Here is a 288358-nt window from a genome sequence, read left to right on the forward strand (position 1 = left end):
TTATTGCAGTCTCACAAGTACTTTTTAAGAACACAAATAAAAAATAGAAACTAGTTATATATGCCATATATTTCTGCAGCTGAGCCCTGCCAACCCACCTCAGGTCTTTAAAACCAATGATCTGAAAAATGTAATTGCTGTTGGACGAAAAATTTCAGAGTCAAAGTCTTCTGAGTAAAGAGAGCTAAAAGCGAGAAAAAATTCTTAAAACATTGAAATATGCAAATTTTACATTGACTTTACAAAAACTCAATTAAAATATATATCCAAAATTGGGAAAGTTTATCAAATATGCAAATTAGCAGTTAACTTTCATGTCATCCCTTTACATCTTTCATGGCTGATATATCTTAGTGATCGATATTTGTGTCAAATGTCATCGAATTCTGTGAAGCCGTTCTCAATGTATATGTTTTTTTCTATAATCTTTAATTATGCAAATAAACATAAAATATGCAAGTCACACCCACCAATAACTGATTAGTTCTTGCCATTGCCAAACAGTATTCAGTGTACCTGCACCCACAGACAGACACAAGGACAGACAGAAGGACATAAGTACAGGTATTGGTGCAACAATAGCTTGTGTGTGCCTTGACCACTAAACAAATAAAAAAATTTCTAACTCTGACACATGGGCTAAAAATCAATCTGACAAAGAAGCTAAAAGAATCAAGTTCATGTATCCCAATGAAATGCAATGCAATGCAATGGTTTGACTCTCAACCATTATCAATGGTAATTGTGGACCTATTTATAGGAAATTGATGGTGAACAGATTAAATATTGGACAGGTATGTTACTTCCTGTTTAACCCTTTAACCCCGCTCGGACAGAAATGTCTGATGATGTCATAGAGTACCAGGGGGTCAGGGTGCAAAGGGTTAAAAGTAAGAGTTTCCTTTAAAAGTCAATCCAATTGATTTCTATAGTGCCAAACTCCAAAATGTAGTACTGTTCAATGGCTCTTTACAGTGTCAGAGGTGTTCAACATACTCTGCTACACGTCCTCCTTAAAAGTCTAGAGATTGGGTGACTGACGTATTACTAGAAGGACATACTGGCGTATTGCTAGCAGGACATTGTTCTAGATGCAAAGGGGTGGGGGCCGTACATTTACAAAAACAATTGGCATATGTTTTCATGTTAATACTCTGTGGTACATGAAGTAGAGTGTTGTCACTATACCAAAGAACTCTAGATAAGGCATTTGCAATGGATTAGGTTACAATTGTAGGCAGAAGCATTATTGTTCAGAGCTTTATAAGTGATGAAAAGTATCTTATGCGGGTAACAGGATCTGCTTTGAAGTAATTATTAAACAGACAACGACATCTGCAACAAATGTGATGCAGCATTATCTAAACTGTTTTACCAGCGTATTAAATAGCATTTTGGATGAAACACATTGATTCATTCAAGGTTGCCTTTAAATGGAGTGGAGTGATCATAAAGATCATTGAGTAATCATTGAATCATTGAATTTCTTGCCATCATCACTGCTTGACAGACTTTAAAAGTTTCCTCATGACACTCACAAATATTTACTCCAGGTAGGGGCACATTTTTCTCCAATATTATGTGGAAATAAATTCACCCATAAAATTGTAAAGACCAAATTATCTTTGAAAATGTGCATTTTAATTTTAATTCTCTGCAGCATTTTACAAATACACATTATTTCAGATGATAAAAATGTAAATAAGATATTTTGGGGGGAAAAATTGATCCCCTATCATACCTACATTGAGATTGTGCCGACTCAGAATATTGAATTTAGGATACAAAGAGTTACTTCTCAACTGAAATTTCAACCAAGGTATAAACTCTCCAATCCCTGATAGAGGATTGATATAGGATGAGAAAGAATAACATTTGCAGCATGAATTACACCCCCTGATGCCCTTATAAATAATAGTTTAAATTCTGAAAACCTAGCAGTAATTCTCTTCAACATTTCACAAATACCAGTTAATCGAGGTTGATTTTTGCAGCATATTTCAAGGAATTCCTTCTAAAATATAAACATGTAAATTTTCCTTTCAAAAAATAACAAATCATGATTCATGTCCTAAAATTGCAAGTCTCCCTGAAGCAGTGAAACACTATTTCTTGTTTTCCCTTTGGAACTTTTCTGGTTTTCTCAGAGTTTAGAGTTCATCCCAGACCAAAGTGTGTCATCCTGAAAACAAGAATTAAAACTTGATAGAGTAATGTGAAACAATCTTTTCTCACATCCCTGATATGCAGGAAGTGAGAGCACACAATATTGGATAGATGTATTCTCACATTCCTGGCCGCTGGGAGTGCGGGATCGACGGTGTGGGAAACATCGATCCCACACTCTCAGAAACCGTCCCACACTTTGCAGTGAATATTACACGAGCTCTGATTGGATAATAAACAATCTGTTTTGTTCCACGCGCAAAATGTTATCCAGTGGCACGACGAGTAACACACGGACCAGAACTACAAAGTAAAGCAGGTCAGCTAGAGTAACAGTGGCAGAAGACAAATTTATCACGATTTTGGATAATGTTGTACATGTCTAATGTGAATTTTATGCATTTTGTGGTCATGTGAGAAAAAGAATCTCACACACCAAGGACCTGGGATCAGATTTCTCACACGAGTTGGGGGTATTTTGTCTCACACTCGCCTCGTGTGAGAAATCTGATCCCAGGTCCTTGGGGGTGTAAGATTCTATTAATCTCAACTCTACTCAGACAAAACTATCAAGAAAGTCAACTAGGACTTTGACAACTGAAATCAAACAAAATCTTTACATTAAGATTATCCAAAACATTCCAAATCAACATAGCCAGCTGCTTAGCAACCAGCAAGGTAGGGAGATTTTATAATTATGTGAAATGCAATAGTCTAATGTATACTCTACCCCAGAATCTCTTTCAAGAACAGCTTTCTTAAAGCCAACTTCAGCAGCTCTTTGCTGGAACTGAACTCCTTCAGGTGTGTGCCTGGACATACCATCAAAGAATGTGGCAAGTCTCTGAGTTGACGATAAGCCCATATTTTCAATGGCCTGGACACAAATACAAAAACATCAGAGCAATGAAAACCAAAATAAGTGGTACATGTATTGTACACAATGCTAATCATATTTCATTTAAACTTGGGCCAAGAAAAATAAAAAGTTTGTTTCTCATCCTGAACATATTGCAAAAATGATGCGGTGACGCGGGTTTTTTTCTTCTCAATTTTTTTTTATTCTTCAACAAACAATAAAGTGCAAAAAACATGAAAACAACATAGGAATGCATGCAGAGATAAATGCACAGCAGTGTCAGTGTTGCTTCAGTATTTTTGTATAAGCAACAGTTCTGTGGTCTTTTTGCGTTTTTCAAATTTTATTTCCTCATGAACAAAAAAGGTTGACACGGCGGGTCTGAATTGACTTGCAAAAGGATAAGAAACAAACTGTTTATTTTTCTTGGCCTCAAGGAGGTTTAAATTTAAGACTGGAAACCTGGTAAGCAAAATTGCTAGTCTTCCCCAGGGCCCTACAGAACATACAAAAATACAAAGATACTGAGAATACAAAACACAACAAAAAACACAAGGAAAACAAACTTTAAAACAAATAAAAACAGTAAAACTATTTCATACACTAACTTATAAAGTTTGCGATTAAGATCTCCACATCCCTAGGTCCATGATTTTTTGTGCGAAGTCACATAAAACACCTGGTCAAGTACAAAAAGTGTTCTCTGCTTGACATTTGGAAAACTTATGGAGGTATGATATAAAATATTCTTTTTTCAAAACACTTCATGTGAGGCCATTACCACTGGCTGCAGAATAGTGTTTCATTTTCTAGCATCTTAAAGTATGAAGAGAAGGAAGCATCACACAATTCTACGCAGTGACATACATGGATATGATATCATGAATGTTTTGGGCTGTGGTGTATGTTAGCAGTTCATGTGGGGAATACTGTGATGAGGATTTTGTAGAGAAAACACAAAGTAGGGAGAACAAGATTACTATAAATAACTAACATATGTATCTCATCCTTTTCACTCCAATTAGCCAGTACATTGGCTCCAATCACTGTTTTTATATCAGTAGGTAGGGACTAGTCTGAGGGTGAAAGTCCCACTTCTCTGTGTTTCTGACTCACCATCAACAACAATGGATTTGGGCCAAACCATGGTGCTGAAAGGACTAAATTTATAGTCTCTACACACAACTATTACACTCACTGAAAAAACAGAGCAATTTGGCTGTGAATGATTCCCTGATCCATACCTGATTGATGACTTGTTTTTGAAAGAAGAGTTGGTTACTGGGGACATTCACCATTCTCTTTGCTAGTCTCTCCACTTCATCATCCAATTGCTCCTCTGGAACTGCCTATGGAAATTTGGCAAATTGACAGAAAGAATTGACAAAAAATGGAATAAATATCACATTGACACATATTTCATGCATTCTAAGGTTATATGCCTTATGTTGTGTAAACACTGGTGACAAACTGCAAGCTTCATTTTTATCATGAAAGCATCTTTGGTCCTGCGTCTTTGTCAAAATGTTCACTGAGGAATGCACACACTGGATACATCACATTAATAATGTTTGATTACAGCTCTTGACTTTTTGAACAAGGGGATCTTAAAACACTTTCATGAATCATGAATCATGAATCAGACTAAATCAACACACTTGAAATCATACCCACAAGATAATGTATCCAGCAACGGACCTGACAGCATCATTCCGGGCTTGCATTAGTCCCAATTATCTTATAAGGAGACTGAATATTAACTTCATCTTTTAATCAACTGGTGTTGACCTTGGATTCAAAATCACATACCAAAGCACTAACCAACTTTCCAAGCAACTAATACACTTCTCGGATGAAAGATCACAGATTCCTCTCAAATGAAAACAACTTGATATCTTTCTGAAGAAATGCCAATCTCCAGACAGTGGTGTCATATTGATTTGACATTCAAACTAAGAAAACAACATAGTATTACACAAAGCCATTACCTTGAGAACAAGTCCAATTCTGGCAGCTTCTTTGCCATCTATCAAGTCACCAGTGAACAACATCCTCTTGGCTTTCTCTGCTCCAATTCTGTAAACCCACATTGCTGTAGTAGGACAGCCCCACACCCTGCAACCAATAGGTTTTTAAGCAATTCACATAGAGGCCCTATTTCCATTCATTACCTTCTATTAGGGACATATTTATGACCTGCAATGCGTTACTTCACTGACACGTCTCCATGCACAGCAAAGTATGCACTGTGAGTGGTTTAGGTCTTCCACCAATTTGCATTACTGTCCCCGAAAAAATAGGGACATTTTTGCAGAAAACGAGACCATTCTGAGACTGGTGTTTGATCATGTTGATCATGTAACATAGAAAATTGCACACAATTATCATATGTGCTAACCTTGCAGGAGGGTATCCAATCCGAGCATTGTCTCCCATGACAACCATGTCACAACACAATGCCAAGTCACTGCCTCCAGCCACAGCATAACCATGAACTTTACAGAGTGTTGGTTTGTAACTTTTCCACAACGACATGAATGCTTCTGTGCAAGCGCCCATGAACTTGTAATCAATGTATGGATCCCAGGGCATTTTCTGGCTTCCTGTAGAATCAAACATAAGGTACAGGTCATCACTTCCAGTAATGGAGAAACTTATGCATATACCTTAATCCGGTCAAAATAGGGTTAGACCCACCACAAATTGCAACAGAATTTTTTTCTTCAGAGTGCATTTTAAAGAGGTTCCTCCAAGAACAGCATTCTAAAAGTTTACCTGAGTCCATCTTGGAGCAATATGTCTCATTCGCATATATCCTATATGACTGCCGGCAATACGACAAGATAACATTTTCAGCTATGTATGACACAGGTTATTTAGTGATTTTAGTGATGATAACTTCATTTGAGTAAATACCATTCCACAGTTCAGCATGCATCTATAAACCAAATAAAGTACAGCATGCATCTATGACCAAATAAAGTACAGCAGTTCTCAAGTCTTTGCAATCAGACTAGGGAATTTGAGGAATACGTAATTCAGTATTTTTTAATTAAAAAAGAACAATAATTGTCTTAAAGATATAATATTGCATTTTTCATCATGATTTGAACAAAATTCATGTAGCTCATCCCTAAGGACCTTCCTATCGAATTTCAAAGCAACATGACAGGTGGTATCTGACAGAAAGAAGATTCACAAAAAAAACAGGAAAAATTACCCCAAAATACAAATACTAAAATTTCACAATAATTTGAATAAACCTGACAAAGGTCACCCCTTGAAACAATGACAATTTTCAAAGCAATTGGACAGGCAGTTTCAGAGAAGATTTTTTAAGCAAATAGATAGAAAATTGCCCAAAAATTAATATTAAAATTTCACCACAACTTGAATGACTTTACTGAAGTCACCCCTACGAACGTGCATACCAAGTTTCAAAGCAATCCAGGCAAGTCATTTCAGAGAAGAATAGTTTTGACCAAAAACGGGAAAAATTGCCTGAAAAATACAACATGCAAATTTTGCCAGAATATGAACACATCTCCCTAAAGTAACAAAAAGGAACATGCACACCAAGTTTCAACCCAATTTGAAACATTTTGCCTTCTTTTATCTCATTTGCATATTTTTGACACAAACATATTCATTGGAATAAATTCATATATTAACCCTGGATGCACCTGTAAATCAAATACTAAGATGGTAGATGCTGCGGTTTTTGAAGTTTTGATGTGGACGGACATACTTAGCCTAATTATACATTGACAGACAGCCACCAGTAGCCAGCACAATCCAGGAAATAACAGATGCGCTATTCTCAGACTTCTCACAACAGAAAGGCAAAGATGGCAGGTGTAGTTTTATGCTCTGTATTACAAGACAGTAATTGATCTGCTCTCTTTGATGTACATATACCAAATGTGAGCTAAAATTAGTGTTTGTAAGATGGAACTATATAAATAGTGCTAATATCATCACTATTGGCCAACCACTTTATTTATATGCCTGACATTTCACTTTAACACTGAATATGACATTTGGCACCAAACAGCCATACCGGTATGATTGTGGCAATGGAAAGAAACCCTGGTGTGATGTACAGTCTTAAACCAACAGAATCATCAGGCACATAAAGCATAGACATATTTGCAGCCTGGCTGAATGACTCTATGCTTTTGCTAAACATCGTGCAATAGTGCTGCTTGTTAAATTCTTGCATACTTTCTCATGATGGGATATTCAGAGAAAATAACATAATTATGACAAAAATAGAGTCCAAAACAAAAATTTGCTGTATGTGACGTACCTGACCAAAAAAATTCATGCTAAAAAACATTCTCTGTCTCGTCTACGTCCTTTTTAATTCTGAAGTACAATATATAGTACCAGTAAGTTAAATCAGTCAGCTTCTAACTGCCTTCTGTGCTTTTGTGTTGACTTATATCTTTCAACTTCCACCCAAGGCCTTTGTGCTTTTCTGTGTTGGAGAGTGCACTGAGCTAACATTAATTTATAATTGCTAAATTACTTGCAGTCTTGCTGAAAGACTGGCTATTTTGCTAGTCATTTTGCCATATTGCTATCTGTTTTTGTGGTCTCTGCAGTTTCACAGAGTGAGGCACACGCTGAAAATGACTTAATTTGCAATAACTCACCCGCCACACCTCTCTCAGATCCTTCTGCATACTGTTTCAAATCATAGCCTGATGAGAAAGCATTCCCACTTCCAGACAACACAATGACCTTCACATCGTCATCATCATTAGCCAACAGTACTGATAAGTACAGTTCCTTCGGTATGTGTTGATCAATGGCTGGGGAGAATAACCAATTTCATAAAATGTTGATGGATCTTGACTACACTTACCTAAAGCCCCTCTTTCTTTCTCAGCATATCGCAAATCATATCCAGATGAAAAGGCCTTCCCACTTCCAGACAGCACCATTACTTTTATGTTATCATCATCATTAGCCAACATCACTGACAAATACAGTTCCTTTACCGTGTCTGGATTAATAGCTGTTCATGGAAACACCACATTTCAAGTAATTTCGCCAAAATCTAGACTCAATAACAGCTATAGCTACCTGTAAAGTCCATTTTCACAACAATGAAGTATAACTTGTAATTTGGCGGCTAATTTTTGGATGGCTGATTGACGAAGAGTCTACACTGCATGTATTCTAAATATAATTTCTTGCATGACATTAATTACATATGCAATGCATTATCTCACATATCTAATATGATTACACATAGACCCTTTTTCTCTTAGGTCTATGGATTACACATTGTACAATAATACTTTTTTCTCTGAAGTTTCTCTATTGGCCTATGGCCTATTGCTATGAAATAAGTGATTGATTGATTGATTGATGTGTCATATTTGAATACGGAAATGCAGGAAGTTTTACATAGCATAACACTCAAACCGTCATCCAAGTAAATTATATTTGATTTCAAACTTACCATTGAGTACATGAGGTCTGTTCAAGGTGATATAAGCCACTTTATCTTTGGTGGTGTACTGGACACTCTTGAACTCATCAGGCTTGATAGATGACAGGGAATACATTATTGTTCTTCTGGATACAGGCTGGACTCCAAGTTTGTGAGTCCTCAAACCAAGATGTCTGAGAACTCCCTGAAAACACAGTGATTGGAATGAAGACAATATCTGGTTTGACATGCAGGATTACAGAATGCTACAGTATCTGGGTTGCTGACTTGCTTGCACAAATACACAACTTTATAAATTAATTATGCACAAAAGAAAAAACAACGCTACTGAACTTATGGCAACGTTTACAAGCTTGATGTCATTTACCTCTTCAATGATTACAAGAATAATTGGCATGTACATATTATCTAGATGGATTGACAGACAGCTGTAGATTATATTCCTATGATTGTTGCATGTTGGTAAAGTAATAAACAAGTGTTCCAGATACCAATCTATTCATCTGACTGACAGTAACAGAAACCAATTTGCTGTAATAAATAAATAAAGTAATATGTATACTTCTACTCCATCACTTTTTAAAGTTTGGTCTGTGCTGTCCTTCTCCTGATATGAAGTCCTAACATTAATTGTCATGCAATATGTGCACCTGCTAAAATTAAATTAAACAGAAGCAATAAAGGGGCAATTTGGTTTTCATATTTAAAATTAAAATTTATAGTCCATTTGAGAGATCTGACCTCATTTGTTAAATTTTTTTCAGACATTTGTTTTAGACATGGATACAGAGGTTTGAGTTGAACCATCTGAGCAGTATACAGAAACTAGAGGTAGACTGTATAGTAAATTGTGGAGTTGCAAACATTGTTGGCTGGTTTAACTATTGTCCACCACACAAGACCCATCGGGACAAACAGCACTTGCAAATTATACGTTCTGAGCAGGAAGTGTTAATTTTCGAAATTTGCTATACAATTCCAACCAAGAACAAATAATACAAAATATTACCTGAACTTGTCTGTATGTTGATGACTCGCTTGGTCTGAGTTAATAAACCTGTACTGTATCTTTGAGGCTACAATACCTTGAAAGGTCAAAGAGCATTCCAAAGTGCAAATCTATGTCACAAATAATGACATATTAGATTTGCACTTTGGAACAGTCTGTGCCACAGTGAGACTCACACCACACCTTATGCTAATGTATAATTTTTGATGGGGCTTGTGCAAATAAAAGTTAGAGAATGACTGTTACGTGCAGAGAAAACGAACAAAAGGGTGAACTCAGCAGTTAACGTTTAAACAAAATTTATTACGAAAATAAAACTAATTGCTAAGTCAGGAATAGAGTACAAGCTTTAAAAGTGTACAGACTACTTATCTCAGCTGGGACGGCAAAGCTCCAGTCTCAGAGTTGTAAAGTCCAGTCTCAGAGTTGTAACAGTCAGTTGGATGAATGAACAGTCCTTGCAGGCTTGAAGCTGCACAAAGTCCACAGTATAAATCCAGCGTTGGCAGTGAAGGTCTTGAAAAGTCTTGAGAATGACTACTGCTGGAGTTTAGTAACACACAAGAGACACGATCCCAAAAGTCTGACTGGAAGCTGTGCACGTCCCTTTTATAAAGGCATATAAGAACAATCTAGAACTTTTATTGACATGCTAATTACTGTTCTAAAATTATCTCCCTTACACAACTAATCAACTTTCCAGAACATTCCAAACATGACTAATTGAATTCAAGGTTGTGAGGTCATTAAGGGCAGTGACCTTGAGAATGTTCTAGACTAATTGAACTCAGGTCATGATGAGTGTGGGGTAAATGACCTACATAACACACCCCCTCTTCAAAAAAAGAAAATTTTTCAAAGAAAATCTTTCTTTTACAAATGTAATCTTGAAAAGGATTTAAGTACTCAAATTTTGTTTTACTCTAAACTAAAATTCTTGAAAGTGAACAACAATAAACTCTAAATACGAGAGAGACAGTCTGCAATTAAATTGTCTCTGCCTTTGATATGTCTAATATCAAGATTAAACTCCTGTAACATTAAACTCCATCTTAGCAATCTCTGATTTTTGCCTTTAAATTTCTGCAGAAAAACAAGAGGGTTGTGATCAATATAAACCACTATTGGCTGATTTGAAGAAGTAACATAAACTTCAAAATGCTGTAAAGCTAATATCAAAGATAAACACTCTTTTTCAATTGTAGAGTAGTTTCTCTGGGATTTGTTAAATTTGCGTGAAAAATAGCAAACAGGATGATCTACACCATGACTATCCTCTTGCAATAAAACAGCACCAGCAGCCGTATCACTAGCATCCACAGCTAATTTGAATGGCAAAGTGAAATCTGGTGCAGACAACACTGGGGCACTTTGCAGTATGGCTTTAAGTGTATCAAATGCCTGTTGGCATTGCTCTGACCAAAAACTTTACTTTCTTTTTAAGTAAGTTAGTCAAAGGCTCAGTAATTGTGGAGAAATTTGGACAGAATTTTCTGTAGTAACCAGCCATACCGAGAAAGCGCATCAGTTGTCGTTTGCAGTTTGGTATGGGAAAACTTGAAATGGCACTGATTTTAGCATCAACAGGTTTTACCTCACCCTGTCCTACAGTATGTCCGAGGTAAGTTACCCTTGCCCAACCAAACTCAGATTTGGCAAGGTTGACAGTCAACATTGCTTTGCTCAGTCTCTCAAAGAACTTCGCATGAGCTTGATGTGTTCCTCCCAGGTGTCACTATACAGGATGACGTCGTCAACGTAAGCTGCACACCCGTCTAGCCCGGATATGACGTCGTTGATCATCCGTTGGAACGTTGCCGGAGAGTTCTTCATTCCGAATGGCATCACCTTGTACTGGAACAATCCGTCTGGTGTAACAAAGGCGGATATTTCACGAGCACGATCCGTCAGAGGGACTTGCCAAAATCCCTTCAGTAGGTCAAATTTTGTCACATACTTGGCTTTTCCCACTCGGTCGATGCAGTCATCAATCCTCGGGATTGGGAAAGTGTCTGTCTTTGTTAAAGTGTTGACCTTCCTAAAGTCCGTGCACATACGATAACTGTGATCTGATTTGGGAACAAGTATGCACGGCGAACTCCAGTTACTTTTACTGGGTTCAATAAAGTCATTGTCCAGCAGGTATTTGACTTCTTCCTGGAGATATTTCGCTTTTGTTGGATTCAGTCTGTATGGATGTTGTTTTACAGGCTTACTGTCCCCAACATCAACGTCGTGATAGATGACGTTTGTCCTCGTTGGAACATCTTGAAACAGGTGTTTATATTCGTGGAGCAGTTCTTTCACCTGTTGTTGTTGTTCTGGCTGGAGGTGTGCCAACTTTGTAGACTCCAGCTTCTCCAGGATTTCTGAGTTCTGAAGCTTGACCGAGCCCAGCTTTGAGTTTAGAGTATTATCACTTAAGTCAGTTTCAGTATCACTATCTTCATAATGGTTTGAACTGACTGCACTGACAGGCTGAGTTATAGTAGGATTATCCCTATCCAAATATGGCTTAAGCATATTTATGTGACATAGCTGTTTTGTTTTCGCCTGTCAGGTGTTATTATGATGTAATTTAAATCACTCAATTTCTTATCAATTAGGTATGGCCCAAAGTAACGAGCATGGAGTGGTTTGCCAGGAACCGGAAGTAGAACAAGAACTTTTTGACCTGGTTCAAACTTCCGTTTTGAGGTGCTTTTATCATATTTGATTTTCATTGACTGCTGAGATGACTCAAGATTTTCTCTGGCTAATTCACATGCTTTAGAGAGTTTTGTACGAAAATCTGACACATATTGCAAAATATTCAGACAATCATCATCGTCTGATAGGAATTTCTCTTTAACGAGCTTAAGTGGGCCACGGACTGTATGTCCAAATACAAGCTCAAATGGGCTAAACCAAGAGACTCCTGAATTGACTCTCTAACAGCAAAGAGCAAAAATGAATTCCTTCATCCCACTGCTTCTCTGTGTCAAAACAGTAGGTCCTAATCATGTTTTTCAAGGTTTGATGAAATCGCTCAAGAGCACCCTGACTTTCTGGATGATAGGCGGATGACCTATACTGTTTAATGCCTAGCTGATCCATTACTTGTTGAAAAATTCCAGACATAAAGTTGGAGCCTTGATCGGACTGGACGCATTTAGGGAGGCCGAATAAAGTGAAAAATTTGACTAAAGCTCTCACTATAGTCTTTGTCTTTATATTTCTCAGTGGTATGGCTTCGGGGAACCGAGTTGATGTACACATAATTGTCAACATGTACTCATTTCCTGATCTTGTTTTTGGTAGGGGCCCAACACAGTCTATTAGTATCCTACTAAATGGTTCTTGAAATGCAGGAATTGGCTGTAAAGGGGCCTTTGGAATGGTCTGATTTGGCTTTCCTACCATTGACATGTGTGACAAGTTTTACAGAAATGTGCTACATCCTGCCTGAGATTAGGCCAATAAAAGTGACTGAGAATTTTATGATAAGTTTTCCTGACTCCTAAGTGACCAGCCCAGGGCGTTTCATGGGCCAGGCGCAATATTTCAGCACGGTAGGGCTTTGGAACCACAATTTGATGTTTTATAGCCCAATCGTCATCAACCAAAACATCTGGAGGTCTCCATTTACGCATGAGAATACCAGATTTTGTATAATAGGAAACAGAGCTATCTGAAGTTTTACCTTCATCATCTACCCTGTCAAACAAAGACAAAATATCTGGGTCTTTGTGTTGTTCTGCAATGAGATTTGATCTAGAAAATGTCTGACTTTGATCAGCAGAAGTTTTACTGGAAGTTTCAAATCCACGAGGGATAACGGAATGATCCGTGTCAAACACCTGACTGAGAAAGGTGTCATTTAAGTCAACATCTGTGACATTATTTTTGAGAGTATTTTGATTCTCGGAAGTTTTCTTTGACATGGCTCGAGTAATGGCACATGAAGGAAATAAATCGGGTATCTCTTGTTCAATTGGCTCTGGATCCTGATCTAAACTAGGATTATCAGTCACAAGTGGATTAGTGATGACCTTGTCCCCAGCAAGGTCGTTTCCAAGAAGAAGGTGAATCCCTTCAAAAGGCAAAAAAGGCCTAATACCTAAAGTCACAGGTCCAGAAACAAAGTCCGAAGACAAATAGACATTATGGAGAGGAACAGGAATGTAGTCATTACAATCTACCCCTTAATAAGAACTTTAGAACCTGAAAATGACTTTTCAGAAAACGGCAGGGTATCTGCCAACAAAAGAGACTGGGAAGCCCCGGTATCTCTTAAAATTTTGACAGGGGTAGCGGAAGAAAATCACTAGAAAGTGATATAAAACCATCATGAATAAATGGTTCGAAAATACCCATAATGCTATCTTGAGAAGAATTGACTTTGACCTCATTAATTGAGGATAAGAGGGTTTAACCTCAGAAATGTGTTGCACACATTATTAGACTCTAATTGAGTGATGAAGAAACAAAGCCGGTTGGCTTAGATCCACTTTGACCACTTTGACCTTCACGTTTTCTTTTCAATTTGAAACAATCTGACAATAAATGGCCGTCTTTCTTACAATAATTACAAGAAAGTGTACCAAACTGTTTGTCAGAAGGAGATTGAGACTTGGGATCTGATGATGTGGAGTGTTACTTGAATTTTGTGAACTGTTGTCATTTGATTTTCTACTGTCCTTTGAGAAATTCTTGGATGAAAAGGAGGAGTTAAATTTACCTGCATTGTTTCTGTATGAAAAGGACTGGGATGGTTTGCTGAGAAATGAAGATTTGTGGGTCAATGAATAATCATCGGCCAAACGTGCAGCAACCTCCAATGTATCTGCCTTTTGTTCACTGATAAACGTCTTGATGTCACTCCGGATGCACCTTTTAAATTCCTCAATCAAAACAAGCTGTCGTAATTTGTCATAATTCTGACTGACCTTTTCAGAAGAGCACCAACGGTCAAACAGTTGTTCTTTTGTTCGAGCAAATTCAACATAAGTTTGATCCTTCACCTTCTCACAATCCCTAAATTTCTGACGGTAAGCTTCAGGCACCAACTCATAGCCCTTGAGAATAATTCCTTCACAGAATCATAATTTGAAGCCTGCTCTACTGACAACTGAATGTAAATTTCTCTGGCTTTACCCACCAAAGCACTCTGCAAAAGCATAGACCAGGACTCCTTAGGCCAGTTCAGACTCTGAGCAATTTTCTCAAAATGTAGGAAATATTTATCAACATCCTTTTCTTGGAAAGGGGGAACTAACCTGAAATGCTTAGTGATGTCAAACTTGTCTGAAGGAAGAATTTTCCTGACTGTCCAAGCTCTAAACGTTTTATTTCTACCTGCAATCGCTGTTCTTCTAATCGCAATTCTTTTTCTCTCTGTCTTTCTTCCATTTCTAATCTTTCCTGCCTTTCTTTTTCTTTCATTTGTAATTCTATTTTCTTAATTTCCAAATCTGCCTGTATTTCTAGTTTTCTTAGTTCAAAAGTAGACTCTGGCTCATAATCTTTCAAGGTGGATTCCTCAAATTGGCCTAAATCAACTAAATGTTTTGCAATAATGTACTGTATTTCCCTCTTGCGCATGGATCTTTTGACTTCTACTTTAAGGAAATTGGCCAGTGCTATGAGGTCGTCTTTTCTGAGGGAATCAAATGTGTCCTGATCAAGGTCATCCATTTCCTCTGGTTTAAATTCCGCCATGATTAAATTTCGCTGAGTTCACAGTATACAGTAGTTTTGAAAAGGCTGGCAAAATGTTGTCAAACGGCTCAAAATGTTCGTCTCCCGGACGAGCCCCCATTTTGTTACGTGCAGAGAAAACGAACAAAAGGGTGAACTCAGCAGTTTCTGTTTAAACAAAATTTATTACGAAAATAAAACTAATTGCTAAGTCAGGGAATAGAGTACAAGCTTTAAAAGTGTACAGACTACTTATCTCAGCTGGGACGGCAAAGCTCCAGTCTCAGAGTTGTAACAGTCAGTTGGATGAATGAACAGTCCTTGCAGGCTTGAAGCTGCACAAAGTCCACAGTATAAATCCAGCGTTGGCAGTGAAGGTCTTGAAAAGTCTTGAGAATGACTACTGCTGGAGTTTAGTAACACACAAGAGACACGATCCCAAAAGTCTGACTGGAAGCTGTGCACGTCCCTTTTATAAAGGCATATAAGAACAATCTAGAACTTTTATTGACATGCTAATTACTGTTCTAAAATTATCTCCCTTACACAACTAATCAACTTTCCAGAACATTCCAAACATGACTAATTGAATTCAAGGTTGTGAGGTCATTAAGGGCAGTGACCTTGAGAATGTTCTAGACTAATTGAACTCAGGTCATGATGAGTGTGGGGTAAATGACCTACATAACAATGACTTAATTCCCTTGCATGTTTGTTGAAAAATTTTACATGCAAATGTCACACACTTGGTCTTTATCAAAGGTACAGTGAAACCTGTCTAAACCGAGCCCTTTTTAAACTGGAAACCTGTCTAAACTGAACCCTGTTCCCAGTTCCATTCCGATAGAAGAACCTCTACAAACGGAACACCTCTCCAAACAGAACAATTTCCTCAGTCCTTGAAGTTGAATGGTTCATTTGAGACAGGATCACTGTACATGTATATTGAAAAAGATACCAAAATGTACCGGTTTACACTACAGAGCGTGTGAAGCAGACACTTTTATACAGTGCACTGCTCATGTATATCAATATTATTTTACTGAAAAATCCAGACACTACATACACTTTGATATCACTCTGATTTCCAAGAACTGGCAAGATGTCTAAATAGTTTCTACGGCAGAAGTTCATTGGATCAAAGTTGAGGGCTGTAAGCCTTGGAATATATCATACACTTTGGTTGTAAATGCAACTTGTTTCAAAAGTGGGCAAGTATACTCAGAGAAAGAAATTATGATAATATTAAAAGCTTCTCCTTTGTTAAGATATCTTTGAAATGGATACTGCATGGAGCTCGAAGTTTAATTTGCCTGGGTATTTGGGTCAGGCGGAAAAAAAACAGACTGTACAAGCATGGCATCTCCTGTCTGTTTTCATCCATTCTCTCACGAGCAATTAAGAGCTAGGTGTTGCCGTAAAAAGCTTTGATTTTAATACGAAGACTCAGTGTTTTTACAACGTCGAGTCATCCCCAAAAATTCGAGGCTTCGGCGGTCACAAGGTCAACAAAGTGAAAATAGGTGGGGCCAGTTAAGTACACGTGACCCCAGCCTGAGTGACCTAGTTCAAACAGACGCCCGCCACATAGCACTAATGTTATTGTCAAAGTCATGTTGACGGTCATTTGTCTAGCAATAGAGACACAGCGCCGTCTGGCGCCACAAAACCGTATATTTTAGTGAACTTGATCCCAGGGAGAATATCCTCATGCTGATCTGTCTCAAACTTCGACCCCGGCCGGCCTGGCCTTATCGACTTTCCAAAGGCCAAGCAACGTTTCAGCCCTGCAACATGTACATAGCAAGCACCTGTGTGTGTATGCTTGTGTGTGTGTGTGTGTGTGTGTGTGTGTGTGTGTGAGGCGTACGTACGTACACCCCAAACACAGCCTTGCCAGGCCACTCAGAGCGAGAGTAACCATGCCGTTCAGAGCCGTTCATACTCACACTGCACCAGTGACGCTTTTCTAGACCACAGTCACTACTCTTATTGCATCGACAGATTTAAGCAACGAGAACAGACATATTGATAAATATACCTCCGCAACTTTGAACATTTCCGCTCAGGCCGGAATTTGGTCGTTCAACATGACAAGCTTCAACTTTACGTAATTGTTATGCCCACTTAACTTATATAAAGAGAGTTGTATACACTTGTACCAGACTCCCCAGAATAATGAAGGAAGAACGTATGGCAGACGCGCGTCTCAGACATATATCATGCTGCATGTTGTAAGACCCTTCTCCTGTCCAGAAGACTATATTATTGTTTTCATCCAAGCTCTCTCACAAAGAATGATTTGGTGATGTGTATTGCTTTGTTTTTCTGCCTTTCTTTGAGTTCATGCTATTCAGCTCCTATAAAGCAAAAAAAAGCATCATGCATCAGGAATGTTCATATGTAACGGTAATAGATAAGGTATCTGCTAAAGTGCGGGCTGCGGGTTGCAGGCTGCAGGTTGCGGGCTGCGGGTTTCAGAATTATGGCTAGATGTCTAATATAGGCCTATGTAATATGGCATTTATTATATGAGAAATAAAACCTTAAGAATGTGACTTTTATCAATAATCATGATCAGGTCTATCGTACAAAATCCCTTTTCCTGCCAAGTCCATATTTCACCATCAGGTCAAGATTGTTAAAATTGATGAAACACAACATATTCCATAAGGTGTATTTTAACATAATACTGTACATCTGAAGGCTGTTGAAAACATAAATGCTGTAAACTTGATTTATAGGACTAGAGATGCTATAACAGACCAAACCAAGTGGGTGAAAATACGTCATGTTTTCGAAAAAAATCAAAATCTGCTAAACTAAAAGCAGCGATTCCGAGGACCAATTTCTTTATTCCGAGCTGCCTTGCCATTACAAATAATTAGGGATCCGAAATCACGTTTCTTTCTTTCCATGGATGTGAGTGGGAAGTAATACCAGACTGACAAAAAAAATCGCGCCTCGGAATGTCGCCATTTATCGCGAAATGAAAATTGTTACATTTCTAGTATCAGGCTATAGGAAGTAAGTTCTTTGTAATGCATCCATTCACAATTCGGTTCAAGGGCAACACACACAGAAAATTAACAATGCCTACTTAGAAAAATACAATGTGTAAGGAAAGTTTTGACTTAAAAAAGTCTTGAAGTGATGGGTATTTAAATGCCGTGTATTTTTCATGAAATCTTTAAAAAGAAAAAGACGTATAACAAAGGACTTAGTTTACTTTGCTGTTTCGGTTCACCCGAGGTCGCGACCGCAGAGAGCGACATTCCGCTAACTTTTTATGCGAGAATTTCAGCGGGAAAAACACGCCGGTGCGTTGACTTGTTTTCAGGAATCGATCTAATTGGAATATTTTCGGATGAGTTTGTGTTCTGCAGCTCTCAATAATTGTGTATCTCCTAATATCATGAACGAATTCTATTTATGACTTTCACCTGCAGTATGATAGTCGCTCCATGCATTTGATCCAGCGTGACTATGAAAAGTTTCCTAGGACTATAATCGTGTTCACCACAATAAAATAATTTTAAACGGTATTGAAAACGATTTAGAAAATTGTGCTTTTAACGGCGGTTGAAATCCGTGACAAATCGCGGCCAATCTGTTTACCGCAACGAAATTTTATTAAAGAAATTTAAAAAATAGATTTTTGTTGACTTTTGTTGAACGATAAAATCTATTGAATCTTGAAATATACTAATATTTCTATTTCCTATTTCTAGTATAAGCGTATGATTTCGAAATAAGCATATTGGTAATTCCGGATAAGTTTTTTCTCGCTTATGTACACACGTCTATGGGAAAAATAGTCCCAAAGCTGAATAGCGAACGAGGGACTGTGAACGAACTGAAGTTCATCTCCCAGTTCATCTGTGCTGTCAACAATCCGAAATTTACTTTTAAAATATTCATTCTAATCATAACATAAAACTTTAAAATAGCTGTCAAGTGTTCATATTCAGTCGTTTCGAAAGCTTCAATAGGCAGTGCGCTGCCACATGTGATGTTGGATGGGAAATGGACTATTCTGACGTTGGTGGCGCTTTACCATGTTGTAAACTCAAATAACGGCATTATTCAAGAAATTCACGGCTTTTATTCCATAAACAAATACATAGATACTATTTTAGCAGTTATTCTAATTACTAGTGAAAATGATACCAAAAACCCCCACATTTTTTTTCATGCCCGCAACCCGCAAAATAGCGCATCCGAAATGGTAAGGCTGCGTTCACAAAAATGGCCGGGGGACGTAACTTAGAGGAATTCAGGGGGCATTCGAATATTCTTGAGGTAGTTGAGGGGGGATCGGACTTGAAAGTTTTGCGCTGTCTATAGCCTATAGGGTGAACCTGAAAATATTTTGGTTCCAAACGTTTTGATGTACGCCATCCATTGGTTCTAATAAAACAAAATCAAGAACGTTTTGTCACGTTTTATGACTTTCGAAAAAATCCAAAAATGTATGATTGCCATTAACTTTTTGTAAAAATAAGTTAGCCTTGTAGGTCTAAAGGGGCAGAGGTGCAACTATTGATAATTTTTTTTCAATATTTCTATGCAATGTATCAATAAGAGTTTCTTAGTATATCTCTCTACAGTATGCTGAAACACAATATTCAGTTTGTCAACAAAGCGTGTATATCTAGATATTGGTGATTACTGAATTAGAGTCCAGACTGAAGGTTATTTGTCAAGAATACAAATGCACGGTTCACATACACAGGCTGTGTTGGCAAGCTGAACACTGTTTAACATGCTGTAGGGAGTAGAATTAGAACATGAACAAAAATGTCCGAATACAAAGTTAATACAGCTACTGCCCTGCTACTGCATGTCTACAGGCAGTGTCACTGTCTGCATACCAGCAGTGACAGTGATAGCTCTGACTCTGATGTGGTTGAAGAAGAGTTTGGGTCAGTATAAGGATGCTAAATTGACAGTGAAACATACTTGTACACAAGATCAGGCCAGAGAGCAACACATGGAAGACTAGGAGACTTAACTTACAGTTACAAGGAATTTTTGAATTCTTGCATAAGAGAATAATAAAATATTAGAGATGATGGGGTCACCTCGCTTGACTTTCTAATAATATACAATGAAAAGTCAGTTTTTTCTCAAAAATCACGTAATATCAGTATATAAAACTATTCATTTCAAGTTCATGAAGTGAATGAAATTTTCACATTCTCATCGTACAACACAAAAATAAAACTTTGAACAGTAAAGACTCTAATTTGAATAAAACAATGTGAGACTAAATGGAATATTTTTGGGGGCCAAATTTGCCATTAATACATCCAATTTTTCTGCGTTTAGCTGATGGAATATTTTAACCTTCCAGTATTGTCAATTTTGTAAAACATAAGGAGCACCTAAGTCGAATATGTCTTGTACTTCTGAAAAAAATGATTTTTGGGGGGGTAGGTCACTGTGCTCAGTGTTTCACAATTTGGCAAAATGTAGTCAAGAATTCAAAAGTTGCATACCCTCTCATGATTGTCATTTTGTGTGCTCTTCAGCTGTTGCCATTGACCTGGCTAGAGTTGGATAAACTCAAGTCGACTTAGACTTAAAAATCCAAAAAGTCCACTGATGCATTTAAAAATGAATTAATTTTAAATAAGAACTGGCCTTTGTAATATGGCTCTACAACCTGCTGATAAGAGGTAGTGTCGAACATCTGCGTGCAGAACTATACGCAATACATGGTTATTTTTACTCCGAGCACATTCCTAATAAATATGAAGCTATATGATAATTTGGGGGACTTGAAAAATTTTGATCATATAGACTGGGGGACTTGAAAATTTTGAGGGTATTGAGGGGGGAAAATAAGATTTCAATTGCAATTCCTCCAGGGTCCCCCTCACCAGTTTTTGTGAATGTAGCCCAATACTGACATCCTGGGAATGACATGCAGCATTGTGACAGTGCAACTGTTATCCTACAGATAATAATAATAGTTACATTTTTTGTCATGTGTCACACTCTCATAATTTTTTATGCAAAAGTTTTTCAAGCAAACATAAAAAAGGCTGATGCGGCTAGTCTCGGTTGATGTGCAAAAGGATGAGATACATATAGGCTTTCTGATGATTTCTTGTTATGACTCATGTCATTCAAATTTTGCCATAGAATTTGTTAAGATATGCAAATGAAAAAGGAAATCAATATCAAGTTAAAATCTTTTAGTTTACTTTATTCTGACAATTCCTCTTATTTCTTCATTTACAGTAGCCTTAACCTTAAATCTTTCACAACTCATGCAAATGCTTTTTATCATTTTTAGCTACTATAGACTATAGTCTATAGAAGCTATTGGGATGGGTATCCCTCCGGCGTCCGGCGTCAGTCTGTATGTATGTATGTATGTATGTATGTATGTATGTATGTATGTCCGTTTGTGAGGCGTCCGTCCACTCAAATATCTTGAGAACCGCAGTACTTACTGATTTGATATTTGTTGTGTAGATGAAAAATATGATTTTGAGAAACTATTTTTTTTAATTTTTTGATATTGTTGAAAATAGGCAAATTAATGCCAAAAAGGGTGTTTTTGGTAAAAAATCTTCTTCTTCATAACCGCTGGTCAGACAGCTTTGTTATTTGGTATACAGGTCCCTAGGGATAACCCAACTTAGATTTGTTCAAATTGTGATGAAATATGCAAATGTGTATTTTTAAGGAATTTTTTGTCATTTTTGGTCAAAATTTGACTTACATTGTATGTAATTCTTATACTGTATAAACCCTATCAATTCACCCAGAAAAAAATAATTAATATGCTTTTAAATAATTGAATTAATTAGGAAATCATCAAAGCCAAAATAATTTTAGTGTGGAATTATCAGAAAGTTCAACTTTTTTTGACAGTTCATAGTGAAATGCTTACCATCTTGGAGGATTAAAACATGTAAAGGCAACTTTCCTGAATCCCAACTTTGATATATTCTGAACCACCATTTATGTTATCTAAAAGAAATTGCTCATAATAGTTTGTCATGATAGGGTGGTCAAATAAATAGAGATAGAGAAAGTTCTAATTTCCATTTATGGTTGACTTGGTAAGGATAAAATAAGATTACTTTTTGAGGAAAAAAATAGAGTGGTCAAAGTGATAGGGTTTTTATGGTAAAGCTGGGCTGTAAGATGCCTCATGTGCTATTTATAGCAATTATGCAATCTGTGTAAACAGTGCAATGAAAGTGTAACATGATTCCTTATCATGCTTATGATGACCTTGAACTTCTTAAGTTTCAAACATTTGTCTCTTCAGTGTGCTTTCTCTGAGTACGTACAGTCTCAACTTATTCAACAGAACTTACAATGTTAATTTGAAAGTTAAAATGTGCTTGGTTAATAGGATGAAAATACTGATATTAAAAGATAACCAGCTCAAGATTCTTTATAACCTGACAGATATGCTGTTTTATTATGACATAAATCTTGATTTAAGCAAGTCTTGTTTACTTTAATTAGAATGTAATTAACTCTCGTTTATTTGCTATTATAGACTAATATAGTCTGATGAAATATGCAAATCTGTATTTTTACGGAATTTTTTTCCGTTTTTGGTCAGGCCATCCTGAAATGAGCTATCAAAGATATCCACCTTCTTCATCAATACATGTGTCACAAAAGGTTATTCTCTACATAACACAGCAGAGCTCTGTCAACTGTTGAGTCGCTTGTTTTTTCAAAACCGCTGGTCAGACAGCTTTAATATTTGGTTTACATGTCCTTAGGATGACCTTAGTGAGATAATTTCATAGAGTCAGGAAATACTTAATTTTGTATTCATGTCTATAGTAGCTTCAGGGACTTTGGCCCTATGTTTTCAATTTATTTGACAAATTAAAACTATTACACACAAAACATACGCAATACTTCGGATTTATAGCTCTTTTATAAAATTCACAATACCACCAACTCCAATGTTATCAGTATGATCCTAAGAATCTGTTTAAATATTATTGGACTCTTATCATATAAATACAGTCACTCAGAGTGTTGATTGTAGATATGGGCCTAATACTATTTCTCTTTCATATTGGACAGAATACACTTCAAGTGAAAGACTTTTCATCTCAGCCTGTTGGTGAGTGGCATAATCTGCTTTATTCCCTTCAATATTTGCAGATATTGTTGTTCACTGTATCTTATTGCAGCAGAACATTTTCAGTGTCACTGACCTTTCTTCCATTTGTTGCTGGATTCTCAAAAATCTTAGCAAATCATCCATTCTGCAAAAGATTTACAGAGCAGTTTTTTACATTGTTGTACCTGTCACAATAAATACTGCATAGATTACTCAACATTTTAATTTTCTCATGCTGTACAGATACTGTAGTAGGAGCAACTATATTCTATGATACAACAAATGAATCATATTAATTCTACAATACACAAATAACTCTAGCATTGTTGTTCACTTTGACTTTTTATTTCAGTTCTAGATTCCAATATCACAGAGAATAAATTTCCAGAAATGAATGAATTTTTGACACAAAGGCATTGATCACCTACTCATGCAGCAGCTACAGTCAAGAAACAGATATTGTCTCTTGTTGATCAGTGCTGAAAAATACACTGGCACTAATAACTGAGTGTACATGTACATTTGTATTTACAAAACTTTACAGGTAATTATTTCTCGGACACTGGGAAAAGTGTTTTAGTGATAAAATTCCAGCACTGATATTTCGAAATACAACAACCACATTGAATATTCCATTGTCCAGAAAATCCATTAGATATGAATCATACAGGAAATATGTGGGCAATACAGATGTATGGAATAAACACAATATGAAGAGTCATAAACTTATGCCAGCATATAACCCCAGATTCCTCTCTTTAATCTTGGTGAAGGAAAATCCAATTGTTTCCTTGGAGTGGTTGGATAACATCAGTGTTACACAGAAAAGGTGGGGGGAAATGAAGGCAAGCAACAACAAGATTTTCACTTTTGCATAGAGAAAACTCAACTTTACATACATGAATACATTCAATAGAGCAACATGGCTGAAAGAAGGACTTACATTGGAATATTTCATTTTTTGTGAAACTGGATAACTAGGGTTTTTCTCATCTGATTTACTTGTGAAATGTATTGACAACTTGCATGTCTCTCTGTACAAACCCTTAACAACTGCACACACTTCACCCTGTCCATGTTTGAACATTGTCCTGTGTTCTTGTATGTCCTGGAAAATCATGCATAGGCTAGATATTTACTGTTAGGCCATACATTTTACAGTTTCCAATGTATTTTTATGTATCGTACCTCTGATGTTTTAATTTATTTCAAGTGACTTTACACTTTAGTTGTGTAGAGTGGGCTTACAACATCTGTTTAAATAAATCACTGAGAAGGTTTGAAATACTGGACACTTTGTTTTTTTCACAAAAAAGTATATTCTTCACAGGTGGTGAGTTATTTTTTTTCATCTACCTACATGAGATAGACTCAGATACACAGTTTAAAATCTCTAAAAATTCAGAGTACCAGTACTCTGTATTTCTCATTTGTGGTTAGTACTCAGCATGAGAAGGCAACAAGATTTCTGAATACCCTTTCATGTCATCGAACAGTTAACTTTTTACTTCTGTATATCAAAGATGAGATTTAAAACTGACATTGACCCTTGCATATTCTGAGTTATCAACAACATTTAAAGATATCATCAGACACTTGGACACACAGACTGACTGTGATACCTGATGTCAATGTACAGATATTCAGAGGCATTGAAGGAATTGTATTCATTAATGTATGAAAATGGAACATTTTCTGTGCCAGTATCAACAGTGCCATCACTGTGTAAAACAATTTGCCCCAATGGTGAAATTGCTGATAACATGCTGCAAGACATCACATTGAAAGCATACAGTGCTAAAATTACCATTGATAAATGCAAAAACAAACAATTACTATTTCTGGGTAAAATTTCAAAAATTAATCCCAAAAGATGACAAAAAATTGAGTGGACATATCTGTGTGACCCTCTGGCGAAGACACCCTCCACACTAAAATATTCACCCTCTATTTGATTATAAATATTTTATTATACATTACTTCAGATGTATTGATATAAAATGACAAGAAACATCTAAAATCAACACATACAAATAGATTAGCTCTTTCTGTCTCCACCTACTTCTTTGGTCTCAATGGTTTGTGATATCTCAATGTCTTTCAGTGTATATTGGTTATTATATCATACCAGAATATTGATGGTGCAAATACAGGGATCTGATTGGTTGAGACATGAAAAGAACTGTGGTATATTCACGAAATACCATGGTTGCCACAGGTGCGAGCTTTCGGCAAGAGTAAAAATCCTTTTTTTGACATTCCCTACCAGAATTTCAATATACTGTTATGATATAATAGCAAAACAGCATACCCATCAATGGTATGCCATTCAGTTTTGACCATCACATATGCACTTGTTATTGCTTGATGTGCATATACGTTGTAAACTGGTCAAAATCTCATGGTATACTGTCCCTGGGCTGTGCTTTATATTTGAAATATTTACATGGACAAGTTGATGAAAGGTATTGTTTGTGAACTCAGAAATACTGGTGTATGTCTGACCATAATTATCTAATTCTAGATTTACAAATGTAAGAAAATATACACTACTGCACTGATGAAAGCAGGTTTCAAAGGATCTTTGTATAGTAATATAACATGCATTGACAGGCTAAAACTAATGTGACTTGAACAGTTTTACTAATCAGTATGAAATTATGAGAGCAACATTGATACATGCTTTGAAATCAACACCATCTACACCTAGTACATGTAAAGAAAGTAACGCTACATTACATTCAAATTGTTAAATTACCTTGACAGTGGATAGCAGACTGGCAGATGTCTGTGAGTTTCAATAAATGGCACATCTCCATGACAACTGAAATCATTTTGAGAAGAGACAGCCTAAGGTATCTGTCATAAAGTAAAATCTTACACTTCTATAGTAGCTGATGATTATGCTACTGTTTAGGAAATTGCAACTAAAACACATTGCAATGTAATGATCTGGCAAGTTGAGTTTCACACTGTAAAAAGTGAGCATTTCATCTTAAAGAGTCAGCAAAACATAGAAATTGTGACATTTTAATTACCTAAATCAAAAAGTCTACTTGACTTCATGAAGGTCATACAAATGACATGCAAGAGTACAAGCTTTCCAATATTCATTTAGTCACATATATGTTTAGTACTAAAATATGTGTTTTTCAGATTGCACTTGGAGAAAAATAAAACATTTGTCTGTCCTTTTTCACATAGAAGAAGCAGACTGTTAATAAATATTTCATGGCAAATCTTGCTGATTGACTAATGTGGCTCTTGTATTCTAAGTTAGACTGGATATCTCTATCATGAGACAGCAGAGAACTGAAGACCTTTCATAGCAGACAGTGTTGTACACATAGGCACACCGTCTATTGGTCACTGATCTGAGCAACAAAACTGTATTTTTATCAGCTTTTGAACATTAATCATTGCTTGAAACTGACAAAAATTTCCTACTGGCATCAGTCTTTGGTCCCTACAACCATGACCAAGCTGTCTCTTGTTTTTCATCGCTTCTTTTCACATTTCTGTTTTGTTCTGATTTGACCGGCTGTCAATAAGACAGTGAGTCTTGATCGGTCTCTCCACTGACATTTAATATCATCCTGGACAGCAATGCTATAACCATTGGGATCTGCAAAGCCATTTGAGACAGACAAGACCTTCCCTTCTGAGGCTTGTCATTTGGTATGGTCCAAACTTTATTCCTTTATGTGGGTCTGTCAACTATGGCAAGGAGGGATGATATGTAGAGACCAACAGAAATACAGCTTTAGCCATTCTCTTCAAAATAATTTTCATCTGTAGGTCATGTTGAGTGGTCTTGCAGGAGTAGGCTTGCTGCCAAACCATGACATCTGCACATGTAAAGACAGAAATTCTGATCATGAGGCATGTTGCTGAGAATAAATCAATAGTATATACATATCTAGGTATTTCAATTATGATTTGTGTGTACTGGAGATTTTCTATATGTCATTAACTACATAGCTGCACCATATATCAGTATTAGTGAAACCTGTCCTTTCAAAAAACCTCTCTAGCCAGGACACCTCTCTATTAAGGACATATTTATTAAACAAAAGTCACGCTTTGAATAGAATTCACCTGTCTATTGAGAACACCTCTATACTAAGGAGACCTCTATGTTAAGGACACTTTCTGTTCCTGAAGGTGTCCTTAATAGACAGGTTTTACTGTACTCCCCAAAAACTGTTCACTGTCTCATCATCGTACACTTTCAAGGTAAAGTACAGGAAATCTGTGGTGACAGTTGTGCCATGAACTACATGAACTATCAAACATAAATTTCTGAACAAATTCTGCCTCCAATGAACCAGAAATGTCTAGTTCTCTGGAAGTATGTAATACAATGCCTCACTAGACGTACGTCACTGAAGAAAACATTATTACTAATTGTGAATTTGGTATAGGACATTGCAAAATGAAAGAAGGAAGATTGTTAACATCCATTATGCTTTGATAGGAGAACAGCTGCTCTTTGCATGTCCTGGAAAATGTTTATTTCCCAGTCTTTGTACTATAGCTTGATATTTTCATGAGTGATCTGACAACTTTGGCATTAAGTCTTCATGCCTATGTTTTCTGTACATACAATATGCCAAACCAATGCCTGTATTTTCTGTACATATAGTATGCCAAACCAATGCTTATGTTTTCTGTACATAAAGTATACCAAACCAATGCCTGTGTTTTCTGTACATAAAGTATACCAAACCAATGCCTGTGTTTTCTGTACACTCATACAGTATGCCAAACCAATGCTTGCGTTTTCTGTACATACAGTATGCCAAACCAATACCTGTATTTTCTGTACATACAGTATGCCTGTATTTTCTGTACATAAACATGATAAAGTATGCCAAACCAAACTATAGACCCTAATTTTGATTTGAACCAAATTGCATTTGTGACAGAGAATCACATCTGTTAGTTATATTGCTGTACAAACTCACCTTCCATTCTATAGTTTCTTTAACAAGCCTTTCTTCTTGCTTTGTGAAATGAAGCAGTGTTGATATTGCTCTTACCAGCTGAAATGCCTGTACAAGACAATGACAGTAAACTGTATCACGGATTCTATTCCAACATTTGCCATCTTTTGTCATAAAAAATCACCTAGCATAATTTCTTGGTTGTTGGGGTGGACTGATAAATCTATGAAAGATAATTATTATTTAGCTCACTGAATGTTGAAAACTTTCCTCATAGGAGATCCCTTTATACCTATCTACGTGAATGTTCTAAACAACCATACAGACGCACCATCTCTGATGATTTGTAAAAGGCTCAAATACACTCTTACAATCGTGAAATTGTTATACACTGTACCTGTGTACAAAGTGGGAGTGCAGAATCTTAAATTTCAAGAAAATGGCTTCAAAGCTCATCCCCAATTTTTTGTTGGTTGACCAATCACAGAAAAACTTGTGATGGACAGATTGTTGATATAGAGAGTGAAAATATCAAATATAATCATGATAAATGGAAAGAATTAAAACTTCTGTGAGTGCTGATTTACCAGGTGAACAACTTAGAATGCCACATTTGCTTTTGTACCCTTTATGATTTTTTACTAACTTAATAATGTGACCTCCTTACCTCTGTGTCTGAACTGCACATGAACTTGAAGATCACATATCTAAGGTACTGGAAATTGGTTTCTCTGAGTTCATCAATCTTCATGGGTGAAATAGTATGCCCATGACCTGGTGGCAGTAGTGATGATGGTTGTGACTGGTTGAGACTCTGTGGTACTGTAGATGACCTGGGAATAGTGTCTTTGTCTTTGTCTCTAGAGTCCAGACCATCTATGTCAGAGTTGGTTTGTACTTTCTGTAAATATACACACACTACATCAATTAGACCTCAGTCCTTGTTTTACCGTGATGGATGTTGTGTGTAAACACAACCTTAACTTGAGCCTGAATCTGGTCTGAAAATTGTGAACTGTGGTAAAAAACTGTAGAATGATTATGTAGACTTGCCAATTCTCTCTGTAAAGTCTTCTTAAGATCAGACAATCTCTGTTGCTGCATTTTGATTGTTTTATTTTTCTCAGCTACCTGATCCATGAGTTCATCAACCATCTTCCGCAACTGAGCGACCTGAATCACAAAAGTGAAAATATGAAAGATAGTCACCATTCATTTGGATATCTTGTAAAATACAGGTTTACTTTGTAAACTAGAAACATTTCAATATTTCACAGATTTTAAGACCTAAAATTTAAATATTTGTTGAGAAAAGATGAAAAAGGAAATCTTTTTAAGGACATAAATAATAAGATCTCCACTCAATACGTGTAATATGCATGTTACTTATCAAAACCTAATTGGGGACTGTGTTAGAAGGACATTCAATTCGAAATGTAAAATCCTTTGATAGGATTTAAATTTCTGGAGTGTATTTAATACTTACATTTGAGTCAAAAACGGATTGCCTAATTTATATGTAAAGCAACAAACCCAACATCTGAAAATCGTCCCAGATTGCAGGGAGTCCTAATTACAGAATAAAAACATGTGATCCCAAGACAAGTCTTCAGTTATCGCTTTGTAGACTCTTACAATGAACAAACATTCCCAGCTTGCCAGAAAAAATAAGTCCTGAATAAAGACAAGCATGGGAAGGCAGATGGGAGTGGTTTTATCTCAAAGGCAACTATGGTCATAGTCATGCACATTAATATCAACAGACGTTGTGCAAAGAAGTCACGACAATTTATTGTGGTGATGGAATGTGACCCAATTGAATTCAACACCTTGGTCATACAGATACAGTACTACCACGGATACAGCAAACTTGTATAAAGTCTACCTCATGGCAAAAAATACGGAAGACAGAATGACTTGTTACCTCAGAGTCATCCAATTCTCCATCATGAATGCTGGTACTTCTCTGAATGTGCTCTATCTTTCCTTTCTCTTCACTTTCCCGGATCTAAATCAAAACACACAATGATCAAACTAGGACTCTTGCTATCAAAAATAAGTCTTTAAAATTAAAAAGTACTTTTATGAAATATGTTGGAAAAGATAACATGGTAAATTATATGACAGCACAATAGAGGAGCATGATAAATTAATGAAGAACAGCTGTATGGGTTTGTGCTTACTGACTTGCTTTCATTTTCATCACAGTTTACATAGAAGAGGATACAGTTTTGGAGTTGTTCTACACAAGTGTTTTAGCTATTAGCTTTCATGGCAAAGTAGGTCAATTCATGGAAGTGTATACATGGATATGGATACAAACTAGCCACAGTGATCCAAGATAAGACATGGGTGTACAAGCGGGTACAATTTACAGTGGTACACCCCCAACTACTTCTATGAGAGGTATCCACGTTCTGCTCACCTTTTCATAGCATTGTTCAAGCTCCATCTCTGTATCTCTGAGTTTTCTCTGAAGTTGTTCCAACATTTCAGCCTTGGCAAGCTGTAGTTTCTGTGCTTCACTATGGACGGATTCAGATCTCTCCAACAGAGACTCAATTTCTGACATCAGTCGCTTGTTCTTGCCCCTGAGTTGCTCATTCTCTGTTTTGAGTGAGAATGTCAAGATTTGAATTTATTCACATCCCTAGACAAGCAAATCGTAAATGCACCATAATAAAGATAGATTGACGTATTGGGCTTTTCTGTATCTGTAATGCCCAAGTCCTACAGATACACATTGAAATTCAAGATTGATGAATTTTAAGAACAAACAATAATGTGCCTGACAATTGCAACATACACATGCAATTCACATCTCAAGTAAGAACTCCAACACTCACTTCTCCCATAAAATAAATACAAACCGGTTAAATTTCATCAGTTGGTTCAGTACGTTTCAGTAAATTAGGAATCTTTGATCCAGTGTCAGTGGTAGGCAGGTTTACTGAACAGACAGATATTAAATTTCCCTGACAGCAATTTTGAATCAATTAGTCAGAGAGACATGTGCATTACAGTTGCCAACTGCATTACTGACATTAAAAAATTATGTAGCTAAAGATTGTGATTTGTGTCTGATAGATTGACTCAATTTCATACAGCAGTGTGCTAAGAAAGATCCCAAAGAAACAGTACAGTGTAACTCTTAAAATACATGACTTGTATGCTTTGCAATGGAAGTCTGTCTGTCTGTCTGTCCATCCATTCATTCATCCATGGTGCAGAATAATTGCTAATTAGCATAAATTAGCAGTGTTGGCAGAAATCATGGGGTTGCTTGATTATAAGACCCTCCTGATAATTATAACCATTTCATGTTGCTGACCCGGGTCTTATAATCGGACAAATGCAGTAATGTACAGGCATACAGGCAGACATTAAGACACTAGATTTTCCATCTACAAGATAAGCTCCCACCGTCATAGTCTCGTTTACCAGACCTCGTCGCTTCGCCACTGCAAAGTGCGCCGCTGGCGGTAGGACATGGCGAGTCGCGGAGCGACGAGCTTCGAGTCGCGAAGCGACGAGGGTCTGGTGACTACCACTGCATTCCACTGTGATGACGCATCAGGACGGGCGGAGAACCAAATTTAAATATGACAAATGCATGTGTTTTCAATATGCGATAGTCAACATCGAGCTCGTCGCAAATGTCCGGGGCAAATGTACTCTGTATACAGTGACCATGCTGAAACTCCCGTGAAAATATACGGAGAGCATGTGAAGGCAACCGCCAACAGACTTCCCGTACCCAGTTGGCAAGTTTACGAAGACGTCATTCCCCCCCCCCCTTCCCCGGTAGAAAAGCTGCAATTGCTTCAATTTACTCGTCTTTCAGGCATTCTATGGCTAATTTTTCTTTGCCACAATCGATTGCTTTCCTAAGTTCGGCTGTCAGCCCCATTTTCGCCAGTTGAATTTCCGCGTACTGTGAATGCCCAGTGCGTCGTTTGGGGAATCCGAGGGAATCCTTTTATGTATGTCATACATTGCGTAGTCGAGCTTATTGACGTTGTCAGTCATAGAAGTTCCTCATAGTTGTTGGTAGATATTTTTACAAGCCCCTCCTTCTATTGAATATGCATCAAAGTTTGCCTGTTGTCGTGGTTGTCGATTGAGCCATGTGATTGGTGGGTATAAATATCTTGGAATGCGGAAGTCAGTAGTCTCCAGACCCCGTCGCCCAGCCAGTGGAAAAATTACTTCATGTTCCTACCGCCAGCGGCGCACTTTGCACTGGCGAAGCGACGCGGTCTGGAAGCGAGACTACCACCGTCATAGACCTACAACAATGAGAACTAAAATCACCTTTGTTGCTGTCCTCTAGTTGAGATGTCACATTTGCCATTTCTTGTTGCACATCTTCAAGCTGTGCAGTCAGTGCAGGGATTTCAGCAGCAGTCTACAAAACAAATTAATATTAGTGTTTGGCAATCACATGTTTATAAACTTCATTTCTCAAACTATCTTTCCTTTCATACTACATTTATTCAACCCTGTTCAATGAGCAGACCTGTACAAACTACTGTATGTATCTATGTTAACTAGCCATGGCTAAAAATTTCTGCAATGGCAAATCAACATCTTAATGAGTAAACAAACTAGCAATCAATTTGAACAAAAGAGTCAGACCACAACGTTTGTGAAAGTGACATGACGAAATGTCTCAAGATTACGGGACATCACCGCCAGTAAACATAATCCTGGTCCAAATTTATCTACAGGCCTTTGCAAAAATGCATTGGCCACTGTAGGCAAGTAAATGTCAATTTAGACAGAAAACATTCAAGTCAAAACCAAGCATTTATATTGTGTAAGACAAGTTTCTAGAAATGAGCCCTCAGTATAATCATACAGTAATTATGTAAGTATGACAGCTCTGCATTTGTAATGTGAGGTAAACTCACATTGCAGAAGTATTTGGAGTGCACACATTAATCATCGTAGCAAACACTTAACATTCCCGATAAGCTATTTTGTCATTAAGTTTAATTGTGTTTTCCAAAATACTTATAAAAGTTAATCTGTGTCATTTTTACTAGCCTATGGGATTTCCCAGTGTAATCACATATAGATATTTGTATTGACTTGTGTCTATCTCATCTCTGTTCTTTCAGACTGAGTGTTTTCTCACTCAGAGCTTTGTTCTAATAGATGACTTCTGAAATGTCTGAAAACAAAAGCATTTCAGGGCAACTTTGCCTCAGAGGGCGCTATTTATTTACAATTAGTAGATTACAATGGCTGCAGATATAGAACATTTATGCAATGAACTCTCCTCAAATGTGTTCTCAAGTCACCAGGCTCTGAGATAGTGAACAAATTCAGACTTTAAATTCAGTCTGTCATTGCTATAAAATTATAGCATCACCACTTCCAGCAGATGTGTCCTGTTGCTGACCAAAGCCATTACACGGTACGTGAAAGTACCCACGATGCAATATGATTTGTACACACGGAGATCAGCTTGCACGTTATCCCCATTGCGCGTAAGCACCCATAGAAACTCGATACAATACATAGTTGAGTACAGGAAGCCACACAGTCATCAGCGCGTTATCCCCATTGCGCGTAAGCACCCATAGAAACACAATACAATACATAGCTGAGTACAGGAAGCCACACAGTCATCAGCGCGTTATCCCCATTGCGCGTAAGCACCCATAGAAACACAATATAATACATAGTTGAGTACAGGAAGCCACACACTCATCAGCGCGATAGCGATCGCCTCGAAAGTATTTACACTGACAGTAGAAAGTTTTTCTATGCGTACGTATGTATTTAACACCGGCCAGAGACATATACGACGCGGTTTTTGTGGTTTCAATAGATATAAAGATGGAACTTTTAGCACAAATGCGGCAATGTCTGATACATGATACCATGGAGTAGCCATGCTACGACCGACCGTGTTACTTGTCAGCTCTGCGCCTACGTGGTGAAACTGACAGAAACACATTTCGGCAAACACAAGCTGCACTGAATCGACACCCCTTCCAATCCAGCAAAGCTGTTGACGCCAGTTGTGAACGTTTAATCGACCGAAATTTTCAACAAGCGATCGATCGTGAAACTTAAGAAAGTTCTGTAAACATTTCAGTATCCTGTGAGCAGCAGTAACATATATCGTACTGCGTAGTGCCTTTGTAGTTGTACGTACGACCATTGTTTACATCAGCCGGTCCCCGGCAGAAGACCGGCAACCTTAAAAAACATCATAAAAAAAGCCTTTTCAACAGATGGCAATACACAGCCATGTGCTTGTCCGTTCTAGTCTTTACAGTTCTAGGACCGTGCAAAAATGAACACTGATTCATATTTCATGCGATCGAGAAATTACACAATAGAGCCATGTCATTTGTATTTGTTTCAGCGCCGTGTCTCGTACAATTTTAATCCCGGCACAAGCGAGCGTAAGCCTGAGTGCAGTGCATGTGCATACAAAAGCAAAATTATAACATGGCAAAGTACATTTTTCATTCTGATGTGACTGTCTGTTTTCAAACTCTATCTCCTCCCTCGATTTTGGGGTCAACATAGGCAAGCAGTAATCGTTGGAATTGTATTTAGTTGCATGACAATCAAATGTTGATCATTTCTCAAAATCCACGTTTGTAATCGAGAAATAGCCAAAATATCGTTAAAAATGTCATTTTTCACTGAATAATTGCGCTGAAATTTCCAAAAATCGGTCAAATAAAAATCTGAGAACATGCTTTTACTCAGAGTAAGCATGGCAATGGCATATGCACTCTTCCAGGCAACATTGATAAAAATACCACAATTATACGGTGTCGCTCAAATTTGATCAGAATTGGTATATACCAGTATGGGTTACCAATGATCAACAATAAATGTTGTGTCTATCTGTTCAGTGGAGGAAAATTCTACGTTGATGTTATGGCAATGATTTCTGCACAGTACAACCAGAAAAACAACAAGAAATATTTAAACCAGAAAAACAAGAATGACAAAAGTAATTAAGGTCTAACTTTAGGTACTGGAGGTCAACTTTAGCAACATGCATAGCAGAAACAAGCCCCTCTTAGTTTAGTACAGACGGTCTTCCCCCATCTATGCTTGGGTTTCAGCTGGTCTGTTAATATGTAACAGTTCATAAACAATGACAGGAAATGAGTCAAGATCAGTGGAGTTTGCCTGTTTCTCACTGGCATGCCTCCTGCACATTTGCAGGATTTCACTTTTTCTTACCTCATTTGCACATTTTTGACACTGATGTGTTCATTTGAACAAATTCACATCTCAACCCCTGCATCTACCTGTACACCAAATACTGAGATGGTAGCTTTGGCGGTATGGGAGCCTTTGTGTGTGACGGACATACATCCGCACATACCCACAAATATACAGACATACAGACATGCAAATCAGATGCAAATGAACTGATTCAGCTTATACGATAACCTCACATTGGTACACCAAATGGGTACCAAATGTGAGCTATAAAACCAGAGAGGAGTTAGCAAAAGATATCCCCAAAAAGGTCAAAAAATAAAAACTTAATGAAAATTTTTCAATGATATTGATCTTTGGATAGAAAAATGCTATCAAGATCTGGAAAAAAACTGAAAAATGTACGTCTTTCAGGCTATCACATTGAAGTAACTGCGAACAAGGATAAAAGTCATGCGTATGCACATTCGACCTCCTTTTCAGCTGGTGGCTATTTTGGGGACACAGCTTTAGTCATATTTGTAATGGCAACCTCGGTGGTAGAATGGTGATCTCTGTGTGCACGAATTGTGTTGCATCATGGGATAAACCACATACTGTGCATTGCGCACAGGTTGCAGTAAAGTGTAGCCCCACCAACAGCGCTCTCACAGGGAGAGTAACTCTGAAATGCTTTTGTTTTTAGACATTTCAGAAATCATCTATTGGATGAAAAGGATCGTACAAATTAACTATGACTTCAATGTATCGACACAACAAAACCAACTTTCACTTTCACAAATTCATTCTTGAAGTATCAGTGAGGTTCTACTTGGCAAGGCCTCAGATTTTCAAGGGTTGGCAGTCCCTATTTCAATGCCAGAAGCTGAGATATGTGAACATTGGTACAACTATATCATATGCTATGATCACAAAGATAACAGAATATGTTTCATGACAACTAGCATTATTATGTTCATTGAATCCATCAAATGCCATAATGAATTTCTTCATCCTGGAAATTATGAAATGTATGCAAAAGATTACTATGAACCAAATATTAGTAAGGACAAGTTTGACATTTTGCTTACTTCACTCTCAAAGTCTGCAGCTCTTGTTCTTGTGTCTTCAAGAGTTTTGGCGAGTTCAATATACATTGCATCTTTTTGTCGTAATTGTTCCTGCAATAATGAAAAGTTGTTTAAACAGATTTCACATGGCAATGGTTTGTGAAAGCTTGCCAACACTATTACAAAATTTCTCTGACACTCTAACAAAAATGATATTTTCAAAATTATGATTTCTTTCTCGGTAAATTGTCCAGTCATTCTTACTAAAGGTTTTAACATAAAATCTCTATGATAAATGAGTTTCCCAATTTGGAAAATTACTCCCAAAACATATGAAGAAAAGTCAATTTTGACCTGTGGACTGACCTTTAACCTTTGGCCTTCTTCCTCCATCCTTGTCATGTGTTTCTCATGTTCAATTTCTTTTTCAAGGTATTCAGTCTGTGTGTTTTCCAGCAGTGACTACAATGTAAAATAAGAGTACATTTTGAGTCTTTCTAGTTTTGTATGTAGATTGCAATGAGAAAACGCAATTGATAGACCATGGTTTGTGTATTGGAGTCTCACAGTGGAATTGCTGTCTGTCAGTGAAGTAAAGGATGTACATGTCAACATGAATCAGTCAGTGACCAAGCAATCATCTTATACATGTAGGTTATCCAATCATGACCAAAACGCAAAGTACAAACTATCAAAAGACTTTGTTCACATATAAATACATTTCCTATAACCCCTTTTCTGGAGAACTTATCATAGGCTTAGTCAACTACAAACAGGACTGTGCTTTAAGCTTACATCCTATATTAAATAGCAGGGAAAGAAAATCTCAGAAGACTTTTACTGTATCACTATGATTATATATGTCTGTGTTTTTTTCATAACACATCTTCTATCTGTTTCTTGTGAAGCTGCATTGAGAATTTTTAACATAATAATTACAAGAAATATAAATAGGCCTGTAAACACAATATAAGACAAGTGTGTGACTATTATCACTATGGCTGTTGTGGTTCTGGAAACTCTAATGATCATACTTCTCAGTCTGATAACAGGTTGATCTACATCACATCTGTTCACACTCTTTGCATGAAACAGTATTTATAATTCTTAGACTGAGATTGTCATGCACATGCAGCTGTTTTTGTTGTTTGCCATGAGTGAAAACATGAGTGAAGACATTGTGGGGTACCAGGAAATGAAATTGTGATCACATTACTGGTTACATCATCATTTTATTTTTGATTATTTCTGAGCAAAGAGCAATACTGTTTTGTGAATTGGTTTCTTTCCTATATTTAGTGAGTATTTGAAATATCACTGTTATCAACCATCAGATGTGTAAGCGGTCTGAAATAGACATGGTGCACCTCCAAAGTGCACCAGCGCATTTCAGTGTGCATCATCATTCTGTGCCTCCAATCTGTGCCTTGAAAATTTTGCAATTATTCTGCACAATTCACAGGTTATACGACTGAAAGTCTGTTTTAGATGGCTGATTTAAAAGAGATACAGTACACGATTATCAGACAATCAATCACTATAGAATGATTGCATCATGTCACAGTCCAATACCATACCTACAAATTAAATCATAAACATATTCTGTGACTTCTAACACAGCTTATTGTAAGAAGAATAATGAACACAGTGTTTTCCTGTCGAGGTTACAGCCCAGGCGGCACTGGGGCACTATGGTGGTGGCTACATACCAGTACTTTTTGTTTTTAAACAGCACAGAACGGAGGCATAGAATGATGGTCAACATTGGAATACACTTGCACACTTTGAGGTGCACTATGCAGGAATGGTAGACCACTAGCACTGCATAATACAGACCATACCATATTACAGACTATTGCACTGGCAATGAAATGTGGAGCTTGGCTTAGGAGGTCAAAGACCATGACCCGTGACTGGTCGTGACAAAGTAGTAAGGTCACCTACTATTCTTTGTTGTGCAGTATTTTTGTCCAGTTCTTTGGCAGTTTCTAAAGCCAGGATTTGGCTCTCTAATGCATTGATCTTGTCCTGTAGATGTTGTCTTGATTCACTGGCCTGTTGCTTGGCTTCTTCTATCTGCTTCCTAGATTTCTGAAGTTCAACTTCTAACTGTGCTTTCTATGGAAGAGACAGCATTGTAAACTATGATATTTTGACTATTACAACACCACTGAAAGGTACAGCCCCTTTGTTTTAATAGGAACAGATGGGATTACTTGCAGTAAAATGCAGTGAAAGGGCTTCGGTCTAAGACACAATATTCTATGGGGTAAACATTTCAGATGTAGTAGTATTTTACACAAAGTCTGAATTATCCTGTCAGTTTGGTGTCACTTTGTTTTAACTCCACCACTTTCATGAAACAATCTGTGATAGAATGGGATGGAAAATTCATCTTTTACAGCTTTTGAGAACACTTGACAGCCTGATATTGTTCAAATTTGTTTACAAAACACTTGAAATACATGTCCTATTACACAAGGCTGTGTGTCAGATGCAATGTTACCAATCCTCACATTGTCAAATGTCTGAAGTTTTGACGAGACTTGATAACATTTTGAATGACATTTACAACTGGCAAGCTTTCTACAGAAAGCATGCACTAATCCTTTATTATACAAACATAAAAAGTTGGTTTTAAGGTAGTATGCACCTCGAAAGTGAAAGACTTAAACTTTTGCCCAAACTTTCCTTAATGAAACTTTCAATCATTCTCTTTCAAAATCAAGAATAAAAATCGGGGGTCATCGTGCAAATTTTGGTACCAGATAAACAAATAACCCAAGATTTATCGATATTTAAAATTCAAAATGGCCGCCATCCCTGTGTTAACTCTATGGTGAAAAATAAAAATTTTCGAATTTCGAAAAACTAAGCCGGTGAAAAGTTTTCTTTCACCGAGAGCTTTAAATGAACCCCCACATGTGGTATATCAGAAGAGAATTGTAAAAGTTTGAGAGTCTGAATGTCTGTCCCCGAAGTGCGTTCTACCTTCAGTGAGAAGTTGATTGAGATCAGCCACTGCAAGGCAAAGTTGTCCCACAATATGACACCAAAGTATGTGGCAATTTGATGAATTAAATTTTTTTCAGACATATCATCTCACCTGCACATCAAACTTAGATTCTTTATCATTCATTGTTTCCAGTGTTTTAAAAGCTCTGTCTTCAGCGGCTGTCAGCTGTGATTTTAAGTCATCCACTTGCTTCTCAAACTTTTCTTTCATTGATTGTGTAGTTTGCCTGCTTGTTTCCAGCTCATCACTGTCTTCACCTATCTTTGCATTTAGATGTGATATCTGGAAAAAAAAAGATGTCAAGTAGGCTTTGTTATCGGATTTATGGCATTTTTTGTGTTGTCACAATCATCTACATGCATCAAATAATAACCATGCATGTAAATGCAAATTGATATCCCTGTTGTCATTATCAACCTTTCCTGGGAGCACCAGATAAATCATCTTGTCAACACTTGTGACATCAATATCATCATCATCATCATCTTCCTCTTCTTCATCCCTCTTATTAACTTCACAACAAACATGTTATCATCATTGAGTTGCCAACATTAACCCTGTAAAATCTGGTGTCATCCATAATGTACATGATACATGTATGGATCATAGTTTCATTGAAAGTTAATACATTCAAAAATCGAGTTTCAATTTTAAAATTCACAATTTACTGGCATTTATAGTTTGAACAAACTCTCTAAATCTGTTCAGACATCTGAACCATTGCACTTTTCAAGGAGTATTCTTTAACTGTCATCATTTAATAACATTTTACTATGTTTGAAACAATATTATCATTGATATATGGAACAATATTATCATTGATATATGGAACAATCTTATCATTGATATATGCAACAATATTATCATTGATATATGGAACAATAACATTACTGATATATGGCTGCTCGATCATGTTGTGTAGAGTTTCCTACAATACTGGTGTGTTTGTATTACCGGTATGTATGCAAAACCTGAATGTTATATTAGTCAATTACGACAACACAAAGAAATGTTACTACTGGTGTGTAACAATTCATGCATTTTGACAAGTTTCGATACAGTCTTGATGATCTTGACTGATACCAATATTGTTAAGGGTAGCACACTGTTGATCAACTGTTTTACTGTGAATGAACTACATCTGGTGAAGGAGACTGTTGTCTTCGAAAGCTAATGTTACAGTAAAACAGTTGATCAACAGTGTGCTACCCTTGACAATATTGGTAATATTACATAGGGCTCAGCCCTTGGTGTTGCGCCAGGGGTTATTAAAGATTGGCAATGTTATTTGTATTGATTCATGATAAACTGTAATTGTTACTTCATAAACGTTTATATGACAACTACCGGTATGCCCAGTTTCCCTCTGATGAAAGCAGTTCACGTACGTACACGACGTCAAACCCTGTATAGCTGTAGCAGGGCAGGTATAGATTTTCTGTAGCGTGTAAAAATTTTGGACAAAAGTTGGCAATTTTTACAATGATAACAGCCTATTGCGTTAATCAAGGGACGTATTATGCAATCATTATCATTTCAATGGTAACCGCACTGCCCACCTTCCACTTGCAAGCTGAAAACTATAGCGTTCCGTCTAAAAACTGGCAATTTTTGAATCTAATTATTGACACAGGGGGCGCTCTTCTATAATTCAATCCCAGCATTCTTTGCGTATGCCCACGTTCATATGCACGACAGTTTTTCTCCCTTTATCTATATTAACGATATTTTGTATCAGCGACAAGGTGCATAATAACATTTACTGGCTAATAAAAGAGGTATATTTTATAAAAGGCATGTTATATAATGGTAATTTGTTTCGTTTTTGTTTATTTACGAGTACTCAAAAAAAAAAAACATGGCGGCGCCCATGAAAGAAGGGTACACTTCCGGTTACTCGCATAGTATATTATGAATAAGCGCATGCGTAGTCAGTAAACCGCTGGCGCGACTATTATGCATTTTCAGTAATAATTGTTAATATTCCATAGATTTGGTCCTGACTGCCACAGTGTTAGGCAGCCAGGAATTTGACTACTTTGATTTCATGTACACAATCCATCTGTCACTGTTTGATTTCATTGTTTTATTCATCCAGCAAGTTCTGCCAAACGCAGGGTTTTTTCTTTTTTCCAGCTCTTTTTGTTTGAGATTCTCCTCATCAAATTCCCCATAGTGCTATTGTTTTTAATGGATAGGTTAATCTTGCACACTTTAAAATGAGTGTCTGAGACTTTATGGACTTCATATTCAACACCTGTCAAACACTTAACGCCAAAGACAACATATACTCCTCCTATCCTTGCTTGAAAGCAAACCCTTTTATACAATATTTACAATATATTGATAAACAGATCAATCTACACAAGTCTAACCAAATGGTTTATCAATTGACTGTCACAAAACATCTAGCTAGAGCTGAGTGAATGAATGAATGAATGAATGAATATAAATGAGCATATAGTACTTGTACATTGATCAACAGTTAAACAACCAAGTGAACTGTATGAGATTTGAAACAATGGCTTTAACAGAAGTACCGTAGTTGAAAATGTAATTGTTGTGGTGTAATACAACAACCTTCAATTTAACCAGGACAGCTCTATCCTGTATACATTCAGATAATGCTCTTTGTCAATTATGTTGTAAATTAGTTTCGGTTTGAAAAGCCTTGTATTCTATGCTGTAATATGTCACATGATGTCACAACTTACCTGCTGTTCTAGACTATTTATCTTTGAGCTCCATGTTGATTTGACATCATTCAGATGCTGTCTTGATTCTTCCAGTTTGAGTTCAAGCTGATCTCTCTAGTATTATAATAACAATAAACTTCACATTTCAGATGTTTTGAGTTCAAATACTCTTAAATTCTACTTCCAAAAAGTTAACCAGCGTTAAACCATCACTTACATGATCACTGCTGGAAAATGTCATAGATTGTAAACCATTAAAATAAAACTTAATGTATCGGTATGGTACACAAAAGTTTGAAGGTCAACCTACTGGCTTTCAGCAGCCATTCTTGAATGTAATTATTATTCTGAAGTTGTGAAATGAAATTGGTGGCAAAAGATGAATAAATTAAGATGCAAACCATCATAAACAATGGTCAAGAAAAAAATTAGATGACATGTATAAAAACAAACAGGGGGTATCATGAAGTACATATAGGAACACACTTATCAAACACTGTGCTATGATATCCTCACAGGAAATTAGACTAGGTCAGCTGTTGCTTGTTGCTTGTCTATGGTTCTCTAAAGATCCAGACCTGAATCGGTGGTTCAAACTTCTTCCTTGCATGAACCACTTAATTTCTTTCATTTTGTAAGCCCTCACTTTGTATCCAGCTCAGGCATATGTGGCAAGTTCCTGGTTTGCCACTTTGCAAGCAATCAGCTGTTACCTAATCACACCATTATCGATGCATGAGACTGTTACTGAAGTTTATTTCCTACATTTAGTCCAGACATTAAGAAGTCAAATAGCATTGGGTGATTATTAGGCAGTATAAAGGCAGATAAAGTCCTTGCTAACTTACCTCTGATTTGACAGCTTCTAATTTATCATCCCCTGACAGGTTATTATCCTGAAGTCTCTGTTCTAGTGTGCGGACTTTTTCTTGTAAATGATTTACTGTGCTCTCTCTTTCTTCAAGTTGGGTGGCAATCTATCATTGCAACATTTTTTGAAAGATTGAATCAATTAGTGTTTTTTCTTAATAACAGCATATACTTTATATTGAACTCAATGCTTCTCTTTTTGCTAGTAGTGGAACATGCTTTTTATTGATACAAATGGCACTGATTAATGCAGGCAAATACAACTTCCAACACATTTCACACAACAATCCTTATTAAAATCCCATACAAAATTTACTGATATCTTGATGCATAGACAGCCAGATATCAATGCTTCAAGGGGGGATTTCCTAACAAGTCACACTGCCTACAACTGGATGTACCGTAGTATCATGGTACTTACATAATTGGACAAAATTTGAATATTGTGGGATACATTGACTGTTCCCATGTTAAAGAGAATATTGCTGGCTTTCACACTCCTAGAATTTGACAGAACAAGGCTTCCCAGACTTGCATGGAATGCTTTCTTACAGATGAGAAGGGTAACAACAATCCACTGTACTAAATGGCAGTTTGTGTCATGTACAGGAACACTACGTCGAAATGAACTCATTTTCAAGAGTCAGTATAGAAAACTCTGAAAGCACAAAACTTCCATTGTGACAACTTTGATTATTTTACCTTCTTTTTCTACAAAATATTCCATTGGCAGAGCAAGAAGATGACAGAAATAAAGAAATTGATTGTTAGTCGTGTGTTAGATTTGCAAATTAAATTTGATATGCATCAATCAGTGAAATAAACACTTTGTGAAAGACTCAGGAATATACAACAGATGTCAATGGATCATATTTCTCTTCCCTGGGTGCTGCTGTTTCATGTAGAAATAAAGTGCTTTACGATAACAATAAATTTGATAAAAGATAATCAAATATGTCATTAAACACAGTTATGAAATGAGCAATTCCGCAAAGACAGAATGGTACCATTATGTATCATTTATGTACATTTTAAAGGGTAGTTTGACTAAAAACTTAATTGTATCTCTGGAATATATGGTTTTTTTATTCCCCAGTAACAACAATATTTATTTTGCATTTTGAAAAAACTGGAAATTTTGTTTTACACACCAAGAACAGTTTTGACATTTTTGAAATTGATTGGTCTAGGAGTTTTTATTTGCCAGCTATATTTGCTAACTAAGTCATAATGGCAATGACTGATGCATTCAAAGATGATATCCAGAAATGAACATTTTTGTCCCCACAGTTGGAGTGTCTATTTCACTGATCATGATGTTAGCACTAGTAATAATACAGTAAAGAGTATATAGGATCCAATACGACAGCAGAACTTTTCAACTAAATATGTGCCAGGGCAGAAACTAAATCAGTTCAAAATAATGAGAAATTAGATTGTACAAATTTATTACTTATCTCTTTAGTTTGTTCTGAAATACCAATTCATGGATCTTTACATTAAAGACAAAATTGCAATGCATATTATTTAGCAATGCTTGTGCATTTTGAAATGTTAATGATGTTAGCATTTCTAGTATTTAATTGGCAATTGCTTTTGTGTCTCAAATGCACAAGAGTCAAGATATTTGTGTGTCACACATTCAATGACTGGATCCTACACAGATACTCTTATATCTGCAGTGAATGCTTGGATTGAAATCAAAACTTGGCATCAGAGGTTTAGAGATTCAACAAATAGAATTTTGAACTCAAAGATAATTAAAACAGCAATACTGTTGACTGTGTCCATGTATAAAGTTCTGAGTTCCATTCAAACTGACTGGCCTACTGTACCAATATTAGGAGTAGAAACATTTGTAATTCTTCTGCAGTGATAATATCATTTCTCAGTGGCTAATTTGTAGATTTAATATCTGTTCCTCTGTCAAATCTGTATACCAAATTAAGAATAGATGGTTCTGCTATTATCAAAGTAAATACATTGGAGAGTTAAATTTCCTGATACCAAGTTTCAATTTCAATAAAAGAATGCCAAAAATGCCTTGCCAGGAAATTTTCATATTGATGCACTTAAAGCTGCATTGGTGCATGCTGTTCCGTCAAACTTTTGGTTAAAATCTACCAAGCAAAGTGCAATTTCTTCTGTGGGATTTGTAGACCAAAAAACTTGAATTTGACGGGAAGCCACAAACTAGAATTGAAAGTTTCTGAACGATGCCTGAAAATTATGAAATAGCTGTGGAATATGGATTAATTTTCTGTGGCTTGGAAATACGGTATGTGAAATTATAGAATGAAAGCTGAGAACAGGGATCAATTAATACATAGAATACATAGATGTTCTTAACAATTACACATTATAAATTTGAAATTCTCAATATAAGACAAAAAAGAATCCTTTAAACAAAATTTCTGCAATTAAGATATCCCATTCATCTTTCATTGGATCTTCTTTTATAACACTCAACAGAAAAGTGTAAATGCAGTAAAAGGAGATAATGCAAAACACTACTGAGTACAGATGACCAGAAAAGATCATGGCAGAGTTTTTTTGGCAGCCATTACATACATACATCCACCACCAATCCCCAGCTCAGAAAAGAAATGGATTTACCTGCTGTCTATATACATCGTTACTATGTCTTAGCGAATCATACTCATCTTGGATGGAATTTAATCTAATTTCTAATTTGCTCAAACTACTGGACTTCTACAACACAAACAACAACACAGTGGAGAAAGAAAAGAAAACAATAAACATCAAAACAAATCAACACAGAGTGTGGCAACTACACAATGTACCAGAATATATACATGCAAATGTACCAGAATATATACATGCAAAAATATATAACACAAGACAACACATGCAGATATGTGACGAATGCTGCAACTTTGCACCATAGATAGTGTAACTACTACTGCTACATGGCAATTATTTTGCATAGCACCACCATCTAATTATGTAGCAGAGATTTTGAATCAGTTGTGTAAAATAATACTACAATATTCCATGAAAGCTGGTGCATGTATTTTGGAATGTATTCGTGAAAAAGCAGTCTTGGTCAGAAATCATTATGAATGATGGCTTAAGCATCGGTTACACCATGCTAAAATGACTTTGTGGTCCAACATAATACATATCCACTGAATCAGACACATTGGTATAGTTCTGCTGTTGTTACTGTTATGTTAATATGGAAAACACTACATTACTGTGATCACTACCAATTTACACATTGTGCTAATACTGTTACGCCAATGTGGAGAACGTTTCATTATTTTGATCACCGCAATTTACACAGTGTGCTAATTTTATTCTAAAATTGATCACCACAAATATTTACACCTACCCAGTTTTGAAAAGAAAAATAAAAAACCTGAGAAAACCCATCTGACAATATATCGCTCAGCATATGTGGCATTCATTAAAATGCATAAAAATATATACTTATGCACACTAATTCCAAAACCATAGATTTATCTTAATGCTAATATACCACAGCTGTTACATACAGTCTAAATCTCCCTCCTAAAATTTACTCCTGCCACCAGATTTTGGTGATTTAGATCTTTATTTCTGTGCAATGGTATCAGCATGCTAAAACACATGCCCTAACATCAAGACAAACCCAGCATCTCAACATCCAACCCTAAACAAGTTTTCTTCATTTACCAATTGAATATAAGAATGTCAAATTTTCCTTTCCTATCCATGGTTTTCATTATTATAATATGATCCAGAATGTTGGAAGTAAACCATACAAAGTTTTCTTCATGCAATGCATTCAAAGATAAAGGAATAGTCATTAAATAACTTAAATTTGATGATAATATTGTAGTACTGTCTCAAATTCAAATATCTCCAACCATGTGATGTGGCTCACTTCAAAGGGAAACCAACGCCAGATGTGTTTTTCTCACTGATATAACCTATTATTAAGTCAGTTTCTCTGGACTTACCTCTGCAATAACTTGGTTTAGTTCAGTGATTTTTTCAACACAATTTGTCTTCTCCCTCTCCAGTTTTAGAACAAGGTCTGCATTTTCTAATCTATTTTGTCTGAAGTCATCTCTGTCGGCAAAAAATGAATTTTGTGTTTATGATATGTATTCTATTGACATTGGAAGGAAACACTATAGGATGATTTATTAATATGACAACAAATCACTTTGGCAAGTACATCTACCGGGTAGAATGGTACAAAAGACATCTGCTACAAAAGATTCTGTCTGCAAACTGTCTGCAAGGATTAGCCTATAGGTCAAAGGTCAGAGTCTAAGTGTCAAAGGTCCTTTGCTATTACAACACTGATAAAGTAAATACTGGAAGAGAGAATGTCAAGGACAGGCCATTGGTAAAACATCTTGCTATGGTACCTTTCTTTAGTTACTTTCTCTAGTAGCCTTTTATTGGTTTCAAGTTCTGTCTGCAGTCTATCCTGTAGCTGTAGGCTGTCTTCCAATTTCTGACTAGTCTCCTTTAGTTTGTCCTTACACTTGCCAAGTTCTTCTTGACTGTTTAAAAACTAAAATCAAAGAACAGTGATGGACAATATCAAAGATATTGTTATGTAGTATGGCCAATTATATCATAGCTTTGTCAATACCAGTGAATTTTGTGATGTCATACCCTCAAATTACCGGTATTACTGATAATGTATATGATTATACAGTATTATTACATATGTACCACAGTTTACTTGCATCGAAGCGCGCGCGTACTACCGGTATTTGCACTGCAGTGCAAATACCAAAAACATTATTCCATACGTGCATGCAAATGAATAGAACAGCGCGTGATCCTTGTCTTTCAATGTGTGTCGCGTAAACTATTTAAAATGTGTTTGCTTGTGTTTTTAGTTCCTTTGTTTTCTCGATAAAATAAACAGGGGAAACATATGTAATAATAACAGAACCCCATGGCGAGCGAGCAAGCTTGCCGTACCTTGGGTATTTGCACTCGTGTTTGTGTTGAATCCGGCTGTCCTTTCACTCGCTGCGCTCGTGAAAGCACGACTGCCGGATCCCCCGCAAACACTTGTGCAAATACCGCTGGTACGGCGCGCTTGCACTCTCTCGCCATGGGGTTCTGTCATATTGTTGCATCAGATGGTTCTACAACTACAAATTCACTGGCATCGCCAAAGCTATAAAATAATAGCAATAATGTACCTCCTTCCTGCCCATAATGGACTCAAGCTAACTTTGCATTCCATATTGTACTCAGTTTGGCCTCATACATTATGTCGTGCAAAGTTTGCTTTCGTCCATTATGGGCTGGGAGGGGTACATTATTGCTTAAATATTGGAAGATTGGTGTAGAATGAAGGTGTATGGTAAATGACAGAATTATAAACTGGAAAATTAGGGTAGATATCACTGCATGTTAGATTTTGCAAGTCACTTCTTCAGTTAGTTTCAGATCTCAGATCGAAAGTTAGTTTTCCAGATCTATTCAACATACTCCAAGTGTTCTGCATAGCTGAGGTGTTAAGGATATGAGCCCTTTAAAGCATATTCTTACCATTCATTCACAACAAACATATGAATACAGCTCAAACCAATCAAAAGAATACATGCAATTTAGCAAGCAAATGAAAATTAAGTTTTATACTAATTTGTGGTTTGTGACCTCTCTAGAATTCATAATTTCTTTTTCAATGTGTGATAAGACATCATGTTCACTATAAAAACCAAATAATATAACAGTATACATGTGGCATACTAGCAGCATTTGTTTTGTGGTATTAGTTTTTGTGGTCTGTTTGGCTCTACTGTTACTTACTGCATGATAAACTACAAGTACTTATGCAAATACTGCTATTAAATCACACTGCACTCTTGCATCATGTGGATATGTCATCTTTTACATCATCACTCTTTCAATAACTGTAATGATAGTAATATTATGCAAATTCCAAACACTAAATTCACCCATGGAAAGCTTGAACACACATTAAAGTGAACTTTTCACACGCTTCATTAATCTCTTATTGCCAATCACTGTACTGAGAACAATACTTTTTGAATACCGTACAGTACATTTGCTACCTCATGGTATCATCCCTTTGAATGAGTTGTTCAACGCTAGTATAAAAGTTTATTTTCAAAGTTCTAAAAGCAGAGGACTTACAAGATGTTTCACTTTGGCCATCTCTTGGATTTGGAATTCCTGAATTTCATCATTTTCTTCTCTCTTCTTGAACACATCACCTTCTAACTTGGAAACCTTTTCTCGGAGTTCTGTGTTTTCCTGAAGAATACAGTAATAGACAAGAAATGTTTAGAACTATAAACTGTCTTTGACAACAAATACTAGGGTTGGAGAAAGCATTTGCTATTGCAGTCATCTAAGTTATCTTTAATTCATTAGGATGTAAATTTTGTTCCCATTGAGGAAAATTTTCAATGCAAATCATTTGAATTGAATAGTACACTTGTAGAACATCTGCTGAGATAACATAGTGTTACTGAGTTAATCACACAGTATGTATTTCAATGTAGTTCAAATGATGTACAAAACCTGTTTTTCCTCCATGTACACGCTGTACAGAATTTTGTAACACTTACCAATTTTTCATCATTGACAAAGGACTTGCGAAAGGTAAATTACAGAAGTGTTACAAAACACATTAAATGTCAGGGAATCATTTCAAAATTTCCAATATGGAACATAGCATTTCTTTGCTAGATTTTTAAGATACTTAAGCTGCATGTTAACCAGCATGTTAACTCTTTCATCCACATTTGACCCTCAATCAAACTTTGAGCAATAGGTTTACACCGAAGAGAAACAGAAAAGGTTACCTACAATTAATTTGCTACATATAAACTGTCTTGTTACCTATGCTATTTTCTTTTTCACAACATAAAATGCACTTGAACTCTAATGTAAATATTGCAAGTTTAGCATGATACCTACTTACTTTGTGGTACCAGAAATTGTTTTTTATCATTAGGGGCCCTCTATACTATTTGCTCAGATTTTTCTTGCTTTCTTCTTCTTTCTGCCATTTACTTTGTCAAGTTAGATCTGAAAAGCCACTGCACATACACTTTTCAAGCTTGGAACAATGATTAGGGTATATGAGTAGTCAAGCACCTGACCTTTGATGAATTTTTAATTGGTCATGATCTGGCAGCCATACTGGATTCTTCCGATACCTAAAAGTGGCTTCTCCTGATGACTTGGGTCCAGTCGATTTGAAATTTGGTGTAAAGCAAGCATGTTCTCTGCTCTTTAAAATTTGCTGATAAAATCGCTAGCAGTCATGCGACTGGCCACCATACTGGATTTTTGAAAAATTCAACTTTAACATACAACATTTTCTTGAGCCCAAACTTTGGTTATATCATCATCAGTCTGACTACTTTCAAGTCTGCGAAGTGCATTTGGATCTGAGGCATGGTTTTGTGGCCACATTGCTATTTACGAAAAACCTACGATAACCATGGAAAAATCTCATCTCCAAAACCAACATACCATTTGAAATGAAATTTCATTCCGTCATAACGAGTGCACTTTCTCTAGTTTGTGAAACCCATTTGGATCAGTCATATGGTTGTAACTTTAATTTTACTCTTTATTCTTTTCAACGGCACAGATTGTAATCATAAGTTTGATAAAGTATACATGTGCAACACAGGCTGCTGATAACAAAAATTAACGCAGTGCTTACTGCTGCAACTTTATGGTTAGATTCCAAAACCTGCAATTTTTAATAGCTTCAATCACATCATTAATGGAATCATAAACCCTCGTTTCTCGAGGGTCTGTGATGTGATGTTGAAAATTCTCATCAAGACTTCAGACAAATATTTTGCCAATTAAGGTAGAACGCACCTCAGGGAGAGATATTTGGACTCTCAAATTTCTACAATTTTTTTCTGATCTACCACTTGTGGAGGCTCATGTTAAAGCTCATTAAAAAAAGAAAACTTTTCACCATCTTAGTTTTTCGAAAATCCAAAATTTAATTTTTTCCCATAGAGTTAACACAGGGTTGGCGGTCGTTTTGAATTTCAATATTGCAAAAATCGGATAATTTGTTTCCTTAATTATAAACTTTGCGAAGTGACCCTTTATTTTGATTGTTGATTCAGTACGAAAAACTTAAAAGGTTGAAGGTTTCACTTAGGAAAATTTGAGCAAAATTTTAAGTCTTACACTTTTGAGGTGCATACTACGTTAATAATGAATTGAGGTCCTAAGAAATCTCTGTGGAGGGAATCTGGGTTCATAAAATGTACCTGAACTTACCCTTTGTAAATTTTCCTGCTTTGTTTGAAATTCTTCTTCCTGTATCTTCAATGCTAAGGCATGAGCTTCTGACATCTTAGATCTCTTACTCTGATATTCCTCATTCATTTCTTGTATCCTTTTAAGCGTGGCTGCAAAAAATTTTCAAAACATAATTTAACTGTGTCAAGCACTATTTGATGTGCCTTTAATGACAACTTCATTGTTGATGAAAAGTAATTAATTGTCATGTGATTGCAAAAATGGTAATATTGGTATTTCACGGGTGTGCCAGAAAAAACATAACTTTATAATACTAGAAGTCACAATATAAATGTAAAATATTTACCTGTTTACTTGTAAATATTCAAAAATTGATAGTAAAAGATTTAACAACATTTGAATCGTAGACTTTGTGAGCAGACACTCTAAGTCATTTCAAACAAACAACAATTTCTACAAAATGTCTGTTGCAATCTTCTTGCGCCGACACAACCAATACAATGATAGATTTTGGATACAAGATAGATATAACAAAATTATAAGATGTTTATTTTTGGATTCAAACAAGGTAAAATATGAATCTGAATTTGGCAGATTGTGGAACAAAGTTACTGTAATTGTATTACAGAGTTGCTCGTTATATTAAGGATACAATGAATGAGATTAACCTCATGGCCTAACATGTACTATTTGGATTTCAATCATTCCTACTTCATACTCTGTATATTCATCTTACATAATTTCATTGAGATCTTATTTCACTAATCTTGCACCATATATTATAGAAATAACGGGCGACGCCCTGACCATTATAATTTATTTTTGGGCAAGGGTGAGAGGAAAGCCAAAAATTAACGGACGAGGCTTGCCGAGCCCGTTAATTTGGCTTTCCTCGAGTCCGCGCCCATAAATAAATGTTAATGGTCAGAGCGGAGTCTGTTATTTCCATTATATTATCAGTGAACCAAAGAAAACCGTCAAAATTTCTGAAAATTTCAGGAGCGAACGACAACTTGGCCACAGAAATTGAGCCATACGCAATGCACTGTCACGCGTGCTGTAAAAAATTGGCAAATCCGGAGATGTTTTGAGAAAAAAGTATCTTAACTTGACCTACAAGCTCCATTTTATTTTGTGATTGATTATGATTTACATTTGAGCTGTAAAGTTACGATACTTCGAGTGTAAATCTTATAATTCATATTCACGGGCATGTAAATAAGCCATTACTGTGTATTTGTGGTCAGTCACATGGTTCAGCTCAACCAATCAAAATGCGATGGGCAGGGCATGGTTATATAATGACTGGCATTTGAAACACACAGAAGGCTATTAAGGCTTGCCCTACACATGTTCTACTATGATGAGAGACAAGTTATGTTGGCAAAATGAAAGCTGACTTTACTCAAAATGTATAATTTATCTTGTTTTTGGGTATATTTTCTGTGATAAAAGACAATGAGTAACTACCAGTAATTGAAATAAAGTATCACGTCAAATCACATTTATGTATGATGCGATTCTGTCAGGTGATACCTCATTGGTTTGTTTCAAAGCTATATTTGTGGTTTAAAGAAGAGAATTGTGCCATCATTTCTTTACCTGTGGGCCTAAGGGTCTGTTTTTGCAAACATTTTTGAAAGAGTCAAAATGTTGACTGTTCTAAGTGACTTCTTCAACAATTGTAAAGTTAAAAAGATTACAAAAAGGAAAGGGAGGTTGCCCCTCCAAAGGCTACAAGCACAGTCCGTTCACTGGAACTGTGCTACATGTACAACCAACAGTAAGCAATTAATTTTGCTTCACGTGACCCTATCAATGGCATTCTAATTAGTCAATCCTTGGTACTGATACAAAAACATAAACCGCATTACATTTAAGAGAATATTGAAGTGTGATTCATGCATGTAATGTACAAATATCAACAATGAAATACTCACCATCTTGCTGTTTTTCTAAAGCTGCTTCAACTTTGTCTTTCATCTTCATGGTATCTTTCAACATTGCACCATACTCTGACACTTTGGCTTCAAGGTCTCGTATTTGCTCACTCTTCTTGGCAATCTTGGCGATGAGTTCCTCCTTGGTAGCTATGGGCTACAGATACAAAAATATGCAATACAGAGAAAAACCTCTGAGTGAGATAAAAAGGTAAGCTGTATAGAGATACAGGCAGATTGGCTGTTCAACCACACTGCAAGTGTTTGACTTCAATATCCAAACTGGTATCATATAATGGAAACACGTTTGTCTGAAGCATTGAAATAGGTATTTACAGTACTGATTTTGAGCATACAGTACATTATACATAAGCCATTGCTCATATTTGCTTTTGATCTGAGAAAAGACAAGTCAATGTAAGAATAAAAGGAGTTCAAGAATAGAGACAACAATCCCGTGTGTATGTCCTGTTTTTGACATTCTCCTCTACTTGGAATATTTTTGGTTCACCATATTGTCATTAATTTTGTATAATTTTTCAATTTTAAAAGTGATGATTATAGTTTTGATTTCAAATTTGTTTTTCAAAAACTTTTCAAAAAGTGAAACACTCACAATTTGAGAACTACTGCCGGATGCAGTGTCATTGTCACTGTCTCTTCCTTGAAGTGATTCTCTTCTTCCAGATGTATTCCTTGCTTGTCCTGGACCTTTTCCTCCGGGGCTACCAAAACTCCGGTTCAGGGGGCTCTCCCCCTCAACCTCTACTAGTTTCTGCTTCAGCTTTGCAAACATTGTCAGAAATAGATGTTCCCAACCTGATAAGGCTTAAAAGCAGTATTATGGTGTTTGTAAAATAGACTATTCTTAGCACTCCTGGCGGTGGCAAATTTACTGTTTCTGCAGAAATCACTTGACTTTAGCTGCCTGACTGTTGCCTTGCTGATGAATAAAGCTACATGACCTGACTTGCTTGGTGACAATCTCATTCACATACCAAGAAATCATGTGTCAGGCTGTTATTGAGTGCAGGCTAGTTCACATCAAACCCTAAACCCTAGTCAGAAGCAGTGGAGCAATATTGCTGGAAGATGAACTGTCATCAATAAGGCCTGCAAAGCAGCTACAGATTCTAAATATCCGGTACTGGAGCAGTAGTAATGTTTTTCATCAAAGCATTTGGTATTTCAATCTGACAGGTTTACACTGAAAGGAAAAATACAATAAACACTTTGGTAAAACAAACTCACAAGAAGCAAAATAATATGACGTACAATAAGAAGCATAAATTAGGAATGGTTATTAATAACAACTTTACAATTTGCTGCAATTCTCAGAGTGTCAAATTCACTGGTGTGTAGTAGCGTTTGTATCCTAATGTCACTATGAGAAAGACTTCTCCTTATCCCCCAGTAAGGCTGATGCAGTTCACAGTTACCTGACTAATTTTTATTGAATGTCAACTCAACTTTTATTAACCTGCTAATTGAAGCATCTGCTGCAAGTTGTCATTGATATGTATCCTGTCTAGTCACTGTTAAAAATGTTGTGAAAATGGAAGAGTATTTGGATACATCAAAATTATACACACTAATTTTAGCCACTTTGAACTGTATTTTGAGCATAAGTATTGAGTTGCCATAGAACTTAATTGTACAACAGACCTTTAACAAGATTCAATCGCGTTAAAAAGAGACTAATGAATAAAAATACATATTGAAATATAAATAAGACAGAGTCATTCAGACACAGACTGTCCACCCTACAGTGGTACTCTTCAAATTGGTTGGCGATTCATTGTGGATTAACCCTTTGAACCCGGCTTGGACATAAATGTCCGATGACGTCATAGAGTACCAGGGGGTCAGGGTGCAAAGGATTAAAGCTTAACACTGGTAGAAAAAAGGGAAAACTACACATCCTGGTGTGTATTTTTTTGTTGCAAATCAATAATAAATATATCAAAACAGTTTATTTCAAGATATGCATAGTGAACAAGCTGCAAAACACCCACAGATTTCTTACAAATATACAATAAATACATTTATGGTAATTTTGTATCCAGTTTTATCACCTGTAATATCCATATTTTCCTTTATGATTGTCTTCTATATTATTGTTGGTGTTATATGGATATGGCAATTACATGCTCACATTACTTACTGGAACTAAAGACTGTGATAAAATATGAAACTCAACTTTTTCATACCAAACAGGTTATGCCAACTCACAGTCCCTCTTTCAAACAGTCTGGAAATGCCTATTGAAAAAGGTGTCAATCACCTAGACCGTACAGCCAAATCACAACACAGGCGGCGGTCATGTGATATCAGTGCATTGCCTGACCTCTGTGTCAAGACGTTTGTCCTATGTGCTTTTCTTGAATCTTCACTGTTTTTGGCACAATAAAGTGTTCTCTGCATCTATCTATGACACTAAGACAGAAATAACCATATCCTGAAACCAGTGTGTGTTTTCTGTGATCCTTCCCCTATTGTAAATGATGAAAGTGAGCGATAATTTCTGGGGTTGATCACTTGGAGTGTGTTGACAAAGCACAAGCAACGGCTTGAATCACACCAGAAAATTTGTGCTCCCTTTCTCTTGCAATGCTACAAGTCAGTGCCCAAAAATATGATCTAAATATGTTTTCAGTGTTATATTCTGTTGAATCATGTCTGTTAACTGAGTAGAATAGAAAAGTCGACTGAAGAAATGCATGTAGATTTTAGTTGCATATTTTCCCATAGAGCGTCAATATGGCGAACTCTTGACATGTACGCTCTGGCACAGTAAATACCTCAACAGTGCGTACATGTGGAAATATATCATTCAAAATACTATATGTCAACCCAATAACAGGTTTGGTAATGAACTAGTCTGCTGTTGATGTTCGTATTCGGCTGATTTGGCCTGTCTTACTTGATTTCGGGCAACAGTCATGACACTGGAAAACAGTGCGTCAGCAATTTTTTCAGATCGTGATCATAATGTGATCTTCATATGTAAACCCTTTCAAGCTTTATCTAGACGGGAAACATTCCTCATTTAATGAAAAAGTAAATTGTTGAGCGTTTCTATGGGAACAAGTTGTAATGTTTTGTGATATTCTGAAATTAACCTGCAAACATCATGTTTTTGAATGATATCATTATACAATGAGAGACAATATGGTGGCTGTCATAGGGTCGCAGGGTATTGACATTGATATAACAGCCCGTTGAACAGTGTCAGTGTCTTTTTTAAGATGTGGATTGTTTGTTTGTTCATATCATCGAGTGTTACAGACAAACCAGCCGCGTTTCCCGACTTTGCCTTGTACCTTTAGTGCATGGTTGCACTTCACTGTCCAGGAACATTTGAAATCTATTGCAAATGAGTATTTCAAATACCACAGTGCCATTTTCAATTACCATTTTAATAGTTTTACCACATGGCAAGAGATAGAGTTTAAAATTACTTAGTTACAACAGCCTCTAAAGGGATCAGATATGAGCTTACATTCATATATTCACTAAGTGTCATTTACCTAGAGTGCAAATTCAACACGATTATGACAAATGACGATCACCTTGTATGTCATCTTTTTCAAAACCTTTGTTATGGGGAAGACTTTCACATTCTTGAAAAATTTAGAATCATGATTCCTCCAGTGTGAGGAAATCTAGGTAATACTAATCCATGTATAAATGGAATTCACCTAAGATCACTTCAAAACTGACAGACTTGTTAACAATGATATAAAATAAACCAATCCAATATTTCCTGACACTGCTTTGGTTAATAGCAGAGTCATAATGCTATGGCATTCTCCTGCATGAAAATAATGATGATGATTGTTGTTGTTGTTGTGTTTGCTGTTGTTTTCGTGTTCATTATTATTATTATTATTATTATTATTATTATACAAATGCACTTTGGATGACATTGGACCGAATGTAAATCAGTCAAACAACTGATGACACGATCGAGTACGTGCAGAAATCCGCAAATAAGGCTCTTTCACTTTCCATATTTTGGGCATTATACAATCTAAGACAACTACCACAAACATGGGGAGAGAAGAGTGGTTTACAAGTACTTGCAAATACACTTTGAAGAAGTTTTTTCTACAACATGAATCACTATAATATGGCAACAATGCCAATATATATGTACCGGTACCGTATGATCGGTAAACCATAGACAGGACAGGAGGGGAAGTGATGGCAATGTTGAGCTCAGGGACTGGACACAAATTACAGGGGGGGGTGGGCCGGTGTTTTTTGGGGGTGGGTCACCATTTTTCGCGCAAGCATTTTTGAAGGGTCATAAAATTTTGTGCAAGCCTATGGGGGAGGGTCACCTTTTTTCATGCATCAAAGCTGAAATTGCATGTGCACGTTATGGAATACTGAAAAAAGAAAAAATACCTCCTGGCACTTTCATTTTCTGCCATTACCATTATCGGCGCGCCCTTCGGGCGCAAATTTCAGGTATAATAAACAATGTATTGATGATCAAAGCAGCCACATTGATTTAAGTTGTCATGATTTCTACTTATTCAACACTATTGTGCATAACTGTCCCCTATAATGACTCTTTCAATAACAATTTGGGAGATTACTTATTGACATCATTCTCCCATTGACAATACATTGGGTATAGGTCGGTGTCAAACGTTCATGTCGCTGTATGTACATTTTTTAATTTTTTGAGGACATTGACATAATACAAACTGTTCAGAATAGTGCATAGTGTCATCAATAACAACTGGAAGCTTCAGGTCGAACAACTTTTGAATAACAATTTAGGATCAGATAACCTATGAGTTATTTGTAGTTTCCTCATAGCCTACAATGTATAGTGAATCAACATTTTGGTGAAATTCTAAAATCAAATTTCTGGCACAACCATTGACTTGAAACCACTCTAGTCTAATCATGAATATTAATACTAATAATTAGGTGTACATACATGTACAGATTTACCTAGTTTGTATTGGAAAAAATATTCATAGTTTCATCATAGACTGCCATGTATAGTCAATGGACATTTCAGTGAAATTCCAAAATCAAATTTCTTGCACACCCATTGACTTGAAACTACTCTAGTCTAATCATGAACATTAATACCAATAATCAAGTGTACATAAATGCACAGATTTTCCTATTTTTGTATTGGAAAAAAATTATTCATAGTTTCATCATAGACTGCCATGTATAGTAAATCGACATTTAAGTGATATGCCAAAATCAAATTTCTTGCACAACCATTGACTTGAAACCACTCTAGTCTAATCATAAATATTAATACTAATAATTAGGTGTACATAAATGCACAGGTTTACCAAGTTTGTATTGGAAAAAAATTATTCATAGTTTCATCATAGACTGCCATGTATAGTCAATGGACATTTCAGTGAAATTCCAAAATCAAATTTTCTGCACACCCATTGACTTGAAACTACTCTAGTCTAATCATGAACATTAATACCAATAATCAAGTGTACATAAATGCACAGATTTCCTATTTTTGTATTGGAAAAAAATTATTCATAGTTTCATCATAGACTGCCATGTATAGTAAATCGACATTTAGTGATATGCCAAAATCAAATTTCTTGCACAACCATTGACTTGAAACCACTGTAGTCTAATCATAAATATTAATACTAATAATTAGGTGTACATAAATGCACAGGTTTACCAAGTTTTGTATTGGAAAAAAATTATTCATAGTTTCATCATAGACTGCCATGTATAGTCAATGGACATTTCAGTGAAATTCCAAAATCAAATTTCTTGCACACCCATTGTCTTGAAACTACTCTAGTCTAATCATGAACATTAATACCAATAATCAAGTGTACATAAATGCACAGATTTTCCTATTTTTGTATCGGAAAAAAATTATTCATAGTTTCATCATAGACTGCCATGTTAAGTGATATGCCAAAATCAAATTTTTTGCACAACCATTGACTTGAAACCACTCTAGTGTAATCATGAACATTATTACCAATAATTGAGTGTACATAGATGCACAGATTTACCTATTTTTGTATTGGAAAAACATTATTCATAGGGTTTCGCCATAGACTGCCATGTATAGTGAATCAACATTTCACTGAAATTCCAAAATCAAATTTCTTGCACACACATGGACTTGTAATCACTCTAGTCTAATCAAGAACATAAATATCAATAATCAAGCATACATAAATAAACAGATTTGCCAAGTTTTGTATTTAAAAAAAATATTCATAGTTTCTCATAGACTACAATGTATAATGGATCCACATTTCACTGAGCGAAATTCCAAAAACAAAGTTTTTATATTGTACACAGATGCACATTTTACCACCCACTTCTAATCAAGCACAATTATGTCAATTATTCAGGGTCCATATATGCACAAATAGTGCAAATTTTTAATTCTGAAAATCTTTGACAGTTTTGTCATAGACTCCCATGTATAGTTTTGTCATAGACTCCCATGTATAGTGAATCAACATTTTGACAGAAATTCCAAAATCAAATATCTTGTTCACATGTGCACTTGTAAACAACCCATGCTAATCAAGTATATCTATATCAGTTATTAAACATCTGTATATGAACAGATATAGCTAGTTTTATACTGGAAAATACACATTCGTAGTTTTCTTATAGTCGACTACATGTATAGTGAATCAACATTATCGATAAAATCTAAAAATTACATTTTTGTACAGGCATGCACTTTTTACCTGCCACTTCAAGCAAAGTACATTTACATGAATAACACACATATGATTTGATATTTTTTGGACAACGCGTTATATCGGCCACATTTGCCTTCCTTTCGGGAGGGCGACTTAAAAAGTATAGCAAGTCAGAAGGGGGTCTTTAACACATTGCAGGGTTTTTTGGGGGGTATTGAGTAACAGGGAGGGTCACTTATTTTCATGCACGGATAAGGGGGAGGGTCACTAATTTTTGTGCATGAACTTTTGAAGGGTCACTATTTTTTACGCAGCGGTTTTTCGAAAAAACACCGGCCCACCCCCCCTGTAATTTATGTCCAGTCCCTCAGATGTGATCATAGTATATCGTCGTGAAAATTGAGTTTAACTTAAATCAGCTTATTCCGGCCAAATAAATAGATTTCAGGGTGAAGGTGCACTTTTAACAAATTCTAACGATGCAACATGGGACGGTGCACGGCCCGCCCCTCTTATCTGGACAACGTGGAGTTTATTACGAACACCGAGACACAGTTTTCAGTCACCGACAGGTCAGCATAATACTTGGATGACCAGCGAACATTTTTCAACGAATTGACTGTTTCCCATTCAGATTGTTTAAATGTTAACATATCGTACAAGCTTTTCATGTAAAGTAGAAGATAGGTTGTACTTACCTTTCTGGACGTCCAAAAATGACTGAAGATTTAAAGTTCATCTGGTATACGGTCAGACGCCATATTGACTTTCGTGGCACTTCGCGCAGTCGCATTGTGTGTGTTGATGTTTCATGAGTCAAAGGTCAACAAGCAGACTCAGGCGCGTTCATGCAAATACAATGTTGTGTCATTTATCAAACACAGGATGATGATCGAGTCACAGCAAGGTATCGAAGGTATCGCACTTTTACTCTATAAATCAAAGCTGTCCATCATCATATTCACGATATTCCGGTCACGCTTATCATATATCCAGCTACTGACATTATGTGTATTATGCGGGTCACCAAGCCACAGGAGCACGTAATGACTTCCCATGAACATTGCGTAGTTTTGCCAGCTCTGGATTCCATGAAGGGCTCAATATACCATATACCCTCGAGAAAAACATACTAGTTGTATTTATAGGTTGATTCTAGGTATCTGTTAATTCTATTTTTAAAGCTTTCACCGAGGTTGTTCTGGCAGTATATTCGAATATAGATGTGATCATGATTCTGGAACCTCTCCGTAGTTTTGGTATGATTTCCCAAAACTTTGCAACGCCATTATACCATTGCCATAACTACAAAGAAGTTATAATGCATATGAAATCTGACACTTTTTGCAAGCAGCCAATTGAAGCACATAATCACTAATTTTAGATGATATTACTCGTTTTCAATCGAATCATAGTTGTGTCATTTTTGATTTTAAGGCACTGAGTTCCAATGATGACAGAACAGCACCTACAGATTAAGAAAATAACAAATGCCATGCATTGTCACGGTGACTTTATGCTACCTTCATCTGCAGCAGTAAATTGTTAACAAAGGTTCAAAAAAACGTTTCATTTAATGCATGATTTCTCACTTTCAGGTTAAATATCATTGATTAGATTCTTCAAAAATGGAGGAGAAGAAAGCATTACCAGATGCAAGATGGCAGCCACCAGACAAGTCATTTACCAAAGTCATTCTGGAGACAGGCTTTGGATTTGCCACACCCAATGAGGGTGCAATGTGTACAATACAAATTACTCCATTGCCTGGAAAGTATCATATTGATGAAGAAATCATTGGATACCCCCTGCACAGAGAGACAGAGACTTGTGTAGGCAACAGTGATACTGCATTGTCAGAAATTTTTGATACCTGCCTTGAAACAATGAGAGAAGGCGAACAGTGTCAAATTCATGTTCCAAAGTCAACACTGGTAAGAAACCTTGGTGAAGCAAAACTTAGAGTTATGGCTTCAAGTTTAAATGATCTTGAAGTGGAGACAGAAGAGGACTCTACGACAAAGTTTATTATAGAGTTAAAGTCCTTGAACAGATGCAAAGAAATGTGGAAAACATCTGCAGAGGAGAAAATTGAACTAGCAGAGGAACACAAGATGAGAGGGACAGCTTGTTTCAAGAACGGTCAAATTGTACTGGCATCAAAGAGATACAGCAAGGCATTGAAGCTGCTGATTACAGTAGGCCGCAAAGCTGACCTTGAACAATTGTCAGAAAATATGAGAAGTAGATACAACTCTTTGAAATGTTCCTGTCTTTTAAATTTGTCAGCTTGCCTTCTCAAGCTTAAACAGTACTACAATGTAGTTCTGCTCTGCAATGATGCTCTCAGTATTGATTCCAACAATGTGAAGGGTTTGTATCGTAGAGGGCAGGCTTTAACAAAGTTGAATGAGTTTGATAGGGCCAAGGATGATTTGAGCAAAGCACATGCTTTGGAGCCCAGCAACAAAGCTGTCACTGACCTAATGTCTGTTTTACTGTCCAAAGTGAAACAGCAGGACAGACAATATGCGTTAGCGATGAGTAAAATGTTTGGTGGACCCATCAAAATGTAACCTTTTTCACCACCATAGTTTGTTCCAAAGCTACTGTCTAGAATGTTAATTGTGGACCTGTGTATTGATAAAAAGAAGTGACAAGGTCAAAGTTACTGGGAGGATCTGAATATTTGGGATCATTAGTAATTTTATATGGTTATTCACAAAATATGGCCCTGTATGGACTCTGGGCTCAGTGAGTAATATAGGACAAGCTGCAGCCGATTCCTATACATCACTCACTGAGCCCAGAGTCCATACAGGGCCATATTTTGTGAATAAACCTTACTATGATAGCATACACCTTCCCCATTCCTAGCCCATTTTGATATCATTTAGGGTTATCTTTAGGGTTTGAAGACTGGTGACATGATGTAAATCAAACACATTGCCTGCATTTACATGCAGAACTAAGGTATTCCATTAATACTATGTCAGCTACTACTTTCTGTGAATGAACATTGCCAAATATGGAACTTGTTTTTTCTCATAGTCAGTTTTCAAATTTATTTTGACACCAGAATAGCTTTTTCAAGTCACTTCAACTTCAACAGTGTGTCATAAATTTCTTTGTTTACATCGGATATATAGGTAACTCAGAGATCAAAGACACCTAGTGGACCATCCTCATATGAACTCCACATACTGTGCAAGTATGGAAAGTTGTTGAACACTAAAACCAAATAGGTTACCCTATAGGTGTGTAATGATGTCATATATATCATTACATCTTCAAACTAAGTGAGAGGACATCTTGAAACCAATACAGTGCTATTCAGCAAGATCCATCATGTAGCTACACAATATTTAATACATACATAATAAAGTATTTAGAAATTAATGTTTCAATGAATTTGCTTGAATGAATCACGATAGATTTGAAATTTATGTCCCTATCTGGCCTGTATTTTGCAATCTTCCTCTGATTATCAACAGGCTAATATATGAAAGCATCAGTAGTATGGTGAAATTCTGCAGCAGTTTTCAGGCCGATGTCTAACATTTTAACATTTTATTAGTACTCAACATACACTATCAGAGAGTGTTGTAAGGTGCAGTACTCTCAGTACAAAGTGAGATAATTTAATATATACATAATTACATAACTGAATTTCGTCAGTAAGTGCAATGAATGCAATAATGAACATACATGAGTAAACAACTTTGCAAAGTATCTAATTACCAACTTGGGCAGAGTCACTGGAGGAAGCAATTGTATTTTTCAGGAAAACTGCTAATGGTAATGTATTGTAACTCATGATGTTGATAACAGCTAGTCAAAAGGGTCAATAGCTATGTTATGTACTGTGGCATATTGATCTGTTTGCAAATGATTTTCCTCGTCTGGCCGTTGAACCTTGCATGAATATTAAATATATGGTAAACTCTGTTCTGTTTTCGTGCATATACACGCGTCTATAGGGCGCATAGGCTCAGAACGAAATTGGAGAAGACTGGCAACTGCGGCGTCTAGTCTCCATCGCGTAATGGTGTGCCATCAACGGTGTGGCCGGGAGAGGTCCGTATGCATTCTCAAGCAAAACTGCACAACTAAATTTGTCTGCACGCCCAACTAGACTAAACGTGTAACTTTGACGTTGAGCAGGAAAGAATTCAATCTTACAAGACCGGCGGTCAAGAGACTTCAATGTTGGAAAATTGACTAAATAACATGAAACATTACAAGGATCGATCTTCCTGGATGTCTAATATTTTCGATGGATAGACAAACGATTATGCCTAAGGAAATAAATATATAACACAAAAGTTTATAACTTATACATGTACGTATTATCATACAAACAACACAAAACACAAACAACTGAGATGTGAGCGATGTGTGGAGTTGTTTTCCCTTTGTTGTATTTTTGCTTCCTTTGTTACAAATCTAGCATGGTTGGAGATAAAGTTCCTTCACCTGAAAATCTTGTGTTATTGTGTTTGTATATTGTCAAGTGTAAGCTTATTGTTCATTTGACAATTCCTTCTATATATTTTGATGTCGATCACTCAGAGTATAAAATATCTTCCTGACCATTTCTTTATTAATATATTTACATGGAAGTTCTGATTACAGAAGCTAACTAAAAACAAAACCCTGAAAATTTGAAGGAATGATTTTTTCCTAGTGTCAAAGATTAACTTCAGTCATAGTAATAATGGAAATAAAATCGTCATTTCAAAACTAGACGTGACAGCATTAAAATTTTCGTTACGCTCTTATAAACAATGTAATTAAAACTGAAAAGAAATTGCCGAAAAATTAAACTTGCCGTCAGGATTGAAGGATCACTCAGCGTTTCAGCTAAATCATAGACACTCCAATGGTTAAACTGTCATTGTATGTGTTAAGATCTTTGTTGCAGTTTTACACGTTCGTAGTTAACTTTTGGTCCGGTTTGGTATCCGAGTCACTCATCAATGTTATTTGTGCCCCGTTACGGTTCGTTGGGCCCGTGTTGGCTCATCCGTCCCTGTAAGGATACACCCCTAGACATGTAAAGAGTCTTGGGGTTTCGTCTCTTGTCTCTATATGAAGTCTCACGATGAACAGATATACCATTAACGATCTGCTAGATTTCATTTACGTCATATACCACTCGTTCGAAAATATTTCTAAAGATTTGTCACGGAACAATGGGTTTATACACGGTGATAGAGGGACCGTGGTTTATACCTTTGTTACATCATGGATAGATTAACGTCATTATTTTACAAAATCTTCCAAAATATTTGATTGACCAAATTCAAAGTATTTAGAATATCGCCTACTACTATCGTCACTTGTTCTGATGTTTCCCTACCGATCTGTCAACGAATATACTTAAAATTGTAGTTCCTTCTTTTAAGTCCACGATTGGCCTGCTCAAAGGTATCTTTCGGACAAGAGCACAGAATATGGTCAGATGATATTCCAACTAAAGCAGTCTTACTCGCATTGCAGTGAGAAAATATGAAGAGCGCGCTTTTTAATGTTATAGCTTCAATAATTTGGAATTATCTTCCATTTACCACTCGTTTTTCGCCAATTCGTGTCAGTTTTAATCACTTCTGCAAACTTTTCTTTAAAAAAACATATTGATTGCTTTTATTGAACATTTTTACCATGCTGTATGTAATTGTTAATGTCTATTTATCTACGTGCTACCCTATCGCTTTGAATGATTTGAAAGAATATATCAGGTGCAGCCAACGAACAAGGCACTTTTAAAAAGGTCCTTACTATGATAAGATATATTGTGCATGACAAATAATGTGAACTGACTAATTTTAAGTCAAGAGGGTAATTAATTAGCTGTTCATAATTTGCCCTCCCACAGAAAATTTTTCGACTTACCCTCCCACACTCAAACTTCATTTTTACCCACTTCCCACTTATCTTTGCCTGTTTCCCCTCCCCACTGTGAATTTTTGAAGCTCCCTCGCCCTGTGACAAAAAAAAACTTGCCAATTTCCCCTGCCCTGGAAACAATTCCCCTCAAAAAGTTTTTCGCCAAGCCCTGTCCCCAGGACAATCAACCGATATCTGCCCTGCCCTACAAAAAAACAATAATTGCTCCCCTACCACCTAAAAACATGTCCCCTGCCCTAGAAAAATTTAAAATTCCCCCTGCCCTCAAAAATTGCTCCTGGAATAGCTTTTTCGATGAATAGCTCCGTTGGCTGCACCTGATATATGACCATTTGGTGGTATGGTGGTGACGTAGGTTGATAACGGGTCACAATTACTCTACTGTGCCTATTTGTCACATGTTTTTGCAGTCAGTCTGTTTGTCGGTTGCTTTGTGTCGTCGACTGCCGTCCTTTTGTCTCTCATATTCAGTAACTCTTTTTTTCTGTATGTCACTTGTCAGTTTATTTGCTTGTTGGTGTTGGTGTTGGTGTTTCAGTTTGATGTTCCTGTGTACATCCTTGTATCTGACACATAGGCAAACATGTACGATCGATGAAAGTAGTTTTACAGAATTGACGGTTACCCCTTTACATCCTCTTCGTAAATCTATACGCTTTTAATATTTACTTTTGTAATCAATTAAAAGTCTCTACATCACTCAGCTTATTGCAGGCAACGACGGAATGTGGGTGTACGCAACCACTGTGTGTTCTAGGCGAATAGGGTGTCTTCCGGCCAGTATTTATTAAATAGGAGAAAAAACGTCACTCAAAATGTCGTTAACTCTAAAAATATTTTCAGGTATCGATGAACGATTATAAACGACAAATACTATATGATAAAGTGTTCTTTCAGAAAAGTCGTGTCAGTTTATTTTGCAGAATACCTCGTACAATCATGTTAAACCTAGTGGTTGCAGAGCACTCTAAAATTGGCGATGTCAACGTAATGTCACTCACTGACAACTGTAGAAACAAAGCTGGTGAAATCAGAGTCGTGGCGTGAACTGTTTGTCACAAAAAATAGAAACTATAGTTCTCGAAAACAATTCAAGAAAGTTGCTAGCAGATTCCACTTTGCGCCAGTTCATAGCGTAAACGAAGCAATGTACATTCTTCATAACAACACAGTGTTAAAATGGTGGTGGATTTTTCTTCTATGGCTCTGCCAAGACGGCACAGGAAAACACTTGGACCACAGTTATGTCTGTTTTCTGACCTAATCGCCATGTTGACTGAAAGAGAAATATTCATAAATCATAAGTTTAAGGACTAACGGTTTATGTAGTAGTGGTTGATCCATAATAAGATATGATTTCTGCAGACCCGATTGCCGCTGTGACTGAGAGAAATATCAGTCATGGTGCATGTAAGTGGGAAGTCGGGCAGGAGACGGGGTGTTGTAATTTTCCTATTTTGGAAATCATTTTAAGGCCACACCTACCTTCATATTTACTGTATTTCAAAGAAAGTGACATATCCATTGGAATATATACTTGGAAAATGATTGGTTTTGGTAGAAAGCAGAATAACTACTTTTATGATTCAATTTTTTCGGTATGCCCAATTTGTCCCTCAAATATACAAATTTAAGGCAAATTTTTGGCAAACAATTGTTATAGAAATAAAATCTCTAGTACAGATAATCAACATTACCTCAGGTCAAAGAATTGCAACGTGAAACTTCGATAACCACGTTACGAGTGCACAACAGTAGTACACTCTAAATACCTTTCAAAAAGACTATAACATTGCAAAATTTTCCCAGCTGAAATTTTGTCTTTACAACTTTGCCAAACAACTCCGATGGCTATTGTCATTGGGAAAACTTGCATTCCTTCAGAGAAATGCAAGTAAGCTTAAGGTCAGGTGTTGACATTCTTCGAGAAAAAATGCTTAGCCGAAGCCCCGGAAGATAGAATACGATTGGTTCTGGGATTTACACACCTGCATGGTCTGCCCACAAAAAGTGGAGCAATCGTAACTCTTCCTCTCTGCTGTCTGTGATCTAACAATGAAGTATTGACCAATCACATAATAACATCAACCCAGCCAGCGACCAAACGGTCACTGATTATTCAAGAATGAGAGGGATTAGATCAAAATACGATGAGGAACAACATAGCAAACGAGGATATTTGTAACTTTTCCCAAAAGTCATAAGTTATTACTTTCAGGAAAAGCTGAATGATTAAATGGATAATATCTACATGGATATTACTTCCACCGCACTAGTGATCTTTTTGCTCTCGAGTCAATTTTACAATTAAACGAACATCGAAACAAAAGCTGTCGTTTCGCGTTCTATCAATAGCGACATCAAGACAAATATGATGATGATGATGATGATGATGATGATGATGATGATTATTATTATTATTCACTTTATTTCAGACTGGTTAAAAACTGTCAATAGGACAGGAAGATTACAAAACAGACAAAAACAAGCACACTACAATACAGGACAATATAAAAGTAAACACTAAAAACTCTTCAAAAGACTATTGTCAGTACATTGCAGTCTACGGACAAGGCTACATACTAATTTTATTCTTTAAACTGAGAAATTGTTGACACGATTTTCAACAAAACCAGCTGAAATAGTAGCATTGCGATTGAAATTTAACAAATTGCGCACATGACACGTACCTGTCAGTGATCTTCGATTACGAGGTTTTACTAGCCGACTTAAAGCTGATGTCCTAACAGGTGGAGTTGCACAAACAAACGTGATGGCTTCAGGAAGGTCATTACCGCACAGTGTTTGCCTCTTTTCCCAATCACTTCGATCCAACATTGCCATGGCAACGGACGAAACCAGCAAAATCGTTGTGGTCTTGAAGTACAACATGGCGTTGTGCATTGCGTTACGAAGTTCAAGAAACTTTGTCTTTACCTAAATCTTCCCTGTAATGCCCATCTGCAACCAGTACACAGATGAATTCATAAAAGAAAAACACGATATTTTTAGATTTGAGCGATCAAGATGCGTGCAAGGCGATTGCATATAATGCAAGCATCGGTAGCTAAAAGCGAGGAGTGATTTGTAAAAATTAATCGATCAATGGGCGTTAACGTTCAGGCTATTTCTTTGGACGTTTCTTTGCCCTCAGTTGTTGTATGAGTTTCTTTTCTTACCATCCCCTTTTCTTGATATTCCATCGTCATTAGCATAAACAACTTACTCTTGATACGTTGTGTGTTTGATATTAGCATGCATCCTTCAAGTAGTCAAAGACGAAACAATCAACGTGAATCAGAAATCAGACTGCAGTGATGTTGGTGTTTTACTGCAGTACACGTTACACCTTACAGCAGCTTCCAAAACGCCGTATCCGACAATGTTTGTGAAGAAGAATACAAGGAACACGAGTCGATATCTGGCAATAAATGACGGACGAATTCAAATGGGAAATGATATATCGTCAACTCACCGTCTAGGGAAGAGGCACTTGTAGTAAACGTAAAAATTCGATTTTCCCAGTATGTCCACTTTTATGATGACCCGTGTCAAGTCACTTTGCGTTGAGTCAACGATGGTAACGGAATCTAATATTTGCATATATTTGTCGGGATTTGCATATCAATGGCATTGTTGCAGGTGTTTACTACTATGGCCAGCAAATGAGCTTTCATGTTTACGCGTACTGGATCGTTTTTGGCTTTGATAATTCCTGATTGTATCAGTTTCTTTTGCATTTCTTTCATGGATAATTTATCATTCATATCAACTTAGGATCTACAAGATGTAGTACGATACATCTACAGAACTTCTGAATCACGGCAAATCGTCTTTTATTAATAACACTCGTAGTTGGTTCTGCTTTCTGTGCCGAACGTACAGGGCTAATCTTGCTCGATGTTCATATAGCGATTTGACATTGATTCCGTTACTGCGTAAACGTGTGCGATATGCTGAGTTATCATTTATCTTCTAACTCCTACCTTTGCTTTTTATACGAGGTGAAAGTATACGATATGCCTATCCTTCACCAACACTTAAATCGACAACTTTGAACTAACATGCTAATGGTATGTCTTCATTGGAAAAGAAGAAGTCAAATTGTCACCTTGTCTGGGCATTAGTTGTGACCGCCGTTGTTCATTTCATCACCAGGCACGTGGAATGTAATCCTTTTATTGATATAACTTACCACGATCATACAATAATATTATTACTTTCTATCCTTATGTCAAGTCACATTTTTACGCTGACGTGGTGTGGTATACGTGGTGTGCCGTCGTGTCAAACTCTGACACGTACAGGACATAGACATATACCGTAAGACTGTCGGATATATCGTCTGCTGTAAAATGATATACCTGATTTCATCTAGAATCGTACTTAAATACCGGCGTAATTTCTTTAATATACCAGTATCATTTCCCATAAAGCATTTTCTTCAGGTTGGAGTTTTAAGATTCTAAATCAAAATTAATATCTTAAAGCCAAAAGAAAACATTCAAAATTCCATTGGTTCATCTGAAAACGAGGATTCAAGGAAGAAATGGAGAAGTTGCCTCGAAGACACATAATGTCAATACGGCTGTATGACGACAGTCTAGTGGTTGTGAATTGATTGCAATATGGCTGTAGGAGGGCGGGTCTCCTAGAGCCACATTGACTGCAATTGTCGTCCATGCAACTTCACACTTTCTGGACAGTTTAGTGGAAGTGCATCGATTACAGAGGAGCAAAGTTTTATCATCATGTGATATCGCATGGAAGATATCGACTGATGGTTGATTGTACCAGATTATCCAGCTTCCTCACAGTCAGATCACTTCATTTAAATTATTTGCTTATTTCAACAACGTCACGGATTCCTACAGCTTGTTGTTTCAGTGAAAATATTGTCCTTCACCATATTCTACTCAACAAAACAACTACGAAAAAGCATATATACTTTGCTCATCTCCATCGTCTGCTTTCAACCCTAGCTTGATGTAGTTTAGGTAGTTTTACATCAGTGGATGACTGTACACAATATATATTTTTATAATTTTGTTTTTTCTGCTATCAACGAGTGTGTTCCTATGGTTAATATTTGTAGGACAGAGAAGGAAGGTCAAAGAAGGACGAACATAAAATAAGTAGTAAAACAGTATATTTTAGGCCCTGGAGTGGGACTAAAACGAAGGACATTGAATGACAATGAAGGACTACTGAGGACAGTATTTCTGAAAACACAAAGGATCAGAACAGTATTTTCGAGATGGGGTGGGGTGGGTGGTGGGGGGTGGGTATTTTCATGACTATTGTATTAAGGTAGTATGCGCCTCGAAAGTGAAAGACTTAAACCTAAACTTTTGCTCAAACTTTTATAAATGAAACTTTCAATCATTCTCTTACCGAATCGACAATAAAAATCGGCAACGTTTTGAACGAGCGAAACAAATTGCCCGATGTTAACATTTTGCGATATGTGTTGAAATTCAAAATGACCGCCATCCCGGTGTTAAATCTATGGGGGAAAATTAAATTTCGGATTTTCGAAAACTAAGACAGTGAAAGTTCTTTCTCCAGGAGCTTTAAATTGAGCCGCATAAGTGCTAGATCAGAAAAAATTGTAGAAATTTGAGAGTCAAAATATCTGTCCCCGAGGCGTGTTTAACTTGGGAATTCTTGTGCTTGAGTAAATGATCTTGGTATTTTATTCACTTCTAATATGAGTTTCCAATTCCTACATTAGTAACACTTTCAGAAGGGCTTTCAAAATGTTAGGCTATACAAGGCGCATGTCTACCAACTTTCAATTTTGAAGACTGTATATTAGTAATGTAAGAAGCCATCTGGAGTAGTATTGTAGCGCTATCTGGTCTCCTTGGCAGAAATACACACATTGATAAAATTGAAAGTGTACAGCAGAAATTCGTGAAGTTTTTTATCTTTCAAAACGGAATCACTTTACTTTTTGTGTCTGTAGCAGCAGAATTAATGTGAGAATGTGCTCTGTTATTTTAAGGTGTAACGAGGTAATTTTCATGACCTCTGCAAAGCAGACCCATGCATTGTTTATTGCAATTTAGCTTCTACCTTTCATAGTCTGTGAACCTGATTTTAAGCTTCTTTTTATTTTATCCCTTTATTGTGAATATCATTGCTTGTTTTCCTTGATGTTGCTTTTCCTTAACTCTGTTTTGTATAGTTGCTTTTTATGGAGCCTATACATGGACTTCTGGCCAGTTGATTTACCAAAGAAATAAACAAACAAGCGACCTAGCGGCCGATACAGCTCCGCTGTGTTTATGTAGAGAGTAACTATTTTTGACACATGTTGATGAAGAAGGTGGAAATCTTTGATAGCTCAATGCAATGGCCAGAAAAAAGTGGCGAAAATAAGCTGCAAAAATACGCAATTGAAGATTTCATCATACTTTGAATATATCACATCGGATCATCCCTAAGAACATGTCAACCAAAGCTATCCGATGAGTAGTTTTTTAAGACTGAAACTTTCAGACCAAAAATGGCAACATTGCCCTAAAAATACAAAATTACAGATTTCATCAAAAATTCAATATATTACTTAGCTCATCTGTAGACACCTGCATACCAAATTTCAAAGCTATCAGAACAGTACTTTTTGAGAAATACCCTTTTTGACCAAAAATGGCAAAAATTGCCCTAAAATTACAAAAGTGCAGCTTTCATCATAATTTCAATAAATATCATTAAGGTGATCTGTAGGAACCAGTATACCAAATTACAAAGCTATCAGATGAGTAGTTTTGGAAATACACATTTTTTGACCAAAAATGGAAAAAATTAACCCAAAATTACAAAATTGCAGATTTCATCATAATTTCAATAAATATCATTAAGTTCATCTGTAGGAACCTGTATACCAAATTTCAAAGCTATCAGATGAGCAGTTTTGGAAATACACATTTTTTGACCAAAAATGGCAAAAATTGCCCCAAAAATACAAAATTACAGATTTCATCAGAAATTCAATACATATTACTAAGTTCAACTAGAGGAACCTGTATATCAAATTTCAAAACTATCAGACCAGTACTTTTTGAAAAAATTATTTTTTGATCAAAAATGGCAATATGACATCAAATCGATTCCAGCAATCATTATCATTCAAGGCAAATAAATTACCAGGTCCAATAAACAGTAAAAACAAACACACAAAGAAACATAAGATCACTGACAAAATCGGTAGTACAATCTTGAACCACTATATAAGTGGTGGTACCAGGTGTCCGGAATGGGTAAGCGTACCCTGCTAGCATGCTACACCCGTCAAGATTGAACTAGTGTGACAAAGTTATTGTACGGTAATTCAGCTATCTGCTAAATTACTGTTCTGAGTCAAAGTCGGGAATACTGTCTTTCATCATCTGAGTGACAGATTTGCCATATTTAGATATAAGATCTCCATATCTACCATAGAACTTCTTAAAAGATCTAACCAACCTACTTTGTGAAAATCCTTGTCTCACCAGCTTTAAGATTAATAAGCTGTGTCTCTCTTGAAAATCTCCATATGAATCACAAGCTCTACAGTATCTCAGTAGTTGTGAAATGTACACACCATAAGCTGGACTCGACGGAATATTACTGGTCAAGTAGGGAAAGTTAATGATTTCAAAATTAAAATCATCCCTTTTATCATACAACTTGGTGTGTATTGCATTGTGTCTAATTTCAATAAATAGATCAAGATCAAAAATTGCCTTAAAAATGCAAATTTGCATATTTCTGCACAATTTGAACAAATCCAAAATAGATCATCCCTAGGGACATATGTACCAAATATCAAAGCTATCTGACTTGCAGTTTTGAAGAAGAAGATTTTTAAAGATTTTTTTACCAAAAATGACAAAAATTGCCTTAAAAATACAAATATGCAAATTTAACCACGATTTGAACAAATCTGACTGAAGTCACCCTCAGTAAACTGCATATCAAATTTAAAAGCAATCGGACAAGCGGTTTCAGAGAAGAAGATTTTTTTACCAAAAACACCAAAAAATGCCCCAAAAATACAAATATGCAAATATCACCACAATTTGAACAAACTTAAGTGAGGTCACCCCAAGTGAACTGCATATAAAATTTCAAAGCAATTGGACTTGTGGTTTCAGAGGAGAAGGCAATTGTTGACGGACGACGACGGAAAATCAACCTATTTGATAAGCTCTGCGTCGCTGACAGCGGAGCTAAAAATCCAATAGTAGTAGTAGTAGTTTTGTTTATTATAGTGACATGAGGTTTTCCCTCCCAGCCCAATGGGCTTATATGTCACCTAGAATCAAAAAAATATACAGTACAAAGGAAGACGGTGCACAATAACAAATACATTGTTTTCTGTGAAAAAAATGATAATATTTAGCTGTTTCTATATAAGACATCTTTTCTTTTCAGAAAAGCCTTTTCTATGTATTTTGCCGTATTTCGAATATTTACTGGGTTTGTTAATAAATATACCAATTTCTGGTTTGACGACAGGTTGTTGAATTCGACATTATCAAAATTAATGAGCGTATTCCTTATATCATCATAAAGATTACAATACAGAAGGAAATGGGTTTCGTTTTCTACAGCCCCTTGGTCACAAAATATACAAAGTCTATCATTCGTTGCTTCGCCTCTATATCGGCCTGTTTCTATACGTAGAGGTAATACACCCGATCGAAACTGCGCTAAAAAAGACCGCTGGCTTCGAGAAAGATTCATGGAAACGTACAATTCGGTTCGATAAACGTTTTTGAAAAGAATGTATACGTAATTTTGTTTTATCTCTAGCAGTTTGAGCCCAAATTAATTCCTGTTGGAAACGCAGACGCTGCTTTAATATAGAGAGGTTTATAGGCAAAAACATATCAAAATATGTGTCAAGATTAACGTCGTCAAATATTTTACAAATCTCTGAGGACCAGTTACTATAATTAAGTGCAAAATCCCATAGAAATATTTTCTTTGTTAATCGACTCTCATCTAATTGAATAAGATGATTCCAATATCTGATCATAGATACATGTCTACGAACCCTGCAAGAATCCCAGCCAGTATCCCCTGTAATTGCGTGAATTGGCGTGAATCGGTGAACACCAAGGAAAAAGCGAAGTGCCCTATTTTGTATCATATCACACTTGTCATGTTTCCCATATCCCCATACCCCAGAACAATAAACAAGTAAAGGAGACACACACGAATCATACAATTTTGTATAGGTACTAAAGCCCATATTTTTCAGTGTTTTAAACTTGCGATTTACAGCTCCAAGGGCTCTACCCGCCGATTCAGCAAGATTCGCAGACGTAATAGAAAAATCTAGAAATTCGTTTAAAATAACCCCAAGATATTTATATCTATCAACATAATGTAAAACATTTCTACCTATATGAAACTGATAATCGCTTCGTGGAGATGTATCCTTGCGAAAATGAACAACTTTAGACTTTAGATTATTAACAATTAGTCTCCATTTCGAACACCATTCGTTCACTCGATCAAGCATTGCTTGCATATCAAGCTCGTTATCAGAGATGAGAACAATATCATCGGCAAAAAGGAGTATGGAAATATTACAATCATCAACTGTTACCCCTTTCTGTAACGATTTTAACTCAGTTGCAAGATCATTTATGAACAATGCAAATAGAGATGGGGACAAATTGTCGCCCTGACGAACACCACAACTTGTATGAAACCAGTCTGTACACAAATTATTAAATTTAAACACAAGCCTCGGTGTCGTGTACATTGCTTTGATACTGTTGTACATATTACCATCAACTCCATTCAGCAATAGTTTATAAAACATGGCATCCCTATTTACATAATCAAAAGCTTTCTGTAAGTCAATAAAAGTTGTAAAAGTTGATAAACCATAAGCAAGTCTGTTCTTTATAATAGATGACAACACAAATATATGATCTTGGCATGACCTATTACGTCGGAACCCGTTTTGCTCGTCAACCAGAATATTCTCATCCTCAAAATACTGCAAAATCCGAGAATTTAACAGAGCACTATACAATTTAGAGATTGTAGATTGCAAACTAATGCCTCTGTAATTAAGTGGAATTCTACTGTCTTTAGTAATATCTTTTGGAATTGGATAAACGATAGCTCGCTTCCACATCTCAGGAATCTTACCAGCGTCAAAACATAACTGAAACAACTGGTGTAAGACAGAAATACAAGTGTCATTTTTCAAAACTTCGTAAGGTATACTATCCACCCCCACGGCTTTACCGCTTTTACTTTTCCCAACTACTTTTCGAACTTCATCCAACGTAAAATTTCTATTCAATACAGGATTATTTACATAAAGTGGGTCATTCATACGACTTTCCAAATTTTCTTTGTGGTAATTCATTCTTTCGAAAAAGTAATCATCAAAATGACCGGTACTAGGATTACAATACAAGGAAGAAAAGTCTTGATGCCATACTCTCAACACATCGATTGCATCATCAGAACATAGAATATTCCCAAAATCATCATATACCTCCATAGGTATTGGGTTCTTTTTGGGAGAACCAAGCCTCTTTAAGTGATCCCAAAATTGTTGCGGGTTACTAGTGCAGGATGATTCAATATCCAACATAAAATTATTTCTATATTCACGCTCATAAAAACGTAACTTTTTATCAAAAATCAACCTAGATTGTTTGAAATCAGAGCGTAAAGTGTGCCTAATTGTATTCCGGCCTCTAAACTTTGTGAACGCTCTTTCTTTCTTTTTCATATCATTCCACAGGGCAGAGAGTTCTGCGTTCCAGTAAGGCTTCTGATGACGAAATCGTTTACGAACCTTTTTAGAACAATCATAGTTTGGTATCACAGTATTCATTTCACAAATAATGGAGTCACACAGATTTCGGTAAATGTTGTCAATTTCAAGCTGTGTTTCTCTACACTGCTCAATCTTCGTGACAATTTCTGAAATAGCATTCTTCGCTATCTCTGACGACAAAAAATTCGACGGGATTTGATCTAATCGATACTTTAACCTCCTGTGGGCATCACTAGAACCATGATCAGTAAAATTTGCATTGGTATGTGTATTGAGTAAGCATGGATGATCACAGAAATCAAATGAAAGCAAGGAATGATCTGGAAGTTTACACCTGTCACCCAACAAGTTATATAAGCCCAAGTCGTCCACTAACACTTGCATTTTGGAAACAGCAAAATTAGCACAGTATTTAAATTGGTCATGTGGTATGCAAATATAATCTACAACTGCTGCTCCCCTACTTGACACAGAAGTGAAATTATCACTTTCGACATTACATCTGCCATTCAGGGTACACAGCTTTGCTTCTAATAAAAACTCGTGGAAATCACGCCCATGTTGGTTAATGATTGGGTCAATAGAGTGCCTGTTCGGAATTTCATCAACATCGTATATATTGTCATTCAAATGTCCAAGACGGGAGTTTAAGTCCCCACAAATAAAAATGCAATCCACCTCATTATCATAGACGTACATCTGACTCAACAGGTGCCCGAAGAAATTACTCGCGTTTCTGCCCCATGGTGAATTTTCTGGTGGAAGATAACACGCAAAAACAATAAATGAATACCCAGAAATCTTATTTGTGAAGCGAACACCTAAAACACCATCATAATCTCTATCAATAATTGCCACGAAATAATCATTATATAGTGTTCTTTTTATAAATATACCAACTCCGCCAAACTGTCTACGAGCATTGGAGTGTACGAGTTGTCTGTTGAAACCGATCCAATGATAATCATCAATATTAATAGTTTCGTCACCTGATAGATGAGTTTCATTTACGGTAATTATATCGGCTTTGGCGCTCCGTAATATTTCTGTTCTAAGTTCCTTATTCCAGATAGTCCATCCCCCTACATTGAGATGTGCCATACGAAGCCCATTGGGCTGTGCATCCTAGCCACGTCTCGAGCCGTTGGCGTCTCCTTCTTGTCCATCGGAAATCTTTTTTACGATTCTCCCTCCGGCTGTAACACGATAATTCTTACCATTGGGAAGTTCGCCCAGGAGAAAACGTGCATTTAGTTCGATCAACCTGTCCGTATGTGATTTGCCTGAACGCAAATATACGCGATGAAATCTCTGATTATTTTTCAAGCGATGTTTTGCTTGGAGTATTTTCTTTTCCTGGTCACTGTTTTTTAAAGCAAACTTCACCAAACCAGGTGCATCTTGGCGGCGACTTTGAAGTCGTATAGCTTGTACGAGATTCACTTCTGTGGCTATATTTTCACACAGCTCTCTAAGGATGGCATTTACTTTATCAGCCAAGTTTTCATGATCACTATACTGTACACCCGAGGCAATAACTGTGATGTCGGGGTTATCCGTTGGGTTGACGGTTTGCATGGAATTTTGACCACCTGGCAAACGTTGTAGGTTTTGTTCGACGAGTTCAATTTTACGTTCCAATCGAGCAATTTCGATTGTAAATTCATCCTTCAATTCGTTCATCTTGACTTGGAATAATGAAACCATATCATTTCTCAGCCTATCAACTTTACTGTCAAGGGAGCGTTGCAAGGAAGATTGACCCGCTCGAAGCTCTTTCAGCAAGCTCATTACGTCATTCCCATTGCCACGTTGCATTATGTCGTCTTCACTACCGGTGTCGGAAGCAGTCGAGTTTGGTCTTGGTCGTTTTTCTTGACTTGACATATTTTTGAAACCAAACTATCATATATGTAGTGGCATATACTTCACCAGAACCAGAGTAGCTTTTCGGTTGATGTAAAATAGAAAGTGTTCAGAAAATTCTGTACCTTTTTGAGACAGCTTCTTTTTCACGTGTGTTCACCTTGGCTGCAGCGCCCTCCACCAATAAATAAATACTTTAAATAAGAACATAGCACACACCAAAAGACTCTTAAGTATCAACTCTCCTTTTTGAAGTTTCTCATCCAAAAGGTGAATAGATGGATGTATTAAAGAAATCAGAATAAACTATTGAAATACAAAAAATAGCATTGTGGGCTCTGCAGCAATACTCCAGTTCTACACTAGTCCCAGTAACACTAAGAATTAATCATCTTGTTCTGCACCGTAAAGCTGCAAGGTTATAACAAGACAAGCGACCTAGCGGCCGATATAGCTCCGCTGTATTTATGTAGAGAATAACTATTTTTTACACATGTTGATGAAGAAGGGTGGAAATCTTTGATAGCTCGATGCAGTGGCCAGAAAAAAGTGGCTAAAATAAGCTGCAAAAATACGCAATTGAAGATTTCATCATACTTCGAATATATCACATAGGATCATCCCTAAGAACATGTCAACCAAAGCTATCTGATGAGTAGTTTTTGAGAATAAATTTTTTGACCAAAAATGGCAACAATTGCCCCCAAAAGTAAAAATTGCAGATTTCATCATAATTTCAAAAGATCAAATTTAGTTCATCTATAGAACCTGTATACCAAATTTCAAAGCTGTTAGACAAGTACTTTTTGAGAAACACATTTTTTGACCAAAAACAGGAAAAATTGCCCCAAAAATTCAAAATTGCAGATTTCATCATTATTTCAATAAATATCATTTAGTTCATCTATGGAAACCTGTATACCAAATTTCAAAGCTATCAGATGAGTAGTTTTGAATATACACATTTTTTGACCAAAAATGGCAAAAATTGCCCCAAAAATACAAAATTACAGATTTCATCAGAAACTCAATATATATTACTTAGCTCATCTGTAGAAACCTGCATACCAAATTTCAAAACTATCAGACCAGTACTTTTTGAGAAACACATGTTTTGACCAAAAATGGCAAAAATTGCCCCAAAATTACAAAATTGCAGAGTTCATCATAATTTCAATAATTATCATTTAGTTCATCTGTAGGAACCTGTACACCAAATTTCAAAGCTATCGGATGAGTAGTTTTGGAAATACACATTTTTTGACCAAAAATGGTAAAAATTGCCCCAAAATTACAAAATTGTAGATTTCATCATAATTTCAATAACTATCATTTAGTTAATCTGTAGGAACCTGTATACCAAATTTCAAAGCTATCGGATGAGTAGTTTTGGAAATACACATTTTTTGACCAAAAATGGCAAAAATTGCCCCAAAAATACAAAATTACAGATTTCATCAGAAATTCAATACATATTACTTTGTTCATCGATAGAAACCTGTATACCAAATTTCAAAACTATCAGACCAGTACTTTTTGAGAAATAAATTTTTTGACCAAAAATGGCAAAAATTGCCTTAAAAAAGCAAATTTGCATATTTCTGCACAATTTGAACAAATCTGAAATAGATCATCCCTAGGCACCTATGTACCAAATATCAAAGCTATCTGACTGGCAGTTTTGAAGAAGAAGATTTTTAAAGATTTTTTTACCAGAAATGACAAAAATTGCCTTAAAAATACAAATATGCAAATTTCGCCACGATTTGAACAAATCTGACTGAAGTCACCCTAAGTAAACTGCATATCAAATTTCAAAGCAATCGGTCAAGCGATTTCAGAGAAGAAGATTTTTTTACCAAAAACACCAAAAAATGCCCCAAAAATACAAATATGCAAATTTCACCACGATTTTAACAAACTGAAGTGAGGTCACCTTAAGTGAACTGCATATAAAATTTCAAAGCAATTGGACTTGCGGTTTCAGAGGAGAAGGCAATTGTTGACGGACGACGACGGACGACGACGGAAAATCAACCTATTTGATAAGCTCCGCGTCGCTGACAGCGGAGCTAAAAATGAAAATAGGTTCCAGTAATATTTTAGACTAGAGTTTTGATGAGCTTGTTCAAATGATGACACAATTTGCAAGGAATGATATAAATGACAATTTAGCCCTAGAAATCAACAAATCAAAATTTCCTCACAATTTATAGTAATTTATGAGGCGTCATAACAGGCCCTACAAGGTAGCACCTGACCTCAATTAGATACCTGCTTGGCATAGCAAACACATAGTGACAGGAGGATAGATGTTTTTTCAAATTTGTGTGGAACTCATTGTCTGAAAATTACCATAGAGGATGATGAACTATTCCACTGTTTAACACTATTTAGTAATTACACACAGGTAAATTTTAAAATAACATTTATTAACAAACTGGAAATGTAATCTCCAGAACTCAACACAAAAGTTTTCTCCAGAACTCAACACAATCTGACAATCAAAAGGCATGATTCTTGATGATACAATCTAAATATTCAACAACAAAAGGTATAATTCTCAAACTGGGAGTTGGTACATTGTTGTCTCTTTGTAAATCTTGAATATGTACTCATACAACATAAGATATCAAGGTTAAAAGGACAAATCGGCCATTTTTCATGAATTTTGTTTGGTACGAGACACTACTTATCTTGTTTGACATGATGAAAGATACTGAATGAATGGGTGTCCATGCATATATTCGACCCAGGTTTTAGACACGATGCATGAAACCATCGCAAAAATGACTTAATGGTCATGACCATTAATTCATTTTTGCGATGTTTTCATTTGTCTAAAACCAGGGTCGAATATATGCATGCCATTTATTCAGTATTTTTCAACATGTCAAACAATATTAGTATCTCGTATCAAACAAAATTCATGAAAAATGGGCGACTTTGTCCCTTTAAGTACGCCAAAACTGACTCAGTTTTGTCTTTCAGATCTGCCACATAGCTGTCACATTTTCAGATCCATAACATGGCTGTCACACTTTCAGCGCTGTCACACAACTGTCACACACTTTCTGATCAGTCACACAACTGTCACTTTCGGATCTGTCACACAGCTATCACTTTCAGATCTGTCACACAGCTATCACTCTTTCAGATCTGTCACATAGCTGTCACACACACTCTGCTTCTGTCACAAAGTTGTCATATGTTCTGCATAGCACAGCTGTCAACAATGTTTTCACATTTCTCTCTCTCTGTCTCTCTGTCTCACACACTCACCTTCCCCAAAGGGGATTGATGCCTACCAACACATATTACCTTCCAATGATAACACTATGAAGTAATTCTGTGAAAAACACTTGAGTGCATCATGTATGATAATACGTTATCATTGGGCAGTTCCACCCAAATCATACATCCACGGAAGGGTAGCTAACATAGGTTATATGCATTTAAGAATGGGCCAGATGTTGTATTCATGCTTGGCCATTGAGTGTACAGTGTCAACAATGCTGATGTAAAATAAATGTCTTGAAAAATGATTCACAACACCCAACTGAACTAGAAACATACCTTAGAGGGTAGAAATTCTTCAGTTACGGGTGGTTTGTTGTGTGAGCTTTTGTTTACTTTGTTTACAACTGAAGGGAAATTCCCTTTGAAAGTGACATTGTTCCAAAGGAAACAACTGGGAAAATATGATATGTAACATGTGGGTTAGTACCCTTATGCGAAGTGTGAACTTTGCACTCCAAAGCTGAATTTCCACATTTATCGATTCAGGATGATTTGAAAGTGAAATGTGAATTGCCATAAACTCACATGAAATGACTGTCAGTGTTTGGAATGATCTATCATTAGCCTCATTAGCTGGCTACTAATGTGCTGATGAGTTGATGATATGGTCTTCTTTGTTTCATTCAAATACTGTTCAAATTTCATGTTCAAGTTCAAGAAGTTCTGAGATACCTTTACATGAAACATCCACAGATACAGGCTATCAATGATGTCTTTGATGTATGCAGTAGTTAAAGCTGTATGCAATGTTTGGTTTTCAACATGAACTTCCCAGCAAAGACACAATTGCTGCTTATGTCTGCATGACTCTTCCAACTCAATAAACATATGTAGATAGATATATGTATAAATATATAAATACATACAAATAACTTATTAGTTATCTCTGAAGAAAAAATCTTTTTTGCAACTTTAAAATGCTTTTTTTCTTTAACAATACATAAACGTTTGGTAACTTTAATGAGAATAAAATGTTCTTTGTAGTTTTACTAAAGTCTACAACTTTGCATGACTCTACCTGAGAGTGTTTCTGCAAAGACTTTTCTTTCTCCGTATGAAACCTGTGATCTTATCAACCTGTAGACATTAATATGGATGTTGAAATCTGCAACATCTATGAGTATGTGCTACCTTTAGAGCTCAATGATGTATGTCTGCTCCCGACGCTTTGTGCTTTGCAGTATGCATACCATCTACCGTATGGAAAGTTTATGACTGTATGTCAGACCTCTACGTCTGACCACACAATCATGATGAGCCCAACAGAGTATAAACAGCACTGTAGGGAGTCCATCAACTAATGAAAAACTTTATGTAACACGCAGGTATTACTTGATAATCTTAGAAACGGCAAAACAAGTCAAGAAAACACTGGGAACTAAAACCATTCCCACCACTGACTTGTAACTGACCATGTTTACAACCCATAATAGCAGACAGGGGTTTATCTGGCCACCAAACCATAATAGCAGACAGGGGTTTATCTGGCCACCAAACCATAATAGCAGAGAGGGGTTTATCTGGCCACCAAACCATAATAGCAGACAGGGGTTTATCTGGCCATCAAACTATAATAGCAGACAGGGGTTTATCTGGCCACCAAACCATAATAGCAGACAGGGGTTTATCTGGCCATCAAACTATAATAGCAGACAGGGGTTTATCTGGCCACCAAACTATAATAGCAGACAGAGGTTTATCTGGCCACCAAACTATAATAGCAGACAGGGGTTTATCTGGCCATCAAACCATAATAGCAGACAGGGGTTTATCTGGCCACCAAACCATAATAGCAGACAGGGGTTTATCTGGCCACCAAACCATAATAGCAGACAGGGGTTTATCTGGCCATCAAACCATAATAGCAGACAGGGGTTTATCTGGCCACCAAACTATAATAGCAGACAGGGGTTTATCTGGCCACCAAACTATAATAGCAGACAGGGGTTTATCTGGCCATCAAACCATAATAGCAGACAGGGGTTTATCTGGCCACCAAACCATAATAGTAGACAGGGGTTTATCTGGCCACCAAACCATAATAGCAGACAGGGGTTTATCTGGCCACCAAACTATAATAGCAGACAGGGGTTTATCTGGCCACCAAACTATAATAGCAGACAGGGGTTTATCTGGCCACCAAACTATAATAGCAGACAGGGGTTTATCTGGCCACCAAACCATAATCGCAGACAGGGGTTTATCTGGCCACCAAACTATAATAGCAGACAGGGGTTTATCTGGCCAACAAACTATAATAGCAGACAGGGCTTTATCTGGCCACCAAACTATAATAGCAGACAGGGGTTTATCTGGCCACCAAACTATAATAGCAGACAGGGGTTTATCTGGCCACCAAACTATAATAGCAGACAGGGGTTTATCTGGCCACCAAACTATAATAGCAGACAGGGGTTTATCTGGCCACCAAACCATAATAGCAGACAGGGGTTTATCTGGCCACCAAACTATAATAGCAGACAGGGGTTTATCTGGCCACCAAACCATAATAGCAGACAGGGGTTTATCTGGCCATCAAACCATAATAGCAGACAGGGGTTTATCTGGCCACCAAACCATAATAGCAGACAGGGGTTTATCTGGCCACCAAACTATAATAGCAGACAGGGGTTTATCTGGCCACCAAACTATAATAGCAGACAGGGGTTTATCTGGCCACCAAACTATAATGACTAACGTTCAGAACTGACAAGACGCACTATGCATGAACATTTCACAGAAAATGTCAACAATAATGAAAGTGAACACAACTGTCATACATTTGTAGATGTATGGTCAAATAACATTGTTAAAACAGCTGAAATAAACTTTGTCAGTAAGACATTTCTGCAGTATTGCATATCGTAATTTCCAAAAATTGAGAACAAAAATTCTCAAATGTCAGATGTACGGCTCTAATCAAAGAAACACAACCATTAGTTTGATAAGGACTGTCAATGTCACAGGATTTCTGTGTACATCTTTCATATGACAAAACTCCAATAAGATTTGAGCACTGACTGCTCAACATCTTCATTTGCATTTGAACTCATCGAAAAATAAATCAACTTTAACTTTCTAATGTTGATTTCAAGTTATTCAAAACAATCTTATGAAAAGTTCACAATAAACAGCAACAGAGTAATCGGCAATATTGAACAATTTCCTTGGCTCATCTAGGAGTTCTATCCTGTGATGTATAAGTTGAATGAAGTGACTCGGTGGAGAGATGTGAAACACACTGCTTGAGTCTCTGTAGAAGTTGAATGAAGTGACTCGGTGAAGAGATATGAAACACACTGCTTGAGTCTCTGTAGAAGTTGAATGAAGTGACTAGGTGGAGAGATGTGAAACACACTGCTTGAGTCTCTGTAGAAGTTGAATGAAGTGACAAGGTGGAGAGATGTGAAACACACTGCTTGAGTCTCTGTAGAGTTGAATGAAGTGACAAGGTGGAGAGATGTGAAACACACTGCTTGAGTCTCTGTAGAAGTTGAATGAAATGACTCGGTGAAGAGATATGAAACACACTGCTTGAGTCTCTGTAGAAGTTGAATGAAGTGACTAGGTGGAGAGATGTGAAACACACTGCTTGAGTCTCTGTAGAAGTTGAATGAAGTGACAAGGTGGAGAGATGTGAAACACACTGCTTGAGTCTCTGTAGAAGTTGAATGAAATGACTCGGTGAAGAGATATGAAACACACTGCTTGAGTCTCTGTAGAAGTTGAATGAAGTGACTCGGTGGAGAGATGTGAAACACACTGCTTGAGTCTCTGTAGAGTTGAATGAAGTGACAAGGTGGAGAGATGTGAAACACACTGCTTGAGTCTCTGTAGAAGTTGAATGAAATGACTAGGTGGAGAGATGTGAAACACACTGCTTGAGTCTCTGTAGCACAAACACAAGTTGACTATGACCATTCGACAAACTCTTCCAACATTCATTGCTTTGACGACAGTTGTTCAATGACTGCCATGTCATCTTAATGTTGAAATCATCAATCTGTAATTGTAAAACAAAGTACAACAATAAAACTAATTATCCCATTCCATATGCAGAAAATACCGTCAAGGACACTATGTGCTCACATTCGGTTTGAATTGGTCCATTCGAGAAATATTTAAACCAGGAAAAACAAGAATGACAAAAGCAAATAAGGTCTCCAACTTAGGTACTGGAGGTCATCCTTAGGAACAAGCATATCAACTTCTATAGCAATGGGAGAAGCAGATCCTAAATACATAAGCAAATGTCAACAACAAAAAAAAGAGAAGGCTTGATAAAAAGAAAAGGTGGGAGTGGGCAAAAAATGCACAAGGGATCTGGTAAAAAAGTAATGCTTCATCATTGATCTTCTAAACCCTACCCCTCCTGCATATCAAATGTTCCACCCCTTGGTATTACATAAGACCAAATGACAGGAAGTACATTTACAACCTTGGAGATTTTTAATTAATGCCATGAGTGTTATCATTCTTGTGTAAACAGCACTTAAGTTAGTTACAGATAGTGAAATGCCTTCCACTGAGGGTGGTGATTACAACATCTGGAATTATCCTGGATTCAAATTTCTGATCAGTTTTTGTATGTCTTACATAGAAAAGTTGCAAAAATTGGTCCGAAATGAAAAAAATCACCTCAGCTTTGTTTTCTGGATCAAATTTTCCTACAAATTGGTATCAAATATGACAAAATTATGTTCACAGCCTTCAAAATTGTCTCACAACATATCTTGGGTTAGTATAGGTCATTTAAGGTCACAAACTGAGAAAATACCTAAAATATACAAATTTGGGGTTTCCCAACACTTTGAGCAGAAAATTTATCTAATAACATCTTTTGGGACTTTATACCAAATTACAAAGCTATCAAACAAGTAATGTTGAGATAAAGTTTTCTTGACCAAAAATGACAATATTGTCTTAAAAATACAATTTTTTATATTTCAGGACAATTTCCACATATCTAACTATTGTCATCTCTGTACGTCTGTGTACGAAATATGAAAGCTGTCTGTCCAGAGGGGTTTTAAAAGGGAAACACTGTCTAAGATTTTTTGACCAAAAATGACAAAATTGCACAAAAATAGTAATTTTCCCAATTTTGTCATAATTTCAACAAATTAGAAGAGTAACACCCTTGCACAGAGACAACCAAAATTTGAGAGCGATTGGGCCGGCGGTTTCAGAGAAGAAGAATTTTTACTGAAAATGAGAAAAATCACCAAAAAATTCAGCAAAAATACAAAATTAAGGATAGCTTCACAATATTCATAAAACTGTATAAGGTTAACCTAAGGTAATTGCACACAAATTTTCAAAGCAATCAAAAAAGCGGTTCTTGAGTTATTAATTCTTGACCATTTTCACATTTTGTAAGCTCATTTGCATAATTTTGGCAATGCAGACTTCATTTGAACAAAATCCCATCTATAGCACAGGATGCATCCACACAACAAATACCAAGCTGAAACGTGCAGCGGTTTGCGTGTTTTTGATGTTGACGGACATACTGTACATACATACATACATACATACATACATACATACACACATACATACAGACGCCATCGACTTCAGCCTATACGATAAACTCACATTGGTAAAACCAAATGTGAGCTAATAAAACTAGATTGATGGCCAGGAAGACTGATTGACTGGCATACACAAACACTGAAACACAAGTCCTTGCTAGTGTGCCTCAAAACAAAGGGGCTGAATATTATGTGATATAACAGCAACATCCCAGACTTTAGACTATTCATGAACTACTCAAGAGCAGTATTTGATGTCTCATATAGCACTGATTTTATTATCATTATCACCACTTGTTTTATGCAAAGAGCCAGTACACTTTCTGAGAAAAATAAACCAATATCGTTTCTTTGTTTTAGTCCCCAAATCAAATTTAGATAGATACCTCCGAGATCGAGTTAAGTTTTTTGCAAGTGGATAACATAGGGTTCATATATTCTGATGAAAAATTGCAAAAAAAACCCCTCAAAGTTGCATATAGAAACAAGTACTTTTGTTGCACATATACACACCCTTTAAGAAATTACCAAAACAAGCTTTGTAAAAACTTACAATAAGCAAAATAGTTTTATACAAAAATAAGACATGACAACTAATGGATCAGTATGGTAACTTACAGGTACATTCTGAGTGAATGTATTAATAGCTTGACTCAATGCTTCCATTCTCTCTGTAACGGGCATCTTCAGCATGCTAGAAAAACAAAAGATATCATAAATTACTGATAATTGGGAACAAAGTATTCAACTGGGCAGTAATGCAGACATTGTTTTCTTAAAAGAATCCTTCTTGACATAACTGTTATGCATTGTGTATTTCATGTACATCCTTGTCTATGGCATTTGTCAGTGTTGCATTTTTAAAAATAAAATTCTGATATCTTTGGACAAGTACAAAGGCACAATTGGTACAATGTCATTCCTAAGTAAGTTTGTTTGGAATAATTAACTACGTCTTGAAATCCGGTATTGGAGGTTCAAAACAAGCAGCCCAGTGGATGATATAGCTCAGCTGTTTGGTTTTGCTGACAATGATAGAATCAGTGCATACTAACCCAAAATTGAATTCAAAGAACAGCTAGAGAAAATTGCCAGTTTTCTTTGACACAGATTGATCAAAAGATGTGTTGTCTGATTGCATGAGAAGAGTGAGCTACCTCCAAATATGCATTCTGATGTGTTATGTAGTGAAGTCTACTGATTATGGTATGCATTCTGACGTGTTATGTAGTGAAGTCTACTGATTATGGTATGCATTCTGACGTGTTATGTAGTGAAGTCTACTGATTATGGTATGCATTCTGATGTGTTATGTAGTGAAGTCTACTGATTATGGTATGCATTCTGACGTGTTATGTAGTGAAGTCTACTGATTATGGTATGCATTCTGATGTGTTATGTAGTGAAGTCTACTGATTATGGTATGCATTCTGATGTGTTATGTAGTGAAGTCTACTGATTATGGTATGCATTCTGATGTGTTATGTAGTGAAGTCTACTGATTATGGTATGCATTCTGACGTGTTATGTAGTGAAGTCTACTGATTATGGTATGCATTCTGACGTGTTATGTAGTGAAGTCTACTGATTATGGTATGCATTCTGACGTGTTATGTAGTGAAGTCTACTGATTATGGTATGCATTCTGACGTGTTATGTAGTGAAGTCTACTGATTATGGTATGCATCGATCCTGATGTGTTATGTAGTGAAGTCTACTGATATGGTATGCATTCTGATGTGTTATGTAGTGAAGTCTACTGATTATGGTATGCATTCTGACGTGTTATGTAGTGAAGTCTACTGATTATGGTATGCATTCTGACGTGTTATGTAGTGAAGTCTACTGATTATGGTATGCATTCTGACGTGTTATGTAGTGAAGTCTACTGATTATGGTATGCATTCTGACGTGTTATGTAGTGAAGTCTACTGATTATGGTATGCATTCTGACGTGTTATGTAGTGAAGTCTACTGATTATGGTATGCATTCTGACGTGTTATGTAGTGAAGTCTACTGATTATGGTATGCATTCTGACGTGTTATGTAGTGAAGTCTACTGATTATGGTATGCATTCTGACGTGTTATGTAGTGAAGTCTACTGATTATGGTATGCATTCTGACGTGTTATGTAGTGAAGTCTACTGATTATGGTATGCGTTCTGACGTGTTATGTAGTGAAGTCTACTGATTATGGTATGCATTCTGACGTGTTATGTAGTGAAGTCTACTGATTATGGTATGCATTCTGACGTGTTATGTAGTGAAGTCTACTGATTATGGTATGCATTCTGACGTGTTATGTAGTGAAGTCTACTGATTATGGTATGCATTCTGATGTATTATGTAGTGAAGTCTACTGATTATGGTATGCATTCTGACGTGTTATGTAGTGAAGTCTACTGATTATGTATGGTATGCATTCTGATGTGTTATGTAGTGAAGTCTACTGATTATGGTATGCATTCTGACGTGTTATGTAGTGAAGTCTACTGATTATGGTATGCATTCTGACGTGTTATGTAGTGAAGTCTACTGATTATGGTATGCATTCTGATGTGTTATGTAGTGAAGTCTACTGATTATGGTATGCATTCTGACGTGTTATGTAATAATAATAATAATAAGCTTTATTGACGTTATTCCCTCAAAGGTGAACATAGTCAAGAACTAATACTACAAAAATAAGAAAAGGATATTTATCAAAAAATAATAAATATATATATATATAAATATAAGATATAACTTTATGCAGAATATGAAATGTTGGGTAATCTTAAAAAATATCTGTTTCTTGGATAAATGTTGTGAGGTATATCATGCTATCTGTATTGCTCATTATGTAGCAAAATTTGGCTTGCAGATCCCAGTTGTTGAAGTTTTCATTGTTGACTGCTATCGAGTCTAACAATTTTTGTCGTGATTGTGTATGACATGGACAACACATGATATAATGAAATTCGTCCTCAACTGAGTTAGTATCACACCTATTACAAATTCTGTCCTCAGCTTTTAGTTTTGGTCTCATGTGTCTACCTTTCTCAATCATCAGATTATGGTCACTTATTCTCAGCTTGGTAATGTATTTTCTGTCATTTTTATCCTTGATACAGCTTAAATACTTTTCCATTTTAAAATCCGTTTTAAACTTTCTATAAACGCGTAATTTGTTATTCTCTCCTGATGATGTCTTTTCTGCATTAACTTCATTTTTCCATTTTAAAATGTAGTCATTACTTATCTTATCTGTTAAGTTTTTCACACTATGTTATCATTTTGCCAAAAATTACCAACACTCTCCAATCCTGTAATTTCTTGCATTGCAGTTGCCCAGGCCATGTTATTGTTAGTACAAAATACCATCACCTCATGGATCAAAGTATTTTCTTTCTTAGTGTATGTTCTATACCAATATTTAACCATCATTTTCTTGATAAAAGTTAAAAGAGGATGCCTGCCCATCTCACCTCTCACTGCTAAATTAGTTGCTGACTGATTAACTTGGAGAAGTATTTTACACAACTTAAGATTCAATTTTTCAATTGGTGTCCTATCTGAATATTTCTCAGTTCCCCAAATTTCACATCCATAAGTTAGTATAGGCCTAAAACATGGTCAAAAATATGAATCCATGCATGAATATTTATGTTAGCTGATGAACTGACCACTTTTCTAATATAAAAGAACGCTTTCAGTGCCTTCTTGTATAGAGTCTCCTTTGCAATGTCGAACTTCCCATTACATTTGAAGTCTATGCCTAAGTATTTGTAGCTTTGAACAATTTCTAATTTCATACTACTATAATAAAAGTTATATTTATGACGAAGGACCCTAGCATTCTTGTTGAAAACAATGACTTTGGTTTTGTTAGTGTTGACTTCTAAATTCCAGTCATTACAATATGAATGAAGTTTATCAAAGCAACGCTGTAATCCAGCCTCTGATTCAGAAATTAATACAAGATCATCAGCATATAATAGGAAATTGATCAGAGACTGTCCTAAATTAACTGGTTCACACCTATCATCAAAGTAACCTGATAAATCGTTAACAAACAGATTAAAAGAATGGGACTAATATTGCAACCTTGCCTAACTCCTCGCATTGATTTGAACTGTCGTGTGATTCCACCATTAAGTTTTATACTGTATTTGACTTCGTCATACATACTTTTAATTATTTGATAAATATTGCCATTAATATTGTGTGTTAGTAACTTATAATAGAGCCCTTGACGCCAAATACTATCAAATGCCTTTCTAAAATCAACAAATCCTACAAACAACCGATTTATCTTTTTCCTTTTATCCTTCGCATTTTCAATGTTTGATTTACTAATATACTTATCAATAACCGATTTTAAGATGAACATGTTGTCTGTTGTTCGAAATCCAGGCCTAAACCCAGCCTGATATTGACTTAGAATATCATGACTCTCAACATATTTATGTAATCTGTTATTCAAAACTGAAGTGAAAAGTTTTGAGAGACAACTTGATAGAGCTATCCCTCTGTAGTTATTTGGGTTATTTTTATCCCCTGATTTGAAAAGTGGTTTTATAATGCTAGTGCGCCAAATGTCTGGAAACTTTTTTGAATTTAAAATACTATTAAAGAGTTTTGTAATTGGTTTCAGAAGGACAGACTGACCACTTATTAACATTTCATTGATTATTTTATCATCACCTGGCGACTTTTTCTTTTTTAACTGTTTAATTGCCTTCATGATTTCAGTGGAAGTAATATCCCCATTCAATTCTTCATTAATTTCCTTACTTTCTAGCTCCTTTATAATTTTGTCTAATTTTGAACTATGGTTATATTTCTTATTTTGATTTGAGAAATGCTTGATCCATTCCTCAACACTTATACTATTACTGATATCATCATTTGTTGGTAAGGAATTGTTGGTTTTTAATTCTTTCAATGCACTCCAGAATTGATCTAAGTTACCACCATTCACTTCCGTGATATTATTTAAAAGATTCTCCTGGTACATTCTCTTTTTAGTTCTAATTAACTTTTTATACTCCTTCTTAAGTTGAAAATAGCGACCTCTCACATATGGGTCATTTGGATATTTCACAATCAGTTTACCCATTGCTCTAACTTCACGTTTTATTATAAAACATGATTTGTCATACCATCGACGACCTGTTTTCTTTTTCACATTGCCTTTCTTTACAACTTTGAAGTCTACTGATTATGGTATGCATTCTGACGTGTTATGTAGTGAAGTCTACTGATTATGGTATGCATTCTGACGTGTTATGTAGTGAAGTCTACTGATTATGGTATGCATTCTGACGTGTTATGTAGTGAAGTCTACTGATTATGGTATGCATTCTGACGTGTTATGTAGTGAAGTCTACTGATTATGGTATGCATTCTTACGTGTTATGTAGTGAAGTCTACTGATTATGGTATGCATTCTGACGTGTTATGTAGTGAAGTCTACTGATTATGGTATGCATTCTGACGTGTTATGTAGTGAAGTCTACTGATTATGATTATTTACACTGAAAAAATGCATATCTAATTTCTAATGCCAAAAGGTAGTGATTGTGATCATAACATATATTCAGGGTATCCCTAAAAATCTAAACATTGAATATACAAGCTTTAAGATCAGTGGTATCAGAGAAAACGTTTTTACTACAATTAAAAACTATCTACTGTTGATTGACCAATCAGAGTGCTCAATTCAGGGTGTTTTATCTACTCGTAAAGCCTTGGTCACCAAATTCCAGAAACGAATGACAGCGCCGTAGTAAAGTACTGTCCAATCAAAAGTGAACATGTCATATTCTGTAGACATCTGGTACGTTTTAATATTCAAATTTGGTAACACAGCGGAAACCAGCTGCAACACAAAATCTGCTGTGGTACAAACATAAAATAATGTGCCCTAGGGCATTTATAGGATGTTCCATTACATTGGAAGGCTATTTCACAAAATCTGCTGTTGTACAAACATATTACACTGATGTGCCCTAGGGCATTTATAGGATGTTCCATTACATTGGAAGGCTATTTCACAAATAAAAGTTTTAATTCATATCCTAAACATGTTACATTGACAAAGGGGACGGTTGACGTAAACACATTGAAAACGAAAATATATCAGTTAGGGGCGATAGCTTTTAAGTCGAATAAAACCCTCGTACTCGGGCTCTTCTGGTATATAAAGTCCAACCCTACGATAAAATGTCTCGGCCTGCGGCCTCGACATTTTATCGTTGGGTTGGACTTTATATACCAGAAGAGCCCTCGTACTCGGGCTTTATCCTATACATGTAAAACTGAATGAGGTCATCAGAGTGAAGTTCTAAGCTAAATTGGACTGGGATAGGACAAACACTTTCAGAGAAGCACATTTTTTAATGTAAATACGGTATAGCAAAAAAATGTCAGGGACAAATTCTCAAAAATTCAAATGAGCAAAATTTATGGAATTTCATTCGTAAATAAAAAAGGGCATCCATAAAGGCTGCATAATTGAATTTCTTAGCCATAATAAAAATGGTATTAAGAAAGCAATGTTTTGACCAAAAAAGAGAAAATTTGCCCCAGAATTTGCATACGCAAAGTTCATCACCATTTGAACAAAACTTGATCATGTCATCCCTGAGAACAAAAGGACACAGATCATCCATGGATAATGCAGCATCAGCTAATTCTATTGGTTTGCACAGAAATATAGAAAACATCCTTGTAATATAGTTGTTTTCTTGAAACTTTCACGAAGACTTAGAATGAAAAATCACTTAGAAAGTTATTTTCAAAGCAAGGTACAACCATGCTAGATTTTAAGATAAAATGCCAAGATCATTCCTTTCTACACAAAAGAACCTGCAAAAAATGCTGACTCAGTAGTTTTTCTCAGTGCTTTCGATAAATACATCATCATGTATCGAACTTCATCAAGTGGTCAGAAACACTTGTGTTTCCTCATACAATCTAAAAGACATTTGTAAAGGATTTTTTTCAACTCTACACTGCAGGAAATATCAATACTTTAGTCTTAATTTGCTCCCTACATGTTTATGAGCTGAAGTTTATCTGAAAGCTGTGGAAACTGCATAAAACTAAAGGGTATAGCTGCATATTTTTAGAAGATGTAAGCAAGTTGGGAACACTAATTTTTCTCAAAATTTTACCCTACACAACATACTAGTATATAATAATCAAAGAAATTGAAATGTTTGCTGACAACTTAACACCATGTGTGTGTTGAATTATCAAAAAATGGCAAAAAAGTAAGCCTGCCTTTAGTGGAAAAAGCAAGGGGTGGGGGTATTTCAGGATCCCTCATTCAAAAAAAGTGTAAATGACACTGTGCTCCCATTTTACAGAAATACTAAGTACAAGAACACACATGACATTGCATTCATACAGAATGATTACTAAGAAAATTCCACTGCAAGTGCAAATTTAAGCCAATTACACACAATCAGTTTGACTTACTTCATAAGAGCTGTGGCAAGGCACTCTACTTGTGTGCATAGGGTAGAAAGTAGCTGAATGGCCTGGAATCTAGTTGGTTTCTCACGATAATTGAGTGGTGGAAACAACGCATCGACATATCCCACAACACTGAACACTTGTGCACTGAAACAAAAGTACATACATGTGTGTTGATGCTCACAGATTTGTTACAATTGCCATTTATCACTTTCATATGCATTTCAAAAAGTTAGCTTACGTTACACTGTGAGTTTATCTACCTGCAATACATTAACTATGATTTGTATTCCAGTGCTAAGCTCCCCCTGAATTTTGATAAAAAAGTCATCATTGATGAAATTCTCCTCTTTGAACACTATGACACATGTCTCCATGGACAGTCAAAACATAGTTGATGCAGGACACACCAGTGCAATAACCTGCTTTGATGATGTGTACCAGTGTCATTAGTTTGTTTTCATTTCATTCTCTTATTGCTACAAATTAGCCAAATTTTGTATCAATCAATGTTCTCATATCACAATCAAGCTCATTAGCCATTGTTTCCATAACTTATATACCTATATTTGGATGTTTGAAAAAGATTTGAGTGCCAAAGTCAAATTTTGTTGCCCCTAGAGAAATACCTTAGTCAAATTTTTCACACTTTTGCCAAATGTTGATACAGAACTGTACCAAAGGAAATGCGATCTCCATTTGAAAAAATTATAGGCACTGGAAGGGTTAATATTGTGTTGTGTTGCACAATCCAAGAAATGTATCCAGTTGGCCTATAGGTTTTTCTGTTCAGTGCTTAAAATGTAGGTCTTACATTGATTTCTTTCAAATTTTCACAATTAGAAGATGATGTTGCTCAAAAAAAACTGTCATTTTCTATATAAATTACTTATATCTTTCCAGTGTCACATTAGACAAGACACACTGACTGTCTTGCTATAAATCTAACATGGCTTAGAAAATAATTAAAAGGAAAAGGAAATAACACTTTTCCCAATAGAAGATAATGGATACCATGCTCTTGAACTTGATCAGTGAAATGACATTCAAGGACAAGGGCCTCTTTGATTTTCTGTCTTGGTACTATAGATTTGCATCTAGATCTGAATGACATTACTTAATGTATCTCCAAAACTCTGTATCACACATACCGTTCAAAAATACCTTTTACTGCCTTTTTTGTCATCTTCTAAATACATCAATACAGTGCATTACATTTCTCAATTATGTTATAATTTTTCGGTCAAAAGAAAAGGTAAAATATGGTGATTAAAATCTTGACTCCTTTAGGTTCACTGTAATGTGCTTAAGGTACAAGGCTTTGAACTACCTGGTGTAGAGATACATAAAGGAGCTCCTATTTGTTCATAATCTAGGGAGCACTCTTCAGGCGACTGCCGAGGGTGCAGTGATCTGTTTACACCAGCCAATCACTAACACTGTATTTTACGGAGATAGGTCATTTTCTGTTTGTGCCCCGCAGCTGTGGAACAGGCTACCACCTGGACTCCAATGGGTTATAATTTTTTACGTCTTTAAGTTTCATTTTGAAACTTACCTTTTGTAGAGAGTTACTTGAGTAATTTTTTAACTATATTCCTTTACTCTTTTTTTAGAACTGTCGTGTAAGGTGCCTTGAGATGTCTTTTTAAATGGAAGGTAATTTTTTTAAGAAATAAATATTATTATATTACCATACCAGACACATTTTAATTGGTCAAACTGAACCACCAGACTGACCACAAATACACAGTAATGGTTTGTTTACATGCCCACGAATATTAACAATAACATTCACAATTCACAGTGTCGCACACATCATAATTTCACAGCTAAAACATAAATTGTGATTGTAAACAATCACAATATAAAATGATGCACTTGTGGGCCAAGTTTATATACTCTATTACAAAAACATCTCTCGATTTGCAAATTTTTACAGCACGCGTGACAGTGTATACAGTGTAGCACATTCAGTGAACACAACATGTATGTAATACAAGCTCTTGGGCCCTGTTGTCTTTCGTGTGGGAAATTTTCATAAATTTTGACTGTTTTCTAGGGTTCATTGATAATATGATGGAAATAACAGACTCCCCCTGATCATTAACATTTATTTATGGGCGAGGGCAAGTGGAAAGCCACAATTAACAGGCTTGGCAAGCCTTGCCCGTTAATTTGTGGCTTTCCTCTCGCCCTTGACCATAAATAAACATTATATTACCATGCCCTGTCCATTGCATTTTAATTGGTCAAGCTGAGCCACCTGACTGCCCACAAATACACAGTAGTGGTTTGTTTTCATGTCCGTGAATATGAATAATATCGTAAACACAGTAAATTTACAGCTAAAACGAAAATTGTGATTTGTACAAAGTTCATAATCAACCACAACATAAAATGGAGCATTTGTGGGCCAAGTTTAGATGCTTTTTTTCCAAAAAATCTCCAGATTTGCAAAATTTTTGCAGCACGCACTACTCTCTGACAGGTTCTGGGGCCTTGCCCATAAATAAACGTAAATGATCAAAAGCACAGACAGACTGCCAAGCGGTCAGCATGAAGTTGCTGCCAATCGAACTCTGTGGTTATATTCAATGTCTAACGCAAATGGAAGACAATTTTTTAGGAAATTTGAGCGTTTGTGGCGGGGAATCAATGACCGTTGGCAATTTGAAATGACCATCAATCAAAAGCTTGCATAAACTCTGTTTGCAGGATTAGCAAAATGTGACAAAAGGTTGCAATGAGGTCAGTTTGTGTAATTAATGTTATAGAAATCAAACATCATACTGGCCATGTGTTTGAATGGGAGGAGAACTCCACTAATGCGAGAACCTGGGATTGAAAAGTGCAGCTTTAAGGGTTCGTTGATAATATAATGGAAATAACAGACTCCCCCTGACCATTAACGTTTATTTATGGGCGCGGGTGAGAGGAAAGCCAAATAAACGGGCTCGGCAAGCCTCGCTTGTTAATTTTTGCCTTTTTCTTGCCCTTGCCCATTAATAAACATTAATGGTCAGCATGTCGTCCGTTATTTCTATATTAACGGTCATGGTGTTGCACTTTATTTCTGTAAAATTATTATTATCATCAATGAAACTTAACTGGTTATTCCTTATAATGATTATTTCCTATTATTCCAATGATTCACTGGTTATTCTAATTATTCACTGGTTATTCTAATTATTCACTGGTTATTCTAATTATTCAATGGTTATTCTAATTATTCACTAGTATTCTAATTATTCACTGGTTATTCTAATTATTCAATGGTTATTCTAATTATTCACTGGTTATTCTAATTATTCACTGGTTATTCTAATTATTCACTAGTATTCTAATTATTCACTGGTTATTCTAATTATTTTCTTTGTACATTAAAGGGCTAGTAGCTGGAACTCATAACGTTTTTATTTTATTATTTTTGATTTAATGTCAGCTACAGTGTCTTGTTCTACTCCCAACAGCATGTTGAAACACTAACTGTTTAGTACTATTTAGTTTCAACAGTGTTTATACAATGTAAGAGGAGACTGAAAACGTCATTACAAAGCAGAGAGTGTAGGGTAGGTTCCACTGGGTAGCACCATCTGAAAAATCTGTAATACATTACAACAAGGGTAACAAAGCCAAACACTTCTATAATTATATGAAAACTTGCTTACGTATAGTAGTTAATAGCTTTCCATATGACATCAAAGACCTCTAATACATGAGAGACACTTTCTTCTACATTACAAGTTCTTCTTCCTCTTGCTTTGCTCTCTGTGGCAGATGGCTTGTTAGCATGTCTCAATTCAGCAGTCTCTTTCAACACTTCATCTAGGATATGTTTAGATGATTCTCGCAATTCCTGAGTTTTTCTAACAGCATTGTCAAGCTGTCCATTGTAGCTGTCAAAACAACATTATCATAACTTTATGATTCAAAGTGCTTGATTGATAGAATTGAACCAACAAATTAAGCTAAAAAGAAACATGTGAGTAGCCCTCATCGAGTCATAATCATTAAATAAGGAATTCATTGCCTCATACCATACAGCTATCTGGAAAAATCATTTTAAAAAAATGAAATCTTTAGAAAATTAATATCAATTTAAATCATCAATGAATTAGGTTAATCTTGTAAACTATAAAGCATAAGATACCGCATTAGGGATAAATGCTTGATAATAAAATGACGTGAGAAATATAGTGACCTTCATAAACACAAGTATGCAAATTTCTAACAATTTGAACAAATCTTAATATGATCATGTCCAAAATCTTCAATGACTTCGAAGACAAACATGTTCACTTTGTATATCTGTGTCTACATCTGGTAATCTTAGAGGGTCCATACACGCATTATACCTGGTAATGGTACTTTATAGCATTACTGTTACTCGTGTTTTACTCTTTCAGAACTCCTGAAATTTTCATTCTTCTTTTAAAAGATCCTGTGTCTTGTCTTTTGCAAGTCTTACCTGTCATGTTTTCTGAGGGCGTTGAGGAGTTCTAAGGCATCACTCATTAGATGCAAAGCTTGCTTCATATCCAATCCATACCCTGTAGTACAAAACAAAATGCCACACAATAAAGTCCCTTTCAAAATAACAAAATGCTGTGTCTGATCAAACTCCTCAACCTGAGCAGTTGTAAAAAGTGTACAACAAAGTTTATATCAAGTTAAACAGTGGAAAGAAAAACATTTCAAAAGTTACTTTTTAACATACAAACTTCAGGACAAATATCTTGAAAAACTGAAACAATCAGAATTCAAAGCTATGTTTCTGTGCACTGATAGATAGATAGATACCTACCTATCTCCATACCCACACACACAAAAACACACACACACCAACCACATAGACTGAAGTTAGCAAGAATGTTAATTGTCTCTTTCAAGGTCATTTTTTCAATAATTGAAGAGTTTTATGCTTCATAAAATATTTAAGTTGTCCTACCTGTTCTACCTTCAAAGTATGATGATAAATTTTCTAATGGTACTTTGACATCTCTCTTCAAAATCATACCAAATACTGCCATCCAGTGTCTACAATTACAATTACAATAGTGTTTCATTGAATCTCTTTCACTAATGATACATTTAAGCATCGTCATTAGGGACATAAATGGAATTTACATCATCACTAGAGCAATGAACACCCTGATTACACCTGTGTTTGTTTACATTTCCTACATGCAAGCAAGTATCAATTAGTTTTAATTATTCTAGTAATCAGTGTTTCCGCTGCCCGCTCGCCAAATCGCAAATGCGAGAAAAAAGTAGCGTTTGGCGAGAAGATTTTGGCAAAAGTTAGCCAAACTTGCGAATCGAAAATTGCACTATGACATCATCACTTTGTCCGCGCGCACATGTCCTGCATTCAACTTGAGATGTAATGCTTTATCTCTGTGCATCCCCTGACCTTATGCGTCAGGAGATCCTATTTGTAACACATACAGTATGAATAAAATTGTAACGAAACAACTCACAAATCAATAACCGCATGTATATCATGACTAGTTGACTAAAATGTTGCGAAGTTTTGGGTTTGACTACGCGCAATGTGTGCCTACAGATAACTCCGTGCAGTGACAGCCATGTCATCGTCAACACTGAATTGAATTGAAGGATCGTAGTGACGGTGAAACTAAGCAAACGGCAAACTTTCCTTTTTGACTTTGGCTGCTCCACCAATATGGGGGAACCACCCCTACAACACACATTCTAAGCGCAAGTAAAGCTATGAAATGGAAAGAAAAATTATGATCAATGTAGGAAAGTCGATCGTGAATTTGGAAAGGAAGGTAGCGGCATGCATGGTCAAAAGCATACGCATGACATTTTTTTAGAACGTAGAGCGAGTAAGGCACTCCTGAATAGCGAAAATGTTCGTGGTGTATTGCTGCCAACAAGAAAATACCTTTACTTGCGTTAGAAACTTGTGTGAATTGGCTTCCTTAAATATAAATTCGCGACAATTTTCAGTGTATCACGGACCGTGGTGTATTGTGACGTGACATCGTATACAGACTTTCAGAGAAGCGCTCGCTCGTCCGCCGAGTCGGCCTAGTTCCGCGTTCACATCGTGCAAATAAATACGCAAGTCTTGTCGCGATATTTGAGCATTTAACTTGATCGTCAGTGAAACAAAAAGATGTTTCTCCATATCAAAAGGGTATATATTTGATGTTTTACGGTTCTGTTCTAGACGTGAACATTTGATCCGTGATTTCCGCGATCCATGGCATGATTGAAGCTGGCTGTGAATACACACTGACGTCTTTGATGATGACCCCTGACCCAAGCGCCATTGATATGCTGTGCGCTGTCCGAGCTTCGCTTGCTAAACTTCAAACGTAAAGCAAATGTATTGGAAGTCTAAAAAATGCACATATTTCTCAAGTCTGAGGGTATTTTACTTTTAAACTGCTACGAGAATGGATATCTGATTCGTTTGAAAAAACTAGTATATAATGCTGAACCAGGTTTCGTGCCATTGTCTGTAGCACGCATGAGAAAGAAATGACGTCATTTGTGATCAGTGGTATCGGCTTGGCTAATTGAATATCTGGTTTGGCGAATAATTTTTTAGGGCTTCTAGCCAAATTTGCTACAAGATTTTGGAACCCAGGGGAAACACTGGTAATGCAGTTCTGATTGCATGATTTACATCTGTGACTGTCAAAGACTTGGGTAAAAGACAATAATGGAGGAGACCACGCGTCTTTGAAAGCTTTTGGTCCAGTAACATTTAGTTGATCACAAAGTGCAACCAAACCCTAGATTATTAGGACTTTGGTGGCATCCTAAGGAGCTCCAGACTTCATGTTGATAGTGCAGTTACAAAAAAAACGGTGTATTCTAGAATTTTTAAAGCATTATTGCAAATATTTTCATGATGTTCAGTCTAGAAGTCCCAGTTATATCACCCTGGTATGCAGCGGCCTTGAATACTGTTCTCTCGCCTGGAATCCGTGGCAAAAGAATCTTGTAGCTAAATTTGAATGTGTTCAAAAGAAATTTACTAAATTTTTGAATTTTATACAGGTGTGGGCTATTGTTCTTCAGAGTATACAGAATTATGTAAATGTTTAAAATTGCTTTCTTTGCACAATTATGAAGTTAAGAATCATTGTTTTCATACAAATGCGTTCAGTCAGTGGTACATTGTTCTTGTGTAGCTGGTAGACTATGTTGGCCATGCATGGTGAGCAAGCGTACTCATTCAGAAAATCATGTTGGCTCGGGTCATCGTATTTTGTTTATTATTATGCTTTATGCATACTTTGGAAGTCATTTGGTTCTTTTCGGTATCGTAGTGGAGCCAGCTGAAATCACGTAACCATTTTTCATGAAGATGTCGAACATGCGGCATTGCCTCAATGAAGGCTGAGTTTCCGATGCATGGCTGCTCAATGTTTTGAGACTGCTCTATTTCTGACTGATGCGTTTCTGATGTGGATGGCTGCGGTGTGCACGGGTTTTCAGTTTCCAAGAATGTAGACAGCTGAGACACGATGTCATATTTTATCGTATTGTCTTCACTCGTTCTGTTGTAGGATTTGCCTTTTTTTGGGCGGATGGTCCAAAGAAACTAAGAATTGTTCTGCCTCGGTGTTTTGTATTAATCACGGAAGCCATTTTCCTTTCCAGAGAGTACTGCGAGGCATTGAATTTGACAGAGACACTGACTGGCTGACTCAAATCTAGCGATGAAAACCAAGTTCATGATTATGCAAGTGAAAAATCACAGAAGGTTGCTATGGAAGTGGCACGTCTCACGAGGCTGAGAGCAGCATGTAAGTATGAGTGGTGTGGAATGTCTACTTCTGCCTTTTGCGTATAGCACATATATAAGTGTATTCTAGGGACTTCATTTTTGCTGAAAGTTTTGTTGAACTGACGGCGCGCTGCGCCTTGCGGACCCGATGATTGATTTTTTGGGGTCATCAATTTTTTCTTGTGGCAGGCGCAAGGCCGCGGCCTTGGCAGAACACTGTGGATACATATATATAAAACATGTAATGGAAAGTAGTCAACTGACAGATCTATATTAACTACACTACTCAAAGTAGGACTTCTTTATAGTGGCACTGAGGTAATTTTGTAGATTATACTGGTAGATAGACAATGAGAATTGACTTGAAGAGGACAAACAGCAACTTCCTAAATATCAGGAGGGCTAGTGGTCTCCTGCAACGAGGCAAAAAATTCCTATGTCCGGTGTATGAGTAGTTTTAATTTATGTCTCCGTACAAAAGTATATGAGTTATTTTCATTGTGGTTTGAAAAGAGAATCTTTCAAACGGAACACAGATATTGATGAATAATATTGAACCTAATATTAAAGATGTATTAATGTGGACATTTCTTCTAGGGTCTAAGATACATGTGAACAACATCAGTTGTACTCGTTAAATGTGATGAGTTCTGCTTGATTTCTTGATCAAAGTAGCCTAACCAAGCTGAAATTCATGACAAATAACCAAATATTTTGGACAAAAACATCTTTGGCTGTAGTTTTCACTGAGATGATAGTGAATTTCATATCTTGATGCCTACACAAGTGAGCAAGATGTACTCAAAGCATTCTTGGCTGTATGATTGCTTGACTATATACAGTTAGTATTTGGATTTTTGATTCATTTTTTATTGTTACCCTTCATTCTGAAGCAAACTCTCTTTGCATCATTCATTTGTAATAACTGACCATAAATATGTTGACAATGCATTCCATTTAAATTTTCTTGTTGACTGAAATATGCCGAGCAACAAACCAAATGACTACGTGTGTACTGAATCTTGGATAGTCTGAATTTTGTTTTGAAAACAAAGATAACGTCACCCCTATTGATTACATTTGTAGTATATTTATCAAATATTTGAGCAAAACAACCAAGTACACATGTGAAAACACAGCGTCTCATTGATGGATTTGTTGCTATGCAGACCTGTGTATACAGCATTTATAAATACCATGCTTTAAGATTAAACACAACTTACTTGTTGTAGCATTGAAGGATATCGTTTAAAGTCCAGGGAGGTTTGACAAATATTATGTCCTGCCTGTGGAAACAATCATATTTTGATAATATCATTATAACGGTTCACATCCTCTGAGTAAGTTGCAATTTTGTTGTCCACAGCATCAAATCAGAAACAAATAGAAAAGCTGCTATAGCTTTGCATATTGCTCAAGATTTCATGAAAACAATGTGATACTTTTAGAAAGTAAAGTAAAACACTGCCATATTTTACAGTACCCAGCAATTATTCTATTGTGGAGCCCAGGTAAACTATCCTAAATTGCTAACAATAGTGAAATTTTCACATTGTATATTTCATTTTGATTATAAAACATCAATATTCAATAAAAGATCTGACTTCCTGAATTTGTTTAAAAATAGTGACAATATCAATTGTTCGCTCCCATGTAGTTATCAAAACAAGTCAACAATTAATACAGACAGACTGACATACACAGACTGGCACAGAGTGATGACATTGACCCCAAGTGTGTCTTGGCCCATGGAGAGTGATAAAGATATAACAAACAGCTGAATGTAATGATAAAATAGTTAAGTATAGGCCTATACAGGCACTGGGAGTGAATATGTTACAGCAATTTGATTAGTTTCTTTTCCTTTTCTACTTCTGTGATAATCTTTTAGACAATCAATCTGCAAGGCATGCGGCAGTTTATGTATTGACAAATATGTTATCTTTTACAAGCACACAGTAAACTGTTCTTGATTTTTCATTTACAATATTTGACATAGACTGAAATACATAACATGCAACCAATGTTTACACTTTGCCCATACACCAGATACATGGGGAAATTTCAACATACAATCATCAACTCAGAAACCCTACAGGAAAAAGTAAACATTGTTTTCTTCCAGAACAGCTGGTACATCCACATCTAGAACAACTTACAAACTTAACCAATTACACAAGGATGATGACACAAGAGATAAAGTTTAACTGTGGTGAACTTGACTATTCCTTTCAAATCCTTACCTAACTTGACATCTTAAACTAAAATACACTGCATGGTTAATTGTGCACAAAAATACATCGGGGTGGACCATTTGATAAGGGATGGTGTCTGGAAGATCGATGAGGTACATTATCTTTTGTATCCGATCCATTGTACATTCTTTTTCCCCCAATCTCCCACCTTTTCTTTTTGTCAAACCTTCTCTGGCTGAATTTTTTATTGGCATTAGTTTGGAATTTTTTCAAAATCTGCCAGGATTTTTTTACCGCATTTCAACACCAAATACAGTTTACCATATCAAATGCTTACTAAACCACCACATTATATACTCTTAGTTCCAGTAGGTATAAAATTACCAAAAAAAATCTCAAAAATACAAAATGAAAGATATCCCAGTAAAACTGAAAGTTTTGCAAAGTTGCCCCCCAAAATTCCGGATTTCAACTTAATTTCAATATATCTTATTAACAAAAACCCTAAGGACCGGTTTACCAAATATCAAAGCAATCAGACTGGTAAATTTTGAGAAACAAATTTTTTGACCAAAAATGAGAAAAATTGCCCCCAAAATACAAAATTGCAGATTTCATTCTTATTTTAAATATATCTAATTAACATAAACCCTAGGAACCTGTACACTAGATATCAAAGCTACCAGATCAGAAGTTTTAGGAGAAAAAATTTTTGACAAAAAAGGCAAAAATTGCCCCAAAAATAAAAAAAAAATTGCCAGTTTCAACATACTTTCAATACATTATATGGAGATAAATCTTAGATACCTGTATACCAAATACCTGTATCAAAGCTATCAAATCAGCAGTTTTTGGATTAAAATATTTTTCATCAAAAATTGGGAAAATTGCCCCAAAATTACAAATATGACAATATCAATACAATTTGTACAAGCATGACTGAGGTCATTCTGAGGAACATGAATATTAAGTTTCATAGCAATCAGACGAGCGATTTCAGAGAACAGGATTTTTTGACTAAAAATGGAAAAAATACCCTAAAAATACAAACATGCAAATTTCATCCCAATTTTTGCACACATAATTTAGAATACCTAAAGAAATCTGCATACCAAGTTTCAACCAAATCTGACCAATGCTTACTGAGTATTAGCCATTTGTAGGATTTTTCCTTTTTTCCCCCTCATTTGCATATTTTTGGCACTGAAAAGTTCATTTGAACAAATTCACATCTCCACCCCTAGGTGCACCTGTACACCAAATACTAAGACAGTAGGTGCTACGGTTTAGGAGTTTTTGATGTGGACGGACTAACAGACATACATACATACATACATACATAAACACAGACGCCATTTTGCCACCTTATACGAATAACTCCCATTTGCATATATACAAATGCATATATGGGAGCGTAAAAACAGTAAAACATGAAAGACAGTTGTCTTAGATCACTCTGCATCTCCTGCATCAACCACACATGACCTTTGGCCTTGGTAGATAGCTCACTTGCATAGGTAGAGGTGATATTGGGCTTATGCAAAGCTGGGCCTATGTTAAAGGCACAGGTTTTTTACAAGCTTTATCTTGTAGCAAAGTGACCAACTGTGCTAAAATTCTGAAGAGGAACAAAGGACTACAATCACATAAACTGTCAATTGCAATGTCGATAACAACTGATGCCATGGATCAAGGATTGCTGCTTTAGGCACATAGACAATGCAGTTTTCATCTTTCTAACCAGCTGACACTTCAGTCCAGTGGTTACAGCCCTATTCTCGTTCAAAATCAACATTTCCTATTTTTTTAAAAATACTAGTAATATTCCCTTTCATTCTTGCTGCAAACTTTGTTCTATTGTACAATCAAAGTGAGACTTGAGTGGACAACGTGGGTCATCAGTATGTATTTGGGAGATGGTGCAGTGGCAAAGAATGTGAAATTTTCAGAAGAGTACTTTCAGAATATGCTTTGGAATACAATTCAGAATAACATTCAGACACTCGCTATGTGAGATAATATTCTGTATATTCCAGAAGAGTACTTTCAGAATGTGCTTTGGAATTAACCAAACTTACTAAACTTTTACCATAGTTATGCTATAGGGTAACAAGTCATTGACAATGACATAGTCCCCACTTGTAATAGGAGTATTAGTCTTAATGGGGCAGGGAAATGAGGTCATTAAGAAGTATCACTGGAGTGTATATGTTTAGATCTATGGACACATAGGTCTATGTCATTGTTCCCAATTTGAAACAAGAGGCATGTCTAAGTTATGGTTCTAAATCGGGAAAAAAGATCAGACCTCTAGCTGTATTGGCCAGACCAAGAAATACATATGTGCATAATAAATGAGGTACAAGATGTGACATCTTAAGGTCTATTATCCTATCAAATTGAAGCGTAAAGAACTTGTGGTTACTGAGTTATGCATATATATGCATATTCAAGGTCAAAGGTCATCAAGGTCACGTGACATTTGAAATAAAACATTGTATTGCTAATTAATCCAAATATGCCAAAATTCAGACCTCTAGCTCTATTGGCTTGCCCACAATTATATATGGGCATAATTAACAAGGTAAAGCATGTGTTGTCATAAGGTCTCCCATCCTACTAAATATAAAGGACATAGCACTTGTGGTTACTTATTTATTGACATAATCGTGTATTTTAGGTAAAAGGTTATCGAGGTCACATGACATTTTGTCAAAATATTTCTATCCTATAGTCTATCCCTATATACTAAAAATCATATATTTACCTCTATCGGCTTGCTCAAAATTAGATATGCACATAATTAATGAGGTACAATATGTGGCATCATAAGGTGTCCCATCATACCATATATGAAGGGTGTAGCACTTGTGGTTCCTGAGTTATGGACAAATATGTATATTTGAGATCAAAGGTCACTGAGGTCACATGACATTTTGTCAAAGAAATTGTATTGCTAAGTTATCCCTACATACCAAAAATCAGACCTCTAGCTCTATTGGCTCGCGTAAAATTAGATATGTGCATAATTAATGAGGAACAATATGTGGCGTCATAAGGTGTCCCATCATGCCAAATATGAAGGGTGTAGCAATTGTGGTTACTGAGTTTTGGACAAATATGTATATTTGAGGTCAAAGGTCACCAAGGTCACGTGACATTTTTTCAAAATAATTGTATTGCTAAGTTATCCCTATATACCAAAAATCAGACCTCTAGCTCTATTGGCTCGCTCAAAATTAGATATGTGCATAATTAATGAGGTACAATATGTGGCGTCATAAGGTGTCCCATCATACCAAATATGAAGAGTGTAGCACTTGTGGTTACTGAGTTATGGACAAATATGTATATTTGAGGGTAAAGGTAATTGAGGTCATGTGATATTTTGTCAAAAAAATTGCATTGGTAAGTTATCCCTACATACCAAAAATCAGACCTCTGGCTCTATTGGCTCGCTCAAAATTAGATGCACATAATTAATGAGGTACAATATGTGGCGTCATAAGGTGTCCCATCATACCAAATATGAAGAGTGTAGCACTTGTGGTTACTGAGTTATGGACAAATATGTATATTTGAGGGTAAAGGTAATTGAGGTCATGTGATATTTTGTCAAAAAAATTGCATTGCTAAGTTATCCCTACATACCAAAAATCAGACCTCTAGCTCTATTGGCTCACGTAAAATTAGATATGTGCATAATTAATGAGGAACAATATGTGGCGTCATAAGGTGTCCCATCATACCAAATATGAAGGGTGTAGCATTAGTGATTACTGAGTTATGGACAAATATGTATATTTGAGGTCAAAGGTCACCAAGGTCACATGACATTTTGTCAAAAAAAATTGTATTGCTAAGTTATCCATATATACCAAAAATCAGACCTCTAGCTCCATTGGCTTGCTCAAAATTAGATATGCACATAATTAATGAGGTACAATATGTGGCGTCATAGGGTGTCCCATCATACCATATATGAAAGGTTTAGCACTTGTGGTTACTGAGTTATGGACAAATATGTATATTCGAGGTCAAAGGTCACCGAGGTCACGTGACATTTTGTCAAAGCGTCTGAGATATCTGCGTGAACGGATGGACTCACATGGATGGACTAACGGACTGACATGACCCAATCTATGAGCCCCCTGGACTTTATCTGTGGGGACTAAAAACTGTGTCACTGCACACTAAATTTTTATTTTTCTTGGCCTTATACATGGAAGTCTATGGACTGCCTTATACATGGGAGTCTATGGACTGCCTTATACATGGGAGTCTATGGACTGCCTTATACATGGGAGTCTATGGAGGTGAAAACTAAAAAGTCCTCTAACACTGCCAAATTTGATCGCATTGTGAAACAAATCGATGTGCACCTGTATGAGGTAGAGTACTATCCTTTTACCAAATTTGAAGGAAATCGCTCCAGGCGTCTCTGAGATATCTGCGTGAACAGACGGACGGAAGCACGGACGGACAGATGGACGGACGCACTGACATGACCAGACCTATAAGTCCCCCCAGATGGTGTCCGTGGGGACTAATTAAGTATGTGTACAGTCACATCAAATTTGGTTCAATATTTCTTGAGATATAGCCCTATGGCAAAAAAGTCATAAAATATGCAAATGAGCAATTAATTAATAAGCCACACCCACCAAAATCTAATCAGATCTAAGTCTCATCATGATAATACCAAATACCAAATTGCATGACATTGGACCTAAGGGTTCTTAAGTTATGAGTGGAACAAAATCTGTCTACGGACGGACGGACGGACGGACAGACGGACACACACACAGACATTGTGGCGACAAAGGACACCTTTGGTGCTTCGCACCACGGTGTCCAAAAATTACATTTGTATTAAAAATGACAAACGCTATGAGGAGACAATCCATATTTGACAGCTAATTTACAACCATTCTTGTCAATCTCTGGTTCTTATAATAGTTGATTGACAATGATGTAGTCCATATAGATAAAGGTAATCACTTTCTCTTGTCATTGACAGTGGCAGATACCAGAAAAAGTGCAAATAGATTGTGTATCTGAAGAGAGGGCAGATAGGAAACTTGAAATATGTATGTTTGCAAAAATTTCAGTTGAAGGATTATGCTCTTATATTTTGACATTGAACATAGTATTTACAGAGTTTTAATCAGCTGTAAGTTTCAAGCAAAAACCCATTGGAGGTCAATAATGAACCAATTTTGCAGAAGTTGAACACCAACCACAGGGATTTTTTTGGCTCTATCTTGATGATCACAAAAGATATATTCCAGATAATTTGACTTACCAAAGTTCTCCATAAATTGTCTTCATTTCCATGACTAAAGCAACAGATAATGCATCTCGTAACACTGTCCTCAACTTACAAAGATGTTCATCAGCCTGGAATATACAATATATGCATACGTACTGTTTACAAGACAAAGACCTACAAGTACTTGTAGTAAATTTCATAATATTTATAAAAAGTTAACAACAATGTGATCACAACAATCATTTTGAAACATACTTTTCAGAACTGACTACACAGAAATACTACCATAGTCATAGGAGTGTAACCCCCTGCTCATGTACAAGCCCCTTCACTAATTCACAAGTTCACATTTTATCATCAGGTCAAGTTCGTTAAAACTCAGAAGCACAATATGTCCAATGTGGTGCATCTTAACAAAAAATTGAACATTTGAATGCCCCTGTAATCACAGATACTGTAAACATGATTTTTATGGACTAAAGCCGTTCGAACAGACCAAGTCAAATAGGTGGAAATATATATGCTTACACACATTTTTAAGATAATAAATGAAAAAATACCACAATTATACGGTGTCCCTCAAATTTGATCAGAATTGGTATATACCAGTATGGGTTACCAATGATCAACAATAAATGTTGTTTGTATCTGTTCAGTGGAGGAAAATTCTACGTTGATGTTATGGTAATGATTTCTGCACAGTACAACCAGAAAAACAACAAGAAATATTTAAACCAGAAAAACAAGAATGACAAAAGTAATTAAGGTCTAACTTTAGGTACTGGAGGTCAACTTTAGCAACATGCATAGCAGAAACAAGCCCCTCTTAGTTTAGTATAAACGGTCTTCCCCCATCTACTGTCTATGGTTGCAGCTGGTCTGTTAATATGTAACAGTTCATAAACAATGACAGGAAATGAGTCAAGATCAGTGGAGTTGGCCTGTTTCTCACTGGTATGCCTCCTGCACATTTGCAGGATTTCACTTTTTCTTACCTCATTTGCACATTTTTGACACTGATGTGTTCATTTGAACAAATTCACATCTCAACCCCTGCATCTACCTGTACACCAAATACTGAGATGGTAGCTTTGGCGGTATGGGAGCCTTTGTGTGTGACGGACATACATCCGCACATACCCACAAATATACAGACATACAGACATGCAAATCAGATGCAAATGACTGATTCAGTTTATACAATAACCTCACATTGGTACAACAAATGTGAGCTAAAAAATTGCATTTCACCTTAGCTTTAATAACTTTCTCTTGATCTCTTTGCTTCAAAGTTGTACTTTCAGACTGGCTAGCAGGACGACACACTGTTTTCCCCTGAGTAGCCTGGATGGAATGTGGTGGTCTAGGTGGTGTCGGGGTAGCTCTGGGTCGTGGCAGTGTTGTCATGGGTTTTGGCATTACCCTCAGGCTGGTTAATGGCAGTGTTGTTCTAGATGGTGGTGTTGGCCTTGGTGGGGGTGGGGGTGGGGGTGGTTGCTGAGGGTTGATCTCAAGTAAATCTTCAAGTCCATCAACCAAGGTCTAAAATAAAATGTGAAGTGAAGTAGTATTATAACAACTAATGCAAATGAAAAAACAATGCTGACTGGTATAAAAGAAATCCATTTTGATGTAAAGCAAACCATGAGAGAAAGCCTCCATATTTTATATCAAGGTAATCTTTGAACATGATTTAGGTATGGAGTAAACAAGTCATCTTGATTGTTGTGACATCAGACTTATCAAGTTTTGTATGACAGAATCCCATGACAAGACAGTGCAAGCTCTGTGCTGGGGGTTTTTACTTTTTGGTTTTTACAGAGACGGCCAAAGAGAATATTGCAAGCCGGAGTTTCATGAAAATGAGTATAGCTTGCAGATAACCATTCTTGATTTGTTTATAAAATACCAGCTGTTTACAAACAAGCGGTAGTCCAGGTTACAAGTGCTCATTAACATAAGGTTATGGCATAATAGTTCTGGTATTTGTACTGCACTGAAGATGCCAAAGATGCTCCTATGCAAGTGAACCGTTGCACGTATGTAATACTAAGCTTATGTAACTGGGATATCCGAGAAACAAAGCCACTGTAAATTACAAATTTACATCCCAGAACAAGCTGTCTTGTAGGTGTATACAATCATTTATGAAAATATCACAACAGTGGTGAGAATACACAGCAGAGCAGGAAGTGTAAACACACAGTATCATGTGTCTGCTTCCGTAGACTTATTGGCACCTGGGTAACTTACTGTCTTGGATAATTAATTTATACTCTGTCAGGAATGAAACACAATTCGATGAACTTATTATTAATATTTCAAGCTTGGTATAAACAAGTGATTATAGATGCACCTTCATCTCTTGTTTATTTCAAAATTATAATTAAATATCCTGAACCTGAATGTTTACTTTGAACAAATGTAAAAAACATCACCATGGACCATTTACCTTGGGGTGTTCACAGCTGTACTTTGTACACAATTCACAGACCTGTATCAATCCTTAAAGAGGCACTCCCATTTGGTAACATTTTTAAAACACATTTTTTTAATGCCAAAGGTCGATATTTGACGTGGCAACCGCGTGCCGATCGCGAGATATCGATAAAAACATGTCATTTTCCGAGCGTATTTTTCACATCCCGAAGTTTTCCGATCGTTTCTGATAATGACGCGAAATCCACTGAAGGTTTGTTGTTGTGCTGATTGACGATATTCTAGGGAGTCTATAATAAGTTCGAACGACGCAATTTTACCTCCCACTCACTGCGAAGACTTTATATACAGCACTATGCCTTTACCACAGGTCAGTTTTTGAAAACTACTTCTTAGCTTTGTCGTTGCCATTATTCAAAATCAGTTGTATTATATTTTCAACCAATACCACATAAACATACGTTTTTACTTGTTAAATATTAGCCGCCTCCGATGACTACATTTTGTCGTCTGCCACACAGTACCTGTGGTTCGCCGCGCGCGTGGTATGTGTCTATGCATACCACGCGGTGGCCGCTATGTATCAACCGCACGTAACTGGGCTAGTCACCTATGCGAATTCTGGTGGAATCAGCAAAACTTGTTCTTCGTTTTATCACCAAGTCAGTAAGACTCAGCTTTCTCCCACGGGGCATGACCGATCACCGAGGCAAGTGGTACTGTGGCGTACAGCAGCGTCAGTGTAGACTCGTACTCCATAGCTCAGTTGACAATGGCCCCAGTGCCGAACGTTCGATGTTCGGAAGCTGAATTTAGGTGGGCCACCAGAATTCAAACTTTTACTATTTTGAAGACATGTTTTTATCAATATCTCGCGATCCGCGCGCAGTTGCCACGTCAAATATCGACCGTTGGCACTAAAAAAATGTGCTTTAAAAATGTTACCAAATGGGAGTGCCACTTTAAGGAGACAAAGTCGGCCATTTTCTACCTTTTTTCGATGACAAAATTCCAATATGATCCAAATGGACGACCCAAAATAGTGACCATACATGGCTTCAAGGACACCTACAAAACTCCTTTGGTCTTTACGGTAAGGTTCAATGTTTGTCTGGGCATCTGTGCGATTTGAACCATCCGCTATGTTTAAACTCAAGCATGTGATAAACTACACATACTAGCTGCTTTACGTCATCGTATGTAAAGGCACGTGGCCAGTCTGTGACCTGCATTGTGCCTACTAACTTTATTCAGCACAATGGAAGACAAGGAACATTAGCAATTGGGCATCTCACAAACTACCAGAAAACAGTAAAACTTAAACAGGCATTTGGTTGTAAATTTAATTTGATTGCCATTCCATAGGTTTTTCCAATTATAACATGATCACTTGTTCAACGTCGATCACATGCAGATATGCAACTGTATGGTGTAGCTGCGTTTTAGATCTCAAGTCATATAATTATATGCATGACATTTCAGTTTGTGTTTACACATGCACATACAGCAATGAGAATTCCTGGCCTTGTTAGATTATTGGTACAGACCATTTATTCTTTCTGCCGATGTTTTTATTTATCGTGTTTAAACTGGGATGGTAGTTATGCCTGGTCATCCATTCATTCAGTATCTTTCAACATGTCAAACAACATAAACAGGGTCTGATATCAAACAAAATTCATGAGAAAATTGTGGAAAATGAGTGACTTTGTCTCTTTAATATGAAGATATAATGATTTAAAACTTACTTTCTTTGTGAATGCAGGCACATTGGATACTATAGCTTTGCTGCATAGATTTTTATCATCACTGAATAACACAACAGTAGCACCATTCACTGTAAAATACAGAATCTGTCAACACCGCTGTCTGGACAAAGAGCTTAATATTCTTAATCAAATATGATTACAAGCCTGCTTGATAGAACTGTTAGAATGAAAATAAATGTTTATAAAACTGTCAGTGTTCAAAGGTTGTCACAACAACTGAGAGTTACACACAAAATTGATGATTTTTGAGAATCTATACAAGGATGTTGGTTAGTTTGTGATGGCATGAGCCTTGCTGGGGAAATCAAAATGATTATTAATTCCAAGACAAGACAGTGACATCAAATTTGCACAATGGCATAGAAACGCATCATATAGCGTTGCTTTCAATTTCGATTTTCACAAAATCCAAGATGGCGGCCAAATCACATGACCGATCCAAATGTCGTTTGCAAACTTGAAAGAGATCACTCTACGGATGACATGAGTAAAATTTCAGCTCAGTAAGTGTTGTGGTTCTGGAGAACAAGATTTTTAAAGATTAAATGGGTATTTTTCGAAAATCCAATATGGCCGCCGAATCACGTAACCGATCCAAATGTCTTTTGCAAACTTGAAAGAAACCACTCTAGGGATGACATGAGTAAAATTTCAGCTCAGTCGGCGTGTTGGTTCTGGAGAAGAAGATTTTTAAAGATTAAATGGGTATTTTTTGAAAATCCAGTATGGCGGCCAAGGTGACGTGACGGCATGCAATTTTATTTGCAAATTCTTAATTCTTAAGGCCAAGCTTGCTATACAAAAAAATTCATATCGACTGGACCCCTGGGTCTTCTGGAGAAGTTATTTTTAGGTTTTTGGAAAATCCAATATGGCCACCAGGTCACGTGACCAATGAAAATTTCAAGGGTCAGGTCCATGATTACTCATTGACACCTATAAGCTCTGCAAGTTTGAGTTTCAGAGATCTAGGTCGACAAGGAAACGGCAGTAGAAGAAGAAGCGGAAGAAGAAGAAGAAGTAGAACTCGAGCAATAACAATAGGGGCCAAGCCGGTTGGCTTGGGCCCTTAATTATTAGAGTACTTGAGGTTGAAATGCATGGTTGTAGAGTTGTGGCATTGACATGGAAGATATAGCGGGCTTGGTAACTGACAGACAGTGATTGCAAACAATTACTGACGGGTGTTGGATGTAAGATATGGAATAATGTTTGAGCTGAGGTTGTGGCCTGGACCTCTGTATCATTGCTCTGCATTCACTGTAATCAAAGCAGTCAGGCCATTCAACATCTAATATACATTGGATGATCATGGATAACTTTGAACACAGAGCAAATTATGGAAGTTTGTCAGCCTGAGTAAGAATTTGAAGTCTCTACCTTTTTCTTGGTACTGTAAACAGCACTGTAGTACTCTATCATCATTTGACTCTAGTGTGATGGATTGTAACTTTACTGATGCCTGAAAGCAAAGAGCAAATACCTTACATCAGTTCAATGCAGACAAAAGTCAATGTGTATCAAACTAAATTTGACGTGTTTTTCAACAATAAATGATTGGTAAACTTTAATAGAAACCACTATATGACATGTCAGTTGGATTGCCTTGAAAAGATTCTACTCTGTTTGAAGACAATCATAAAATACTTCAGAGAAGTAGAAAGATATGCCACTTCCCTTGTTGTGGACAAGGTACAATACAATACAGGGAATATAAAGTTGATGTGCAAGTGTAAATCATAGTATCTAGTGTCTGTCATAAGCTGGAAATGTAATTAAAAAAAAAAAATACTATATTATAGCAAGTAGGATCATACATCAATGCTGTTTAAATCACAAAATAAATATTTATATATGAACATCAAGTTTAAGAGAAATATGATAAAATTATCTGATCCTTACAGGTACAGGTGTGTGGATACACACAATATGCAGGGCTTATTTTTTGAAAATGGCAGGAGAGCTAAAATTCACTCTCCCGAAACTATCCAGGCGAGTGGTAGGCGAGTGACTTAGCAGCTCCCCTGAAAACAGTTAGGCGAGTGAAAAAAAAATAGTGACAATGTCACTGGTCGCTCCCATATAGTTATCAAAACAAGCTAAAATCAAGCTAAAAGATTTTTTTATCACAAATAGAAACAATTCCCCCAATAAAATAAAAGTATGCAAATTTCACCAGAATTTGATCAAATCTTACTGACGTCACCCGTAAAAACCTCTACACTAAGTTTCAACTCAATCTGACGTGTGGTTTCAGAGAAAAAAAAATTTTTGATCAAAAATGAAAAAAATAGCCCAAAAATGCAAATATGCAAATTTCACCACAATTTGCCCAGATTTGGGAAAGGTCACTCCTATGGCACTTCCATACCAAGTTTCAAATCAATCAGACTTGTGGTTTCAGAGAAGAAGATTTTTTGACCAAAAAGGGAGAAAATTACAAAAAAATTCATGAAAAATAGCAAGTCCAAGATACTGACCCAAGATGTGCACAATCATTTCAGGTCAGCCCAAAGTACTTACATGCTAATTTTTCATCTAATCTGCTCAATGGCTATTGAGATTTTCAATAAAATGTAAACTTGTAAACATATATACATATGGCTATGGGAGCTAACAAGCGACCCAGCGGTCGACAGAGCTCTGCTGTGTTATGTAGAGAGCAACTTTTTGTGTATTGATGAAGAAGGTTGAGATCTTTGATAGCTCATTTCAGGATGGCCTAACCTAAAATGGCAAAATTAGCTGCAAAAATACAAAATTGATGATTTCATCATAATTATGTATAAAAATGTATACCAAATATCAAAGCTATCACATGAGTAACTTTTGAGAAACAAATATTTTGACCAAAAACAGCAAAAACTGACCCAAAAATACAAAAATTGAAGATTTCATCAAATTTCACTATATCACACTAAGAGAACCCCCAGGAACCTGTATACCAAATATCAAAGGCATCAGACAAGTAGTTTTTGAGAAACACATTTTTTGACCAAAAATGGCAAAAATTGCACCAAAAATACAAAATTGCAGATTTCATCATATATTCTGTATATCATATTTAGTTTATCTGTAGGAACCTGTATACCAAATATCAAAGCTGTCAGACGAGCGGTTTTGATGAAATAAATTTTTGACCAAAAATGACAAAAAAATTCCTTAAAAATACAGATTTGCTTATTTCATCACAATTTGAACAAATCCCAGTTGGGTTATCCCTAGGGACCTGTATAAAATATCAAAGCTGTCAGACGAGCGGTTTTGATGAAATAAATTTTTGACCAAAAACGACAAAAAAATTCCTTAAAAATACAGATTTGCTTATTTCATCACAATTTGAACAAATCCAAATTGGGTTATCCCTAGGGACCTGTATACCAAATATCAAAGCTGTCAGACGAGCGGTTTTGATGAAATAAATTTTTGACCAAAAATGACAAAAAAATCCTTAAAATACAGATTTGCTTATTTCATCACAATTTGAACAAATCCAAGTTGGGTTATCCCTAGGGACCTGTATACCAAATATCAAAGCTGTCTGACCAGCGGTTATGAAGAAGAAGATTTTTTACCAAAAACGCCTTTTTTGGCACTAATTTGCATATTTTCAACAATATCAAAAAATCAAAAAAAGCACATTCATTTCAGATCAGCCCAAAGTACTTACATGCTAATTTTTCATGTAATCTGCTCAGTGGTTATTGAGATTTTCAATTTTGACTGTTTTTACATTTTTTCACTTAATTTGCATATTTTTGGCAATGACAACTTCATTTGAACAAAATCTCATCTACAGCCCATCATCCATGTACACACCAAATATCAAGATGAAATGTGCAGCGGTTTTGGATTTTTTGATGTTGACGGACAGACATACAGACATACAGACATACAGACATACAGACACACAGACATACAGACATACAGACATACAGACATACAGACATACATACATACAGACATTTCCCTAGCCTATAAGAATAGCTTCCATTGCCATATATACATATGGCTATGGGAGCTAAAAATTGTGTCATCTCTTGTGATTTGAATATGGCACTGCTGATATTAGGAGAGAACTGAACAGGTCCCCTGAAAACAGTATGGAGAGTGCTTGAATAAAATTTATTGCGAAAATAATATGTACTAGCTGTCTTTCTTATTGTTACGTAATAGAGAAGGGAGAAAATACAGGTTATGTATTTTGATAGATGGAACAGGATAAGCAGTGTTCTCCCACCCAAATGTTCATAGCATATTGGCTAACTTTCAACATTTTTCGAATAATAAATATGCAGAAATGTGGCCTGTAGATGAAGTTATACTTTTTAACAGGACATGTAACTTTTTCATGATTTTTTTCATACAAGCCTTTTAAAAATACTATATGGTATGCACATTAGATATATTGGCTTACAAAAACCTACCAAGACAATAGTGCTGTCTTTAAACATGTTTGGTTTTGAACATGGAGGTATTTTTTTACCTCCATAGTTTGAACTACGCTGAGTACGCGTACAGAACTAGATTTTACACTGAATCGTGCTACCAGCAGTCCACAGTCAAGTTATGTTTCATTTGTTTACGTTTGCGGCCCGCTTTAACATCCTGCATGCTCGTTGGTCTTCAACCAATTAACTTGGCCAATTGTTACTACGATATATCGAAGTGATCATAAGTTTACATTTCACACAACAAAACGAATTTATCATAACAGCCGCGTCGAGGTACATGATCCGCGGTGTGTACACTCGTAGGCGAAGAGGGCCGAGGGCTGCAAATTGTTTCAACAGGTACCATTTTACGACAGTTACACAGAACTCCTACGCTGTACGCAAAAATGTCGCAAAAATTTATGTCTTTCAAAGTTTTACGGTAGAATAAACTCATGATCGTTTCGCGATCTTTTTTTCAGAAGTATCGGGTATCCGTCCAACTTTTCAGAGTCAGTTTAATTATTTTAAGCTTTCAAAGGACCAAGAGACCTAGCAGTCGCTCAGGCTAAACTGTTTAATCAGAGACTATGCATTTGTTTCCGCGAGTTGCGACGTGTAGTGCCATTCATCATGTCGTAGACATTTTCTCCACGTTCGATCTCGATAGCGTAAGCAATATGAGCCTCGTTTGTCACGCAAATTTTTCCTATGAAATCTTGCTGCGGCAGGATAACCGTTTGTGCTTTGAACACTTCAAAAGAATATAGCAGCCAAGAAAACGGAGTTGGTTTGAAAATGTGAGAATGAAGGGCTGTACTTTGTACATTTGTGTACATGTAAATTCCGAACCGTAGTGGTGCTATATATTGAAGTGTTAGGCCCGCCGCCGATACGCTATCACTGGACAAGTACTATTGTAATACAGTATCACATTGTTGCACCTAAATCAATCCATTCCATTGCTAGAATCTGCTTGCCGAGAACGTAATTCATACTGAAGTGAAGTGAACTGAATATTGAAAGCATAATTTTATTCGCTACACTGTGCTTCGCATGTTGATCGGAGGAGATTAGAGTATATTACATTTTGTAAACAACGTGTGCCTTTGGTCTCAAAAACTTGGGTCCCAGCCGTGGCGCGAGCGGCTAATCGCTCTCGCGGAATTTGATTTGCGTGAGCGGTAGGCGAGCGGAGTGATCGCTCACCTCAAAACATAAGGTCTGAATATGTATAATGTTATCCCTCTGCTTTTCAAGGTTGAATTTTACCCAGATGAGAATGAAGTAGTGATGATCTATAGTACTGGCTATAATAATTGTCACCAGTTAATTGAAGGAAAAGTGATTATCTTTTGATATTGGTCTCTATGACAAGTCACTTCTAATGATCAGAGCCTGGACACACGCTGAAAGAATGATTGACAATCAAATCTTAAACCAGCTCAGGATAACAATCAAAGTGAGACTTGAGTGGACACCGTGGGTCATCAGTATGTATTAGGGAGATGGTGCAGTGGCAAAGAATGTGAAATTTTCAGAAGAGTTACTTTCAGAATGTGCTTAGGAATACAATTCAGAATAACATTCAGACACTCACTATGTGAGATAATATTCTGTATATTCCAGAACAGTACTTTCAGAATGTGCTTTGGAATACAATTCAGAATAATATTCAGACACTCACTATGTGAGATAATATTCTGTATATTCCAGAAGAGTCCTTTCAGAATGTGCTTTGGAATACAATTCAGAATAATATTCAGACACTCACTATGTGAGATAATATTCTGTATATTCCAGAACAGTACTTTCAGAATGTGCTTTGGAATACAATTCAGAATAATATTCAGACACTCACTATGTGAGATAATATTCTGTATATTCCAGAACAGTACTTTCAGAATGTGCTTTGGAATACAATTCAGAATAATATTCAGACACTCACTATGTGAGATAATATTCTGTATATTCCAGAAGAGTCCTTTCAGAATGTGCTTTGGAATACAATTCAGAATAATATTCAGACACTCACTATGTGAGATAATATTCTGTATATTCTAGAACTAACAAGCTCTGCTTGTTAGTATGTATTGTCAATGTCACTGTTGGATGTTGTTGTCAAATGTCTGTGTACTAAGTGTGTGTATTCTGATTTATTTTGGCTCTTTTTTTAATTAGCAGCTGCAGTAAAGACACAGTGAATACCAGTACTGCAAAAGAAAGAAAAATATGTCAGAGATAGGTTGTCTACCTATGATTCACTAAAATGATTTAAATTTCATACTAAATATTTTGATTTTACATTCAATGCACATTATGCATTTCCTCTGCAACAACATTCTCCAATAGCCACTGTAAAACTGAAATCAGATGGGATTCTTGATCAGTGTCATTATTCTAATCAGCACAGATTTGTGCAATTCTGACATATAAATCCAATAGGAAACTAATACACCATTATCAGTTGATGTTTCAATTGCAGCTGGACTGCACAAAATTTACAATCTTTGTACAAAGTACCAACTATGTTATCATCACCACAAATATATGCATCTGAAATATCATCAGAATAATTTGCAAATTGTTCTGAAATTTTAGAACACCGCTGAACAAATATGGATTTAAGAAATAAAAAAATACACACTAAAGATGGGCTAAATTATTGAAATGAAATAACATACCAGTAATAAATATGCATATGTTGAAACAAACTGTGGACTACACTTTATTTTTCAACATTTTAAACTAAAATGTTTAGCCGTAATTTGAACGCCACACTATGACACAGAGGGGTAATTTTAAAATTCGTTTTACAACCGAATGAAATTCATCGACCGTCATATCTTGAACACAGAAATGCCTTGCTATATTGTGATTATTTCCGGTGGCGATAGCCCACTGTCCGTGCACCGCCGTACAATGGTCGGAAAGAAAAATGCGCCAGTTACATTTTGCAACACATGGGTTATAAACGTTTGATAATTGTTGTTTATTTAGAAGTGTTAAATGTCTTTACAAATTCTTTGCCCCACTTCCGCACGCTCGTATTTCTCTTGATATTGCGTTTACTGAGAAAATTTACCTAATGGCCCCTCTCGACATGCCGAAGGGCATGAAAACGCTTCCGCCAATCATAGCAACGATTACGTCTTACGATATCTTGTACTATGTAATGTCGAATGTATTGGAAAGCGTGCGGAAGAACGCTCAATGTGATTGGGCATAAAAAATGACGCCATTCGGGGAATTGTGTTTAACGGGAAAACGGCGTGGTCTACAATTTCTATCGGGACATTTTGGCAAGTTTCACGATATCAGTGAAAATACAAGATATAGTAATTCACTAAAGTGAAACCAGGAGGGTCATTTGTTTTCAGACTCGGTATGCTAAAATGAAAATATATCCTAGTTTGAATCATGTAAACACCACATTTCGCTTACTCCGCTATGTCCGTGACGGCACAAACTTACAGGGGCCCCGACTCGTACTCCAGAAAAGTTACGATGCCCAAAAACAACCAAAAATTCTCGCAAATCGGGGTTGAACTTTCAGTTTCCACTATAAGAATCCCAAGTGTGGTAGAAATCAGGGGAACGGTTGTTTTTAATGCACGCCCAAGCCCTAATTGTAAAACAATGGCGTAGTCATCACGCGACTAACATTTTTCGAATGAACTCCGTGAATATTGAAAACACAATTACAGTCGATCACTCGTAAATTTAGATACTCTTTTTAAACTAGACCATAATTAGGGCCCATATTGTATACTCGATGTGTGGTGAGATGTTGCTACACGTTTTGACACGACTTATCAGTGACGTGCTTTGGATAACTTTCGAGGCCGTTTCTTTCTGCACACAGCTTCTCAACTCTCATTCACTCACAGATGTTATCGGTACACGCAAAGTTAACACATGCTCTAAATACAGATACAAAAATAAACCTCTTACCGAATGTCGTACTGGCTCCACTGGTGTGACTGTAGATAGACATAGCAGGAACTGAATCTCGTAGCGACATACAGAAACCAAAAATCAGACCTCTAGCTCTATTGGCTCGCTCAAAATTAGATATGTGCATAATTAATGAGGTACAATATGTGGCGTCATAAGGTGTCCCATCATACCAAATATGAAGGGTGTAGCACTTGTGGTTACTGAGTTATGGACAAATATGTATATTTGAGGTCAAAGGTCACCGAGGTCACATGACATTTTGTCAAAAAAATTGTATTGCTAAGTTATCCCTATATACCAAAAATCAGACCTCTAGCTCTATTGGCTCGCTCAAAATTAGATATGTGCATAATTAATGAGGAACAATATGTGGCGTCATAAGGTGTCCCATCATACCAAATATGAAGGTTGTAGCAATTGTGGTTACTGAGTTTTGGACAAATATGTATATTTGAGGTCAAAGGTCACCAAGGTCACGTGACATTTTGTCAAAATAATTGTAATGCTAAGTTATCCCTATATACCAAAAATCAGACCTCTAGCTCTATTGGCTCGCTCAAAATTAGATATGTGCATAATTAATGAGGAACAATATGTGGCGTCATAAGGTGTCCCATCATACCAAATATGAAGGGTGTAGCACTTGTGGTTACTGAGTTTTGGACAAATATGTATATTTATACATGGGAGTCTATGGACTTCCTTATACATGGGAGTCTATGGACTGCCTTATACATGGGAGTCTATGGACTGCCTTAAACATGGGAGTCTATGGACTGCCTTATACATGGGAGTCTATGGAGGTGAAAACTAAAAAGTCCTCTAACACGACCAAATTTGATCGCATTGTGAAACAAATCAACGTGCATCTGTATGAGGTAGAGTACTATCCTTGTACCAAGTTTGAACGAAATAGCTCTAGGCGTCTCTGAGATATCTGCGTGAACGAAAAAAGTCATAAAATATGCAAATGAGCAATTAATTAATAAGCCACACCCACCAAAATCTAATCAGATCTAAGTCTCATCATGATAATACCAAATACCAAATTGCATGACATTGGACCTAAGGGTTCTTCCCTTACGAAAAAATATGGCTTCTGGCACATAGTTGTGCATGCTAACCCACAATAGTTGTGGATACCAAGCTGCAACTGTTTGTGGCTTATAAGCAGGTTATTCATATTTTATCATGCAAAGATCTGTTCTGGCACAGTTTTGCGGCATACAGGCCGCTGTGATTGCAGACGATATGCCGCAAAAAAATGGGGCGGGGCTTTTAGCGGCATAGAGGCCGCTGTGATTGCAGACAATATGCCACAAAAAATGGTGGGGTAAAAGGTTTCATGGTAAAATGCTGCTATGCATGCTTCCTGTGCTACCCCCCCCTCCCAAACCATACCTGCATTTGTACCTACCAGTTTTTTACTAGCCAGGAGATTACCATACACTTCACATCTTCATTTGTTTTAAGGGACAGTAGCTGTAACTTATGATGTTGTTCTTTTAACTTTTGTGTGTTGAGGTAACTTTTCACTTTACTCACTTGGCAAAAATCAAGACACATAACAGTATAAAAATACTGCATAAAAATTTAAGTTACAGCTACTGCCTTTAAACCACCTACTCACAGATGCAAACAAAAAAAAAACACTTACCACATATCTTCACAATAATACCCCATTGTTTATTATGATATGTAAAACAATGATGTTGGTACACTAGGCTGGACCACTAAGAAATTAAAATAAAATCAAAATTCAATAATCTAATGAGGTTCATGTGAAAAACATAACAGAACACGTCTAAAAGTCTGCATTTGATTTTTCACATTATCCAAAGTTGTTTTCGATGCCATCCTAATGTTTACGATCTTGTTCTGAAACTTCAGATTGAATGTTCCTGTTGATCCATTGGTCTGTTCAGCTTCATGGCCTTTGCCCATACACTGAGAATAAAAATGATAAATAACAGACAAGGATATTATTACATGTGCAAAGTGAAATTGTTTGTATTTTGTCGACTACCCTTATTATATATTAATACAAAAATTCACGGAAAAGAGCATTCATGTGCTTGAAAGAAATTATAATTAATATTAAATAATTTACCTAATGATACAAACTCATGACATATCTATACATTATGTTTATTGTGATTACCAAATCATTGCTTTTCAGCCTCATTTTCACTATTTACTTGTGACACACCACTCCAAACTACAACTATTGACCAGCGGTGATTGGGTTTCAGCACATCTCAAACAGAAGAAATGTAAATGGAAAACTGTCTCATAAATTGTTTTAAAACAAAAAGTATCCCTTTATAATAGCGCAGTGTAGCTTGAAATGCGGACAAATTTTATCAATGTTGCATACATTGCTGTTTTTGCAGCTTGTACTCTGAGTCGTGGATATGCCTATTGGTATTCATTGTTACACTAGCAGTTAGCCCACTGAGTTGCATTTTCGTCGTTCTTGCCTTCGTACTTTTCAAAAGCGTAATCTAAAAATGCGGACGATGCTGTGTGTTGGCCGCTACAGCTAACACACAGCATCATACGCAGGGCTAGCGAGAGTTGCCGACATCGACGGTTATTTACGAGAAATGAATAAAAGATTGGCATTTTTGGAAGCGATCGAGTAGCTGAGGTAGGCAGGGATACGACTTGGGCCCAAGAACGCTGAATTTCGGCAGTAATTTGGCTTTTTAAGTCAAGTCCCAAAATGGATTTGAAGTCACCGACCCTACCTACGCTACGGGTCTTTGCAGGGCTGTGGTGAGCGGGGCGATTAACTGTAGCCGAACACAGCATCGTACGCAGGGCTACCAACCTCCATGATTAACTACCGGTATATTATTTTTGCCAATACCGTACGTTCATTTGGCATACTTGAACAGGGTTCGCCAAGAACAAAGACAGTGAAAACTGCGAAAATTATAGAGACAACTCGTGGTATTGAAAATTACTTACCGAATTTTTAAACGATCTGTAGCTCTTCGATCAAACTATGGGTGTGTCCGTGACCGTTGTTCTTCGGGACGATATCGCGGTCTCGGAATCGGTCATCCAAGGGCCATCAACGCATCGCAAACGCTGTTTGTTGGTTTTAAATTCATAGCTAACCTTTACGTACCCTGAATGATAATGTCCTGCGGTAATTTTACGCTAAACTGTACAAAAATCAGAGCGAAAAAACGGCGACGATATACTCCTCGCTCAAACGTCCTAACGGCCTACCAGTGCATATCAGATTTAATTTGCCGCTCAGGATTTGACCCATGACCTTTTGGCAATCTGACCAATCATAAAGAAATCTTCACATGATCTACAACAATCTGACCAATCATAAAGAAGTCTTAACATGATCTATGACATCATCAGGCGTGATTCTGGAGTTCAGGGTTCAAAGTCTGTTCTGACCCACGCATTGTCTTCCTGCTTCAGCAAGCAGCTTGATCGAGCTCGAGCTCAGCTGCGAGCTTGCGTTTGAAAACCAAAACGACACAAATACATGGGAATAACCTTTCTAGATCAACACAAAACTCTACAAAAACGGCTCCGACATAGCAGTCTCGTGACTTACAAACTTTGCCCGACGATGACTTTCATCGCGCACGTCCCGTATTTTGAAGCCCAGCGTGATCAATGTTGAAACTATGCGTACATCATACGCTGGGAAAGCTTTACCGTACGTACCTGCATGCCGTACGTACGCTTTCAAGACCTACTCCGTACTTGCAGTTCATTTAAAACCCGCGTGTGGAAAGGGCGTAAGAAAACACAAAAGAACAAGATATACGTTATTTTTGAGTTGCAGTTCTTTGAAAGGGAGATATGCACGTGAAATAAGTTCATCATACGTCGATACATGGAGGTAGTACTACCTCCATGGTCGATATTAGCCCTGCGTACGATGCTGTGTGTTCCGCTACAGCTAATCGCCCCGCTCACCACAATTAGCTGTAGCGGAACACACAGCATCGTACGCAGGGCTAACGTCGATATATGGTTCGCCAGAGTTAATATTTTGCAAAGCCTTTTTTTCTGTAGAAACAGTTACGCTGTCAGTGAGAACCAATCATTTGCAAAACGTACATAAAAAGTCATGAGTCAGTGATTGATTTATTGCACCGATCAAAGTCAAATGGTAGTTTTTCACACAATTTGTTGAAAATCAAAGGTTTCCTGCTGTGCCAGCTGTAGTGTCACTGTCAATGGATATCTCATCTAAGAATGCGTGATCAAGTGGAGTGTCAACTCAATGTTGTGGCTTATAGTGAGCAATATCTTGCTCAAACTGTGTTTATTTAAATATTTTAGCATATCTGCCACAAAAGATTTGACTGATTGTCTTTGTGTGCCTGTTAAGTGCCTCTAGTGGCACATATCGGCACATAATGAAAAAAAAGTTCTGGCAGCTTTTTTTGTGTGTAGCTTATAAGCCGCAAGACAGTGGGACATATGCCACCAAAAAAAAATTTCGTAAGGGTTAAGTTATGAGTGGAACAAAATCTGTCTACGGACGGACGGACAGACGGACGGACAGACGGACGGACGGACGGACGGACGGACGGACGGACGGACACACACACAGACATTGTGGCGACATAGGACACCTTTGGTGCTTCGCACCACGGCGTCCAAAAATGGCTATGTCCAGTATTGACTAGCAATACATACTAGTTGCTCTGGTAAAACTACACACCTTAGTATACAGTAGAGCAACATTGTCTTTGATACCAAGGCAAGCACAGTTAACATTATGGGAGTCCCTCTTTAAATACTGAAACACACTAAATGCAGCAACTTAGGCCAAACAATATATATTTTATGAATTATTTGTGAACAAGGTGAGGATGAAAACAAAATCTTTGAAACTAAGAATGCTTTACCTCTACCATTGATTGACCTTTGACACGAGGATGTCCACTTTGTAAATTTTCATGAATGAAAATTACTGCTCTCTGAGCCTTCTTGGAAATGATTGCTGTCTGTAAATGAAGAATGGAATGGAATTATTACTTTTCAACATGGGGTCCAGGGGCACACATGTATCAATCTGAGATAAGTATCATGTGGTTCAGATAAACATGAACTATCCTGTTATATGTAAAAAAAATAGTCAAAGGTAAACTTTTAGCTTGATTGAGCTGCCAAAATACATGCTTGTCCAAATCGATTATTGTTTTTTCTGTAAGTATGCTACACCTTAACTAAATATGGATAAAGAATATAATTATAGCTATAGGACACTGTGCTCACATTTTGTCAGCTGTCGGTCAAAATGAATGAAATGCCTGCCATAGTGCTGGGCTGTTTATGATTTCTTTCAGCCATGGTTTCTTGAAACCATGCATGATGAACAAGCTGGCAGTGCTAACAATGCTGCCACATCTATGTGACAATAATGTGCATCAAACTGCCTCTAAGTTACTTAATAAGGATGGCAGTGTAATTACCCATAATGGAGAAATGTCCAACACAAACTTACATCTATTAAGAAGCCTAAGACAACAAGCATGTACGTGTGTTTTAGCATCAAGCAAACCAAATTTAAAAGAATCAAACATGAGATTTGACTATGCTACGCTGATAAACAATTCCATACAAACATAACATCATAATGAAAAATAATGAAAAATTTCAAAGCAATTTGAGCAATTTTTTCTGAACAAAATGTACACATCTGCATCCACACAGATTTAAGGTTTAGCACTTCATAGCCTGACCCAGTTAGCACTTCATAGCCTGACCCAGCTGGATTAGGAAGACAAGTTGTCAATGTTATGTTTGATGTTTTACCTTGGCATCTTTAATACTGGTCTCTCTCTGAAAAAAAGGAAAATTCAATTGAATTGTTGAGACAGTTATCAAAAAACTTAACTGAGAAATCAGTAAAGAACTATCTTATGTGACCATAATAACAAGTATTTACTGATTGTCTCTGCTGCTGAGTACAGTAAATGTGCCTAACAGACAAAATTAAGAAAATGGCCACCTTGCAGCAATATTGGATAATGTCACGAAAAGCAGCTCACCTTCAAACATTATGAAATTTGAATAGATTTCAGCAATTTAAGTACTAAGTTGGCTTTAGCATGAAGGAAATTTACCAAAATGATTGCTTGGCAGGTATACTGGATAAATTTGACCACATGTATTTTTCTTTATGTTTATGCAGAATTCAACTGAAGATCATACAGGTATATTTTTCAGATGTGTTGACAAAAGGTATCATTTGACTAGATTACTTTCATATTTCAATCATTTCTATCCAATGATGATGCTTAATCATTTTACATTTGATTGATTTATTTTTATTTCTTTGGTCAACTCGAACTGGGGAAAAAAGCTCAGAGTCAGATTTTGCAGTTGGGGTATTGGTGGTGAGGGTAAACTCATGTGTGAGGAAGAGGTGATGGAGAGATTTTGTTGTGGGAAAGAGCCAGCAGGTAGTATTCACTTGGGAAATGAGATCAAAATCTTGTGGGAGGGTGGGAGATTTTACAAATCCTACTATAAGGATAGTTGCAAACACTTGATACTTTTCAGTAGATTTGTAATTTGTTTCAAATACTGGAGGATTGTATGTTATCTGTAAAACATATTTTGATAACATTAGCCCACAACTGACCCAATGGATGCACCTTCATGTGCATTCACCAAAACCCATCAGATTACATTAAATGCAGAGGTGTTTACAAGTGAGTGGCCAAAGTGCAGGACATGCAGTGTGCAATGTATGGGACTCTGTAGGAACATCCTGCAGTGTGTAAACTGTGGGATTCTATGATTGGGTGCCTTCAAATACTGGAGGATTGTATGTTATCTGTAAAACATATTTTGATAACATTAGCCAACAACTGACCCAATGGATGCACCTTCATGTGCATTCACCAAAACCCATCAGATTACATTAAATGCAGAGGTGTTTACAAGTGAGTGGCCAAAGTGCAGGACATGCAGTGTGCAATGTATGGGACTCTGTAGGAACATCCTGCAGTGTGTAAACTGTGGGATTCTATGATTGGGTGCCTTCAACGACATGAATGGGAATTAGACTTAGTGAAAATGGTAAATTTACTGCTGCTGATTGCTGAAAGTACTACACATCATAGTCAAGCAGTACAATGATATTATCAATGATAGCATCAGGATTACATAATTGCTGGAGACAATTTTTCTGTGGTAGCCAGGCTCAACTCAGTATGAAAAGTGGGTGCATTAATAAAGACAGTACATTGTACATGGCTGGCACACCATGTGGCAATATCTGTTAAAGCTGCATACACAAACTGACATTACTTTTGTTACTGGTGCCCAATCTTTAGTTATAAAATCAGTATTTAATTATCAGATAAAATATGGTGAAAATTCATTGAAAGTTGTGTATGATAAGTGAAGAGTTGTATCAAGGTTACCCTTGTTCATCTGTGTTGTCTGTGTACTACTTCATGGGGTCCTACTAATTACTGCCCTCTACAGTACTCCTAATGCCTGGGGCATATCTATAGTCTTTTTAACTGTTTCAATGAAAGATATCATGGCTATGGATTGCCAATTGAGTTGAATGCAAAAAATGACATGTTAAGTTGCACTTGGTAACCATGACGTGACCGTCTAGCAATGTGAATAATCATCACTACAGAAGCTTTTTGAAATCAAAACTCCCTATCTCAGACAAAATGGATGAGATTTCTTATCTGACTTCCAACTTTTGACATCGCCCCTTACTCAATCAAAGACATTTCAAATATATATGTAATTATGCACCCTGTCATATGTTTCACTTTATAATAAGCCATGGGTTTCAGTAAATGATGAATACAGATACTAAAGGGTATATTACCTTCAGAATGTCTAATTCTTGCATGACAACCCATGGAATAACAAGGCTTGGTCTGCCATAACCTGAAAATATTCAGTCACAACATTGGTATAGAACTGTCACTATTGTAAACAAAAGAAAATGTAAATAATTGTAACAATTGCAAAACACAGCAAACTAACTTTGTAGAAAGCATTTCAATATTTTCACCGATGGTTAAGCTATCAGCTTTGACGTTTTTTAATGTTTCTAAGTTCAGGATTTTGACAATCAGTTAAGATATACACAAATTATGACAACAACAGCCAAATTGGCAGCATGCAAAGATATATGTTGATTGTCAGCCAAACTTTCAACATCTATTTAATTGATTTTTGTGGATTGATTTTTTCAAGGTTAACTTTCAGGTATGCTAGAAAACATTCAATCTCGAGGCCAAAGCAGTATCTCTTGATTGAAATTTTGTGCAGCTTGAGTTGTAAAGGATCAAACGTTTTACAACTAAATCAAAAAGGAATGCTTTGCTTTACGAAGATCGATGATAACAAGTAGCAGGAATGAGATAGCAATACCGATAAGCAAAATACCTATTAGAAAAATGTTTCTCACTCAAAACTGCACTCACAGCATTCCGGCAAAGTTGATAAACCCGAATTTTCAAGTGTATTTTTATGCTTTTTTTGTGCCATTTTGATTTGTGATTGTATGGTATCAGAAACTCCCAGATGGTTGTAGATGTAACATGTTATCAATATTCAGAAATGTTCTTGTTAACCATCGTAAGGAATCGGCATACACAGTTTAGTAAACAACTTTTTGTATTGCGATTGCGTATGCTGGCTGCAGTCGACAAACATCATGATCGCATTTGGAAATATTAATATCGGCAGTTTTCACCAGCATGCCTTTTCATACTGGTTTAGATGGAAATAACATTTGACAACTAAGTGAACCACTATAATAGCCTAGAAAATTAGCTAGCCAAAATTTGTAAATAGCTGGTCCAATTTGGCTGGCGGCTGACTAAAAACAAACATGCTGTACATACATACATAGAGACATACAGACACCACTGATTTAGCATGTAGGCTCTCTTTAGGGTCTGTATATATATTTTTATCACATGAATTGGCCCAAATCCACCTGTGATGTAGAACTGGATGGATAAGAAATCCAAATTACCCCTGTTCCACGTCATCAACCGGAACTTTTTTCCTGCACTTTGTCGTGACCCTTTCGTGCACAGAAGAATCTGTCACAATCGATGCCGTGATCTAGTGACATATTTATGAAGAGGTAATGCGATAAAATCAGACATGGAAATATGGAACATGTGGAAGGCATGTCCAATGAAATTTCGAGGCACTAAAGCATTTGTAGCTATTCTAAAGAGGGTGCCGTTGCGGCTAGTGCTCCAGTCTAGTCGAATGGATGGCTCAATGTCTCGGTGGAATGTTGAACCTGGCTAGCAATAAACCCAAAAGCTGCACCTCAACATAAATTCAACTGAATAAATAAGTACCGAATGATCTTTGGAAAGTGACACAGAAGGCAAAAAACATCAAATCATTCAACGAACAATAATCGCCAAGATCGTAAGTTCATGATACTTTGAAAGCCACGAAACCTCCTGGAATAAGAACTACTGTTTCGATCTTGTTGTTGTCTTCCCTTCATAAATATATTTGAAAACATTCTAAATAACTCTAGTTATAGTACTGTGGCTGCCAGGCGCCAGCGCGGTGAAGACCCCCTTGCCAGCCCATGGCAGACTTCCTTAAGCGTCGGGACAGCGCGAGACAACGATTGACAAGTTCACGTGACCGAATCCATATGTTGGATTGGTTAAGATGGCATTCAGTGTGTCAAAATTTTGACTTGATCGGATTTATGAATGAAAGTACGCAGTAAACATTTGCATATCTCCAGGGCGATGGGCTGTTTTACTCATTTAATGAAAGTAATCCTGGGAAATAAAACCGAGATCACGACAATATTTTTGCAATCCTTGACTATAATTTTGATCCATCCACATCAAACAGAAAGTAAGAGGACTGTTCATGTGATAAATATATAATACCATGGAATTTTTCTCTGTTTGATGTCATTGTATATGAATGTTTTTCGCGGAGCCACACAACTTTTTGCCTTCAGATAAAAGTTGTACAGCCCAGCAGCGAAAAACACTCGTATACGATGAAGTCAAACAGAGAAAAATTTCAAGGGATTATAAATAAATATATATATACACCCCGAATGTTAACGAAATACAATAGTCAAAATGACTTGGCAATTCTGTAATGTGATTTTTGTACAAAGAAATGCTCACACTATTTCTCAGCTTAAAACCAAGTACGCTGATTTTTGTTCGGAAGCAACATTTTTCATACATCTACTTGCTTAGCTCAGAGTTTTTAGAAAAAGGTACTCTGCGCACTGGGGGATGCTTGCTAGATTATGAATGCTAAATATACTCCCACAGCATAAAATATGATCCTTCACTCACTAAGAATTGTTACTGACCTTTAAAGAAGTGATCTCTGAAATCTTCAAGAAATGTCAGATGACTGATGAGTACATTAGTATCAAGAACAACATATAACTTTTCCTGTGGGCATAGAAACATAGAGAAAATTGATAATCCATGTCATCAGTCATGTCTTCAATTCACACTTATTCAAACATATTTATATTCTGTAATTATTGACTTTGCTTCAGTTCAATGAAAGCAGCTTGATGAAATTCCTACGATAAAGTGATGTGCAATGCATTGCTCTCTATCTTTTCAATGAGTAAACAAACAAACAAATGTTGACACTTTGTCAAGCTTTCTCTGTATAGAACTTTATGTTTAAAGTTTTCAAAAGAATAAAAAGAATACAATATGCATATGACTCATTTTTGTTGCTAATAGGTCTACGTTTTGCATTAAATTGTAATCATCAACTGTTTTGTTTGCATAGTGAAACATAAGAGACAATATAGAAACTTGCTGTACCACAAAACTTACTTCTGGCTTCCGAGTCTACATTTTCCAAGAATTCTTATTCAATATTACTGTTATAAATTCAAATTATCAATCACAATTCTTGGCTATACAGATTATTGCAAAACAGGACTGGATAAAAGTGCTGCTTTGATCAAAAATGCTTCTTTGAGCAATTCTTGGCTATACAGATTAATTTAAACAGGAATAGACCTGAATGATGCTTTGAGTATGTACCTCTTCCAAAACAAAAGAGCTTGTTCCAGCTTTGTCACATGCTGATGATTCAGGAAGTGATGATAATCCTTCATATTCCTATAAGAAAGATTACGTTAGAAATTGTCATTTCTTTAAACTACGTTCTTGTCAAAGTTAAAGTCAAAATACAGGACCCTGTGCAGCTGAAAATAGATGTGCTGTTGAGGAAACATAACACAACAATCATAACACAACACAACACTACAACATAACATAACATGATGTAATGTAACGTAACATAGCACAGTAGTGCAAAGAGTACCCATTATTTATGTTCTGTGGCACTTCACTATGTGTTGCAAATAAATAAATGTCTCTCATCTCAGTGAGTCTTCCTCATCTAAGTGGGTTTTCAGCAGAGATTTGAAGATGTTGATATTTGGTGTCAAATAAATAAGAATGCCTACTTGATTCCACAGAACAGTAGGAATCACTATGATCTATGCATTCAGACTTTATATTTACTAGCTACAATAATCAAAAGGACACATAGCTTCACATAGCTACATGTACAAACCATAGTAGACAACTATAAAATAACAATTCATGACTTACTTCTATGGGATCAAGCTTTACAGTTTCTCTGATTTCTTGAACCTAAAAATAATAACCAAAACTTACAAGTCATCAGAGTTGTCATCCTTTATCAAATAAAAACTCTTACATTTTCGGGGAAAAGTAGCTATCAATAACAACAAAATCTGATGACATAACAATCGCAATGTCAATTGCCTACTTTTTCTGATAATCAGCATCAGATAGGGACATGTTTGGTATCTCTTAACTATAAAAAAGGGGGAAACAGGTCAAAAATACAGGTTTCATCACACCAAATTTAAACTCAACAGCTTTGTACCACTTACAAACAGGTCCTTCATATGCATTTACAAGCTTTTATGTCAGATCTTATGAAACCTTACGATAGACAACGACCTGTGATTTTTTTCAAAATGCTATTACTCCAAAATATATCAACTGTAAGGACAGCAAAGTCAACTTGACATGAAAATTTTTGTTTTTGGCTGCAATACAGCTAGGTGCTTATACAGAAGTGGTGTCATTGAAACAGTGGATATGTGAAAAATGATAGTTTGGTAGCTGATTTCACAGCTACAACTAAAACAGCAATCATAAGAAAAGTCGCATCAATGCATACTGAGCACAGACTAAAAAGCAAAGTCCTTATTTTTTTAAAAAGTTTTCATCCTTTTGAAAGGTGGAAAAGTGTAATTTTTTTATCCTGAAATCCCATCCATGCAAAGGGTTGGCAAAACTGGGATGATTTCAAAAAGCTCAAATTTGGTCAAAACAGATTCATAGCCAAATGTCTCTTTTCAACAGCCATTCCACTTCTTGCATAGCAGCATTGCTTTGGTAAAAAGTATTAAATATGTCTGCCGAGTTAAATAGGAAAATCATGTATTAAAAAAGAAATTAAGCTAGAAAATAAGATAAACTGGTGAATTTGAATTGAAATCTACAGGATCCATACCCTCACAGTCACTTCAAATTTAATGATTTTCAAGGCTCTTTCAGCAATTGTCAGGACTTTTAGAGGTCCAAACTACCAGCGTATTTTGCTCAAAAATCACTTTTTTGCAAATATTCATTCAATTTTAATTAATTTGTTACCCCAAGATTCAAATATTGGTTGGGTTCAGCTTTTAGCTTGTCAAGCAGTCGAAAGATGGGTGATACAGAAGTGTTGATTTATGCAAATCTATGCAAATCACCTGATTTCCTGGCTTCTTTTTCTTCCCGTTTCAAAATTTCCAAAGAATTTATCTCCACTCTGGCTACGTCAAATTTTCTGAAATTTTCACATCATGTTCTTTAAACGCAACATAACAAAAAGCCTATTTTGTTTGGCAATAAAGTTCTTACATTTTGAATAAGAGGCATTTTAATTTTGCTATAATTTGAAGCACTTTTTTTGAGTATTAGTCTTTCAACCCTTGCCATTTTAGAATTAGGATAGATAATGAGAAATAAAATAGTCGTTTTTTTCTACATAATGATCTTCTTTCAAATGAAGTATTACTTTTCGGAAAATAGCATCAAGTTTTTGACTTAAATTAATTTTTATCATTAATACCAAAATTGAGCTTTTTACCCTAAATATCACCCAATTGTTCTTCAAGTAAACTACTGCTACCATACTAATCTTTACAGTCTCTGCTTTTTGAAAATATATAGTATGAGGGGGTTTCCTTGTCATCTTTGATGAGAAATATTGCTTTGAAAAAAACTGTGTTGGCAACATGCAGCTCCACCATAATGATGCTTAGTTCTAAAGGCTGGAGTGCTTCCATAAATTGAAAATGCAATAGATTAATATGAATATCACGATGAAGACAAAAAATAATATTTGATAAATATGTAAGCTGTCTTACCTCTGTTAGAACATTGCCTGGGTCTACCTCATCAATATCCATGTCAACAATCTCAACACAGTCATTGAAATCAGAATGACTGGAAATACTATATGATGAATGCTCTGATGTAATTTCCATGCATTCTACATCAGAGTCACCTTTGTGATACTGTTCACCAGTAGTTTCATCCTGATTGTCACCACTAGTCTTATCCAGATTGCCATTCATTGACAAGATCCAGTCTGTCTTTCCCGCTGTAAATGTTTTCCTTTCTCTTGTATGATCCTCATTTATCTCATCTTCAACTGTTATCTGTTCAATCTGTGAATCATGCTGACGTGGAGTTGTCTTTGCTTTCGATGGAAAAACAACGACAATTTTCTCGGTTTCCTTTGCCATTGATTTCACATCATCTTCTTTCCTACATTCCACACTCTTTGAGACACTTGGCACCATAACCTTTGATCCATGTGAAGTAATATTCTTAGAAGAGAGATCCCGTCTTCTTCCAATGCTTTCTACAGTGGAAGTTGTTTTCATGTGTTTTCTGTATTTACTTTTCACATCAATATTTGGGTCGTTTCTTCTCTCCACTCTATTTGCATTAACATCACACTTTTCACCAAAGTATTCTCTTGTATTTGATGTTCTCCTTGTATTTGCATCTGATGATGGATCCAGCTCTGATTTCTCAGAACTTTTACCAGTCACACCAGTCTTTGTACTGATAGAACCTGTCTTAGATGCATCCTCTGCAAGTCTTGGCTTCATCTGATCAGTACCATCTTTCTTCACATTACAATCAATCAACATCTTCCTACGAAGTAACTTTCTTGGTCGCTCTACAACATCACCATAAGGTTTATGAGTGTGTGTTTTCTTTTGTGTTCTCCACTTCTGTGTTTTCTTTTGGGATTTTCTGTGATGTGGTTCATCTTCCACATTCTGCCTTTTATTGCATTGGTGACTAGTTGATGTAGATGGCATCACGTCAGCTGACATACCAAAAGATACCTTCTTCATCTTTGAAGATGAATTACGTACACTTTTCTCATTATTGTTTTCAGTAGAGTGTCTGTGCTTATGGCAGATATTAGGTGTAACTACATGTACCTTCACAGTCTCATCTTGCAGTATTGTAGGGCTGTCAACATGATTGGCGCTGTCTCCAGGCTCTGCTTTTGAACTCAGTGATGTCAAAAAATTCTTGTCTCCAAAATGTGAACTTTTACGTTTCTTTGCATGTGGAGTTAACTTTACAGAAGTAGATGTGCCACTTTTGTAGACATGTTTTTCTCTACCATGTGGTTGTTCATGTTTTCCTCTACTACCATGTGGTTGGTCATCTTCTGAAGTTTTGTTCACTGTGACATTATGGTCAAGTCCCTTCAGCCAACTCTGAATACGATTCACAGTGGATTTTGCAGGTGGATCACCTCCAAACAAGAGCTCATTTAAAGGTGTTGCCTTCACTGTTGGACTGACAGGTTTAGCATCACTTGTTGACCTTCCCGATGAGCTTGGCTGACCACACATGGACATTGACATCAACCTTTCATTATCATCTTTCTGTGTAATCAAAATCAATTAATAAAAATTATTGCAGAGATTATTTGGCTGACATTCAGAGGAGCATTTTGTAAGGTTACTCTAGCACTGAGACAAATGTTTACTTCATGTGTGCTGGTTCAGTTCTTGAAGTCACTGTCAATGAGATTGTCTCCACTTTGTTAATAAATTTGGAAACCACTGATGGAAATAATGGTGAAGTGATAATAGTCAACATGCCTAGGAAAAAGTGGAGTAACGCTGTATTGATGTGTATATGAAGTTGGTGTCTGATGTATGATTAGTTGGTCAGCGATTTGAGAAAAAGCTAAGTGTGTGATCAATAGTTGCAATGTGGTTATATGAAGTTTGAGTGTCGGTTTGTGATAAAAATGAATGTGGGTGGACAGAAGTCCTTCACATGGACGTTGGTAAATCTTGGGTGATTTGTTTCTCTAGAACCAAAATTTCCACAGTGACCCCTGAAAGTCAGTGGTTGAGAGATTCGATCCTTGAGGAAAATCTGAGCAAAAGTTTAAGTCCTTCACTTTCGAGGCACATACTGCATTCAATCTGAATGAATATTGAAATGTCCTTTGGAACCCTTAGGAACTTACAAAATTTGAAAGCTATTAGCTAGGTGTTTTCAAAACAGATGTTTCAACCTTGTAAAGTCAATGAGTATGTATGTCTGAAAGGGGTATCAAATATTTCGTTCCAAAAATGTACTGTGGTTTTCATTGTTTGTGCTTTGCTTTCCAATACTTTAAAAAAATTGCTGTACCAGTATTAGTGGCAAATGAATTTGATATTAGACATATTTCTTCCAGTTACCATGACCCAATATCAAACCGTTACCATTACATATGTCAGCTGTAGCAGTGGATGCATGGCTGTTTACCATACCAGATCATTGCACTGTCTATACCCAAGGGAGAAAAAAGTATATCTGCTAATTTTTTTTTATGAATTCAGTACACTGCATGAAAATTGCAAAGACAGGTCAAAACTAATGTTTTGCAGTGCAAGTCAGGTCAAAATCTGTGACAGTCACTGACACATCTTGATTTGATATCTAGAACTTCACAGTTGCTGAGAAGCAGCCAATCGCTCACTATACACTATGAAAGCTACCTATGGACATTTTTTCTGAAAAAAAATCAACTTGATATCAATGATCTGACTTTACTGTCAATTCTGTGAACACATAAGACATTTATCATTGCCTTTTAGACCAACTTTGTTTCTGGTGAGAAAAAAAACTTTACAGATGTCCTTTATTGCTTCATTATTTTTTTTTCTATTTGTTATCCATTTTCAAAATTTGCTGATTGATAAATTATGAAATATGCATGCTTCCGCTTATAGTACAAATTGGACAAAAGATATAGGAGCAGAAAAAGTTGAGCTTCCAGGAGTTATAATTTGAACGACAATTTATGAACACAATTTATCTGGTAAATTGACGGTCAGCAACGCATTTATCATTTCTTGAACTTTTCAATATCTTCAACAAGCAAATTATCAAACAATTACATACAAGGGATAAGTAAAGCTAAGTCAATTAAACAGTTTCTCTCAAATATAAAGAATGTGATTTTTATATTGCATTTTATACATTTCTTGGTTCATGTTAAGATTCTTGATATTTGAACTTCAATATAAAATTCTTAACTACACGTTACCTTGGGGACATTCCAACTACTATTTCCTGTGTTCATGTTGAAGTAATATACTTTATCTGGTATTTTTTTTGTTGAGGTACATGCTATCCACCCATCTGGAAGATCTACTTTGCTGCTGGAGTTCTTACTCATATGCGACATTTCTCAATTTCTTATTCTGCAAAATAGAAAACATAACACCAAATTACTTGAATGTATATCTCCATGTTAAACAGGAACTTCTCCTATAAAAGCCGGATTATCGTAAATCTATGCAAGTGTAAAAAAATCAACACTACTGATTGGACGTGCCGTGTTTGGTTCCAGAGAATCCTATAATTGTGCCATGTTTCAGGCCTTCATTTTCATTGAATCTTGCATATGATATCTGTTAATATGTAGAGGCCAAACTTGACTCGAAAATAAACTGAATAATTGTTCCGTCTTTTGTCGGAGAATGTGTTCCCTGTACGACCATTTGACCTCTCTTTGCGTATGTCCCTAAAGTGCCCATCATGATTATTCAAATTTATCATCCAGTCAAAGCCATGCAATGAGAATTCAAGACTCCAATCCAGTGTATGCAAATAGCCGTGTCATCAGCAACCCCCTATATGCGCCCACGGTCCTATAACTTCCCGTTTCATAGTCATCCCTATACTCATCCCTGCACAAAACATAATGCTCTGAAATACAAACACATAAACTTACAACACAAAATACCAAATTACTGTTTTTAGCATGATTTCATCAATATACTTATAGATCACATGTATTTATCTAATACATGTACTACACAAGTACAGTTTTTATGACTTTTCAATTTTCAGCTTGCATTACCATGTTTGACATCACATTTTGTCAATTGATACATTAATAAAGAGAACCAGGTATTGAGGAATCTTGCTAATTCTATAAGATTTCATTTCTTTTCTTATTTCTTATCTGAGGAGACAAGCTTGATCATAGGTGAAAAAGTTAAACATTAATGTTTTCATCATGGACAGTGCCTTGCAAGGTTGCTGAACTGGTTCTATGATTTGAACTTCACATACTGTTTGCAAACCTAGACAGCATAGATATAATATCTTTGCTTTCAGTCCCAAGTTTATTTGGCGAAGGCAATTTTCCATCAGAAGTGTAAACCAATGTTTAAATCATTGCTTTTTGTTGCAAATAAATTGCTATGAATTGCAAACTTCAAAGAGGACAGAATCAACAACATCAACGTGAAGTAGTTTACGACAGAAAAACAGATCTATTTTGTTACAGCTAATGTTCCCTTTAATATCTGCCTTGAAACTCACAGTGATTCTAATTTAAATGTCCACAATTTCAACTAGTGCTCGGTTGAAATATCTCATTTGTTGAGAAATGTACTAGAATGTGGCATTTGTTTCACTTAAGAAGTAATAGGTGTAGTAGTTGATACGTATATGCATGGAGGTACTAGTCTGTCTGGTAGTACAATGGTATATGACTAGTTCAGTATTAAAAATACAAATGTCTGACAGAGGGACATTACTTTAGCAATAGCAGTGTAACAGGTTTTTTCTTACATTTAATTTACTGTCAAATACCACAGTGTCTTGTTCTTCTTCGTGTTGAGATAGTCAGTATTCAGTTTGTCAACTCAGCCTGTATGTGAGTAGACTGCAGTGCTACTGTTCACAAGACCATTTTCGTCCAGACTAAAATTAAATGTAAATAAATAACAGCGCAGCGTGGACAAGAGTTCATGCACACGAAAGGAACATTCCCCCGCCTTGGTTTGAAGTTATTTTGCGAGTTCCCCCCTGCGAAACAACTATTTAAACACTTACGGTATTGCTTCCTGATCACGTAGGAATACTGACAGCTGAGTGTAAACCGAGCGTACAGTCATGAAAATGTGATATTTTGTGACTGTATTTGCTGGGCTACTAATTCGTCCTCGACCTCCTCGTAATTTCATTCCTTTCTGTTAAAATATCGGAAACATAGGTGGTCCAGTTGATGAGGATTCGACAAGCTAGGCCTAGGGGAACGACCGGGTTCGTTACCAAAAGGACAGCGCCCCCACCGGGGGTGCATTCGTTTTTACATGTTGTATGCTGCTTAGCTATGACCCATCCAGACTGGATCGCTCATCCGTGCCTCGCACTTCAACACGGATTATACGTGAGCAGTGAGATTATGAAGATGCACTGCACCCGTGTACGTAATACAAGTATATACGGGGTGGACCATTTGGATGGGGGGGAGGGGGGCAGGAGGAAATAGGTAGAATAGAATAGAATAGAATAGATCATTATTGAACCGTATACCACTCTGGCATATTAGTACATACAATAAAGATATTCAACTTCAAGTTGAACAAGTCAGAAAGAAAGGGAGCAATTTTTTTCTGGTCACTGGCAGCACATTTTTTTGTCTGTCCTGCATTTAAGTTTTTTCCATGTGTGGAAGTAAAATTGTCTTGTTTGTTTTACTGTATTTTCATTCTCAGGAAAAACTTATTTATTTATTTCTTTATTTACTGAATAATAAAATATTCCATTTAAAAGTATATATGTCCTGAGAGTATGGCATTTGTTGTTACTTAAATTTCATTCTCAGTAGATAGATTTATTTCTTCAAATGGTATTTACTAAATACATGCAACAATATATCCTCTTTAAAAGTTGAGTAATGAATCCTGTCATGTGTTTTAAATTTTAACTATACTGAGCAAGTCCATCGAAAACATCTCTATTTTAAGTTTTGATCATGACAATGTTTAGTGCAACATAAACCATGAAATAAGTTTGCCAGGATATAGCATACAAAAGCCTTTGCAAAAGATTCAAAGAAAATGACAACATTCAATGTGTCATTTTCTGACATTTCTGCTTGGAAATCGATGCAATTGGAATTTAGCTGTAAAACCACGTCACTCCTTTAATAAAATGTGAAGTGACTATGGTACAACGCTGCACTACCTATATGCATATACAGCTGACAATTTATGACTGGCATAAAATGTTCTTTCTCTCTCCTGTACTTCAGGAGTAGATGACTAGCTCTGCTTGGCAGGGTTGTGTGTTACTGGCTATAGGTTTCCCACCACTAGTTGTGGACCCACAGCTAAGGAGTGGACCAATTGATTTCTGGGGGCAGGGTAGGAGGATTTTCAAAAAAAAATTGTTGCTGGTCATTTATAGGGAAAAAAATTGCTCCTGAGCGGACATGGAAAAAAATTTGCTTTGAGGCTGTACAAAAAATTTGTTTCCCTGTACCCTTACACAGTGTGTTGTCATTAGTCTCTAGAGGTGCTGCCTACGGCTGTTAATTATGACCAAGCTTTAGATGGTTGATTATTAAGCCGCTAATTCATCTTGACATACCAAGAATTACAGCCATAATACATGTGTATAGACTGTATTATTGTGCACAATTAAATTTATTCTGGACTGAGATCCATTAAAATTTCTACACAATATCAATGCACTTCACATGTATACCTGTTGTGTTCACATTCTGAATACCAGGCATTTCAATAAACTCTGGAGAGTAGAACAAGAAATAGCAGTTGATACACTGAAGATTTCAATTCTGAAAAAACTCAACAATTGTTACAATACTGTCCCTTTACGAACAGTATTGTACAAAGAATGTGTTTGAATGTTTGGTTTTTTTGTTGAAAAAAGCTTTGAATCTAGCTACTGGATAAAAAATTTGCTTCAAGGTAACCTTTGGAAAAAAATAGCCGCGCATGGATGGGTAAAAATATTTGTTGCAATACCCATTCTCTCCACCCCCCTCCAAATCAAATGGTCCATCCCTAACCTAGGGGTAGACCACTTGATAATCGGCAGTTGGAATGTTGAAGAGGTGACTCTTTTCCTATTACCTGCTTCACTCGGCATTATTTTTTTCCACCTTAAACCTGTTGTAATGTAACTTTTTTGGACACCGACTCCGAGCAATCTGTTTTCCCTTTTGGCCCATATTAAAGCATCGCAAAATAAGCTTACTTCCAAGACTGTAACTTTACCGTTCCGGGTCTGACTTTTGGTAACTATATCCAACCTTTGGCTGATAGGTACTTGTTTCAGCAGAGAGTTTGAGCAGCTACTGCTTACAATATGTAAACTGGTAAATCTGAGACTGATCATCACAGTCCCTCAATTATCATCAACTGAAGGATTCTAAATTTACTGAAAAATCCTGATATTCACTGATACAGGTTGGATGAGCTAAATGTATGGTGCTTTACTGTCCCAACTTGACCACTGTCATTCTCATGACCACCATACTGTCCCAACTTGACCACTGTCATTCTCATGACCACCATACTGTCCCAACTTGACCACTGTCATTCTCATAACTACCATACTGTCCCAACATGACCACTGTCATTCTCATAACCACCATACTCGACTTCTTGATCGACAATTAACACTGACGAATAACATATCTAGTTATCACAGCTTCAGAATAGAATTAAGTTAACATGAATCATACAAGTCAATTCATACTACACATTTGACATCTGCTCAGCCATAATGTTTGGCTTTACAGTCACTAGCTCCAATTTTTATTCAGTAAGGTAAGATTACTGTTGGCAAGGTTGCAGTGGGGTGTGATAGTATCAGATTTCTTGCAGCTATTTGCATTATTTTCATTTGTAAATATTGACATTTTAAGTCCATGGTGCATCAACTGCACACAAAAAAGGGCTGAAGGTTCTTCAATTTCACAGAAAATCAAGGTGGACAATTCAGTGGATGGATATCATGAAAAGTAAAGATTAAATGACTTGGATTCATACTAAACATTGCCAAGTAAATGACTCTGAACAAAGTTTCAGGCTGAAGTATTTAATGATAAAAGCACTACATACATAGGGTACATAAAGGTGAAACATACAATCTACCAAATGACTTTTATTTTGCTTTTGTCACAATTCAACATTTTGATATTACGGTACTTTTACCTGCCCTAATCTCCACTTTGGAATTCTTATAAATTACAAAGCCAGTACAACAGAATAATTTAATTTATCAATGACAAGTGGAATTTCCCCAAACTCTCAGTGAATTTTAAGTCATGTCTGTCAAAATTTTGCATCATGTAAACAACAACATAAAAATCTTGGGGTACACAATGGTTTTCTCAAAATATTGGCTAAAAAAGTAATGTCACATCAAAGTGACATAACTGAAATTTTACATATGGTAATACTAAGAAAGAAGCTGAGTTTAACTAAAAGTGAATGAACAAATTCTTCATTTAATAGGAGCACTTATTGACACCTTCATTCAATCAGAACAATCCAAGAATCTCTTTGATTTGACAACGTGGTACACCATAGTTATAATCCTGCCTTAAATGGTTGAAGTAACACAAATGTAACAGAATTCTGCTGGAAAACTGTTCAATGTCAACAGATCTTACTGGAGGAAAAGATAGCATTACATCCCATTTGATTGGTAGGAAGAAATCAAAGTCTTTCTTACCATCAATTCAATTTCTTTATCAATAGTTGATGTGCTGTATTTTACCCATAACATAGTTTACTTTTATACAAAATATACGTTCAAATCTTTTTTTCACACATGATAGCAGTTATGACATCCCTTTTACTTTAAACACATTATCATCCCTGTCATGAGAAAAGTTGAAAACACAAATTTTATATTATAATAGGTTAGAGTGCAACAATTCAGCACACACAGTTTGCTGACAAATATATTTTCCAATTCTGTGTTTATCAAGCTGAAACAATAATGTCAGTATTTGTGGAAAATATCTCCAGAATAGTACAAGAGTAAACCTAATGGCATTTCAAATATGAAATATCACATGGTAGGTAGGTAATGAGTATGGGAAAACTAATCTTGGCCATCGAATAGATAACAATTATGTTACAGCAGTCTATTTACAGAGAATATACAATCTTTAATTTGAAATAATCTTTGAAATGTGTTGTTATGGTTTCCAGGTGATGACTTTAACTGCAATTTCTGCGGCCCTTTGGACAGCTTCACTTTTATCTTCATCCATGTATTTCTTGATCTGCAGGAAAAGACAGCATTGAAAAGACATTGTGAAATCCATTCGTGTTTTTACTGAGTGGATTACAGCTTTTCTCTTTCTCTGTTCATCCTGTACTGAAATGCAAAGATTATTCAGTCTTTTTCAAAAGGCTATTAAAGTTCATGCAGTTTCTGTTTTTCAAACTGCAGAAGGAAATACTTGCTGTTGATAACATTGGTTACAAAGATTATTCTTTGCATTACAGTTTTCAGGGCCAAAATGCTCTTAAAAAAACGCATTTTACTACTTTTACAACTTGTTGATATAATTTGTTTGCGGTTGAGAAGACATTTAAAAGCATAACCATGACAGCAATAGTCAATGACTAAGAATCGCAGTGTTAATAATGACTTGCTACCGTTTTTATTTTCAATAAATACCACCAATGTTCAGGAAAAGTTTCACACAATAAACATGCAACCTGTGCCTGTGTATTTATCTGATTTTGTGAATATCACAACAATAACTGGAGCAAATTTAAGAGGCCAGCAACAGAGCTAGATTTATAAAACCCATTTCGCTTCGAGTCAAAAGCTATTGAATTGTACCTTAGCCTTAAACACTACACTGCACACTGGCTTTAGAAGCAGCATTGTCACCCATGGAAGCTACACAAATAACACTTGACCAAAGTATCCTATCTAAATGTTCTAAATACCACATTGAATGTACATGTGCATAACTTGCAAAACAGCAATACAGTTTTGTAGATTATTTTCAGGATGTAAGACAAGTGTAGTTTTATAATTAATTATCAACTTGCAGTGTCAGTGCAATGCACACTTTTAGACACCTTTCTTTTGTCCTTTACAGGCATCACTAGCATCAGCAAACAGCAGGTGAACACACATGTAACAATCTATATTTAGTACAACAAAACCATCAGTCAGTTGAACTGTACAGAAGTAGTATTTTCAAGTCGTGAAACAATTGGTATATGCTCTTGTAATGATCAATCCAGTTGTTATGATTTTAAAATGAATTGCAAACTAATTGCTTTTTCAAAATGCGATATTGTCAATCTGATCTCAGAAACATGTTTACCATCTAAGTCAGTAGTTTTGGCAATGTTTCATGTACAGCAGTGATAACAGTGACAACAACCTTGATTCAATCCACATATTGCCAAGCAATCTGAGGCTGGATGAGTGAATTTCAGCCATAGGTAATAAAACAATCTAATTTCATCCAATTTCACTGTAAATTGAACATCAAGACACATCCCTTACCGAATCACTTTTCTAGGTAATATATTTTGAACAGCAGAGACAACATTGACAAATAGTGGGCATAGTGCATATTGTATTTATGTATGACAGTATGAATTACCCTATATAAGCTTTCAGTATTTGATGTACAGTACTTTGAGAGATACCTATATATATGAGCATTTTTGAAGTCACGAGATTACAAGTATTTGCTTTATCAAAAACATTGATTCAGTATTTGTTAAATTGACGTGTCTTTCAGAATCTGTAACTAGAAAGCCATCTCTGAAGCAAGAGACACAATACTGTAATTCTGTATCTCAACTTCACCAATCTCACAACAGACATCTTTTGTACATAGCAGTACACCTTGGCATTGCATTCATATATGGTGTGTGTACTGTCTGCCAGAACACTGTCAATGACTGATGGTTTACATTGTATAATCACTTCAAGTCATTATTACATCAATAGTTGTAAATGACGGAAATTATGTGATCATGCTGACATAATGTGATCATGCTGATATAATGGGAGAATGCTGACATAATGGGAGATTGCTGATATAATGGGAGATTGCTGATATAATGTGCAGAATTGAAAGAACATGATGAGTGCAGTGAAGGGATTGCACAAACTGTCACAATGTTGTGTGATTTACCTGAGGCACCTGTCATAGTATTGAAGGAAGATATGTCACGTACCATGTGTTGTGACACAGAAATCATGGTTAATATGAAAAACAGCAAGATGAATATGAATGTTAAAAAACAATGATAAAGCAGAGAAGCACATAGAAACATTTACACAAAGAAAAGTACAAATACAATAGCCAGACAGTCACACATTACGGGAATATCAAGAGAATACACAATGTTCTAGACATGAACACCTTCAACATTCAACAGCATTATAAGAGTGAACAGTGTTGATACTGTATTGCTTTTATTTCTGTACAGCAATTTAGATTGTTACTTGATACCATGACATTTAGTTTCTATTTCTGATGGAAAAGTGACATTTGCTGTAGTACTACAACCTATTTCAATTTTTTGAAATTTGTTTATACATAGATTTTTTCTGGTGTATAAAAGCTGTCTTTGGCACGCTGAAAAACAATGTGGGGCAAATACAGTATAAAGTTTAAAAACTGGAAATTAATTGCAGGAAAACTGACAGACCCACTGATTTCATGTAAACATTATTAAAAGAAGGACAGCATATGCTATACATGGTAGAAGGCCTTTGGTTAATAATTTGAATTAATATTCTTTGCAATTACACAATTTCTGTTCAGAAATATCTAAAAATATGTATAATGGTGGATGTCATTTTTAAATACAGCCATACTGACTCATGCATTGTCATCCTATGAAAATTTCCTGTAAAAAGGTTTTTGTGTTTCTGTAGAATCAAAATTCATTTAAATGAAAATAAATAGCACGTTGTTACCAATTAAGTCTACAGGAAAGTAATTCCTTCTGCTAGCACCTTAGTATGTCTACTTCAAATAGTCAATTCGAATTCTACCGGTATATTTCATGGTTAACACAAGGTCATAAATACAAAGACACAGACATTCAGAAAGCACAATGCATGCTGCACAAACACATGGCAAACACCAAGAGATATGTCACAACATTGTATTTGTACAACATGAAAAGTCAAGTCAAATATTGTCATTTGAAAGACACATGTAGAGTACGTACCAAATCAACATGTTTAAGTAACGTTGCTCTTCCCTCTGGTGCTTCTGACAGTGTTGTTATTGCCTACAAAGCAATGCAAGTCAAATAGATATGATGTCACTTCTGAACTTTCATGATTCATGAGTTTAATGAGGTAGAACAAAACAGTAAAGATCCAAATTTCTGGTTGTCAAGACTTAGTAAACACTCTAAGTTTTATCACAATATTCTAGCTAAAAGGTGGACACAGAAAACATGGATATTCACACAAATTAGAAATACAAAATTCTTATATTTCTATGAAACTAACATCAGACCAAATTGTATTTTTATATGTGCACTGCTATTAATTGTAGACCATGGTTCTGAAGTAGGCCTACACCAGAATACATGTGATACACACTACCAATGGATACAATGTGGAAAGCCATGCCATAGTGATACAAACAAAAATAAATGCATAAATATGTATTAGAATAGGCATATTTCTATCCTCATCATTACATGTGGTTTTATTTGTCCTACTACTGTCAAGATTGAATCTGTTGATTTCACCTACTTGAGATGACAATTGTAACTAAAAATAAGACAATAGACGGAAATGTTACAGTATTTGGAAATGGAAAGGAGAAAATGACACGAAGTGCCTATGAAACGCAAAACTTACTTTAAGTGTATTCAATCTGACTTCGCTAGTTTCATCACTGACCAACATTACAAGATTTGGAATTGCATTAGCTTTGATAGCTTGGTACTTGCCCTGCGTCGTAATGGTTATCCTGTGAATGTCAATCAAATCAATTATTTACTATGACTAACATACTGCCATTAAAAGGTAAATAACATGAACATGCATACCATTTTAACACTGTCCAAACATACAAAAAAAAACATTATAAATTTACTAAACTTATACACCAGTGATTTCAATGGGAAACATAGCATCAGGTATGCACATAATTAATGAAGGCATAGTTGAACCATTAACTTGACTTCAATCAAAAGTGCCTGTACAGCTACATAACAAGAGCACTTGGAAGATAAAATAGTTGGGGACTAAGAAATTTAGCTCAGCAAGTAAATTGTTACAAAACCATTGCCAAGCAATCAAACTAATTTTGAATACATAATAAACTTGAATTTATCTGTCCTGTGAACATATTTTCATGGAAAAGCATACATTGCATTTCTGATATTTAACAGTGGAAAGTGACTGTCTGAGTGACTTTCGACATGAAAACAATATTGCACTCAATATGTCCTCCAATTGGCTATCTTTTTAATGAGATTATAATAAATTAATAGTTACAATACTCAGTATGGCATCAGTTCATCAATTTGATGACAGACAACGTATCAATGACAGACATAGTTTAACTGTTTTGTACTGCTATACTAATTGGACGAGGTATGAGACCCAATATGGGCAAAGCTTACGTCATTATAGCTCCTGCTGCTTTGCAACGTACATCAGCATCATCATCTTTCAGCAAAGTCACCAATGCAGATAAAGCATCTACTTCACATGCTCTGTTTTTACCGTCTAACGGAACACTGAAATCAATGTCAAAATCAGGAAATTCAACGTTGAAATTTCAATGAATGAATGAATCATAGACTGGGAGCTCACAACACTTTTCTGAACAGACAACAAAAGATCAAAATTATAGCATACTTGTATACATGGTATCAAATATTAGAGATCAGCAACTTAGGTTCCATACATAGTTCATTGATATTTTTATCATCAGGACATGACAGTGGTTTGCATGGTTGTAACTATGAATAAGAATGACTTGTATTTCAACAGACGCAGAGTTAACTGATAAATTACTTAAGATGAGAAACAAAAGTCTCTATTTCACACATTCAATTATTTTTTGACTATTCACGTTAAAACTTGCTCTGAGATTAAAGAAATACTATAAGAAATTTATGATTTGACCCCTCTATTACTTTACCATCCCTATTTCTTGGGAATAATAATTTTCAGTTGACCACCCAAAATTAAGGCAAAGACTGAAGTGAGAATTTTCATAACTTTAATCAATTTGACTTGGTTGAACTTGCCATGAGAAATTCTTTTTTGTTTTAATTTGTGAATGGATTAATATTGCATGGTAATATAGTGACAAGACAAACCTCAGATCCATGATATCTCTGGCAGCTTTGGCTCGAATTACATTGGATTCATGTTTCAGTAAGTTTGTGAATACTTCCATAGCTCCAGATTGCAATGCTTGCATTTGTTCAACTCTCATACAGAAATGTAATGTATCTAAAATGTATTCCTGAGGTAGAGATGGAAAAAACAGACATTAATGTTGGAATTCTGTTCCCTATACTAGGTATTTACAGGATTTCTGATCTACTTCAACTCAGCCTCAAAATTAAACTACAGACTACAGTGTACGCATGCATATGTTCAGGATTGCTATTACACGGGGAACAAGTATATTCTACACTTACTTCTGTGACCTGTGGAGTTTCATCGTATAGTAATTAAGAGTACAGTATGTTACAGTATCAGTTGACATAGAGTGCAATAACACTGACACAGAGTCCAATGACTTTGAGTCTTTTTGAAGGCTATTTGACTTTGGATTTCACAAGTGTTAAGTAAACACTGGAAAACAAGACAAGATTCACTATTTTTTTTCAAAAAAATATACATCTGACAAACACCAAGTTATGCAATGCACGATGGCCAGTCAACAAGCTTTGAATCTATCTGAAATATTCTACTAAAAGTGACTAACCACAATTTCTTACTGCACTGCGGATGTTGAAAGTTTGTTCTTATCACTGTACATGTATGGACATTCTAAAAGCATTCCCAGTCTGCAAGTGATTGCTAGGCAGTGTATGATACAGCATTCTGAAAATGCTACACTTTCAACTTCGCTAGTAAAATTCTGCTAAAAAGGAGTATAATAATGAGGTTATCCCTGAAATACCAGGATTTCTGTCCTCGTACATCATACGCTTTTGGTACATGTTGAGGAAAATACCACAGCTGTACAATGTAGTCAGATATAAATCCCGGTACTTTGTGAATAACCTTATAATTTTACAAAAAACTGACTGCAAGTATACTGTTAATGTACAGAACATATATCTGATACGGATGAAAGGTACACCTTAATTGCCATCTAAAGCATTTCAGATTCATCATTTCAAATATAACAGTGATATTTATTACCTTAATTTCATCTAATTCCGTTCTCAGTTTAATGACTAATTTTGGAACAAGACCAGCTTCAACAACACCAGCGGCACCCATGGGCATTTCACATACCATCTCAATAGCCATGTGGGCATTCTTCCTTACAATGTCAAGTTGATCATCATAGAGTTTGGACAGAGGCAAGATTATTTCATGATCCAAGAAAGCTTCACGACCAACATTGTGTCCTGCACAGTCAAAAGAAAACAGTAGAGTGATAAGAAATCACAGAAACATTCACAATTCATTTGATAAGACAACATGTGAACTCCATAATTTCATTTTATCATATACCTACATTCACGTGCCTGTGTAAAGCTATGGGAGAAATTTAAGCGCCCTCAGATCCGTGCATTTTTTTTACGTATCATGCCCCGGCCCGGTGCCCAAATATGGGCAATCGCGTGCATTTCTGAACCATCTCGATTCTGGTTACTACGCGCGTTGCTATCCGCAAACGTTCCATTCGTACACAAAGCCAGTGCGAGATTGGGAAAACGTCTGCTCGCTCAGATCATAGTTGCGCGTGGCGACAGTGGAGCCGCGCAGGTGACATGGGCTTATTTCTACATTCTAGTGAAATACTGTGTATACTAAGTGCGTGCCTATTCGGTGTAAATTGCAAGAAACTGACATCACGCTTTTGTCCTTCTTACACTTCGATTTCAACCTTGATCTCTGTTGGTCACGTAATAGTACGGATGTTGCTTTACGCATTCTAGAATTCTGCAGGTAAACAAATGACGTCAATATGTATGGTAATCCACGACGGGAAGCGGCCATCGTATTTATGAAAAACTGACACAAATGGCGATGAATTTTTGATATCGCAAGCATTTTCATCTCCTAAACAATGTTTAATATTACGTAAACTACATATTTATCATCCCATAAGGTATATGATAAAACCTTTATGGCCCTGATACGGCTTTTGCGGCCCTTGGTCGTACGGCGTACGGGCCCTCGCATGCTCGGGCCCTTCCGCCGTACGACCTCGGGCCGCAAAAGCCGTATCAGGGTCGTAAAGATTATTGTTTCCTAATCATCACAAGTAGCTGGTAACCCTGATCTGAGCTAGCTCAAAAACACCTAAAAGCCAGCTACAGCTACTGGCCTGAAAAGTTGCATGACAAGCCAGGCCTTTTCAGAAGTTGACACTAAGTTAGCTCTTAGCTACTTCAAGGCTTGGCTATTAGCAGCTAATAGTGTCCTATTGGAATTCAGAATGGCTTGAACAGTCTTAAAATAAGCTACCCATACATGTAGGTTACCCTACATATTAGCCATATAGACACTTAGCAAAACCAGATGACTCCATACTCTCTTTTCTGCTATGGCATCTAATACTTAAAGCAACAAACTTAACAAAGGGCCATATTGTCTTCTGTAGGTGTTCTGTTGGTATTCAACTAACTTTGGTTTTAACAAAATTGCATATAATGCTGCTCGCACTATATTAAGCAGATCTTAAAATCACAGAAAAAATAGTTTCTAAGTTTTTATTTTGTTACCATTTTTAGAATAATTTTGCTCAATTTGCATTTAGTCATGTGATCAACTTGATTTGAACAAACCACAATTTGCATCAAAACAGCAAGCTTCACACAAAATTTCAAAGTCTTAGAGCAAGTCATTATTCAGTTTAACATTTTTAACTAATATTTACATTTATTTTGCACATTTGTTGTTACAATATATTATTTATATTTGCTATATTCCGAATGTGCATATCAAATTGCAATATTGTTTGACAGCATTTACAATGTTAAAACCAATATTAAATCACTGTTATCTAGAAAAAATCCTGACACTTGACATTAAATCGCCAGTGCCTTCGTACAGGCTCCATTGCAAACTTTAAAAGGAAATGTTGACACAAGTTTCTGACACTTACCCGCAAGGATGTAAAGAACTTCTGTTGTTTTGTGCCTCACAGTGCCATCTTTGTCAGGAAGTAATGCTTTTAAACTTTCTGCAACCCCTGAAAGAGTACAATTGTTCATCACATTTTAGTTCTAATACAATAAAATAAACATTATATAACTGTGTTGATTGATTTGTTTTAATTTCAATTTTTCATCAGACCATGTCATTGATGTAATCAGTATTAACAGTGTACATCATCAGTATCATATTAGTATTTCATTGATGGATGCAGCACACAGCAACCCTGCAATGTCAATATTGAAATGATTTACATATTGGTTACATGGGGACATGCTGATGTTACTAACACACTTATCATTACCAATCTGCCAGGACTTTATGAAGTTTCCCTAGTCACTTTACACAAGCCACAAACTTCATGGTACATTAGGAGTTGTGTCTGTGTTTGCTACTAACTATTGTAACAAACAAGAGAAAGCTATATACAATTACAGGGACCCGATCAAGAGAACTCATACATGTATGTATCGCATATGTTGGTATACACGGGCATCTTTGATGATGGGTCTGAGGTGAGTCATTGCTGAACAACATATATCCATCATCTGGTCTGTAAACTTCACATCGTCCCAACGATTCATGACGTTAATTGATGGTGCAAGGAATGAGGAATACCATGAATTGTCTTGGTATATAAAAATGTATTTCATAAAGTCAGCCAAGTATTTCAATTCAAATCTTGTTTAATACACACTACAGACATCATGATTTAGGTAAATCAGCCTCTCCAGCGTTTTTTTCTTTTACTTACCAACTCTTAGAGCTTCTGCAATATGTTCTGGGTCATGTAAATAATCACACAGTGTTCTTAGCGCTCTCTGCCTGGTAATTAAATCTTCATCTTTCAATTCTCGGTTCTATGAAAACAAAAAACGTGCACGTTAATACCAGATGGTGTCATTTGGATGGTAAATTTGAATGTTATGGAAGTATAAGCACAGTTTGGTGGAGGGACTGTGGTATAAGCTTGAATATCCGTGACCTGAATGTCAGCAACTTCAAATAAATTATTCATTGCTACATATAGTGACAACAAGTATTGCACGGCAAATTGGCTATTGATTGACATCCAGCTACGGACATCCTAGCTCTGATTACGATGCTGTGTGTTCCCTGCGTTGTACGACATCCCACCACAACGTTGGGAACACACATCATCGGTACGCAGGGCTGCAGACATCCCTGCGGTTGAACTTCTTTATTGTCAGGTACAGGGTGTCAAAACAACAACCTTGTTGTTCACACTTACCAATCGGGGAAGAGCACGATCGCCATATGCTAGTGGAGCTTTAGTTACATCTATGTCAGGCGGCAAATGCGCAGATATTCTTGTTGATGCCATATTCAGCTATATAGACTACATAAAACTGCAGTCGGTAGTTGATAGACTTCAGGCAATGACAACAAAATCAGCGCGTCAGGATATTGAATGGTCCGTTGCTAGGTGAGCAAATGTACCCACAATGCAATATAATCCTTCATTGCGACATTAACAAACTGTGTAATCGTCTTCGCATTTTTTCTTGCATTTGTCGACAGAGCAAGGTAGTGATAAACTTGCGGGTCAAGATTTTTTCTTGTAAACATTTTCGTTAATTATTGGAGACAAATAGGAATATACCATGGTCAGATCAAAGGCAATTTCAGCATGCAATAAGTACCTTGAAGGCAAGACCACGAACGTACTGCTACGTGTACCGCAAAGAGGCACGGGGATCTGTTGCTGCATGCTGTTTGTGGAGGAATGGAAGCTTACAAAAAAAGTACAAAAAGCACGATTAGAAGCAGCAAAGTGTGCGCATGCGTGCATCCTCGTACGCGGATGTCATTTGAAAGATCAAAGCAACGTGCTTCTTGAGATACTTGTTTTGTACCTCTAGAACCACAATCGTAGTGAAATCCACATGTGATCGTATCGTCCGTGCTCTCTGTTTGCAAATACGACTGTTGCTTCTTGCGAGACATATTTCGTATCCTTAGAAGCACACTGTAAAAAGACATGAAAATAAAGAAATTGCACCATTTTAACCACTTTACTCAAAACCCCTTTTTTCCCCATTGAATTATGACTGGTGCTTCTTGCAGGTGTGTGAAGTTGGTTCCTAGTTCCTAGTTCCTAGTTCCTTATTCGACCAAATCTGAATAAGGAACTGCAACGTGAAGTTGGTTCCTAGTTCCTAGTTCCTTATTCGACCCAAGCTGAATAAGGAACTGCAATGTGAAGTTGGTTCCTAGTTCCTAGTTCCTTATTCGACCCAAGGTGAATAAGGAACTGCAATGTGAAGTTGGTTCCTAGTTCCTAGTTCCTTATTCGATGGTTCCCAGTTCCTTATTCGGCCCATTCTGAATCAGGAACTGCAATGTGAAGTTGGTTCCTAGTTCCTAGTTCCTATTCGATGGTTCCCAGTTCCTTATTCGGCCCATTCTGAATAAGGAACTGCAATGTGAAGTTGGTTCCTAGTTCCTAGTTCCTTATTCGATGGTTCCCAGTTCCTTATTCGGCCCATTCTGAATAAGGAAATGCAATGTGAAGTAGATTCCTAGTTCCTAGTTCCTTATTCAAAATTACATTTTTGACCAATTCTAATCGTATTAACGCCATTTGCACTAGTTCCTGATTCATTTCTTAGTTTCTAATTCAGTTCCCAATTCAAAATAACATTTTTGTCCCAGTTTACCCCTTTTCAACCAAATTTTACTGCAAATAGAAACCTAGTTCCTAGTTCCTTATTCGATGGTTCCCAGTTCCTTATTCGGCCCATTCTGAATAAGGAACTGCAATGTGAAGTTGGTTCCTAGTTCCTAGTTCCTTATTCAAAATTACATATTTTATCAATTCTAATCGTATTAACGCCATTTGCACTAGTTCCTGATTCATATCTTAGTTTCTAATTCAGTTCCCGATTCAAAATAACATTTTTGTCCCAGTTTACCCCTTTTCAACCAAATTTTACTGCAAATAGAAACCTAGTTCCTAGTTCCTTATTCGATGGTTCCCAGTTCCTTATTCGGCCCATTCTGAATCAGGAACTGCAATGTGAAGTTGGTTCCTAGTTCCTAGTTCCTTATTCGATGGTTCCCAGTTCCTTATTCGGCCCATTCTGAATAAGGAACTGCAATGTGAAGTTGGTTCCTAGTTCCTAGTTCCTTATTCGATGGTTCCCAGTTCCTTATTCGGCCCATTCTGAATAAGGAAATGCAATGTGAAGTAGGTTCCTAGTTCCTAGTTCCTTATTCAAAATTACATATTTGACCAATTCTAATCGTATTAACGCCATTTGCACTAGTTCCTGATTCATTTCTTAGTTTCTATTTCAGTTCCCGATTCAAAATAACATTTTTGTCCCAGTTTACCCCTTTTCAACCAAATTTTACTGCAAATAGAAACCTAGTTCCTAGTTCCTTATTCGATGGTTCCCAGTTCCTTATTCGGCCCAGTCTGAATAAGGAACTGCAATGTGAAGTTGGTTCCTAGTTCCTAGTTCCTTATTCAAAATTACATATTTGACCAATTCTAATCGTATTAACGCCATTTGCACTAGTTCCTAATTCATTTCTTAGTTTCTATTTAGTTCCCGATTCAAAATAACATTTTTGTCCCAGTTTACCCTTTTCAACCAAATTTTACTGCAAATAGAAACCTAGTTCCTAGTTCCTTATTCGATGGTTCCCAGTTCCTTATTCGGCCCATTCTGAATAAGGAACTGCAATGTGAAGTTGGTTCCTAGTTCCTAGTTCCTTATTCGATGGTTCCCAGTTCCTTATTCGGCCCATTCTGAATAAGGAACTGCAATGTGAAGTTGGTTCCTAGTTCCTAGTTCCTTATTCAAAATTACATATTTGATCAATTCTAATCGTATTAATGCCATTTGCACTAGTTCCTGATTCATTTCTTAGTTTCTATTTCAGTTTCCGATTCAAAATAACATTTTTGTCCCAGTTTACCCCAAAAGTCTTTCATTTCTGCAAGGATTTCAAGTATTAATATATGTCATGATAAAGAAGAAAACAGTGAAATGAATGAAACAGACCACTGGAATAGAAATGAAATGGAAAGAATGAAATAGACCACAATGCAATATGTTCCATGAGAATATGTCACATTTATTCAGAACACACAGAATTACTCGGAAATACATCCGGAAAATAAACCTGTGTGTATGTCATGTAACATTCCTAGACAAGAATGATATCATGCATATCTCCCTAATCCAATGTGGTTAAATATATGACTCAAAACAAAAATCTTAAAAGATGTTAACTATTATTTAAGGATATATGAGTGTTACATTTGTAACCAAGCATGGAATTTGTCTCTTCTGATAGGATTGCATGGAGAGTTGCTGGAAAAGCAACTGCTACTATTGTCATTTTAATGAAAATTTGCACACAACTTAGTCAAAAGAAATAAATAACAGTGATACGCTAATACTGTATTGTCACTACGCTTAATTTTAAGATAACGGCATTGAATGATTTCAGCCATGTAGAAAAATGCTGACTCAGCATTTATCCTCAAAAAATATTAAAATGCATGGTCTTGTGTAGCTCAAACGAGCGCGGGAACCCCATATTTATTACACATTTTGATCATGCTTACAAAGAAGAATCCAAGAATTAAAAAAATCGACAGTTTAGGAAATGACAATACTTCATTTTTTACCGCTTGTACATTCTTAATTATATTTCACACCCAGAAAGCTTCTAGCAGTAAAATATAAACTGTAAACTCTGTTGAAAGTTAAAATGCAGATCTAGACAGGTCAACCAAAACAGAACTAGGGATCTGTTTGTATCTATACCGTCTCCACTTGTTTGCCTCTATTCTTTCTGTATCATTGACCCTGGCTGAAATCTCTACAATTAACTTACATGTTTTTAAAGGCAGAGCTGACCAAGCCAGGATACCAAGACAATGCCAGAGGTTTGAAGATACTTTGGCCAGGGTCATACAAAAAGAACAGACAGAGGCAAACAGTAGATATGCCAACAGATAAACAAAAACAGATACATATATAGACTCATTACTTTCTGTTGGCCTGTCCATCTCTTTGTCTCATATTGCCATGCATACACAGTAAGTGAAATATATCATACACAGATAAGTCTTGAAGTGTAAAATCTCTTCTGTAGACAGAGTACCTTAATAATTATTTTGTTAAATGGCTAATACTGTATATTGTTATTACACTCATGGTTTTTGAGTAGATATTGTAATATTCATAAAAATTACCATTTCTGTTTGAAGGAGATAGCAATCTCAACAATATATTCGAACAGACTTTTTTTTTTCAAGTTATTGGGATTATTTTGCAGTAGAACAGGGACTCTGCACTTGTGATGGTCAAGAAAAGAATAATATAGATTTCTATGAATGGATACAACAGAAGAAATCTACATAAACTGATGAAATATCATGACTTTACAACGATTAGCTGATGACAGTCTTGCCTGCCTGAAAAAAACTGCAATATAACTTCACTGAATATTTATAAAAATGACAATCAAAGAATTAAACTGCAAAGAAATACATTGAAATGAAGTGCAACTTCACCCCTGACTACCACCAACAATATATTCACATTTACCACAGGCTAAGTTTATATCAAGTTTTAATTATAAAATAATTTGTGTATTGTTGATAATTTAATTTTACTTATTGTAATTAATAAATTAGTTTTGTAAAAAAAAATATCACTATATAAAATTTTGATTTTTGCATAGATTTTTGTGCATAAATTATGCAAATTTCATAATACATCATGCAAGAACTTTCTCTCACTAAATGTAAATGTTAATTTCTTATGGCGCCGGATTTCCAGCATTACAGGTAGTCAAGGGGTTAATATCCTTGTCTACAACCGAGGAGAATTGTGGGTAATCTCACTTAAATGCTATATCTAGTTCAATTATACGAGTATAAACCTTAATGCAGTGGGCTGGCTGGTGTGAAAGGCTCAAATAAACCATTTAGGATGAAATATACCATACCAAACATGGGTATGGCCCAATTACAATATTTTGTTAGCAAAAAAGCAGCATCATTTTTGCCACATGTCAATGACCAGAAACATTTTTTTTCTCTTTTTTTTTTTGGCCTTACAGTGAAAATTTATAGATGACCTTTTCTTAGAGTCAGAAGCATAATGAAATAACATAGTTACCTCATGGGACATTTTGTTTCACATCACTGGCAAAAGAGTGAAAAAAATCATATACACTTTTTATTATTTGGGTTGACTTTGTTACTCTTACAGAACCATTACAATCATGTTCAGTAAACAACTCTCTTAAGGCATCCAATCCACCCCTTTGGTATGTTATGTGAAGGTGTCTGTAATTCAGACCAGATCCTGCAACTTTCTTTGCCATAGACTGACTTAAAATGTTATTATTTACAATGGAGATTAGTGTGCTGTAATTAGTAGATTGTTGTATTTTGTAACTGAGATATTGGATCATCCACTGTGATGTAAAACTTCTCTCTATCATCAATGATACAGTAACCCCGCAGGTGTTCAATAATTTCTGTAACATAAGAACATCAGCAACAGCATTGTGAGCTTCATAGTGTTGCCCTACATAGTCATTTACAAGACTTTCTTGGGAATATGAAGACCTGTCAGGATAAAGTGATCTGAACAGAGGTAAAGAATCTAACACGATTGGAACTAAATTGGGATAATTGGATTGGCACAATTTCTCAAAAATTTATGGAATTTGTTAAATATTACACCATGTTTATTAACCATCTTTAAAATTTTATTCAAAATTTGCGATGTTGTGTTCATGTTATGAGTAAGAATCATTGCATAACTGCATCTAATGCAATATTGGTCAATACTTATGAAAAATATTTATATTTGAATGAAAATATGCGAACTTGTCTATACTTTCTTTGGTACTGAAATACTAGTTTTAATCTCGATTTGTTACTTTTCCCCGACCAAAATGAAGTTTTCGATCGATTTACGGTTTAGTTAGTTAGGGTCATTTTAAAAGTGCCCTAACTACATTTAGTGTTTATGAAGCCCCAAATTGACGAAAAAGTAAGGGACATTTTAAAAGTGCCCTGACTCAAAGTCATTAATTAGACACATTTTATGCATTTTGTCTCGATTTTTTATGACATTTACACAAAAATACCACCTTTTCATAGAAATGAATACGATTTAAGGGATATACAATAATTGACGTGTTTTTGTTGTTTTGTTCGATGAAAACAATATTTTAATTTTAATAGTATTCTATCATTTTGTAAAATTTCAGCTGTAAAAATGTCGATTTCATTAAACTTTCGTTATAATTACTCTCATCCAATTATCCCAATTTAGTTCCAATCGTGTTATCTACAAATCCACACACTTGTGAGAAACTTATCTGTCAAGGAACATTTGTTCATGGCTTGCAATAAATACCTACAATCAAAAGATCGAGCATTGTGTGCAATTAAAATTGGATTATCAAATCTACAGATAAATGTAATAAATTATTCCAAGCATGTCTCCTCGGGAACTGTAGTCACTGGGTTTCCTTCATAGTACAATTTACCATTTTTCACGGTAAGGCGAGTTTTTTCACTGGCAATGCGACAAATTGGCGGTGTTGGCAAATATACTGGCTGAACTGGGAATCTCCTGACACAGCTGCAATTTGAGTGATTTCTGCAGTTGAGTCTGAAATTCAATAAAAATAAAACATGAAAAGTTTAGTCTTCTGAATAGTAATATAGAGTCAATCCAGGCTGTGTAAAAAACATTGATTTTGGTTACAGTCGGGAAGTTACTGAAGTTGAATAATGTGTTCTATCTACTATGTTCACTTTTTGTATGAACAATACTTTCATATGGAATATCAACAAGCATCATGACTTTTACACCAAATTGATTCAAACTACATACATCTCTATGAAACCCAAGCATACTTTGTTTTTGTCAACCTGTGTTTGCCATTAAGACTAAAGTATTTTTTGTTTTGTGTCCGCATGCATAGGTTTTCAGAGATTTACTGAGAAAAAAGAATGCAATTTTGTAGCAAAAAAAAATGTTTTTGGTGATGTTCTGTCCCCAAACAATGTAGAAGTTGTGTTTGTGTGTCTTTCTTATGTTTTCTTCTTCAGTTAGTCATATTAGTATTATTGAATCATGTTGCAACATAAACAGTGTAACCTCTACAAGACTACTTAAGTTTACCCACTGATGTGTGCTCTTGTTAAAAGAAACTGCCAAAAAGGGCAAATTTGTTGTGTGTTAATTTTTGGGTGTTTTTTGGACCACTTACCTGTGTTCCTTTAACAATTTTGGTGGACACAAAACTAAGAATTTAATTACTCTGACCTAATTCATTAAGGATAACTAGTAAAATGCAGAAAAGACACTGCCAACCACAACTAATGCACTCTTTCAAAATCATAGATAATTTCCAAATACCGTGCATGTTCACTGATAAATACAATGAAGTGTTGATGTGTGCTAACTAGTTTGGATTTAATATAGGATATTTTTAGAGTCAAACATGAAACTGCAGAACAATAAAATGCAAATAAAAGCTTTCAAGAAAACATGCCAATAGAAACTCCAAAACTGATCTTACACACTGTACTTACATGCTGATGTAGTTTCTATATCAAATATCACAGGTGTGTATGATCCTGAAGGTAGAGACACAAGTTCAGGTGCTACAACAGGCTCTGGAATCTCAACCCTGATTTTCTGATGACATGGACAGCCCAATATCCTTTTCATACGTACTCCCTTCTCGAACCTCAGTGGCTGCTATCTTCTGGGCTCTTTTCTCTTTTTGCTGAAGTACAAGAAATAAAATTTGACAAAAAAACTGTATAATCTAGTGAGTGGTTCTCATATAAGAAATATTTACAAATAACCATGTTATTTATGGCTGTCTGTCTGCTTGTCTGTCTTTGTCTCACTCTGTATGTATGTACACTGTTTGTGGCATTCATTTTAATTTATTTTTAAATTCTCTCACGTCAACATACCTGTAGCCGCTTCAACTTCCCTTCCTTGGTCTTAACTCTGTCATTCACTTCCTGGACTTTCTTATCCAATTTGGCACCATAAATTGGCATGTTCTACTTGGTGAGAGTAAATTTTCTTCGTGAACCTGCAATCAAGCAATAACAATAAGCGTATTTGCCTGTGGGAGTTGAGCAAAGTAACTGACTGGTTCACATGGAAGTTATTTAAAAGTTTCATTTCCCCTTGCAGAGTACAATATATTGTAATTACAATGTATGCAGGTTCTCAGTCTGTCTTATTATATTCCTCATTATGATTGCCAAACTGTGATTTTTTGGGATGAACAGCATCTGGAAATGTAATGGGTCAATTTAATGTTATACTGACTGGTTGCCATGCTGAGCTAGGTAGAGAAAATTATAACGATCTGTTGCCAAGGTTACTGGTCTAACAAAATAAGCATTTAAAGATATAGTCACCTAGGGTATTCAAAATGGATATGTGAGGACTCTGTTTTTAAAAAACAGCCACTAACTTGAAATCTGTGATTGGCTAGTTCTTCGCTTTCCATTGTAACTGTCACTAAATTCAAATAGGTGACCGTATACTTTTAACATTATATGGTATTCACTAGTAATGTTAAACTGACCTAGCTTCTCACTCTATCACTGAGTCATTCTTTTACCAACCTTACTAATGTATGTATGTCCTATATTCTTCTGGGCAACTGCTGCAGCCACACGCATATTAAAGCTGTTAGAACTGCTGTAGTGTTTGGCTTTCGGTGCTTTTGAAGCTATCACCATATTCAAACTTTCGTTTCCTTGTGATGAACCTAATCTCGCAAGGTCACTCGAATTGGCTATATACAAATTCAAGATACTATCTAAGTCCTTCCTTAGATCTTCACCACACAAATCTTTACCGTATGGGAGGCTTTTGTGCTTATACTGAGCTGGATCTTTCATATATTGGCACCACTTTGTATCACAATTAGTGTGATCACCAAATGCATGGGGGACAATTGCCCTAAGGTTTCTTTCTAGATCACTCACATTGCTGTTGTTTTGACTTAGGGCATAACTGAAGCATTTCTGGAGATAGTTTATTACTTTTGTTGACAACTGACAGTATGATTTCTCTGCTTTCAGTTTATAAAGTTTGTCTGCAAAGCCTTTTTTTACATGATTGTTGTCTTTGTGTTTTACAAATGGTGGGCTAGCCTAAGAACTTGGTTAAATTCTGGATAATAATAACCATGCAAGTTAAAATAATTGTGCACCAGAAACTATTCTTCTAATGATCAGTTGAATCAGGAACTGCAGTGAAATTTGGTTGAAAATGGGTAAAATGTTCCAAAAGTATTATTTTGAATGGGAAACTGAATTAGAAACTAAGAAATGAATCGGGAACTGAAGTGAAAATGGCCTAAATACAATTTGAATTGGTCAAATATGTTACTTTGAATAAGGAACTGGGAACCAGGCTTCTAATTATCAGTTAAATCAGGAACTGCAATGAACCTTGGTTAAAAACGGGTAAAATGGGCCAAAGGTATTATTGTGAATAAGGAACTGAATTAGAAACTAAGACATGAATCAAGAACTGAAGTAAAGGTGGCCTCGATACGATTAGAATGGTCAAATGTGTTATATTGAGTAAGGAACTAGGAACAATCTTCACATTGCAATTCCTTATTCTATTTTGGGAATAAGGAACTTGGAACAAGGCTTCTAATTATCAATCGAATCAGGAACTGTAGTAAAAATTGGTTGAAAACGGGTACAATGGACAAAAAATATTATTTGAATAGGGAACTGAATAAGAAACTGAAATGAATCCGGAACTGAAGTGAAAATGGCCTACATACAAGTAGAACTGTTCGCAGGTGTTATTTTGAATAAGGAACTGGGAATCGAACTTAACATTGCAGTTTCTTTTCAGAATGGGTCAAATAAAAAACTAGGACTCGGCTGCTTCTAATTACCAGTCAAATCAGGAACTGCGGTAAAATTTTGTTGAAAACGGGTAAAATGGGGAAAAAGTATTTTGAATGGGCAACTGAATTAGAAAATGGGAAATGAATCAGGAACTGAAGTGAAAATGGCCTCAATACAATTAGAATTGGTCATAGATGTTATTTTGAATAAGGAACTGGGAATCAAACTTAACGTAATGGTTGCAGTTTTTTTTTTCAGATTGAGTCAAATAAGGAACCAGGAAATAGGCTTCCAATTATCAGTCGAATTAGGAACTGCAGTTGACATTTGGTTGAAAACGGGTAAAATGGGCTAAGAGTTTTATGACTCGGGAATTAGAATTAGAAACTACGAAATAAATCAAAAACTGAAGTGAAAATGGCCTAGTTAAAATTCGAGTTGGTCAAATGTGTTATTTCGAATAAGGAACTAGAAACCAACTTTACATTGCAGATCCTTATTCAGCTTGGGTTGAATAAGGAACTAGGAGCTAGGAACCAACTTTACATTGCAGTTTCTTATTCACATTTCGCCGAATCAGGAACTGGGAACTAGGGTTCTAATTATCAGTCGAATCAGGAACTGCACTGAAATTTGGTTGAAACAGGTACAATTGGCCAAAAGTATTATTGTAAATCATAAACTGACTTAAATTACAACTATAAAATAAATCTGAATAGGAAATGTTAATGGCCTAATAAATATTCGAATTGGTCAAATATGTTATTTTGAATTAGGAACTCGGAACCAACTTCATATTGCAGTTCCTTATTCAGATTTTATCAAATAAGGAACTTGGAACTAGGGTTGTAATTATCAGTCGAATCAGGAACTGCACTGAAATTTGGTTGAAAACAGGTAAAATTGGGAAATAGTATTATTGTGAAACATAAACTGACTTAAATTACAACTATAAAATAAATCTGAAATGTAAATGGCCTAATAAAATACGAATTGGTCAAATATGTTATTTTGAATAAGGAACTAGGAACCTACTTCACGTTGCAGTTCCTTATTCAGCTTGGTTGAATAAGGAACTAGGAACTAGGAACTAACTTCACATTGCAGTTCCTTATTCACATTGCAGTTCCTTATTCATATTTTGCTGAATAAGGAACTAGGAACTAGGGTTCTTATTATCAGTCGAATCAGGAACTGTACTGAAATTTGGTTGAAAACAGGTAAAATTGGGGAATAGTATTATTGTGAATCATACATTGACTTAAATGACAACTAAAAAATAAATCTGGAACTGAAATGAAATTGATCTGATAAAATTCGAATTGGTCAAATGTGTTATTTTGAATAAGAAACTAGGAACCAACTTCACGTTGCAGTTCCTTATTCAGATTGGGCCGAATAAGGAACTGGGAACCATCGAATAAGGAACTAGATACTAAGTTTCCAATTGCACTTAAAATTTGGTTAAAAAGGGGTAAACTGGGACAAAAGTATTTTTTGGATTGGGAACTGAATTAGAACTAAGAATGCAAATGGCGTTAATACGATTAGAATTGGTCAAAATGTAATTTTGAATAAGGAACTAGGAACTAGGAACCAACTTCACATTGCAGTTCCTTATTCAGAATGGGCCGAATAAGGAACTGGGAACCATCGAATAAGGAACTAGGAACTAGGCTTCCAATCACAGTGAAATTTGGTTAAAAAATGGGTAAAATGGGACAAAAGTATTATTTTGAATCGGGAACTGAATTAGAAACTGAGGAATGAATCAGGAACTGAAATGAAAATGGCTTAAATAGGATTAGAATCTTTCAAATGTGTTATTTTGAATAAGGAACTAGGAACTAGGAACCAACTTCACATTGCATTTCCTTATTCAGACTGGGCCGAATAAGGAACTGGGAACCATCGAATAAGGAACTAGGAACTAGGTTTCTATTTGCAGTAAAATTTGGTTGAAAAGGGGTAAACTGGGACAAAAATGTTATTTTGAATCGGGAACTGAAATAGAAACTAAGAAATGAATCAGGAACTAGTGCAAATGGCGTTAATACGATTAGAATTGATCAAATATGTAATTTTGAATAAGGAACTAGGAACTAGGAACCAACTTCACATTGCAGTTCCTTATTCAGAATGGGCCGAATAAGGAACTGGGAACCATCGAATAAGGAACTAGGAACTAGGTTTCTATTTGCAGTAAATTTGGTTGAAAAGGGGTAACTGGGACAAAAATGTTATTTTGAATTGGGAACTGAATTAGAAAACTAAGAAATGAATCAGGAACTAGTGCAAATGGCGTTAATACGATTAGAATTGGTCAAAAATGTAATTTGAATAAGGAACTAGGAACTAGGAACCAACTTCACATTGCAGTTCCTTATTCAGAATGGGCCGAATAAGGAACTAGGAACTGGAACCAACTTCACGTTGCAGTTCCTTATTCAGATCGGGTCGAATAAGGAACTAGGAACTAGGAACTAGGAACCAACTTCACACACCTGCTTCTTGCGAGACATATTTTGTGCCTTAGGGACCGTTCAGTTGTTACGGCCGGGGGGGGGGGCGGCAAAATCTTGTCGCCGGTGTTCAAAAAAATGATGACCCCCCCCCCTGAATTTTTCGAGAAAAAATGATGACCCCCCCTTTGTCAGACGAAAAAATTTGATGCCCCCCCCCCCCCCCCCCGCTGAAAAATAACCAAAACCCATATGTCAAATTTACCCGCACGGTTTGGATTTGAACTCCGGTACGCGGCGCACTTTATTCGTGTAGCAGAGATGAAAGTGCACAAACTTCTCAGCCACATCCATGCAAACGTCTGTTAATCAGGACAACTGTAAGGCAATTTTGAACTTCATTTCCATGGACAACTTATGTCCATGGACATTGTACAAAGTAAACTTTATTTGAGTGGTTCACTAAAGGCAGCCCTCCGGTTAAGAGGGTCATGGGCCACTATGTAAAGTCAACTTTATTCTAGTGGGCAACCAAAGGTGGCCCGCTGGTAAAAAGAGGGTCGATCATGGCCATTGCACGAAGTAAACTTTACTGACCATGGCCGCTGAAGGCGTCCGGCGTTAAGATGCCGGTAACGAGGGTCGATCATGGCCATTGCATGAAGTAAACCTACTTGGAGTGGGCCACCAAAGGCGTCTGCCCGTTAAGAGGGTCATGGGTAATACATAAAGTATATATTTATTGTAGTGGGCCGCCGAAGGCGGCCCGCCGGTAAAGAGGGTCGATCATGGCCATGGCATAAAGTGAACTTTATTTTAGGTATTATGTTTTTGAAAATGTGGTGACCCCCCCTTTCCTACCAGTGAAAAAGTGATGACCCCCCCTTCGTGGATTCCAAAATTATGATGACCCCCCCCTGGATTTTGCCGGCCCCCCCCCCAGCCGTAAAAACTGAACGGTCCCTTAGAAGCACACTATTAAAAACATGAAAATATAAAGAAATTGCACTATTTTAACTTAACTTACTGATGAATTTATTTCACGTTTTATGAAGCAATTGTGACTTATCTTCCACTGACCATCTTTAATAAAAAAAAACACACTTTTTCCTTATATCTTCCGATTTGTGCTTCTTGCGAGACATATTTTGCATCCTTAGAAGCACATTGTTAAAAAACATGAAAATTTAAAGAAATTGCACCATTTTACCGTAACTTATCGATGAAATTATTTCATGTTTTATGAAGCAATTGTGACTTATCTTCCACAGACCAATTTTAATGATTCAAATAAAAAAACACACTTTCCTATTGAATTATGACTTGTGCTTCTTGCGAGACATATTTTGTATCCTTAGAAGCACATTGTTAAAAAACATGAAAATATAAAGATATTGCACCGTGTTAACGTAACTCATTGATTAAATTCTTTCACAGTTTATTAAGCAATTGTGACTTACCTTCTACCGACCACTTTCAATTGAAAAAAAAACTCTTTCCTTTGATATTATAACTGGTGCTTCTTGCAAGACATGTTTTGTGTCCTTAGAAGCACACTATTAAAAACATGAAAATATAAATAAATTACACCCGTTTACTTAACTTACTGATGAATGTCTTTCATATTTTATTAAGCGATTGTGACTTATCTTCTACTGACCATCTTTAATTTAAAAAAACTTTTTCCTTTTATATTCCAATTTGTGCTTCTTGCAAAAACATATTTTGTGTGCTTAGAAGCACACTATTAAAAACATGATAAAATTAAGAAATTGAACCATTTTACCATAACTTATTGATGAATTATTTCATGTTTTATGAAGGAATTGTGACTTATCTTCTACCGACCACTTTCAATTGAAAAAAAAAAACTTTTTCCTTTGATATTATGACTGGTGCTTCTTGCGAGACATATTTTGTATCCTTAGAAGCACACTGTTAAAAAACATGAAAATATAAAGAAATTGCATCATTTTACCGTAACTTATTGATGAAATTATTTCATGTTTTATGAAGCAATTGTGACTTATCTTCCACAGATCAATTTTAATAATTCAAATAAAAAACCACACTTTCCTATTGAATTATGACTGGTGCTTCTTGCAAGACATATTTTGTGTCCTTAGAAGCACACTATTAAAAACAGGAAAATATAAAGAAATTACACCATTTTAACATAACTAAGTGATGAAATTATTTCACGTTATATGAAGCAATTCGACTAATCTTCTACAAACCGATTTTAATCATTCAAAAAACAAAACAAAACCCACTTTTTCCTATTGAATTATAACTGGTGCTTCTTGCAAGACATATTTTGTGTCCTTAGAAGCACACTATTAAAAACAGGAAAATATAAAGAAATTACACCATTTTAACTGAACTAAGTGATGAAATTATTTCACGTTATATGAAGCAATTCGACTAATCTTCTACAAACCGATTTTAATCATTCAAAAAACAAAACAAAACCCACTTTTTCCTATTGAATTATAACTGGTGCTTCTTGCAAGACATATTTTGTGTCCTTAGAAGCACACTATTAAAAACAGGAAAATATAAAGAAATTACTTCATCTTAACTTACCTTACTGATGAAATCTTTCATATTTTATCAAGCAAATGTGTCTTATCTTCTACACACCAATTTTAATTGAAAAAAACATTTTTTCCTCCTATCTTCCGATTTGTGCTTCTTGCGAGACATATTTTGTGTCCTTAGAAGCACACTATTAAAAACATGAAAATATAAATAAATTACACCCGTTTACTTAACTTACTGATGAATGTCTTTCATATTTTATTAAGCGATTGTGACTTATCTTCTACTGACCATCTTTAATTTAAAAAAACTTTTTCCTTTTATATTCCAATTTGTGCTTCTTGCAAAAACATATTTTGTGTGCTTAAGAGCACACTATTAAAAACATGATAAAATTAAGAAATTGAACCATTTTACCATAACTTATTGATGAAATTATTTCATGTTTTATGAAGGAATTGTGACTTATCTTCTACCGACCACTTTCAATTGAAAAAAAAAACTTTTTCCTTTGATATTATGACTGGTGCTTCTTGCGAGACATATTTTGTATCCTTAGAAGCACACTGTTAAAAAAACATGAAAATATAAAGAAATTGCATCAATTTACCGTAACTTATTGATGAAATTGTTTCATGTTTTATGAAGCAATTGTGACTTATCTTCCACAGACCAATTTTAATAATTCAAATAAAAAACCACACTTTCCTATTGAATTATGACTGGTGCTTCTTGCAAGACATATTTTGTGTCCTTAGAAGCACACTATTAAAAACAGGAAAATATAAAGAAATTACACCATTTTAACATAACTAAGTGATGAAATTATTTCACGTTATATGAAGCAATTCGACTAATCTTCTACAAACCGATTTTAATCATTCAAAAAACAAAACAAAACCCACTTTTTCCTATTGAATTATAACTGGTGCTTCTTGCAAGACATATTTTGTGTCCTTAGAAGCACACTATTAAAAACAGGAAAATATAAAGAAATTACTTCATCTTAACTTACCTTACTGATGAATATCTTTCATATTTTATCAAGCAAATGTGTCTTATCTTCTACACACCAATTTTAATTGAAAAAAACATTTTTTCCTCCTATCTTCCGATTTGTGCTTCTTGCGAGACATATTTTGTGTCCTTAGAAGCACACTATTAAAAACATGAAAATATAAATAAATTACACCCGTTTACTTAACTTACTGATGAATGTCTTTCATATTTTATTAAGCGATTGTGACTTATCTTCTACTGACCATCTTTAATTTAAAAAAACTTTTTCCTTTTATATTCCAATTTGTGCTTCTTGCAAAAACATATTTTGTGTGCTTAGAAGCACACTATTAAAAACATGATAAAATTAAGAAATTGAACCATTTTACCATAACTTATTGATGAAATTATTTCATGTTTTATGAAGGAATTGTGACTTATCTTCTACCGACCACTTTCAATTGAAAAAAAAAACTTTTTCCTTTGATATTATGACTGGTGCTTCTTGCGAGACATATTTTGTATCCTTAGAAGCACACTGTTAAAAAACATGAAAATATAAAGAAATTGCATCATTTTACCGTAACTTATTGATGAAATTATTTCATGTTTTATGAAGATATTGTGACTTATCTTCCACAGACCAATTTTAATAATTCAAATAAAAAACCACACTTTCCTATTGAATTATGACTGGTGCTTCTTGCAAGACATATTTTGTATCCTTAGAAGCACACTATTAAAAACAGGAAAATATAAAGAAATTACACCATTTAACATAACTAAGTGATGAAATCTTTCATATTTTATCAAGCAAAAGTGTCTTATCTTCTACACACCAATTTTAATTCAAAAAAACATTTTTTCCTCCTATCTTCCGATTTGTGCTTCTTGCGAGACATATTTTGTGTCCTTAGAAGCACACTATTACAAACAGGAAAATACAAAGAAATTACACCATTCTACCATAACTTAGTGATGAAATTATTTCATGTTAAATGAAGCAATTTCACTTATCTTCTACACACCAAGTTTAATCATTCAAAAAACAAAACAAAACCCACTTTTTCCTAATGAATTATGACTGGTGCTTCTTGCGAGACATATTTTGTATCCTTAGAAGCACACTATTAAAAACAGGAAAATACAAAGAAATTACACCATTCTACCATAACTTAGTGATGAAATTATTTCATGTTAAATGAAGCAATTTCACTTATCTTCTACACACCAAGTTTAATCATTCAAAAAACAAAACAAAACCCACTTTTTCCTAATGAATTATGACTGGTGCTTCTTGCGAGACATATTTTGTATCCTTAGAAGCACATTGTTAAAAAACATGAAAATATAAAGAAATTGCACCGTTTTAACGTAACTCATTGATAAAATTCTTTCACAGTTTATTAAGCAATTGTGACTTATCTTCTACCGACCACTTTCAATTGAAAAAGAAAAAACTTTTTCCTTTGATATTATGACTGGTGCTTCTTGCGAGACATATTTTGTGTCCTTAGAAGCACACTATGAAAAACATGAAAATATAAAGAATTTACACCATATTAACTTTACTAACTGATGAATTTCTTTCATATTTTATTAAGCAATTGTGACTTATCTTCTACCGACCACTTTCAATTAAAAAAAAACTTTCTCCTTTTATATTATGACTGGTGCTTCTTTCGAGACATATTTTGTGTCCTTAGAAGCACACTAGGAAAAACATGAAAATATAAAGAAATTACACCATTTTAACTGAACTTACTGATGAATTTCTTTCATATTTTATTAAGCGATTGTGACTTATCTTCTACTGACCATCTTTAATTAAAAAAAACACACATTTTTTCCTTATATCTTCCGATTTGTGCTTCTTGCAAGACATATTTTGTATCCTTAGAAGCACACCATGAAAAACATGAAAATATAACGAAATTGCACCATTTTACCATAACTTATTGATGAAATTATTTCACGTTTTTTGAAGCGATTGTGACTTATCGACGAAATTCTTTCATGGTTTATGAAGCCATTAATATTGTGACTAATCTTCTACAGACCATTTTAATTTTCAAAAGCTAAAGATAAAATCTAGGTAGACATCCTGAAACATACTGAAAACTGACTATAAAAAGTTGAGAGGTGTAACAGCTAACAAAAATGAAGAATTATCCAGACCTAAATACAGATTTTTTTTGAAGATATTTTCACCTAAAAGCTTTCAAACGTGAAAAGATATCGATAAGGTTTTGCCCTCCTAACTTCAATGGAGCAAAAACTGATTGATTTGATAACCAAAGTTTTCCTTGCAAGAGGAAATCAAGAAAATTATGTTGAATTTCATCGATGATAAAAGCAGGAGGACAGAGGCAAATCAAAAGATGGAAGAGTTTGGTTACAGCAAGGGGATTATTACATGACGCGGCCTTGGAATGGCATAGCTGGAGCATATCTATCCCGCCATTATTAACACAGTCAATCCAGTTTTTTTAATACTCACTACTGTTACCCAAATAAGTACCAAGGACCGTGAGACCAATACTATTCCAAAAATATTCAAGCAGGTGATCAGTACGCCCACGCCAAGGGCCAACCAAAAGACCCGAGAGACTTACGATAGATAATTTTTGCTGGCAAGCTTGTATACAGAAAACCCATATTTTAACCCTAAATTCAGTTTTACGAGTAACAAGAGTATTAATATCATCAGCACTAGTTGAAAGTATACGTTTATGTGCCGTGGGCTAGAGGGGTTACATGCACTCGCCCCCGGATAACAAACCTGTATTTTTCAGAAGCCTTGTTACAACCGATGACTTTGTTACTAACCAATAACGTATCAAACCCGATAACGTAGTAATTTTTCCTAACCGAGAACGTATCAACAAATTTACCGATAACGTATCAATGAACCAACAACGGATTAAATCAACTGATAACGTAGAAAAGTCAACCAATACTGCATCAAAACAACCAATACTGTATCAATTAACTGATAATATCTGATTCAGTGATTCATTGGGAGCGATAGATCGATCGATTTATAGATAGATAGATATTAGATAGATAGAAAGATGGATAGATAGATAGATAGATAGGTCGATAAATGTATCGCTAGATAAATCGATCACTCAATCGATAGATCGATCGATCTATGTATTGATGTTTGATAGATGGTCGGTCGATCGATCATTAGATAGATAGATCGATAGATAAATTGATGGGCAGATCGATCGATAGAACGAAGGATCTATCAATTCGATAGAAAAGTAGATCAATTAATCGATAGATCGATTTATCGATCGATAAATTTGTCATTAGATAGATGGATAGATAGATCTATAGATCGATTTGTAATCACATTGTCTCGTACTCAATTTTCTTTTCTTCAATTTACTTTTCCGTTTAGCGCAAATTGTTACAAATTTAAGTTTGTTTTCCATACTAGACATATTGCAAAAATGATGTGGTGACGCGGTTTTTTACATTTCTCCTCACTTTTTTACTCTTTAACCAACAAGAATGCGCAAAAAACATGAAAACGACATAGGAATGCACGCAAAGATTAATGCACAGTAGTGTTGTTTTAGTATTTTTGTATAGCAACAGTTCTGTGGTTTGACTTTTAGTGCAGCAACGCACAGTTTTGCCAGCTTAATATAACAGTGAAATATATGTACAGTTCTGAATGGAATGTTAGCGTCAGTTATATATATTTACGTGAATAACGACAGAAAGGATAAAAAGGAAAGAAAAAAGCAATATGTTGTCTGCAAAATCTGTTGGCTTGCTTATACAGAAGTGAATTTTGATTATAAGGAATTCAATTGAGCAATGAGTCCAGATTTACCTAATTCAGCCCTAGAATGAGAGTTACATGAGTGTGTACGGGTACTTTACTATCTGCTCTGTTCTGTCAAGAGTCTATGTTTTATAACTTGTGTATTACGAATTCAGACCTACTGTTATCGGATTATGGATTGGTATGATTACGATTATTTCTCAATATGAAATAAGTTTTAACAGGAATATGATATGATTTAGTAGCCATTTGGATCATATTTGGAAGGGTACCCACGTATCATGGCAAATTTGCTGAAACACATACATGTGCCATATCTAGATGCCCCACCAAAATGATCAAAATGGCTACTAAATCATATTATCTTCCCATTAAAAGTTTATTTTATATTTGTAACATACTTTTGAAACAAACAAACAAATCAGATTTTATATAAACGTTGCCTTTTGTATCATGTGTAGCAAAAGTATGGCAATTTTTTTTTCTATTAAAAGTCTTGATATATTTATGACATTTCCCTGCAGGAAATAAAGCAGATTTCATACAAAGTATTTTCTTTGTAATATATCTAAGTAAAACTTTGGTAAAATTTGAGATTAGCTGTAACAGTAATTTCCGATACAAACTTTAGGGTATCGGGTAAATGTTTGTCTTATTTCAGAAACAAAGATAGACAATATTGAACATTTGAACATTACAATATGTCATTTTGAAGACTAATAAATTGCCTTTTTAATACTAAACAAGCCAGGTTAAGCTCAGTAGATGACTCACAAGAATAATTTAACAATTTGAAAAAAGGTGCCAGTCTGCAGAACTGTGATAATGCGTTACTCTTCAAAATATGGCTATTACAGCTATACAATCCACATATTTTTTCTATTGAAAGTCAATTTTATATTTCTGGTATGTTTCTGTAGCAAATAAAACAGATTTCATACAAAGCATTGCATTTCTTATTATGTCTCGCAAATAATTGGTAGAATTTGCGATCCACTGTAATTTGCGATGTTAAACTTTGGGGTATGGGTAAGTTTGAGTCATATTTCATGAATCTGTACGAAGCCTTTGAAAGAAAATGCAACGACCATCTCCATTGGTAGGAGCAAAAACATTGAGCAAATGATAGGAAGTATCATCCATTTTAACATGCAAATGCAGTAAACGACCTTGAACGATACTTTTGACAGAAACAACATCAACATTTTTGTTTCGCGGAAACAGCACCGCAACACCAGCAAAATTGCTCGTTCCATAAAAGAAGTAAATAGGCGCACGCCAAACAACTTTCCAATGTGCCTGATTTGCCATTGTAGAATGGGTTTCTTGTAGAAAATTAAAGTCAGCGCAATGGTTACACTTCAGTGAAGACAGAAAGTTGTACCGTTATAAAGAGCGTGACATCCATTCACATTCCAAGAAATGACTGAAATACTTGTCATCACCAGAAAAGCAAAAACAAGAGAGAATATACATTCCATATTTACTAATTGTCACGTTTTTACACTATCAGATTTTTGTAATTAAGTCAAAAGTTTATGAATATATTAACAGATGGATTGTCTTTTGTTCCCTTTATACTTACCTGTCATAAAGCTCAAAATTAGCGCTTAAAAATCTTCAAGATGTGTTTAAAGACGCGATGATAACCAGCAGAATATTTCTATGTTTCAACATCAAACAATGGTTGTTATTTGATACACATGAAGGTTAATTTTTAAACCGAAGATTGGTCCTCAGATACACGGAATTATAATAAGAAGAGGGATTTTTTGAATAAAAGGAGGTCTGTAGAAGATAAATCACGATGCTGTGGAAGGATTTCATCAAAGAGTTACCATAAAATGGTGCAACTTCTATATTTTCATGTCTTTTAACAGTGTACTTTTCAGGATACATAATATGTCTCGCAGGAATCACAAGTCAGAATATGAACGGAGAAGTGTTTTTACCGAATTAAATCGGTCTAAACAACATGAGTCACAATCGCTTAGTTAAATATGAAAGAATTTCATTATTGGGTTACGTTAAAACGGTGCAATTTCTTGATTTTCATGTCTTTTAACACAATGTGCTTCTAAGGACACAAAATATGCCTCGCAAGAAGCACCAGTCATAATATCAAAGGAAAAAGTTTTTTTTTCAATTAAAAGTGGTCGGTAAAAGATAAGTCACAATTGCTTAATAAACTGTGAAAGAATTTAATCAATGAGTTACGTTACGATAACGAAAATTTCTTTATTTTCATGTCTTTTTACAGTGTGCTTCTAACAGGTTTGGCCATGCACTTTTCTTCTTTCTTTCTGTGTTTCTGAGCGCAAATTATGTATCTCAAGAAGCACAAGTGATAATAGAGAAGAGAAGACATATATTCTTATGTTTGTACTGCACCCACAAAAGTAATGTAGTATCCCGGATATGTTTACGTACTATAAAATGACATAATTTGAGAAAAATGTTGGGTTTAAAGCTCATAGAATTTTCTTTTTTTCATTGTGCTTCTAAGAGTTACAAAAACCCACGAGAAGCACAGTTACACATTATACAGGGGAGGGATTTTTCGTTTAAACTGTGACCCAACACTAAAGAAATTTGCTTTAACTAAATGGTAAAGGACATCATATTGCATACAAATTTGGTTTTAACATTCAATATTCTGTATATTTGTCTCTTGGTGCTTCTTAGAGTACAAAATACGTATCTCAAGAAGCACAAGACATCATACAGGGGAGGATCGGAGGTTTCTATGTTTGAACTATGACCCACACTTTAGGCATTGTAACTTTAACTAAGCAGAAAAAGACATCATTTTGTCTAAAAAATTGGTTTTAACATTCACTGTTCTGTATATTTTTCTCATTGTGCTTCTTAGAGTACAAAAAATGTATCTCAACAAGCACATATAATTATAGAAGGTAGCTAGGAGATATCTTTATGGTTAAATAGTGACCCATACTTTTAGGCATTCTAAATGTAATAAAGCAGAAAAAGACATTGTATTTTCTAAAAAATTAGTTTCAACATGCAATTGTCCTATCTTTTCTCATTGTGCTTCTTACAGTACAAAATATATCTCAAGAAGCACATGTAATTATAGAGGGGAGCTAGGAGAGATCTTTATGATCAAAATGTGACCCACACTTTAGGCATTCTAAATTTAACTAGGGCGAAAAAGACATAAAATAGTCTACAACGTTTGTTTAAACGTTAAATATTCTGTATATTTTTCTTAGTGTGCTTCTTAGAGTACAAAATATATATCTCAAGAAGCACATGTAATTATAGAGGGTTCGGAGAGATCTTTATGGTTAAATGGTGACCCACACTTTAAGTATTTTAAATGTAACAAAGCAGAAAAAGACATATTGTCTACAAAATTGGTTTTAATATTCAATTTTCCTATCCTTTTCGCATAGTGCTTCAAAGAGTACAAAATATATCTCAAGAAGCACATGTATTAATAATTGGGCCTAGCGGAAATTTTAATAGTTAAGAAGGGATGTGACCCACACTTTAGCATTCTTAATTTAACTAATCAGAAAAAGACATCATATTATCTACAAAATTTGTTTTAACATTAAATATTATGTATATCTTTCTAATTGTGATTCAAAGAGTAAAATATATATCTCAAGAAGTAGATGTAATTATCATGAAAGAGCAGGAGCTAGGAAAGATTTTTATTTAAAAAGTTACACACACTTTACCATAATATTCTTTTAACATTACTGTTCTGTGTTTGTGTCATTGTGCTTCTTAGAGTCCAAAAAATGTATCGCAAGAAGCAAATGTAATTATAGAAGGTAGGTAGGAGAGATCTTTATGTTTCAAAAGAGACCCACACTTTAGGCATTTTAAATTTAACTAAACAGAGTACAAAATATATATCTCAAGAAGCACAAGACATCATACTGTCTATAAAATTGGTTTAAACATTCAATGTTCTGTATATTTGTCTCATTGTGCTTGTTAGAGTGCAAAATATATATCTCAAGAAGCACATGTATTCATAGAGGGTAGCTAGGTGAGATATTTATGTTTAAAAAGTGACACACACTTTAGACATTCTAAATTTAACTAAGCAGGAAAAGACATATTGTCGACAGAATTGGTTTTAATATTCAAATTTCATATTTTTTCTCATTGTGCTTTTTAGAGTACAAAATATATATCTCAACAAGCACAAGACATCATACTGTCTATAAAATTGGTTTAAACATTCAATGTTCTGTATCTATCTATCTATCTATCTATCTATCTATCTATCTATCTATCTATCTATCTATCTATCTATCTATCTATATATATATATATATATATATATATATATATATATATATATATATATATATATATATATATATATATATATATCTTTATGAGATCTTTATGTTTCAAAAGAGTACCACGCTTTAGGCATTTTAAATTTATCTCAAGAAGCACAAGACATCATACTGTCTATACAATTGATTTAAACATTCAATGTTTTGTATATATATATATATATATATATATATATATATATATATATATATATATATATATATATATATATATATATATATATTTATGAGATCTTTATGTTTCAAAAGAGTACCACACATTAGGCATTCTAAATTTAACTAAACAGAGTGCAAAATATATATCTCAAGAACCTAAGACATCATTTTGTCTATTATATATATATATATATATATATATATATATATATATATAATATATATATATATATATATATATATATATATATATATATATATATATATCTTTATGAGATCTTTATGTTTCAAAAGAGTACCACGCTTTAGGCATTTTAAATTTAATTAAACAGACTACAAAATATATATCTCAAGAAGCACAAGACATCATACTGTCTATACAATTGATTTAAACATTCAATGTTTTGTATATATATATATATATATATATATATATATATATATATATATATATATATATATATATATATAGATAGATAGATAGATATATATATAGATATCTTTATGAGAACTTTATGTTTCAAAAGAGTACCACACATTAGGCATTCTAAATTTAACTAAACAGAGTGCAAAATATATATCTCAAGAAGCCTAAGACATCATTTTGTCTATCAAACTGGTTTTAACATTCAGTGTTCTGTATATTTGTCTCATTGTGCTTCTTAGAGTGCAAAATATATATCTCAAGAAGCACATGTATTCATAGAGGGTAGCTAGGTGAGATATTTATGTTTAAAAAGTGACACACACTTTAGACATTCTAAATTTAACTAAGCAGGAAAAGAGATATTGTCGACAGAATTGGTTTTAATATTCAAATTTCATATTTTTTCTCATTGTGCTTTTTAGAGTACAAAATATATATCTCAACAAGCAGAAGACATCATACTGTCTATAAAATTGGTTTAAACATTCAATGTTCTGTATCTATCTATCTATCTATCTATCTATCTATCTATCTATCTATCTATCTATCTATCTATCTATCTATCTATATATATATATATATATATATATATATATATATATATATATATATATATATATATATATATATATATATATCTTTATGAGATCTTTATGTTTCAAAAGAGTACCACACTTTAGGCATTTTAAATTTAATTAAACAGCTACAAAATATATATCTCAAGAAGCACAAGACATCATACTGTCTATACAATTGATTAAACATTCAATTTTTGCATATATATATATATATATAATATATATATATATATATATATATATATATATATATATATAATATATATATATATATATATATTTATCTTTATGAGATCTTTATGTTTCAAAAGAGTACCACACTTTAGGCATTCTAAATTTAACTAAACAGAGTACAAAATGTATATCTCAAGAAGCACAAGACATCATTTGTCTATAAACTTGTTTAAACATTCAATGTTCTGTATATTTGTCTCATCGTGCTTCTTAGAGTGCAAAATATATATCTCAAGAAGCACATGTATTCATAGAGGGTAGCTAGGTGAGAAATTTATGTTTAAAAAGTGACAGACACTTTAGATATTCTAAATTTAACTAAGCAGGAAAAGACATATTGTCGACAGAATTGGTTTTAATATTCAAATTTCATATTTTTTTCTCATTGTGCTTTTAGAGTACAAAATATATATCTCAACAAGCACAAGACATCACACAGGGGAGGGATTTTGGTTTAAACTGTGACCTAAAATATGCATATTAATTTTAACTGAACACAAAATGGCATGATTGCTTAAAAATTAGTTTTAACATGCAATTTTCCTAATTTTTCTCATTGTGATTCTAATGGTACAAAATATGTATCTCAAGAAGCAAAAGCCATAACAGAGGGGAGGAAAAAGTTTTTTGTTTAAACTGTGATCCACACTTAGGCATTCTATATTTAACTATTATAGAATGACTGAATTTAACATAATAGGGTGTAATTGATGCGATATTTCCTATCTTTTTTCGGTGTGCTTCTAAGAGTAAAAAATATGTATCCCAAGAAGCATTACATGTTAGTGATCCACACTAGGCATTCAAACTTTAACTACAAAGAAATTAAATAATTTTCAAAAACAATGCAATTTTGCTATACTTTCTGATTGAGTGCTTTTAAAGATACAAAATATATCTCTCAAGAAGCATGTCATAGAGGGAGGGGGAGAGATATTGTTATGTAGAAAATGTAGGCATTCTACGTTTACTCTAATAGAAATTGACAGCATTAAAAATGAGTTAAACATGCAATTTTCCAACATTTACTGATATTTACTGATTGTGCTTCTAAAGGTACAAAACAAGTATCTCAAGAAGCAGGTTCATCTTTGAAATGACATCCGCGTATGAGGATGCCCTTACACGCATGCGCACATTTATGCTTTCCCCTGCTTCTAATCGTGCTTTTCGTACTTTTTTTGTAAACTTCCATTCCTTGTTTGTGACACGCGAAAATTAGTCTACTTCTGTATGTGTGCTGCCTCTATCCGCCGTATGGTACATACAGTGAGTCGAGCGAAAAATCATGATCAACCTTTAGGGACTGTACCAGACTGGCCACAGCTGTAGTCGACCCCTTGTTGCCTGTTAACTGTTGGTCCTCAGGCAGCTACGGGCAGTAGTAGGACCCCGCTTGTTTCCTCGGCCCCCCCCCCCCCCCCTCCAATCTACGCGACAGTCTGCTGTAGGTTTTTCCTTAATTTACTCTGTGGTTTTGGTATTTATATGCCCGCAGACTTGGTTCAAGTCTAGGAATGTACCGATACGGCCATGGACTGATCAGTGAACGCGCGTCAACGGCATGGCAAGGTACATGGTGTTTCGTTTCTGAATCCGTTTGCTACTAATGCACAACTAACTATTAAAAGTTGCCATATGAGGGCGTGCTGTACTCTAAAGCGACAAAGGTACCAACCGAAAGTGGCTATTAATTTTAAAGCCGCACTTTTGAATCCCAGGTTCTCGCATTAGTGGAGTTCTCCTCCCAGTCAAACACATGCCAGTACGATGTTTGATTTCTATTACATTAATTACACAAACTGATTTCAATCTTTTATTAGTCTGTCAGAAATACAAAGTCCAAAGAAAGTACTTTTTCAGTAAAATCAATTTCCCAAACGACGATACTGAAAATCAGCTTATTTCTCTACTAACAAAACAAGAGTTATCTTTTAATGAACAACTTGCTGATTATATTTTTACTTTATATAAACAAAGAAATACCTAGTTATATTTATTATTAGCTACTATTACTATACTGTAATACTTTATCTTTATTGAAGAAAATTTTAACTTATTTTTGTATCACACTTTTATTGCCACAAATGTGATGTAAATCCTATATTTACAAGCAAGCAATAAAAATATTATTATTATTATTATTATCTTTTGTCACCTTTTGCTAATCCTGCAAATAGGCCTAGAGCTTATAGGCCCTATAACCGTTTGATTGACGGTCGGTTCAAATGGTATCTGCTAAAGTGCGGGTTGCGGGCTGCGGGCTTTTAGAATTATGGCTAGATTTCTAATATATGTAATATGGCATTTAGTATATACGAAATAAAACCTTTAGAAGGTGTCTATTATCAATAATCATGATCAGGTCTATCGTACAGTATCCCTTTTCCTGCCAAGTCCATATTTCACCATCAGGTCAAGATGGTTAAAATTAATGAAACACAACATATTCCATATGATGTATTTTAACATAATACTGTACATTTGAAGGCTGTTGAAAACATAAATGTTGTAAACTTGATTTTTGGACTAAATATGCTATAACAGACCAAACCAAGTGGGTGAAAATACGTCAAGTTTCTGAAAAAAAAAATCAAAATCTGCTAAATTAAAAGCGACGATTCCGAGGACCACTTTATTTATTCCGAGCTGCCTGGCCATTACAAATAATTTCGGATCTGAATCACTTTCTTTCTTGCCATGGATGTCAGTGAGAAATAATACCAGACTGACAAAAAAAATTCGCGCCTCGGAAATGTCGCCACTTATCGCGGAATGAAAATTGTTACATTTCTAGTATCAGGCCATAGGAAGTAAATTCTTTGTAATGCATCCATTCACAATTCGGTTCCAGGGCAACACATACAGAAAATTAAACAACGCCTACTTAAATGCAATGTGTAAGGAATAGAAAGATTTGACTTCAAAAAGCGTAGAAGTGATGTGTATTTAAATGCCTTGTATTTTTCATGAAATCTTTAAAAAGAAAAAGACGTACAACAAAGGACTTAGTTTAGGCCTACTTTGCCGTTTCGGTTCAACCGAGGTCGCGACCGCAGAGAACGACATTCCGCTAACATTTTACGCGAGAATTTCAGCGGGAAAAACACACCGGTGCGTTGACTTATTTTCAGGAATCGATCTAATAGGAATATTTTTGAATGAGTTTGTGTTCTGTAGCTCTCAATATAATTGTGTATCTCTTAATATCATGAACGTGGTATGACTTGCACCTGCAGTATGATAGTCGCTCCTAGCTGTGGAAACGCAGCTATCTGTTGGCGGGGTTGCGTGCGTCGTTATCTGGGTCAAAGGTCAACCCCGTGGCGGGGTTGACCTTTGACCCGCATAGCGATCCCCACTACCCCGCCAACAGATAGCTGCGTTTCCACAGCTAAGTCGCTCCATGCATTTGATCTAGCGTGACTATGAAAAGTTTCCTAGGACTATTATCGTGTTCACCACAATAGAATAATTTTAAACGGCATTGGAAACGATTTTGAATATTGTGCTTTTATCGGCGGTTGAACTAATCTGAAGTGTGAGAAGGGCATGGCATTCTATGAAAAAAGTAACAAATTATTAGGCGTGTCCAGTTTCAACGAACTGAAGTTCATCTCCCAGTTCATCTGTGCTGTCAACGATCCGAAACTTACTTTTAAACTATCCATCCTAATCATAACATAAAAAGTTAATATAGCGAGTTGTTGTGAAATCTGTCTTGTGCTCATATTGTTACTCATCCGTGTTCAGTCATATCATTTCGTAAGCTTCGATCGGCAGTGCGCTGTGCAACGGCGAATGTTGGATGGGAAATGGACTGTTCTGACGTTGGTGGCGCTTTACCAGATGTAAGCTGAAATAACGGCATTATTCAAGAAGTTCACGGCTTTTATTCCATAAACAAATACATCTAGATACTATTTTGGCATTTATTCTAACTACTAGCGAAAATGATACCGAAAATCACGCATTTTTTATGCCCGCAACCCGCAGCCCGCAACCCGCAAAATAGCGCATCCGGGTTCAAATTGCCAACGGTCATTTATTCCCCAGCACCACATTCGAATTTCCTTAAAAAACGTCTTCCAGTCACGTTAGAATTTGAATATAACCACAGAGTTCGATCGGCAGCAGCTTCGGGCTGGCCGCTTGGCAGTCTGTCAGCGTTTTTGCGTCCGGGGAAAACTAAAAGGCATTTTCTTGAGCGTGTGCCCTCATGTTGCCTGTTTGGTGTCCACTAATACACAATGAATGCCGCCATAGGTTGGCACCCTTTTAAAGGGAGGCTCCGCCTTTAAAGAAAAAAGTGCTGGCTTTTATATCTCCAAAGAAGTGTCAATCAATAACTACGATGCTTGAATATTATTCAAAGACTTGTTTTACAATATAAAATTACACAAATTTAATGAAGTTTGGATAAGTATATTGCTCTTCAAGGTAATGAACATATTTGTTTTGAATTTGATCTGGAAATTGTACTCCCAGGTGATATGTGTATTGTGACTAAATCAACATTTCAAAACAATTGTTCTGGAAAGTATATATGCTGATGCAGGGTTTCTTTATATTTCAATTTTTTTATTTGTACATGCCAACTGAGGCAAGATATTCATTTTCATAGAGAGTTTCTGAGAATCTTTTCCCACTAAATCTCAAAGGCAATATCAAACAGTCCCCCTCACCTGGAAATATTTTCTTGTTGGAGCACTGTTGTTTGAGCCAAGCAATGCTTCTGATACTGTTGCTGTCAAAGAGGGTATATTTCACCCTCCTGATGTACCTTATCCACATTATAATCTGCCATAACGTTAAAATGCTACTAATAATTACCATACACAACAGATACCACATGAATTAATGAATCATTTACAAAACTTATTTAGCTAGACATCTGAAACTGCATTATATTTTTTGATTCTATGACTTTGTTCAGGGACAATCACAGAGAGAAATTAAATAAATTTAGAGTCTAACTTTAATAACTGGATATATTGGAGGCTCTATTCAATACTATGAGATGGGTTTGACTGAGTGCACGCTCAGCTTTTGTTGCATCTTGTAGTCTGAGCCATCAATGCATACGAATAAGTGTAACTTTTAGTTGCTATTGTAACACTAGCAGGTTTTATTATCGTCGTTTATGTGGGAAACGCGGACAAATATTTATTTATGCATATTAATGAGAGAAAAACATTACGTCATTTGCGATCTGTGCTATTACAAACAATGGCAACCTTGTCTCTCAATCTGAGGAACACAGTGCAGGGACATACAAATAATAAACAGACAGACTTTCAAAAAATATAAAGAAACTGACATACTGCACTTTGATTCAAAAAAACAACTCGTGTTGGCTGCCATGTTGCCTTTATTAGAACATGTCTAATGAGTACATGTACATATAAAGCAAATCAAAGTTCAAGAAAACTAACAGTACGTTTCATTCTGCGCTGGATGTTGAAAAGTTTTATGTACATTCAATATATCTATCCATACATTTTAGTCCTATCTAAATTGGTTGAATATTCCATCTTTTAAAAATAATTCATGTCAATCATAACTCTTATTGACCATGCAACAGTTTGTTTCAAAATACTAAAAACAAGCGTCTATCAACTAAAATATCTGTACTAACTGGAGAACTGTTTATTCCTTCATTCTCAACAATCAGATTTCCTAAATTGTTCCATGAATATAAATATTTTGAAGTTATTATGATGAGTAACTGCTATTCTTCTTATCTTGGAAATGATAACAGCTTGACTGATCTGCATTCATGTTCAGAGCAAATCCATGCTAAATAAATGTGAAATATTAACCACAAACACTGCATTATTTCAGATAACATTTCCCCAGGTTACAGCATACATAGTATTCATTCTGTGGCTGTCTTTGTTGATTTGATAAGTATTCACACATGAACTACTGGTCATATCATTACAAGAACAGCAATTACTGCTCTCATTTGTAATTGACTAATTGCATTGCCTGGTGAACAATCCAATTTTGTCTTGGAAACTACTTGTGTGATGGTGATGGCTGTTCAATCCTATGTTTGTTAAGAGTGAATTCATAGTCATAAAATGAATATTCATTGTAGGTATAGTATGAAGCTGACTGGTAGGTCTCTCCCTTGCTTTCTGTTGTTGGAGTTTTCACATCAGTCTTTGGTGTATCTGTAAAAAATAAATGACACTAGTTCAGACATTGCATACCGGTACTTCGTACTTTTAACCCTTTCACCCCCAGTTCCCTGTATACAGGTCCAACTTTACCATAGAAAACAATGGATTTGGGACAAACCATGGTGGTGAAAGGAGTAAATTTAGGTCATGTTTAATAAAATCAAGTGTTCTATGGTACAGGACTATAAATTATTTGTATGAACTACTGCATCTTCAATGAACCACTAAATTTGTCATTGAAATCAACAATTTCTTTCAAGAGGAAAACACACATGTCAGTTGAGTGACTTTCTTTGAACCCAAATTGGTGATCAGAGGTATCAAGCAACCTGTCACATTTGTTAAGAATCAAAATTTCATACACCTTGGAAATAACTGTAGCAATGGCGATTGGACGATAATTACTAGGGTCAGTTACATCACCATTTTTGTTTTTAACAAGAGGGATCAAAGTGGTATCAAGCATACGGAAGGTAAATACCCATGAACATGTGAAGCAGTGAACAAGATAGAAAGGAGAACATGAAGACGGTGATGTGCATATCTCAGATGCTCCGCCACTAAACCATCGGGTCCAGAAGCTTTGCCACTTGCTAGCCTAGAAACACACTCACTGATGGCAGTTGGAGAAGTAATCATTTCATCATCAAAAATAGTTACAGACAAGTCATCGTTGATGACACAGTCCCCACTTGTTAATGGGTGCTTTGATTACAGGTCCTCAGAGAGGATAGAATCCTCTTCATTAGGTCTGTGATAAAAATACTTTTGAATAAATTCGCTTGATACATGTCTGAGTTGTAGTTCAGGAGATGAAAAAATCGTAATAAAATGGCCACATGGTGGCCATATTGGATCGAATCACAAAACAAATCAATGTGCATATGTATGACATAGGTCAATGTCCTTGTACCAAGTTTGAATAAAATTGGTTGAGATATGCCTGAGTTATGGCTCTGTACATGAAAAAATCGTAACAAAATGGCCGCATGGCAGCCATATTGGATCGTATCACAAAACAAATTGATGTGTATAGCTATGACATTGGTCAATGTCCTTGTACCAACTTTGAATAAATCTGTAGAAACATGCCTGAGTTATGACTCTGTACATGAAAAAATCGTAATAAAATGGCCGCCTGCTGGCGGCCATATTGGATCGTATCACAAAACAAATCATGTGCATATGTATGACATAGGTCAATGTCCTTGTACCAATTTTGAATGAAATTGGTTGAGATATGCCTGAGTTATGGCTCTGTACATGAAACAATTGTAACAAAATGGCCGCCTGGCGGCCATATTGGATCGTATCACAAAACAAATTGATGTGCATAGCTATGACATTGGTCAATGTCCTTGTACCAACTTTGAATAAAATCTGTAGAAACATGCCTGAGTTATGGCTCTGTACATGAAAAAATCGTAATAAAATGGCCGCCTGGCGGCCATATTGGATCGTATCACAAAACAAATTGACGTGCATATGTATGACATAGGTCAATGTCCTTGTACCAATTTTGAATGAAATTGGTTGAGATATGCCTGAGTTATGGCTCTGTACATGAAACAATCGTAACAAAATGGCCGCACGGCAGCCATATTGGATCGTATCACAAAAAGAATCGACGTGCATATCTATGACATGGTCAATGTCCTTGTACCAACTTTGAATAAAATCAGTTGAAACATGCCTGAATTATGGCTCTGTACATGAAAAAATAGTAATAAAATGGCCGCCTGGCAGCCATATTGGATCGTATCACAAAACAAATCGACATGCATCTGTATGACATATGAAGTAATCCTTGTACCAAGTTTGAATGAAATCGCTTCAGGCATCTCTGAGATATCTGCGTGAACGGACGCACGCACGCACACACGCACGCACGCACGCACGGACGCACGCACACACGCACGGACATGACCAAACCTATAAGTCCCCCCGGACGGTGTCCGTGGGGACTAAAAACTATCTTTTACATAGGATTCATTACTTCAGTTTGAAACAGATGATAGTAACTCTGCAAAATGATCACGCCACATTTTCGCTATATCATTATGCCTGTTGCAACCTCCAATAGAAGAAGACAAAAGTGCAGACTTATGTTTGCTACTAGCATTTTTCCAAAACTGCTTAACATTTTTGTTTGAAAGATTGTTAGCCAGAGCATCCACTCTCATCCGAGACTCGTTATCTCTGGACATCTTAAACATAAATTTGAACTTAGCACGAGTCTTTCTAATAAGATCGAAAATTGGACCGTTTCGAGGGCTTCCACTTTCTCTCCACAAAAGGAAGGCATCGCGGGCAATGGAATGATACTCTTTAACATGCTGATTCCAACCAGGGATAGATTTCTCTCTGCATTTAAAATAAGACTTAGTGGAGATGGAGTGTGATGAAGCCAAAGATAAAGCATGCTCAATATCATCATAAAGTTTAGCAATAGACGAAATATGAACAGGGTCTTTACAATGCGGGTTATGACAGATAAAAGCATCCCTGTTTATATCAATATTGCTCAGATACTTGTTTGAACAATTAAAGTAACAATGCAAAGACTCATTATCGATTTCCGACTAATCAATGGGCCTGGAAAAGTTTTGCTCACTGGATGAAAAATCATATTTTTGAAGAAAATTCATATTACAAGACACATTCAGTGGAAAATGGTCGAACTCGAGATACTCATGAAGAATCTTGATCTCATGAGTACTACTATGCGCTCTATGAGTGGAAATACAATGATCAAGCCAAGATGTTGTATGGTGAGCCTCGCTATAATAAGTAAAATTACTCTGTTTTTCACCTAAAAGTTTAACATCTGAACAAATATAATCATTTGCATCACAGAAAGCTTTCATCTCATTACCAAATTCAGAGTTGATATCGGCATTCAATCGCCTATGACAAACACACTATTAGATGGAGAGTCATCGATACAAGTATAAATTTTGGCTAAATATTCAACAAAGAGATGAAAATTATCACTACTAGAGGTCGGCATGTAAACATTTAAAATTGTAAGAATACCACAAGAATGTGAAATCTCAAGGCCAATCAAGCGACTGTCATTAAACTGTTTAACTTTGACGGAATCAAGCGATTTCCTCCACAACACTGCGACACCTCCGAATGGACGACCTCGGTGGAGACCGGCTTCCTCATCCATGGCAGTTTCTCCAACAGCATAGAAATCACAGTTTATCTGTGACAATAAGCTGAGTTCAGATTTATTCAGCCAATGTTCCTGAAGAAGACAGACATCACTATTTTTACAAATGTCATTGACTGTGCGCATTGATGATTTAATACCACGACAATTGTATGAGGTAATTGAAAGTTTATCCATGATGATTAATAATATTTACAGATGAGAATGCCCATAGGCCATGATGCAGGATCAAGAATACGACTAACCAACTCACGTGTGGTTTCAACAAGGAAGGAGGCGTACGTATCGTATTTTGTCTTTAGTTTTTCACATTTGACACTCATTTGTAGCGAGCTTTTCACAAACCGTTGTACGTTTTGAGCAGTAGTCAACGGCGCCAGCCTTGTGACAAAGACCTTGAAGGTTTGGTTGGTGTTAACAACTTTAATGGCGCAATTTTCACCAGCATTTGCAGTGCCAATCGATGTTACAGGGCGCCTCTTGCGACGACGGGTCACAGTTGTAAAACCGGCCGCATTGGAATCTGTGTGCTCAGAACTGGACACCGACTGCATACGTTTATCGGACCCCCGGACAAGAGCACTGCCAGCCACGTTATTGGGTATAATTGACCCCACAATATCAGCATAACTGCTGGAAGAAACATTGTCTTGCACTCTCACTGTAAAATTCCGATCGACCGTGTCACCTGGAGCAGCTACTGGCTTCCGAGTAACATTGACACCTGTTGATTCCGCGCATACCTCAATTACACTATGTGCAACCCAGCAATCAACTTGACATTTTTGGAGACTTCATGTAGCCAGTACCCTATAATGCCTATTTTCCATGGAAATTGACCCGATATCTATACATGTGCCACTGACTAACCAGTGTTTTGTCAATTTGGCGGATTCCTGTCATGCAGATTGGCAATTATACCATTGCTATAATAATCAAAAGTTAAATGTAATTTGAATGAGTGTATCAGTATGAGTGTTAATCCATCTTTTCTCGAAGGTCTTGGGTTTATTAAACCTTGACAAGCTTCTGTCCTATTAGATACAGGGTCACCATTATTTCATTTTATCCATGGATTTATTGGGTCGAAAGAGGGCCAGCCTTCCCTAAAAGCAATGGTTTGCATGTGAACAAGATTATTTGCATTGTTTTTCTATTCCCTTGTGTACTACATATGATTTGTAATTGAGCAGAAGAAAGCAATCTTTTGCCTTCTTGTACATGAGGCTCATGATAAGTCAAAAACCTGTGATTGTTAGCAGCAAGGTAAACTGAACATGATAATGGTTGTCACTGGAGTCAACCCCCTACTTCATCAAAATTATTAAAAATACTTTGTTGTACTAGAAACTGAGTCAGTTATTCATGCTGGACTCAAATTCAAAGATATCATAGATTTTGTGTCAATTGAAGTAATGTTGTGTATTTGTGTGAAACTGATTAAAAATCATGTGAAATGTATACTACTTTATATTGCAAATGATAGTCATGTCTGTATGTTCACATCCAACAGGCGTAGTGCCTATTCTTGCAAATTTGACAATTTCATCACAGTGACAATCATGACCTTTGACCACTTATCACAGTGACAATTCATGACCTTTGACCATTCATCACAATGGTAATTTTAGACTTGTCACAAATGAATTCATGTGATATTTCATGTTACATATGATCTGTAAATATTTTTCCATTTGCCTGTCTTTCACAAAGTTATATGAAAACAACATAAATTGAGACTTTATTGACTGAATTATTTGATGAAAGAACATGTTGGCAGAGGATTGATTTGGTTTTGTAATCATAAGAACTGATATGCTCATTTGAGCAGAATGTCACTACATAGTTATGATTATATTATGAGTATGTCACCAGTGTTCTTGCCTTGGGTTTTTGGCACTTCACTCTGTCCAGTTCCTTTGCTTTCGGTAGTTTCCTGGGAAGTTGAGCAGTAAGTCGCACATGCAGGTATCTGTTGAAATGATCTCTGTGAAATAAACACAAACAAACAAACAAATCAATTGCAAACTAACCTGCCAATTTATTATTGAACATTAGACAGTAGCTGTGTTTGAACATTCACAATGTCATTATTAGAGCATGCTCACTACTATGATACTTCACAAAAAGGCAATGGACCATGTATGATTCAAATATTCACATATCAAATGAGAATCGTTGTGTTTGACCTCAAGTACTCCCCCTTGGTGAAAGCTTGGAAGTGTAAAAATCTGCCATGTAAACTTCCTCCACACATATGAAGTTATGAAATACATTGCTGATTTGTTTTGAACAACTAACATCTGATGATTGAGTACATTATTACTTGACAATATTTTGGTCCTGAAATTAACAAAAAAGTTATTGTTTGTAAAATTTCCAGGTTTGCAATATATACTGTTTACATGATGTTATTATGGCATAAAGTTTCCAGTTAGTGCACATTTCCCAAAATAATTGGATTTGAGCTAAACCCCTATTCCTTGGAAGCAATGAGTTTTCTTTGTCATGCAAATTTACCTTATCAAAGGCGGCTAGTAATGAGAACACTTTCTGTTGGTTTATTTATTCATTCATTCATTTCCATAATTACAAGAACTGTAATTGTATTTCAATCCATGGTTGGAAGTTACAAAGGCTCATGTAGGGAGGGAGGATCACTGCTTGACACTTTCACTTTTCTATTACTCATGGGATTATGATTGTACAAATGAATGTTGTTTCACCAGCACATTTGTGTTACTTTTTCTCTAATTCTACCATTCATGGTTTTTTAGGAAATTAAATGTTTGTGGTAGCCAAAATATATTGATGTATAGTGCTGTATCCAAGTAACATGTGATAACAGAACATGTAGTGACCAAAGGTGGTTTTGAGATGAGCTGGTAAAAATCAAATGAGTGAAGAGCTTTTGGTGTGAGATGATACCTAGGGTGAAGTGGTGTGGTATCAGGCAGTACTTGGGACAAAATGGATTTAGTATGGAATGGTTTGGGAGCAAAGTTATGGTGACCTGGTTTAGGTGCGAAATGTCTAGACCCCAGATTTCCGTGACCTGGTTTAGGTGCGAAATGTCTAGACCCCAGATTTTGGATGGTGGACCCTCTATCACCTTGCCGACCTCCTTGTTAATACAGAAAGCTTCCTTATCAAGGGTCTGTTAAAGCAAGGAGGGACTCCCCTGGCCTTCCTACCTGATTGGGTTGCCAGCACAGAAACCCTGTAGGCGTTTTTCTAAAGAAAACATTGTGTCAACAAATCCATACTTTTCAGTCCCTCTGAACGAGAAACATCAATGTCTTAAACCATGTCCACGTTGATCTTGCGATGAAGATTTTGATAGTATTATTTTTTCTGAATTTCCTATGACCTTTGACCTGCCCTAGACCTTGCAGCAAAGCTATGACTATATCGTTTCCTACATACAGTCCGAGAGGGCTGGTGTATATTAAAAACTGACCGGTAAGGGATGAAAACATATAACTAAAATTTGGAGTTTCTGGTGACCTTTGACTCTCATCATCCTGTCCATCATTTATTATACTATTATGACATTAAAGGTTAGCCAATAGAGCTAGAGATCTGATATTTGTGGACAGGGATGATTATGTAAGCAAAGTTTTCCGCCAAAATTTCACTTTACCAGGATGACCTTTGACCCCGATTTCATCGATATGCCCAGAAATCAGTAACTTCAAGAGCTACAGCCTTCATATTTGGTGGGATGAGGCACCTAATGGCGTTTCGTGACAACACCAGCCCTCACTCCTGGTAATTTCTGTCCAGTCCCTCATTTCGCTATTTCGCCATTTCGCAGTTTCGCTATTTCGTCGATTACAATTTGCCGAAGCTTGCGTATTTGCAAAACGATACCATACCATGCGAGCCCTTCCCTTGCACACGGCCACAAATGAGCCTCAACAGATGTCAATTAACACGGATGGGCACTTTCTCGTATTCTGTAACTCGCGATGACTATTATCTTATATGAATATTTGTCAGTTTGGTGACTGACATCATACATGACATGGTCAATGCATGGCATTCATGGGCTCAGCCTTCAATGGTCTGTTTTGCCACTGCGCTCAGACCCGACGATGATCACATTGGCAATGCGATTGATTGCCCTAGCTCTAGTTACTCACCTTTGGGAGTCTGGATATCACACGTAATGACCACAAACACTTCTGCATGGCTGCCATGATGCTTACGTGCACACAGACTACAGACAAACCGTTGGTCAAGTTCCAAGTTGACGCAGAGACGAGGACACGAGAGACACAGGGACTTTATCATACGATTCAGAACTAGAATGCAGAGATTATCGCTGTCGGATCCAGCCCATGGTCGTGTGAGGGTAAAGCGAGAGCAACTTTGGGCCCGGGCTTTGGGCACAGAGAAGCCAGGACAAATATTCAAACAAATATTAAACATGTAATAAAAAAACCAAATAAATAAATATTTGAGAACAATAAGTTGAATAAGAATTCAAATAATTGACTGAACAACACTTGCAACATACTAGTATTCAAGTAGCCCTACGAGTATGGCGAGAGTGTCCGGCTTTGGCCGAGGCGGCGTAGCCAAAGCCGGACATTCTCGCCATACTCGTAGGGCTAGTATTCAAGATGCGACAACAGTATCACTTACTCACTGAACTCACATCCCTTGTGGGAGGCAAGTGAAAGCGATAGTGACATGGCATCTTGGATATATTGCATATATATATATATATATCTTGGATATATATATCTGTTCGGTCAAATATTTCATTCTTATTCAAATTGTTGTCTTTCTAATATTTATTTGTTAATTTGGGTTTTTTTTTGGGTTTTTTTACTTATCTTTGCTTTGTTAATTATTTTTTGTTAAAGTTCTTGTTTGTCAACTGTTTGTTTGTTCATTTTTGTTTGCTTGCTTGTTGAGTCAATTATTTAAACTCTTATTGAATTATTGTTTTCTCTAATATTTATTTAATGTTGAATTATTTGTTTTTGTGTAAATGTTTGTTTGTTTGTTTTTGTTTGTCCTGCTTCACTGTGCTTTGGGCAGTATCAGTACATGCACGGCAGTAGGCAAGAGATTGCAAAATTCAATGGTCAGCCAAACAGCTGATGCTGAAAGATTGAAATATAGATAAGTACCATCATAATAGAGATAAGCACCAGTCATAATATAATAATAATAATGTTTTTTTCGAATTAAAAGTAGTCTATAGAAGATAAGTCACAATTGCTTAATTGCAACTGTGAAAGAATTTTATCAATTAGTTATGTTTAAATTGTGAAATTTCGTTATTTTCATTTCTTTTTACATTGTGCTTCTAAGGATACAAAATATGTCTCGCAAGAAGCACCAGTCAGAATATAAAAGGAAAAAGTTTTTTTAAATTAAAGGTGGTCAGTAAAAGATAAGTCACAATTGCTTCATAAACTGTGAAAGAATTTCATCAATGAGTTACGTTAAAATGGTGTAATTTCTTTATATTTTCATGTTTTTTAACAGTGTGCTTCTAATTACACAAATATGTCTCTCAAGCATCAGTCATAATTTAATAGGAAAAAGTTTTTTAATTACTAAAATTGGTCTGTAGAAGATAAGTCACAATTGCTTCAAAACCAGTCATATTTGCAAACAGGCAGCACGTGCGATATGATCACATGTACCTCGAAAGCAAGGCTTTTGTATACAGTAGAAACTTGAACTGCAAGGCCGCGAACGAGGTGTGCTTTTCCAATGTGCTTTTTACACAAATTTTATAACAATCCATTCCTCGGTTAGGAGGGGAGTCTCCCTACAGAAGATTTTAAAATTAGTACACATTAAAATTGGGTTATTTGGTTGTTGTTTTGATGTAATAAAATGGGGTTATTTGGTTGTTGTTTTGATGTAATAAAATGGGGTTATTTGGTGGCTGTTTTGATGTAATAAAATGGGGTGCCAAGAGGGCATACAAAAAATTGTAAGTAAAGACTTAAAGTAACTGGCCACACATTATTTTTTATTTCAAATCTGTTGGCAATGTTTTTTATTTTTGCTGTCATCCTTGGCTGAATTCTTTTCAAAGGCAACCTCTCAGAATCTTCTTTTCCTCTAAAATCTTCCAAGTCCCCCAGGATATCATATGGTCCATCCCTTACAGATTCACCATGGCAAATTTCCTTGGCACACAGTGCTGTATTTATTTATAATTTTTGCAGTCAGGGTGTGTCTGAAAAGTTTGGAGGGGGGCTTGAAAATTCAAGAGATAGAAATAGAATGGTACGTCCCAACAATGTAAATGAGAGTGTACAGCTATGACTCCTTTTAGTTCTGTTTGAAGATTGCAGGATGCATGAAACTTAAGTATATATATATATATATTATATATATTTCCATCTTGACAGTCAACAATTTTTAACCCTGATGAAGTGGGATTAAGCCCACGAAACGTCGGACAATAAAATTTAGTTTGTAGTGAAGAACACTGTGTCCTAGAGTTGGTGCTGCTTGACCTATCCTGTCAATATATATATATATATATATATATATGTGTGTGTGTATTGTACACTTTGATATATATACATGTATATATATATATATATATATATTATATATATATATATATATATATATATACATATATATTATCATTGTACATCATCCATTTTCATTGTCTACAATATTTCATAAATATTAAAATAATTGAAAAATCACATATACGTGTCAGTAGGTTTTTGTTTGTTCTTATGCATACCATGTTTGAACAATATGAAAATGCTTTTGTGTGTCAGCATATGTTGTGTGCACACCTTTCTTGTCTATTTTATACACTGTTTTATTTTCTCTGGAGGACGGAGCCCAATTAATGTATTTGTCTGCATGGCTTTGTTGATGGAGACTAAAATGAAAACACCCAGAATTTGATCTTAGTCTTTTAAATTTTATTGAAACCAAGCTGCACTGACAAGCTTCTATTATCTCTATCGCCCTCCATCAGCAACAAGAGCATGGGGGGATTACATAAGAAGATTTTCAATTTTACAAAATTTACAAAGACTTGGTCTGGGATTAACACCTAATGTTGATTTTTTTAAAAAGTACAATAAATAATGAATTACTTCCACAAACCAAAACAAACAGTGAATTTAAACTTACTTGCATTTAAGTTAACTATGAATGAATTGTATCAATTCATTCATACCGTTGCATTTTACAATCATGTTGTTGAAATACTTCTCTAAATCAAGTTTAAAATTTGCAACCTCATTGTCGCATTAATCATCATGTGTTTTCATGTCATTCCACTGTACATAGACAGCACAAGAACTGAGAAAAAATGATTTTCTTTCCAATAATATGACATATCAAATATCATCAAATATTCATAACTTTTTCTTTCATTGATATCACATTCAAATTTTCAACAACATCAGCAAAAGAGACATGTAGCTAATCATAATGAATGCATATCTATACTACTTTCTTTTGAAGTAATAACCTCCTGTGAACAAATCACACTCCTAACTTTGCACAGAATATAAAAAAGTCATGATATCACCTAAAATATAATACAAAACAAAAGTAAACATGTTCGTACATAGTGTCAACTATAATCAAAGATAAAATTGAACAGCGAAGAAAAACACGCATCACAAAATAAAAATATCATGTAAAATGAACTGAAAAATGAAAATTTCTGATCTAGTTGGCACAAATACAAAACATATGCTGACATTACTCAAGGAGTAACATACTGGGCATTTAAAAATATGGCATACACAACAAATATGTGTGTAGTATTGGTGCTACACTGTGTGTCTACAATTATCTTGAACAGAGTGACTCTACAAACTAAACACAGCAAGTCTGCAGCTTTCTCATCATGTTTACGTTTTAGTGCTCTTCTAGCCTAATTAAATTTGTTCAACACATTCAAAAATTTTAAAAATTCAAAGTCAATACAGCTACATTATCTTCTGTACAAGTTTGATATTTCAAATGCAGACACTGATGTTTTGAAGAACAGGTTGTTTGTGATAGATGACATCAAATCAAGTTGGACTTGTAAGAGGTAGTGTGAATGGCAAATTTATTGACTAGTGGTAGTGTTGAGCTTACTTTCAACTAAAGTTCATGTGCATGTGGAAGATGTAATTAAAAGTGAGAGAGACAAAATACACACCAAAACACTTCAAAGCAACTTTGTTCCCAAGCTTCTCTAAAATATTCTTTAAATTCATTCTGGCAAAACTCAAAAGAAACAAATCTCACACAACCTTGACATTCTCTGCCACTAGCAATATATTGTTACTCAAGTTCTGGATCAAATTTGCCCAAAATGTGTGAAATTACAACTTGGCCTTAAGTTTTTGATGTACAGATTTCATTTCATGATTTAAATTTTCTAGACACTATACTGAAATTACTGTTTCAATAAGTGACAATTAAGACTCAAACACTTGTAGATATTAGATCTCAATTTCATTTAAATGTTTTTTTTTCAGCCTCAAAGATATCTTGAAATATTGATGTCTACACTGGACGATGGAACACAGTATTGCATTAATGGTGACATTTTTCACAGTATTGGAGACTTGGTTTAATACATTGATACCATGTCAGTGAGGGTAGTCACCATTATCACTGTGGAAAGTCAGTGGATAGTTTGTAACTGCGTTGTTCCATTAGTATTCAAACTATTGCTAGGTTCATATTCAGGTCAAAGGCTGTCTTTGGGCCTGTGCAAAATTGTGATATGTAAAATACTTTGGTCCGCATTCACACTGTATTTGAATCTCCTGCCTCCCAGCTATATATCAACCTCACTATAGGCTACTGTTAAGGTGTCAACTGGGCCCAGGGTGACATAAAATGTTAACACACTCTCACGTAAGCTGAGTATAAGTCACAATTTGTATCTACTGTGTACCCATTTCTCAGCCCTGACTTAAATTAGGCTGGGCCAGGGGTCAATATACTGTATTCACATTGTTTTTAAAACTAGGCCGACTCAGAGATGACCTAAACTCTGTAGTATGAATACAGTATTATTACCAGCTGATGTAATATTGGTAACATTAAGGGCTGTCTGAGCGTTGTTACGTAAGATACAAACAAAATATCAACTTGTCACAGATGACTAAAATAAAATTTCAGCTGATGAAGTGTTGTTTTACAGAGAGTACAATACAAGAGTTTGATTAGTTATTTGTAATGATGAGACATCATCAAGTACTGTTATCACTAGAATCAATCACATTCATTACAAAACAAGAGAAGTGCTCACGTAGAAAAATCCAAGGGAACTTTCAGTTCACTGTGCCTTTCTGCAGTCTCTGTGTAATTTTCAATTTACTAAGAAAGCTGGTGATCTCAATAAAAACAAATACACTCGTAGATCCTAAATGAACAAATTTTGCTTCCTTAACTTCCCTGCCAAGCTATGTTGATCCTCTAATGTTAGCACTTTGTTATTAAAGTTTTATATCAGACAGGAAACTTACTTATAAATAGGTAGACACATAATCACACAAGTATGGTGTGGATTTGGTAATTTTAGTTCAAAACTTGGTCACATAAGTGTATAGCAACTCTGGGGCAGTGCTAGAGTCAAAACCTATGATTGTCAGTGTCATGATTACATGGCCATCATTGACAAAATCTCAAGTTAACATAAAATTCTGTAAAAACAGGGTACATGTAAGTGGATGAAATAGTATACCACAGTAGAATCAGAGTCCCCTGCTACAAAGGGACCATAGTAGAATACACATCATAGAGCTTGTACAGAGTAATATGGATGTCACATGATATGATGACAGCCTACTAAATCGACATGAAACTGTAGTATTTATGGAAAATTACTAAGTCTATCCATAGTAAACTAAAATCTGTTGGAAAAATTAACAAAAATATTATTTGGATCCATGCCTTAGAGACATAAGTTGGCTGTTTGCATGATGTTGTAGGATTGGCAACTTATTCTGTTTCCTAATAAGTGTTTGTAGACAGCTCTAACATATTTTAAATATCTTGGAGATAACTTGTTAATCTGGCTTTTAGAATGTTAATGTTTGGTGAGGGAAAACCAAACAGAACTTTAGTGTTATTAGAATATGGAAACCATGGTCATGGTTCCTACAGCAAAATCACTTCATTGCAGTGGAATCTGATCACAGTAACTGATAGCAAGTGACAATGAATAATGCCTTGTTACTGTCATTCATATGACCAGAATTAAAATCATTATGGCAAGAATCACTGATTATTGTTTTAAGCAAATTGACATGTGTTTGTGAATGGTGATAACAGTTATGATTTAATGATACTTCCACAGTCAGTTGATTCTTCAAGACATCTGACAACAAAGCCTGTGACTGGTAAACATTTGAAGAGGATTAAATCAGTCCATAGTTACACAGCATAAGAGATGATTTGGACATGGAATTTTACTGCACTAGCTTTTTTAGAGTAGTCAATTGCACACTAAAATTATAAATTAAACTATTTTCTAACATCTACCTTCTTGAATTTAGCCAAGTGATCTTAAAAATTGCACCTTTAGACTTAAGAATGCATATTAATTGTATCCTAATTAGTATACATTTGGACAAAGGTATTGCATGAGCTAACACTTACAAGTACAAAACAAAACTAAAATATACAGATCATAAAAACTTGAGTGTGTAGAAGCAAAAACTGCATCAGAAATAACAGTTATGTACAAGACTGAAAAGTGAAAAATCAAGTGACAAGAACTGTCATGACGGCATTTATGTCACTATACTAGATATGTAACTATATAGACAGCTTCAAGTTTTCACTGTTTATGGAAACTTAATGCTTCAAGTGAAGATATTGGTTAAAGTGAACGGGCAAGTATTGGCTAAAAAAATGCAAATTTTACACACTTACCAAGTAAACTGGCACAAACACCAAAGTTAACTTTGACAAAAATGTTTTACAATGATAAGGTTTGGCACCATCTGTGTTGATGTCTTGAAATGACCATACAATGATGTGATTCAACAACTACAACTTGTCATTACTTTATAAAAAAAGACACATAAACTGCAAAATAACGAGACTACAACAACTAGAAAGAAATTATTGACTTCTGTTAATTTACATGTATAAACACACAATCTAGAGTAATGATGGTTATTTTGGTTTGATACAAAAAGTTTTGTGTTGTGCATCTTGTAAAACATGCTGAAATATCAGTTGTTCACACTCTGTATAGATAAAGAAGAATGAACGGATTAGACCGTTAAGGTAGTTGCGCCTTGAGAGAGAAAGACTTTAACCTTTGCTCAAAATTTCCTCAATGAAACTTTCAACCATTATCTTACCAAATCAATAATAAAAATTGGCGGTCAACATGCAAAGTTTGGAACTATAGAAACAAATTACCCACCATATTGATATTTGTAAATTCAAAACAGCCACCATCCTGTGTTAACTTAGTGAGGAAAAATTAAATTTTGAATTTTCAAAAAACTAAGACAGTGAAAACTTTTCTTACACAAAAAGCTTTACAATGAGCCTCCACAAGTGGTAGATCAAAATAGAATGATAAAACATTTGAGAATCTGAAGATCTGTCCCAGAGGCACAATCTATCTTGATGGTAAAAAACTTTTCAACTGAATTAGATTTTCAAGTTTTGTTTATGATATATATTACATCCAGAAAGAGAATCATAAAAACTGATCTTTTAATCTATATTTCAGCATGGTTTAGCAAGGCATACAACATCAAATCATCTGGTGAACAAAAATTACCAAATGTTTTTAAAATATACTATTACTGCCTTTGTCCCTTAAAACTATGATGGTATAAAAAAATTGAATTGTCAATTGTTGTGACCTTTAACTAATAATACATATTTAGTTATTTGATATGCTATGGTGGAAAACAAAAAATGCGCCTTCAAAAACTCAACTTCAAATCTATCAATTAATATTCAAAAACTTCAAAAAAAACTTGTTTGATAAAATGAATGCAAAAATGGCAAAAGTGCAATTGGTATTACAAAATTTGTTTTGTCAACTGAGATGTATTTTGATTTGATTTTATAAAAGATTTGTTTCATATATTTTCACATGATTGGCAAGGTATACATTCATCTGATTCCTATCAACAAAAGCTATGATAAAATATTATCCTTATGAATGATGTTGTTGGAGTATATCATACATCATAAAGAAAGCAATGCTGAGTCCTAATATGGTAAAATCCCTGACTGCTAACATAAGAATTAATAACTACCTCCTAGCTACGTCTCTACCAAAATCATAGTCTAAAACTATCTAAAAAATGCAAAATGTTTGGTAAGTTTTTACTCAGGTTTATTTTTTCATGTAGGATTTATTAACTGTCCTTTGAATGTCTTTTGTTGCAACCACTACAAAGTACAACTAAGAAAATACATCATCTACTATACATGTACATACAGTGTCTGGGAATCAGAATTCTAGAGATAACTGGTTCAAATCAGATAAGATCCTATGATTGCTGATAATATTATTTCCAAATACAATTAAAAATTGATTATTTACAATAGATACATGGTGACTGAGTTGTGTAAACATTCTAAGGGAAACATGTAGACATGTGTATTCTAAAGTCCAATATTATACACAGAGTTCTGATATGGAGAATGATATGCAATGTGACTGGATAGTGGCACTGAATTGATTGTCAGAGAGAACACACGTGTAAATACTACTTTTTAACTCAGCAACATGGCTGTTACATTTCTGACAAATATCTATAAAAACTCATTAACTTACATAAATATCATTGGAAGTGGTTATCAACTGAACCTCAGCACCTTAACGAAATAAATCTTTGAATTGAATGTAGATGCTTACAGATATCTATATGAGTTGTGTACAACATACAAAGAATACAAAAACTTCAAATTTTAAAAATCAAATCACCAACACTCTTCACAAATTTGAGTATATTTACATTTGGTAAATTATTTTAAGTGAATCAAAATCTTTAGCTGCCTAAGTTTTAATGGTTGTCAAAGATATAAATGTGTTTGAAACACACATCGACCATTATATCTAAACTTTCCTACATAAAGCTTACAACTGAAATAGGAACACCTTGTCAAGCAAGTTTGCTTGCACCTGGTATTATCATGTTTATCATTAAGTTAAGAAGTGTTACATTGCCAAGAAAAGGTACCCACAATAGCCATATGTTTCCCTGGTAATCAGTGAGTTGAATGGGTAGACAGAGGGATTGAAGGATAAATACACCAACAGTGGTCTCTTAAAGTACAGCGAGTGAAAAACAAAAACAAAGAGTAGAGAATGGCAATTTTCTCATTTATAATTATCAATTTTAGTTTTTAGACTGTGATAAAGAGTAATAGTGTAGTCATGTACTTCAGAGTCTGGTAGAATTCTATATTTATTCATGAACCTTGTTTGAATTTGGTGACATTTATCATCACATATAGTGTTGGTCCAGGCTGTATGACTTGAGACATTGGTTAAGTTAGTAACTATTATGAAAGGAGGTGTTATATCATATCTTAAATGTGCATCACACTGTTAGAATAGGGAAGACGAGTATGGCATGGTATTATTAGACATCTATGATACCTGGACTAGAGACTTCAAGTGTCAACTGAAATGTATAGTTAGAGTTACTAAGAGGACATTCTGTGTAGGCCAGAATTTTCAAAAGAATATCAGAAAGCTTTGATTGTTATACAACACATGTAACCAAGGAAAAGAACATGTGAGGCGTATAATAATAAATGACAATTTTTTTAAAGTTTTTCAATACAAAAATAGAAGGGAAAATAGAACTGGCCTAATAAGTGTTTACTTTTATGAATATTGATTTTTGACGACAGTAAGTCTGAAATCCAAATCAAACACTCTATAGATAATTATATTGGTCTTTGCTGGCTGTGACATATCATTTCTCATTGAATTTATTTAATTTCTAACAAATTTTGATGTTAATAACTAATCACAGTGATGTAAAATGTTAATGGTAAATTTACAACTCACAGAATGTGAAGACAAACAAAATAACCAAGTCAAATCTACACATCATGTTGTACAGTCTAAATCAATCTACCGGTACACGGAATGAAACTGCAGAGTTTTCTCTCTTTTCCTTTACAAGTTAACATAATGCATGACAGACACTTTAACAGTGACATAAAAAGGCCAGGTACACTGGTCATGTGACATGATATGGTATGATATGATGTGACATGGTATGATATGATATGGTGCATGATGTGATATGATATGTGATGTGTTATGTAAGTAGATATGTGATGTGTTATGACATATGTAGCCATGATGATATTTAATAATTTGAATTAGTGAAATGCAAGATATAATCCAATGTACACATGCTAAGAGACCATCACAAATTCCATAAACAATGTCAGATAATCAATGTGATCGCAAGTTAAAAAACCAATAGAGCATAACTTGATAGGTATTGTTTGCTACAATTTATCAACAATCGACCTCCAATTGGGGATGGGGTGGGGTGGGGGGTGTCAGTTGATAATAGAACTCAGAGAATAAGAAGACAGAGACAAGGTATTGCCACGGTAAGAATGTGAATGTTTCACTGAGCTGTCAACCGTTGCACAGTCTTTGTATTGGTCATTCTAAAGAATATCAAGGTATCAGTATTACAGGGTAACTAGTTTTCACTGCAAAACTTTGATTTGGATTTCAGAAAACTTTTATATTGAAAGTCAGATGTATACTCTGCTACTCAAAAATTTTGAACTGTTAACGTCAATCCAACAAGTTGTCATAACTTATTTCTGGTCCTTTTCTCCAGGTACTGTGCAACCACTTTGTATGAACAGAATTGTAATCATCTGTGCAATATTCTAAGAATAATTTATAATGCTCTACTATTTTTCTGTTTTTGTATGATATGACATGATAAGGCACAAGTTTGCATGATCTATGATATTGAGTTCCACCATAACTACAAAGAAACTTTCCATTTTCAAATCTAGAATGCTAGCACACTCAAGTAATAAGCTACAGATTGCTGTCATTTAATGAAACCACTTGTTGCTAAAAATTATTCTGAGTCTTTAAAACTGTAAAACTGATAAACTTCCATAAACAAATTCTCTCTTCATAAATAACAGAGCACCACTGAGTCATTCTGACCCACAATCTTTTCATTGGAGGAAAGAAATTTCAATATTCATATCAGCAGCAGCAAAAGATTTGATGATGAAAGTGTTCAAATGTTTGTGAGTAAATTAAGTCAATCAATAATATAAAACCTTGGTCCTAAATGGTAATTCAATAGTAATACTAACACCCTAGATATACACTCTTAACATATCCTTACACAGGAACTATTGATTTGCAGGTCTCCATGCCTGGATTGAATTCAAAATGAACCATGGTAAAAAAGCCTACCTGTGCAGACGCACACTGAAAAATATGCATTTACGTATATGCATTTGAACATGTTGGTTGTTTTGTCTTTTGGACATATTGAGTCTGTGAAACACCACAGGTATTTTTAGTAAAAATAGAACCATTTAAACTGATATCTCTTTCTGCACCTGACACCAAACATATTAATCCTTTTTTCACTATTTTCATATCAAAACTTACATACTGACCAATGGTAAAGAGAGCTGTATCTAAATATTGACAGTTGATGGTTTACATGAAAACTTTACAATTCTGTTGTTAAATCTTCATAGACATCATTCGAGCGTTGACCACGCTGTTTGACGGAATCATACTTGTGATTGTAGAAAACCCGAGTTTGCTTGCTGGGATCTTGTTTTGATTTTTCTTGACGTCGTTTCCTCATTAATAAGACAGCACATACACCACATACCACAATGGCGGCAATAATAAGAATTATAACCACTACGATTACCCACATTGCTGTAAAGCAATAAAAAGTCAAGATTAAAACAGAGATCAAAGGTTACAATTCTAACCGAACCCATTCTTCTCCATGGCAACTACACCTTAGACAACCGAGCTATTATGACACAATCTACATAAATTACATGATATCTGTTTATTTTACTGTGCACATTTCCGCTTTACCTGACACATAGAGTTTTTAGTCTCATAAAACTGACTTCCAAAGCTGTTGGCGCAAGGATGGTGCTGTTTTCCTGAAATATTGATGTTTGCTTTGTTAGTTCAGGACCTGTTTTATCGAAAGGTAGATTTCTGGCTCAAAAGTAATGATATATGTCAAAGAATTTACTCTGTTTTCGACAGGAAGAATTTGGAAATTTCTTTATTTTTTACAGATCTAGAATTTCTGTCTTTCTGAAAAAACACTGCCAAATTTTCAAGTTTTCACTGTTATTTGTAGATTCATGCATGTATGCTTTCCACAGAACTTGAAATAAAAGACAGAAATTACGGGTTACACACAGTATTATCTGGTTATCTTGAAATAAAAGACAGAAATTACGGGTAACACACAGTATTTTCTGGTTATCTTATTCCTGGCCTATTTCAATCTTCAACCAGATCTGAACTTATTCTTTCAACTAAAACAAATCTGTTCTCACTCTTGTACCAAAAATGAGTTCGTCTTAGTTACCTTTGGAGTCATCCATGAAAAGACCTTCAGTCTTTCCAGTCTGAAGTGCATGATAAATGCCATATTTTAAATTATCATTTGTTTCAAGTTATGTCCCACTTTAATGCTGTGACAGATAGTGCTATGAGAAAAGCACACTCATATTAAGGCAGTATTTTTCAATATTATGCCTGGGCCAGGTGCTTCTATTTGGATTAATGCGTCCACTTTCAGATCTTGTATTATCTTTGCCACACAGTTTACATGTTTACAATGCATACTTTGAAAGCTGTCATCTGGACCTTGAATTGGTATTTTATATTTTTGGCTCCAAATCACCAATGAATCATAACTTTTATACAAAAGTAAAACTTCATTCAGCCACAGTTTTACAAATGTTGAAAGCATATTGATGATACTATTTCTTGTGGGCAAAACTAAATGTCACGGTGAATCAAACACCACTCTGCAGTGTTGAAGAGAGTGGAATTGTTTTCTATATATATGAAGTGTCAGATGCTAAATGTAATATACATAACAAGTCAAGGAGATGGGGTTAAAGCTGCATGGCTCAATGCTGCAACCACAAAACAAATGGAATAGTAAATTGCTGTCTTGTATCCAAATGTGCACAATATTATTTAAATAATACAATTATGTGCCATAAGGCATACAATCAAAGCTTTATAGAGCTGACAAATATTTTGAAGCTTCAGTTGTACCGGTACTGAAGAAGAGCTGCCCCATTATCATACCTTTCCGCTCTATGACCTATGACCTTTGGCATCAAAATGAGAATCATAGCCATTCAGATTACATTAAAATATCCATTGATCTGCAGATAATGAAATTCAGCATATTACTTTCCATCTGGATGGTACACTTAGTTCTTTGAAAAATTAGGCCAAAATTGTCTGATTTGATCTGCTTTTGAACCTGCCTTCTTCAACAAAATATAGACCCTCAAAATGTTTTTTGGAGGGTCTATGGACAGAATTTAAAAATTATGTAACATGTACTTGGTAAAAATGGTTGTATGGTATATGCAATCATATAGAGAAGTAGACAGAAAACCTACCAAGGCCTTCTTTTGCTTTGCCTGGACTTGTAGGTTCTGATGTGGTCAGCGTCATGTTCACTGTCACATTACCTACAACTAGAACAAGTTTAAACACACACTGTAAGTCATGGTTGTATCTGTGGAAAACGATGACTTTGAATTGAACTAAAGAAATACATGTGAATTATTTGTCTGATGAATACAGCTAGAGTATCTAACATGTAGTTCAGGTTTAAGCAACAATTTTGTTCTAGTCAATGTATAAATTGTTCATATCTTTTCTAGTTGTTTAATAATTCTTACATCAGAGAAACATACCAGTATTATAGAAATAAAGGGTGATGTCCTGACCATTAACGTTTATTTATGGGCAAGGATGAGACGAAAGCCCAAAATTACCAGGGCAGGCTTGCTGAGCCCATTAATTTTGGTTTTCCTCTTGCCTGCTCCCATCAATAAATGTTAATGGTCATGTCGGCATCTGTTATTTCCTTTTAAATTATATTATCAACAAACCCAAGAAAACCATCAACATTTATGAAAAATTCCCACAGAAAAGACAATAGGGTGCCATTACTCTGTATTTTTGGTCAGTCAGGTGGTTCAGCTTGATCCATTAAAATGTGATGGACAGGGCATGGTAATATAATCTGACGTCAATTCCCGAGAAAATGTGATAGATGTTATTTAAAACTTGGAAATTTGCAAAAATTCCATATGTGACTCCACATCACAGGGAAGGAAAAACTCATTTTTGGTTTCTACAGTTTGTGTGACAAAGAATGCATTAGAAGTAAGGTGTACTTGATATGGCATGGCTATACAAACTGACCCTGATTTGACATGGCTATACAAACTGACCCTGATTTGACATGGCTATACAAACTGACCCTGATTTGAAATGGCTATACAAACTGACCCTGATTTGACATGGCTATACAAACTGACCCTGATTTGAAATGGCTATACAAACTGACCCTGATGACAATTTGAATGATATCAACAATGAACACTAACCTTCAAACTGACTATCAGTTGTTTGTTTAATGATGTCTTCATCTGTGAGAGCTGACAATGATTTGGATTTCAAATTGTCAGGTGATGCACAAGTGCCTTCTATCACATTGCTTGTTTTCCATTGAATCACCCATCCTATCCGCTCATCACAGATCAAAGGGTTATTCTTCAAATTGCTGTGAAGAATGAAACAATCTATTTTCAGGAAAGCACTTCCATTAACCTCAGCAGGAGATCACTTCTAAGATAGCAGTACTTATAAGTATGGATACAAATTGAAGACAGTTAAATGCAGCCACTTTTTCTGCCATGCAGCCAATCATATAAACCAATGTATGGTGTGTTGCCATAATGTCTTTACTGTGCTGGAATGTAGCATACTTGGTGTAACAAACAATAGAACAACACCCTGCCTGCTTGACTAACATGAACTACAGAACACAGTGGACATGTACATGTCATTCTGCGGCTGACTCGCAGCGTGTTTGCAAGGTTATATCTGATTGGTCGATTGTCACTATTCACAGCCACTTAGGGAGTCTATTTGTATTGTTTTCATTATATTGGTAAGATTCAGCCACCCAATTGGATAACAGCTTCGAAATCGCTGCGAGTCGGCCCTCATTCTGTTCTTGTGCTAAAATTTGCAAAAATGTGAGTGAAGACTTATTTGAGAAAAGTCTGGATATGAAACTAAAGAGAAGTACCCCTCTGCTCTGTGATACTCAAATTCCTCTGTTAAAGGGAAACAGTCATCGGAACTGAGCCTGTACAAGTTTCTTGTTTACACACAATATATTTCACACACAATATCTAGATACACCTCATCATAATAGCTGCAACATTTAAATTATACGATGTAGATTAAGACAGACATCTTTTAACTTTCATCAATCACCATCGTACATTGGATACAGTGTTAACATTGGTTATATGGATCCTATACGACCTTTGAAAGCAGTTCCGATGACCGTGTATCCCTTTAAATCAATCAATCCAAAGTATATATGATGTGCCAGAATCAAGAATAATGAACTGGAAAATAAATTTCCACCTGCAGTATTCTGAGTATGTTGATCTGCCCTACAAAGATACACACCTTTCCTGGGTACTCAGAGCATAATAGCAATGTCTGGTTTGAACTCACAGTATGTTGTAACCATACATATTCATAACACTGACTTTACGTGTATATAAATAGTACCTGAAGTTCTAGCTCAAAATTCTATGAATTCTATAAAATTCCCACATTATCATTATGGAAAGCAGTGAAGATTAGAGAGATAAATCAGCAATATTCCGGGATTTGACTAAGTTTTGAAGTAGATGGCCCAAAGACAAAGTAAGTGGCTCTCTTGAAGGAAACAAAACATTTTAACCATCATCAAGGAGTATTAATTTTCTAAAACAGTAGCCAGCAAAATTGTGAGAGTAACCAGTCATTTTTGACGCATGCAACATCCTAATGAAAACCCTCAATATTATGGTCATCATAAGTACAGGTTTCTGTACTGGTACCAACTAGCATGTCACTTTCAAGTTTTCTTCAAAGTTATGCTCTATGGTGTCAAATGATATCTGTCGATGAATATTACTGTCATCATACCCTACAATGTCTACAAATTCAATAGCTTTCTTTGCAAGCCTCATCATCAGATTTGCTGACAAGGAAAACCTTTTCATTTCACATCCACTTAATTTTAAGCAGAAAATTCATGATAAAAACATGTGAAAATCACATATAAAATCTATGTAAAATATCTTGTTAATTATATAAGTATTACCAATGGGTACTTCCCTGCATTTGCAAACTTAGTAATATTTTCAATGAAACATATATCTTACTACATTGTCTTTACACCAAGCTTCAATGAATTCACATAGAAAAAAACTTAAAAACTCAACCATCGCCATGTTCATAAATAGTCTACTGAGCCATTAATTCCAAAACATAATACATAGAGGATTACCTGAAGTAAATCCAATAAGTGGTCATAGAGGTGTCTACTTACATCATATTTAGCTTTGAAAACCGTGATGGTATTTGGCTTGGTATGGTAGTAAGCTTGTTGTTTTCCAGTGACAAATTCTGAATTGAAAGCAGACCTTGGAAGTGGATATCTGATAGATTAGCCAATTGATTATTGCCCATAAATCTGTCAAAAAGTGAAATGATACACTTATGAAAAATGAATGAAGCATTACATGTACAAACAAAACGGTAAGCCAGACTTACACTATTGGTACACAAATGAGAATAGCATTTGACCATTAGTCAATACATGTACCAGTAATAAAAAGGAACTTGTGAGAAGATATGATATGGTTTGACGACTGAAACTTGGGATCAATAGCGCTGATTTCATTTGTTGATCTTTATATTTTCATACCATAGTACTCTTGACTTTTTCGAATGATTATATCCTTGATAACACCTATTATATACGATTACTTTCATAAGGTTAACGCCTCCCAATATATGAAGCTGATCCATGATTTGAATGTGTATTAGTGATAATATTATGACAGATTTTCCCTGGATAACAATTCAAATGAAAGCAGTTTACAATATCTTCTTCTTTATTAAAGCAGATAATCTTACTATGGATTCCCTAACCATATTATAATCAAAGAGGGTTTACAAGTGCAAAATTTATGGCCATACATAACTTTTGTTTAATGAAAAATGAAACGATATAGACCTATGGCTTCATAACATGGAACTACAGATGAACACACTCCTGACACTTTGACAACGATTTAAAGTAATAGAACAGTTTAAATTAATGTGGTACAATTATCATTAGGAATTATAATTCTGTTTTGATGTACATGCAAGTGACAACAAACTTGTTCTCTTCACTATGCTTAACAGAGATTGTAAATCACAACTTACAAAACTTTGAGTTGTTTGAGACTGCCAAAGGCTCCTGGCAGTATTGTACCGATGTCATTTCCATCCAGATTCCTGCAGAGAGAGTGGCAATCAGATAACATGTAACTCACATATAAAATGTAATAACTTTAGTAGTCTATCATCATTGAAGGCATTGTGATGCTATGTTTTCATGTCTGCTGTTGAGACATGCCCACTATTAAATGCAATAACAGAAGAATGACCACAGCAAACAACCAAAACAACAGGTACTAAAATTTCATTCTTAAGTTCATCAACAGAAGCTATTCAATCCAACAAAGATATACACAAACGTGGCAAAATACTGTAAATGTCACAATATTGTTCATTTCATTATTATTTCAATGTACCAGTATACATGTATGTATGAGAACATCTTTAAGGACCTGCCATCAAATTTCAAGACGATCTGGAAAATTATTTAAAACAAGCAACCCTAGCAGCCAATACAGCTCCGCTATGAGATTTTTAAAAAATTTGATAATAGGTGTGGACTGGTTTGGTGGCACACTTTGCCTGATTACTGACATTTAACCATACTTCAACTGATGCTATTTAGACAAACATTTTGTTTGACCAAAACTTGCAAAAATTGCCCGAAAATATAAGTATGCAAATTTTATCATAATGTCAACAAATCAGAATAAGGTCACTCCAAGAAACCTGCCTTCAAAAACAATTGGATCAGGGGATTCTGAAAAAATCTTTGGAATTTTTGCATCATAATTGCCCAAAAAATACAATATTGTATATTTTATCACAATTTGAAAAAAATTATAAGGATCATCTCTACGATCTTCATATCAAATTTCAAAGCAATCAGACAAGACATTTTGAGAAGATTCTTTGCACCAAAAATGGGATACATGCCCAAAAAATAAAAATAAGCAAATGTCATTCCAATTTGAACAAACCCAACTCAGGTCATCCTAGAAATCTGCATGATATCATTTTTTAAAAGTAATAGACAAGTTGTTTTATAGAAGAAGTCTTTTTGGTCAAAAAACAGGAAAAATTGCTCAAAAATACAAATATGCAAACTTCACTACAATTTAGACACATCTAATTAAGGCCCCCTAAAGACACCTGCACACAAACTTTCAAAGCAATCAGAATTTCAGAGAAAAAGTCAATTGTTGATGGATGTTCAACAAACAGACTGATGACAAAATATGAATAAAAATTCCTGAAAACTACAAAATTGAATATTATTATGTTATTGAATGAAAAGATCTACATGAACAAGAGATAACTAAAGAATTAAGATTATTAAAAGCAACTTATCTGTAGTTCCTGAGTTCAAGAGTTTTAAACATTTTTACCTGAAGCTCATATGCATATCTTGGGACTTGCATTCATATTTGAACAAATTAAAATCTACAACCCACCATGTCACATATATGTCAATGACAAATCATTAGCCTACCGTAAATACCACAGTGATACACATTGCGATTTATAATTAGTTTGTAGTCAACGAACTGTCAGATACAGATCCTGGATTTCACTCTCCACTTATCAGATAAGCTCTCAAAACTTGGGTTACAAAGTGAGAGTGACTTACAGTGTTGTAAGATTTGTTAAACCATCAAATGCTCCAATCTCTAGTGTGCTCAAAGCATTGTTGTGTAAGTCCCTAAGAAAGAAAGAATTATTCAAAGTTAGTGTCATCAAAAATCATCTCGTGTGGTTTCTTAGATATTAAATATGGGTGTCTCACAGAGCTCTTCTCAAGACTGTCTGCGATAGGTCCATTCCTCTATGTTTCATTGTCAGACCAATTGGTGACTTTGTTCAACAGGAGTGTGAATCCTACAACCAATGGTGTGGTATATTCTAAGCAGCTGTGAGTGAGCTCAACTTATGACTCATGTATCTCCTGTGGTAGGGACTTGGATGAATCCTAGGTAGAGTTCATCTATTGTGATAATCAACCTGAATTTATTTATTTTCAACAATGCATGCAGTAACTGATCTTACGTTTCTGTTATGATCATAGTGATTCAAAAGGAAATTGAAATTATTTAGCAAACCAGAATTATCAGGAAAATTTTTGAAATTTTTGATTTTATCAAAATTATCATGCAATGGTAAGCAACTGAATAGTTATTTTATGCTTTTTGAAATAAACCTGTATATGAATATATTGTCTACAGGAAGTGATAACAATGCATTTTTCATACTCACAAATCTAATAATGAACTTAGCCCAAAAAATTCTTCCTGCCCAATACTGGATATCTTGTTGTTATGCAGGTGTCTGCAAATTAAAGATGTGCTAAATTCAGTTTAAATCCATTCTTTGGGTATAAAAGGCCCCTAACTTTGTGGGGGTTCATTGTTTCAAATGACTGACAAATGATAGCAATGTGAGCAACTGCCCCAGAAGACTGGCATTTAAGTGGTCTTTCACTGGTACAGTTTGCTGGCAAAACAAAGCAATGATACTCAAAAAGAAAGTTATCAACTTGAAAATTGTAAATAGATGTTTTCCTCATTATGCCAGAAGTTAGATTTACATATCATTTGCATGGCAATTTGACATAGTTCAGATGCAGAAGTTGCCTTGCCAACGTCCTCGCTAGCTATACATAGGTGTGCTGCTATAGTGATCGATGAGAATACATCCCGATTGGACTTGCTTTGGAAGAAGACAGTTAAGCAACTGCAAGCTGGCGTAAATTAGGAGAGTAGCAAAGTCGATCGCCATTAAACAACATAGAGAAGCATATTGCCTGAAAATAAAGCTAACGCGGAGGCGGTTACTGAACCTGATGTAAATAAAATTCCTCACCAGGATTCAAAATCAAAGAAATTATGCAATTCAGGGATAAAGAACATAGATCTGGAAATTACTGCTTGAATTGAATTTTATCTTAAAAAAAACAACAAAATTATGCATGAAAACACTAAGCATCAACGTAAAAAATCAACTGTCATGATATGGATCATGTATTATGCAGAGTGGGTAAACCTTTGCAGCATGCAAAAAACCGACCTTTCAAAGATCATACTAAAAATATTATGGCAGTGAAATTTGCGGTAGTCATCAGTATAATTCTTGCAATAAAAAATAATGCATTTGGACCATACTGTTAGTGATGAAATCACTTGTGTCAAGAGAGATAATGATCAGCCATTGAGTTAGCTGAACTAGTATGGCAACTATGGCTGATATCATCATGACATCGGTATCAACACCACTTTGAAACGTGTATGCGACGCTATTTTGTGTGATTTTTTTGTTGAAATTTCATCCATTTCCTCAATTATTACATGGGTATCATGGACAGAATACTTCTATTGCATAGGGTCATTTAGGTCACCAAAATGTCACATGGCAGTGGTAGGGAATCACAAAAGTATCACTGTACCGGTACAGTCATATCATGCATGCTCCAAGAACAGTCATGCAATACACTAATAAAATAACTGATTCGTATCTTGCTATATTTTTTGTTCAGAAGTTTCATTAATTTAGGCAAAAATCTTCATGCCAAACACAATATTTTCCCTCGCAATTTGAGAGCAGGCAGTGAAACCATGGACTTCACAAAATTCAACATTAACAATACACTGGCAGCCAGCGCTAGTGGAAACTGGCTAGGCTAGTGGTAAATGTTTGCGGCTATGGGGGCTAGTGACTCAAAACATGATTTGCTCACCCCTGAAAAAGTAATGATGTTCAGACAATTAAGTGTAGCCAAAACTTCTGTACGTTGCACGGTTTTTTTTTATTAAAGACTAACTGATGACAAGGAAAGAAAACAGCTGTCAAATGTCTTTGGGAACTTTCAATGAGACATTGTGTCACCAGCAAGGGGCCAGCTCCGGTCAGACCAACGGCTGTTGTGCTGCAGTTTGATAACCTAACCTATTACAAAAGTTCAATCCAACTGAAACTTATAAAATGTAAACATAATATCTAAGCTTTTATCAGACTTTAAAGCATCAGGGGTGCCATGTGGCTATCGAACTGAAGCAGACACAATGCAGATCACACCACTGACCAATTTGATTTTGTCTAAAATTAGCAGCATTTTTATAAGCTAATCCTACAGAAACTTTACAAAATTAGTGTTAAGACTTTCACACTCATAATAGGCTATTTTTCCATGAATCAGCAAAATTCAGGCGGAAATACAGAAGCAGAGTTTGCACACACTAGCCCTGTGTAAGGAGTCTACAAATGTGCCAGAGTATTGAATTGTACTCTGCAGCAGAACTAGGTCAAACCAGTGACATGCATATTATTACGCATGTGCAAGCAAAATTGTCATATGATAAATGTTACAATGGTGATATAGAACAGGTGTAGTGTGTTCATTTTTGCCAGACAATTGACAAACTTACCAGGTACAATTAGACTGAATTATATTCACATTGACCCTACTCACACTGAAAATGGCATCAGCAAATATTTGGTAGAGGACACAAACCCTTGGATGCAAATTCTAAACAGCATTTTACCCAGGGATCTCATGCCATGTATTCTACCCAAACCCTATCAACTTCCATATCAATGATTCCTGTAAAACACATCACTGTCTGTCTGTCTGTCTCAACTAACTGTCACTCTTGCCCTAAAAATCAGTCATCACACTAACAATATTTCTATTGTACAGTACATCAAAGATAGACACAGAAATGTTGACTTACAGTTGACGTAATGCAGGTGTCAATGAGAAGTTGGCGACTGATATTGAAGAGAGTTGGTTAAAAGAAACATCCCTGAAAATAAAACATTTTCTGATGAAAATATTTTCAAGACTAATGGGTGGTATCTGGAACAGTCTATAAAATCTTGTTGCCAATACATCAAATAACTGTATTTTGCTCGAGCAGAAATTTAAGAGTTGTGTTGTATTATAGAGGCTATGTGTGCATTAGAGTGAATTGAAATAACCATGTGTAATCTGATTTTCATTGTGAAATATATTATGATTTATACTCACAATACTTCAAGAGTCGGAAGATCTCCATGGTTGTTGAAAATAGTACCAATGTCTTCTATTTTATTGTGACTTAAATCCCTGTTGAAGAAACAACATTCCATAGTAAGATTCTCTCAACATTTATTTCTTCCAAAGAAGTTGTTGGGTTTATCAAAATTCACTTTACAATCTGTGTTTAGTGGCTTACACATTCCAATGCTCTGTGTTTAATTTGATCTTTAAAATTACATCAGGTCACAAACAGTTGCCACATTTCACAACTTTGAATGGCCAGAACAAACTTCAGATATGAGTATCACAGTATACAAGGAATACACCACAGCACAATTAGTAAGTATTAAATACACATGCACAGCTATAGGTCAAAAATGCACTTGGTCAATCAACCATAAACCACAGCAGTAAGACTGCAATAGCTGCACACTGGGTAACAATCAGGAGTGACATCCTTATCATGACATCCCCTATCAGGAGTGACATCCCCCATCAGGAGTGACATTTCCCATCAGGAGTGACATCCCCTATCAGGAATGACATTTCCAATCAGGAGTGACATTTCCCATCAGGAGTGACATCCCCTATCAGGAGTGACATCCCCTATCAGGAATGACATCCCCTATCAGGAGTGACATTTCCCATCAGGAGTGACATCCCCTATCAGGAATGACATCCCCTATCAGGAGTGACATTTCCAATCAGGAGTGACATCCCCTATCAGGAGTGACATCTCCCATCAGGAGTGACATCTCCCATCAGGAGTGACATTTCCAATCAGGAGTGACATCCCCTATCAGGAGTGACATCCCCTATCAGGAATGACATTTCCCATCAGGAGTGACATTTCCCATCAGGAGTGACATTTCCCATCAGGAGTGACATTTCCCATCAGGAGTGACATTTCCCATCAGGAGTGACATCCCCTATCAGGAGTGACATCTCCCATCAGGAGTGACATTTCCCATCAGGAGTGACATCTCCCATCAGGAGTGACATCCCCTATCAGGAGTGACATCCCCTATCAGGAATGACATCCCCTATCAGGAATGACATTTCCCATCAGGAGTGACATTTCCCATCAGGAGTGACATTTCCAATCAGGAGTGACATCCCCTATCAGGAGTGACATCTCCCATCAGGAGTGACATCTCCCATCAGGAGTGACATCCCCTATCAGGAATGACATTTCCAATCAGGAGTGACATTTCCAATCAGGAGTGACATCTCCAATCAGGAGTGACATCCCCTATCAGGAATGACATTTCCCATCAGGAGTGACATTTCCCATCAGGAGTGACATTTCCAATCAGGAGTGACATCCCCTATCAGGAGTGACATCCCCTATCAGGAATGACATTTCCCATCAGGAGTGACATTTCCCATCAGGAGTGACATTTCCAATCAGGAGTGACATTTCCCATCAAGAATGACATCCCCTATCAGGAGTGACATTTCCCATCAGGAGTGACATCCCCTATCAGGAGTGACATTTCCCATCAGGAGTGACATCCCCTATCAGGAATGACATCCCCTATCAGGAGTGACATTTCCCATCAGGAATGACATCCCCTATCAGGAGTGACATCCCCTATCAGGAATGACATCCCCTATCAGGAATGACATCCCCTATCAGGAGTGACATTTCCCATCAGGAGTGACATCCCCCATCAGGAGTGACATTTCCCATCAGGAGTGACATCCCCTATCAGGAGTGACATTTCCCATCAGGAGTGACATCCCCCATCAGGACTGACATCCCCTATCAGGAATGACATTTCCAATCAGGAGTGACATTTCCCATCAGGAGTGACATCCCCCATCAGGAATGAGGAGTGACATTTCCCATCAGGAGTGACATTTCCCATCAGGAGTGACATTCCCCATCAGGAGTGACATCCCCCAACAGGAATAACATTTCCAATCAAGAGTGACATTTCCCATCAGGAGTGACATTTCCCATCAGGAGTGACATCCCCTATCAGGAGTGACATTTCCCATCAGGAGTGACATTTTCCATCAGGAGTAATATTGCCTATCAGGTGTGACATCCCCCATCAGGTTTGACATCTCCCATCAGGCATGACATCCAATATCGGCCAAAGATACACACTTATAAGGTAGCGGTAAAGGCTATTTTTGCACCAATTCTTTTCTCAGAGTTAATGTCAAGTTTCAAGTGTTAGAACCAAGATATTAAGTTCAAATTTTCAGGATAACTCCCTTAGTTAATACTTTCTCCAAAGAATATAAAAATTCTATATTTGCAGCCATGGTTTTGAAATATGACACCAGTAAATATTAAAATTTAATTTTTCATATTTTTACATATTTGAATTTAATAATAATTGGATAGTACTTAATACTACCAAATTAGTTATAAATATGTTGACACTATTAATTGTAAGATGTGTACGGCAGGATTTGTAAATAAAATTTGTTTTTATGATTTTACATGGGTTTACATATAAAAAATTATTAAAAAATTCTTTCAAATTTCAAAATGTGATTTTTCAAAAAGTACTTCAAATACAGGAAAATTGTGCCGTAGTCATCTTGTCTGTATCCTTGTTAATAGGTTGTAAAAATTCCATGTCCATATCTCCTTTCAAAGGTTGGATTAAATTGGCATAAAATTATGTAGGAAAACTTATTCTGTCAAAAATGTTGAAAACAAGCCATATTTGCACCCCTCTTTTGAAGTCATAGAGCAGTCTTTTTGGTTAATCTCACTTTTGACACCTCTTTGACACTCAAAGAATCTAAAAATGCATTTACAATAGCAGTCACACATTCTGAATGCAAGCACTGCCTTGTCAAACTTTCCTGAAAAACAGCAAAATATGACTTTCCCTTTTCAAACATTTTTTTAAAAGCTAGGGGACCTCTACCATAGTTAATACACTAAGGACTCCCCAACTTCTTCTTATTTGGTCAGTTTTTCAGAAGTTTCAACAGGCTATAACTCTGCAATGCCTTTGACCCCAAATGTCTAGTTTTTTCATTCCACAGAGAATGTTGACTACTTTAATATTTTAATAGTTTTATTGAAGTTCATAACTGACGCTCTAGCCTTTACCGCCACCTTAACATCCTGCAGCTGTAAAAAGAATTAGTTTACATATACCATCGAGAACAAAAGAATTTTGTGCTCTAAAAAAGCTGTACGGAATGCCCATTCCGTAACAATTATGGTTTCAATGGGCCCCATCCCCTATGGCTGTATCTGTGCGTTCACTGTTGAACGGTTTCAAGGGACTCATTGGATGAGTGTCAGATCATATAGAAATAACGGGCGACGCACTGACCATTAACATTTATTTGTGGGCAAGGGCGAGAGGAAAGCCAAAAAGTAACGGGCAAGGCTTGCCGAGCCTGTTAATTTTGGCTTTCCTCGAGCCCACGCCCATAAATAAACATCAATGGTACGAGCGGAGTCTGTTATTTCCATTATACCGGTATTATCAGCGAACCCAAGAAAACCATCAAAATTTCCGAAAATTTCAGGAGCAAACGGCAACTGGGCCCCAGAAACTGAGCAGTACACGACCCACTGTCACGCCCGCTGTAAAAACATAGGGCCAAAGTCCCTGAAGCTACTATAGACATGGATACAAAATTAAGTATTTCCTGACTGTATGAAATTGTCTCACTAAGGTCATCCTAGGTACATGTAAACCAGATATTAAAGCTGTCTGACCAGCGGTTTTGAAAAAACAAGACAGAGCTCTGCTGTGTTATGTAGAGAATAACCTTTTGTAACACATGTATTGATGAAGAAGGTGGATATCTTTGATAGCTCATTTCAGGATGGCCTGACCAAAAACAGAAAAAAATTCCGTAAAAATACAGATCTGCATATTTCATCAGACTATATTAGTCTATAATAGCAAATAAACGAGAGTTAATTACATTCTAATTAAAGTAAACAAGACTTGCTTAAATCAAGATTTACATCATAAAAAAACAGCATATCTATCAGGTTATAAAGAATCTTGAGCTGGTTATCTTTTAATATCAGTATTTTCATCCTATTAACCAAGCACATTTTAACTTTCAAATTAACATTGTAAGTAAGTTCTGTTGAATAAGTTGAGACTGTACGTACTCAGAGAAAGCACACTGAAGAGACAAATGTTTGTAACTTAAGAAGTTCAAGGTCATCAAAAGCATTATAAGGAATCATGTTACACTTTCATTGCAATGTTTACACAGATTGCATAATTGCTATAAATAGCACGAGGAATCTTACAGCCCAGCTTTACCATAAAAACCCTATCACTTTGACCACCCTTTTAATTGACCACTCTATTTTTTTCCTCAAAAAGTAATCTTATTTTATCCTTACCAAGTCACCCATAAATGGAAATTAGAACTTTCTCTATCTCTATTTATTTGACCACCCATCATGACAAACTATTATGAGCAATTTCTTTTAGATAACATAAATGGTGGTTCAGAATATATCAAAGTTAGGATTCAGGAAAGTTGCCTTTAAATGTTTTAATCCTCCAAGGTGGTAAGCATTTCACTATGAACTGTCAAAAAAAGTTGAACTTTCTGATAATTCCACACTAAAATTATTTTGGCTTTGATGATTTCCTAATTAATTCAATTATTTAAAATCATATTAATTATTTTTTTCTGGGTGAATTGATAGGGTTTATACAGTACAAGAATTACATACAATGTAAGTCAAATTTTGACCAAAAATGACAAAAAAATTCCTTAAAAATACACATTTGCATATTTCATCAAAATTTGAACAAATCTAAGTTGGGTTATCCCTAGGGACCTGCATACCAAATAACAAAGCTGTGTGACCAGCAGTTATGAAGAAGAAGATTTTTTACCAAAAACACCTTTTTTGGCATTAATTTGCCTATTTTCAACAATATCAAAAAATTAAAAAAAATAGTTTCTCAAAATCATATTTTTCATCTACACAACAAATATCAAATCAGTAAGTACTGCGGTTCTCAAGATATTTGAGTGGACGGACGCCTCACAAACGGATATACATACATACATACATACATACATACATACATACATACATACATACATACATACATACATACAGACTGACGACGGACGCCGGACGGATACCCATCCCAATAGCTTCTATAGACTATAGTCTATAGTGTTACGTGCAGAGAAACGAACAAAAGGGTGAACTCAGCAGTTAACGTTTAAGCAAAATTTATTACAAAAAAAAACTAATTGCTAAGTCAGGGATAGAGTACAAGCTTTAAGAGTGTACAGATTACTTATCTCAGCTGGGACGGCAAAGCTCCAGTCTCAGAGTTGTAACAGTCAGTCGGATGAATGAACAGTCCTTTGGCTTGCAGGCTTGAAGCTGCACAAAGTTCACAGTATAAATCCAGCGTTGACAGTGAAGGTCTTGAAAAGTCTTGAGAATGACTACTGCTGGAGTTTAGTAACACACAAGAGACACGATCCCAAAAGTCTGACTGGAAGCTGTGCACGTCCCTTTTATAAAGGCATATAAGAACAATCTAGAACTTTTATTGACATGCTAATTACTGTTCTAAAATTATCTCCCTTACACAACTAATCAACTTTCCAGAACATTCCAAACATGACTAATTGAATTCAAGGTTGTGAGGTCATCAAGGGCAGTGACCTTGAGAATGTTCTAGACTAATTGAACTCAGGTCATGATGAGTGTGGGGGAAATGACCTACATAACACACCCCTCTTCAAAAAAGAAAATTTTCAATGAAAAATCTTTCTTTTACAAATGTAATCTTAAAAGTGTGAACAACAATAAGTTCTAAATACGAGAGAGACAGTCTGCAATTAAATTGTCTCTGCCTTTGATATGTCTAATATCAAGATTAAACTCCTGTAACATTAAACTCCATCTTAGCAATCTCTGATTTTTGCCTTTAAATTTCTGCAGAAAAACAAGAGGGTTGTGATCAATATAAACCACTATTGGCTGATTTGAAGAAGTAACATAAACTTCAAAATGCTGTAAAGCTAATATCAAAGATAAACACTCTTTTTCAATTGTAGAGTAGTTTCTCTGGGATTTGTTAAATTTGCGTGAAAAATAGCAAACAGGATGATCTACCCCATGACTATCCTCTTGCAATAAAACAGCACCAGCAGCCGTATCACTAGCATCTACAGCTAATTTGAATGGCAAAGTGAAATCTGGTGCAGACAACACTGGGGCACTTTGCAGTATGGCTTTAAGTGTATCAAATGCCTGTTGGCATTGCTCTGACCAAACAAACTTTACTTTCTTTTTAAGTAAGTTAGTCAAAGGCTCAGTAATTGTGGAGAAATTTGGACAGAATTTTCTGTAGTAACCAGCCATACCGAGAAAGCGCATCAGTTGTCGTTTGCAGTTTGGTATGGGAAAACTTGAAATGGCACTGATTTTGGCATCAACAGGTTTTACCTCACCCTGTCCTACAGTATGTCCGAGGTAAGTTACCCTTGCCCATACAAACTCAGATTTGGCAAGGTTGACAGTCAACATTGCTTTACTCAGTCTCTCAAAGAACTTCCGCATGAGCTTGATGTGTTCCTCCCAGGTGTCACTATACAGAATGACGTCGTCAACGTAAGCTGCACACCCGTCTAGCCCGGATATGACGTCGTTGATCATCCGTTGGAACGTTGCCGGAGAGTTCTTCATTCCGAATGGCATCACCTTGTACTGGAACAATCCGTCTGGTGTAACAAAGGCGGATATTTCACGAGCACGATCCGTCAGAGGGACTTGCCAAAATCCCTTCAGTAGGTCAAATTTTGTCACATACTTGGCTTTTCCCACTCGGTCGATGCAGTCATCAATCCTCGGGATTGGGAAAGTGTCTGTCTTTGTTAAAGTGTTGACCTTCCTAAAGTCCGTGCACATACGATAACTGTGATCTGATTTGGGAACAAGTATGCACGGCGAACTCCAGTTACTTTTACTGGGTTCAATAAAGTCATTGTCCAGCAGGTATTTGACTTCTTCCTGGAGATATTTCGCTTTTGTTGGATTCAGTCTGTATGGATGTGTTTTACAGGCTTACTGTCCCCAACATCAACGTCGTGATAGATGACGTTTGTCCTCGTTGGAACATCTTGAAACAGGTGTTTATATTCGTGGAGCAGTTCTTTCACCTGTTGTTGTTGTTCTGGCTGGAGGTGTGCCAACTTTGTAGACTCCAGCTTCTCCAGGATTTCTGAGTTCTGAAGCTTGACCGAGCCCAGCTTTGAGTTTAGAGTATTTTCACTCAAGTCAGTTTCAGTATCACTATCTTCATAATGGCTTGAACTGACTGCACTGACAGGCTGAGTTATAGTAGGATTATCCCTATCCAAATATGGCTTAAGCATATTTATGTGACATAGCTGTTTTTGTTTTCGCCTGTCAGGTGTTATTATGATGTAATTTAAATCACTCAATTTCTTATCGATTAGATATGGCCCAAAGTAACGAGCATGGAGTGGTTTGCCAGGAATTGGAAGTAGAACAAGAACTTTTGACCTGGTTCAAACTTCCGTTTTGAGGTGCTTTTATCATATTTGATTTTCATTGACTGCTGAGATGACTCAAGACTTTCTCTGGCTAATTCACATGCTTTAGAGAGTTTCGTACGAAAATCTGAGACATATTGCAAAATATTCAGACAATCATCATCGTCTGATAGGAATTTCTCTTTAACGAGCTTAAGTGGGCCACGGACTGTATGTCCAAATACAAGCTCAAATGGGCTAAAAACAAGAGACTCCTGAATTGACTCTCTAACAGCAAAGAGCAAAAAATGAATTCCTTCATCCCACTGCTTCTCTGTGTCAAAACAGTAGGTCCTAATCATGTTTTTCAAAGTTTGATGAAATCGCTCAAGAGCACCCTGACTTTCTGGATGATAGGCGGATGACCTATACTGTTTAATGCCTAGCTGATCCATTACTTGTTGAAAAATACCAGACATAAAGTTGGAGCCTTGATCGGACTGGACACATTTAGGGAGGCCAAATAAAGTGAAAAATTTGACTAAAGCTTTCACTATAGTCTTTGTCTTTATATTTCTCAGTGGTATGGCTTCTGGGAACCGAGTTGATGTACACATTATTGTCAGCATGTACTCATTTCCTGATCTTGTTTTTGGTAGGGGCCCAACACAGTCTATTAGTATCCTACTAAATGGTTCTTGAAATGCAGGAATTGGCTGTAAAGGGGCCTTTGGAATGGTCTGATTCGGCTTTCCTACCATTTGACATGTGTGACAAGTTTTACAGAAATGTGCTACGTCCTGCCTGAGATTAGGCCAATAAAAGTGACTGAGAATTTTGTGATAAGTTTTCCTGACCCCTAAGTGACCAGCCCAGGGGGTTTCATGGGCCAGGCGCAATATTTCAGCACGATAGGGCTTTGGAATCACAATTTGATGTTTTATAGCCCAATCGTCATCAACCAAAACATCTGGAGGTCTCCATTTACGCATGAGAATACCAGATTTTGTATAATAGGAAACAGAGCTATCTGAAGTTTTACCTTCATCATCTACCCTGTCAAACAAAGACAAAATATCTGGGTCTTTGTGTTGTTCTGCAATGAGATTTGATCTAGAAAATGTCTGACTTTGGTCAGCAGAAGTTTTACTGGAAGTTTCAAATCCACGAGGGATAACGGAATGATCCGTGTCAAACACCTGACTGAGAAAGGTGTCATTTAAGTCAACATCTGTGACATTATTTTTGAGAGTATTTTGATTCTCGGAAGTTTTCTTTGACATGGCTCGAGTAATGGCACATGAAGGAAATAAATCGGGTATCTCTTGTTCAATTGGCTCTGGATCCTGATCTAAACTAGGATTATCAGTCACAAGTGGATTAGTAATGACCTTGTCCCCAGCAAGGTCGTTTCCAAGAAGAAGGTGAATCCCTTCAAAAGGCAAAAAAGGCCTAATACCTAAAGCCACAGGTCCAGAAACAAAGTCCGAAGACAAATAGACATTATGGAGAGGAACAGGAATGTAGTCATTACAATCTACCCCCTTAATAAGAACTTTAGAACCTGAAAATGACTTTTCAGAAAACGGCAGGGTATCTGCCAACAAAAGAGACTGGGAAGCCCCGGTATCTCTTAAAATTTTGACAGGGGTAGCGGAAGAAAAATCACTAGAAAGTGATATAAACCATCGTGAATAAATGGTTCGAAAATACCCATAATGCTATCTTGAGAAGAATTGACCTTGACCTCATTAATTGGGGATGAGAGGGATTTAACCTCAGAAAAGTGTTGCACACATTATTAGACTCTAATTGAGTTGATGAAGAAATAAAGCCGGTTGGCTTAGATCCACTTTGACCACTTTGACCTTCACGTTTTCTTTTCAATTTGAAACAATCTGACATTAAATGGCCGTCTTTCTTACAATAGTTACAAGAAAGTGTACCTAACTGTTTGTCAGAAGGAGATTGAGACTTGGGATCTGATGATGTGGGAGTGTTACTTGAACTTTGTGAACTGTTGTCATTTGATTTTCTACTGTCCTTTGAGAAATTCTTGGATGAAAAGGAGGAGTTAAATTTACCTGCATTGTATCTGTATGAAAAGGACTGGGATGGTTTGTTGAGAAAGGAAGATTTGTGGGTCAATGAATAATCATTGGCCAAACGTGCAGCAACCTCCAATGTATCTGCCTTTTGTTCACTGATAATGTCTTGATGTCACTCCGGATGCACCTTTTAAATTCCTCAATCAAAACAAGCTGTCGTAATTTGTCAAATTCTGACTGACCTTTTCAGAGAACACCAGCGATCAAACAGTTGTTCTTTTGTTCGAGCAAATTCAACATAAGTTTGATCCTTCACCTTCTCACAATCCCTAAATTTCTGACGGTAAGCTTCAGGCACCAACTCATAGCCCTTGAGAATTAATTCCTTCACAGAATCATAATTTGAAGCCTGCTCTACTGACAACTGAATGTAAATTTCTCTGGCTTTACCCACCAAAGCACTCTGCAAAAGCATAGACCAGGACTCCTTAGGCCAATCCAGACTCTGAGCAATTTTCTCAAAATGAAGGAAATATTTATCAACATCCTTTTTCTTGGAAAGGGGGAACTAACCTGAAATGCTTAGTGATGTCAAACTTGTCTGAAGGGAAGAATTTTCCTGATTGTCCAAGCTCTAAACGTCTCATTTCTAACTGCAGTCGGTGTTCTGCTAATTCTCTTTCCTTTTCTTTTCCTCTCTTTCTTTCTCCCTTTGTCTTTCTTCCATTTGTAATTCTTTGTTTTCATTTGTAATTTTTCCTGCCTTTCCCTTTCTTCCATTTGCAATTTTTCCTTTCTAATTCCAATTTCTTAAGCTCCAAATCTGCCTGTATTTCTAATTCTAATTTTTTGAGTTCGAAGGAAGACTCAGGCTCATAATCTTTTAAGGCAGACTCCTCAAAATGGCCAGAATTAACTAAATGTTTTGCAATCTTGAACTGAATTTCTCGCTTGCGCATAGATCTTTTGACATCTACTTTAAGGAAATTTGACAGTGCTATGAGGTTGTCTTTTCTGAGGGAATTAAATGTGTCCTGATCAAGGTCATCCATAAATTCGTCTGGCTTGAATTCCGCCATGATTGAATTTCGCTGAGTTCACAGTATACAGTAGTTTTGAAAAGGCTGTCAAAATGTTGTCAAACGGCTCAAAATATTCGTATCCCGGACGAGCCCCCAATTTGTTACGTGCAGAGAAAACGAACAAAAGGGTGAACTCAGCAGTTAACGTTTAAGCAAAATTTATTACAAAAATAAAACTAATTGCTAAGTCAGGGATAGAGTACAAGCTTTAAGAGTGTACAGATTACTTATCTCAGCTGGGACGGCAAAGCTCCAGTCTCAGAGTTGTAACAGTCAGTCGGATGAATGAACAGTCCTTGGCTTGCAGGCTTGAAGCTGCACAAAGTCCACAGTATAAATCCAGCGTTGACAGTGAAGGTCTTGAAAGTCTTGAGAATGACTACTGCTGGAGTTTAGTAACACACAAGAGACACGATCCCAAAAGTCTGACTGGAAGCTGTGCACGTCCCTTTTATAAAGGCATATAAGAACAATCTAGAACTTTTATTGACATGCTAATTACTGTTCTAAAATTATCTCCCTTACACAACTAATCAACTTTCCAGAACATTCCAAACATGACTAATTGAATTCAAGGTTGTGAGGTCATCAAGGGCAGTGACCTTGAGAATGTTCTAGACTAATTGAACTCAGGTCATGATGAGTGTGGGGGAAATGACCTACATAACAATAGTAGCTAAAAATTGGCAAATCCAGAGATGTTTTCAGAAAAAAGTATCTAAAATTGACCTACAAGTGCTCCATTTAATTTTGTGATTGATTATGATTTACGTTTGAGCTGTAAAGTTACGATACTTTGAGTGGTTAATCTTACTATTCATATTCACGGGCATGTAAACAAACCATTACTGTGTATTTGTGGTCAGTCACGTGGTTCAGCTCGACCAATCAAAATGCGACAGGCAGGGCATGGTAATATAATGTCTCACACGCGCTCTGTACGTACATGTGTAGTGCAGACACACATCCAAAACTTGCAGAAGCTTGTCTGAGATACCGTTCCAACTGGCACAATAACCGGAAGAAAAATTGTTGACATTGCATGAAACAGTCACTACTCTGACAATATGGTGCCCCAGTAACGAATGTAAGATGTATAATGATAAGGTTATTACGGCATCGCATTATGGCATCGCTTTGACCGTGTAATAAATTTGAATAATCATGATCGACACTCACGTGACATACGCAAAGAGGGGTCAAATGCTCCTACAGGGAACACATTTTTGAAACATACCGGTATGCGTTCTCCAACAAGAGACGGAACATTTTTTCAGTTTATTTTCGACTCAAGTTCAGTCGCTATATATTCACAGACATCATATGCAAGATTCAATGACAATGAACGCCTGAAACATGGCAAAATTATGGGATTCTGGGACAACCACAAGAAGTGGTAAGGATTTAATTTGGCCAATGCATTCCACATTGGGTTTACAGAATTAGAATCATTGTCCAGTAGGGAGCTTCATGCAGTGTATCAATATAGGGACAGCTCAATACGTATTACCTAAAATACTCTTGTATATAGAGGGCATATCTGGTCACTATGTTGTATATAGAGGGTATCCCTGGTCACTATGTTGTATATACAGGGTATCCCTGGTCACTATGTTGTATATAGAGAGTATCCCTGGTCACTATGTTGTATATAGAGGGTATCCCTGGTCACTTTGTTGTATATAGAGGGCATATCTCGTCACTATGTTGTATATAAGGGTATCCCTGGTCACTATGTTGTATATAAAGGGTATCCCTGGTCACTATGTTGTATATGGAGGGTATCCATGGTCAACTATGTTGTATATAGAAGGTATCCCTGGTCACATTGTTGTATATAAAGGGTATCCCTGGTCACTATGTTGCATACAGACCGTAGCTCTGGTCTGACCGTCACTATGTTGTATACAGACCGTAGCTCTGATAACTATGTTACAAGTATATACCAGGTAGCCCTGATTACTATGATGTTCAACAGATATTTGCTGCAACCCAAACTCACATCCAGCATAGAGCACTGGCCATAAAACTTCTTATTTTGACAGTGAAAGACTCCAGCTGAGAAAGATAAAATCACTGTTTCTCTACAGGACTTACTCAGGAGGAGTTGCATTGTGCACCTAAAATACACACCCCCTTCATCCTTCAAGTAAACTATTGCTACCATACTAACTTTAGATTCTCAGCTTTTTGAAAATATGTAGTATGAGGGGTTTTTCTTGTCATCTTAGATAAGAAATATTCCTTTGAAAAAAACATTGTGTTGGCAACAGGCAGCTACACCTCAAAACAGTATCCAGGAGACCGACCAGTTAGTGTCACTGGGCATAATTGAATATCAATGAAGTACTTCAAATGGTATATTCATAAGCAATTGCTAGAGGGAAAACAGTAGTAATTGACGTCATGGAGACATGAGTGATGCGAACTCTCTTGACTTTAGTACTTTAACAGTCAAATAAGCTGTTTGAAAAATTAGAGTTTTAGGGTTTGGAAACTATTGATAACAAAGGAATACCGGAAGTGAAGGTTGCAGGGACCCATATGACTGATGTTAACACTGTATCTAGGGACCGTTATGTTGGCAATTGATGAAAGTTAAAATATGTTTTTTAACAAAGAATATCATAAAATTTAAATGTTGCAACTATGTTGAAGTGATGCATCCAGATATCATGCATAAAATACATTGTTTGTAAACAAGAAAGTCGCATACACTCACTTCTGACAACACCCTCCCTTTAAATACTAAAATACCAAAGGTGCTAATAAATGAATACTTTGTATTATTACAATGGTCATGAAATGTTACAGCAAATTTTCATTGATTAATCTGTTTTAAAATAGCCAAGTCAATATCCTGTATGCCAGGCAGGTTCAACTCTGGAAAAGCATCATTCTTACTACAAATCATGTATGATAGTGCCAAGATTTGACATTGATTTAAATGGATATTACAGAGTTTTTAGTTAAGCTTGTGTCCGTGGTAGAAGACATGACTGGTCTTGTTCATGGGAATAATCAAACCTCCTCGTCACTATTCTTTAAATACTAATCTGACTACAGAAACTTTCAAATTTTGTATCCTCAAGGAATATAAGAATGGATCAGCAGTTTGAAAGAAGCAAAGGTCTGCATAAAAGATCACAAATCAACTTCAGTTATCTATTTAAACTCTGGAGAAATTTGGGCAAAAAAAGAAGAGTTTACAGTATGGAGCTAAAGAACAAGCTGGAAAAGTGTTCCAGAGTTCAGATTACTGAAACAAAAAGCCAGAATTAATGCAGTCTTTCATCTAGAGAGGGGGATGGGGGGATTCCCCCTCTGTTGACATGTTGGCACCCCCTAGTAAATTGTCAAGGGGGACCAGCCCCCCATGAAACGTTGCCAGTCACACCTTAGAGATACAAGTAGAACACATGAACTGGTGAAATCCCCCCTGAATTTTCTGGTAAAGGGGGAAAATGCCCCCTGCTGATGCCATCCTGGATGAAACACTGTAAATGTCTATTAGGGGTGGACCATTGGATATCCTGGGGGGGGGGGGGCTTGGAAGATTTAGGGGAAAAAAAAGATGCTAGGTGGAGTTGCTCGAAAAAAAAAATCTGGCTTTAAGTGGCTGATGGAAAAACAATTATGGACCATTGCGACTCGGAAAAAAAAATATCTTGGCAATTGTTCGATGCACACTGCAGCATCAACAAAAATCAAGCAGTAACTCTGGAGTTTTATAAAGCATAAACCATTTCAAGCTTGAGGAACAATAACTGAATATGAACAATTGTACAGTATACATGACCTTCTGATTAGAGGAAGTATGCTGAAATTGAAATTGCTCACCAGTGTTTTCCAGAAATGTGTAAATCTGAATGTATGGATTTTGTCAAAATACCACAAGAAGAGAGACAGCCTGCCATGAACTGGGTCAAGTGGACTCAGTCAGTCAAGTGGACTGTTCAACTTGCTAATATCACTCAAACCAGGACACTTGTCAGACAATGACATATTTTTTTCAAGCACAAGTAAATGCCATAAATGTACATGATTTTACAAATATATGTAGGATACCATCATCTCTTCTGATGACACCAGTGATGTTCTCAGAAAAGTTTTCACTGTAAGTTTGTTAATGCTTAATGTAGAACTCAGTAATCAGGTTGTTTGATTTGTATTTTCAGTGTGTTACCCATGGTATAAATAAGATCTATAAACTGATATTTTTGTAAAGTGAATCAAAAATGTACATGTATTTACATATCTTTATTTAGTTTCTTGAATATATATAGTCTGTGTGCGATAGAATAGCATCTTGTTACTGGGTGTGAAAAACCAAGCAAACAAACATTGCACCGAAATTTGGTAAAAAAATATATCTCGAAGAAGGAAAGTGAAAAAAAAAAGTTGCCAGCATATGCCCTGTAGAAAAAAAATAATTCATGGTGAAGCAGGTGGGAAAAAAAATAATGGCTCTCCACCAATCTTCCAAGCCCTCCCCCCCCAGGATATCAAATGGTCCACCCCTTACAATATACATCTACCTGGAAGCAGATCTACCCAAGGCTGCCAAAATATTTTTGACATTTGTTATTTCATAAATATTTGTTATGTAATGTAATGTACAGCAATGCTGAGTATTTTCTGGTGTGGTTTGAAAGGAAAAAACTGTTGAAAAAAGTCAACTGTTTTAACTTGGCAGACAGGCCTACATCTACTCAGTAAATGCTAAGTTATCTTGATGAAAAGGTTGGACATTATATTTGATATTCCGAGAGAAAATTTCATACTCTGTAACGTCACATAGCTTCATATGTGAACATGGGTCTTAACACAATTTTAGTGTCTACTTTCTGTTTATTTAATTGTGGTCTCCTCTAAAAAGAATTCACACAGATGAACGCCTTGGCAAGGCAAAGCCAGTGAAATTGTTGAAAATATATTGTTCAGGAAACACAAAACTGATCTACTGACTCCTCTGACAGTGATTTATTACCCATAGTACCATATTTATAATTAATCAAGTACATGTATGAGGGTAGCATGACTGCACTGTCTGTCCATCCTACTGTGCTTTAATAGCAGTGATTGCAGTAGACACAAGACTGTGTCTGGATTGCAATGTTGAAAACATAAATGGAATAGTGACAGAAACATTTGGACTGGCTGCCTGTTTTCGGCCATGATATTCCATTTTACTTGATAAATGGTATGAATTAATAACGAATAATATTGTGTCCCTCGAGACCCATAATTCATCACTATTGTTGTCATACTTGAATCTTCATTCCATTCACATTCTCAAAATATTCCAACAAGGTAGCACTTGGCTAATAGGATTTCTAGTCTAAACTTTTTAAAAAACATACAGTTTACACAAAACCCTCAAATACACAACCTGGGACTTACAAGTTACATTATCGTCATATGTAGAACGTCGCCGCACAGCAGTACAGAAAGATTACTGCAAGTTCATTCAATATTGGTACGGTTGTATGTCAGAATGCCAAAACATGTCTACAATTTAAATGCAGCGCTGCGCGAGCACAAAGTCATTCCGGGCAATTCATGATACCGTACCTGCGCCTTTACACATCCTTTCCCATATACTGTACATACTGTAAATTATACTTACAGTTGACGTATGACCAGCTGCGTCTTGTTCGGTGAGAAGAAATCGTTGGGTAGGACTGTTATATTTCCGTTTGAACAATTAAGTGATTCTTGTGTAAGACATTGACATCCTGGATAAACATCTGTTGAGCAACGCGAAGAAACTTGCCGCTGTACACAAATCAGAACGATCAGGAAGAAGAAGGTATCATACCGAGACGCCATTTTAGCGTTTTACGATTGGAAATAGGTTAGCATTATGTTTCGGATTCGGTTTCCTACTGAAGCTTGTTTACAGATCGTCCTTCCCGGAACGAATATAAGGGAAACTTCATGACGGCATAACGAAACATTTCGGGGGTTTTTAATACACTATTTGTATCAAATATTTACAGTAACATACTTGATGCCGTTTGATTCCAAGTTTCGATTTTCTGTTTTTCTAACAAAGAATTTTACTATCTGAGCGTTAACATGCAAAAATGTTATTTTTTTCTGTTCTTTCACCATGTCACATCTTGTAAACCTTAGTTGCATTATTGCTATCAGAGACGCTTTCTCGGGTCGCCGCACACACGATTTCGTTTTAAAATTATTTTTCCCAGTGATTTATATTTTCCTTTTCAGTTTGATCCAACGTATTCATCCTCAAGGTCAAGGGAACTGGACGGACGATAGAGTCTTGAGAGAAAGGTGTGAAGACACTAATGTGTAATACGCTTGTATTAGCATTTGCAATAGACTTGAAATTGCCTAGATTTGCATCTGCATTTATTCTGTCATTAATTATATGTAAATTAAAAGTACAGCACAATAAAAGAAGATAACGCCAAAAGCGAAGTATCTCTTTGTCTTTCGACAGTCTGGTAATTGGTAATTGAAGCGATACAATTGCGCACATTTTGTATTGTTCCCGATTACGTAATCTGGCTATTTAGCCTACTTGTACTTGGGCCAATAATATTATCACGTATACACTGCTGGTAATTTTCGAAAAGGTCGATACCATTTACGATACAAAAAGTTCATAAATAACAGAATAACGAGCTGAATATAATGAGTCACGATAAAATATCTTTGTCGATGTCAAAAATACACCAACCAAAGAAAAGAAAAATTTTGTTGATTAACTTTACACATTGTGTTAGTTTGTGACACACAATGTGAAATCACCACCTCAGAATTAATGCCTGCTATATCCTGAAACTGCCTGAGCATCTGTAAATTGTCTTGATGTCAGCATACCCTCTGCGAAAATTTAGGCTGCGTTCAAAAATAATGGTGAGGGGAGGGGCTGGAGGAATCGTGATTGAAATCTCGTTTTTATTTCTTTTAGACCCCCTCTCAATTTCAAATGCCCTCATCTGTATGATCAAAATTGTCAAGTCCTCTCCCCGAAACTATCATATATACGCATATTATTAGGATGTATGTGCAGAAAAAATAAGTATATAGGCTAATGTCAATTCTGCTCTCAGATGTTCGACACGACCTTTTTCGACGCACGTTCTGTAGTTGTTATAGAAATGTTGTCAGCAGTTTGTAGAGCCATATTCCTGAGGCAAGTTCTTTAATCGATTCATTTTTAGATGCATCAGTGGACTTATGGATTTATCATTCTAAGCTGACTCGAGTTAATCCAAACCTGACTAGGTCGATGGAACCCACTGAAGAGCACCCAAAATACCATCATGAGATAATATGCAAATTGGAACTGGCTACACTTTGCCTGATGAAACCCTTAGCACGGTGACCCGTCGAAAAAAAATATAAAAAGTACAAGACATATATAACGGTACGTAGATGACACTTGTAAAGGTTTTACAAAATTGACGAACTGGAAAGTTGAAATATTCAATCAAATAAAACTTAATATCTGAAATTTTGGGTGTAATATTCGCAAATTTGGTACAAATAAAAATATTTCAGTTATTCACACATTTTTTCAAAAAGTGGAATCTTTACGTATACTGTTCAAAGTTTTACTATTGTGTCATTGATGGTTGAAATATTGTTTGTTCTTCATATTCGTGAAAAATGGTGACTTGTCATCGGACGTAGAAAAATCCTTAAGCAAACAACATTACAAACATTAACTTTTGATACTTTTCAGTGTTTTTGCTTTTTGTATTAACTTTAATCTCTTGTTTCACATCTTGTTACGGTGAAATATTCAGTATACAACCTCTCAACACAATCTACATATGTTTTATGTACGGTATTGCTGTCAATTGCATTTCATGTACCGTACATCGCAATGTCAATATACTACAAGACAGTTGTAGGCTGTGATTCAACATGATTCGAAAGAAAATCAAACTACAAAAAATGCTGTTGATACACAATACAATGTTGAAATAAATCAAGTTTATATAATACCTACTGATCATTTACATCTTTGTTGCACTCATTGACAATGATTTCATTATAAAATGAAAAAATACAGGTAGCCATATAAGAAAAGAAGTGAACGTGTACTGTACTAATACATTCAATTAGGAGGATCATAGACCGTTTTTAAGGTCTATGGGAGGATGTACTACTAGTCAGCACTATTTTGTGAACGGTGATACAACCATTGTCCCTTTCGGTACAAGTCTCCTGGTCTTCCAGCAGTGTTGCTTTCCTTTCTCATCGTGTGTATAAGTACAAATTCACTGTCATGAACGTCGTATGATCAAAACTCTTCTCCAACTACATCAGAGTTTCAGCTGTCTTTGTCGCTGCCAGTATGCAGTAACAGTGACACTCCCCGTAGGCAGAAACAGGGCAGCAGCCTTAATAATTTTGAACATATTTTGTTCAGTTTATACAACTGCGTTTACTCGTTCTATTCCCTACAGCATGTTGAAATATCGAGTATTCAGATTACCAACACAGCCTGTGTAGTGTGTGTTCGTGTGTAACTGTGCATTTGTATCATTGACAAGTGACATTATATATATTGTTTATTATTATCATATCGATTATGTATATTGTTTACATGTACAGGCTTTGTCGACAAACTGAATATTGTGTGTTTCAGCATGCTGCAGGGAGACAGCAAGAAATTGTATATGACACATTGCAAAAAATATTGAAAAACTTACCAACAGTTGAATTTTTGTTCCGTTAATAGGCATATTTGTTGTTTTTCTTATGAAATTTAATGGCATTCGTACATTTTTTTTAATTTTTTCGAAATAAAAGGCATGAAATGCGACAAAATGGTTCAAGATTTTGTTCAATTATTACTAACATAAGAACCATTGGATGACAAAAATGTTATTCATTTTTCATTGAGGTACCTACCAAACTATGGAATCTGAAACTGTGGAAAATGAGGCCGCGTTCAAAAAAAATGGTGAGGGGGGGGGGCTGGAGGAATCGCGATTAAAATCTTATTTTTTTTCAGATCCCCCCCTCAATACCCTCAAAAATTTTCAAGTCCCCCCCTTCGATACCCTCAAAAATTTTCAAGTCCCCCCCCCAAATTACCATATAGCCGCATATTTATTAGGAATGCACGCAGAGTGAAAAAAACATGTAATGTGTCGTTCTGCACGGAAATGTTCAACACTATCTCTTACTGTATCAGCAGGTTGTAGAGCCATATACCTAGGGCAAGTTCTTAAATTGATTCATTTTTAAATGCATCAGTGAACTTTTTGGATTTCTCAGTCTAAGCCGACTTGAGTTTATCCAACTCTGGCCAGTTCAATGGCACCAGCTGAAAAGCACACAAAATGACAATCATGAGAGAGTATGAAAATTGTGTATTCCTAGCTACGTTTAACCAAATTGTGAAAAAATGAGCACAGTGCACGTGACCTACCAAATTTTTTTCTTCAAAAGTACAAGACATATACAACTTAGGTGCCACTTATAAAATGTTTACAAAATTGACAATACTGGAAGGTTAAAATATTCCATGAAATTAATGTTTTAATCTCAGAAATTTTGGGTGTAATAATGGCAAATTTGATAAAAAATAAAAGATTCCATTTAGTCACACATTTTTCCATTTAAATTAGAGTCTTTACTTTTCAAAGTTTTACTTTTGTGTTATTGGTACAATGAGATGTGAAAATTTCATTCACCGCATGAACTTGAAATGAATGGTTTTATATATTGATTTTAAGTGATTTTAGAAAAACTGACTTTTCATCGTATATTTGTATAAGATCAATTATGGTGACCCCATCTTTTTTCTCTAATATTTGATTGTTCTCATATGCTAGAATTCAAAAATCCATGGTAACTGTTAGTCCCCTAGTCTTCTATGTGTTGCTCTCTGGCTGGATCTTGTGTACAAGTAGATGTATGTTTCACTGTCAATTGAGTGTCCTATGACCGAAACTCTTCTTAAACTACATCAGAGTCAGAGCTACGTGTATCACTGTCACTGCCAGTATGTAGTAGCAGGGCAGTAGTTGTATTAACTTTTTATTTTGACAATATTTTTGTTCAGTTTATACAATTGTGTTCTTGTTCTATTCCCTACAGAATGTTGAGCTATCCAGTATTCAGCTTGCCAACACAGCCTACGTGTACCGTGCTTTTGCATCATTCAATTATCACCAATATTTAGACAAACTGGCTTTGTTGACAAACTGAATATAGAGAGACACCAAGAAACTGTGTTTGATACATTGCATAGAAATATTGAAAAATTATCAACAGTTGTAGCTCCTGCCCCATTACAAGTCCAACTTGTTCTACGAAAATTTAATGTCATTCATACATTTTTAGACTTTTTCGAGATTAAAGACATAAAATATGACAAAACGGTTCTAGATTTTGTTTAATTATTACTAACATTAGAACCATGGACGACATCAAAATGTTGGGAGCCAAAAATTTTCAGGTCCCCCCCCTATAGGCAGAGCAAAACTTTCAAGTCCCCCCTCGACTACCCCAAAAATTTTCGAATCCCCCCCTGAATTCCTCCAGCCCCCCCACCACTTTTTTTGAACGCGGCCTAATAGGGAACCAAAATATTTCCAGGTCCCCGTTTATACGCAGAGAAAAACTTTCAAGTCCCCAAAGCAGCCCCCACTAGTATTTTTGAACGCAACTGTAAAGCCATTGGGCCCTATTTGTCTGTCCTGATCACTAAAGCAAGATGTACTTTGATAATCTCTCTGTTATTCCAGGTCTTTTCGTCAGATTTTTGTTTGAAAATTTACACATTTTTTTTTTGGGGGGGGAGGACATTGATCAAAATTGTTTCGCCGGTGTCCTTTGCTACGCCATTGTGATTTTGTCTCGTCTATAAATTGACTCTCAATTAAGTCTGCATCATCTAGGTACAGATAGAGGGACTGTGTTCTAGGCTATAAAGAAAACAGGCATATTTCCTTCTCGTATATCACTTGAACATATGGGTCCAGAAGTGTAGGTAATTGATAAACATGAAAGCCTGGAAAGAGTTCAATATTTCAGGGTCTAATTTTGGGGAACAATTCTTTCTCAAGTTGTTTATAATCTTCTCATACTTATGGCACAATGATTTATCTAAATTGTATGCAATTCAAATGAATCATAGAATACCATCATTTGTAATGCAAATCAAACACAACTGCCATTTGTAAATGTTTGAGTGGCGCTGGAACGCGATGATTTGCGTTCCTATTTTCATATGAAACGTGTGAGTGGGGTGAACGCGATGTGTGGGTGTACGCAATATAGGGCAGAAACCCCAGTAAACCCAGAAATCTGGTTGTTGTTGTTGTTGTTGTTGTTGTTTTTTGCATTGTTGTTTATGCTTCAACGAACATAACTATTGCGTTTTTTGTTGTTTCAAATGCAATGTAGATGTCGAAAGAAACACTACAAGGAAACTATCATGATTTGACTCAATGCAACTCTCTCCTAACGTACACTCTCTGCCCATAATTAGAGAACTTTGGGAGTTTCAACGTATGTGATAGTGAGTATTTAGAGAGAGTGGTAGACACATATGGGTGCTCACTACCCACGGTAAAGGCGGGGTATGCTTTATTTCCACAGTCACTTGTGATCGTTCTATTCCGCTCGGCGTCTATGCCCCTATAGACGTGTGTACATATGCCTGAGAGCTTGAGGGTTTTTCTCAGGCATATGTACACGCATCTATGGGGGCATAGACGCCGAGCGGAATACTGGGAATAGACTGATCACGAGTGACGGTGTTTATTTCATATCTGTGGGATCATATAAGATACTTTTTTAAGTATCATTTATGATTTAGTGACTACACTTGTAAACAAACAAACAAACAAACAAACAAAGATAAACAAACACAGTTCTTTATGGATAAACATGAATACAAATACAACTCTTTATTTGTTTTTTGTATTATATGGAATCAATCATACTTAAGGAAAAAAAACAAAAACGCACAAACAAACAAGGAACCTGAGTTTTCTGTGGCTGGTCTTAAATTTGTGCGTTGTGCAATCCATCATTGCAGTGGAGTTAAGAAGGGAAACACGGACAAACAGAGGATTCCCCGCCTCGTTTTCATAACGCCTGCTTTCTTAGTCTGGTTCCCTGACCCATTTCCCCGGTAGAGGGCGTGGGGAAATATGGGGTCAGGTACCGGCTAATGTAAACATGGACGCTATTGGATTAAAATAAAACAAGCTGTGATTGGATGAAAGTTCCATTCAATATGGCGCTGTCCACAATGTTAGAATTTGTTTGTAAAACTAAACTTATCTTGAGCAAGTTGAACGAGAAACGTTCATCACCGTACTTTGGCTATAAACCTAAGCAAGTCGACTGTCTCAAGGCATCATTGCAAGGTGATTGTATTGGTCTCTTACCCACTGGATACGGGAAATCCCTAATATTCGAATCACTTCCATACATGATGCAGGGTACTACAGCACCGTCAACAGTAATTATAATTTCGCCATTGAATGCTATCATAGAAGAACAACTCAGGAAGCTTACAGATGATGCCGTACAAATAACTGCCACATTTGACGAGTCCAGAATTCATGCATGTCAACATACGTACGTGTTATCGCATCCTGAGGACATACTGAAACCAAATATTTTTCGTGTGATGCGAAATGAGATGTGGCAAACCAAAGTGTCGCACATCGTGATTGACGAAGCTCATTGTGTGGTACAGTGGGGGGCGGATTTTCGTCCGAAATTTAGAGATTTGAAAGACCTCCGTGCCCTCTTCAATAAGGCCCATGTGTTGGCTCTCACCGCAACTGCTTCAAAGCGCACACAGGAAGAAATTACGGCCCAACTTCTATTACATCGCACAACAATAGTGTCAGCCAGTATCGACAGACCGAATATAATGTTTTCGATTCGAAAGAGGCTGCCAAACACGAAAATTCAAGACTCATATGACAGCATTGTTAATCCCCTGATTAAAGAATTAAGAGATTTAGGAAGCTCATTTCCAAGAACAATTGTCTACTGTTCTCTGAAATGGTGTGGTTACATACACGAAGCGGCATTAACACCACAATATGATGGAAAGGATGACATAGTTCCAAGTTTGGTTGCACAATTTCACGCTTCTTGCACAAACCAGGTAAATTAATAGTTACTTTGATAATGTATGTAATATTTTTCGAATCAGTATATAATCTCAATAATTATAATGTGTGGTAAATTAAGATTTAGAACAATGCTGCTATAATTGGTGAGTTAATAGAGAGATAATTATTTGGTGAGATTAGGAAAAAATATTCTGGCTGCAGCAAATTTAATTAGTGACTAGCAATTGTCTATATGCATGAATATTGGTGTATTAAGCACCAACAATTCCTATCTCATCTTGCATAGGCGATAAGGAGGGATGAGCCATATGAACATCATACACATTAGAAGTAGATATAGGCTATAGAGCTAAGACTAGTGAAAATTTCATTGTATCTTTGAAAGAATTTATTTCCACACTGATGAACCTCCATGATGACAGGTGTTATAAAAGTACCATAGTTTCTGTCCAGTTTTAGCTTGGGCAAATAACCACTGTAAAAAATGTAAATGTTGAGGTCCATCAATTAATATAATTTTTTTTAAATATTGTTTGTCAGATGAAGAAAGAAGTTGTTGATAGTATGAGCTGTGAGGATGGACTTAGATTACTGCTTGCTACAGAGGCTTATGGAATGGGAGCAGATCCAGTGGCAGTGAGAAGAGTTATCCATATTGGTGTTCCACGGACAATAGAAAGTATGTCTTGACATTGACTTTTAAGGCCAAGGAGCTTCAACTTTGGCATAATTTTCAAAAATTTACTTTTAAAATAATATTACTCCCTGCGGACATACTGAAATATCTGTGTTCAAGTATTATAAATCTCAAAATATGAGCACTTATGTAAGTTTTAACCAGATAAATACCAAGTGGTGCCTGATACAAATATGGCATAGTTATAAAATGAAGAGCACACTTTTATCATTACTGTACATGTTATGTGATTGATTAAATGCTTTGTTTGTTTTGGGTTTTTTCAGCCTACGTGCAAGAAGTAGGAAGGGGTGGCAGAGATGGAGAACCAACAGAAGCAATACTTCATTATAATCCCTCTGATATCGCCAGCAATGTTCAAGGTATGTCTGCAGAAATGAGGAACTACTGTACAACAGATGGTTGTCGTCGGGTGTTCTTAGCAAAGGCATTTGGACAAGACATTTTCACTGAAAATAGGATACACCATGAGTGTTGTGACAATTGCAAAACATCCTGTGTGTGTAAGGACTGTTCTCCTCCAGTTTCACCGTCTTGTCAAGTCACCTCAGATTTTGATTTTGATGGCTGTCATCAGCAATTCGGAGTAGATTCTGAAATGAAGTCACTTCCCAATGAAAATGAACATCATGATATTCACAAGGTAAAAATACTGTATGGAGTTTTATGTCAGTACTTTGATGCAGAAAATTCACTGTCCAGTAACCCATCACCTTCTGTTGTCACTGGATTGACACCAGCTTTAGCAGAGAAAATATCATTAAATTATATCAAATATTCAAATAGAAATAATTTACTTTCTGATTTTACTTATTTAAATATTTCATACGTTGAAAATATATTTAAGCTTATTTCAAAAGTTGCAACCTGACACTCTCTTGTCAGGGACTCATGTTGTCACTACAAGCTGCAGTACACTGTCTTGAATAAAAGTATTTATTAATCTGACATTCTGTGTTACTTGTTTTATTTCATTGTGGCAATATATAAGATATTTTGTTTTCTCTTTTGTGAAATTTTACATCAAAATTCAACCCTTCAATCAAATTCACAGAAATATTATTGCAAATTTAAAAACAATTGGACAAGCAATTTTAGAGAAGAGGTTTTTTTATCATAAGAGAAAAATCACCAAAAACTCAGTATAAATTTAAAACTTGAAATATCTTCACATAATCAACAAAAGTGTATGAGGTCCACCGAAGGTCCTTCCATACTAATTTTCAATGAGATCTGACAACTTGTTATTGAGATTTCATTTTTTACCATTTTCACATTTTTTGAAGTGAAGCCACAATGCATAATTTTGAGAGTCAACTTCATTTGAACCAAATCCAATCTACAGCCCAGAATGTAACCACACACAAAAAACTAGCTTAATTAGCGGTTTTCAAGATTTTGGTGTGGATGGACTCACACAGACACACACAGCAGGCAAGCTTTTCTATATGGGGACTAAAAAGAGAATACTAGGAATACACACTGAGCCAAAGTTTTCTCTAAGTTCCGCTGTTTAAGTAAAATGTCACAATGTCCTTAACAGATTGTTTATTCTCTTGAAGGGATATGAAATGCTATAGATACTCAAAACACAAATGGAGGGAGTCATCGTATTTGTCTCTTCTGTGTGTACACAACATTTCCACTGATGATTCAAAATGTTCTGGTCAGAACCCAAACTTAGGTAGACTTAGGTAGCATGATTTATTGTACAGACCTGAGTTGTACTTAATACAATTACCTAATTACCTAAATATCATACTACCAAATAAAGCAGGGCTTGTGTCTTTAGCAATCAATTGCATAACAATTCAGTACACTCAAGTTATTTCCCAAATTCTGTAGCAAATTTCACAATGTTTCTATCAATCCATTCATAGAAGTGTTGCCTGTCAAGGTTGTCTTGTATGGTATTGCTGATGTGTGCAAAAGAGGGGTGGTACCTCCCCGCTAAACATTGGAATGGTCTTATCTTTCTAAGGTCTTCAATAATTGCCATTTCATCCTCTTGTGCAGATATTGCTGAGTGTTTTTTACCTCTAACAAGAATTCTACTTGATTTATCAAAGTTTTCAGCAATGTCTGATATGCCAGCAATTGCACTGGTAACTTTTTTAATATTACTTTCAGTTTTGTTAGAGTACATATGCTTTATATTTGATTTGACAAGCTTTATGATGTACTCCATTTGTCTGTCTGCTGGTATGAATGAATCTATTTTACCTTTCGTGTTCACAAACAAACCATAAAACTCTTCCAATGCCTCTCGTTCTGACAATATACATAACTGATGTACTAATAAACGAATAATTTCAAGGGCATATTTTGAAAGATTGTTAGAAGATTTGAAAATTACCATTGCCATTTTTAATATCCGGATACCCCTATCCCTATCAGGTAGTTTACACATATCACACATTGATTTGAACAACAGTCCTAACTCCAAAACTGTGTGGCCATAATTTTTGACATAGTCTGTTGGTTCCCTATGCATCTGTTTTGGCTGTAGTAGTATCACACATGATGTTCCATCTGCAAGCTTCATTGTGACAACACTCCCATCATCTGCAAAGAAAAGTAGATACACTGACTTAGCACATAATAACCTTTAAGATGCCATGGCCATATGCATGAAGACACAAACTTCAGCACTCTAAAGCAATGCCTCACACACAGGCCCCTTTCTCTGTATTACCTCACATTATCCTTTGCATGTGTTTCAATAAACTGTTTGATTATACAAGTTTGTTTGCTATTTTAAATGAGAAATCATACTTTTATAATTTGCATTTGACAAAGGATCCAAGGTAAAGTTCTTTGTGAATGCAGGTATTGATTTGTACATATACCAAGCCAATGTGAATGTCCTCGTTCAGAGTGGGGGGTGGGGGTTGGGGGGAGGCGGTGTACATTTCAAGTCAATGGAACATTAAGGGTTAAATATACAAAACTAAATTACAGATAATTATTTGATCAAGAGCATTAAATTTGGACACTTTAATGACCCTTACATGACCTTACATCATAGTACTTGTGGCAGCATGTGGTATACTATATATGTAGCTATTTCACACAACAAAATTTGTGAAATAATCATCAAATACTACTTTTAAAGGGACAAAGTCACCCTTTTTGACATTTTTTGAGTATTTTAGTTTCTTTTAATTTAGTATGTACCGGTATTTCACTGTGTTTACTGTAATTCTTGGTTGTCACAGTTCAGTTTACACACTGTACTTGAACATAATGCATGATTAATTCCATCATTCACTTTTTGGTGTTTACTAAAAATTGTATTTGGATACAATGTTATGACCATGTACATTGTGAGAGTTGAATCACAACAACTGGTGAATATCTTTCAATGAGCAGAACAACATAGATGATTTTCAAAAGAAACCAAAATAACCAAATTATTTTAAAAAATTAGTGACTTTGTCCCGTTAATGTCCCTTCAACATACCTATGACAGTTTCAGCTTGTACAGACAGATTTATTTCCTTCTTAGGCCAAACAAACTGGTCAATGAGATCCAGAAACGTTGAGTTCATCCACATTCGACAATCATCAGCATTAACAAGATCTGGAGGTGGTCGATTTCTTGTAGGCGTGCTATTGGTAGTTTCCAGGCCAAAATATTCCATCAGAGCCTCTGTAATGTACGCATCAATGAATGAAATTGCAAATTCAGCATCAGCATCATAATCACGCTGTACCTCAGCTGTCACAGTCCTTCTCAAGATACGCTGTTGCTCTGAGCGCATTGTGCCGATTTCTTGAACACTATTCTCCTTATATAGAACCTTATAGAATACTTGCAGGTAGTTCATCTGCATATGAAAAAATTCAAATGTGATTGGGCTGAGATGGTCAAATCTTTCCATGGCAGTTGCTCCTCCAATTCTCAGGCGCTTGGCACCAGAAAACCGATCCCTGGTGAGCTGATCACCTCCAATATGCACTTTAACTTTGTCATCAAAGGGTATGTCAGCTTTGGTGTAGACGTCATTCAGAGTTTCTTCATAAAATTCCAATATCTGAACCACATCACTGTAATTCTGCTCATTGCAATCTACCAAGACTGGCAATGGAATTACTTTGCTTTTCTTTGCTAGTTCTTGGCTACATTTTCCTACAATGTGTTCAGGTATGACAGTTTTCAAGAACTGGAAACACGGTAACACACGCACTGCTACACGTGCTATGTGAATGACATATTCCATCTTTAGTTCTGTTGCTTCAGTATCACTCATCAGAAATGATTGATGGTTGATACCCAAGTAATCAAGCTGTGGTGATAGGTTACTGTATTTATCAAAGTTGACCAACTGTACTATCGCAGCTGATGCAAAGTCATGGTGCATAGTGCTATGTTTGCCGATACGTTCATCATGGACGCCAACACGGTAGTTACTATTGTCGCCAACCAATCGTATCCGTTTGCCAGACTTAATGGCATCTATCATCTCAGCATTGAAGTGACCTCCAATTTCTTCTATGACAGCTCTACTCCGAGTATAAGACAAGCACACACCAACTTTCTGCAGTCTGTCAAAAATCTGGAGAAGGCATATTAAAGGTAAATTAGTTGCTTACATGAAATACAGGAGATGACTTCTTGTAGACATTAAAGGGACAATGTAGCTCTTTTTTTTACCATTTTTCATGAAATTTGTTTCATATGAAAAGCTGTTTCTGTTGTTTGACTACTTGAAAATACATCTATTCTGCATGTAGACAGACAAGATAACATTATTAAACATTTTCTGCAATATAGCAGAAATTCAATCCAGTCTTACACAGCAAAAAAAAATTGCTTCTGTGACACACCCTGCACAGGCTCTGATACAGCCTGTGGTACAGGTCTGTGTCAGCCAAGACGCCACGTCATTGTTCAGGGGCTACAGTACATGTCTGTATTCAGAACTGTGAACTCATGTCTATACACAGCGCTGTGACAGGGTCTGAAATTTTTCAATATTCACAAGTAATGTCTCTAATTAAGCCTATAATCAAAATCGGGGCACCTTTTTTACAACTGGTATAGCCACAAACTGATGACGTCAAAGATGTGCGTACTTATGGAAATGAGGTCAAAGGTTACGTTCTAAAAGGGGCGATAAATTATTTTGGGGGTAAGAGTTAGGAATGGGGGCTTGGAAACTTAGGGGGAAATGATTGAAAAGAAGGGTCCCAATTTTCACTATTGCTGTCTATGCTCTCTCTAATTCTACTACTATCTCAAGTCTATCTATGTCTATGTCTATATCTTCTTCAGCCATCTATACACCTATGTGGAAGAAACAGTTGATTAGCGAGAGAGAGAAAGCATTAATTATAAAGTTAGTATATTTTTATAACATCTTATGCTACCGCCGGGACTCGAACCCAGGACCTTCAGCATGTGAAACACTATACCTATAACCTGTACTCCACGAGAACAAGTTGCAGGAAGGGGATGCAATGTTTAATATAAACATTAGTATGATAATGGTGAACAGGAACTGGTTAATTTATAATGTTCACATTTAATGCACATTTAAATTCATTTACGTATTTTCTTTCTTTTATTGAATTCATGGTAGTGTATTCGTTTCTTTATTGTTTGTGTTGATTTTTTTTTATTTTCGTCTTTGTTGTGCACATAATTTTGTGATTTTTTCCCATATTATTTGGTGTATTCACACAGTTATTGAAAAACTGTAGCTTCTTTAAGATACTTTATTTATTGTTACATGTGTGTTTGATATTTATTGTTGAATTGTTTGCTGCCTTTTTTTACAATATAAAAGATATGTGTTCCATTTTTGACATAATATACTTCATATAAAAGATGTTCATCAGTTAGCATATGTGAAATGCAATGTTTCATTCCTATTGTGGATGAAAATGTGAAGAACAATTCGTGAAACATACTACGACAATTACATTATAAAATTCCGCCAAATGACGAAGTCAATTCAGTACTGAAGCGAAAAATAAATTGGCTGTCAATGTCACAATGCACGGTCCATACAGTCACTATCAGGGGCTTGTTACTTCGGTTTTCTACCAATTGACGAAGTGCATGAAGTACAGAAGTAGACAAAATCCGCTACCAATATGATGTAGCGTCCATATTGTCAGTAGTATGAACTCATTTCTTCATGTGGTTTGTGCATTACCAGTGTCACACATCACATCGACGTTAGTGGCCTCCTGAACTGTTGACTTTGTCGTTTTAGTTTTGACACCATCTGAAAACTTTGGCACAATACGCTAGCTGTTTAAAGTGCAGTGTAGGGTCGATGAAGGGGCTGTTAACTGAAAGGATAAAGAACTGAAATATGTTGAACAAGTGACATCCACGCGTGAGCTTTATCGCCGAAACGCTTCCGCCACATAAACTCATAAAGATAAGTTGGAAATAAATCTGAAGATGTGTACCCCACCCTTCGCTTGGCATGCATCCACATGCCTTCCACGGTGTTGGTGTGGGCGAAGGTTTGAGGATCCACAAAATGAAGAGAATGATTAACGGTCAAATGAGAGAACTGAGGAGACCTGGACAACGAAGAATAAGCCCTCCATTCATCAGAAATAATAGTAGAACCTGGACGAACAAATCGATAAATCAAAGGAATTAAGGTATTCGCATCACGCCGGTCAACAGAAATGAGAAAGCAAGCTGAAGAATCGCGATCGATGCCTCCAAAGACCCAGTGTCCATCACGGTGTCGACCCCGACTGTATTTGGACTTTCCGAACTTAGATTCATCAATTTCCACAATACAGCCGGGGCCACCAACCTGTTCGGAGGCATGATCGCGAAGATAAAGAAAACAAATCTCACGACAGAAATTAAACCAATCCACAACAGATTTTGAAGAGATGGACAACTGAAAAGAAGTATCAGTAACTGAAAACTTAAAACACCAAAAATACATCAACTGTAGAATGGTGACAAAAGGTAAATGGCATAAATGAAACCAACTGTCAGTGCGGACTGAAATAGCCGCGCCGCAAGAGCGGTCGGGACAGCACCAATGGCATGTATCCCGGCCACTCCGGCGACGCAACCTCATATCTCTGCCGCACTGACAGTTGGCCTCTTGTGTAACAGGCCATTCTTTTGACACCATTCTACAGCGGTTTGTTCATCCGGCGTGACTTGAAGAAATAAATCACGAATAACGGAAAAGAACAACCGATTGCTCCCAACACTGCACGCTGTGCCATGGTGTATCTAAAAGAGAAAAGATAGGAATGCATGAAACATTACAGCGCCAGGAGTGCATTATTGAGTATAAAACCGAAATCCTGGTGACGAATATTATTACTGTTTGACTTACGTATATTGTATGCCTTTGAAATTATAGTGAAAAAATAGTGAAAGCTATCAGGTTCGTCTAATATTTCTGATAGCAGCAAAGCAGCCAGCAAGAGACAGTGTGCAGCCTATGCCGGCTTTTTATAGTGTACGGTGAAACCATGCAGGTGTGAATTTTAGTGTGTCAGAAAAGTATGCAAATGAAAGCAGAGAAAGTTTTTGGGGCCGTCATATCGATTGCTATTTGCATTTCAAAGTACGCTGGTTTCTGTTACGTAAGATGATGCCATCTTTGGCAAGTGCGGTATTGAAAAGGGGTCAATATGGCCATTGCCGTCGGGGTCAGTTTGTACATGATAAGAAATTTGCTGAATAAAACGTGAGAGAGGACATATTGTACCTGGAATGAGACGGAATTATTGCCGCGATCACATGAACTAACTTACCCTAACCCTAAAAAGTCTGTGATGGTCTTCATTTGCTTGATTTTGTGTCGGGTGAAGCACAGTGGGAGCCAGGAATTGGGGTTAGCTGACCAAATTGTCGGAACTCCGCTCGCTTCGCTCGCTCCGTTCCGACAATTTGGTCAGCTAACCCCAATTCCTGGCCCCCACTGTACTTCACCCGATACAAAAACTAAGCAGTCGGAAATTGTGACAGTGATTTGAAGAAAGTGCACATTTATATTATTTTAATCTTATTAGTTAGTCAGTGCCGCAAATACGGGCGTCTGTGTTTTGTGTACGGCGATTTTGACGTCATCAGTTTGTGGCTATACCAGTAGTAAAATGGTGCCAAAATCGGCTCATTTTACAGAAAATCTAAACACCTGATTTCCTGCTAATTTTCAGACCTTGTATTAGGCCTTGTAAAATCTATGCTGCCACACCAATGTACCGGTACATACACAGGTGTTTCAGTTCTGTGGTCACCTATCTGGGTACACTAAGAAATTACTGTATACATACCACCAGGCCTGTACACACAGCCCTGAAATTTTTAAATGTATTCATCCAAATTTTTCAAACCCCATTCACGGACACTGATATTAAGTATCAAGTCAGAATTATTCATAGTCATACTCACCTTCTGGTCTGTCAAGTGGTCTTGTAACAGCATTGACATAACCCGCTGAACTTTGCTGAGATCATGGATCCTAGTCTGCATGAGAATTGCATACATCAGGCCTAATCTTGGCATGAAATCTTTTAGCTTCTCCATTAATGATCTTTTTTCCATGGGCAAAGCGCATGCAACTACCAGCTGTATAATCTCCGGAAATCTTTCAATGGCTTCACCAATCACCTCAGTCCAAGAAAATGATTTCAGACTGTTGAAATCTTTCTTCATCAAGTAGCTCACAAACCCATGTTTCCGGTTTCCCATATTTCTTGCAGTGTCATCAATTTTCTTGGCCATCAAATTCATTATATGGGAGGCTACATTCGGGATTTTCATGGCAATGGCAGCTACTGATTCAGCAGACTGGGTCTTAACAGAGGCAATCAGAGCAAACATTTCACTTTGGCTGAGCAGAGACTGGTCTGGTTTTGGGCTTGAAGATAAATCTTTCAGACTGTAAAGTACTGGGTCGTATTCCTTATTACTTACTTTAACTTCATCTAATTCATTTTTAGCCTTATGTACTGACAAGGCAGTCTGCGTGTTGTTAACTGGCTTGCAGTAAGTATGATCAGAAGCAAATGTGGTACTGCTTGGAGTTACGGGGGTTATGTCCTTCTTGGCATCGCTTATCCCACTATTTGGCGTACAGCACTGTTGACGTCCCTCTTGGGAAAATATCTGCCGAGGTATGATGGCACTCAGCTTAATGTTATTGGAGTTTCTTCTTGGAGAATCGCTGCACATATTTTCAACACTAGTAACTTTTTCGGGGGTTTCGGGCACATTTGACACAAACTTCTTGCTTGTACCACAAAATGGGAATTTAGCACACCTTTTGATACTTTTGAACGTCGACATGATGCCTGGCATTTTTCACGAAATTTGGACACCATTCTATCCATCGAAATCAATCGTCGTTCACAGTTCCAACAAAGTTTGCCTTCAATTACCTCTATTTCCCCAGTATCGTTATTTTGCGGGTCGATGGGTCAAATTGCAGGTCAAAGTGCGGGTCGATTTGCTGGTCGCACGAAAACGATAGAAATGAGACTTATCTTCGTGTACAATTATTTCTTGAAATAAAATGAACCATAAAAAACACCTAGTTCCTTCAAGGTCATATTTCCTTTCGTGGATACCACGAAAAATACAACATCTTTGCGATAATTACACTTCCGGGTTTCACCTATTGATCGACAATGCAGGTCTGAGTGCGCCACCAGCGACCTCATGCATGAGAGGAGCAAGACTTTTTATTATATTACTCAGGTCGCATATCGCATGTCGTGACCGTATTTCCATACAGTACAGTACATTACCCACAATTTCTCTTGATTTGCATGCTTGAATGTTTCCTGTGCCAAGCCTGTTTTCTCTTCAACACATTTGTAATATTTTAAACTGTAAATTATCAGTTTATTATTATTTGATAAAAGTGTACTGATGACATGCAACATTTCTGTTTGAATTACATCAGAACTCAAATTACAGAGGTGCTGAAAATACTCAAATTTTCGATGCAAAATAATCACTTACTGAGGTGGCCTACCCCTGTTAACAGTCTAAAGTAAAAAAGTTCTATAGAGACAAGAATGATATCACTTTTCAGGAAAGACAGGTGCAACTGGTTTCCCTATTTTTATTGAGATATTAGATAAGGCGTTTGAAAATGTCAGAAATTATACAAAAAATTAATGCAGGGCAGCAACCAGCACTTTGCAACCTCGAGTACCCCAAAGCAACCTGAAAACCCGTAAGAATATAATGGCTGACTGTGACCCACAACTTGTAAACTGCTCAGTGCTCAGAAAGTTGTAGCCCGCAGCGACCCGCAACCTAAATATTGGCCAGAGAGGAGTGACCCGCACTTGCCCGCAGCAACCCACACTGGCCCGCAACCTATAAAAACAGTGGCCCGCACTAGCCCGCACTGGCCCGCAGTGACCCGCAGCCCGCACGACCCGCACAATAGTTACACTCTATTTCCCCGTACTTCTGGATTAATCCTTTCAGTTTCCCGTCTTCTGTGCCAATGTTTTTGGTTCGTATACCAGCGTTCGAACAAAGAAAGCAGGTTTTCTGATCCATTCGAATCTTTACCGGCGTTTTCATGGTAGCAGCCATATTTGTTGTTGATCGTTCTGTCAGGTGACTAACCTCCGCCATCTTGAACAAAATTCTGTTCAAGATGGCTACCCGGTACCTGACCCCATATTTCCCCACGGGGGTATACAAAACGAAGACCGAAGATCGAAGACCGAACACCGAAGATCGAAGACCGAAGACCGAAGACCCCTGAATTTGGATTAAAGGCACGATGCACTCTAACCGGCAAGGACGGATCGAACGTTATAGTATTTAGTACGCAGTAATTACGCTGTTTCAGACATGATACACGCCAAATTACCATCACATCGGAGTCAAACTGAAACACTCGCCTTTTAATGTTTTAATGTTTCATATGGCCATTTTTGATATAGTTGTGGATGAATAACTCTCTCCTTGACCAAATGAAATAATCCCGACGAAAAATGGACGATTTTTACGAGAGATATGCCAGGGTCTTCGTTTTGTACATTTGGACTTGAAAAACGCCCAAAATTAGTAGGTTTTTTTGAAATTACTCCAAAAATATACGTCCAAATTTTGTTTTTAGCACGGAATTGACTTCCTCCCACTATTCTTCACAAATTAAACCAATACCGACGAAATATGGCCCATAAATACCGGAGATATCAAGGGTCTTCGTTTTGTACTTTTGACTTTGACATATACGGCAAAGCGCTAGTATTCGTTTCGGATTCCGATTCTCAAATAAAACTCAATTTTTTTAGGATTTAATGTTCAATATTTCGATTTTTGATATAGTTGTGGATGAATAAATCTCACCTTGACCAATTGAAACAATCCCGACGAAATATGGACGATTATTACGAAAGATATGCCAGGGTCTTCGTTTTGTACATTTGGACTTGAAAACCGCCCAAAATTAGTAGGTTTTTTTGAAATTACTCCAAAAATATACGTCCAAATTTTGTTTTTGGTACGGAATTGACTTCCTCCCACTATTCTTCACAAAATAAACCAATACCGACAATGAACGGTCCTTAAATACCGGAGATATCAAGGGTCTTCGTTTTGTACTTTTGACTTTGACAGATACGGTAAGCCGCTAGTATTGGTTTCGGGTTGTAATTCTCAAATAGGCGCAACTATTTTAAGTTTAAATGTTTCATATGGCCATTTTTGCTATAGTTGTGGATGAATAACTCTCTCCTTGACCAAATGAAATAATCCCGACGAAATATGGACGATTTTTACGAGAGATATGCCAGGGTCTTCGTTTTGTACATTTGGACTTGAAAAACGCCCAAAATTAGTAGGTTTTTCTTAAATTACTCCAAAAATATACGTCCAAATTTTGTTTTTGGCACGGAATTGACTTCCTCCCACTATTCGTCACAAAATAAACCAATACCGACAATGAAGGGTCCTTAAATACCGGAGATATCAAGGGTCTTCGTTTTGTACTTTTGACTTTGACAGATACGATAAGCCGCTGGCGTTCGTTCGGATTCCGATTCTAAAATCAATGCAACGATTTTAGGTTTTAATGTTTCATATGGCCATTTTTGATATAGTTGTGGATGAATAAATCTCACCTTGACCAATTGAAATAATCCCGACGAAAAATGGACGATTATTACGAGAGATATGCCAGGGTCTTCGTTTTGTACATTTGGACTTGAAAACCGCCCAAAATTAGTAGTTTTTTTGAAATTACTCCAAAAATATACGTCCAAATTTTGTTTTTGGCACGGAATTGACTTCCTCCCACTATTCTTCACAAATTAAACCAATACCGACGAAATATGGCCCATAAATACCGGAGATATCAAGGGTCTTCGTTTTGTACTTTTGACTTTGACATATACGGCAAAGCGCTAGTATTCGTTTCGGATTCCGATTCTCAAATAAAACTCAATTTTTTTAGGATTTAATGTTCAATATTTCGATTTTTGATATAGTTGTGGATGAATAAATCTCACCTTGACCAATTGAAACAATCCCGACGAAAAATGGACGATTATTACGAAAGATATGCCAGGGTCTTCGTTTTGTACATTTGGACTTGAAAACCGCCCAAAATTAGTAGGTTTTTCTTAAATTACTCCAAAAATATACGTCCAAATTTTGTTTTTGGCACGGGATTGACTTCCTTCTACTATTCTTCACAAAATAAACCAATACCGACAATGAATGGTCCTTAAATACCGGAGATATCAAGGGTCTTCGTTTTGTACTTTTGACGTTGACAGGTACGAAAGCATGATCTAGCGTTGATTACAGATTATGAATCTAAAATTCACTGAATTATATTTGTTTTATTTGTTGTGAGGCATTTTTACTACATTTATAATGATAAATGCATAAATGAATATCGAAGAGTTAAATAAATTATTTATTTATATTAATTAACATACATACATACATACATACATACATACATACATACATACATACATACATACATACAGACATAAAGAGATAGAGATAGATAGAGAGGTAGATAGATATATAGATATATATATATATATATATATATATATATATATATAACAAGCTTAATGCTATTTGAAAGTTTTTTTTATTAAAACAAAATGAACTGTCAACTTTACGCTGACCTTACATAGTCCTTTGTAATGGTAAAACATCAAATTTGTAGCAATTCGAACTTCAGATAACTACTGTATTGTGATCGGTATTATCTTACGAAGGAAAACAATTGCTTAGAACAATTACAGCGAGGGTCATCGGTTTATGATACTGTTGAAACATTTTTACACAAGGTACATGTGAACATGTTGCTTAATAAGTAATAGCATGGGTAGTACGACAGACCCTAACTTGGTGATGTGCATTTTAATAGCCATCCTGACATCACCGTATAAGTAACTGTGATTCTCCTTTGATACTTGGTATACAGTTTCCAGGGGCTATTGTAATATATGATATATTGAAATTATGGTGAAATCTGCAATGTTTATTTTTGGGGCAATCTTTACCATTTTTGGTCAGAAAATTTTATTCTCAAAAAAATACTCGTCAGATAGCTTTGGTTGACATGTTCTTAGGGATGATCTGATGAGATATATTCAAATTATGATGAAATTGTGTATTTTTGCAGCTATTTTAGCCACTTTTTTCCGGCTCCTGAATTGAGCTATCAAAGATTTCCACCTTCTTCATCAACATGTGTCAAAAATAGTTATTCTCTACATAAACACAGCGTAGCTATATCTTCCGTTAGGTTGCTTGTCTTTTTAAGTGACAAATGCATTTGTTTTTATGAGTAATTTGTAATATTGCATCATTCCGCTATAGGGCACGTACAATTTTTGAGAAATTTGAAAAATATGAAAATCCCATTATCTCAAATTAGTTCCAATCGTGTTATCAACAAAGACAATCGTCGTCCTACCTAACCAAATTTTCGGAGACATGTTACAAGAAACACATAGTTGTTTAGGTCACGTACTTGGCAATAACAATACAAAAAACGAATTTGTGTAACCACTCAAGCCATTTCAATATATCCACAATACCATGTTAAAGTAAACATTAGTCAATTTTGATGCATGAAACAAATTCCAGTACGACCATTCGATTATCCACTATGTGCTACTTAAAGAGGCACTCCCACTTGGTAACATTTTAAAACGTATTTTTTAATGCCAACGGTCGATATTTGACGTGGCGGCTGCGCGCGGATCGCAAGATATCGATAAAAACATGTCCTCAAAAAAGTAAAAGTTTGAATTCCGGTGGCCCACCTAAATTCAGCTTCCGAACATCGAACGTTCGGCACTGGGGCCATTGTCAACTAAGCTATGGAGTACGAGTCTACGCTGACGCTGCTGTATGCCACAGTACCACTCGCGTCGGTGATCGGTCATGCCCCCTGGGGAAAAGCCGAGTCTTACTGACTCGGAGAAAAAACGGAAAACAAAATTTGCTGATTCCACCAGAATTCGCATAGGTGACTAGCACAGATGCGTGCGGTTGATACATAGCGGCCGCCGCGTGGTATGCACGCATACCGCGCGCGGCGGCCGCTATGTATCGAACCACGCGTAACTGTGTGGCAGACGACAAAATGTAGTCATCAGAGGCGGCTAACTAATATTTTACAGGTAAAAACTGATATCTATGTGGTATTGGGTAAAAATATAATAGAACTGACCGAAAATAATGAAAACGACAAAAACTAAGAAGAAGTTTAAAAAAAACCTGGCATATCTCTCGTAAAAATCGTCCATATTTCGTCGGGATTATTTCAATTGGTCAAGGAGAGAGTTATTCATCCACAACTATATCAAAAATGGCCATATGAAACATTAAAACCTAAAATCGTTGCGCCTATTTGAGAATTACAATCCGAAACCAATACTTGCGGCTTACCGTATCTGTCAAAGTCAAAAGTACAAAACGAAGACCCTTTATATCTCCGGTATTTAATGACCATATTTCGTCGGTATTGGTTTATTTTGTGACGAATAGTGGGAGGAAGTCCATCCCGTGCCAAAAACAAAATTTGGACCTATATTTTTGGAGTAATGTCAAAAAAACCTACTAATTTTGGGCGGTTTTCAAGTCCAAATGTACAAAACGAAGACCCTGGCATATCTCTAATAATAAAAATCGTCCATTTTTCGTTGGGATTATTTCATTTGGTCAAGGAGAGAGTTATTCATCCACAACTATATCAAAAATGGCCATATGAAACATTAAAGCCTAAAATAGTTGCATTTATTTCAAAATCGGAATCCGAAACCAATGCCAGCGGCTAGTACCGTATCCGAGTCTGTCAAAGTCAAAAGTACAAAACGAAGACCCTTGATATCTCCGGTATTTAAGGACCCTTCATTGTCGGTATTGGTTTATTTTGTGACGAATAGTGGGAGGAAGTCAATTCCGTGCCAAAAACAAAATTTGGACGTATATTTTTGGAGTAATTTCAAAAAAAACTACTAATTTTGGGCGGTTTTCAAGTCCAAATGTACAAAACGAAGACCCTGGCATATCTTTCGTAATAATCAAAATATTTCGTCGGGATTGTTTCAATTGGTCAAAGTGAGATTTATTCATCCACAACTATATCAAAAATCGAAATATTGAACATTAAATCCTAAAAAAATTGCTTATATTTGAGAATCGGAATCCGAAACGAATACTAGCGATTAGCCGTATATGTCAAAGTCAAAAGTACAAAACGAAGACCCTTGATATCTCCGGTATTTAAGGACCCTTCATTGTCGGTATTGGTTTATTTTGTGAGAATAGTGAGAGGAAGTCAATTCCGTGCCAAAAACAAAATTGGACGTATATTTTTGGAGTAATTTCAAAAAAACTACTAATTTTGGGCGGTTTTCAAGTCCAAATGTACAAAACGAAGACCCTGGCATATCTTTCATAAAAATCGTCCATTTTTCGTCGGGATTATTTCATTTGGTCAAGGAGAGAGTTATTCATCCACAACTATATCAAAAATGGCCATATGAAACATTAAAACCTAAAATAGTTACGTTTATTTGAGAATCGGAATCAGAAACGAATGCCATGCATCGGCTTACCGTATCTGTAAGGTCAAAAGTACAAAACGAAGAGCCTGATATCTTCGGTATTTAAGGATCATTCATTGTCGGTATTGGTTTATTTTGTGACGAATAGTGGGAGGAAGTCAATTCCGTGCCAAAAACAAAATTTCGACGTATATTTTTGGAGTAATTTAAGAAAAACCTACTAATTTTGGGCGTTTTTCAAGTCCAAATGTACAAAACGAAGACCCTGGCATATCTTTCGTAATAATCGTCCATATTTCGTCGGGATTGTTTCAATTGGTCAAGGTGAGAGTTATTCATCCACAATTATATCAAAAATGGCTATATGAAACATTAAAACTTAAAATAGTTGCGCCTATTTGAGAATTACAATCCGAAACCAATACTAGCGGCTTGCCGTATCTGTCAAAGTCAAAGGTACAAATCAAAGAACTGTGATATCTCCGGTATTTAAGGACCATATTTCGCCGTATTAGCTTAATTTCGGTTGAACTTCGTGTATTGTGTTTGAATGTTAGCCGCCATCGTTATCAAGTCGCGCAGGCGAGTGTTTCAGTTTGACTCCGATGTGATGGTAATTTGGCGTGTATCATGTCTGAAACAGCGTAATTACTGCGTACTAAATACTATAACGTTCGATCCACCATAAGTATCCGCTGACCTCCCTCCGAGCTCAGACATTATCTCCGTTCTGTGACGGAGCAGGTCGTACAATTTGCATAGTTCATTGCGCATGCTAAGTAGACATTGCCAATATAATAGATACGATTTTTTCGCTTTACCCTGTAAAAGAACCTTGTTTTACGGGGTACCAGTCAACTCGCACTTTTTCCAACCCGCCCAGAACCAACTCGCCCGATTCCAACTCGCCCGATACCAACTCGCCCGATATTATTTTGCAATTTTATGAGTACCTGGTACGCTAGCTCTGCATGGCAGGGCTTTGTGTTTACCGGCGTAATACGGAGGCCGTTTAACGCCGGTAAACACACAGCCCTGCCATGCAGAGCTACTGGTACGCTTGCTGCGAATCCGTAGCCTTTGCCACTCGGGTAGCTTGGTCATTGGAGTCGAAGAACATGTCAAGGAGTGGCAGGGCTCGTTTTCGCATCAACTGGTACGCATAAAACGTTTTATTTCTAACAACAAATATTTCTAACATAGAGAACCACAGGTGCGGCTTGAAATAAGCTTATGTGCCAACACGGAAAACTGTTTATTTGCGAATTTCACGTTTTGCAAATCTCTTGAAAGAATAAATTTCGTTCGGCTTCTTTACGTATGGGGATAGTTACTGCGTACTGGCTTACTTCTTTAGGAACAGCAGGACCGTCTTTCACGAGTTACTGGCCTGGCATGACATGAAAATAGCTGGCCTCGGGCCATCGGGTTAGCGTACATGGAATCTACAACACCGTATCTCAAAACAACGGGCGAGTTGGTATCGGGCGAGTTTGAATCGGGCGAGTTAAAGTTGGTTCTGGGCGGGTTGGAAAAAGTGCGAGTTGACTGTAATTCTGTTTTACTTTACCAACCCTTTAGGAAGCTGAGGAAAAACCCTGTCGCCAAATAGAAAACTTTCCCCTGAAAGGAATTTATTTATTTTCCTACAACCAAATACCTAATCAGTGATATTTTAAAAGTTGTACGTTACGGTCAAAAAGCAGAGAGGAAATTCTTCCGTACTGATTTCCTGTATTATTATTATTATTATTATTATTATTATTATTATTTTGTGGTTTCCAAAGCTTAGTGACATAAAACGAAAAAGACTAACATTTTGACAGGACAGGAAACGCCAGCTGAAAGCCATATTAGAGGTGTTGCTAAACACATATTTTCCGCTGCAAAAAGTTTTAATATTTTATTAAAGCTCGGCAGACAGACACTTTATGAAGTTCACAAGCTTAATTTTCAATTTTGATAAGAGGGTCAAAATTATCTCCATGGCAATTAAGCAAATATTTACAACGAAAACATCACGAGATTTCTAAAAGTTAACAGTATTTGCGAATAGAGGTCACTTTCGCAATTTCCGAAGTTATTTTGTGAACACTTGTCAAGGAAGTGTTCGAAGATTAAAGAAAACTCTTCCACGGCTTTCATTTCATTCTCTCCATTGTACAACATACATTGTGACGCAAATAGATACCAACTTTCCGATGCTGCTCGTCGAATTATGAGATAAAAAAGTTGACACAAGAATACCTTGAAAAGATTACAGTAGCGTGTAGTTGTGACACGAAAATAGTTTGCAGCAATCTGTACTATCTGACCGCACCAGCTATGCGTGTAACAAAATTATTCAATTATCTCAGAACTGAGTAACCTGCACTATAGCGTTAAACTCCTATTTTGTTAAGAAACGAAATCATCTCAATTCCAAGCATTCTTCAATATGCTCACGGCTATCTATTGTCTTCACTTTCACTTTGCTGCAATCTGCAATATCCGACAATCTATGACTCGGCTCCGAGTAACCTTCACTAACGTTAAAACTCCGTCTAGGCTAAAAAAATTACCAATCCGTCTCAGTCTGCAGCATCCTCCAATACACTCAGGACTCTATGAAAGTCCACACATAAGAAAAGTCAATCACTTTGCAGCTATCTGCAATATCCAACAAAAATTATTAAAGTCTCAGCTCGGAGCAAACTGCACTGACGTTAAACTCCGTCAAGGCTGAGAATTACTGATCTATCTCAGGCCGTAGCATTCTCCAATACACTTAGGACTCTATCAAGGTCCACAGATATGAAAAGTCAATCACTTTGCAGCCATCTGCAATATCTGACAAGCTATGTATAGTACAAAATGAAATAATGTCTCAGCTCAGAGCAAACTGCACCAAGGTGAAAACTCCGACAATGAAAACAAATTTCAAATCTATGTCAGTCCGTTGCATCCACAATAAACTCAGAACTCTATCTACAGTCCATGGATACGAAAAGTCAATAGTTTGCAGCAATCTGCAATATGCAATACGCAGTGTGTATGGAGAAACAGTCAAAATGTCTCAGCTCGGAGCAAATTGCAGTAACGTTAAAACTCCGTCCAGGCTACGATATTACAATTCTATCTCAGTCTGTAGCATTCTCCAATACACTCAGGACTCTATCAAAGTCCACAGATACGAAAAGTCATTCACTTTGCACCAATCTGCAATCCGACACACTATGTGTAGGTACAAAAATTAGTAAAGTCTCAGCTCGGAGCAAACTTCACTAACGTTAAAACTGTCCAGATTAGGAAATTCCTAAAATATCTCGGTCCGTAGCATTCTCTAATAAACTCAGGAATCTATTTAATGTGCACCGTTAAGAAAAATCTTTCACTTTGCAGCAATCTGCAATATCCGACACACTATGTATAGGTACAAAAATTAGTAAAGTCTCAGCTCGAAGCAAACTGCACTGACGTTAAACTCCGTCAAGGCTGAGAAATTACTATGTATCTCAGTCCGTAGCATTCTCCAATAAACTCAGGACTCTGTCAAAGTCCACGGATACGAAAAGTCATTCACTTTGCAGCCAACTGCAATAAAGTGTATAGGTACGAAAGTCTCAGCTCGGAGCAAACTGCACTGACGTTAAAACTCCGTTCGGGCAAGGAAATTACTAATCTATCCCAGTCTGTAGCATTCTCTAATAAACTCAGGACTCTATCAAAGTCCACAGATATGAAAAGTCAATCACTTTGCAGCCATCTGCAATATCCGACACACTATGTATAGTACAAAATTATCAATTGTCTCAGCTCGGAGCAAACTGCACTAAGGTAAAAACTCTGACAATGTTAACAAATTTCAAATCTATTTCAGTCCTTTGCATACACAATCAACTCAAAACTCTATCTACAGTCCATGGATACGTAAAGTCAATAGTTTGCAGCAATCTGTAATATGCAATACGCAATGTGTACGAGGAAACGGTCAGAATGTCTCAGCACGGAGCAAATTGCAGACTACGAAATTACCATTCTATCTCAGTCTGCATCCTCCAATACACTCAGGACCCTATCAAAATCCACAGATACGAAAAGTCATTCACTTTGCAGCCATCTGCAATATCCGACACATTATGTGTAGGTACAAAATTATCAAAGTCTCAGCTCGGAGCAAACTGCGCTAACATTAAAACTCTGTCCGGGTTAGGAAATTACTAATCTCTCCCAGTCCGTAGCATTCTCTAATAAAGTCAGGACTCTATTATATGTCCACCGTTACGAAAAATCTTTCACTTTGCAGCAATCTGCAATATCCGACACACTATGTATAGGTACAAAAATTATTAAAGTCTCAGCTCGGAGCAAAATGCACTTACGTTAAAACTCTGTCCAGGCTAAGAAATGACCAGTCTATCTCAGTCCGCATCTACAATAAATTCAGGACTCTATCAAAGTCCACAGATACGAAAAGTCAATTGTTTGCAGCAATCTGCAACATGCAATACGCAGTGTGTGTGAGGAACGGTCAAAATGTCTCAGCTCGGAGCAAAATTGCAGTAACGTTAAAACTCCGTACAGGCTACGAAATTACCATTCTATCTCGGTCTGCAGCATCATTTAATAAACTCCGGACTCTATGAAATTCAACGGATACGAAAAGTCATTCACTTTGCAGCAATCTGCAATATCCGACACGCTATGAATAGTACAAAAACAATAAATTCAGGACTATCTAAAGTCCACGGATACGAAAAGTCAATTATTTGCAGTAATCTGCAACATGCAATAGGCTATGCATATTACGAAACGGTCAAAATGTCTCATCTCGGAACAAACTGCACTAACGTTAAAACTCCATCCATGTTAAGAAATTACTAATCTATCTCCGAGTCAGTAAGTAGCACCATCCAATATGCTCGGCACCCTATCTATAGTCAACATTTAAGAAAAATGCTAAGTTTCCAACAAACTGCAAAATCCAATACACTGTATAGGCCTAGGACGAGTTAAAATGTCTCAGCTCCGAGTCGGAGCAAACTGCAGATAAAACTACGCCCAGGCTTCGAAATTTAAAATCTATCTCAGTCTGTTACCTCCAATAAGCTCACAACTCTCTCTAAAGGCCATTGATACGAAAAGTCAACCATTATTGCAGCAATGTGCAAGATCCAATACGCTGTATATATGACGAAACGGTTATAATGTCTCAGCTCGGAGCATACTGCACTAACGTTAAAACTGTTAAAACTCCGTCCAGGCCAAAAAAAAATTGACAAATCACTCAATGCACGTTCGGTTGCATCCACAATAATCTCAGGACTATATCTAAAGTCCATGTTTACGAAAATTTAATCACTTTGCCACAATATCCGACATGCTATGTGTATACAATAAATTATCAAAATGTCTCAGCTCGGAGCAAACTGCACTAATATAAAACTCCGTCCATGTCAAGAAATTACCAATCAATCTCAGTCCGTCTCATCCTCCAACATGCTCGAGTGGCCGTCTATAATCAACATTTACGAAAACACGCCGAGTTCCCACCCAAATATCCAAATCCCAAATATCCAATACGCTGTGAATATGACGAAACTTTTAAAATGTCTCAGCTCGGAGCAAACTGCACTAACGTTAAAAATATTTCCATGACAAGAAAATTCAAATCTATCTCAGTTCGTTGCATCCTCCATTTTGCTCGACACTCTATCTATAGTCAATATTTTAAAGAAAAAAGCTATTAAAGTTTCTAAGAAATTGCAATATCCAATACGCTGTGTAGGCCTATATGACGAGACTTTTAAAATGTCTCAACTCGGAGCAAAATGCAAATGAAAACTACATCCAGGCTTCGAAATTTAAAATCTATCTCAGTTCGTTGTATCCTCCTATAAGCTCATAACTCTATCTTAAGGCCATGGGTACGAAAAGTCAATCATTGGCAGCAATGTGCATGATCCTATACGCTGTGTATATGACGAAACGGTTATAATGTCTCAGCTCAGAGCATACTGCACTAACGTTAAAACTCCGTCCACGCCAAAAAATGACCAATCACTCACGTTTTGTTGCATCCACAATAATCTCAGGACTATATCTTGGCCAAAATTTACAGAGCAGCTCACAATCTAACCCCTAATTGTGTAGCCAGTATGTTCAATAATTATATCCCTTCCAGATCATTTCGTTCTTCCAATCAGAACCTCCTTAAGGGAGCCTTCAGTAATTACAGGGGGGTGGGGCGGGGGAATTTCGAGAACACCTGTACCGTAAATTGTGACCCTCCCCCCATCCTCCTGTCTAAAATGTGACCCCCCTTATCCGACATTCTAAAACTTGACCCTCCCCCCCCCCAACCACTGCGGTATTGTCCCCGGGAATAACTAAAACAGTATCTGCTAATTTACATAACAATTGGTTCAATGGTTATGTTAGGGACAAATTACAGAGGGGAGGGCTGTAGTTTTTGGAGGGACAGTCGCAATTTATCACGCAAGAATTGTTGAAGAGATATGGTATTTCATACAGTTTAGGGAGGGTCACCATATTTTGTGCAACTATAAGAAGGCAAGATGTAGCTGATTTAGTGCTTCATCCAAAAATATGAAAATCATAATACATGGAGTCTATCAGGCAAATTATTGACAATTTACCCCCACAAAACATGCTATATCTGTATTTTATATATGTTTGATAATGTATTTAAATGTACTTTGCTTGAATAGGGAAGTAAAATGAACGATTGTGTACAAGAAATTGATTTCTGAATTTCATCTAAAAAGTTGGTTCACTATCCATGGTGTTTATGATGAAATTATGAATAGTTTTTTCCAATACAAAAATAGGTAAATCTTTGCATTTGTGTACTCTTGATTATGTATATTAATTTTCTTGATTAGACTAGAGTGGTTACAAGTCTATGGTTGTGTAAGAAATTTGATTTTGGAATTTCACCAAAATGTCATTCAATACACTATGCATTGGGGTCTACGATGAAACTATGAATAATTTTTTTTCAGTACAAAATTAGATAAATCTGTGCATTTATGCATGCTTGATTATTTAGATTATTGTTCTTGATTAGACAACAGTGGTTACAAGTCTATGCTTGTGCAAGAAATATGATTTTGGAATCTCACCAAAATGTCAATTCACTATGCATGGCGGTCTATAAGTGTGTGCGTATTTTGTTGGTGATTTCCTATTCAGGAAATATCACACGGACAATCAAAGTTTTGGCCATAATATCAGCTTCTGTCAAAAGTGACCCTCCCCCCAAAGCTAGGTTTATAAAAAGTGACCCTCCCCCTTGAACTGTTTTCTAAAAAGTGACCCTCCCCCCAATTCCCCCGGCCTACCCCCTCCCCTTGTAATTACTGAAGGCTCCCTAAAGTTCCTAAAGCACGTACACTTCTTTATCAAAACACTTTGTCTGTTGCGGGTGTGGATGAATATAACAATCTCCCCAAATCAATCATAGCTTTAAGAAATCTTGTAACAACTTTCTATATTCTATTTACTTGTCTGATGCTCTTCGTAGTTTTTTTGATATTTGTACTTCTGTGTTTTTCGTGTTTTCAAGTTGGTGCTGTAATATGATTTTCTTTTGTCTATTCGACCTCAATGAAAAGAGGTGTTTCATCTATGGAGTTATCGAGTTTAAATAAAGATTAATAATATTAATAATATCTAAAGTCCATGCTTACGAAAAATGTCATTACTTTGCCGGAATATCCGACACGCTATGTGTCTTAATTATCAAAATGTATCAGCTCGGAGCAAACTGCAGTAAGATTAAAATTCCGTCCACGTCTTAGCTTAGTCCGTAGTATCGTCCAATATGCTCGAGTCTCCATCTATAGTCAACATTTAAGAAAAAAAAACGCTGAGTTTCCAACAAAATGCAATATCCAACACGCTGTGCATATGACGAAACTTTTAAAATGTCCCAGCTCGAAGCAAACAGCACTATCGTTAAAACTATGTCCACGAAATTTCAATCTATCTCAGTCCGTAGCGTCCTCTATCGGGTGTTGCCAATGACTGGCGACGAGATGGCTTCTGACTTTTTGTAGCCTGTTTGGCCGGAAATCGTAGGCCGGGCAGATTGGACAGTGAATAACATTTATTTGTGTTAGTACAAGAGTCCCCACACAGTTTTAATTGGCTTGTCATATTGCCAAGACTGCGTCTTACATAGATCGTCATATTGCTAATGTCTACCTTGCATGCGCAATGAACTATGCAAATTTTTGACCTGCTCCGCCACAGGACGGAGATAATGTCTGAGCTCGGAGGGAGGTCAGCGGACCCTTCTCGTTCGATCCGTCCTTGCCGGTTAGAGTGCATCGTGCCTTTAATCCAAATTCAGGGGTCTTCGGTCTTCGGTCTTCGATCTTCGGTGTTCGGTCTTCGATCTTCGGTCTTCGTTTTGTATACCCCCCAGGATTCTATCAAAGTCCACAGATATGAAAAGTCAATCACTTTGCAGCCATCTGCAATATCTGACAAGCTATGTATAGTACAAAATGAAATAATGTCTCATCTCAGAGCAAACTGCACCAAGGTTAAAACTCCGACAATGAAAACAAATTTCAAATCTATCGCAGTCTGTTGCATCTACAATAAACTCAAAACTCTATCTACAGTCCATACATACGAAAAGTCAATAGTTTGCAGCCATCTGCAATATCTAACACGCTATGTATAGTACAGAAATGATAAAATGTCTCAGCTCGGAGCAAACTGCACCAAGGTAACAATTCCGACAATGTAAAGAAATTTCAAATCTATGTCAGTCCGTTGCATCCACAATAAACTCAGAACTCTATCTACAGTCCATGGATACGTAAAGTCAATAGTTTGCAGCAATCTGCAATATGCAATACGTAGTGTGTATGGAGAAACGGTCAAAATGTCTCAGCTCGGAGCAAATTGCAGTAACGTTAAAACTCCGTCCAGGCTACGATATTACAATTCTATCTCGGTCATTCTCCAATACACTCAGGACTCTATCAAAGTCCACAGATACGAAAAGTCAATCACTTTGCAGCAATCTGAAATATCTGTGTAGTACAAAAATTATCAAATGTCTCAGCTCGGAGCCGCGGCAAACTGCACTAACGTTAAAAATATTTCCATGATAAGAAAATTCAAATCTATCTCAGTTCGTAGCATCCTCCATTATGCTCGACACTCTATCTATAGTCAATATTTTAAAGAAAGAACGCCAAGTTTCTAACAAACTGCAATATCCAATACGCTGTGTAGGCCAATATGACGAGACTTTTGAAATGTCTCAACTCGGAGCAAAATGCAGATGAAAACTACGTCCAGGCTTCGAAATTTAAAATCTATCTCAATTCGTTGTATCCTCCTGTAAGCTCATAACTCTATTTTAAGGCCATGAATACGAAAAGTCAATCATTGGCAGCAATGTGCATGATCCTATACGCTGTGTATATGACGAAACGGTTATAATGTCTCAGCTCGGAGCATACTGCACTAACGTTAAACTCCGTCCACGCCAAAAAATGACCAATCACTCACGTTTGGTTGCATCCACAGTAATCTCAGGACTATATCTTGGCCCAAATTTACAGAGCAACTCACAATCTAACCCCTGATTATATAGCCAGTATGTTCAATAATTATGTCCCTTCCAGATCACTTCGTTCTTCCAATCAGAACCTCCTTAAAGTTCCCAGAGCACGTACACTTCTTTATCAAAACACCTTGTCTGTTGCGGGTGTGGATGAATATAACCATCTCCCCAAATTGTTATTATTATTATTATTATTTATTTATTTATTTATTTATTTATTTAGCCTTCAAAAAGAAGAGAAAAAAACATAATATACCAAAAGTAACAAGATACAATGCAACAAAACATAAGCAGGACAAAGCTAAAACGGCATCAGTAACATGTTAAGAATGTGCCTATTATGTACACCTCTTGTTAATAAAAGATGAGTCAGACGTACACTATCTGTTAATCCATCCGGTGTAGGAAAAGTCTCCATACTTTTTAATACAGAATTTGAATAATGTTTATCAAAGATGTATCGAAAGAAAGAAACATTATGTTTTGCACAATCTTACTAACACGTGAGAGTAAATCCGTGTGACCGTTCAGATTACAACAAAGATTCATGTTCAAGAGATGCAAATAAAAACAACGAGCACGTGAATTGTCAGCGAAGATGGATTTCAGTAGTTCAAGAGAACTTTTCTCTAATGATTTTTCAATAGTCATGACATTGAGCGCTTTCAGGAACTGAGTGCTTCTACAAAATTGTGAATACCAAAACCAGCTTTGAGCAACTTAGCTTGAGTCTTTTCAATCTCACTCAGAGAAGATTTGGAAACATATACACAGTTAATACCGTACGTCAGAACTGGCCTAATGGCAGCATCCCATACATAGGCAAGCATATCATATTTACTATTACCATTATGGAAGCCAGCACCTTGAAAACCATAAAATGCTTTCTACATGCATTAGGGGCACATCAAAAGTTCAATATAATAAATCTAACTTAATTGCTTAAGTTTGGCCTCAGACCCCCCCCCCCCCCCCTTCTAACTTAACTGACCTAAAATTGAAAAACATTGAGGACTCATACCCTGTACTAATTCTTTCAAACGACGTACCAATGTACCATTGAATTAAATAAAAAATGAAAATCATTATAAAGTAACAAAAATACAGGTGACTGGATCAGTTTTAGCCTACAAAAACAGCCTTGAAATCGTAAAATTTGCCAAAAGACGTTTAAATCGTTTTGACTGCACAGAATTAATTTGGCCAAAAACCCCCACCCCCAAACTTAAGCAATTAAGTTTTTTTTCTAACATCGATCTTTTGACGTCGCCCCTTAATTCTATTCAAAATATGTACATTGGTATTAAGAGATGACAAAGTAACACCTAGATAATTCACACTTTCACATTCAGCAAGTCTTACAACCATCCAGAGACCAAAATGGACGAGGAGTAAGATTAACCCCCAAAAATAACACAATCTGTTTCTTGGATTAAAGCGTAAATCATGTTCTGTAATATATCTCTGTGCAGTATTAATCATATTTTGAAGACCTGTACTGGTTAGACTAGCTAACATTATGTCATCAGCGTAACAAAAGACATTAAAAGAAACATTACTGATATTGATGCCACCAACACACGCCGTGAGTTCATCAACAAGACCTTGATAGAACAAATTAAAAAGAAAGGGTGATAATAACCCCCCTTGGCGAGTGCCTACAGATACCGTAATTGATTCGCTCAATCTAGAACCCCATTTAATTTGTACATTGAGATGCCTGTACCAATACACCAATATCATGCCTGTACCAATACACCAATATCAAATCAATCATAGCTTTCAGAAATCTTGTAACAACTTTCTGTATCCTATTTACTTGTCTGATGCTTCTTCGTAGTTTTTTTTGATATTTGTACTTCTGTGTTTTTCGTGTTTTCAAGTTGGTGCTGTAATATGATTTTCTTTTGTCTATTCGACCTCCATGAAAAGAGGTGTTTCATCTATGGAGTTATCGAGTTTAAATAAATATTAATAATATTAATAATATCTAAAGTCCATGCTTACGAAAAATGCCATTACTTTGCCGGAATATCCGACACGCTATGTGTCTTAATTATCAAAATGTCTCAGCTCGGAGCAAACTGCACCAAGATTAAAATTCCGTCCACGTCAAGAAATTACCAATCAAGCTTAGTCCGTTGCAGGGCTCCCGCTACCCGATCGCCAATTAGCCAAATGCGAAAGAAAGTTAAAAATGGCTACAAAAATTCCAGTTTGGCGAACATAGTGGCTAAGGGACGGACCATTAGATCTTGGGAGGGGGGTGGTCAAAAACAGAAAAAAAAAATTTTCAGAGCAGAAAGTTAGGAAAAAAAAAATCTTCAAACTAGTTTGCAAAATGAAAAAAAAATAAATAAGAAGACAAAGGCGTAAAAAAAAAAAAAAAAATAAGACAAAGCTAAAAAATCTGCAAAAGTCTTTAAACTTTTGAATTTTTTTTAGATTTTACCGACAGAAAGCAACTTTCTGTATTTTTTTAGTACATCCTCCCGGAACATTTTTAATTTTAATTTATACATTTAGAGTGACTGTATCCCTTATACTGGAAGTTGTGATTATCTTATCTTTTCAGGACTTCTGTATTCTGATCACTTGAAAATTATGAAATTATAGAACCTGTTTTCAACTTGTTTCCTGCGTACAAACCAAGCAGGTACACTAGGTAAAACATTGAAACCATGGTACGGTTGTCAAGACAGAAAGTTGTATTTGCCTTTTAAGATCAAGGTAAACAGATGCAGGCCACATCAGTTTCATTTTTTTCACAGCATTTTATTGCAATGATGAATGCAAGAATGGGTGAACAAGTAGAAACACGTCAATAATGATAAAACAACATATCAAGTCATTATGTATTATTTTGCTTTTAAAAAGGCATTTTCAATTCTTTTTTCTCAAAAAAAAGCCTCAAAAAACAACAGCAACACATGTTTTAACATTCAACAATACACTACGTAGAATGCCATCTATCCAACAAATCCCAACACAAAAACACACAAAAGGGGTTGAACTTTGAAAGTTTCTCGATAGCAAATACTGAATAAATCTGCATGAATAATCGTTTTTGTGCAGCAAATTTCAAAGAAATTGGACAAGCCCTTTCAGAGAATACAGATTTTTTGACCATGAATGGCATAAATTGCCCTAAAAAGACAAATATTGAAATTTCAAAATCTATACACATCCAATCAATTTGGACATGCTGCTACAGAGAAATAGATGTTTTGATCAAAAAAGGGCAACAATTGCTCTAAAAACACAAATATGCAAATTTAACTATATTATTTAGCTTATTTTAGCTTCTCAGCTTGTCAAAATCAATTGTAAATCATGAGATATGCATGATGTTTGGTGGAGTGAATGAAGCCATTTCACCACGCAGTAGGAAGGGAAGCCAGGAAACCAAAATAGTCAATTTTCAAAACTATAGGAAGCTACTGAGGAGCAAGAAGACCATGTTTCAGAGGAAGATGTGTAATCCGAAAAAAATGCTCCCAAAGTGCCACCAAATAACACCATTTTTATCTCTATTTTTCAAAAGCTCCAACAGCAGGAGGGGGGACACCCCCTCCTGACCTCCCCCCACAAAAAATACTCCCCAAGTGCCACCAAATAACACCATTTTAATCTCTATTTTTCAAAAGCTACAACGGCAGGAGGGGGACACCCCCTCCTGACCATCCCCCGCAAAAATACTCCCCAAGTGCCACCAAATAACACCATTTTAATCTCTATTTTTCAAAAGCTCCAACGGCAGGGGGGGGACACCCTCTCCTGACTCCCCCCGCAAAAATACTCCCCAAGTGCCACCAAATAACACCATTGTAATCTCTATTTTTCAAAAGCTCCAACGGCAGGGGGGGGACACCCCTCTCCTGACCTCCCCCCGCAAAAATACTCCCCAAGTGCCACCAAATAACACCATTTTAATCTCTATTTTTCAAAAGCTCCAACGGCAGGGGGGGACACCCCTCTCCTGACTTCCCCCCGCAAAAATACTCCCCAAGTGCCACCAAATAACACCATTGTAATCTCTATTTTTCAAAAGCTCCAACGGCAGGGGGGACACCCCTCTCCTGACCTCCCCCCGCAAAAATACTCCCCAAGTGCCACCAAATAACACCATTTTAATCTCTATTTTTCAAAAGCTCCAACGGCAGGGGGGGACACCCCTCTCCTGACTTCCCCCCGCAAAAATACTCCCCAAGTGCCACCAAATAACACCATTGTAATCTCTATTTTTCAAAAGCTCCAACGGCAGGGGGGACACCCCTCTCCTGACCTCCCCCCGCAAAAATACTCCCCAAGTGCCACCAAATAACACCATTGTAATCTCTATTTTTCAAAAGCTCCAACAGCAGCAGGGGGACACCCCTCTCCTGACCTCCCCCCCCCCCGTGACCGCTTGCGTGGCCGCTTGTGGTGCTTGGCACCACATCTTTGCCCTCTTTATCTTCAGACAGCGACGAACTAAAAAAAAATATAAATCTGAAAATTTACTCTGAAAAAAAAAATTTGCACAGCTAATCTCAATTAGAAAAAAAAATTTCAGAAATTTACAATTGTAAAAAAAAAATTTTCACAATTTCATTGTGACCACCCCCCCTCCCAAGGTCTAATGGTCCATCCCTAATGAATTTTTACTGCCCGGCCCTGGTGCCAACTCAACAAAAAACCACAGCTAACAATAAAAAAGTTGTAAGATGTTGAAACAGTTTACCCTCCTTCATACAAAGTTGCAATGTATTGAAACACTTCACCCGCCTTTCTACAAAGTTACAAATTCCCTGGTACGTAAAACAAACATTGTTGCTGTTCCGTCTGCAGTACACAGAGGCTTTGTTGCTTTGCCTCCGTGAGTCCCGTTCGTCCTTCAGTCTATCAGAAGGTTTACCTACTTTGCTAGAATCAATATTTGGCCTGCAACTACTCAGTTTGACAGTAAAAACCATAATTTCAAAGGAAACTTTCACAAACGGAGTAATAATACAAAGGAAGAGGAGAAAAACTGAGGTTTTCTGAAAGGTCAAGTCTAGGTCATTTCGATGTGGTTCAAAAGAGCCACCTAGGGTGGTCCAATAGGTAAAAGGTAATTTTGGTGCCTTCAAATTTAAACGGCATTCAGCTTGACTGTCAGTTTTAAATTACCGTTCATCGCAAAGGGACATTGTCAACAGTAATTACAGTAAGCATATCCATTGTCAAATCGTCAAGTTTGTGAATTGCAATGGCATGTAAACATTAAAGCAATAAATTATTAATTCGGTCTATTTCAAACTGCTATAACTTATAGAAGAAATTATGTGATTCTGAATTATTTTAATATTTTTGCAGATTCCACCAGTTTAATGATATAGAAGTGAACATCACAAGACATTTCTTGATGATATCAAAATATCAAATGAAAATATATTTGTGCTAAAATGTTATCATAGTCATTTAAACAATGTTCACTCTCAAGCAGTGAGTAATTTAAATGAACATATATCATTGCGTTTTGTTTTACAAGAGTTATGTTTTGCCAAACCCTTTGGTCTCAAGAAAAATACTCATACTCAATATGCTATTCATCCTGCTTGATCACAACTATGACATACTAGTAACACTGGGGCCAATCATATGTACACTGCCAGTGTGCTACTAAATGCTTTCTTCTGCACCATTTTTTTATTCTTGTGGCTAAAACATTTTGGTTATGGAAGACTGCATAAATTTGCTGCATGAGATGCTTGTAGCTTATGACAAGCTATCATACTGTGAACACTAAATGAATGCCGCAGAAATGTTCTCTACCTGTTGTAATATACACTTCACTTTGCTACCAGATTTTTAGAATTCAATTGATACCTTATTTTATTTCTGGTGATAAAACTTTAACATCTGAAATGAAAAAGTATTTCTATCCTGGAAATGTCATAAAAACCCAGATTATTCAATAAAAACTGAACAAATATATCTTTAATGTAAAAACTATCAGGAATATCATACAAAACATCCTGATTTGTAAAATTAGGAACACCTGAATGCCGAGAAAGCTGTAATTGCTAGGCTTGAGATCATAAACTGGCTAAAAGTTGCTCAAAGTGGCTACAAAATTTTTGATTTGGCTAATCAGTTGGCTAATCATTTTGGTGACTTAGGGAGAGCCCTGCGTTGTATCGTCCAATATGCTCGAGTCTCCATCTATAGTCAGCATTTAAGAAAAAACGCTGAGGTTCCAACAAACTGCAATATCCAACACGCTGTGCATATGACGAAACTTTTAAAATATCCCAACTCGGAGCAAACAACACTATCGTTAAAACTATGTCCATGATAAGAAAATTCAAATCTATCTCAGTCCGTAGCGTACGTCCTCTATCGGGTGTTGCCAATGACTGGCGACGAGATGGCTTCTGACTTGTTGTATCCTGTTTGGCCGGAAAGCATAGGCCGGGCAGATTGGACAGTGATAATAACATTTATTTGTGTTAGTACAAGAGTCCCCATCCCACACAGTTTTAATTGGCTTGTCAGATTGCCAAGACTGCGTCTTACATTGATCGTCATGTTGCTAATGTCTAGCTTGCATGCGCAATGAACTATGCAAATTTTTGACCTGCTCCGCCACAGGACGGAGATCATGTCTGAGCTCAGAGGGAGGTCAGCGGACCCTTCTCAGCTGTCTCAGTCAACTCGCACTTTTTCAAACCCGCCCAAAACCAAATGACCCGATTCCAACTTGCCCGATACCAACTCGCCCGATTCCAACTCGCCCGATGCCAACTTTCTCAGGCATATGCACAGGCGCTTGGCACATTGCTGGGATAATAATCGTATTTAATATGTAGAATGTCTATATACGACTTGATTATTCAATAAAAGAATCACCGTACGTGATATTAGTCTATAGGCCTACATGTTGACTGGCATTATACACGAATGGCTATGGCTGCCTGGCTCGGGCCCGGCGAACGCACTGCATACTCATCAATGTGTAGAATGTCTACATGACTTGACTAGGGGTGGACCATTTGATATCCTAGGGGGGGGGGCTTGGAAGATTTGGGGGAAAAAAAAGATGCCAGGTGGAGTTGCTCGAAAAAAAAAATCTGGCTTTAAGTGGCTGATGGAAAAACAATTATGGACCATTGCGACTCGGAAAAAAAAATCTTGGCAACTATTCGATGCACACTGCAGCATCAATAAAAATCAAGCTGTAGCTCTGGAGTTTTATAAGGCATAAACCATTTCCAGCTTGAGGAACAATAACTGAATATGAACAATTGTACAGTATACATGACCTTCTGATTAGAGGAAGTATGCTGAAATTGAAATTGCTCACCAGTGTTTTCCAGAAATGTGTAAATCTGAATGTATGGATTTTGTCAAAATACCACAAGAAGAGAGACAGCCTGCCATGAACTGGGTCAAATGGACTCAGTCAGTCAAGTGGACTGTTCAACCTGCTAATATCACTCAAACCAGGACACTTGTCAGACAATGACATATTTTTTTCAAGCACAAGTAAATGCCAGCAGTGTTCTCCCTGAATAAGGTAACAGGGGCGTGGCGCCCTCTTGTAAATTCCGAGCGCCCCCTTGCCAGAAATGAAAAAGATTTATTTTTTTTGAAAAATAAAACAATAAAATGTACGTGGAAAAAAGTTGACGGTGAGTTACAAGCAAAATGCAAGCTTGAGCGTCGATCCTGCAGGCTGCAAACGTAATTCTCATTGATCTTGCAAATCTCGCGAGTTTGTGATGTCATCCGAGATCATAAGCCCATGTGCAACTCATTCATTGATGGCAGCCATATTTGCATGGGACAGGCCGTAACGTTAGCCACGGTCAGTCCCTCCATAGCACAGTAAGTTCAGTGTTGTCCTTATATTTAAAAGTAGCCGGGTAAATTAAGAAAGTAGACGGGTGGACTGCGAGGGAGCGAAGCGACCCAGCGGCGAATGAGCGTAGCGAACGAGGGGGGGGGGGAGAGCGCGAGAGGGGGGTGTCCCCCCTCTCGCAAGGCGAAAAATGAAATTTTGGAGTGGAAATGGTGTTCTCTGGTGGCATCTGAGGTGACATTTAGCTGAGACTGAAACAGTACTTTTGTTGTGTGTCTTAGACGTGGCTCACATACAAAAAAACAAACAAGCAAACATGATTTTTGTTTTGTTTGTATTTATTTGCAGTGAAGATGTAACATTTAATCTTAAATCACCCGCTGTCTGCTCATTTCATTGCTCATTTCCAATTCTTCATTACCACATAGTAGTTTCCCCAAAACCATCAAACTCATTCTATTCTAATCAAAACAAATTCGCTTTTGTTAAGAAAAACATCGGTAAGATAATTCACTGTTACAGTGTTCGCATTTACGAAAAAAAATGCGTATATAGAAAACTCATAATAATGAAAAAATGCGTAGAGTCGATCAATGCGTAATAATATTACGCATTGGATTGAGTCTCTACCCATTGTTTCATTGTTATGAGTTTTCTATACGCAAACGATAATAGTAAAATGTTTGCGAAAGCACTCTCCGCGACTGAGCTTAGGCGACAACCAGACGAGATGAGTGCGTGAGATGAGTGAGATGAGTGAGTGTTGCAACATTTCTGTCAATCATTCATTTTGTGTGGAAAGTTTTGGATTCTCTGAGTGTAGTCTGAAAAATCGGCATCGTCGAGTCCGAGGTACGTTACCATGTCAGTTGTGCCTATGAACTTACTACGTTGCTAACTTTCAGGCTAGCGACAGTTTCTGAAACTTCTGACACAAAGTGAGTGATTGACAGAAATGTTGCAACAAATTAAATGCAAACCGCGCACGATCATCGCATCTCGCTGTCCCCAAATTTGATCAAAGCAGATATGCAGCATGGCGTCGGAAGGAAACAACTCTATTTTCTTTCAAATTTGCTCCACGAGTCCGTGAAAAAAATGATTCAGAGGGTCCATGGAAATACACTATCGGGCAACCCAACACGGACAACATGGAAAGGCGCAGTGAAATTGAACCCAGGGGATCAGCGCCACGGTGAAGCCGTGAGCCGTGACGATGATGCGCCGGTCGGCAACGGTCGGCAACACACATGCCTGTGACCGTGGATTCTAGTACATAAAAATAATCAATAAAAAAAATACCCATTCAAATAAACAGTTGCTTCTAAAAAAATCAGTTCTAGCTCATTTTTTTTTTTAAATCTTGAAAATGTCAGTATTGCTCTGAGAATAACTTGACTTGTTAAGAAGATCATACTCGTAGTGACCGTGACGTTGGCAGCCAGCGCGGCGGCGGAAAACTAGCTGCAGTCTCATGAACTTCGAATCGTTGATCAAAATCACATCTTTTCGGCACTTTTTTCTCACAAATTCAGCGAAATTGAAGTTTTTCATACATAAACTAAATTTTTGGAACTAAGTATACCTTTCGAACGGGCTTTCTTCGGGAAAAAATTTTCCATCGGGAAGATGCCAGTGGTCGACGCCACATTTCTTTTGACGCCATCGCTAAAAATCATGACCTAAAAGATGGCCTTCATACTAATCAAACCAATTACACTGCTCGTAACAAAGACAACACCATAGGCGCGACCATCAGCCAATCACACTATTTAACAAATAAAAGATCGGGCTCAAAAAGCCACAAACGGGTATTTAGAAACTGTTTTATGTTTGTGCAGTTCCATGCGGGGAAAGGGGTCGCGAAACTGCTGATCGTACGTGTGCAGTCTAACAGCTGGCAGCGCAATCCCGAAATTACAGGTCTATAAAAATAATCTAATGACGTTAAAAGTAGCCGGGAAAATATGCAAAACAGCCGGGTTATTTACCCGGCACCCGGCTTCTAAGGACAACACTGCCAGTAAGTGAGGCTATCCACAATTCTCCATAATCTGTACACACGGAGATCACTCACTGAACTGAAGCAAATTTCTTCTGTACAAAGAACAACTCGGTCCATATTTCAAAATTCTGGCAACATTGTTCTGATAATCATAATTTTTTGATTACTCACTGTGAATAATGAGAAGATCAACCCCTTTTTCGCGGAGGAGATAGTAATTTTGTAATTTTGTCGACATAGATTTTTGACAGCCATACACAATGTTTTCAAGGAAACTAAGGGAATAAGTTGCATGTGTTGGCAAAAGAAAGGATATTGATTTTTTTAATGTTCGTAACAAAGGAAATTTGTATGTCTGACAGGTGGTATGATGAGACCATCTTAGTTGCTGATATCTTTACCTTGACTAGTCTAGTTCCCTGACCCATTTCCCCGGTAGAGGGCGTGGGGAAATATAGGGTCAGGTACCGGCTAATGTAAACATGGACGCTATATTGGGTTAAAATAAAACAAGCTGTGATTGGATGAAAGTAACACTTGTAACTTGTTCTCATGTTTCTTGGGTTTCGCACTTTCAGGCTCACTTGACACCAACTTCTTGTTTGTACCACAAAGCCGTGGAGGTAGAAAGAAAGACTTTTTAGCTCCATGATTTAGCCACTGTGATTTAGCACACCTCTTGATACTTTTAGAACGTCGACATGATGCCTGGCATTTTCCACGAAATTCGGACACCATTCTATCCATCGAAATCAATCGTCGTTCACAGTTCCAACAAGGTTTGCTTTCAATCAGCTGTGATATCGCAGCAGTAACTGTGGCGTGTATCGAACGTGCTCTGGTCATTGGGGTCATCACGCTACAGTCGGCGATGACCTCAATTACCCTAGCGCGTTCGACTGGATACACGCCACAAGTACTGCTGCGATATCACAGCCAGCCTTCAATCACCTCTATTTCCCCGTACTTCCGGATTAATCCTTTCAGTTTATGTTTCCTGTCTCGTGTGCCAATGTTTTTGGTTCGGATACCAGTGTTCGAACATAATTCTGATCCAGTCGAATTTTGTTGTAGCATGTTCTGTCAGGTGACTAACCTCCGCCATCTTGAACAAAATTCTGTTCAAGATGGCTACCCGGTACCTGACCCTATATTTCCCCACGCCCTCTACTGGGGAAATGGGTCAGGGAACCAGACTATACCTTGACAAGTGTACAATTTTTAGCACCTCCAAAAACATCGACTTCTCATTCAATTTACTCTTGAATTTTAAACATAATAAATAATTTTGGAACATAGTTTTAACAAATAATCCTGAACTTAAATTGTAACTTAAAAATTGTTAAGAAACTGATAAAATTGAAAAAGCCTCTAGCAAAAAATGTCTGAGTGAACAAATCAAGGGGAATTGTGGGTAGGCTCACTTACTGTGCATAGGGGCCGTGCATTAGGTAACCGACTTAGCCGTATAAACATGCCAAGGAACTTGAAGGTAACCAAGGACAGCAGAGTACTCTGAAGTTTTTATAGGAGGTTAGAATTTCGCTTGTGTATTCCTTCCCAAAGCAAAACGACCTATTGTTAGACTCGGTCGGACGTGTACGTGTATCAGGCTGAGAACACATAAGCGTAAGTGTTATGGTGATAATTTTGACATCGATGAATAAATGTATGTCTGTCGCTATGTTTTCGTTTTCAAAAAATATAATCTTCATTGAAATCAGTGAACTGGAATAAAAGTTATGGAACACTGTCTCATATTTCTTTTCCTTTGAGCTTTTTTATATGAAAAAAAATCTGAAAAAATACTCCCCAAGAGCCACCAAATAACACTATTTTAATCTCTGTTTTTCAAAAGCTCCAATGGCAGGAGGGGGGACACCCCCCTCCTGACCTCCCCCCGCAACCGCTAACGCGGTCGCGTGTGGTGCTTGGCACCACGTCTTCGCCCTCTTTTAACAAAATCCTGGGGAGAACACAGTGCCATAAATGTACATGATTTTACAAATAGGCCTATATGTACATGTAGGATACCATCATCTCTTCTGATGACACCAGTGATGTTCTGAGAAAAGTTTTCACTGTAAGTTATAGAACTCAGTAATCAGGTTGTTTGATTTGTATTTTCAGTGTGTTACCCATGGTATAAATAAGATCTATAAACTGATATTTTTCTGATATTTGGCCCGTTGTCCACCGCTGCACAGACAAAATGGAAAGGTAAGAAAGCTTTTCACCGCCCGATTTCATAAATCAGCGAAATTCACGAACGCTGAGCGTTTCCGGTGATAAAAACTGGTCAACGGTCAGATGGTTGCATAAGCAATCGATCGACTGGTCTCTTTTGCCTAAAATCATACCTTACCCTATGCTACTAGCGAGAAATCGTCCTGAAATCGGCTGGGCACACCAACCCAGCGCCGGCCATTTTGAATCAGCTGCATGCAATGTACGCGTCCAATGAGAGAAGAGGTTTAGTTACACGTAATTACGTTCGATAAGTACGCGTAGCGTCTTTGTCACGTGATAACCAGACGTCGCGTACCTGTAGCACAGACGTTCCGAACGTCAAACAACACTTCTACACGTAGTCATAATTACGTGTAGTATTTTTGAGATTTTCTCAATGATTTCCACGAATTTAGACAAGCAAACTCAAAAGGTATCATTGTAAATTAGCAAACATCTTTGATATCAGAATATTTCATAGAGTTTGCAACTGTACAAGGAGTACTTGCCATAATTTCCTTACATGAACGAAATGTTGTAGTCGCATTCCACTTTTTGTCTGACGCCTTCTAAAAGAATTCTCTAAACCACATAAATAACTGTATCAAAGAAAATCGGCCGATTTAAGGTAGTTCGAGGGTACAACGAGCTACTATAAGAGTGGGCCTCACTTATCGAAATTCATGTTTCTTAAAAATTACACGAATTTTGCATGTTTCTGAGAAAAATATGCAGCAAAATAATCGGGAACGCACAACTAAACCTCTGTATAGGGCCGTTCACAGTTCACGTCACTGTTCTCTCATTAATATGCAAAAATAAATATTTGTCCGCATTTTTAGATTACGCTTTTGAAAATTACGCATGCAAGAACGACGAAAATACATCTCAGTGGGCGACTGCTAGTGTAACAGTGAATACTAAAAAACATATTCACGACTCAGAGTACAAGCTGCAAAAACAGCCACGCATGCAACATTGATAAAATTTGTCCGCATTTCAAGCTGCGTGTCCGATGTCGCGCGCGTACAGCTATATTTAGTAACAAACCTGTAACCGTGAACAAGGCTATTCACACGTGAGCACGGATACGCGTACGCCACTGCGCGCCGTCAGACGTACAGGTAATTACGTGTAACTAAACCTCTCTATTGAAAGACAATACGTCATCTGCGAAGGGTTGTATATGCAGACGCGTACATTGCATGCAGCTGATTCAAAATGGCCGGCGCTGGGTTGGTGCGCCCAGCTCACATGTACAGTAATATCACGTACCTTTATTCTTTATTAAATAATCAAGTCATGTAGACATTCTACACATTGATGATTATGCAGTGCGTTCGCCGGGCCCGAGCCAGGCAGCCATAGCCATTCGTGTATAATGCCAGTCAACATGTAGGCCTATAGGCCTACACTAATATCACGTACAGTGATTCTTTTATTGAATAATGAAGTCGTATATAGACATTCTACATATTATCCCAGCAATGTGCCAAGCGCCTGTGGGCATATGTATTCGCCCGATTCCAACTCGCCTGATGCCAACTCGCCCGATTCCAACTCGCCCAATGCCAACTTTCTCAGGCATATGTACACACGTCTATGGAGCGCATAGACGCAGAGTGGAATAGACCACAGGTGACTGTGTATCGAATGGGGTTTGTGGTGGGAGGCCGTATAACGCCGGTAACACACAGCCCTGCCAAACAGAGCTAATCCCGACCTAAATTTATGATGTCAAGGCAGTTGTAATGAAACCAAGACGAGTACGACCAACAAGGAATACTACGGTTGAGCATGGAGCTAAAAATTAGCTCCATGATGTGGGCCACCTGTAGTTTCATAAGCTGTCATCCAACTTTCAGTCAAAGTGTAAAGCTTTTATATCTGCCTTCTCCAGACTTTCAGAACTAACTATGCACCCTTCTATCAATTTACGGACTAACTTACTTACGAACTTTCAGATCTAACAATAGGCCTACACTCCCTGTATTGATTTACGGACTGACTTACGATTTTCAGATCTAACTATATGCACCTCACTATATCAACTTACGGACTTTACTTAAAGACTTTCAGATTCGGGTGTGGGGTGCACAGTTAGAAATGAAAGTAAGTCCGTAGGTTGATACAGGGGGTGTATAGTTAGAAATGAAAGTTAATAAGTACCCCTTTGTACACACCCCTATCAACTTCCGGACTTGCTTCCTTACGAACTTTCAGATGTACACCCGCGTATCAACGTCGCTTGCAGAGATCGATATATTTCTTCGGGTCTCGCGTTTCTGAGTTGTACTGCAGTAACTTTTGGACAGCAGATGACTAGCAATGCTCTCCCTTCATCAACTTACGTTCTAACAGCCCTCTTTGGAAATGCATTTGCGAAGCGTTGGATATTATTTTACGGTTGTAACCGTCCTATAAATACCATGACAAACAAGTCGCTTGCAGTGAATGATATATTATTACGGATATCACCTGATACATTTCTACATGTTTTACATTGATAACATGAAAGTTCTACACGAATTACATTATAAAATCTAAGTCAAGTGTTTGTTTATTGCATTTCAAGGCCTCCGGCCCATCTGCAGAGGAGTTACACGTCAAAAATGCAAATAAATTAAAACTTAAAAATTTACAATACAAAAATAAAGCATTCCGTAATTAACAATTTCTATATCAAGGATTGTCTACATTTAACCCTTTTCATACCAGACAGTATCACTTCCCCATCAGCCAAGTCAGTAACAAGCGGTATTGAGCCAAAACATGACGTATTTTCACCCACTTGGCTTGGTCTGTTTTAGCACCTTTAGTCCAAAAAAATCAAGTTTACAGTATTTATGTTTTTAATAGCTTTCGAATGTACAGTTATGTTAAAATACACCATATGGAATGTTTTGTGTTTCATTAATTTTAACCATCTTGACCTGGTGGTGAAATATGGACTTGGCAGGAAAAGGGTTAACTTACAAAGTATTTCTTTTCGCAATTGAAAAGCTTTAAATAGAAAAATACCAAGCTTACGTAATACACGTTCATCGGTAGGTCCAGTCAATCTACGCCAAAAAAGGGGTCAACCTAGGACTAATTGCAACAGAAATTGTTTCTTCACCATGCATTTTGGAAAGGTCCTAGAAATAACATACTAAAAGTATAATAAAATCTAAGGGGTGCAACAGTGCCTAATTTGCATAAATGTAAAGGGGGCTCATGGGTATAAAATTGTCGCTGATAGATGGTTTTTACTTAAAATATGTGGCTAAACATGATTTTAATACAAGTTTTTTGGCTTATATGCCTCGTTTTACGTCTAGGCTAGGTTGTTGAAAATATTTTGTCGTCATAGAAATATTCCTCATTTGCATAAATCCAATATGGCCGCCACAACACTTCACTTTTCTTTGTTTTTCTCTAATTAATAACTATTTTTAAGCTACTACTAACAGCAATAGAATGATTTTTTCACATTGTATTTTAGAGAAGTCCTAGAATAACATACTAAAAGCCTAGTACAATCTAGAATTGTAAATAGTGCCTAATTTGCATAGATGTAAAAAGATTATGGTTAAAAACTTAGTGCTGATAGAATTTTTGCTGCTAAAATTAATTGGCCAATAAGCATGATATGTTATGCAGGTTTTTGGCTTATTTGCCTTGTTTTTGGTTAAGGTAATGTTGATTGGAATATTTAGTCGTCATAGAAATATTCCTTATTTGCATAAATCCAATATGGCCACCACAACCTTCACTTTTCTTTGTATTTTTCCCGATGAATAACTATTTTAAGCTACTTCTGACAGCATTAGAATAATTTATTCACTGTGTATTTCAGAGAAGTCCTACAATCACATGCTAAAAGCCTAGTACAATCTTAAAATGTAAACAATGCCTAATTTGCATAAATATAAAAAGATTATGGTAACAAACTAGGTGCTAATAGAATGTTTCTACTAAAAATATTTGGCTAAACATGATATATGCAGGTTTTTGGCTTATTTGCCTTGTTTTTGATTTAGGCAATGTTAATTGAAATATTTTGTCGTCATAGAAATATTCCTCATTTGCATAAATCCAATATGGCCGCCACAGCACTTCGCTTTTCTTTGTTTATCCGTAATTAATAACTCTTTTAAGCTACTCTGACAGCAATAGAATTATTTTTATTTGTGTATTTTAGAGAGGTCCTAGAATGACATAAGTCCAATACAGTCTAAGAGGTATAACATTACCTAGTTTGCATAGATATAAACGGATAATGGGTGAAATACATTCACTGATAAAAGAAATATGCATATTGAATTAAGAAAAATTCGACATTTTGTTCAAGTAATGTATGCATCAATCTTATTTTTTGACCAGGCAATATTTTTGAAAACATTTTATCACCCGAGAAATATTCCTAATTTGCGTAAATCAAGTATGGCTGCCACTGTGTTTCACTTTTCACTGTATTTCACTTAAAAATTATATTTAATCTACACAACAAGTAGTTTTTGTTTCCACTCTATAGAATGACAAACAAAATAACTAGTAAACTCTAAGAGGAAGAGGTGAGACAGTGCATAATTTGAATAAATATAAAACTTTGTAATGTAACAATATCGTTGCTGTTTTAATAGATTTCTTAAAAATATATTTAGCAAATTGACATTTTATTCAAGCAATTTGATTATTTAATGTATTTTTTGTGTGTGTAGGCAATGCATCATATCATTTAAGATTCCTCATTTTACATAACTGCAATGTGCCCCTCCTACCACTTTACTTTTCCCTTTCTTTGACCTATAAATGACTATATATATTATGTTAAAAAACAACCGAGACCATAAAAACTATTTCTTAATTTTAAATTTTATGAGGGTCATGGAAATTACGTACCGCAAGTTTAAAGGCCTTTGTTGGCACCACATTGTCTCATCAGAAAATTTACACACCAGATTACAATTTCAATGGAAAACAAAAGGCTATCACACCTCCATAATCCTCTTACAGACTATAGAACAAAGGCGATCCCAGGGATCGCGAAAAGTGCCTTTAATGAAGTTGTGCATAAGACAGCTAATTTACCCAAATGCTAAATGGCTCATAGATGCTATTCAAACCTGGTGCTGATAATCTACATACGAAAGTGATTTAAGAGATAAGCTGACATTGTAATGACTATGTAAGATCATTTTTTTGTTTTTATTTTAGGCAGTTTTCAAATGTATCTTACAGCAATAAAGAAGTTCTTATTTACATGAGTCCAATAAGTCAACCATGTCACTTCCTTTTTCTAATTGGAACATGAATTATTTCTCACCTTAAATGCTGAAAGGTCCAAGAAAAGGTATATTCAAAGTCTTATACAATCTACATTTTGCAACAGGGCTAATTGTAAAAGATTTTATAGGAAATACTTACACTCGATTAAATATAATACTTGAAACTTGAAATGTTATACAATATCGTAGAGAGATTGGAATTTTTTACTAAAATTGCTAAATATATTTTACCTAATTTTAAACACTTCCTCATGTGCATAAATCCTATATGATAATCATGAAAATAATTTTCATTAATTTTTCAAATTGGCATCAACTTATTTTAATTAATTATATTATCAGTAAAATGAGAAGTTACATTGAGAGACACCACTTGTTTAAGTTATTTATTACTTTAAGTACTTCCTATCGAAAGATGATCATTTTATAACTTGAATGAACATTTTGCTGGTACAAAGAAATTGACATGATTATTTTTTTTCTGTGTATTTTAACTCATTGTAATGATTATATACTAATAGGGCATACAGAATGAAAAGCCCTGTGAAAATAAACAATGATTGATTCGTATAGTTCGTTTCAATTATCTAGAGAATTTGCATAATGTCAATAATATTTGGAACTTACTGGCGGATTTGGATTATCTTAATGCATATTAAAATGCTTGGCAAAATAACCAACACTTTGTACTAAGGGAGGCTGAGGAAAATTTGTGTTTCAGCTCTATTTTCCTCTATTTTCACCCTTGCCGGTATTACTAATATAGATTAAGTGTTGGTAAAATGTAATTAAAGACCAGGTTATGTGGTCACTGGTAAATCAGATATACTTTTGACTGTGTGTAACTTGCCTGTTAATGCCACATACAGAAATTTATGATAATAATGATATAGAAATACAATTATCATGATCATGGTGATATAGTGGTACAATTATTATACTATACTGCCAATTATCATGAAATATGTGATAAGCAAAGCTGTTCCTTAAACAGCTGAAAGACATTACGATAATCAAAGGACACAGCATTTCTCAAAATTTTGAAATTTCTTGAAGACAACAATTGAAAATTATTATAAAGTCATATGATGGACCGAAGAGAGAGATTTCCTCTTTAATCTTACAGTACACAGCCATAGAATTTAAGGAAAAACTGAAAAAAAAATCTGTTGACTGAATCATGATAATCTAAATCACTGGTCAAAACAAATCTAGATACTTTTCACAATATTACATGGTCCAGCTGCTTTTTCTAATTTTTATAACTATGAAACAAGAAAACCAAAATGTGAAGGGATCTGCATCACAGAAGCTGCCGTTAACAAGTTTATCAATTAAGATATCAAATTTTGACATCAAATTATCATATAATTGGTCATCCTGTATTTTGAACCTTATGGAAGTCTCATCTCAGATTGGCTAGACTGTCAATTCCTTGAATGTTCGATCTTATTGGTAATGATTCAAAAGTCTAATAATCTGCAAATGGAAAGTCCATTACATAAACAGCCCCATGAGTGATACTTTCACATCTAAGATCTGATATGATACTCGGTACAATTATATCATCCCTTGCTTCACATCTTTCCATTGAGTTGCCCTTCCCTATTCTTATGGGTTTTACAATAAACTGCAGCAGCCTCAATAACCCTGACAGAAAACAAAATCTAGACTTTCTCTTGTCAACGAAAGGATTCAGGCTGTAAACAAATGAACCACCTAGAGGAAGATGTGAACAGGGAGGAAGAGGAAGAAATTTATGATATGGTAATGATCATCATAATCATTGTCATCACCACCACTATCATGGTGTTTCAAATGATGTTGGTATTTATACTAATCAATAGTTCAATGATGAGAAAGATGATACACAGGCACAATTGTTAAGTGTGGTGAACCGTTTATTAGTAACTGAATATTTCCATCGTCATTGAAAAAAGTGACCAAAAGCATAAAAATTCCTTCAAAAATTTTACTGCAATCGAACATGTTGTAGGAGAAAATGACTTAACTATTGACAATGGATGTCAAAAAATTGAACACGTCCAATGATTTTCCATGAATAACCTTAACGTTGTAAAAGAAAGAAGAATATCCAAAGAAAGTATTCTGATTCCCTTTATTTAAACAGTAATGCTCTGAAACTCTTCTCTTTATTCATTGCATTTCTGAATAACCAGAAAATGTCAATGGAAGCTATTGTAGTCTTATTGTATTCAGAAGACCATTTTGGTCAATTATGCAAATTATGCCTTTTGTATCAAAATAATTAGCATGCAAATTAGGTCAACCTCATATTTTTTTGGTATGGAATTGATAACTCTTGCAAAAACTTAACAATTTCATAGAGAAAAATTTGTTTACATACGACCTTAAACATTCATTTTGTCTGAAATAATAGAAAAACGGCGAATATATGCAAATTAGTCAATTTGCATAATATTTATTGTTCAAGACATTTAGAAAATAACTTGTTGAACCTTACTGAATTGTGTTGCAATGAAAAAAGTCACTTGAATTCAGTTTACATGCCCAAAATGTGAGTATAGCAGTCATTTTAAGGGCGATATATAGCTAATTTGAATATATGCAAATTTAACCAATTTGCACCCCTTAGATTTTCCTATACTTTTAATATGTCATTAGTGAGACCTTTCCAAAGGTCATGGTGAAGAAATAATTTCTGTTGCAATTAGTCCTAGGTCAAACCCTAAATTGACTTGACTAACGTAATAAACGCTGAAACTTACATATGTTTGGATGAATACAGATATTTTCAGGTAAGTACAATGATCTGATATTATGATAAGTGGGACATTCCAAAAAAAAAATGAAACTCATCTTCGACTTTCTTTCAGTTGAAGCTAAACCCTTATGTTTACCTTTTCTATATTTAAAGGAAGGCATGAACAACGGAAACATGCTATTGTTTGGCGGATTTTAAAATTAATATTTAAAGAAATGTATTTCTCTGGTTCAGGGCGCTCTTAAACTCAGTGTATGTACGCATTTTATGTCTTTTCATAATGTTTCCCCACCATTGTTGCTTGCAAATATCTTTTACCCTTTTCTCAAAATCACTTAAGAACATTTCTTTGTTACCCACCTCCTGTGCCGGCCATACAAAGCCAAAACCATATGAATACAACACATTCTTAATTGATGTAACCCAGTTATGCCTCCCTTATTCATCAAGTTGGAAAAGCATGACATATGCTTGGCGTGGTAATCTTGAGGAGGGTAGTTCTAACAACCTTAACCAAAACTTAATACAGCGTTTCAGCGAGTACACAAAAATTGGAAATCTGCCACATTCTCCTACAACATCTTCATTTGTTGCATTTTGTGGCAAACCTAAAAAGGCCCTACATACACCACTTTCTTTGTATTGGTTCAAGTTTTTTATAACGTTGGAAGCCCCATATTTCAGAAGCGTAAACCATAATTGGTAACTTAAAGATAGTTGTGTCAAAAAGCATAAAATGTGTATTACATGCATGGAAATCCTCCAATTTTTGTTGTTGCAACAGATAACATGGCTAGCGCTTTATTAGCTTGCTCCGCTGATATAGAAACCGCTTTGCCCCATCTATTTCTAGAAGGTAAAACAAGACCAAAGTATTTATAATAAGAGACAACTTCGATATTTTGATCATTCAAAACCCACTTTTCTGTGCGAGCTCTGTGACCTCCATTACGAAAAACAATTATTGTCTTCTTGATATTTTCAGCCATTACCCATTTACTGCAAAATTCCCCAAAAAAATATTAATCAACTTAAATATGTAAGTTTACAACAGAGTCAGAACATATTACACCATCATCAGCGTACAGCAGTAAAAATAAGTTGTACATATCTCGTGTTAATTGAATTCCAATGCTACCAGAGTTTTTTAACATGTCGTTCAATTCGTCAATAAAGAAAGTAAATAGTACAGGGCTAAGCATACATCCCTGCCTAACACCAGATGGACAATTAAAATAATAAGCTTAGACCCAGACTTTACACATGATTTCACATTAGAGTACATGGAGCGAAGAATAGAAAACGTTTTACCTGGGACACCGAGAAGAGAAAGTTTATAAAGAAGTAAAGAATGATTCACACTGTCAAATGTCTTTGCAAAATCAACGAAAAGGCAATAAAATTTCCCACCCCTTACACTCAAATATTTTTGTATCATTGCGTGCAAAACAGTGATATTATCATCTGTGCTGTGGTCTCTTCGAAAACCCGCTTGACAATCAGATCTCAATTCATTGAGTTCCGCCCATGATGTCAAACGCTCATTGAGAATTGAGGTAAACACTTTACCAAAAACATTTAAAAGAGAAATACCCCGATAATTACCTGTATCATTTGTATTTCCCTTTTTAAACAGAGGAATAACAACACCTCTAGCCCATTCTTCGGGAAAATAACCAGATTCAAAAATTCTATTAAACAAAACGTGTATAAAGGGAATAGTAACATCTGCTGAAAATTTCAAAAATTCTCCAGGAATGCCATCAACTCCCGGTGATTTACAAGATTTTAATCTTTTCAGACTCGATGCGATTTCCTCAATAGAAATATACTCTTATTGAAAATGTCGTCATCTTGTACGCTGGTCGATGACGTATCCATGCCATGTAAGAAATCATTTGCAGTGTGTATGAGATTTTCATCTCCTGAAACTGTGTCACTACATTGCTCATATAAATTTTTAAAATAATCATACCCTTCCTTTAAACTTATACTATTTGCATTGCACTGCCTGCGATTCATGCACGATTTTAAAACTGACCACACATCTGACGACCCAGTCTTAAATGCATTGTCAGGTTTCTCTTGAACTTAATTTTGGTACACCCGTTTCTTGTTGCGACATATTCCCTTAAAGTCTCTCTTTGCTGTAAAATAATCCCCCAACGCAAGTGTAGAATTTGAATGTCTGAAAACTTTTAACTTATTATACATACACCGTTTTTTTTAAACACAAGTGGTGTCAAACCAGTCAGGCTCTGTGCGTTGTTTACCTTTCAAATCAGACTGTACTTCATGTCTTTCCCCGCTACTTGTAATGCTGTTGTAAACTTAACAATAGCTGTGTCAATATCCGAGAAATTATCTACATAGTCATTTAAAGGAGCTTTCACTTGGTTTGAGGAAAGATTTTCTAAAATACATCTCTGTATTTTTCACACCATTTGAAACGAGCAAGCTTTGTTGTGTTGTCATCAGAATCATTATC

The 288358-nt window shown here is 36.2% G+C and overlaps 9 protein-coding genes and 1 long non-coding RNA gene across 20 annotated transcripts; 2 read left to right on the plus strand and 8 right to left on the minus strand.

Moving 5' to 3' along the window:
* Positions 1 to 797: 797 nt before the first annotated feature.
* Positions 798 to 17344, minus strand: LOC139114763 (putative enoyl-CoA hydratase). 6 transcript variants are annotated; one of them, XM_070676662.1, is made up of 10 exons: positions 16237 to 17311; positions 15886 to 16195; positions 9499 to 9737; positions 8499 to 8673; positions 7896 to 8048; positions 5424 to 5628; positions 5014 to 5140; positions 4270 to 4374; positions 2897 to 3043; positions 798 to 2182 (listed from the first exon to the last, which is right to left on the minus strand). In XM_070676662.1, exons 4-10 carry the CDS (start codon positions 8602 to 8604, stop codon positions 2144 to 2146), a joined length of 882 nt encoding a protein of 293 aa, XP_070532763.1. In that variant the 5' UTR covers positions 8605 to 8673; positions 9499 to 9737; positions 15886 to 16195; positions 16237 to 17311; the 3' UTR covers positions 798 to 2143. The 6 variants fall into 6 exon arrangements, with proteins under 6 accessions (XP_070532763.1, XP_070532757.1, XP_070532758.1 ...); XM_070676659.1 differs by lacking the exon at positions 7896 to 8048 and adding an exon at positions 7684 to 7842 and having other exon boundaries at positions 1631 to 2182; positions 16237 to 17289; XM_070676661.1 differs by lacking the exons at positions 7896 to 8048; positions 15886 to 16195 and adding an exon at positions 7684 to 7842 and having other exon boundaries at positions 1631 to 2182; positions 9499 to 9574; positions 17127 to 17185.
* Positions 17345 to 23613: 6269 nt separating this feature from the next.
* LOC139114760 (golgin subfamily A member 1-like) lies at positions 23614 to 60769 on the minus strand. Of its 2 annotated transcripts, XM_070676652.1 has the most exons (21): positions 60642 to 60769; positions 53874 to 54464; positions 53258 to 53414; positions 51336 to 51466; positions 49209 to 49328; positions 47453 to 47601; positions 47036 to 47147; positions 45687 to 45782; positions 43049 to 43177; positions 42219 to 42314; positions 39595 to 39786; positions 38433 to 38606; positions 36855 to 36950; positions 36510 to 36599; positions 32551 to 32644; positions 30662 to 30843; positions 30161 to 30244; positions 29290 to 29409; positions 28904 to 29137; positions 28258 to 28344; positions 23614 to 27138 (listed from the first exon to the last, which is right to left on the minus strand). In XM_070676652.1, the coding sequence occupies exons 2-21, from the start codon at positions 54051 to 54053 to the stop codon at positions 27079 to 27081; spliced, it is 2583 nt and encodes an 860-aa protein (XP_070532753.1). In that variant the 5' UTR covers positions 54054 to 54464; positions 60642 to 60769; the 3' UTR covers positions 23614 to 27078. The 2 variants fall into 2 exon arrangements, with proteins under 2 accessions (XP_070532753.1, XP_070532754.1); XM_070676653.1 differs by lacking the exon at positions 45687 to 45782.
* Positions 60740 to 64426, plus strand: LOC139114766 (uncharacterized). Of its 3 annotated transcripts, none has more exons than XM_070676667.1 (2): positions 60740 to 60859; positions 61542 to 64426. In XM_070676667.1, the coding sequence occupies exon 2, from the start codon at positions 61572 to 61574 to the stop codon at positions 62517 to 62519; it is 948 nt and encodes a 315-aa protein (XP_070532768.1). In that variant the 5' UTR covers positions 60740 to 60859; positions 61542 to 61571; the 3' UTR covers positions 62520 to 64426. The 3 variants fall into 3 exon arrangements, with proteins under 3 accessions (XP_070532768.1, XP_070532769.1, XP_070532770.1); XM_070676668.1 differs by having other exon boundaries at positions 60765 to 60850; XM_070676669.1 differs by lacking the exon at positions 60740 to 60859 and adding an exon at positions 60971 to 61102.
* A 2308-nt stretch (positions 64427 to 66734) lies between these two features.
* LOC139115034 (uncharacterized) lies at positions 66735 to 69449 on the minus strand. The gene is made up of 3 exons (XR_011548019.1): positions 69329 to 69449; positions 68544 to 68814; positions 66735 to 67129 (listed from the first exon to the last, which is right to left on the minus strand). It is a non-coding gene; the product is annotated as an uncharacterized lncRNA (long non-coding RNA).
* Positions 69450 to 80931: 11482 nt separating this feature from the next.
* On the minus strand, positions 80932 to 141286 carry LOC139114774 (transcriptional protein SWT1-like). 2 transcript variants are annotated; one of them, XM_070676679.1, is made up of 21 exons: positions 141148 to 141284; positions 140884 to 141015; positions 139346 to 139502; positions 136131 to 137681; positions 134293 to 134334; positions 133717 to 133794; positions 133017 to 133101; positions 130515 to 130576; positions 128468 to 128494; positions 127558 to 127656; positions 115650 to 115731; positions 114249 to 114337; positions 111313 to 111603; positions 110095 to 110189; positions 103818 to 103880; positions 99772 to 99860; positions 99292 to 99373; positions 98492 to 98719; positions 94824 to 94967; positions 87973 to 88048; positions 80932 to 85823 (listed from the first exon to the last, which is right to left on the minus strand). In XM_070676679.1, exons 3-21 carry the CDS (start codon positions 139484 to 139486, stop codon positions 85674 to 85676), a joined length of 3474 nt encoding a protein of 1157 aa, XP_070532780.1. In that variant the 5' UTR covers positions 139487 to 139502; positions 140884 to 141015; positions 141148 to 141284; the 3' UTR covers positions 80932 to 85673. The 2 variants fall into 2 exon arrangements, with proteins under 2 accessions (XP_070532780.1, XP_070532779.1); XM_070676678.1 differs by lacking the exon at positions 140884 to 141015 and having other exon boundaries at positions 141148 to 141286.
* Positions 141287 to 144149: 2863 nt separating this feature from the next.
* LOC139114775 (radial spoke head 14 homolog) lies at positions 144150 to 155684 on the minus strand. Its single transcript, XM_070676680.1, has 9 exons — positions 154703 to 155684; positions 154205 to 154310; positions 153401 to 153487; positions 151483 to 151694; positions 150423 to 150571; positions 149718 to 149834; positions 148948 to 149059; positions 148302 to 148364; positions 144150 to 145363 (listed from the first exon to the last, which is right to left on the minus strand). The coding sequence occupies exons 1-9, from the start codon at positions 154793 to 154795 to the stop codon at positions 145277 to 145279; spliced, it is 1026 nt and encodes a 341-aa protein (XP_070532781.1). The 5' UTR covers positions 154796 to 155684; the 3' UTR covers positions 144150 to 145276.
* Positions 155685 to 185242: 29558 nt separating this feature from the next.
* On the minus strand, positions 185243 to 193583 carry LOC139114777 (NADH dehydrogenase [ubiquinone] flavoprotein 3, mitochondrial-like). Its single transcript, XM_070676681.1, has 3 exons — positions 193425 to 193583; positions 191164 to 191266; positions 185243 to 186092 (listed from the first exon to the last, which is right to left on the minus strand). The coding sequence occupies exons 1-3, from the start codon at positions 193479 to 193481 to the stop codon at positions 185935 to 185937; spliced, it is 318 nt and encodes a 105-aa protein (XP_070532782.1). The 5' UTR covers positions 193482 to 193583; the 3' UTR covers positions 185243 to 185934.
* Positions 193584 to 196180: 2597 nt separating this feature from the next.
* LOC139114778 (SLIT and NTRK-like protein 6) lies at positions 196181 to 232255 on the minus strand. Of its 2 annotated transcripts, XM_070676682.1 has the most exons (10): positions 232025 to 232254; positions 215790 to 215867; positions 215494 to 215565; positions 213023 to 213094; positions 212400 to 212471; positions 210815 to 210886; positions 209931 to 210074; positions 207919 to 208094; positions 206920 to 206997; positions 196181 to 205183 (listed from the first exon to the last, which is right to left on the minus strand). In XM_070676682.1, exons 1-10 carry the CDS (start codon positions 232225 to 232227, stop codon positions 204966 to 204968), a joined length of 1185 nt encoding a protein of 394 aa, XP_070532783.1. In that variant the 5' UTR covers positions 232228 to 232254; the 3' UTR covers positions 196181 to 204965. The 2 variants fall into 2 exon arrangements, with proteins under 2 accessions (XP_070532783.1, XP_070532784.1); XM_070676683.1 differs by lacking the exon at positions 215494 to 215565 and having other exon boundaries at positions 199553 to 205183; positions 232025 to 232255.
* A 6288-nt stretch (positions 232256 to 238543) lies between these two features.
* Positions 238544 to 241103, plus strand: LOC139114780 (probable ATP-dependent DNA helicase RecS). Its single transcript, XM_070676686.1, has 3 exons — positions 238544 to 239524; positions 240033 to 240171; positions 240456 to 241103. The coding sequence occupies exons 1-3, from the start codon at positions 238619 to 238621 to the stop codon at positions 241058 to 241060; spliced, it is 1650 nt and encodes a 549-aa protein (XP_070532787.1). The 5' UTR covers positions 238544 to 238618; the 3' UTR covers positions 241061 to 241103.
* LOC139114779 (uncharacterized) lies at positions 240934 to 249836 on the minus strand. The gene is made up of 3 exons (XM_070676685.1): positions 248585 to 249836; positions 243653 to 244748; positions 240934 to 242754 (listed from the first exon to the last, which is right to left on the minus strand). The coding sequence occupies exons 1-3, from the start codon at positions 249491 to 249493 to the stop codon at positions 242015 to 242017; spliced, it is 2745 nt and encodes a 914-aa protein (XP_070532786.1). The 5' UTR covers positions 249494 to 249836; the 3' UTR covers positions 240934 to 242014.
* Between the last annotated feature and the right edge of the window lie 38522 nt (positions 249837 to 288358).

This window comes from Ptychodera flava, chromosome 16 (genome assembly GCF_041260155.1).
Source record: "Ptychodera flava strain L36383 chromosome 16, AS_Pfla_20210202, whole genome shotgun sequence".
NCBI classification, from domain to species: domain Eukaryota; kingdom Metazoa; phylum Hemichordata; class Enteropneusta; family Ptychoderidae; genus Ptychodera; species Ptychodera flava.

Bases quoted from the DNA above. Each gene is read 5' to 3' on its own strand.
- LOC139114766 (XM_070676667.1), top strand. From the start codon at position 61,572: ATGGAGGAGAAGAAAGCATTACCAGATGCAAGATGGCAGCCACCAGAC.
- LOC139114779 (XM_070676685.1), bottom strand. From the start codon at position 249,493: ATGCCAGGCATCATGTCGACGTTCAAAAGTATCAAAAGGTGTGCTAAA. The intron at 244,749-248,584 runs GTGAGTATGACT...TGCCTTCTCCAG, and splicing joins ACCACTTGACAGACCAGAAG to ATTTTTGACAGACTGCAGAA. The intron at 242,755-243,652 runs GTATGTTGAAGG...TTTTCTTTGCAG, and splicing joins ACAAGCTGAAACTGTCATAG to ATGATGGGAGTGTTGTCACA.
- LOC139114774 (XM_070676678.1), bottom strand. From the start codon at position 139,486: ATGTCGCATATGAGTAAGAACTCCAGCAGCAAAGTAGATCTTCCAGAT. The intron at 127,657-128,467 runs GTAAAACATCAA...CTTCATTTACAG, and splicing joins CCAGTATTAAAGATGCCAAG to ACAGCAATCATTTCCAAGAA. The intron at 85,824-87,972 runs GTAAGTTACCAT...TTACAATTACAG, and splicing joins CATTCACTCAGAATGTACCT to ATTGATGATTTCAACATTAA.
- LOC139114778 (XM_070676682.1), bottom strand. From the start codon at position 232,227: ATGGCGTCTCGGTATGATACCTTCTTCTTCCTGATCGTTCTGATTTGT. The intron at 215,868-232,024 runs GTAAGTATAATT...TTTCTTCAACAG, and splicing joins CAGCTGGTCATACGTCAACT to GGATTTAAGTCACAATAAAA. The intron at 213,095-215,493 runs GTAAGTCAACAT...TTTAATTTGCAG, and splicing joins ACACCTGCATTACGTCAACT to ACACCTGCATAACAACAAGA.
- LOC139114763 (XM_070676656.1), bottom strand. The intron at 5,629-7,683 runs GTGAGTTATTGC...TTGATTCTACAG, and splicing joins ATCTGAGAGAGGTGTGGCGG to GAAGCCAGAAAATGCCCTGG. The intron at 5,141-5,423 runs GTTAGCACATAT...TATTGGTTGCAG, and splicing joins ATTGGATACCCTCCTGCAAG to GGTGTGGGGCTGTCCTACTA.
- LOC139114760 (XM_070676652.1), bottom strand. From the start codon at position 54,053: ATGTTTGCAAAGCTGAAGCAGAAACTAGTAGAGGTTGAGGGGGAGAGC. The intron at 42,315-43,048 runs GTAAGTTAGCAA...TTATAATACTAG, and splicing joins TAGAAGCTGTCAAATCAGAG to AGAGATCAGCTTGAACTCAA. The intron at 27,139-28,257 runs GTGAGTTTGTAC...TTACATGTGCAG, and splicing joins AAGAAACTATAGAATGGAAG to ATGTCATGGTTTGGCAGCAA.
- LOC139114780 (XM_070676686.1), top strand. From the start codon at position 238,619: ATGAAAGTTCCATTCAATATGGCGCTGTCCACAATGTTAGAATTTGTT. The intron at 239,525-240,032 runs GTAAATTAATAG...ATTGTTTGTCAG, and splicing joins ACGCTTCTTGCACAAACCAG to ATGAAGAAAGAAGTTGTTGA. The intron at 240,172-240,455 runs GTATGTCTTGAC...GGGTTTTTTCAG, and splicing joins TGTTCCACGGACAATAGAAA to CCTACGTGCAAGAAGTAGGA.
- LOC139114775 (XM_070676680.1), bottom strand. From the start codon at position 154,795: ATGGCATCAACAAGAATATCTGCGCATTTGCCGCCTGACATAGATGTA. The intron at 150,572-151,482 runs GTAATAAATATC...TCTCTACCTCAG, and splicing joins CGGAATTAGATGAAATTAAG to GAATACATTTTAGATACATT. The intron at 145,364-148,301 runs GTACGTACTCTA...CTTTTCCTGCAG, and splicing joins TACTTAAACATGTTGATTTG to ATCAAGAAATACATGGATGA.
- LOC139114777 (XM_070676681.1), bottom strand. From the start codon at position 193,481: ATGGCAGCCATGCAGAAGTGTTTGTGGTCATTACGTGTGATATCCAGA. The intron at 191,267-193,424 runs GTGAGTAACTAG...TTTATTTCACAG, and splicing joins TGATATCCAGACTCCCAAAG to AGATCATTTCAACAGATACC. The intron at 186,093-191,163 runs GCAAGAACACTG...TATTTTTTACAG, and splicing joins TGAAGTGCCAAAAACCCAAG to ATACACCAAAGACTGATGTG.